Source organism: Psittacula echo (assembly GCF_963264785.1).
Source record: "Psittacula echo genome assembly, chromosome: 6".
Lineage (NCBI taxonomy): Eukaryota > Metazoa > Chordata > Aves > Psittaciformes > Psittacidae > Psittacula > Psittacula echo.
Window position 1 is genome coordinate 11,547,703 of NC_137743.1, and position 204,523 is coordinate 11,752,225.

General features: G+C 46.2%; 2 protein-coding genes and 2 long non-coding RNA genes across 13 annotated transcripts; 2 read left to right on the forward strand and 2 right to left on the reverse strand.

The window, feature by feature from the left end:
- Window positions 1–50,485: 50,485 nt before the first annotated feature.
- Window positions 50,486–115,149, reverse strand: LOC308222514. 8 transcript variants are annotated; one of them, XR_013957152.1, is made up of 7 exons: window positions 114,841–115,149; window positions 104,631–104,717; window positions 103,996–104,097; window positions 83,575–83,674; window positions 74,319–74,402; window positions 68,836–68,873; window positions 50,486–50,573 (listed from the first exon to the last, which is right to left on the reverse strand). It is a non-coding gene; the product is annotated as an uncharacterized lncRNA (long non-coding RNA). The 8 variants fall into 8 exon arrangements; XR_013957153.1 differs by lacking the exon at window positions 50,486–50,573 and adding an exon at window positions 55,412–55,474; XR_013957154.1 differs by lacking the exon at window positions 50,486–50,573 and having other exon boundaries at window positions 68,861–68,873; window positions 103,996–104,102.
- A 20-nt stretch (window positions 115,150–115,169) lies between these two features.
- Window positions 115,170–129,664, forward strand: SMNDC1 (survival motor neuron domain containing 1). Of its 2 annotated transcripts, none has more exons than XM_080620629.1 (6): window positions 115,170–115,344; window positions 115,963–116,082; window positions 119,846–119,988; window positions 121,983–122,144; window positions 123,189–123,342; window positions 124,119–129,664. In XM_080620629.1, exons 2-6 carry the CDS (start codon window positions 115,963–115,965, stop codon window positions 124,254–124,256), a joined length of 717 nt encoding a protein of 238 aa, XP_080476755.1. In that variant the 5' UTR covers window positions 115,170–115,344; the 3' UTR covers window positions 124,257–129,664. The 2 variants fall into 2 exon arrangements, with proteins under 2 accessions (XP_080476755.1, XP_080476756.1); XM_080620630.1 differs by lacking the exon at window positions 115,170–115,344 and adding an exon at window positions 115,363–115,733.
- A 132-nt stretch (window positions 129,665–129,796) lies between these two features.
- On the reverse strand, window positions 129,797–186,555 carry MXI1 (MAX interactor 1, dimerization protein). 2 transcript variants are annotated; one of them, XM_080620627.1, is made up of 6 exons: window positions 186,266–186,555; window positions 175,807–175,939; window positions 159,740–159,769; window positions 134,065–134,179; window positions 132,719–132,890; window positions 129,797–131,686 (listed from the first exon to the last, which is right to left on the reverse strand). In XM_080620627.1, exons 1-6 carry the CDS (start codon window positions 186,447–186,449, stop codon window positions 131,523–131,525), a joined length of 798 nt encoding a protein of 265 aa, XP_080476753.1. In that variant the 5' UTR covers window positions 186,450–186,555; the 3' UTR covers window positions 129,797–131,522. The 2 variants fall into 2 exon arrangements, with proteins under 2 accessions (XP_080476753.1, XP_080476754.1); XM_080620628.1 differs by lacking the exon at window positions 186,266–186,555 and adding an exon at window positions 176,598–177,011.
- Window positions 149,621–152,873, forward strand: LOC308222516. The gene is made up of 3 exons (XR_013957160.1): window positions 149,621–151,823; window positions 151,958–152,200; window positions 152,600–152,873. It is a non-coding gene; the product is annotated as an uncharacterized lncRNA (long non-coding RNA).
- Window positions 186,556–204,523: the final 17,968 nt, after the last annotated feature.

The following is a 204,523-nucleotide window of genomic DNA, read 5'->3' on the forward strand; positions in this document are numbered from 1 at the left end:
ATGGGTGCTTGGAGAGCGGGTCAGGGATGGGGGACACCTGCAATGGGAAAATTGCTTGCATGGCTGTCTGGGGGAAGGGTGTCTTGTGTCCCTTTCCTTGTGGTGGCTTTGAGGCTGCGAGACTGTGCCTCATGGACCGGCAGGATATACATGACAGACACCTACCTCTGTCTGTGCCTGTGTCCAAAAGTCATGACACTAAGACGCACAGGAATTAGGAAATTGGGCACTTGCCTTTGTCTTGTAGATAAGTCTTGCAAAGTGACCAAAAAGAGAACTGGAAATTCCTGGAAGAAGTTGGGCAAAAGGATGAGCTCCAGCTCACCACAGCCCCAGAGATTACAGTGGAGCAGTCTAAGAGCAAGGCGTCATTTATTCTGATGGTGCCCTGAAAGTATGTTCACCTCAACAGGAGGCAGGAAGTGCCATCGCTGCCTCAGATTGCCTGCAGCTGAAACAGAGAAGCATGAAAGAGGCTGAGTGCAGAGGAAAAGGTTCAGGCTGATTAAAAGAATAGCAACCACTGGTTTTGAAGCACCTTCTCCTCCTCTTCCTCTTTCAAACCCCCCTGCAGGCTCCTTCTAACTTGACCCCCCTTTTCCTCTCCTCTGAGTCACTCAGGGTACGAAGTGGAACAAAAATAGAAGCAGCTTGTGGGTAGGGGCAGATGTTCACGAAGCGCCTTAGCGTGGGTGCTTCACCTGGCCACTGGCGTCATGCAGAGCAGCTCCTTCCCTGCTCCTGCAGCCCCCCAGAGCTGCATGGCTGGGTTGGGTGTCCCCATGTGCCAGTGGGGTCCCTGCCAGAACGAGATCCCCACCATGAGAAGCCGTGGCCACAGCCGTGCTGGAAACCTTCACATGGGCAGGCTGATTCCTCCCCTATATTTTTCAGCAGGGGGGCAATCTGGCACTGGCAGGGGCACAGCGACTGATCCCACCACAGGAAACCCCCTGAACACAACCTGCCTTTCCTGCCTCCCAGCCTCAGGAGTGGCTTCTTCCTGAGAAGCAGCCTGGCTCCCCGGGGGCTCGCCCCCCCAGTAACAGCCCAGCTGGAGAACTGCTCCCAGTGCGGCACAGGGAGGGGAAGAGGGGCTGCGGGCAGGAGCTAGTGTGTTCCTCCCTCCTGGGAGGAAGCAGGGGGCCAGTGGAGTCACACAAGAGCATCATTTCCGCTCAGGAAACCCAAGTGAAATGTGGAGGGGTGGAAAAGAAAGATTCCCACCCCTACATACACACACTCCTGGCTGAAGTGAAGGGCGCAGATCACACCACCCCAGCAAATAACCTCTGTGGGGAACACCTGAAGTTGGGCCTGTCCTGGGCAGGGTGAACATGACCAGACCTGACCTGCAGCTGACCTTCCTGCTTTTACACACCTAATGCCGAGCATCCAAACAACTGCCTTTCAGTAGATTAGAGCTCTGGTTTTGTTTCTTAATGGAGTGAATCATGGCCACCTTTTTATTAGAAGAAAATAACGAGGCTAACAACAGCAGTACTAATGCTTCCTCACTGCAGGGTGCTGGACACGCAGAGTGTCCCTGACTTCTCTGCCCACCAGCGAAATGACTCGGTTGTACTTGGAAATAGATGAGCAATCGGGGCTGATGCTGTCACGGCTGTGGGATGGACAGGAATACTTTTTCCCTGTTGGAGCAGCTCCTTCTTTTGTCAGGTGCTCCCAGCCAGAAGGGAGAAAGGGGCTCGATTCCTGTTAGCGGAGGTGGTTGAGTAACTCAAACCACCCTCTGCTCTAGGTAGGAAACTCCCCTCCTCCCTGCAGCACTTTACATCATTCCCACTTCGGGTTTGCTGCATCTTTCTGCTCCTCCTCCCGCTTCCCCTTGATAATCTCCCAGGCTCTTTCGTCCTTTGTCTTGGGCTTTTATCGGGGCTTTCAGATCAACTGGTCCTTTCCTTTTCTTCCAGGCTGTATTTCCCCTAACCCAGCTCATTCTTCCCTGCTCCCCTCCCCACCTCCTCTGAGCTCTTTGTTTCTGCCTGTTCATAGTGCTATGAAGGGAAACCCTCACTGCAGCTGGGGAGGAGAGGCTCCAGTTCCTGGGGTTACAACTGAACCCTCACCCCAGGTAAACGCTCCCAGGGCACAGCATCCATGTGGGAACAGCCAGCAGGCATGGCTCTAGGGCAAAATGCTGCCTTTTGGAGAGAATACAACTCAAAAGCAGCTTTTAAAGGGGGCTTAGGTGACTAAATGAATGGGAAATGTGTTTCCTGGGGAGGAAAAGAGTCAGGATCAGCTGAGTTTCTAGGGCTCAGTTTGCCTGAGCTGAGACAAGGGATGCCCTGTGCTGGGGGCTACAAGTGTCTTTGTCTCCCAAAAGAGTTAACCCCAAGACCGAAGGTGAGAGAAAGCCAGTGAGCAATCTTACTGCTGGAAAGGGGACTGAGGGGAAGGCAGATCAGGGGTCACACAGGAGATCCATAAATGCTGTGGGATCCTAGTCTGGGGCCGGAGCTATATCATATATCCCTGCTGGGGCACAGTCCTGAGCCACCATCCTCCGGTTGGTTGTGAAATGCAAGGAATGCCTCAGAGGAACAAAGCACAGCCCAAGACAGCAGAGAAGATGGGCTGGCATTTCTTTAATGTTATTAAGTTTTCCATAACATCAGTTTCTAATTTTGGAGTGGCTGATGTCAAAACGCTTACAGCACAAGCAGTCAGATAAGTTCGTGCCGGTAAACGAAGAGCTGGAAGACAGGTAAATTTATACCCTGGGCTAAGGACAGCCAAGCAGTGGCAATAGGGGACTGTTAAGCTGAGACCTCATCTGTGTCATGTCTTGGTCACTCTTGGGGCAAAGTCTAAAGACCAGACCGGATCATGAACATCAGATTTCTCTCAGTCTCAGCAGAAAACCCCATTGCCAAAAGCTGATTTTAGGGGGTGTAAAGCACTCTTATACACAGACTCTGTGTCATGGCAACCACCCCCCTCACTTTATGGCCCCATAGATATGATATGAAGCTGGAATCTTTCTTCTTACCCCAGAAAGCTAATAAATAGATCAGTAACTGCTTGGGCATTTACAATAAAAGGAGAGTTCGTACAGTTTTCACTTTAAATCTACATTCTGTAACAAATCCATAATCATAAGCGACTATTCCCAAAGAATCAGGAAAAATGCATGCCACAGCCTATACAATTATGGAGAACCAAACAAATTCTTATTTATCGTGGCCCAGGTGCCTCTCAGACATGGTTTATATTCCCAGCTCTGCTGCCGTAAACCAGAATTAAGCTAAACGTCACCTTGGTTTGAATGGGAGCTGCCTGCACTCAGCACTTCTGAAAATCAGGCTGAAAGGGAATCTCAGCCTTACGTCTGATTCTTACCTGACTCATACCTATGTGACTCCACCGACTGCTGCAAGCTGCTGTCAACAGCTGCTGTCAGGAGTGAAAGAGGAATAAACTGAACCTCCTGCCTCCTTTTAGAAGCCACAGTTCTTTCTGTTCCACCAGCTGATGACTTAGTCCCACGTACAGATGGACAGTCAGTTTGTAACACAGGGATTACAGCTATCTGCACAATCAAGTTTCAATTTCTCCACTCGCCTGACATGGCTCAGAGCATCATGAACCATACTGATGGAGCACTTGCAGACCCAGTTATGAATATAAAGAACCCATCTTCCCATTTGCAACCACGTACCATCCCTGGGGTAGCCGCAGTAATTGCTTACATGGGAAAATAATTTGTGTAGTTGGCTGCCTTTAATGTGAGACAAAGCCCTTTTGTTCTTTTATCAACTTGCCAGTTCTCATTTGTTCTTTCCTCTTCCTGCCACTGTTTCCCCGCACGCATTTCTTGCCTTCTCGTCCTGTCTCTTCTCTTTTCCTGGATGTATTTCCCAGGAACCTGCTCCTGTTCTGCACTGGCAGATCTCCCTCCATTAGCACAGCCATCATTAGCCAGGGCAGGTTTTCACTCACATCTCCTGGCTATTCCTGCCCACCAGAGCCCATTCAGCCTCTCACGCTGTGAATCCTAGTCCTTGTGTGTGGTTATTGCTTCTTTAGACTGTTGGGAGCCATCAAATGACATAAAATATTCTTACACAAACCACCTAATTGACTATTAGCACAAGCATGTCTTGGGGGGGACACTGATTACTTTGGTCCAGATCTTTTCGAAGCAAATCTTATAATCACTGAACCTGATTCCCTCAGCCTTGGTCTTTCTGAGTGACTCATTTCTTAAGCACCAGGTTGTTGCCTGGAGGGTATAATCACATAGATATAATCCACTGCACAGTGCGTGTTACTATGCCCACTCCACTGAGAACAAGTACATCTCCTGGGTACAGAAATGACTTTTGAAGCTCAAAATGGAGTAGCTGATGCTTTTAGCTGAGAATGTTTTGGAGCCATTTCAGTGGGCTACACAGAAGCAAACAAAATAAACACAGTAAAACCCATTACACCTCTGTTTTCTATAGCACTGCCAGTAGCAGGAAAAAAACCCTCCACAGCCCCTGTTTGTTTTCAAGGCACAGGCAGTAAGAGCAGTGGGTCACGATGCAGACAAACTCTCTAGGATTACCCAACTCCAAGCACGGCACTGCGCATCCCATGCCCCAAACCCCTCTTTATCCCACCTTTGCAAACAGAAAACAAGCAGAAGGCAGATGTAGGCTTTGGGCATCACCCTAGATGGTATTTCTGGATGGTATTGGGTCTGCTGCAGTGCATCTAGAAGGCAGCTGAGGGGAAAGAGGAAGCAGCTGGAGCTGCTGGGCTGGGGGAGGCTGCGATGACAGCAAATGTGCCACCCAGAGCTGCAAAGAGGAAGAAGATAAACCAGACCTTCTCTTTCACCCACGGTAACATGAGGAGTAATGGGCTTGAAGTGAAGGCAGGCATATCTGCTGTAGATGGAGGAAGCTTCTTGAGTGATGGTGCTGCGGTTCTCCACTGCTGAGGCTCCAAGAACAGGTTGAACAATGGTCTATCTGAACAGACTTACTTACACAGAGCCAATCCTTCCTGGGGGCAGGGGTGGGCTGGGTGACCTTTCAAGGAGTCTGCCTACAAATCCTTGCGTTACAGGCTTGCGCAGATCACGTTCAGGCACACGAGTCTGTGACTTGGTAAATATCCTTGGTAAATGACAAAGTAACCTGAATTAGTAACTTGATTGATTTCATTGCTTCAAGGGTTCTCTCCATCCCCTGACCTCTGAATCATCCACAGAAGAAAAAAATCATTTGAATTAAATATTACACCCCACCCTCCCCCCCCCCCAAATAAACCTGGTGAAACAAACTTGTGAAAGAGAGGAAATAATTTACGTCTTTTATGTTCTTTTCTCCTCGGCTCCTACTTACTTAACCCCATTTAAACTTTGCATCAGCTTATGACATCCGGTGAAAGTACACTACAGCTTATTAAAATTTAAAGCTGTTACTCCAAGGGAAAACACTGAAAGCTCTTTTATGGATTACCCAAGTCGGCAGGATGTGGCTTCCACTCTGTATCCTTTTGATGGCACAGCCCACTCGAGCATCTTCATAACATAAACCACCCCATCACTCTCAGCCCGTTACAGCTTTCATTCTGAGCATCAAACTGATTCGTGCCAGGAGGGCCATGTTCCACTCTGTATTTCACCAGCAAAAGGGGTATCATATGCTAAGCCCATAAAATACAGTTATATTTAAGCAGAAGCAAATGTGGAAGTAAATGCTAACAAAAATGATGTTCATTTAAAAACAGGAGAGTTAAACCACCTGCATGATCCCTGCCATGCCTTTGCTCACCTTTGCCCTGTAGGAAGGGCATGATCTGAGACCAGCAGGACCTGGGTGATGATTTGTACTGGCATTATCAAAGCTGAACCAAGGCAATGCCTTGGCTCCTTTTAAGTCAACTTTGTATTGGAAACCGTTCCCAATACGATGCTGTTGCTTATAGTACGAGTCTTTGCCACACTTTCCTACGGGCGGAAAAGAGCCCGTGGGGTGACATCGCTGATTTCCTCTGCAGATATGGCAAATGCCTGTTGCACAGGAACTCCTACAACAGAAACCACCTTGCTGCTCTGTTTGCAGACTGCACCTCCAGCAAGCCCTTGTAGGTACGACAAAGTCATCTTTTATTTAGCTCCCATTCCTGGGAAAGGATGGTCTTCTTTGAACAAGAGGCTGTTCCTGTATGGGCCTACCTTCAAATGAGCTCCTTCAGCTGATGCTTTGGCTTACACAAGTGCAAACAGGCCTCAGGTCCCCACCTCCCTGGCCCCTCAACTTTAAGTGCATTTAATCTCACTTCACAATGACTTCCTCCCTGAGGGCTTGGGGGCCCAGAAGAGGCTGCTGTATCAGATTTAAAAGGGGGATTTCCAGGTTTATGAAGACTTTCTTATTTAATTTCAAATTAATGATTTCAAAGATAGGCTCTTCCTCTAGCCCTTCCCAAGTTCCTCCTGGGAAATGCCTCTTCTGACATGGGCTGCTCATGGTGAAGATCTCTAGGGCTACGTTATAGCCCACGGCTACCAGACAGTCTCAGCCTACAGTCCTGATAAAGCAAGTAACAGCCAGTCCTCCAGAGCAGAAGGAAAACACTAACCCTATGAACAGATGCTTGCTCCATCCCTCCCGCACCCAGTGGATTCTGCTTTGCTTTCCTGTGTTAAACTACCCACAGAAGGGTCCGAGCAGAGCCAGAGGTCATCACACTGGAGACGCTGGACCATCCTGCACCATCCTTTCCTCCAGCTCCAGGGTGTGGAGTGCAACCTCTGGCTGAAGACCAACATGAGGCCATCACGTTTTCCACCACTGCAGAGGTTTGCTCCATGAATGCGTGCCGGAGCTCCTACAGAACATGGCTTTTGGGCTGTAAGCTTTGGTAGTCTTTATTATTCATGAACTGTGAGCAGGGACTTCAGTCATACAGCATCACGCGGCTCTCTGCCTACATGCAGGAAAACCTAGAAATCCAGGGGAAGAAAGCGTGCATCAGTACAACCTCACCATCCCATCAGCACACAATGCCGAAGGCATTCAGGCTGGTCTAGAAGTATCCGTGTAGGCAGAAGTCAACTCACAGGGAAAAAGAGGTGGGAAGGGAACAGGGCTGAGCCGGGAAAAAAAATTGTCACTTGTCAGAACATCTGTCCAGCATTGCTTGCAGTGATAGTGGAAGCCCAGTTTAGGAGGGGGTGGTGAAGTGACCCTCCATGACTGATGCTCATCTCTCATTCCCACCACCAGGACCGTGGTACACACATACACGCTTCCTTTCCTGCACCCCTGGGACCTCTCAGCATCCCCCTGATAGGCAGCACTCTGGGAAGCGGTGCTGTAGTGGGAGTGTGGTTTGAGGAGCAGCTTCCCAGGAAAACTGGCTGCTGGGACATGCCACCAGCCAGACCTTAGCGGTGCTACTTTGGGAATCGGGACATCTGACGCATATTCCACTGGCTGAATCACTGACAGTTTTGGGTTGTTTACAATACATCTCTTATCTACCAGGAAGGGGAAAAAATACTTATTTGGACTGATTCAGAAAGGTCTTGGGCACCTGAACCCATGGAGCTTAGAGATATGCAAACCATATTGACTTCGGAAGCTGTTCCACCAAGGGAGATCAGTCCTAGAGAAACTGTGCAGCCATGGTTTTCCCATTGCACCACTTGAGCCTACAGACAACAGGCTGCTGAAGCTGCTGCTCCATTTTTTATCCTAACAGCTCCAGGAACTGACTACCCATGAAGAACAACTAAAGCTTTTCCACGAATAGAACACATTTGTGATATTGTTAGCCTGGCCTTGGCACTGTGATGAGCTATGAATCTTTCTTTTCTATACTTACAGCTATGGATCACAGCAGTACCCTCCATGCATCACATGTGGCTAGCTAGCCAAAAATACCGTCAGACCGTACAGGTGTCCCACCAATAAGCGCACACATGGTGTGGTGCCTCTGAACACAAACCTCCAGAGGAAGGGAAGGAAGGCAGCCAGGGATGTGGAAAGGACAGAGCTTGCCAGCGGTTCTCTCTGTCCACTCTCTTCTTATGGTGGGATGGCCAAGGGAAGGGAAAGCTGTAGCCACAGAAGTGCAGCAGCAGGATGAGACCGGCCTGGCTCAGCATGTATTTCCCATATGGTGGCCACCATCTTGTCACAAGGTTAGCGTGACAATCCTGCCTGTGCATTTTCTATGGATGTGTTTAAAGAGGAGAGAAACTGCACTCCCTCACTGCAGCAGGGAGACCACAGAAGAGCTAGGTGCACATTTTGGCAATACCCCAATGTCGTTCCTAGAGGCAGGGGAAGTATCTGCTCCCCTTTCCCACTGCCTGCCCAAGCCCTACCCTCTAGGTGGCCTGGAACGGCACAGAACTTGATTAGAGATACGAGTCCTCCCTGCCTAGGGCAGACCTACAATAAGTTTGGGACAAGAAAGACACTTCACTGCCAGCTTTCACCCTGATTGACGCAGGTTAGACTGTCACTTCCAGAGGGCTCAGCCTGACCAGCTCACACTTCAGACCTTCATTGCCCTTTCCATGCTGCAGCTTTAAGCCCAGAGGGATGAAATGGTGTGTGCTCTTTGTGCTGGCCATGCAGCCCAGCGTGGTGTAGGTGGCTCTATTTTAAGATAATTCCCCCAACCAGGTGAGAGGTTGATGTGTCTGCTTCTGCTGCTCTTGCTGCCGGGACAGAAACCTGCAAGAGGGAGGTGATGCTGACATGAGGGGGCTCCAGAAGGAGCAGCAGGTAGGTATCCTTCCCTCCAACAACATTCACCTTTGAATTACTTAGATCAGGTCCCAGGGGTTGGTGCTGGAAGGTGTTTTGAGGCTCAGCCTCCTCCACACAGGCTTATTCCTTAACAAGAGGGCATTGTCCCTGTCTGCAGGAAGCCTGGCCTCATGATACTGAGCAGGACAAAGGCTCAATTTACCCCGTCAAAGAGCTGGAAACCAGAAAGGAGCCAGAGGCGGCCAAAGCCTGCTCTCTGTATCTGAGACACTTTGGATTTTGATGCAATGGGGTGATCTGCTGTGGGCACAAGCAGTCAGGGCTCAGGGCTGCCTGCCTTCAGCAGGAAGTGCTCTGGGACATGTGTGGAAATGGGAGGTCTTGGGGCATTATTGCTCTGATCTTGCCTGTTTCCTATGGCATAAATCAACAAGAGAAATGCTTCAGATACTCCACAGCCAGACATGAACATACTGGTTTTGTGCTTCACTTGACATTTAAGTTACATCCTCCTGCATTGCACATCCACCCTAGTGCCCAAGAGATAAAATGAAGCTTAATGTTTGGAAAAGCAACCTGAGATCTTAGAATCATAGAATGGTTTGGGTTGGAAACAACCTTAAGATCATCCAGTTCCAGCCCCCTGCCACTAGACCAGGTTGCTCCAAGCCCCATCCAACCTGGCCTTGAACACTTCCAGCCCTTTGATGCTGGTAATGCCCTGTCTGTTTCAGAGGACAACATATAATGTGATGGCCTTTCCAAATGCTTTCTGCAGTCCAAAACAGTCCAGAAACTCCTGCCTCCTGCCATAGAATTATAGAATCGTAGAATAGTTAGGGTTGGAAAGGACCTTAACATCATCTAGTTCCAACCCCCCTGCCATGAGCAGGGAGGAAGTTCAAGTTAGCTAGAAGGAAGAAATTCTTCACTGTGCAGGTGGTGAGGCACTGGAATGGGTTGCCCAAGGAAATTGTGAATGTTCCATCCCTGTCAGTGTTCAAGGCCAGGTTGGACGGAGCCTTGGGTGACATGGTTTAGTGCCATGCAGCAAGACAACCAAGACAGGGATTACAAGGGGACATGCAAACACCCCTCTGAATGCAGGTGAGGACCTGCAGAGAGAGAGGAGGGACCCCATGACCAAAGCCATCACATACCTGTGACCAGACACAGGGCTGTCTCTCCCAGGGCATGTCATTCTGGTTAGTGACAGCAGCAAGGCTCTTTGATTGCCATCCTGGAGGGTGAAAAGGACCCCTTGTTCTACCACCTCTGAGTTAAAACTGCTGAAAAGGGTTGAAATAAAGCAGGTAAGGGAAAAGTCATGGCATTATCTGATTGAAGGTGGGAACATGGAGCCACAGATCACTTTGGACATCTCAGATAGGGAAGAGCTCAGGGCAGGCACTGATGGGGACCAAACAGGCATCTGACTGAAATGAGTCTTGAAACTGTTGTGAGAAATGCTTTCCTCCAGCCATAAGCGGGGCAGTTTTCTAGCTCACCAGATTATGACATGGGCAGGTTAATCCTGACATCCTCCAAGCTGCTGTATCTAGACACATACACATGGACATGCAAAAAACCTCCTACAACCAAACCAAACCAAAGATCCCACCCCAAACCCCCATCCCAAAGCACTTAATTGGAGCCAGGATTTAGCACCCACCATTTTTCACAGCGGGCCATCTCATCCATTTATGCAGATTCCATTCTTTGCCTGCACATTCGGTACTTAGGTAGAGGCATTTCTCCAGTCCAGTCATGACTGACAGGATCATTACAACACATATTTATTGCTGTGCATTGTAGCTGCCAGCCCAAACCAGATCACCCTGGGAGAAGCTACAGCATGTGTCTGTCACGTTGGCTACCGTGCAGATGTGGTCCATGGAGGCAGGAGGTGATGTGACACGCTGAGCCACATGGCCAGAAATAAACCCTGTCTTGTGGTGGACACTCATTAAACACTTTGCTGCAACGATTCCCTCCCTTCCAGGCAGTTCAGGCACTCGTGTCAGCTGGATATGTTAGAGCCAAACCAGAGGAGTGATTGACATGAGTTTTGACCCTAACATTTGGGATTATGAGACCTTACGAGTGTAATGCTGTCACGTCAAATACCATCCCATTAATTCTCCAGTGAGCACAGGTCAGGGGGAGACGAATCCCATCAGCAAGCAGCAATGATGTTGGCATTTCCTTGCTGTTAAATGCTTGTAACTTCAGCCTTATTACCACATGCAGAAATATCCAGATAGGGGAGTTCTCTCTTTCAGCTCCTTGAACTTTTTCCTTCTCTTTTTAGATCAGAATTCAAGAAAGGATGCAGAAATAGAGGCAGATGCAATGTCAGATTTTGGTCACAGCACGAGCAGGCTTCTGTCTACATGATTAATTGCAAGGTTGTTTTAGCTGAAATGTGCACTGCAAAGGATTTCTAATCAACAACTGTAATTAAACTCATAGTGAGGCATTTTCTTTTGCTCTCACACATAAGAACTGGACTGCATCCATACAAGCTGTCAGCCAACTTATTCTGCAGAGCTAAAAATGATGCTCTTACTGTGGGTTGCTGTGGGCCTGGTTTAGGAGGGGTTCCTCCTAACAATGCAGTCCCAGCTTGATTAGCTACATAGTGCCTATTCCTGAAAAGGAATTTTTCTATTTCTGTTTCTTCCTCCAGTGGGGGATTCCCTTTTAATTAACTGCAGAAGAGGAATTGCAACAGAATTAGAGGCAGAGAGGGAGGAGAGTGTGGAGGTCAATTCTTTCAAGTCAGAAGGGTTATTTCTCACCAGCTGCTGCAGAGTATCTTGTCCATCACTTCCATAGAGAAAATACGTTGTAGTCTATAGAAAATACTGCAGGATTACTCAAATTTGAACTTGGAATGCTTTCAGTCATCTGGCCTGCTTTCACTGCACGTGGTGGATGAGGCCAGCACAAAAAGACAGGGATGGGAAGCTAAAGTCAACCAAGTTCATGTGAGAAACAAGGCTCACATTTTTAGTAGCGAGGATGATTAAACACTGGAACAAACTACCAAAGGAAGTGGTGGAGTTTCCCTCTCTTGATGTCTCCAAATCAAAAAACGCTCTAGTCAAGTAGGAGATACAGGGTTTGACTCGGAAATCACTGGATCAGATCGTCATGCCTAAACAATGAAACTGCGTGCATGATGTGAAGACACAGGGATCACATGGCTGTCCCTTAGCCTGATCGAAACCTATGAGCAGCTCACTCTACTGTAGCTAAAAATAAGCCCTGTTTGAAACAAGCTGTGTTTGTACTAGTTTAGACTGGCCCCTTTATGGCTGTGAAATGAGCAAGCTGGAGAGAGCCTTTACTGGGTGACCGGGTGTGCTCTCCTGGGAAAGCAGCTATTCTGCAGTATTAAGCGTTCAAAAGCTGACAAGGACATCTTCCTGCATGCTTGCAGCACCAGCCCTAAACCAGATCAATATTTTTAAGACAAACTCATAACATGTCATCAAAACAACTGATATTTGCAATGGCAAGTGAAAAAAAAGAGTATGGGAACACACCGCTTTTGCACTGAGTCCTCACAGAGGTCAAAGTGCTCACAGAAGGGAAAGAGAGAAGGAAAAAGATGAGCAGAGCTCTCTGGTGGGATCATGTGTAGGGCTGGAGGCAGGGATCCCACAGCTCCTGGTCCCCAGGCCAGGGTCTGCACTGAGTGATGTAATGGGATGGTGCCACTGGCCCTCTTTTGGGGGGAAGCTGACAACCCCAGCCTTCATGTTGGGAATGGTAGTCCCTGAAGCTAGCACAGAGTCAGGATCCACCTCGCTATGGCCATTGTTACCTCAAAGGGTGAGGATCACACACAACTGACCCAATGGATTTGAAAAACACCTCCAGCCTCAGCATGTCTGAATGATGGAGGGTTTGTCCTTGGTGGGTCCCCATCAGTGCAGTTCCCCTTGGTACACCTGGGGCTTTGCAGCCCCATGGCTCACACCATGGCAAGTCCTAGCAGGATGTGAGAGCAGAGGCAGTAGCAATCACAGAAACACTTGAACTGGCTAAATCATAAGATTTCCTCGGCATGCAATACCTGCTGGGCCTTGTCAACAGTGGGGTCTCAAAGGGGTTAATGAAGGTGGGCTCCAGACAAAGGTGATCTCTAGGACATCCTACTGCAGAGGGTTCTCTGGACCCCACAGAGCCCACCCCCTCAGCTGCTCCTAACTATAGACCATCTGGCATCTGCTTGCCCAGGGTAACAGCAGCAAGACAATACTTGGATTTGGGCATCTTCTGATGCAATTTAATTGCTGGAAGCAAAGCAGAAGAGTGTTTTCCCTATAAGCTCAGGGAGTTTCCAGGGATCGTGTGCTTTTTATAGCTCCCCAGTGAGCACAGAATGAAACACTGCAAGTAGTGGAAAGAGACAGAGAGAGGGAGAGGCAGTGCCAGAGATAACGAGATAAGAAAAGCAGGGTGTCATCATCCGCCTGATCCCGCAATCATTATCTTGGGTGGCAGTTCCCATTGCTTTCATCAGGGTCTCAGGCAAGAGGAGGAACACCGGATCTGGCCCAGCATGTGTGATGATATCAGTGGCTTATTGTCACAGAGCCGGGAATTACTGCCAGCACGTTAACATCCTCTGCCACCCACACTTTTGTTCTATCACATCACATGCTCTGGAGAGTCGCTCGCTGCTGCTACGCAGTGCTCAAAACACAGACGCCAAAAAGCTCTGGTGAAGGGTCACCAGCTTTGGGTTTCCTCCTGCCATTCAAGCCACTTTGGGCTCCTACCAAACCAAGCTATAGGGCTTGTGCATGCCAACAGCCCACGGTTCCCAGCAGCTGGAGGCATGGGGAGGGGAGGTTAGTCAGCAGGCAGAACGGCTGGGCTCCCCAGCCCCGTGATTTGTTTGTCTGATTTCAAGTGTGATGCAACCTGACAGCACTGTGAGGGTGCAGGGGTTTCATTATACACCCACTTGGCACCTACATTTTGTGCCCCTGACCCGCTGAGGTGCAGCACACCTGCAGCACCGACAACCAGCAGCAGGTTTGGGAGCGTGCGACACCCAGAGCCGTATCTCTGTGCAGAGCTGTAGTCAGACTGCATTTAATAGAAAAGCTAGGTAAGAAACAGGAAAGAGCTTTCACCTTTTATCACTGTCCATGCCTGGACTTTATATCTCTCTAGACAGAAGAGAACTGGTTCTTGCTCCCCCCTGCCAAGGGTGTCACAGCGCTTGCTGGGAAGTGACCCACAGAGTCAGGCTCTGGTTGTGTGTGCATACAGGACATGCACATGCAGAGGATGAGCCTGTGCATCATCCATTTTGCTATTGCAGCTCAGGCCTAGAAACATTCCTTACACCTATTTATTATCAGGGACTGCCAGCCCCTCAGCTCCTGGGATTTCACCCCTGTTTCCAGTGAGAAGTGATGTGGTCGCATTGTCAGTGCAGACACAGTGCTCTCAGTGAGCATTGGAGGGAGCCGTGCATGCTGCTCCCCTCCCCAAGCTTTCAGCAATGACTCTGCAGCAAGCAAACAGCTCTCAACATCAAAGTGGGGAGAAAAGGACATATCCTGATTGAATTTGCTTGTGGCCAACAGCAAACTTCACCTCTCACTACCACACTTTATATGCTAATCAACCCTACAATTGCTCCCCCACTTCTCCCAGAGGTGGACTCCCTTCTGGATCTGATAAGAGCCTCACCCTCATGAGGGCAATCAATTAGCTGGAGAAATGCAGCACTGAAGAACCCAAAACCCAAATAAGCTTTACATTCCCTTTCAGTAGTTCCTGTATGCTTTGCATATGTGACTGTCCACTGCCGGTTCCCTGCTCTCTGATCCTCCATGGATGTACCTAGAAGCAGGGGTGAGAACTGACATTGGTTTAGGCCAGATCACCTGTGAGAACTTTCTGAGTCCTCTTCCATTCAAGCCTCAGCAGCGGGAGAGGGTGCTCCTTCTATATTGGGGCCTTAGGTAAAGCACAGCCTTGGCATATAGCATTATGCATCTCCCATGGGACCTCCCTTCTGCTGGCCTATGACCAGGCTGCCCAAGGGTGTCTGAGCTTGTAGAAATGTTCTGCAATGATTGTCTTTCCCTAACTTGTCAAGGCTGTGCTGCTGTCTGACCAGCACCCAGGCACTGCACAGTTTAATGCTCGTCTCATGTTGCCTTGACACCTCCCTGATCTGTAGGCTCTCTCCCTGTTTTTTCCCCCCTTCTCAGTAAAGCACAGTGGAAAAGGCAGAGTAATGCACCATAAAAGCCATGTCCCTTCAAGGAGCTCTCCTTCACAAAGCTGTGTGCAGAAATGAGATGTTTCGGGCCTCTTTGCATTGCAGTGATAGCTCTCCAGGGCAGCACTTGGACCAGTAAGTGTAGCCTGCCCATCTCCGGGGTGGTCTTGCCTTCTGTCTGCTCCGTTTCATAAAGAATGAAATCAGAGGAGAGAAACCACAGATGAGTCAACACTTACTATCCAAATAGGACCCAGGGGACATGAACTGGGGGCTTAAACCTGAAAGAGATATGATGGGGGCAAATGAGCATCTGCAGAGGGAGGGCTGCCTCAGCAGAGCAAGGGGCAGTCTGGCAGGGGACAAGTCTGTCACATGGAGACTGGCAGATTGAGACGAATGGTCTTTCAGAGCTGGAAGAATGTGGTCAGTCAACAGAAGCTGGAAATAAGTACAAAGCCACAGGTTGCCTTTCAGACTTGGCATCCACAGTGAACTCAAAGCAAAGTCAACAGGCTTCTGGTTATACCTGGTTTCCAGGCAGTTGGGTCTACAAACTCATAGAACACTCAGAGGCACTTGGGGAAAGCTGAATGCTAATTTAGGTCAGTGCTGTGCAAACTCTGCAGGGTTTGAGTAGCAAAAGGCTGCAGAAACAACCCCACCATTTGCTTTGCAGTGGAAGGAAGTGAACCCACAGATACAGCTCTTGTTCTGCTGAGCAAGGGGCTTAGAGGGGCACCCCAGGCTGCCTTCTGCATGCACATGTGATGGCAGGATGCCTGAGGGACATGGAGCAGCAGTTCTCCACCAAACTTTGCCCATCATCTGAAGATGCTCTGCTTCCCACAGAGCCATCCTGCACACCCAGCCATGCAGCACATGGCTTGCTCCTCACCCTCAGCAGGATCACAGCCGGCAGCGTGCTGTGCATTAACCCCGAGCAGGATTAGAGCCAATTCAGAGGAGGTTTCCCCTGGAGACTCGCAGGAGATTGAATTTGTTATCCGTTTCCTGTTGGGCGAGTCCTTGGTGCTCTTTCATGCTGAGAGGTCACGGCCACCCTCTCACCATAGCACCGCCGACAGCCCAAAACCCAAACACAAGTTGGTCTCATTTATAGCCAAAATACCCCAAGGGCCCTGTTCTTTGGGGCGCTGATGGAGGGAGCACGTGGGGGCAGACCCCCCGCAGACAGGGCACCGCAGGAGGGACTCGGTCTGCTTTCTCCCTGCAACCTGCTAATGTCCTGTTTCCTATTTCAAGGCATTTTTCATACCCCTGAGGCAAACAGATCTAAAAAGCGGGATGATGTTTCAGCCCCCATCTGTGCACACACGGGAAGCCCTAATTCATGCCAGCGCTGAGCTGAATGATGCCCTTCCTCCACATCCCAATCGCTCCATGCCTGCTGGTGGGCTTTGGCAGCTTCTCATGGTGGGATCTTCCCTCCTTTCTGTGCTCCTGTGCTACCCTCCTACATGGACCCAAAGGCAGGTTGACAAGCTGCAAACAACCACCCCAAGCCTCTGTGCTGCCCCATGGCTGTAATTGGCAACAGATGAAGCCAGACTATTTCCTGAGAGACGAGAGTTTTAACAATCCCTAAAGCCTCTTAGGCAGCAGCAATATCCTAAATGGGAGCTTTATTCTCTGCACTGCTCAACAGAGCCTGTATTGAGACATTAAATGCTGAAATACTCACTCAAGAGCCCCTCTCAGGACTGGAAACCTTCCCCACAGGCCTTAAGTGTCCTGGATCACCCCTGAGGAATTGCAGAAAACACTCACATCAATGAGCTGTAAATGATGCCTCAAACCAGAAAGCTCCTTGCTGGATCCAGAGGTACTGGACTCCCAAACCCTGCTGAGTGTCCCTGTTCATGGGGGCAGCTTTTGTGTCCTGACCCATCCCCTGGGTCCCCAGGGGAGCAGTGGCACATGGACATGCCCAGCACTGGTGTTGAAACCCAACAGTGTGACCCTCAGCCCACCAGGATATTTTGCTTCCTTTGAAGCCAGAAGCCTCTCAACACTTGCAAACCAGGAAGAGGGAGAGCAAAGTACTCCACTTGTCCTATCTCATGCATGAGGCACAGGACTTATTGCTAATGGAGCTGGAAGGAATGGAATCAGCCTGGTTGGAAGAGACCTTTAAGATCATCAAGTCCAACCCTTACCCCAGCACTGCCAAGACCACCACTAACCCATGTCACTGAGGGCCTCATCTACACGGTCTGTGAACACTTCCAGAGATGGTGATTCCACCACTGCCCTGGGCAGCCTGTTCCAATGCCTGAGCACCATCTTGGTGAAGAATTTGTTCCCAATATCCAGTCTAAACCTTCTCTGGCACAGCTTGAGGCCATTTCCTCTTGTCTTATCACTTGTTCCTTGGGAGACGAGACCAGCCACCTCCTGGCTTCATCCTCCTTTCAGGCAGTTGTAAAGAGCAATAAAGTCCCCCCAAGCCTTCTCTTCTCCAGACTGAACAACCCCAGTTCTCTCAGCCATTCCTCATCAGACTTATTCTCCAGCATGCACCCATGTTCACTGCAGGTACCTCCTTGAGTTTCATGCACCTCACACCCCTGTCCCCTGGCCTCGTCCTGGCCATGGCTGCAGAGCCCCTGCTGCCAAAGAGCAAGGGAGCCAGCAGCTGCCAAAGAGCAAGGGAGCCAGCAGCTGCCAAAGAGCAAGGGAGCCAGCAGCTGCCAAAGGTGAATGTGAGCTCACAGCATCCTTCCAGAAGCTCCTTTAATCTCAGTGACCTCGGCGGGTGGATGGCAGCCAACTGCCATCACTGCATCCTAAGCAAAGCCAAAGGCAGTGCTACCACTACAGGAGTTAAAAGTGGGGGGGGGGAAGGCAAACAAAGTCGCCTGGCCAGTCTAACTGCATTAGGTTGATCTTATTTCAGGCGTCTCCTAAGACACAGCATCCCTATTTATCATAATCAGCTTACTGCACAAGGACAGTGTTAACTAGGCTTTACCGGATTAAAACCTGCCAACTAATTCATAGCACCTACCCAACCAGTACAAGTGGGCTGAGCCTCTGTGCTTTGTTTAAAACATTTTAGCTGGCATTAAGTAAAGGAGAGCACCTGTGGAAGGTGGAAGGGTACAAAGGCCCTATTGATCCGTCAGCATTATGAGAAATCCCAGAATGAAAGGGCACAGGAAATAATGGTCCAAGTGTAGACAGGTTAACACTGAGTAGAGCAGTAAAAGCATTCAGCACTCGATGATCTTGAAGGTCCCTTCCAACCTGGCAATTCTGATTCAAAAAGACTGTGTCTTGACAGGTTCCCTCTCATTCAAACTGGTCAGGACTCTGTCTGAAATTACCAGCAATATGGCTCAGCATCAGCTGCAAAATTCACACTAAACTGGAATTTGCAGATAAAATACATTGTTAAACCAGCCTGGAAGAGCTAACATAGATGGGTACGTTGAGGGGCTGGGGATAAAGCAATGTAATATGTCTTTTAAAAGTCCCACAGAACAAATGCTAACCACAGTGGGGCCGCACCAGACAACAGTGGTGTGAGCAAAAATGGAATTTCACCAATCCTACAAAAAGGAATGTAAAAATAAAGTTATGCTTACAAAAACACCATAAGAGAAATCCCCGTGGTGGGGTATGGCTAGAAATCCTCATCATGGCCATGCAAACCCTCAGCATTCACACCAGCAACCTGGGGCAAGCCTAAGTCCCTCTGCCTGAGCCATGGGGCACCACACATACTGTAAACCCCCATCTAGGACTTGTCTGTCCCTGTAAAGCACAAGACATCTGATTTAAATAGTTGAGGTGCTCCCTGTGAAGGTGACTGCTCCACAAAGAATAGCTCCACATTACAGTAAACTTCTGCTGGTCATTTATCAAAGGAGTTCTCAGATGATTTGAGGTAAGTTTCTGACCAGGACCAGCCATTCCCAAGTGCCAGGAACTCTTGCTTAGAAAAAACCCCAATACACACAAATTCAGATGCCTTCCTGCCATGATACCCATGGGTATTACCTCATCTGTCCTCCTCAGGGAAGAGACTGCAGTCTTACCAGTGAGTTGCTCAGACCCATACTGAACTCCCCTGTCCAACCCTTTTACCATCACTCATACACAGTGCTTTACCCCCAGCTTTCTCATTGCTGCAGGGTTCTGGGACCATGTATTTAACCACAAAATCCCAGCAACCCAGCTGGACCCAACACAGAGTTTTTGATTAGCTTGTGAGGTCCTCCCCAAGCCCAGTTCCTGTGGTCCTACAGGTTACCTCAAGGCAGCTGCTTTGATTAAAGATGAATGCAAACCACGTCCCCTGAAGGCTTCAACATAAGAAGGAAACAAGAACCCCAGTGTATTCTCTTTGCATGGAAAGCCCACACTGGGGGACAAGAGGAAGTGGCTTGACTCAGGATTTTTGCATGTTTGATGTTGGCAGAACTGATATTTGTGCATTGACACATTAGATAATTAAACACAAATGGAGTCAGGTGTTGTCTTTAAAGCTTCTCCTTCCTCCATTCAAGCCTCCACCTCCTAAAACAGGGGATGACCTTTGATTTCCCAGCAACACCCACATCCTTATATAAAGATAGGAGCCCCTTCTCATCAGGGTGGATAGGGAGCTGTTGCACTTGCACTGGGTTGGCCATAGCTCCTACCACATCCCATAACATGATGCCTGCTGACTTCCCTCCGACAGCCCCTGCTCCCCACGCTACAGAAACCCCCAGATCTTTGAAGAGAGAAGTGGATGTAGAGGAACTGCAGCAAAATGACATAAAATGGCAAAAAAGGGGAAAAAACCCAAAGTCCCAGGAATGTATTAAGCCACTCCAAGGACCTGAAAGATGACCAAAGGCTTCATGTATCAACAACCCTCTTTAGCCAGCTGAATCCTTACAGTGGTCAGTGCTGCTTGTCTTGGTCCAGACACACCCCAGAAGGAACTGTAGGAAACAGTAAATGAGAGGACCATAACCAGGAATTAAGCCTGACACTGTCCTGTCTCCACTAACCCAAACTGGGAAGTTGCACATTCCAGGCTGAGTCCCTTGGCAAGCCTTGGCTGGTCGACTGCAGGTCTGAGCATTTATCACCCAGCTCTCACTCTGTTTGGTGGGACTGTGTTGTCCTGGCAGATACAGCACATTGACTGTCTCCTCCCTGTCTATGCTGCTGCTTCATCTGCACATGAGCATGTGTTGAGGTACAGCCTCCAACTGCTTCCACCCAGCAGCAGCCGAGGCTGCTGCCTTTGCTGTGGTTGGGAGGAAAGGGGAAGAGCAGGAGGTGGAAGGCACCAACCCCAAATATTTTTCCTCTCCCTCTCACTCATCCTGTTACTGGCATGTTTATTCCTCCAAGCACCGATCCCTCGTGACTCAAGCAACACAAACCAGACCCAGCTCCTCTGCAACACCCACATCAAGAAAGTCCATGTGTTAGGCCTTTCCAGCAACAAACCTCTCTCATGCCTGGAGTCCCCATATTCACCATTGACAGCTCTGCTGCCAGTGTGGCCAGCGGGATCTTATCAGCTGGGGCAAGGCAGCTGCAGGGCAGTCAATCCTGGGCTCTCCAGGAGGACACATCCTGCCATCCAGCCTGCTTGCAGCAGCAGATAAGGGCTGTGTTACACCCAGGTCAAGGCAGCTTGCAAAACCGTATCTGGGAGGCTTCCAGGACTTAGGACATCGTGATGGGGAGCTGCAGCTTGATCTGGATGGAGCAGAAAGGTCCAAACAGTGCATTTTTTTCCCTTCTCTCACTTGCTGATTATATTCTTCTCCCTACCCTGCATCTCAGTTTCCCCATTTGTACAAAGTGCCCAGTGATGCTCAGAGCACAAACCACACTGATTTGGCAAAGTGGTTCTTGTGGAAAACTCAAGCACAGCATAGGGGATGGCTTACTGCAGTTCAGAAACGGCACATGATACCCGATGTTTAATGTGCATGGAAAATGTTGTGTACTCTGTGCTGGGGCACTACAAAGTCACACCCTGCCAATGGTCCTTCTGTATGCACTGGTACTGCAGATGTGTGAGAAGGATTCACCACCCAGACATGCAAGAGGCTGAGGATTGTTATGGTTAATCGTTCTCTGTGATGTGGAGGCACTAAGGGACTCTAGCCTTTGGTCAGACTGGCAGGAAGCCAGATACTGGATAAACACAGACCCAAAAGACCGTTCCTGTCTCAAGGCATTTCTAACTTAAGATGCTCAATAAGAATCTTATATGCAGTAGTGGAGAATGCAGAGCAAAGTGGCAGTAGTCACACATGAATGTGGAAAATATTCTGGGCTATCACCAAGTCAACTTTGCGTACTCTGGTGAAGAATTTTTGGGTGATGAAGCCAGTGGTCTTCTGCAGGATGGATCCAGCATCCTTCTCAAGCTGAGGCTATGCGCTCCAGGACTCCCAGTGTATTCAGAACAAAAAGCACTAGTTTGCCCTTCAGTAAAGCCTGGCTAACATCTACCTCTCACAGAACGTGCTCAGCCAGGCAGTCTGCCCTCCCACTGCCCCAGCCAAGAGCAGAGCCATCCTTCCCACCCAAGAGGTTGCTGCTGGAGGAGATAGACACCTCAGGGGGCAGTTTTGCAGCTGCACTGATTTAACAGCTAGCTGCTGCTGCCCAGCCCCAGCACAGCAAACATACAGAGGTGGCCCCTGCACAGCAGAGCAGTGAACTGAGCTCCTCTTAGCCCCCACACCAAAGCAGATGGATAAAAGTGTGCCTTACACATGCCCAGCCATGCCCCACACCAGCAGCACATGAGCCACACTGGTAAAACAGGCAGCTACCTACCAGAAATATGTATGTACAGCAGTGAAGCTGTACAGATGGAAAGCTCCTATTTCAGCTGTGGAATATCTGGGGCTGTTCCAGCATTAGGCATACCAGAGAAAGTTGTTGTTAGGTTCTTCTTGGTGTACTCTCTTAAAAAAATCCCTTCATTAGATCCTAAATTGGACTATAGACAAGAAATAGGAAATCCAAACCATTTCTGCTTCTCAGTTGCAGAGGAACTTCGGAAAATCTTTGAGACTATAAAAACCACTCCAGTGTACTGTGCACCTTTCACACTCTGCTTACATGGCATCTCAGGTATTCAGGTACTGATTCCCTCTCCTGTTGCATGGACTTTCCCAGGATTCAGCAGGCAAGCTCAAAATCCAGCCAATCACTCAATCACTGCTGTGAGCTTTCTAAAATGTCTTACAAGGCAATGATTCATAAGAATAATTCTTTTACCTGATGAATAACATTTGCAGGGCAGGTGCACTGCCTGTCAGGACACCAGTGCTTTGATCCTGAAGCTGCTTGTGACTCGGTATAATTTTTATCTCCTCATCAGCAAGTCACTTTTTACCTCTCCATTGCTGTCACCTGTCCCTAATCCTTCTTTTTAGATAGGTTAAATCCTCTCACACTGTCTCATCCGTAGTGGGCTGGGCTGTGGTTCCTGGGAAATGCTCTGCTACTTTCCCTTTTCAAGTGAAAGGTGGAACTGGAAGCACGATTCAACTCCCTTTAAAATGTCATAAAGCCTCTTAATTCTCCTCCTTTGAGAGCTGGGTGCTATTTTCATCTCATAAAATGGGTACAGAAAGAGGATAAGTCAGTAAAGTTGTTACTAAAATCAGAGGTAATTGGTTTTGCAATGGCTCAGAAAGGCTGTGTAAGATCACACGTCCCCAGACCAAGGGACTGAACTTCTCCTGAGTGGAGATTTTAGCAGCACTCCAAACACCCTCTGTTCAGAAGAAATCCTCTTCATTAATACCTTACACAACACAAAAGCATTTTGCTTTTCTTTTGGTCCAACGGAGAACAAAAGTTAGTCCAGTTATACAAGCAGGATTCCAAGATAGCTGTTTCTTTTCCATGAGGAAACAAGTAAGTTGAAGAATTTGGTTTTCAATACAAAAGGATCCTTGGGCTATCTACCAGAACACAACATGAATACAGCCACCCTGCGAGAGACCGAAGATCCCTCTAACTCAGTATCCTGCCTCCAGTGGTTTCCCACAGCAGATGCCTAAGAGAAAAGTGTGAGGTTGAGCAGGCAGCAAAGCTTCCTCAGCATGCTCTCCCCTTCTGTGGCCAAAGGGTTTCCTGAGCCAGAGACACTCTGCCTATGCCTAACCACCCTTGAGAGAGTTCTGCTTTTTGTCCGGCACTTACATCCCTGCAGGCCCTGGGCTGCTGTGATGCGGGATGCAGGGAGGCAAGAGCATGAAGGAGAACCTTTGGCACGAGCGCAGGACCACTCCTCCCACCCTCGAGATGCTGCTCAGCCTCTGCTGTGATAGTGCCCAATAACCACAAATCATCTGAGATTTCCCTTCCAGAGGGCCTCCTTCTTCAGCCATTGCCTTTGGTAGGAACTGAAATAGGTCGATACAGAGAAAACTAATGAAAATCTCACCCTTCATTAACAGTTGCGGATGATATTGGCTCATCCTGAGTCATGACATAACTCTACCCGGTAACCCACATATTGTGCACAGGGTATGTTTTGCACTGCAACCAAAGAAATAATTGTTGAGATGTTTACTGCAACCAGACGTTATATAATAGCTGTGGCCAGTCTTACTGGCTACATTGGTCACATCACTTCACATCTCCATGCTGATAACAGACGAGTAACAGGAAACAAACAGGCAAAAACCCCATAGAAATCCAGTCAGTAAACCCCCCTCCAAACCAGTTTATATCAATGTTGCTCTTCCACCTTGAAACTTCCTCCTGCATATCTCACTAGGGAATCTGGAGCAGTTGCTGGGACTATCTATGACCAGATTCCAAACACGTTTAGACGCAGAGAGCCAGAGCAGGATGTCTAGTCATGGTTTCTAAAGTGTTTGAGTTTTCAGGTTAAGAAATTGATACAGAAATTTAAGCTTGTGTGGAATTCCCAGAGAAGCTACATCATTAGTGTTGGATTCCTCTTCTGCCCATGCCTGTTTGATATTTAGGAGCTTGGTCTTTCCCAGCTGTCTAAGTCCCTAAGCAAAGGTACCTCAGAGAATGACTTACTCCATCTTTACATGCCAGCTAAGAGGATAAGGGGAACTGACTTTTACAAGAGCTTCTCTTCTTTAACTATAAGAGGAATTACACAAGGAGGAATTACACCTCATGTTTGGGTGATGATTACTAGGTGAGAAGAATTTCATTACTACCTGCCCACATTTGTATTTCAGAGGTGACTTAAGTGCTGAGGACTTCAGGTCTGCTTCCAGGTAACAGAACTTGGGCTTTAAGTTACTTCTGTAAGTAGTCCTGTAAACATGTATTAACTATAACTGCAACAAGGGATGGGAAGCAGCAGAGCAATGTTCCCCCTCTTCAGTTCTCTGCGTGTGTTTCAGCAAACTGCATCAACACCCAATGCCTTGTATATGACCTTGTGCAGCTCTGAGCTTCCCCTCTCCAGCTTGGTCACTGTCAGGGTGGCAAGTCCATGTCAGGAAGGGTTTCTGCAGCAAGTCCTTCTGCAACCGCTGGTGATGCTATAAGAGCTTTGACAGAGCACACAGCATCTCTGAACACCTCAGGAGGTCTCCTGAGGTCTCAAAACCCACTCAAAGCAAGGATAATTCTGCATTTTGGGTTCTTCTCCAGGCAAGTTTTGAGTAGTGATGGCAACGGCACAGCCTCTCCAGGACCTGTCCCAGTGTCTGACCGCCTGTGTTGCATAAAGCACCAATGTCTGCCCAAGAGGGCTGCCCTGATGCGTTGAGGTCTGCCTCAGCTATTCTCAGCCACTGTGAGCTCACTGAATAAGATAACTTCTATCCCTCTGTATAAAAACCTAATTATGTTAAGGTCTAGGCACACAATGATTGAAAAGTGCTGGGCAGATTAAAAGCTTCATGTTCTATCTTTTGCCCATCAAAGTACCCCATGAAAACACTCTACCTGTTAATTATGGGTATGCGCACAGGCCCACTGGGCTTGTTTTCGCCATGTTATTACAATGCTGTACCTGGCAGGGTGAGCTGAGAGGTCAGGGCTGCAGATCAGTAAACAGGAACAAAACTGGGAAACCTTAAAGACAACTGTAAAGCAGAGTTTTTCCACTCAAAGTTTGATCTATTATTGCAATGAATGTTGCATCCTGCAACAGGAAGGTAGAAAAATAACAGGAAGGATTCCAAGGAGAAAAGGACAAACCTGCAGCCAGAGAGAGCTGGGCAAAGAAAGTCTTCCCAAGCTCATCAGCTTCAACTGAAAAATGGCTTTCAGCTCACCCTGCATAATGTGATTTGTATGCTGTTCAGAGCAATCATTAGACGAGGTAGTTATCTGGCTCTGTTATGTATTATGCTACAGGTGCAAGGTCTGGAATCCCACATAATTGCTGCATAGATCTAGATTTAGCCTATCATCATTTTTCACATGAGCTTCTGAAAGAACAGAAAGAGCTTTGCAGTTGTCGTGTGCTGGGCTGTGAAGCCAGATTCACTCTCTCAGTAATCCCCCAGGCAGGGGAAAAGGCTGTGGGATGCCAGACCCAGAGAAAGGGATGCACAGCTCACAGAGATGGCCAGTGCTGCATCTGGCTGCCAGACAGAGCCAGTGTTTTGAAGGAGAAAATAAGCCAAGGAACAGATAAGGACCACTTACTAGCTGCCCCTCTGGGCATACATGGGACACCTTTCCCTTGGGGAGCCCCAGATATTCTGTAGGCTCCTGTAACCAGACCCATGTGGAGATTGATGCACAGAGAGACTCAGTGGTGTGCCTGAGGTTGTCCAAAGGGCACCAGTGGCAGGGATGGTACCATGAACCCCTGTCCTGGGTTTAGCCACAAAAGCATCACTGTCATGCAGTTAGGTTGTCTTGGCAAGGGGAGACCAGTTTTATTTAGAAGCTTCTAGGAAAGCTGTGCCCTTGAGGCTTGTTTAAACAAGTACATCCCATTGCTTATTTTATAACAGCCTGTGCTGGTGCTGCTCGCTGCAGGCCGTGCAAGGACCACACGTACCCAATGCTCTCTGGCCACCCCCAGCTTTGCCAGCACTGCCTGTCAGAGCTCAGTACCACAGCCCTGCTGAATCCTGCCGGGCACTGCCCGGGGCAGTGTGTCACCATGTCCTACTAACCACAGCTCCCCTGCCCTGGCAGAGTGACCTGCACTGCTCTAATCGGTACCTAGCTCAGCCTAACGCAATCCCCACTGGAATGGCCCGTAATTAACACTGCACTAACCACGGGGTGGGGTGAGGCGCAGGCCGGAACCACTGGACAAACAAATAAAACCAGGACACTGAAACCAGGCTAGTGCCCTTCTAGCAATGTCACCCTGCAGCCGGCTTTCCCATTGGGATCCAGAGGCACCCTGAGATCCCGGCTGGGATCACTCACGAGAGCTGGGCACGCTGATGTGCCGGAGGGCTGCGATGGCGCAATGCTGAGAGCAGGTAAATGCTGTGATGCTGCATTTTCAGTTGGGTGTTTGCTGGCAGGGAGCAGCCAGGGGAGCTCTGAAGAGGGAGCAGAGGAGGAGGTCAATGCTGCAGAGCAGAGCTTTGTGCTCTGAGTCTAGGTGACTCCCAGACCCTCTGACAGCAATAGCACAGCACTGCTGCCCTCACTCTTCACCCAGCCTCTTTCAAAGGGATTCCCCTTTTTGCTCCATACAATTGGGAGAAATTAAGCACAAGATTATTTTTTTGTCACTCTTGTATAGCCCATCCACCTTTAAGACAATGTTTTTGTCTCTTTTTTAGGAAGGGGAGATGAAAACCTTTGGCTATAGGAAACCAGCGCTATCCTCCCTCCGGAAATCCTCTGGTTAGAAGCTGACACTTGAGATTCATTTACTTGCCTGATTACTTGCTGTAAGGTAACGAGGGCTTGGCCTTTACTGCAGGGAGGAGACTTCCCTAAGAAGCCAACCAACTCCCCTGCCATGAAATATAAATAACCTGTAGCATATGTAGGGCCTAAATTCAGCTGGGAAGCCTCTGCCCTGAGGCTTTCCAGGTGAAGAAGAAACAGAAAACCTCTGTCTCAATAGGTTTACAATTGAGGACAAAAAGACAATAGACAGATGTCCCAGATGTTCTCACCAGGCAGTAAGAATCAGTAGGCTAACTGCAGATCATTAGAGGCACCTTGGGAGAGAAGTCATGTACTGCTAGTTTAAGGATTTAACATCTGAGTAACGGAACTGCCAGCCAAGGAAGGTAGGAGCTGCCATCCTAGGTAAGAGAGATGAGGGATGGGGAGGATGCACTTCAAAAGTGAGTCTGTGCAGTCTATGTTCAACGCGCTAAAGAAAGTAGCATGGCAAGAAGTCATAAAGAAGTTTGGTGTGACCAAAGCAATGGGCTTTGACCCCAGTCTGGCCAGCAGCAGCATCTTCAACCAGCTTTGTGTATTTTATCCCTCTGATATGGGTTCCTGACATATGGTGTTCCCAGGGATCTGATGCAGTGTGGAGAGCCAACAGCCAACTTGCAAGGGACTGAAATTACCTTGTGGCCTCTTCAGTGGGCAATGGCTTTATCTTTCCCAGTGTCACTGAGAGTGGGAGCCAGGGGCAGAAGAGACCTGAGCAAACCTATTTCTTTCCTTAACAAAGTAAATCCATCACATGTCTGCAGCAAACTGTGCTGTCAGGCTGAAACCTTCCCCGGGAGCACAAACCCCATCCCAGCCAGACTGACTTCGGCCATGGTGGCAGGACTTTGAGCCTGCCCCTCTTCATCATTTCCTCATCTAGTCCTCTCCTTCCCCATCCTTGCTAGGAAGCCAGCTTGGCTCTTGCCATGCCCTATCTGCATTCCCAGTGCAGGAAGGGAGCTGACTCCAGGCAGGAGCTGCTGTGATGAGCTGAGTGCTTGTTTGCATCTTCACGCAGGTAAGGATTCTCTCAGAGCAGCATTAAACACAGCAGCAGGTGTATATCAAACAGCTTTCAGTTCTTATGCCTAGAGGCCTAAGGAGCCTCCTGTTTCCTCTGTAAATAATTAGGGGGAGTTTGATGAGGTCTCACCAGGCTCTTCATGGCAGCAGCAGCTTGAACTGCTCATGCATTTCCACCCCAGAGCACTTGGGCCATGGGGAGCAGAGAGCAGGAGGGCTCAGAGGCATCATTTAGCAGCACAGCATTTGCAAAGGCAAAGCCAGGTTTCCTGTTGCAGTGGCACATTCGGAAAGTGTTTGACTTGGGGGAAGAAGGAAAGGCTTACCCTGTCTACCCTCCATAGCCACCCAGCTGGGCTGTGAGGCTGGGCTGTGACTTGCTGTGAGATACCAGGTACCTGTGGATGGAGGGAGGCCAGGGAGGATGAGCCTGGCAGCAGAGGACCAGCTGCAGCAAGTGTGCCTGGATAGCCCACCATGGTTTGCTGGTTAGAGGAACCAGACCCATTGCACTTATTGGAGTGAAGTCCAGAAGAGGCCATGAAGATGCTCCGAGAGCTGGAGCACCTCTCCTATGGAGACAGGCTGAGAGAGTTGAGGTTGGTCAGCCTGGAGAAGAGAAGGCTCCAGGGAGACCTTAGGGTAGCTTGCAGTGCCTAAAGGGGCTACAAGAAATCTGGAAAGGGACTTTTTACAAGGGCATGTAGTGACAGGACAAGGGGAAATGGCCTTAAACTGACTGAGAGGAGATTTAGATTAGATATAAGGAAGAAATTCCTTACTGTGAGGGCACTGAGGCCCTGCCACAGGGTGCCCAGAGAAGCTGTGGCTGCCCCATCCCTGGCAGTGTTCAAGGCCAGGTTGGATGGGGCTTGGAGCAACCTGCTCTAGTGGAAGGTGTCCCTGCCCATGGAAGGTGCTCGGAACTGGATGAGCTTTAAGGTCCCTTCCAACCCAAACCATTCCGACTCTGTGCTTGCAAAGGCAGTGGGATGAACACTCCGCTCACCAGTTTGGGTTATGCTGCTACCACTAACACGAGCCCACACCCCTTCCCATGGCACCCTCTGTGCCTCACTCACCTCATTTCCCAGGCCCTTGCAGAAGTTGTGGGGAAGAGAACACTGGACCATCCAAAGCAATCTGCTCACAGCTCCCTGCTTGGCTCACATGTCCCAGTGCAGATCAGCCATCGCATTTACACAGGGTATTTGTCAGTACTGCTCCACCAGCTCATCTATGCTCAGCTCACACAGAAATCCTCTTCATGACCCTGTGCACCAATTATGGTGAAAACTCAAATCAGTGATGCACAGGAACAATTGAAACTGCCTTCCTGTTCATTCATTGCCCCCAAAGCCCTCTCCACCTCCTCTCTGTTTTCAGAAAGGGAACATTTTAAAGACTAATTCTCTTAGAAGGAGCTCTGAGCAGGAGAAGGGAACAGTTCATACTCATAAGAGCTTCTCTGGCTTGGCTGCTGTTCACTCGTCAATCAAATGGACATCCGTGGGCACTCGTAAACAGCTCTGAAATATCTGAGAATGCTGAATGTCAGTGAATTGATGCTGGTCAGCTTGATGGCCAAGTGTACTGGAAAAAGAGCATCAGCACATGTTTTGGCTTTTAGGTGTTCCCTTCATGTTTGTAGATGCTTTGACATTTAAAGCAGGTTTTCCACTGGCTACATGGAGCTTATTTCCCCCTTGTCAAATTAAATAAAAAAGAGAAAAAGCCCCTTTAACTTTAAAGAAAACAAGGTTTACCTTTTCCACCCTGCCAAGAAATCAGATATAAATGACTTGAGATGCAGCCTGGCTGCCACTTGAGGCTGCCAGCAGTCACTTGCAGAAGAATATTGCCTTGATTCATGGGTATCATGTCACTTGTCTTAAACATCCTCTGCTTTACTGACACTGCTGCGCTTCTGTGAGTGGCAGAGTAACGTGTGCGGGACTTTGTGTAGGTGCTGGTCTAAAAGCAGTTTAGCAGAGTGCAAGCTCTTCCCCTGCTGCTGCTCCTTGGGCAATACCAGAACCTGCTGTTGGCAGTGGAGCAGCTCGTTTCCTCTTCAAAAGCCCATATTTTAGGAGTCCCAAAATGCAGAGGATTGGTGAGAGAGGCTGGGGGTGTCAATTCAATCTCAAGAGTCTGTGACGAAGAGAGATGTCAGAGAAGTCCATGAGAAACCATCATGTTAGAAGGGATGTGGTACTGGTGCCAAATCTGTGTTTGTGCACACCAAACTGCCTCTCTGAATCCGAAACCATGATGGCACAGGAGAGTTTGGGTTTATACCATAGCACACACAGTTTCCCGAGTGATTGAGTCTTTCCTGGTTGCAATTTGTCTTCTTGCTAAAGGAAAGTTATTTCTAGGTCACCTATGGAATTAGTTATTGTCCTGTTGCTGCTCCAAAATAAAACCTTTGTGAAGTAAGCAACAGTCCTGAGCGGCAGCTCTGGGAGCCAGGAGCAGAAATCAAAGTGAAACAGCCATCAAGAACAGTTCTCAGTTCTTTAAAGCACTAATGTTGCTCCCTGGGGAAGAGTATTCATCTGTAATGAAAACCATATTGCTTACACTTTCATGGCTGCACAACTCAGTCTTCTGTGAGATTGACTCACCTCTGACGCCTTCATGATGGGGGAGAGTAGAAATACTTTCCTCCCCAGAATGACGGTTCACCCCGGGCATTCCTAAAGCAGCAGGTTATTTTTTGTGCTACTGGTCAGGATTTGTCTCTGAGATCGTGGCCACAGCAGAGAAATGAAGCCCTGAGCAAGTTAAAGAGCTCCACAGCATATCTGAACCAGCTCTTCTGTTTTATACCTCCTGCATCGAGACACCAAGGGGAGCACATGGAGACTTCATAGTCCTTAGCCCACAGGTACTACCACAAATCTCAAGGATTCTTCAGGGAACAGAAGGAAATCCCCCCTAACTCTGTTGTGACACTGTCACAATCTCCTGCCCGTACAAATACTCTTCCTTTAATGAAAAGGAAACCTTTTCTTGTTCAGCAAGAAAACCCTTTGGCAGCAGCTTCCAAAGAGCAGGTTCTAAACGCTGGTGGTGGAAGGCTGGAGCTTGATCCAGTGGCACTTCTACAGTACCAGACATGGACACCAGCAGCTGAGGAGTATCATCATATCTTGGACACAGATGCAGAGGCATCAAACCCCAGCACGTTGGTTTCTCTTACACCTCCTCCCTCTTCCTGTACACTTTATTCCATCACGTAAGGCCAGAAGAGTTGAAGGATGACCCTTCCTTCACCAGTCTCATTTTGAAAACCAATCTGTACCAGTAACGTGCACTGATGATGCAAGTGAAAAGTTGCCATTTTGAGCAACCTACATGTTTTGCTAGAAAACCCAGTAAGTTTCCAAACTCTGTCCTGGAGACTCTTGTGCAGCCACTGATGAACCTGGCAGGGCCTTTTTCTTACATTGTCTGAAGCCTCCAGCGCTATGTGAACATCTAAAAAGTGACCCGTTAGCAAAATACTGCTCCATTCACACATGAAGAGCCAGGCTAGGACCAGGTCATGCAGAAATAGTCCTACACTGTGGTCCAGCAGTATTTTCATAGAATCATAGAATCACAGAATGGTTTGGATTGGAAAGGACATTGAGATCACCCAGTTCCAACCCCCCTGCCATAGGCAGGGATGCCTCACACTTGACCATGTCACCTAAGGCTCTGCCCAACCTGACCTTGAACACCGCCAGGGATGGAGCATTCACAACTTCCTTGGGCAGCCCATTCCAGTGCCTCACCACTCTCATAGTAAAGAACTTCTTCCTTATATCTAACCTGAACTTCCTCTATTTAAGTTCGAACTCCAACCATCCCACTCCAACTGTATGAAGATTTCAGTGAGGGATGGGCTTCCTTGCCACCACCAAGCTAAATTCTGTGCTGAAAACTTCCACCCAAGCAGGGAACTGCAAATGAGCTATGGGAAGGTGGTGATTTTTGAAGCGGGGTGTTGTACCCGCGTCAGGGACAGGCTGTTCCTAAGGCAGCCAACCTGTCTGGTTGTCATAGCCAGGCATCCTGTCTCTGACAGCAGCCCATAACAGATGCTTAGGGAAGATATAAATGCCAGGAAAGCCTGTAGTGAGACTTCCCTAGAAATACCAGAGACTTCCTGGACCAAAAATACTATCTCCATATTCAATAGCTCTCAGCAGATTTTTCATTCACCACTGTGTGCAAGAAAAATCATGTGGAAAAGCATCTTCTATTGTTCTAAAAACTGCTACCTGACATTTTAATCTGATTCTCCCCAGTATAATAGCTGCTCCCTCATCACTGTCTCTGTGACAGGACCTGGAACCCCATCCTAGCTGGTTGGACCTTGTACTTGGCCCTTTGTACAGAAGCTGCTCTGAGCACTCTCCTTACCTTCGCCAGTTCTGCTATAAGCCAACAAGTGACCCACCAAAACCTTCAAACAGCCAAGAGCCATGTGGTGTATCTCAGCAGCAAGGGGATAGATGACTCCAGGAATGACTCAGGTCCAAGATGACAGAGGCTCCCCAGGGCTCCTTCGGTTATGTTATGAGACAGAATGGCCCTGTCAAGCCCCCTTACAAGAAAATCTGACTTAAATATAGAAGGTGGCAAGCAGATGGAGCAGGAGAAATGCTTCTTTGCCCTGTTGTGTTCTCAAATCTGGTAGAGTGTGGAAGAGACCCCCAAGGAAGCCAAGGTAGGACCATAGCTAGCAATGTCTTGCAACAAGTGCATAAAGCAGGAAGGAATACACTATAGATCAGTGCTTCTCAAACCAGCTTTTTGCCAAGGCTGTGCACAGTAAATTCTGTGTTAGCACATCCACTACTGAACACTGAGAATTATTGTCTGTGATAACTGCAAATGAGGTCTCTGATAGTGATGCTCGTGAAGGTCAAGCTCTGAAAAGACCTACCAATTTTCTACCATTATGATTGAGATAGTCAGATCAAGTCAGCGGTGTCTGAAATTACAGCTGCCCCAAGCATCCCCCACAAGAGAAGAGCCCTGTCTGATGAAACCACGGCAATAAGTGATTCAGATGCAGGTAACCATCCTTCATTTCTTCTGACTTTGGTCAGGCCTTGAAAACACTGAGTCAGGTTTCAAATCAGCATAACCTTTTGCCATCTTTTTTTAGTGAGTGAAGATACAATCACCCAGCAGAATGATGACACAGAAATCTGCAGCAGAGGATCAAATGTGCAATAATAAATCGATACTGCAGCCACCTCCTACCATTGATAGTGCTTAGTCATTTCTCCCTCCATCTCCTGTGTGCAGCCCTACCTCTGCTACCCCTTCCGCTGCTCCTTTCCCTGGAACATCCCTAATATGGTCTCAAATCATCAGGCTATGCTCTAAGGGAACTGCAGGAACAGGGCAAAGTGTGTCTTGCAGCTGAGCCTGCTCTGTATGTGCAGGTGTTATTTTAAACCATTGTGCAAAAGGATGCAGTTCCCATCAGCCAGGACATGTCTGAGCTTCTGTGAGACAAGACATTGCACTTCAACAGGCAGAAAACGCAGCATGCGCTACTGCCTTCGCTGTGACAATACCCATGCACAGTGAATGCTGTAGCATTAAGTTAGGTATTAAATAAGCACACAGATATAACACAAATCAAAGTAGCCCAGAGCAGATGTTATTTAGGTGGTAGACATTTTCTTAAATTAAATGTTTTCTTTCCCATATTGCTATGAGGAGGCAGAGTATGCCAAGTCAATCTCAGCTCACCAGAGACTGACTTAGCTGCTCTCTCTCACAGTCTGCATGGCTGCAGGACACATCACCAGCTGAATCATCTAGACTCAGAAGAACAGGGCTTCTGCTTGTACTAGTTTGAAGGATCTGACTTGCTCCCCATGCCTGTACTGTTGTGGCAGTAGACAAAGTTGGGGCACCCACAGGGTTGAGCTTTATGGATACGGAGGAAAAGAAGAAGAGAAGTGAAGGTGCAACAGGCACAGAAGATATAACTCAGAGAACGAGTCATGGATCCATTGGCTGTGCTCCTCTCCAGCCTCAGGGAATACCATATTGCGAATCCCCATCAAGTGGTGACATTCATTTCATGGCACTCTACTGCTTGGCCCTCTGCCTGAGCGTGATTCCCCTCTTGCCTCTGGAGCATAGCTTGCAGAGAAGACCAAGACCAAGTCTTGTCTACACAGACCTAGAAGCATCCTGAGCAGCCAAGGATGGACTCTGAAGGCGAGTGGCTCTGGCTGAGCTGCTGTTGCATGGGGCTGTAAAAGCAAGGAGTCTGCTCCTTGCAAGAAGAGAGAGAGGACATATGCTCTCTCTCTGGAGGCATCTGAAGGTTTGTTAGCAAGCCAGCCCTTGCCCTTTGGTTGCTCTGCCCCCTTAGCCTTCAAGCCTAGCCAGGCATCCCGAGTCTCCACCAGACACAAGCAAATTTAAATTAGACTGCAATTAAACTTGCTGTTTAAACAAAACCTGATGTTAATGGAATGGAATCTGTTTTCTCTTTATCCCTGCTTTAAACCAACCCACTGAAAGAAATCAAGGGAGCAAAGCACATCAAGAACAGAATATAGTTGGGCACATATCCTAGAGAACCAAGCTGCGCCTCAGCCAAGGAAATCAAACATGATTAAGCAACTGAGACAAACCCCCCAGTGCTATGCATGCCGCGTTGTCAGTGGAGGATGAGGAGCTGCAGATCTTATTCACAGGCTGGCTGATTCTAGCGTTCCTGTGGGTGCATTTCCTAACAGCCGGCAACCTGGGTTTCTGACTTCACAGCAGGCGGCACAGAGCATCACATGCTCTGCTAACTGTGCTCGGTGCTCATGGGCTGACCCACACCCGGAGCAGGACTGGTGCTTCCTCTGTCCTCTATCGCAGCAACGCACCTGTGAGCTCCCATTTCATTTCAACATCAAGCATTTGTGTTCATGGGAGATGCCAAACCCCCGTATGGCTCCTTACCTTTAGCACATGCCTTGTTCTTGCTCTGCACATATCAGATGAGACCATCTATAATTCTTCCTGCAAAGATCACTTGGTTGCACAGTCACTGCCTAAAGCCTGGGCAGGAAGGAGGATGTTATACCATTAAGGAAGAGAAATTCTTTTCCACAAGGAAAAGCATTGGGCTCAAGACGTTACAGCCCTTGTACTTCCTTCCCTGAGCTCACAAAAGTCACCAGCTTCCTGTCACAGCATTACTGGTCTCTCACCAGCTCCGCTCTCCTTCTTCTGAAATACTTTCATATTGTCTCTACCCAGCCATCTTATCTTGAATGGCATCCAAAAGTTCTTTCCCTTCCCTTTCCTCTTCCCCTTCCTCTTCCCCTTCTCCATCTTCTCTTCATGTCCAACGCTGCCTGCTCTCTAGCTTAGCATGGGGATTTTCGCAATGCCACATAATACATGGCATGCCTTTGCAGCATGTGAAATCCCAAAGGCACCTCTGGTGCCACAGCTGTGCAAGCAGGTGCCCGGGATAGGGCACCAAGAGGTACACAAGTCAATCACCCACACATGTGTATGTGTTGATTTGCATCTTTGTTTCATGTTTTACAGGGAAAAAGGCAAACAGGCTCCCCTTGCAAACAGTTCCTAAACAGAAGCTTAAATCACAACCTCAGCCTGTCTCCTTTATGCCAGCACAGGCACTAGGTCCTCAGCCTTGTCCTGCCAGTAACTGCCCACAAACCCCTGCTGAAACAGGTTGGAGAGATGTAGGAGCTAAATCCTCCTCCCGGGTTATAAACAAGTTTCACAGGACGGTTCAGAGCCTCAGCAGCTGGAACAGTGATACGCTGTCATGTGCAGCACATGAAGCGCTAACACGTGTCCATAATGGATTTGCTGGGATGCATTTCATGTTTCCTCCACCTGTTGTCCCTATTGCGGAGTCTTCCCTTCCCTGGGGTTTTGTCTTCATAACTCAAGATGTCTGTTTGTGGGGAAGCGGAGCTCAGTTGACCTTACTCTTTGCCTTGTCTCATCCTGAGAGGAGAGCTCAGCAATTTCCAGGAGCAGGATGCATGGTCTGGGGGGAAGGAAAACAGCCACAGCCTCTTCCAAGGCTGTTGAGCTAACCGGATGATTGATGGCTTGCTGTTTGCACCCTTAAAAGAAGTGCAGTTAAAGAAGGACACACAGTTTGTGTCTTCTTTGCCTTAAGAGATGGTTGTAAATGAATTTACATATTACCCAAAGTGGGATTACTTGGGTTGATACCTAATGACATTATCCAGATGAGCTCCCTCCTATTTAGGCCACAAATTTCCTGAGAAAGTTTGGTGTCTGAGGCCAGAAACGGGGTGAAAAAGACTCCACTGTCCCACAGGCATGAGGCTAAGCTCAACACATTCAGATACTGCATTGATGTATAAAGGACCAGGGACTGGTACCAGTAACAAGATTCACAGAGTATAAATTAAAATTACTTTTAATAGCAAAATAAGCCACAGTACAAATAGGGCCAAATCCCTTCAAAGTTCAGTTGCATCAAGGCCTGGATTGCAGTAAGGAGTAAAAACATTTTGGGGACAGTTCTTGGTGGCAACTAGCAGTGAAATGAAAACTGAACTTGCTCCCATATTGGAGTTGAAGGGCAGAGGACTACCAGATCACTCAGTCTGACCTCCTGTAAGGTGTAAACTTTAATGTCAGGCAGGGTTTCCTCCCAAGGCTTACAGCTTAAGATTGACTAAACACAACCTTCATAAGAATCAGAATCACAAAATGGTTTGGGTTGGAAAGGACCTTAAGATCATCCAGTTCCAACCCCCCTGCCATGGGCAGGGACACCCCACACTAAACCATGTCACCCAAGGCCTCATCCAATCTGGCCTTGAACACAGCCAAGGATGGAGCATTCACAACCTCCCTGGGCAACCCATTCCAGTGCCTCACCACCCTCACAGTAAAGAATTTCTTCCTTATATCCAATCTAAACTTCCCCTGTTTAAGTTTGAACCCGTTACCCCTTGTTCTATTGCTACAGTCCCTGATGAAGAGTCCATCCCCAGCATCCTTGCAGCCCCCTTCAGATACTGGAAGGCTGCTATGAGGTCTCCACGCAGCCTTCTCTTCTCCAGGCTGAACAGCCCCAACTTTCTCAGCCTGTCTCCATATGGGAGGTGCTCCAGTCCCCTGATCATCCTCGTGGCCCTCCTCTGGACTTGTTCCAACAGCTCCATGTCCTTTCTGTGTCTTCAGAAAGTCTTGGTTTAACCGGCTGGAGGAGACCCCACCACCGGTTCCTTCGTGCGAGGAGAGAGACCTGGCTCAGGCCGCCGCACTCGTCACCAGAGGAGGAGGAAGCCGCGCTCCGGGTACCAGCGCCTACGCTGTGTTTGCCAGGCAGCGGCAGGGGGGCTCCGTCAGCCGGGCGTGCGCAGGGGGCTCGGGGACCAGCACAGCACCCGCTCCGGGAGGGCACCGCTGCATCACAGCCTCGAGAGCAGCCGCCTCGGTGGTCGTGGTGATCTGTGCGACGTGGCTGATGTCACATGGACTGAGGGGGGCTTGAGGAACCCGCCTCCCTCTCCCCGCGGCTCAGCATCCCCTTGACAGCTCGGTCCCTTCCCCTTTGTTTCCCCCATCCCCAAATCACTTCCTCTGGAAGCAGTGGTGGCGCCGTGCTCTGGAGATGACCCAGGTTTGTGCACACAAAAATCCATCCAAACCCTAACCACAGCCTGGGTATATTTTTAGCAGGGCTATTTTCAACCCTAACAGCACAACAGAAGGTGAAATGACACGTTGTGGTGGAGCTGCTGTGACCAACAGCGGGAAATGCTCTTCCTCCCATCCCTGCTTCTCCCTGTCACTATCTCAGCTCCTGGGAGAAGTTCCCATTGCCTCTTTTGTGCTGGTTTTGGGGCTTGTAAGACCTGCTTCAGCTCATTAACCCAGGAGAAAATGAGCTGGTTTGACTTTTGGGTTATTTCTTTCACTCTGTGGACACAGGTTAAAGCACTCTTTATAACATGCTAAAAAACCTCTCCAGTGATTGGAGTCACAGCATAGGCCACTCATGGCTGCCCTGTGCAACGGTGGGACAGCACACAGCAGTGGGGAGGCAGGATGGGAGCAGGGCTTGGGGTGGGGAGACCCCCTCAAACCAGCTTCATACCCAAAGGAAACATTGGGAAACAGCAGCCTGGGTGCACCACCAGGTGTAATGACCCCAAACCAGCTTGTTTTCTGCAGGAAATAAAGTGTGTTTTGTTCTTAACATCACAAGAAAACCAGGCAGCCCTAGAAGAGCACAGACAACACAGCAAAGCAACCTGATTTCTAAAAAGCTACTTAAATTACTGCCTAAATATCTGCATTTGGTTGCCTCATGTCGTTGTCCCAGGAATGGGGCAACCACAGCTTCCCTGGGCAACCTGTGCCAGCACCTCAGAACACTCACAGGGAAGAACTGTTGTGTATGTCAGCTTAAAGCTATACTCATCGGTTTCCAGCGCAACAGTGAAATACAGAGCTTTTCAGAAAGGTCAAGGATGAAATTAATGACTGACAGTTAAATAAGTGACCAGGCCTGGTGTTCTTCACAGCTTGCTCCAGTAGTGAAAGGGAGCGCTGGGATTTTGTGCCCTGGCTGTTTTGCCCAGGGGAAGCACCAACTGCCCTCATGTCCCCACTGCAGCTCTGTTGCCCTCAGACACCCTGGGCTGCCACAGCAATTATGTCTCCCAATTGTCTGATCATCATTCCAGGTTACTAGCAGCTTACTGGCTACTAGCGGGATGGCCTGGGGTGCAACCACCTCATGGGTACCATGCTGGGATGCTCACCCATACACATTTAATCTGCTGTAGGTGCCTCCAGATATTTGGGTTCTGAGAAAAAGCACCCCAAACTAAAATTAGGTGACCAGGCAAAAGCCCTATGTTTCTACATATTCTTACTTTGGCTTCTTTTGGGCTGCAGCAGTCCATTTGCTCTCCTCTCCCAAACACAATTATACAGTTGAAACCTCTGTGCATAATCCTGGGTTTGGGTTGCTTTAGTTGCATCAATAATTGTTTAATAATTAAAAACTAAACCTGAAGAATGTTGAGCGCTTCCTTCCTCTTGCTCTTCCTCCCAGTGATACAACACATTGCTAAGATCATTAGTAATCACATAACATCTGATTTTCATGTTTGCTGTTGCTGTAATATTTTTGCCTTTAAAAAATTACAGAACTTGGCTTTTCAAGATAGACTGGGGGTGTGTGGGAGAGAAGGTTTCATCCTTGCCAGGGTCCCAAGGATATGCTGTGTACCTGGGCTGCTGAAAATCTCCCTCACCCTCAAGGCTCCTATTGCAGCTACCATCATTTCTGTTCTGTATAGGATCTATTTGGTCATTGGGTATGACCTCCTTAGTCAAGAATGTCTAAGACAGTGGTATGGCTTGCTTTCTTTGCCTCTTGGAGAACTTATTTAGTAATTCAAAGGGCTTTTCTGCATTTGAGATGTAGGTACCAAATTTCCCACATAACCTAGACCAGAAAATTTCACCAAGTGGCTAATAACAAAATAAGAAGAGCAGATAGAGAATGCAAATTGCTGTGACTTTGAGGAACTCCTGGTTGCTCTTTATTCTGAACACTAGGAGACAGATATCCAAGTGGCTGGACAAAGCAGTGGCAGCACTCTTACCTTATTACTGGAGTGGTGCTGAGCATGATTTGCTGTCCTGGAGGTGCCTTAATGCAAAACAAGAGTATGTTGAGCATCAGCATACATATATATATATATACACACCAGATATCAACAGCAAACATAACTGTCTATTCAGAACCCTGTTAGAATTCTGCACTGGGATCCCTCCTTGTCAGAGTCATGCTTTGATCATCTGATGACTCATTCCTCATACAACAATATCAATTGTCTTTAAGCTTTACCCTAGTCTTTGGTGACCCAATCGCTGCCCAGATGTCTTGAAGACAGACTGTATCACAGAGAAGCTGCACAAACACCAAAAAGCCCCCTCAAGAAATGATTGAAAGTCATCTAAAAGCCTGATAGAAGCATAGAGCATTCCTAGGAATCTCTTCAGGAGAGCAATCCTCTGGAGGATTACATTAAACCACTTACTCAGCTATACCAGACTTTGTGGTACAGCAGTGTGCTAATCCTTACCCAGCATCTCATGCTATGGGAAGTGATGTGATGTGAGTACTCAGGATGTAATAAAACCTGCAGTCAAACAACGCTGCCAATGCATTACAAAGTCCTGGTATGGATCAGTCTTACAGCTGCCTTTAATAGAGCTGTTAACTAAAGTGATTGACTCACGTTTGAACAAGCTGTGGTCAGATATCCACAGAAGACCAGCTCAGGAGCTCTTTCTGAAACAGATCCTTCTCTATCTGGGCATGGCCAGCATTCACAGCAGAGCTCCTCCGCTGCTGTTGCTTCTTGGCATGTGACAGTCCAGCTATGATGTCCCATGCAGGGCTTCCCAGGTGATGTAGAGATCTAGTCCCTTTTCATCATAGTGGGAATGAGTCATTCTGCTCCCCTACCTGAGCCTGAAAAACCTCACCCTTCATTTTATTATTCAAAACATTTGCAGTTCTGCAGAGGAGGGTTTGCTGATATTTCAGAAATGAGGAGACAACTGCTTCACGATCTTGTAACTAGGGAGCAAACGAGAGCTCTTTAGAAAAAGGGAAAGGAGTTGCACATTTCCCACCCAACTCCTCTGCTTTTTGCATTACAATTCAGTAGCTTAACCAAGGCTTCTACCACAGCTCTTGTGATATAAGGTGCTTTCCAGGAAATGCATCTTCTTGGGAGTCAGAGCAGTCTCTATGACCTTTAGGAGTTAATACCAAAAGTAAAAGCACAGGTTTATCATTCACAGGACTGAAAAATGTGGGCATAGGAAGCCTTGAAATTCAGAAACAGGCCATCAGTGAACAACAACCCACCTGAAATATCTGCTTTTTGCTGTTGTTTTTGGAGGGTTTACCTATCGGCATTTTACTGCTTGTGCTTTAACCCCCAAGCACAGTGAGTGGTGTTGCAGTGAGTACTAACAACTTCCCTGCACGCTGCTTTGGGAAAGAAAAATAGAAATGATTGTCCCATATGGGACAAATTAGCGCATACCTCTAAACATATTGCTTCCTGCTCCGAATACTGTAAGGCCAGGCACAACCACAAAACTCATGTAACCGTTCTGGCCAAGCTGTGGTTGAGGTATGCAGGAGATAGCAGACCAGAGAGCACGTCCACTTCTTCTAACAACAGTGCTTTACCTGAGCAGGAGTCACAGGGGTTTTTCTCAGGCAATGGCACCTCCTCCAGGGAAATCCCCCCCAGCTCTGTTTGTATCCTGTTCCTTGCAGTGTGCTGGGCTTTGCTTTACAGTCCCTCCATCAGTTAAAGGGTCAGTTGGACCCAGCTGCTCTCTTTCAGCTGGGCATAAAGCAGAGGAACAAACAAATAAATCCGCAGCTGATGTTTTGTGGTAGTTTACAGTCTCCTCAATCTCCTTTCCTTCCCCTGCTCTCAGCATTTTGTATGAACAAAAAATGAACAAAAAGCTGTCAGAGATAGGTACTGGAATTTGGTCACTCCATCCAGCATGAATGGCTCTGTTCTGTTTTTATAATGCTGCATTTCACCCACTCAGGGGCTTTGGTAGAACAGGACACCTAAAATACTTACACCTTAAGAAACAAAATAAACCCCCAGCTGTAGATAGTTCTTTATCACATTCGCTATCACTGTTGGGTGTGCTTTTTGCTGGGGAGCTATTTTTCTCTTAAGGGAAACAGAAGCAGCACAAGGCCTGTTAAATAAATCTTTTCTATCCAACTGCTAAATTGTCTGTGATTTGTCACGGTGACAAAGCCACAGTGAACTGGTTACAAACTCCATTATAAGGAGACAATTGTCAAGAGTCACCTTGAAAGCAATTAATCTTACCTAAGTCTTTACTTGTAAATGCACGAAATGATAATATGCTAAGCTTACTGGGTGCTTCATCTGCTGCTGAATACCGGTAATAGGATAGGACTTGTGTCACCTTATTGATCTGTGTTTACACAACACCACTGAGCAGACAAGCTTAAGGAAAGGACCACATTTCCTTTGATAAGAGGTATGCCAACTACTTCCCAATGGCCTGTCAAAAGGGAGGAAGGGAATGAACATGATCCCTTTGATTCAGAGGTGTGGGCTGTGCACAGGTCTCCTTTTCATTTAAGTCAGAAGATTTGCAGGCAGTATCCTCCTTTTTGATATACTGCCTCAAGCATACCTGGAGGTAGAGACCCCATCTGAGCGGAGAGGACTAGGGTGCCATCTTCTCCTTAGCCCTGGCCATACTTAGCCGTGTTCCTCCAGAAGGCAAGTGTATAGGGAATTAAGTACTTTCTTTCTCATAGCATTACTTCTCTAGCAGCTCAGTTTTCTAGACTGATTTGCTTTCCAATGCTAGTGCTGGCTTGAAGGAGGGAGTAAGACCACAGCAGCCCTGACTTACATCTGCATGAAGATGCTGTGATGTTGCATGTCCCATTGCTGTGTCTGTTAAGGCTACGCCTGCTTCAGGTGCCCAGATCATAGAATCATAGAATAGTTAGGGTTGGAAAGGACCTTGAGATTATCCAGTTCCAACCCCCCTGCTATGGGCAGGGACACCCCACACTAAACCATGTCACCCAAGGCCTCATCCAACCTGGCCTTGAACACCGCCAGGGATGAAGCATTCACAACCTCCCTGGGCAGCCCATTCCAGTGCCTCACCACCCTCTCAGTAAAGAATTTCTTCCTTATATCCAATCTAAACTTCACCTGGTTAAGTTTGAACCCGTTACCCCTTGTCCTGTCACTACAGTCCCTGATGAATAGTCCATCCCCAGCATCCTTGTAGGCCCCCTTCAGATACTGGAAGGCTGCTATGAGGTCTCCACGCAGCCTTCTCTTCTCCAGGCTGAACAGCCCCAACTTTCTCAGCCTGTCTTCACACGGGACGTGCTCCAGTCCCCTGATCATCCTCGTGGCCCTCCTCTGGACTTGTTCCAACAGTTCCACGTCCTTTTTATTTTGAGGACACCAGAACTGCACACAATACTCCAAGTGAGGTCTCAGGAGAGTAGAGTAGAGGGGCAGGATCACCTCCTTCGACCTGTTGGTCACACTCCTTTTGATGCAGCCCAGGATACAGTTGACTTTCTGGGCTGTGAGCGCACACTGAAGCCAGCTCATGTTCATTTTCTCATCGACCAACACCCCCAAGTCCTTCTCCTCAGGGCTGCTCTGAATCTCTTCTCTGCCCAACCTGTAGCTGTGCCTGGGGTTGCTCCAACCCAGGTGTAGGACCTTGCACTTGGCATAGTTAAGCTTCATAAGGCTGGCATCAGCCCACCTCACAAGCGTGTCGAGGTCCCTCTGGATGGCATCCCTTCCCTCCAGCGTATCAACCGAACCACACAGCTTGGTGTCATCGGCAAACTTGCTGAGGGCGCACTCAATCCCACTGTCCATGTCACTGACAAAGATGTTGAACAAGACCGGTCCCAACACCGATCCCTGAGGGACACCACTCGTTACCGGTCTCCAGCCGGACATCGAGCCGTTGACCACAACTCTTTGCGTGCGGCCATCCAGCCAGTTCTTTATCCACCGAGTGGTCCACCCATCAAATTGATGTCCCTCCAATTTAGAGACAAGGATGTCGTGTGGGACAGTGTCAAATGCTTTGCACAAGTCCAGGTAGATGACGTCAACTGCTCTGCCCCTGTCCATCATAGAAGGCCACCAAATTGATCAGGCAGGATTTCCCCTTAGTGAAGCCATGCTGGCTGTCACCAAGCACCTTGTTGCTTTTCATGTGCCTTAGCATGCCTTCTAGGAGAATCTGCTCCAAGATTTTGCCAGGCACAGAGGTGAGACTGACTGGTCTGTAATTCCCCGGGTCATCCATTTTCCCCTTCTTGAAAATGGGGGTTATATTTCCCTTTTTCCAGTTGTCGGGAACTTCACCTGACTGCCATGATCTTTCAAATATGATGGCCAGTGGCTTAGCAACTTCATTCGCCAGCTCCTTCAGGACCCGCGGATGGATTCCGTCAGGTCCCATGGACTTGTGTACATTTAGGTTTTTAAGATGGTCTTGAACCAGATCCTCTCCTACAGTGGGCCCAAGGTCTTCATTCTCACAGTCCCTGTGTTTGCCTTCCAAGACTTGGGTGATGTGGTCAGAGCATTTGCCAGTGAAGACTGACTCAAAGAAGTCATTAAGAACCTCAGCCTTCTCCAGATCCTGGGTAGCCAGTTCTCCTGATAGCTTCCAGAGGGGGCCTACATTGTCCCTAGTCTGTCTTTTATTCTCTATGTACCTATAGAATCCCTTCCTATTATCCTTAACATCCATAGCCAAGTTTAATTCTAACTGGGCCTCAGCTTTCCTCACCTGGTCCCTAGCTTCCCGGACAACATCCCTGTATTCTTTCCAGGCCGCCTGTCCTTGCTTCCACCTTCTATAAGCCTCTTTTTTCCTTTGAATTTTCCTGAGCAGCTCCTTATCCATCCATGGAGGTCTCCTGGTCCTCCTGCTGCACTTCCTTCTAGTTGGGATGCAACACTCCTGAGCTTGTAGCAGGTGATCCTTGAATAACAACCAACAGTCTTGGGCCCCCCTGCCCTATAGGGCTGTATCCCATGGAACCTTACTAAGCAGGTTCCTGAAGAGGCCAAAGTCTGCTCTCTTGAAGTCCAGGGTACGAGGTCCAGATGACCCAGAACAGAGACAAATTGCTCTTCAGGAGGAAGGATTGCACTGCCTTGCATGCATGGGTGAGCCAAACACTGTGAGCAGCCTGGAAATACAAATCAGAAAGCCACCAGGGCTCTGGCTAGCAAATGATCTGGAGAGAGCCAGTCATTCATTTCTAACTGAACAGTGGGGGGGACCAGCAGTTTAAGTCTCCATTCATCCACAAACATCCTCTTTCTCCCCTCTTTCTCTCAAGAAAGTAAATGCCACATCTTTTGTACTTCTTAAAATATCCCTTGTTAACATAATGAGGCCATTGACAGTAACCTCAGCTCAGCATCCTACCACGATTCTGACAATTCAGCAGCATCCTCACTGCTCCAAGGAATTGGAAAACACAAGCAGTGCAGAAAACACAAACATCGATGTGCAAAACAAACACATATAATGTATCAGAGCAGCAACAAAGAGCCTCCAGAGACTGCAGGGAAAGCACCTATCTGTTGTGGAGAGCAAACCCAAGGGGCATAAGGAGCTGGTGAGGCACAGTTCAGCTTTTCGGGATTCAGAAGGTAATTAAGGAAGGCAGAAGTCAGCAGAAGAGCATATTACACCATGACTTTGTTAAAGGCGTCAGCACTCACCCCGTACTGAGAAGTATTCTCTTTCCCTCCACCCCCGGCACATTTTATTACCAAAACCCAGGGTCATCTCACACAAATGGAGAAGTTAATTTTAAAACCTTCTCAAAAGGCAACTTGGAATCTTAGACTTTCTGTGCGGGAAGTGTATAGAGGAAATAAGAGAAAATCAAGTAAGAAGGAGGTTGATCAGACCGTGACATGAAATGAAACTACAGCTGCAGAACTTCATGGGTTTTTATGGCTGGGGGAGCCCACAGCAACATTTTGGTCTCCTGCCAACATAGGCAGCAGCACGAAACCCACCACCATATGGTTAGATCAGTACATATCTGCCACAGGTTCTACTGAAACCAGGCCTGATACCTGGCGCCAATACAGCTCTGACCTCAGTTCAAAACAAGCATTTGTTTTAAACATGAATCAATTCCTATGTAACCTTATTTAGGTGTTCCTGCTCTGGCAGGGGGATTGGACTAGATGATCTTTTGAGGTCCCTTCCAATCTCTAACATACTGTGATACTGTGATACTGTGAAAAGCCTGTCTACAGTTGGTTGTCTCAATATACTGATTGGAACGGGATATATCTTACACTGAAGAGCATGCTGGGCTAAGGGGTTGTTTTCAGGCTAGTATGGTTGCACAGTTCCACGTTTTAAGGTCCTTGGAGTTTTGGCAGGAGACTTTGTTCTCGCTCATTTGCTTTTCTGTTTTCAGTCATAGCTAAATACCCTGTGTGTGGCCGAAACTGGACGAAAAACAACATTGTTATGAGAAGGAGTGATCTCATGGCATTTCCGAGCAGGCAGGGTACCGGGCACTGCAGCAGTGTGTTGCCATTACTGCAGCAACCAGAATACTAGGAGAGTTTTCCAGAATGACACAATATGGAGAACAGCAGGCTTGCCTATGCTGCTTTACAAGGCCAGCACCACATGGCCCAATACATCATCCCAGATGAGGCCAGACCCTCTTTGCAAGCTGACTTTTCCAGAAGAGAGGAAAAGATCAAAGCTGTGGGAGTACTTTTAAATACAGAGAGAACTGCCTTGCTCTGTTCTGCTGCATGAGAGGGGCTTTGTTGGAGAATTAATCGCTTTTATGTCAAGAGAGTAACCCTGCACTGCCTCCACCCCATTCCCAGCCATGCTGACCTTCATTACACCTTGACTCTTTCGGCCCATCTGCCTATAAATTAGCACAGATGGGTTACGCCCTTTCCTTCTCCTGTAATGCACATGAACATCTCCGCAGTGCTGTTGGCACATAAAAGCTTTTGCCCTTTCTGTTTCCCTCCCTAGATAATGAGCCATCTATTAAGGAGGCAAATGCAGTTTTAGCTGGTGATATCTTATGTAATTATGTGGGTGAACAACAGAGATGGAGAGAACAGAACATAGTGGAAACCAAGAAAAGCCAAACAGGTGGAACTGCCAGAGCCCCATGAGCTGTAATGTCACCAGTGCTCTTCCCCTTTGTTATGCCCCTAGCGCTGCAGCCTGCAAGACAAGGTTTGTTCCCCACACTCCCAATCAGCCCTTTTTCCACACCCGTAATCTATCAGACTCTTTAAATAAGCCTCGAAGTCCAGCTTTTCCCATCAGTGTCAAGTCCTTACATCAACCAGCTCAGGACAGCTGGACATCAAGCTGTCAAGTCTTAGCCCTGGGCTCCCAGAGGAACAGGGTTTTGTCTGAGATTTGTGTGTCTCATCAATCCCCCACTCTTAACAGCCAAATAACATCTTTCCACTCACTTGATTTCTTTGGTATAATGTCCACCACGTGTTTGTGTGCTGTTCCTTCACCTGTGCCTGTATTCACCTGGACTTCCAGATGTTCTCTGGTCAAAACTGGTGCGGCAAGGCTGCCATCCTTACTCAGCCAGGGAACATTGCAGAGGCACTTTCTGAGCAGAAAAACAGCAATACTGGTACCAAACAGGGAATAAGTGTGTAAGAAACACAAGAAGCTAAAAACATTCTTCAGACTTTGGTGATGTATGGATAGAACAGTCACAGGGGGATTTGGGTCCCAAACATTGCTTTGCCTCAGTGCAGATCTGTGATTTGGTTTAGACGTGGGTGCAAATCCAGCCCATCAGCCTCCTGTTCTGAATGGTAAGTTCGGCCTTGGGGTGAAAAGAAAGGGTTTTGGGTTAAGTTCCTGCAAACTGTTACTGACCTTACCGCTTTGTTATTTTTACTCCAGTTACTCACCCTTCCCTACCCTAAAGCTGACATAAGCTTGGCACACAGACCTCTCCTGTGGGATCCACTTGTAGCTGCCAGTCCTGCACGCACACACACACACATTAAATCTTACCTAATAAATAATTACCCGGGGACTGGGACATTTCATTCGCCTGATAACAGCACACACCTCAGGGAATGAAATAACGTTTCGAGGCTGGACACAAATGGATGTCATGGTTTACCTTATGTGATGGTCATTGCAAAGCCCAGACACAACATGAGGAAACAGGTAGGAAAAAAGTGCCCTATGGGCTAGAGTCTGTATATTAACCTGAGAATAGGCAGGTTTTCTTGGAAGATTTTATAATTTAGGACAGCAGTGCATGGGTGAGATGAAGTACTGCTGCTTTGACATCACAGATTGGAAATGCATGCATAGATGTGAGAAATGATTTGCACAAGATTGCAGAGGAACTTGGCGGCAGAGCCACAGACTCTCCTTTGCACCTATTTCTCAATGCTCTACCTACAACATCTTTCCTCTTACTAGTGGTGTGTGAACCAGAGAAAGGTCAGTGGGGAGCTTTGCTTGCACAGGCATAGCAGGAGCACTAAAGGTCATTGAGGCTTTCAAACAGAAGCTGGAAATCCTGCATGGACACACCTTGGGGTTACATCTGAGCCTCCCACCCAAGGAAATAGGTGCTTTCTTGGCATACTCACTCCAGGTAGCTGTCACACTGCCTCCTCTTCTGCAGCAAAAGTAGATACAATCTGACCTGCCCATTACGTAGCCACAGACAGCCCTCACATCAAATGTGGCTGTGTCTCCTTGTTCTCCTCCTTTTCATTCCATGCTGGTGAAAAATACTCTGCTGATTACCCTGGAGTCTACTGACCCACACACCGGAGTGATGAAACCTCTCCTTCACCTCACCCAGCCAATGCACGTGCACCAGGATGTTCTGGGACCAGCTTGAGGGCTGGAGGGGCAGTTTGGTTTCCATTGTTCACTCCCACATCAGCCTCTCAGACAAAGATGCAAAGAAAATGGTGCCAAATGGAAGAGGTCAGAGATGCCAGTGCACACTTGTCTGACTGGATTTGCAGTGACACTGGGTTTCTAACCCACAGGCCAGCAAACACTCTGCTGCTGTTTCAGGGTTGTGTTTCCTTCGGCCAAACGAACCTAGATTTGTGCTAGATTTGCATTCAGTGACACACTGTAGTCTTTGCTTCTAATTTCTTGCATGGCTGCCTCCTTTGCCCACCACGTTAGAAGGGGATTTGAGCCCAAAATGTGAGAGCATCATGCAGGAGGCAGAATGATACTGGGGAAAATAGCACATGATGCTGTAAATAGAGACTACATGGGAAGAAGCATTCAGAAAAGGTGCTGAATTAATATGTTATGGACAACTTTACATTTGAATGCAATTTAAATAGGTTCACAGAACACAGAACTGAATATGTTTTCCGATCTCTAAAATGGATAGTCTATAAATAGACCTCTAAAGCTATTAAAAGATACTTTAAAAACCCATTAAAGCATTCAAAAGACATAAAACTATATTTATTCCTCAAACTCTCCACAAGATCACTACAGCCTGTTTTTTCCCCCTTTGAAAAACAATAGGAAACAAACTGTTTTATCTTACTGTACGGGCTGTTAATGCCTTTATGGGGCAATGTAATTGCTAAGCACATTGTGTTGAACAATTTTTACTCCGTTAGAAGAACATTTGTCATGCCTTTGGAGATGGCAGAAGAGAATTCCTCTGTGTGACCTTTGGAAAGTGGAATCAGTGACATTACTTGAGAACTTTAAAAACAGACTTAAGAAGGGTTTCCCATGCCTCCTGAAAAAGACACAACCCGCACTTCCACCGGAGCCGAGCTAGCTTATTCCAGCCCTTTTTAGACCATTAATGATTTGTGCCTAACTAGCACAGCATTCACTGATGAAAGCACTGCAGGGCTCCTGCGCACAGCCCTACTCTCGTCATCACAGCAGTACAGGACATAACACCGTGGGCCGCCTGTACTGGAGAGATGATCATGAGCTTGATTGTGTGCTACAAACAAAGGGAGAGCCATTATCAGACCCTGCCTCGCCAGGCTGCATGAAAAACCGCCTCTGCAAATTGCATAATGCCCCTGGATGTTCCCAGCAGTGCCATGGCAGGCCCACGGGGCTGGCGCTCGGACAGGGAGGAAGCTGGATCTCCTCCCTCCCACCCTCCCAGCATGGGAAAGCTCAGGAGAGCTGTTGTGTAGGCAAAAAAAAACCCCTCACTTATCTCCTGGGAAAGAGCTGTCCTGCTCTGGAGTGACGTCTGATGCACAGAGCTGTGGTCATGGATCAGAGGGAGCCTGGCATGGTGGCAAGATGCAGTGCAGAACTTCAGGAAGCATCTAGAAAGGGAAACAGGAGAGATGTCACACTTGTTCTTGTGTGTCTATCACATCCATGTCCCTCAGCCCATGCTCATCATGTTCATTGAGACAGTGCACTCCAGTTTTGATCGGTCCCTGTGCATTTCGATAAGAAACTACCTAAAGAGCAGGTAAACAGTGCAAATACAAAGCCTGTGTATAAAGAAGACCCCATCTCACAGAGCACGGAAGAGGTGTAGTTTAACAACACATCAAGGCTGATGTGGTACCTTGTTCCCTGCTGTTCGTGGGTTGGATGGATATCTGTGCCTGCACCAAGGAGGGATGGGAAGCAAAGCCCAGCTGGGACAGAGAGAGGGGGCTGCTTGACTGCCTCAGAGGTATTGTTAAAATGCAGTGTGAAGCTGATGTCTTCAAGGAGCACAAAATTCCCACTGGAACAGCAAGTGTTGACATTCCCAGACGATGCTGAGTGGGCAAGATTTCGCCATGAGCGAATGTGACCGTGATATGCAGTGTGTGTGACCTATGCAGCTTCATTTCACTTGCCTGAGAGTCCATATGCTTGGAATGCCTCCTCCTCCACGTCCTCCTCCTCCTCTGCTGTTACTGGTGGCACCAGGGATTTATGAGGCAGCAGGGAGCATTTCCTAATATCGGCTGGGTGTAACTTTCCAGTATGACTGATGGTGCTATTAACTGTGGCAAAGGGAAGAGCACAAGTGGGTAGGCAAGGAAGAGCACTTCAAACCCTGGAGATGAATGATAGCTGATATTAAATAGTTCTATGTATGCAAAACAAATGTTTGAAGCTGGCAAGGCAATGGGTACAGAGATGCTGGGTTTATTAAAGAAGGGGAAAGCTATTTAGACAAGTGGAGCCTATGTAGTAAAAAGTAAGATCTATGTAAACAAGACAGAAAGGAGCTGGGGCATAGTGGAGATAGAGTTGCAGGAGAGTTTTAAACTGAAAACTGGGAGCAAGAGAGGTGTGGAAGAACACAGTTTGGTTGAAGCTCTCAAATCACTGTGATAATAAAAAAGATAGGACAGAAGGCAACGGAGATAAGTGGAAAACAGAGACCAAACTTGATCAATGAAGCCCAAGTTAATTAGGGTGTGCACATACACACACACACACAAAACACACAAAAATAGGTAGTTAGCCCATGACCACCTTTAAAACCATTTCTGAACAAATGGCAGTGATCTGAAAGTAAAGGAAGATGAATTAGAATGCCCGGCTTTAAATAGGGATATTTGCAACACAAGTATCTGGTAAACTTTCTAGAAAGAACTAATGAGTAAATACTGTTATACCAGGTTTAAACAGTATAAATGTCAGAACAGTTGATGCGAAATAGGGAAAGATAAGTAAGTGACTCAAGTTCTCAGAAGATCTACACAGATTAAATGTACCAAATCACCTTTAAAAAGAGGAACGACGTAAAAGTGAGGAAATTCATTGAAATCAGCAGCTAAAAATAGTAAAGCACTTGTAGGTGATATTAGATTGTTTAAAAACCCCCTGCAACAGGCTCAGCATCAAATAGAAACCATTCAAAGGGAAAGAAAAAGTAAGTCAATGTGATTAAGCCATTTAACACTTCTGAGATGTACAACTAAATTCTTCGAAGAATAGGGAGTTCAGGAAGATGGAAGGGAACAGGCAGTCTGACAAAGTGGATGTGAAACTACAATAAAGTACAATAAAATTAAAAGCAACTTGCTGAAGGCATACATTTAAGTGATAAGACTTTTTTAAGCACAGCAAGAGCAGGAGGCTGCCAGGGAGTTTGTGGGGTCCATGGATGATCCATATGTAAAAGAAGCACTTGAGAGCGACAGGCCAAATCAAAACAAATGTGTTGGGTTGGTATTTCTGGTTGAACTCCCGTGCTGCATTACTCTTTAAGGAGGAGCAGTCTTATGGGGCAATTTCATGATACCTTCAGCAGGACCAGGCTGAGGCCACTGTGACTTTCTCTTCTCCTTGGTCAGGATCTCCTGCCCTGTTCCTTGCATCAGTGCTGGTCACTGCTTGATCCCATGGTGAGTCAGCTCAAGCGGTGAAGTCAAACCCAAGCCAGTCACCAAGGGCATGGGCAATACTGCACACTGCCTGGGATGCAGAGGCAGTCTCCAGAGCTAAGGACTGTGCTGGTGTTGTGAACCACCAACTTTCCCAGGGAGAAGTGTGATAAGGAACTTCCAAAACTGGGCATGCAGAGGGAAAAGCCACCAGCTGGAAGCTCAGCCCAGCACACAACAACAAAGAGACACGATGAAGGAGCTGTGAGAGGGACTGAGACCTAGGACATTAATGTAAGTATGTTCCCAGGTCTCCTCCTTGCCAGGAAATGGGCAGGTGTTGGAGGAACCCCAGGACTATGCTATAAAGGTATCTGGGTTCACTGCTGCACGCAGGAGCCAACAAATCTCACCCACTGAGCACAGAGCCAGCACAGCCCATCAGGGTTCCTCACCACACTGTGCATGGGTACCACTCAGCTGGCAAGGAAGGGGAATGTGCTGAGGATATGAATATGACATTTTTGAGCTGTATGGTTCACAGACAAAGCAGGTGGAGGTTAGTCAGCCCACTGAGGTGATTCATGGAGGCTGGTAAGGGCTGATATCCTTTACCTGATGCAGAACTGACACAAAGCAAAGCATTCACCCTCCATTGAACTCCTATATAAATTGGGATTATACCCACCTCATGAGGTTGCTTCAATTGATATGGTCAAAGCTCAGAGATTCTTAGGTGCACACACAGATTATTTAAGCAGCTTCTAAGCAGTTCTCTTTTAAATGTGGAACAGACATGGTTACATCAAGGTCCTTTCCGTTGGATATGTGACCAAGATGAAAGTGAGGGTCTGGAGCTGATCATCTTCAAAGTGGTAGCACCTGGGGGGGCTGCTCTGTGTGGATGCCAAGCACCACACAGGCACTGGAAATTCAAACCATTCCAGCTGATGATTTCTTACAACCAGCCGTCTCCATCTGAGCTAGATCAGGCTGTGAATCAACACAGGCACAGACTTCCTGCAATGGACGGAACCAGGCTACAGTAATTTAAAGTAGTGGCATAGTGAAGTTGTATCCTTTTCATTTCGGAGCACTTCTGCTTATCCAATAATTAAGCAATTTAAAACCTTTCCGTTTTCCCATAAACATCTGCCACAAGCAGTTACATTTAGCCATGTCTTGGCAGGTCTTAGTTCCATGAGCAGCTTTTTCACCATCATTTCTAGATTTTTAATGGTAGCTCTCCAAGACTTTATTTGGAACCACATTGTGCTATCTGAAGGAGAAAGAGAGACACTGTACTTTATCCAGAAAACAAATAGGATTCTCTGAAGCCAAGCACAGCCAGAAATACAAATAGATGACTGTCACAGTATCTGACACACTAACACTAATTAAAACAAAAGTAAGTGAACATAATGAGCCTTTGATGATTGCCTCTTTTCCTTAAATTTGGTAATTTGGAATTTCCTAGCCACATGGATCGTCTAAACCTAAAATTCAACAGGTCCTTTTCTTCTCCAAGGGTCCACATGCTCTGTCTGAGGGCACTAGAGACTTTTCAGGGAGCTGTGGTTGGGAACACTGTCTCCTATCTGTCTCAGCCAAGCTCCTGAGCCATGCTGGTATGGAGGGCAGGCGAGGTCGGTGTTCAGATTCTTCTGAGTGAAGCTGGAAATCTTAGCAAATGCTTTGAATGTGCTGGGTATTTTATTCCTAACATCCTTCCCTGAAACATCACATGGTCCAGTCATGCCATATGGTCTAACAAGCAAGCTTAAGGGTTAGGTTGTTGTTGTTTTTCCTATCAGACCTTAGATCACCATCCATTAGGCCTTAGGCACTTTGAAGCTCATGTATGTAATTAAATCCAGTTAAATGAAGGCTAAAATCCATCTTGTCTTTATACCATCTTGAGTGCTGACCTGAAATAAGCTGATGATATGTTTGCACTTTTCAGCACTCTGCAGTGGAGATCAAACACATCCCATTTCTCATGCTGGGATTATAATGACTACTGGCTAATTGAACCTCTCAGCTTCCATGATACCAATACATCCAACACGCATTTCCAAATATTTTAGCCATTTTCATGGCTGCCATTACCATGGTGTCCGATCAATCTCATAGTCTTGAATGCATATACACCTATTACATCTCTGTGACTGACAGGTGCTTCTTTTCCAAGAGTAGGGACGGACATCTTCAAAGGAATACGTCTCACACCATGACAAACACCTTCCAGCTCCTTGGAGTCCTTGGCAGCCAGCACAATCACTGCACCAACTGTTCTTTCCCATTTGCCCTCTAACAAAGACGTGGGGCAAATCCCATTGGTATCTATGAGCATCTTACCATGGGCTTCACAGACCTTCAGCAAACTTGACTCAAACCTGATTGCTCCTGCCAGCCTTCCTGTGTTCCTGGACTTTGCAGGGTAACTGCTAAGGACAGAAATAAATCCTTTGTTTACTCTGGTAACTGGAGAGCTGCTTTAACCTCTGGCTAAAAACAGGTGCATTTTCCTATCAGGTTCATGAGTCACTCATCCCAGGAAAAACGGGTGAACTTGGAAAGCGCTTACTCAACAACAGGAAAGGATGAGTTTTTAATTGAATGGTGGCAAATTTCGTCATCTGGTTTTCCTGGGTGGCTTTTCCATTTTAAAAATCATGTTAAGTCATTGGCTTAACACAGCTCAGGCCTGTTCCTCGTGAATTCCTTTTCTGTGTGGTATTTCAGCATCATACCCACTTTGGGATGGAAAACTCTACTGGTGTTAGACTCCTGCAGGAAATAGCAGGTGCAATGTGTGACTACATAAACAGTGCAGGCAATTAGTACCTCTGTAATAGATTTTTTGCTTGGCCCAGCATAATCAGACCTTTCAGCACAGGGACTTGTATTTATTTTTTCCTTTTCTGATGTGAAAACAAAGTGCTCCCTTTCTACAGAGCTGTTTTCAGAGAAAACAGAATTGCTTCTCACAAACCATCTGGCCAGGAACAGCCAAGGAATTCTTAAAAGATGACCTTCAAAGGTGACTTCTTTTTGATGGATTAAAAAACCCGAACCTGCAATATCTTTCCTCTCCAATTTTAACACCAGAAATTCAGGTCTCATTACCCTGTTTTTCCACAACTGAAGACCTATGACGACATCCTGAGAAGCTGCTCTGTTCTCCACTGCACAGTTAACTCATGTTCTCACTCAAATTAAAATCAGTGGCTCTTGTTGTACACAGAGGAAAAGCCTCTGACCAGTGCTCCCAGTCCAGACCAACTTACATGGGTGGCTACAGAGGGCAGAACCTGGGACTGGACCTTTCCTGGTTTGCGCTGTGACTGCAGACAGGAAAAACACGTAAAACCAACCTGAATTGTGGTGGTTCTCCAGTGCATCTCCTCTAGCTTCCTGTGGCAGCCAAGTGGCCGTGAAAGAATCCTATAGCCTCCGAGCATCAGAGAAGTCTGTCTCAGTGGTCACGTACACACAGATTATTAGCACAGAATCAGCAAGGTCACGGAAACATGGGCAGATCTCTGCTTGAGATGGGGCCAGGTTAACTGTGCAGAGAAAACGAAGCTGGTTGTTGTGTTAAATCTCTGATGGTTTTGCTAATGCCTCACTAAGTGAAGTGACTGAAATAAAGAGAAGCCACTTGCTCCTGCATGGCAGGGATGTTCAAGAGTCTTCTCTTCACGTCTGTGTCCTTTGAGGAAGATCAGTGCATGAACTGCGAAGAGAAGGCTGGACATTCTTGGCACTGCAAATGAAGCAGAGAATTCTATCTTTGGTGTAATGGACGAAAACATATATAAATTCCTCTTAACAGAGCTTTACAGAGGAACATGAGCAAAGCATCTTCCCCTTTACAAAAATGTTTGTTTTATATCATAAACCACAAATATTTCCAGTTCTTGCACATTCCTCCCTCTCGCCCTGCCCTGCTCCACTTCAGGTCACTTTGATTGATACCAGCACTACTTACAAAACCAACAGAAAGTCAATTACCCACTATATTGTTGCAGGGTTAATTTTTAACCTCTTCCAGCTGCAGTCAGCTGGCTCAATAACATGTGTTCCTCCAGCCAGGAATGAAGGGACAGCTTTCTATTCATGCCCTGCATGATTTGGAGGATACCACATGAAGGAAGAGTCACGCAGAGCCACAGCACATGCTCACTGCCCCATCCTGGATCTACACCAGGACAAGAGGACTGCAGTGGCCACACGTGCCTGAAGGGCTGTGGCGATGGATATAAGAGGGAAGATGAGACGAGTGTGACACACGTATCTGAGAAAAGTGATGTTACTTTGGGTCACTGTGAGCCTTGGTGGTCTACAGGGAAGGGTTTCTGTGTCCCAGCCAGTGCGTGTTCCCCATGACCAAAGGCAGTGTCAACAGGCTTATGGGGAACAGAGCACTGGCCAATATCAGTCATTGAGCTCTTTGGGAGCCACAGACCCCAGACTTGGTAGATCAGATGCCAGCACAAACTATACACTCACTCTTTGCTGTCAGAGACAGGATTTGCAAAGCATAACGAAACCCTGGTATGCCACCTACCCAAATCACTTGTCACTTGGCGCACACAGGAACCCCCAGCCTCACAGCTGCAGCAGCACAGAGCTGGTCATCCACCCAGCTGGGGAGAGGCATAGGCATGAACATCATGTGGGGCCCTACAATGTGTGGCGAGTCCAAACAGAAAGGATCCTGCTCCTCTCTGCCACCTCCTGCAGCCTCAGTGCCCAGGCATATATTCCAGCTGAACCAGCTTGCTAGCATTGCAAAACACACAGATCAGACAAATGTGAAACAAAACCCATCAAAAATTATAAAATAAAAGAGATGAAGATAGGCTGAGAAAGTTGGGGCTGTTCAGCCTGGAGAAGAGAAGGCTGCGGGGAGACCTCAGAGCAGCCTTCCAGTATCTGAAGGGGGCCTACAAGAATGCTGGGGATGGACTATTCATCAGGGACTGTAGTGACAGGACAAGGGGTAACGGGCTCAAACTTAAACAGGGGAAGTTTAGATTGGATATAAGGAAGAAATTCTTTACTGAGAGGGTGGTGAGGCACTGGAATGGGTTGCCCAGGGAGGTTGTGAATGCTCCATCCTTGGCAGTGTTTAAGGGCAGGATGGATGAGGCCTTGGGTGGCATGGTTTAGTGTGAGGTGCCCCTGCCCATGGCAGGGGGGTTGGAACTGGATGATCTTAAGGTCCTTTCCAACCCTAACTGTTCTATGATTCTATTCTATGATTCTATGGCAAGAGCAAGACCTTTAGGCTCTATTGAGAGAACAACCATATGAAGCTGCAGATATCCAAGCTGAAGCAAGACTGGCAGTGCCTGTCCTTTCCCTGGCTCCCTCTTTCAGCCTTCCCATGTCCACGGCCATGGGGCTGCGCCAGGACTAGTGCTGGCATAGAGAGATCAGTTTTACACCGGATCCAAGTGCCTGCGTGCCCATGTGGTTACGGCAGGACTTTAACAACAACAAGGAAGAAAGATTCACATCTTGCTGAGAAACATTTTATGAAGTGTGTGATGTTTTGTCAAGCCTCTTTCTGGAGCCACATCCATGGACTTGTCAATTGAGAAACAACCATCACAACCATCTTCTGCTTTTCAATTGAAGAAGTATGACCTGCTCTGTGAAACACCCCTAACTGAGGAAACCCCAACTGCAAATAGTTTCCCATACGTGTAGTTTGGAACAGAACTGGATCAGAAAAGCCTATGAAAAACAATAACTTAAGACAACCAGGATGGTGATGCCTGCAGAGGCAGCAGAGCCTCAGCCTCCAGCCCCACTTCCAGCAGCCAAGCTCATGCTTGACAGCAACCTCCCAGCTAGATAAGGCTGGAAGGGGAGATTTTAACAACCTGCCTAAAGAACAGCCCAGCACAGCCAGCCCAAACTGGGTGAGAAGAGCAACATTCAGAAGAGTGGGTGAAACAGAAGGGTAACGGGACCATGCTCTGCCATAAAAGTGGCCATATGTTCTATTTAGACATAATTATTCTGATCTCAGCTGCCCTTACTACCACTAGCAAGGAAGCTGGTTACATTATTATGTGTGTCCTGTATAAAAAAAGAACTACTACTACTGCTGAAAATATCTACCTCTGTGACAATTTAATCAAGGCTTCTCAGTTCTCCTCCACACTCCTGAGCCCTATGGGATTAGACCACCTTTAGTGCAGCCAGCATAACATGTCAATCACATCATTTCTAGTTGCCTGCTTTGGAGCCAGTGTACTCAAAAGCCAGCTCAGCCTACTCTGAGTCCATCCACCAGCTGCGAGAATCCATTTTTGCTTTGAACACCCTCCCTGCTAAGCCAACATCATCTCTCCTAATGGCAGAGAAAAGTGACTGGTCAAAACCATGGTGAAATAGGATCTTTCTGTCCTGCCAACATTACAGACTGAAAGCACCAGCGAAAGGGAAGGTTGATGGTTTGGTCTGTTTTCACAGCAGAGAGGAAAAGGATGTCAGTACAGAAAAGTGTGCCCTGCAGCTCTCATGGCACTAGTGCTGTAACATGCATGCATTTCTGGGCCACCTAATAATAGCAGAATATTGACAAACAGAGGGCTGGGACTAGGTTGGACAGTGAGAGAGGAAAGTAATGACCACAGAGGAAAAGCTGATGGGGGAAGAAGCAGGAACTGATTAATAGGAGAAAATTAGGAGCATGTTGTTAGCTCTACTAACAGTTAGCTCCACATGCAAATGAAGAACATAAGTGGGCAGCCTTCTGGCAAGGAGGTATGGGGTGTTTATCACCATGGAGGTGATAAGGTGATGTCTCAGCGGAGGGACTGCAGTTTGATGGGAAGCAATGGCTTTTGGTTTTGCATTGCTCAGTTTAAACCAAACCAGCCCCATGCACCCATCAAGCTGCCGGGCTGCAATGCAGACCAACCTGGCGCTCTGTGGTCCAGCCCCCAGCAGAGAGAGAGAAAACAGCTTTCTCTCTGCCACATCTCCCCCTATCCTACACCATGGCCAGGGCCAGGCTTTTACTCAAGTGCTAATTTAACAGGATGCTCCAACTTTGGCAGGATCTGGTCCTTTAGAGGTCCGTAGGGTAAGATCATGACACAATGCAGCACATTGCAGTGAGAGAAAAAATCCAGTGATGGGGAACCCTTCCTCCCCTCGCTGGCCCCAACCAGGAGAAGCAGCATGACCTCTGCATGCTCATAGAGCTTCTTCTCAGGAAGTAAATTGCTAGTAAATAAACCAACACATATGTCAAGGCTTGGTTTCTTTTTTCCAGCCTTTTCAAGGACTTGGCAGCCATGAAGAGGGGTGGGAGGGTCTAGTTTTGGTAAGGAATTAGTGACATAGAATCACAGAATGGTTTTGGTTGGAAAGGACCTTAAGATCGTCAAGTTCGAACCCCCCTGCCATGGGCAGGGACACCTCACACTAAACCATGCCACCCAAGGCTCTGTCCAACCTGGCCTTGAACACAGCCAGGGATGGAGCATTTACCACTTCTTTGGGCAATCCATTCCAGTGCCTCACCACCCTTACAGTAAAGAATTTCTTCCTTATATCCAATCTAAACTTCCCCTGTTTAAGTTTGAACCCGTTACCCCTTGTCCTATCACTACAGTCCCTAATGAAAGTCCCTCCCCAGCATTCTTATAGGCCCCCTTCAGATGCTGGAAGGCTGCTCTGAGGTGGTGACATCTCACAGTTCTTGTTTATGTGTCAGGCTTTGAGAAGCCAGTGCCCCGTTGGCAGGACACGAGGACTTAACCACTGCAGGGGAGAGTGGGCCAGAAGAAAATCCCTCATGGATTCCCAAAACAGCTACATGCTGATCTGGTCCCGACGTGACTAATGACAATCTGGGCTGATCTGACACTCTGTGGCTTTACTGGGAAGTTAAATACTTCTTATAATTCTTTTCCATTCCCCAGCACAAAGAGGCTCCCTCCCTTTGCTGGGTTCCAGGGAAGTACAGAGGAAGCTCAATCAAAATTTAAATGTCACAGGGATGCTCAGGGGAGGGAAGTGGGGAATTTCATTTGATGTATGCTAAAGTATCCTAACTGGACTGTATTCAGATCTGGCATCTCAAGCCCCACGATAGAGGGCCAAGAGCAAAGAACAAAAACACACATTGAAGTCAGTCTCTGTCAAAACACAGTGTAAGTGGGGCCACAGTGCACCTCACTCTTGTTCAGCTTTGCTAACTATCCTTCCTTGGTCAGTTGGTCAGTTGTCTGTAAAACATTATTTCCCTGGTCTTTGGTTGAAACCTGCTCTCCAGGCTTCATGGAAGCATTATCAGCCTTCAAAACCTCCTGCATTCCTCTTTCATGCTCCTGTTCCTGCATCACATCATCCTCCACCGGCCCAGAGGTGTCAGTTAGAGGCTGATCCCCGGGCGTTCATGCAATGCCATCAAAAAGCCACCATGTCACCTGCTCACACCACTTCCTCAGCACTCGTTCCTATGATTCCCATGGTTTTGTTGTTTTATGTTCCTATGATTTTGCTGAAAGGGAGAGGCAGGAAAACAAATGTGACCTGTGCTTCTGCAGGACATAGTCGCAGCAGCTCTTTCTCTCAAGTTAGTAAAAGGAACTGGCAGAAAGGAGCCTGTTATTCCAGTTCTGCAGGCCACCTGATGACGGGAGCAATTGATCCCAAATGCAAATAAAGATGTTACGAAATGAGTCAGTTGTCCTTAAAAGAAGCCTGCAAGCAGAAAGCTGCATTTTTCCTTTCCTTAGTAACAAGTTTGGAAACAGAAATAAAGCCGTCAGCTGAATCATCTGGAGGTGCTGAGTCTGCAGGTTCCTCAAAACAGTGCTGAAGGATGAGAAAAGGGATACGACCAAGTTGGCCCTTTCTTCCTCCGCTTTTCTAAGCATCCTCACTTGCATTGTGAGCAGAGGTACAGAAAACAAAACAGAGGGAATTCCAGAAGCTCGGAAATGCTACATTTTCCCTATCAAGTTCTGAATTTTCTAACATGAATTTTTTCAAGTGGGATGAAGAAAAAACATCTATTTTTTCCTTCAGAAACAAACAAACAAAGAAGCCACCCACAAAGCATAACATCACATGCAATCCGAGCTGCGATTTCAAAGAGAGCGCTTCATGTAAACCTAATGCCTACTTTTGTGGAAATGCTGCTGAGAAAAACACTAAGTCACAAATAACTCAGTTATAACGTTTTCAGGCCTGAAGTTCTCAGGATCCATACTGCTTTGGGAAATTTGCATTCTCCCCCTCCCTCCCTTCCTACTTCACTACAGCACATCTTTCACAGGGAAGTGTTTAAACGTAAGTAAAAATCTGCTTTCAGTGCTGACTATAATTTTCAAGTACCCAGGATTGAATAGGGAGGGGAGGAGAACTGATCTTGATGTTTTTCTGGCTTTGTCCTGAATCACAAAGGCCAGATGGGTAATTTCAAGCAGCATGATTTTTATGTCTGAATGGGAAACACACACAACGAATAAGAGCAAAAGCCAAGCCTCCTGCATAGCAGGTCCCTCCTATGGCAATCAGAATGAAACATGAAAAGCATCTCTGCCCCTGCAAACCCCTCAGAGATGGAAAGCTTCAGAGCACTTAAATGCCTTTTAAAAAGACACTTCATAGCTACATGTGCCAAATTTATAAACCTCACTATTCCTAACTATTCTATGATTCCATCACAGATGATAAAGGATGAACAGTGAAAGGCAAAGCTCCTTTTCATTCTGTTAACATAAACATGGCCAATACTTCCTGTGCAGAGACTTGTGTGTACTTTGCAAAAGAGACAGTGCAATTCTGACTTTGTCTTTACCTCTTGCCAAATGACTATAATAAAGACTAAATGTTCCTATGAGTATGTCTTGCTCCACTCTCCAGTATTTCTTCCCATCCCTTTGCTATGACTTACTTAAACAATTATTTCTACACTTATATAATCCCAATGCTAACTGACTCACCTGTACTGATTAAGCCATTATAAAGGGATTATCTCCACTTAATCCTTGTTGTCCCACAGATACAAATTAGAGCAGTGTTTGAGATGCATTCAATCTAACTCAGCCTTCGCATTTAACTTAGTTTCTTTGCTTGTTGAGGCGTCTGTGGCCTCCCTTTCCTTAACAGATATCTTCCTATTGCTTCCCTTTCCAAAAATCAAACATCATATCCGCACCTATATAATTTATCTCTTCTTGCACTGTGCCCCTCCATAGTCCCTTCTCCATCTGTGCCTGCTCTTTTAGCAGCTACCCAGACTCCACCATCCTTTCACTGTGCACATACATCTAAGCATCTCACTCACTGAACTTCAGCTAGGTTTGTATCTATCCCTTAAGTATACCCAGAAAAGCATCCCTGCTCCATGAGCTGCTGCTCCTCTGGACATCCACTCCAACCACACAGCACTGAGAGGAAACAATCAGTCCGCAATGGCAAACTTTTTGCTTGGAGCAATGTGTCTGTTCCCAGTTTTGTAGTTTGACACAATAAGCCCCCAACCTTGGTTTCAGTCTGGGTTACATGATAATAAAGAACAAATAAACCATAATACATTTCCACATGCTTACTGAGTATATCTGAAAGATAGAGGCTGTGCAACATCCCTTGTGATGGCTTGAAACCATTGGATCTTATACTCCAAGACTTCTCTAAGCCTGGAAGGGAAACCACCTCTCCTTGGCATCACCCTGCACTCCACCCACCAACTCTACTTTCCAAATATAATGGGTGGCGAGTGAAAATGAAAGGGTTAATTTCTCTCTGTCTCTGGTTAACCTTTCCAGGCTACTCAGTTTCCTTTCAGGCTCCAGCCCATCAGAGGCATGCGAGGTGAAGGATAGAATTACACACTGGGCATGTTTCCTGTACTTAGTGGGTGGATAGAGCACAACTTCCGCACTAATAATGTCAAGGTAATTAGGACATCCTGCAAAACCTGTAACAGGGAAGAAATAACCATTGTTTATTGTCATTTCCATTGCTGAGGTGGTGGGTTCTCCTCACAGCTCTTCTTGCCTTTCACTTCAAGCCCATCTTGACTTCAGCAGACACACAACTGGGTCAAACACAAGAACCCTGGGATTCACAATATGGAGTTGAATTAAAATATGCTTTATTTTCGAGCCTTACCACTTCTGCCAGCCCTGTCTGAGGGCCTGCAGCAGTCACTGAAACAGGCACCTGTGTCCCTCATGTGAGCCTCTGAGCCACTGTGCTGCAGAAGGACATCCCTGGCTCACCAGGGAGTCAGTTTCTGTACTGTCACCCAAACCCAACAAGATGGATCAAGAACATATCTCACACACCTCCTTCTTCCACTAAGCAGACTCTATTTTGTTGGTCTAGGTAAGGCAGGGCTATAGAAAGGTATCTACCCTCTTGAGAAGAGCCCAGTGTTCAACAGCTTCTTACTGGAGTCACTGGCTTCTGCCGGAAAGAAGTACTTCCTGCTCAGCTCTTGAAAGAAAAGGCACCACTGCTGACCTTCAAGTGCTACGAAATCCAGCAGCCCTCTCCAAGGCCACAGGGGCCAAAGAGTGGGGTAAGATTTAAGTAATTCTGCTCAGTGTTTCCTACTGGCTCCTTTAAAAGCTCTTTTCTTTGATGTAGACTTCAGTGGATGCCGTTTAGGGGAGTGGAACTCTTCCCGTGCCTTTTGGGAAGCCAGATTTTGAAAAGAAGTAACAAACTTTCCTTGGGGTCAGTGAATGTGACTGGAGAAGAAACAAAAGCAGCCAAGCTTTGGGTAACTGAAACTTCTGTTTAGATCTCTGTTTCACAACACTTTAAGCAGCAGACATCTGATGCTACAGGTTTGTTAGAAACTGCCTCTCCTCTCACTAAAAATAGGCCAAGAATGATATGGTTGCATGGGCATGATACTGGGAACCAGTTGTATATGCATGCAGCCCAGGTCCCGAGCCAAGGGCTTTGCATTTGCTAAGTGGGATGGATGGGAAATGAGACAACTGCGAGGCAATCGTGCAAGCCTTTGCTTCTTAGAAGAAAACCAAAGATTCTTTGCTTGTCTTTTCTGGCTGCAGTCATCACAGCATGTGCATGCACACAGACGCCAGCACAACCCATCCTGTATCACAGGAAGCATCTACGTGGTCAGATACAGACACTCATATGGTAGCTCAGCCTTGCTGGAGAGCTGGGGGCTGCTGGGTTCCTGAAGCCATTTAGATGCATTAGCAAGGTTCATCTCAGCATCACTTAAGCCTTGGCAAGGGATCATTGACCATGCAGACGTACCCTTGACCAGGGATGCTAGATACTAATTCAAGTGTACAGTGTCCAGTTGAACAGACCATGATGGAATACAGATAACAACCTGTTAAATTATTGTTCTTTCCTTTCATGAAGTTTCCTGGCTGCTGGGTGCTGATGTGTGTAAGCACTTCAAGGAAAGCACCATTGATTTGTCCTCAGGTGGAGGATTACAGGATGCCGCGTGTCTCTTGTTTGCTCTGCCAAACACATTTCCAAGAGCCATGGTTGTGCACACATTGCAAGCACAGCCTGCACCAATATCCTGGGGTGAATTGTGATTCTAATTAACGACAGAGCCCTTCTAAAGGTGTCTCTATTATAGAGCTTGTACATAAGGGCAGCCTGCTAGGAAATTTCCCTTCCCTCTCACGTGGCATAAGCTGTTGTCATCTGCAAAAGATACCGACAATAATGCTGAGCCTAAATCGCTAAGTGCACTGGTGCTGGGCTGGTGGGGAGAGCCACTTGTACTGAAGGGGTTTGTGTGTAATGACATTCTGCACTGGCTTTTCAGAACTGCCAGGTTTTCAAATTGCACTTGTGTTTGTCATCAAATTCAACCTGGAAAAGAGAGCTGTGCATTTCAGATGTGCTGGGGAGGCAGGGGAAAAGGCTCTCAGGTACTGAAATAAGTAAAGATGACTCTGAAATAGTCTGAAAAAATGAGAGTGTGAAAATAAGCAGCAATGTAAGTCAACACAAGATTGCTGGCAATCAGAAGATAATGGTTGTCTGTAACAATGCTTTTCACCTACAAAATAACACTGGTGTCTAGAGGCTGCTCTCCACTCAGAATTTACTAGCATAATTATATTGCTAAGAACACCCATATAGCTCTGTTTGGCCACACTTATTTCAAAATAAGAACATTCGTATGAGGTAGAAATACTGGTGTAACATAAAGTATAATTATTCTGGTAAACTTCCCTAAGGAAAAAAACCCAACTTGTCTGGTTCATAGTATGCACTGATTTCAGAAGCAATCTCTGACCCTCAGACAAAACAAAGAGCACACCCACTCAAAAATACAGGTCCCACAGCCTGTGTGCTTATCTGTTTGGTTCTCAGGCCAGAAACAAATAGCTGAGACTTACAGAAAAATCCACCTTTCCACAAAAGTCTGGAAGGAGGAGGTCGGTGGCAGAAGTGACTAAATAACAGCAATGCATTTGGTCTAGCTCACCGTTTCCTCTTCACTGCTGCAACGTGGGAACGAAGCTGTGGGATAACTGGGGGTGGGAGAGCTACAATGGTTGGTCTGGGCAGTGCCTTTCCCTCAGAGAATGCGAATTCCATACACAAAGCAGCCTGTGCCTCTCGGTCTTCTGGAGGAGCAGAGGCCTGCAGAGGTTAACAACTGACCCTAAGGGAGTGGGTTGAACTGGGGCAGAGCCAGGAGATGGATCCAGAAGGGTCACCTAGTGATAGACTTCAGCTTTACCCAAACTCTGGAGAATGCCCCTGCTTGCCGATCTTGCTATGCCACTGAAAAGGTGGGGATGTCATGGGACTGCTCAGCTGCACAGTTTTCCACCCAGTTTTCTTCTGCAAAGGAAGATCCCAGCCACTGGACTTGGGCACTGTAATCCTGAAGGTCATCTGTGAGCAGCCCATGACCATTCCCTGCCTCAGCGCTTCGCTCAACTCACCCTGCAGTGACACAAGTTTCATGGGTTTGAACCACTTCCTTTGCAATGCTGTCTCATAGATATCCCCATGAGGAATGCCATTTCCTTTGCTAAGCTTTTCATGCTGTTTCTAGTCATGCCCAATTAGCTATTCTCCTGTCTGACTTACTCAGCCTTTGAAGACACACAGCTCCTACGAAGCAGGTGCCAGAAAGCACTCTTAGGAGCCCAGCATTAGGACATGAACACTTAATTGCTGCAGGCTTTCAAGTCCCAAGCATGCTGCACCAAATCCTCTAGCAACTATTAATAACAACGACAGAAATGCTGACTTTTGCCCTAGAGACTGAAACTTGTCTGTAGAAGAGGGCTTTTGAAATAAAGCAGAGCTGCCATGACCTGGATACAGACCAGAATCAGTTCTGCTCATTGATTGCCTTCGGTTCCTTCCTTGATCAACTGAGAAGCAGCTGCCCAAGACTCAAAAGTTCTTCAAATGTTGATTTAATCTGTTCTCATACCACAGGAACTTCAAGATCTCGGATAGGTGAAGAAAGGAGCATTCAGAAGGGATGACTGGTGACAAGCAAAGAAACTGAGATGCCTTGCAAGCACTTATTTTTAGAGGCCCTCTCACATTTTGCGTGGTTTTATAGGATCCCAAGTGGAGTACGTTGCCTTACGTGATGCTGTCTGATGGAGGAGACCAGCTGGAGCACTCAGAAACTACACAGGACTTCTTCACTGAGTGTCTGGGACCAGCGTAGATGCCCCATGCTGGAGCTCAGCTGCCGGGTGGCATTGGAACTTTCATCAGACAATCAAAGGTCACACAAAACATGCCTGTATTTTAAAACAACCATTGAACACCCTCAGAACAGAGGTTAAAACTCTTCTCTACACAGTTACTACAGCTTTCTACAGCTCCACTTGGTGAGAACACCTTAACAGTGCTCTTCTCGTAAAAGCAACCACAGAAGAAATATTTCCCATCTCAGCTACCAGTCTGCGAACGCTGCAGAGCTTGGACTTCACTTACGAGACACCCTCTATGTCAGGAGTGAAGTAACTGCTAATTCCCCTAAATCATGCCTCCTGGTTCTTCAAAGAAAACAGCAGTCTTACCAAAGGCATATTGCTCATTGTCACTGGCTAAGAGAAGCAGAGCCTTCCCCACCAGGTGACCCTGTAAGGGACATCCTGTACCAACGTGCCAACAGACCCCTACCCCAGCTCAACAGACACCTGGAGTGATCATGAACCCCACAAGCACCTTATCCCAAGTCTAAATGCTTGGAGGATACAGCAAATGGAAGACATTCCTTCTCCATTTCTTCATGAAAGGCTCATGAAGTCGTGTTTGCGCTGAAGAACAGTGTCACCCTAAATCTATCCATTGACTTGATCCTAACCTAGCCCTTTTCCTGTCAGGACTCAAGTATGTTCCAGCGCCATCTAGCCAACTTGGCTTAGAAACACATAGCAGCACCTGAAGCACAAAACCCGGGGCAGTTGTTCCTAAAAGCACAAACCTCTCACCACCAACCCAACACCAAAGGCTGCACTCCCAGCTCTGGTCCCAGCAAACACCTTAGCTTGGTAAGATTGCTAAAGGAGGCTTGAACTATGTTGGCCAGTAAGTTCAGCACTACCTGGAAATTGAGTTTCTTATGTCTTTGCTACAAAAAGAAGAAAGATAACAAGGGAGCTATTGCAGCCTCAGCTAACTTGTGTTTTGGGCTTTGTAGTTCCCTTGAATGAGAAGCAAGAAGTGAAACTTGAGGTGAGGGTGCAATGTAAATCCCCCAAATAGATCTAATTAGATGAAAACTGGAGTCTCTGTTAAGCTCCGTAATGTGGCCTGACCTACCTCAAAGCTGGATCTCGGGGAGAGGGAAGACTTTGGAAGCAATTCCAAGCAGGAAACCCAGCCAGCACTTGGAGGTATGATGGCTGTCACATGCACGGAAGGAGAACCAGTGCTAACACAGACTAGCAGCTTTCATTAAAGAATTAGTTTTTGTGATCAGTTTAAGGCAATCTGAGTCTGCTTCCTCCCTGCCATGCACAGCCATCAGCTCTCTTGTGTGGGTACCAGTCATGACAGGGTTAGGTGCAGTGCCAGACTGTCCTGCTGACCCAGCTGTAAACCAAAATCCTGACAAAGAAAAGTCTTCAGACAGGTAGAAACTGATCCTTCTCCCCATCCCAAGTGCCAGCACCAAAAAGGGAGGTGGCAGAAAGATGGAGCCAGATGTTCAGGGGACGACAGGCCACCATGCAAACCGAAAGCATAAATCCCAGCACTCTAGAGAAATGCAATTCATCACAGCTAGCTAAAGCACATGCTCAGTGTTCCCACTCAGTACACCTACCTCAGTGGTGAACTTTCATGTGAAAGAGTAGAAGATGACATAAAGGAAACCAGAAACTGAACTACAGTAGCAATGTAACAGAGCCACCTGTAAGGTGACGTGTCTGAATGCTGACCTTTTTTACTGAGAGTTCATTCTGCATCCATGACACAGAATAATAAAAACAGGTATTTGCTTTATCAGTTGTAATCCAACCCACTGTATGCATACTGGGGATCCCCAGCACTGATATCATGCAAATAAAAAGCCCCACCAAACGAGGTAGAGTAGTTTACTTCTAAGATTAGTTGAGCCAACACTATTTGGGGATTAATTATATATATATATACACAAATTGATATAGAAACATATATGTACACACACAAAATAAACAAATCAGTGCACTGCACGATTCCTTCTGGCCTCATGTGGGTAAAGGCCATTAAAACTTAGTGGCAGAAGTTTCATGACAGCAGATCTTTCCTTTGTGGCAAACACAGTATGCCAATAGTGGATGTCAGCACAGGCAGCTCTGTAAAACTGGGCTGATGTGAAGTAACAAACATCCCAGTAATGAGTTGCTGAGATTACGGATATGTGAATGCCTGATTTTAGACAATGTGGGAGTGGGACCCTTATTCCACTCACCTGAGTGCATCAAATGATCTCATGAGCCTTCTGTACCCCTGAAAAGAAATATCAGCTTCAAGTTGATCCACCTTGGTTCACTGGTCACCAGAAACTGGCCACAAAATACTGTACGCAAAAGCTGCATGTCAAAATGAGGCATAACATTTGTTTCTCAGATGAGTAGTTCATCCTCTTTAGAAGAGAAACACAACAGCTACTTACTCCTGTCTTTTGAGACCATAAGGAAATACTGTAAGGAGTCAATCCAGAGGCTTGAGCCTGATGCCCTGTACCTATGGGGTTCCCTGTCCATCAGCATAAGAATCAGTTAAATACGGAGTGTCCTATAGCAAGTATCACAACCAAGCACAGACTGCAGACATTTGCCCCCAGGCTTCTAGCACAGATGCCAGTCAGTGCAAAGGGCAGAGGCAGTTCCTGGCAGTGTGGAAATGCAGCTCCCAACTGCCAAGTCATGGGAGAGTGACCTGAGATGGCCAGCTTGTCCCTAGGGCCACAATTTCCTCACTGCAGCATGTGGACAAGACTGCTTCTGCCAAACCTCTCTCCAGAGAGACAAGGTAACAGTTCAACTTTCACTCTCTGGCCGACTCACCCCATCCAGAAGAGTCACTGGACTGGCAGGAAGCAATGGCGTGGCATTACTCACTTGGGTATAACCCATCACACGTTTCAGAATTTGGCCTTTTGATTCGTAGATGTTTTCTGTCTTAATTTGAAAGGATTTTAGTGCAATTTGGAATCTGTGTGACAGGACCCAGCATTTCCAGTTTTTCAGCCCTAAATGCTGACAACAAGCCTTGCCTCCTCCCCAGTGTTACACAAACGTTGATACAGCTGCTTCAACAGGCACAAACAAGGTGACAGCTGAATTGCAGATCTTTCTGTGTCACTCCTGCATCATTTGTGCCTGCATTAACCATGGTAGGGTTGGACTCTTCATCCCAGGGTTTTCTAAGGGAAATCAAGGATGCATTTCTGAGGGATGTGCTTTAAAAACAACCAAACCAACCAACCAAACCAAACCAAACTCCCCCAGAAGTTACTGAGCTCAGTGCGAGGATAAGCAAGATGAAATCATCTCCAAAAGAGTGCTTCACGTCTGAAAAGTAGTGGATAATTTCTGTGTTATAAACCAGGATAATGGGGACACAAATTGGGGGGCTTGTGAGAGGGATCCAAGGTTGTGCCTTTAGAGGACAAGAAGTGCTGTACCCCTGATTTTGCCATGAATTAGGAGTCAATCTGGTCAGCAGCACCAAGAGAGCCAGGAAATCTCTCCTTGTCACCCATTTAGTTACCAGCCTCCTCCGATCATCACTTGAGTTACCAACATGGCAAATGAAGGAGTAATTTGGTGTCATACCAGGAATCAGGTAGAAGGTTATTTAGGGGACACCTATTTACAAATGGGCTACAACAGACTAAGTCTGTTAGGGCCTGTTGAAGTTACTAAGAAGATCACTGAGCTGAGAAGGGCTGATATTTGGGTAGATTCTATTTAGCAAAGCAAGATACAGAAGAGCTGGCCTGGCAGCAGCCTTTTCTACATAATAACATCACAGTGACAGGAAACGCATGCTGTTTTCCGGCATTGAATTTCTAATTCTGGCATCTTGCTTCCCTCAAACAATTTTTGTCTCATACGGAGCTGCACTAAAGCATTATTATCTTTTGAAAGCCTGGTTTGCAGCTTTTTGTGCTATAGTTGAACACGAGCAGGTTTTTTGGCTTTGTAAAGAGCAGCGTATTATTGCTCCGTCATCGGGAAAAATTGAGAGACTTCTTTTGAGGCAGAGAGGGAGGAAACGTAAGCATAGCTGGTTATGGGCTTGATGGAGATGCTCTGCTCTTGTCAGTAGCTGTACAGCTCTTATATAATATTTCTGGGCAATGGCCAGCTCAGCCTCACAGAACTGTTTTAATCAATGTTTTCTAGAAAGTAGGAGAGGACTTGAATATATCTGATATCTATGGGTAATGGAACAAAACTCAAAGATGATGCAGTTAGAGCAGCAGCCCACGTACATGGCTTCTGAACACAGCCCTTGAGAAAGGGATTATATGAGCAACTTTTCCCCGGCTATGTATGGGGAAAGTACAACTGAATGCTGTCTTGGATAAGAAGAATCCTAAAAAGTACCCAGGGCACACAGGGAGATAATACCTTGCATTAAGCAGTCCCACCTGTACCCAGCAGAGAGGCACAGTCTGCAGAGCAGGAAGGGAATATGCATCATACTCACAAGGAGCTTTACAACTCTCCTGGTTAAAAACCAAGCCAGAAGTAACTCACACACCTGATCAGTGTTGTTACACTAGTACCACATCCCTCTGCCACCTACAACAGGACACCAGGCTGAGCACCTTGCAGGGAGGCCTGTGATTTGACATGCCAGACAAAGTATTTGGGAATTACTGGAGAGCAGGAATCCTGAGCTCAGTGTATACCAGCCACCAGAGACAAAAGTACCCCAGGATTACCTAATTATATATACCTATATATACCTAGCATTATTTATGGCATACGTATTTACCTCAGGGTAAAAATGAATTACTTCTATTGTGAAACATCTTTCCTACTTCACAATTACCACTGCTTCAGTAAATGCTGAAAAGCCACTGGAGATGCCCCTCTTGATGCTCTGTTAAACCTGCTCTGCTGTGGCAACTGTCACTGTGTCTAAAGGTAGTAACTCCCTTTGCTTGTCCATTGAGGCAAACTCAGCACATGGTACTGTAATTTTGGGCTTGCTGAGCAGATGACTGTTTTGAATAGCTTGAAGTCTGGCTAAAATAGCTACAGCATCAGTATCAAATATACTATTCCTATGATTTCAGGATACACCTAAAGCAATCAGCTGCCTTCTTGGATGGTCCCTTTCAACTGCACCTTCAACCCAACCCAGTGTACTTGCCATCATTTCAGCTCCCATATCTGAAGCTGTGCTGACTTATGCATAGAGTGCACTGTCACTGGGGACTCCTCAGTCCCCAGAAGTACCAGCTGACACCAGGAAGGAGAAAGGAAGTGGTGAAAAGTCATTACTCCTGGTGGCACTAAACCTTTAGATTGCATCATGTGAACAAGAACAGGCTCATAAACCCTTTGTGCCTGCCTGGGGATTTGCGATTTCAGTTATTCATTTATGAGCTGTGACCAAATTTAGTTTCAACCTATGACATTCCTCTGTCATATTTGTTCCCATCTATATTCTTGGTTCATCCTAAATTAGCCTATGGCCCAATCGAGGCTGTAACAGACAAGGACTCAATTACAACTTGTGTTGCAATCAGGTCTGGGAACAAATGATTTCCGTTTTGTGGTGCTGATGGGAACTGTGCCCATGAAAACTTGATCCCAGAGAAAGGCAGATGGTCCCATCAACCCCTTTGATGGGAGGAAGGAGCAGTACTGGCAGAGCTGCTTTTGCACTGTTGCGGTGGACTACGCTGAGAGCAAATTTCTTTCTTCATCCTTTAACCCAAGCTCACATATACATTTTTGGTGGGTGGCACATCTGGCTCTCAAACTTATTGTTTCTCTGACTAACAGTTGGCAGAGGTTGGTGGGTGATTTTCATGACAAAAAGCCTTTTGTTTGGTGCTCCTTTCCAGCTAGCAGTTGAGAAGCAAAGACACACAGCAATATTCAATGAACAAAGCACAGCTCTCTCCAGGGATATTTTCCTTTTGAGCCTTTTCTGTAATAAAAATAGCTTTTGCACTGAGGTCTACACATTTCTGGAGAATTAATATATATATTAATATATATATATACACATGCGTATATATATGTGCGTGTGTGTGTATATATATATAATTGGTGTTACTCCTCCAGAATAAGCATAGCTATTTTACGTTGTAGCCTGTCTGCTGGGAAGTCTCTTCACTTTGAACAGCCTCCCCAGAATAATCTCAAAAATGAACTGAACAGATTGAACTCTCGCCTCAACCTCAGATTCCCCTAACCAGCCTAAGCAAATTCAGCTCAGGTCTGAATCTTATGAACATGAACCAAACACACTGCCCATACTGCTCTCAAATAGGGAATGACTGCCTGCATTATGTGAATGATCACTTCAGCCTTGCACAGAAATCTCTTTGCTCAAGGTCACAGGAATATTCTGGCAGAGGCAAGAATAAAAACCTTGATTTCTTGTCTCCCAATCTGCCCTTTGGGTAGCTGAAACCAAGCAAGTACCCTGAGGAAGGAGATATGCAAGCACCATGCCAAATTGGGAATAGGAGGGGAAGAGAATTTGACATTGTGACAGGACAAATATTCTCTTCCTCATGGGAACTGTATCTCTAAGGCCCCTTCCAGCAGATGCTGAGCTCAAAGAAAAGGCTGATCTTTGTTCTTGTACCTCGGAAGCGCTGGGAGCCCACAGACAAGCCGTAAAAGCAGAGCACCGACATTTCCCATCCCTTTGCTGACATCCCAGGAGAGTTCACATCTGACACCAATTACTCCACTCACTCCAGATGTTTTTCAAATACGTATCAGCAAATATTTAAGGTGTGTTTTTCCTTTTTAGCAACCGCTTTTCTCTGTGCCTTAAAGAAATGCCCATTAATAAATGGCTAAGAGAGTCAGAAGAATGTGTGATTTGCTCCCACACCTCACTTCCCAAGTCACTTCAAGACTTAAACTGTAAAACGATTCTTCAGCATATTAAAACAAATTAAAACAAAGCTTTATTCCAGGCTTCAGCTGCCCAGCAGTGTCCACTTGAGTCTCCCAACCCAACAACCCCAGCAGCTAGTACCTTTCTCCTCAGGTTCTCCCATCACCTCTGGCTGGTGGCATCACACTGACTTCCCATGCTGCCTTCCTTTCATCACCCCACTGTGATACAGGCTTGTGCTAAAGAGGAGGCTGCCTTCATGAGAAAGGCTGGATGAATGGAGATGGCTTCTCACCTTTCCAACCCCTGATTCTGCACTTCTGTGACAACCCACCCATGAACTGCAGTCCATAAATCCTACTTTGTAGTGGGGCCTTTATGTGGCAGCAGGCTGAATCCATCACCACGGCAGTCTGGAAAACTTATATATTCTTATCTGCCTCTGAGAAAAGCCCCGTGAAATGACCAAGTAGCGCTTGGCTGCTGAGAGGAGGAGCTGGCTGGTAAACCTTAATGATACTGTGCTTGCTCACCCTTTGACAGAGGACTGACAAGCACTGACAGCACACTGGTTTTCTAAGCCTGAATTTGTGAGAGGCTGAGGGTATGCAGTGGGAGGAAACAAGTGTCTGAACATGAGAAAGGCATGTGAACTGTTAGACACCATGCTGTCATGACTGTCCAGGGCTTGCCTGGATTACCACTGCTGCAGCAGTGCCTGGAAACATTGGTTGAGGGCTGAGCTGCCCCATGCTCCTCGACATGGTGCAGGCACAGAATGAAGACTGCCCTTGTGCAACGAGCTTAGCAAAGGGTACCCCAACCCACAGCACCATCAAAGCCACTCACCTGCAGTCATTGCCAGTACACTGTAAAATTCCACTGGTAAAAGACTGTTGGGATCTTTGGACCAGAGCCCCTCCTACGTGGCATCTGTAAGAAAAAATAGGTTATATTGCATTGGCATCAGAGGGCAAGACCTCACAATAAAGCCTGGGCCTGCTTAACTTAGCAGGCTTTAATACTGACAAGAGTTCAGGGTTCATCAGTCAAGCTAATTTGTTGAACATTACCCTGCTGTCACTTATCTGGGATAATCTTTCCTGCTGGAGGAGGGTAACATCAGGCTAACACACTTGTTCTCCCTTTGCATGAACTAGTTTCATCTTCCAGCCACTGCTCCTGCTCTATTATAGCATTAACAATGGCCACAAAGTCGGAAAAACATGTATCAGTGTCCTTTTTCTTTCTACTTCAAGACGTGCCAAGGAGACAAAGAAGTCTTATTTCATTACAAATACTGTACCCGTGCAGTTTCAGCAGCAGGACCAGAGGGCTGATACCGTGATAAGGTGAAACAGGGGGTTTAGGAGCAAATTCATTTTGAAAAGCCTCTGTGAAACTTGTTTCTTATAACCCTGGTTTTCTTTTATTTTACCAATAGACACTTGGGAGGCAAAGTTGTGTGGGAGACATGCCTGCCTCTTCCATCAGGAGCTGAGAAACTTTCACTCCTCCATTCACTTGTGAAATTCTCCAGTAAAAACAAGTGCCTGAAACCTTTCCAAAACACAGAACGTGCAATATTAGAAGGAATCCCAAAATAACCCTTCCCTTGACAAAGCCTTCAACAAAGGCAGAGTAAATTGTGAGACCAGAAGGCTTTATCAGGGAACCATCAATGGAATGGAGCAGGGAAGGGCTGAGGGAAGCGTGTTTGCTGAAGCATATGGTTACCAATTTGCTGGACATATGTTGTATTCCCTACAGGGCACAGGAGGACTTTTGGATTAAAGGGTGTAAATCATTGGTTATCACCATAGAATTAAGTTCTATTCTAAATGTACAGAGTCTAAATATAGACCTTTTTCTCCCCTGAGATCTCCTTCCCTTGTTGCAGCAGAAAAAAGTCACCAATCACACTGTGCATTGCTTTTAAGAAAGAAAATGAAAACAACTGTTCACACAGACTTTCTTCCCTTGATTATAATACTTTTAGAGGGCAGGGGGGGACAGAGGGGGTGGAGAGAAAGTGGAAGGATAGAAAAATGTCTTGGGACATTTTATCCCATAATTTCCAGAGGGAGCCATTGATCACAGATGTGCTTTTACACCACAGCAACACCTAATTACTTTTCAGGACCGTTGCAATACATGTTTAGGAACCTCTGAATAATAGAACCATATGGTAACATTGTCAGAAGGAGAAAATAGGAACCCAGTAGGGCTGGGGGGAGGGAGAAGGCATTAAAATGTGCTGGCTGTAAATAGAAAACAATTTGTCAAACAAAGAATGAGGAAAAAGCAGGAATGTGAATTGTTGAAGATAAAAGATTTTCTTCACGTTCTCTGGAGAAGATTCCAAGAGCCTTGTTCTTTGTTTCCCAGCCTTTTTGCTACAGTCATTCCTAGAACATCTGTCCTGTGAGACTGAGTATGGTGCTGTCACAAAATCTTTGGAGGACTGAGTTGGAATTCGAACAGTTGCTTTCCACAAGGGCAGGAGACCTGGACACAACACGCACAGGGAGTCCTGGATGTGCCATCGGTTGTGTGAGGTCTGATGCTTCTATGAAAGCTTACCCTGGTGTACTGAAAGGTGCTGAAGCAGTTACAGAAATACAGGAGGTTTTGCAAAGGAAGCTTTTCACCTGGGACAATGTCTGGACAGCTGTTGTCCAGGCAATCCAGGTGACTCCAGCTTCACAGTGATACCAATGCAGGCTTGAGGCACCCATGCTCTTCTGCTGAGGAAATTAAGCCAGGACCCACTGAAGGGTTCAGCTCTTACAGGCACACTGAAAGAACTCCTCTCAGGCCCAAGAACTTCATCCTCTACCTGGAGCATCTCAGAGAATGAGTATATAATGGATAACACATATGGGAGGAGGTAGTTCGATATGTCCATGATGGCATCAACTCTATTGTCATACACTATAGTTAGGATTCACCCAAAGCCCAAGACCTTCTGATGCTCCAGTATTGCAGATGGGCTGTGAGATATCCCAAAACCCCAAACAAATACCCAAAGTCTTTAAAATCCTCCTGGATAAAAAGCTCACTTAGGAAGAAGAGAGCTGCCTGAGCAAACCCATGCCAAATAACTGGTAGGACCATGCTGGACCATTACCACAGCTGAGCTCCCTTGCCCTGACTTTAATCTACATCCTTACTGCAGTGTGGGCAGGTCAGAGCTCAGCTTCACAAGCAGCCTGGGCTCTAATCTGCCTCAACAGGCGGACAAGAAAACACACACTAGAAGTGTGTGTGCACTGGCAAAAGGGCTCTTTGTGCAAGTGGTGACAGGATTGGAGCTAAGGTAAGTTCCCAGGGTAAATCTACAAGGCAGCACCAAACACAGGAGAGACATACACACACAGGAGGAGGCTTTCTTCACCACGCAGCTTGAGGTGAAATGACTCCACACAGTACTCACTGGTGTGGATGCTGCAGTGCCAGCTGAAATCAAGGCATCAGAGGTGGACTTCGGGCTGTGCACAGTGGTGGAAGGAGCCTCTCCTGAACAAAATGATGCCACTGCAGTGATCACAATGTTCCCAGCATGAGGTAGGGGCAGCTGTAATTGTGCAAAGTGCTCTTTATTCATTACCCTTCACTGATGCTGTGCTCTTGATTGTGCCTCTCAAAAAACTTCAGGGCCACTTCTTTCTTGTCCTCAGCAAGATGCAATTTCCTCTCCCCTCCTGGAGAGCACATTTAATCATTCTGCAAGGGACCAACAAGTTTAATTGGCCCAATAAGCTAATTTTAGATCTTCATTCCTGACTTCAGATTCCCTTCAAGTACACTTTAAGAACAAGACATATAAATGCGAACAATATTAGGGTCACATTTTTCCAAGGGGCCCAGAGGTCCTCACTGCAGCTATGTTCTTTCGCATATATATACATATATATATATATATAAACCTGAAGTTACAAATGATAATTGTTAATTATCTGCTTAATGTGCAGAGAGCATCAGGTAGCTGGATCTCCAGAGAGCATTCACTGCAACCACAGCTGATTGCAGGAACAGAACTGGAAACCACTTCTCACGCACAGGCCCATAACATCACTGAAGGGTTGGAAAGGGGAAGGACACAAAGACCTGTGCTTCTCCCCTCAAAACCCCCTGAACCTACACAACAGAAAGGGAAGCCAAGAGAACTACCTACCTAGCCTTTGACAGAACCAAATGTTACTACTCAGTCTAGTTACAGATGATGTTAAGGTATGTTGCCACCACTCCTGCTTTAATAAAGAAGTTCCAAAGAAATAAGAGCAAAGTCTTCATGATTATTTCTTTTATATTCTTTAGCTAGCTATAAAGCAGCTAGTCTGGGCTGATTACATGTAGTAATCTACACACACACCAAGAAACTCTCTACAGGCTGGTTGACTCTGCTAAGGCTCAGTTTACTGCTGCTAACTAAGGCAGCGTAATGTTTTGCACTGACCCACTGTTAACCTTGGCCCACATGAATCCCTCTGGCTAAGGAGGATAGTGACCACATGTTAGCCAGGCCTAGACTCAACTGTTCGTCCCCATCAAGGCCCAGACCTACCACTCGTCCGAGCACTTTCCAAATTGACATTATCTTTCTGCTTTTGCATGAATTTTGGGTCATTTTCTACCCAGCTTTACAAGTTTGCCCAAGCCAAACCTCAGCGCTGGTTTCTGCCGAGTTTTTTAATCCTCCTACATCAATTTGCTTTGTCTTCTGTTACCATTGGTTGTCACAAAACACGTTCTATCTTGCCATGATCAGGTTTTCAGTATTTTGTTAATCTTTTTTTGCTCAGGGAAGAAGAGGAATATTTTAAACTTTCAGCTCAGCACCAGAAGATGCCAATGCATTGCACAGGAAATATGTTGCCTACAGACATTCCTAGACGACAGAGTGGAAGTTGCATGTGACAGACCAAACTCTGTTTTCTTAGTGATTCATGAAGGATTTGCATCCACAACAGACACCCAACGTAACAATAATTACATGCCTAAATCCTTGACAAACCACACCACTGAGAAAGATTTCCCAGATGTATTTATCAGAAAAAGGTTCAAGGAATAGCTTCTGTGCTTCGATATCTGACCAAGAGACACCGCTTCCAGACTAAGAGCAGAGTTTCAGTTTTCATGGTTCATTTCACTTACTCTTGTATGAGAGGAATCACAGCAAATACCAAAGAGAGTATTTTCTGTAAGCATCTATGGGAACAAGAAAAAGACCCAGAGAGTTCTATAAGGAAAGGAACATATATGAATAAAGACTTGTAGCTCCAGACACAATAGGGCAATAAAAACCCAACTCTGTAGACCGTAAGCAGAGAAATTAATTGGGTACTTTGTCTTATTTAGGTTTCCCTATCTGCTTGCAGAGATAGCTTTGATCTCTGAGCAGCCAGTATGCACAACACTGCTTTAAACTGTGCAGCTATAATACAGCCATCTTAGCCAAATGCAAGGCTTTCTGGACAGTCAGTCAGGGGAAGGCTTCTTAATGATGATATGAATTTGAAAATACCAATTCCTTTCAATCCTGAAGGTGACAAGTGGATCCAATCAATTCAGCCTGTGATCTGCTATTGATTGTCCTTGGCCTGCTACCAGCATTTTCTGGGAAAGAATAACCCCCATGGAGCTGACGCTGAAGGTTTGTACATGTTCCCTTGGGATGTCAGTCCAATCATCCCTGAACCCACTCTTGTCCAGAACCTTTTGTGACCAAAGAGGATAATTTGAGGCTCAACTCTAAAAAGTGGCCATATAAAATGCTGTAGACAGGACGTAGTTTCAGTCTTTGCCATAATGCTAAGTGAGTAGTAGGTATGCAGTAAACAGATTCACATTTCCATCATGTCAGCTCCACTTGGCACCGTTTCAGTTTCCTTCTTGTCACACTGCTGACTAACCTAACAGAGACTAACATAGCATGAAGCAAGGTAACATGACTGAAGAGCTTGATAGATATTAAACCAAATAGATTGCAGTGAAATTCATACCAGTCTAACTGCTTTCTCTCCTTCCTCTTTTTTCTAGAGAAGAGTGCAGGTGGGGAGAGATGTGGTATTCCAAAGCAGAAGCAGCCTTAAAAGCAAATGACATGACTCATTCAGTCCAGTAACTTGAAAGAAGGCCTTTATTTGCAAAGTTTCCAGCAGTGCCAGTAAGCTGAGAGAGAAGGGAAGGGAGCACCTCGGTCCTAATCAGGGCCTTCCCTGTGCTGACGGTGTAGGCACAGCCACATTCAGTGGAGAATCCCCATAGATGACTCAATGAGGCAGACAACACTTACTAGTTGCAATCTTCACTTTGCTCCCTTTATGTTAAACCTGAAATTGCTTTCTCTCCAGAGCAAGCTCAGAGCTGGGGCCCTTCCTTTCATTTCCTCCCCTGACTCCTATTCTGAATATTGCTGCTAAAGTATGATAGCCTAAAAAGTTCTCTTTATTTGTAGGCATAAAGGCATCCACATTTTGGGACATCAGAAATAAAATTATGCTGCTATCCACAGCTTTCTACCCTTCTCCTGACTCAGGTTATCCAGTGCCATGACTCTCCATTTCTGTCTCTGCTCCTTGGCTTTATACCCTGTGATGCAACCAAAGAACACTGATTATGATCTATTTCTGGTTTACGTTTCTCCAGTTTACTTAGCAGGCCTCTTGCTGGAGAGCTGATAATTCCTTCAACCTTAGTGTCATACGGATACTGTCTTCCTGAAAGATCAGACAGACAGATAGACAGAAAGGACAGAAAGAAAGAAAAAGAATACAAACAACTTGCTTAGCATTAGCACCAAGATGTCCTTCAGAACTACAGAAATGTTCACAAACTCTTGCACCAAAACCTAGCTTTGATTAACCAAGACAAAGCTGTTCTATAGCATTATGAATGACAAAAAGGGTTAAAGTTACCATCGAGCTCACACTGATTCACAGTACTGCAGCACCCTGACACTGATATCTTAGTAAAGAAACTCCAGACTTGTGTGTAAAATTAATTTTTCTACAGAAATACTCTTACAAAATGTCCATTAAATTACAAATAATTAATAGAAGTGTGATACTGCTACTTTTTTGCTTTCATAGAAATGTGGTCTACAATGTCTGTTGAGACAGAGAAAATATCCTATTTTGCAACAAGCAAACCTCATTTTTCTCTCTTTATGAAGTGATTTTCTAACTCAGGCTAACTTAATAACTTTCTACTTCTTGGGTTTTACTTTGATTAAAGTCCTCACAAAGCCTTTAACTTCTTGACTTGTCCTGGACTTTACATGTCTTTTCCGAGGTTTCATTTCAACCTGCTTTCCACCACTGATACTTCAGACTCCTTCTACAGTGTAAAAATACATCTTTATTTGGCACTAGCCATTTAGAACATCTTCTGGTGTTCACATTGTTTATCCATGTCTTTCAGCATTGACTCATCCCTGTGATGTCCACTATTATTTGTCCTGTCATTTCCAATTCATACCTTACAGCATTATGATGCGTTTCGCCTTCCACACTGACAGACAGATACTGTTTGAAAGAGAAGTGATAGAAAATAAAGGGCTTTCCTACCAAGCTCATGTCAGCTGGGTTACTCCATGATGACACACTTTTCATCAGAACCCCCACCAAAACCAGGAGACCTCCGTTGTCCCAAAATATCAGCCTTGCTTTAGATGGATGTCCTCAATCACCATTGGTTAATTTGCTACATTCCTACTCAGTGCTGTTCCATGCACATTTTTGTACTTGTGTAACTTTACTGGTTAAAATTGATCCATTTCTCTATGAAATAACTATAAAACATAAGCTTTACAAAGGTGCTTCTATGTCAGGAATGACTCCTACTGACACAAGGACCTCTAACCCTGTTTAACTGCCTTTGTGCTAGTCACATTCCTTTTGGTGTGTTCTTTCAAAGAGCACAACAAATATCTAAACCAAGGTGTTTGACTGAACCTACTTGTGCCAGTCATTGTTCCTGGTAGTTTCATGGGGTTTGGGCAGAAATCACATCAATACCCATGCTTTTGTGGTTCTTCCCAGAAACCAGACTAATTTAATAAGTTCTGCCTTAAGGAATTGCAATGCACTAACACAAGGAGTTTCTTTACATGAGATAGATGGGTAGATAACAGGTGGTACTTAACAGACATGAAATGAATAGTGAGAGAGTAGGATGTGATAAAAAGTCATTATTTAGGGACACAGAAAAAAAGACAAATCAAATCACTGACAGCAGCAATCTGAGGACAGATAACCTGCCTGAGAAATAACAACAGGAAACCAACATTTTATGCTGTCACCTACTGTTGTTCTGCAATCACCTTATGGCCTTATCTCTGTCATCAGCAGGAACTGCCCAGCTGTGAGCACTTGCTAGCTCAGCACTCTGATTTACTGCACCAAGCACTTTATGATCATAACTCAGCAAGGAGGTATGTTGAGCCCACCAACACTTCTGATGGAGAGGTCTTTCACAGTTCTCCTGGATATCACATCTGTGAAAGATATCCTGGATATCATGCCCACAGATATAATATTGGGAGAATTGCTGATAAAAATCCAGTAAAAATCATGGTGACCTGCAAAGCAAGCCTGAAAGCATCATCCCCCACTTCTTACTGGTCTACAACACTGGGAAGGTAAATTATTGCACACTAACATGATGCTTGGTTCCGTGGTGGCAGCCTCCCAGAGCTAGGGACAACAGGGAAGAGGAAGACTGGCAACACCAGTCCACCTTCACACAGGCTGCAAGACCCCTGTGAGAGCAAGGGCAGTTTCTGATCCCCCATCTCACACAGCCCATGGTGGGTGAGCAGCACCACACAGCCCGCTCTCTCCTCAGCTTGAGCTGAACTGAGGTTTCAGACAGGTTCTGCTCCAGGTCTGGGGAGCTGCTTCCTATTCTGGAAGTCTGAGGGCACAGGAGCCAGCAGCCGTTGAACACTGGTCAGCAATACCAATTCATACACACAGACAACTGCACTGATCCACAATGGACCGTGTTTGGGAACGTAAAAGCTGCAGGGAATCAGCTTTGCTCAGCAGCAGGTGATGTAACATCTCTGGAAGGCAAGATGAGCAGAGAGCTCTGATGCATCCTCTCTCTGTCACAAGAACAAGAGCTGGGGATGGAGGATATTCATGCAGACGTGGGAAAAAGCAGAACAGAGGGAGGAAGGAACAAGCAGACGGGGAGGAGGAGGTGCTGAAAGTCGGCAGGGAACAGCTCTTTCTGGGAGAGAGTAGAAAAGGTTTTGCGTTGAGGAAAGCTGTCGCCAGTTATTTTTGTACAGATTTTAAAGTTCACCGAACCCAGCTCTGGAAGTTGCATGTTGTGTTTTTGGCTGGCGATATCAACGTAGCATATGGAGAAGCCTCAGTTTGAGCTTTACAATATTGTTTGGATTTGATATTGACGTCTGTTCATTACTGAACCTGCCTCAAATTGTATGTTCTTTTCTTTTGAGGGATGAAAAAAAACCATAGAACAAGCAAAAACTAAACCCAAGAAACACACAGGGAAATTCCTGTATTTTGAATTGGACCTGAAATCACTGACTTTAACATCCTGTCTTTAACAGCAACTACCAGACAGATTCCAGACGAGAGGAAGAGGCAAGAAGTACTATACTACTGCAGATATCACGGATGCTGTTTCTCCATCTGTTTGTCCCATTATAGTTGGACTGCTTCCCTAGTTTAGGGATTTGCTGAACTAGTGGGGTAAACGCGGGAACAGTCTAAAGATATTCCTTACACTTATTGGTATAATAAGAGATGAAGGACAAAAGCTCCCCCCTTGCATGCTCTGAGAAGATCCCCAGCAGAAAATAGCCTGGAACAAAAACTTGGAATGGGTGAAAGCATAGAGGCTGAAGGGAATGAAACATACAGGGAACAGAAGTACTGGAGGTCCCAGAGATATGGGAGCTGAAACCACTTTCTACTTTCAAAGCTCTTCCCCTGTAACGTTTTGAACTTCTGCTGAAATTGTGCCACATGTGCTCTGAAAAGCCCAGGGCTTTTCTCACTCTGGATCACAGCTGACAAAGGCAAGACCATCAATTAATTAGATGTTGTGCAGTCAACCTGCTTACCTGGTCACAGCACTTGGCCTTGAAGCCTGGAGACCTGATCCAAGGTGAGGAGAGCAACGTGGTGTTTCAGGTCAGCCCGGCTAATGCTTGAATGGAACTGCTGAGAAAGAGCAGGAAAAGTCAGGGGGTGAGTGCAAGTGTCCAGCCATGAGAACCACTGACAAGAGAGAAGGGCAGTTTCCTTTGCAGACCCAGAGTGCTGTAAGGATATCAGTTAATTACATGGATTCTTGTCCACTGGGAATGTGAGAATTCATAGAATCCCAGACTGGTTTGGGTTGGGAGGGACCTTAAAGCTCATCCAGTTCCAACCCCTTGCCATGGGCAGGACACCTCCCACTAGACCAGGTTGCTCCAAGCCCCATCCAACCTGGCCTTGAACACTGCCAGGGATGGGGCAGCCACAGCTTCTCTGGGCACCCTGTGCCAGGGCCTCAGCACCCTCGTAGGGAAGAATTTCTTCTGCTGTTCCAAGAAGCATCTTCTGAGCTGAGCAGAGGAGCTGTAGGAGTATAGGGGCATTCCAAGGAAGGACAACTTCATGAGTCAAAACTGGCATTTTAAAAACAAAGTATTAAGATTGCGAACTTTTTAGAACATGAATACTGATGATTACATTCTTGTGCTTAACACCTTGCGTCCTCATCCTGGATAGAGTTTCTCATTGCTACTGTAATATGAAATCCAGCATCCAACAATACCCAGCAAAACCCCTGGACTAGATCTGAGCTCGAGAGCTGTACAGGTTGCATTGTGTAAACCTCTTCAGCCAGCCCTAGCTGATACTTTTGGCTACAACCCACATTTTAATAAACTATACTTTCCTCTGCTAATTGCCATCAGCAGCATGGAATCAAGCAGTAGTAAAAAGCCCTCCTACGCATCTCTTCCTCCTCCTTGAAGCCCATGCTGCACCAAGCCGCGTATTTGCATTTTCAGAGACTGTTTGCCTGAAGTGTAATTGAAGACACACAGATCATCTGTTTACAGCCATAAATTACTGTAATTTCAGTGAGGCATTCGTGACAATTTCACTCCTAACGTGGCTATTTTTACATGCAGTAAAAGCACAAGAAAGATGATGGCAAGATGATCAAAAAGCTTGCAAAGACTTTAGATGAAGAAGAAACACTGTAGTATTTTTCTTTGCTAGATGTAAGATATAGATATATAGATACAAGAAGAGCTTTAGTGAAGAGAGAGTCTTTCTTCCCGCTCTTCCTGGAACTCAAGATGCGGAAGTTACAGCTGTGTGTTTGCAGCAGTGCACTGTCTGACACTACACCTCTGTAGCGCGTGTGGGTTGTGCTGTGCGAGGGTGAGCCCTGCTAGACCTGATCCTGTTCCAAACCCTCTCTTGAGCACCTCTCTAACAGAAACCCCTGTACTCCCGTCCCTTGGCATCTGTCCTTTAGCCATTCTACAGGCTACATCCGTCTTTCAGGTAGCTGCAGGAGCCATGCAATACAAGGTCAAATTGCTGCTTGATTCACCCCGTAAGAGTTTCTACTACTGTTCATGGCCTCCGGTCTGCACTTATTAGAACCTAGTGTCACAGGGTGTCCAGTGCTCTGCTGTGGAGCTAGAAAGACAAGAGCCTTTTTCACTGGTCTGTCACAACAGCTCATAGAAAGTGTTGTCAGTAAATATTTAGAAAGAAGCATGGACAGCAAAGGAAGTTATTCCACTATGGTTGGAATCAAAACACCTCACTCATTGCACTGGCAGAGAAACTTAGAGACCAGTGACCAATGTAGAACCAGGTCTTTGATCTCCCTGGAGGGAAAAGCTCCATTGGATTCAATATTTTCAGGCTTTTCCTGTAAAAGTGGGGAAAAATAAAAGGAAAAAGGCATAGACTCATTTCTAATTTGCACTGAAGGTCACAAAAACTGAAAATACACCTTAGGGGGAAAAATCAAACAAAGGAAAAAAACCAAAACCCAACAAAACAACACAAAAGCCCAAACCCCACTGCCTTTGATAATATCACTGATACCACTTAGACTTTGGCTTACGTGACTGATATTCCACCAGCCTGCCTACGTGCTGCTCACTTCTTAACACTCTGCTGGTGCTTCTGAATAATTTTTCCACCTCTGCTTATGCTGAAGCACTGGGGATTAAAGAGAGACAAAACCTGCTGCTGAGAACTCCACACTGCCACTGCACCCTCGTTCCTACTTGTAAGAGTGTTTGTGCAATGCTGAGCCAGCTCTGTCACCTCACAGTCTTTAAAGGAATTCATTAGCACAAGCAATGCTGAGGTAGGAAGCAGTCATATCATCCCCACTGCAGAGCGCGCTGAACTGCTGAGGGATCAGGTAATTTGCCCAAAGACACTGCCAAGCCAAGGCATGGTGCTGTGCCACCTTCTGACTGGCTCAGCTGAACTCTTCCTCTGTTTTCTCCCGCACTTTCAGACTATTCATCAGTTTCAAAGGAAATTAAACCAAACATCTGCACAAAGAACAGTTTTTCTATCAGAAATCATAGGTGAGCGCTTTAAACCTTAAAAATATTAGAAGTCGTTCGGGAACCCAAACTCTCCTTCAATTTCACTAAATGCTTGGTTAAAGTTCTTAAAAGCGGGCCATGGTCCAAGTCCTATTAACAGATTATTGCTGTTAGCAAAATTCTTTCTTTTCATCACATGAGGAAGATTCTAAAGCACTGCTGAAATTGTGTAGATTAATAGGATACAGCAACTATTACTCAACTACTCTGACCCAGTTGAAGTAGCCCAGCTATTTTTACAAAGGTGTTGATCAAGCAGAGACAGACAGCAAACACAGTTGACATTGAACATGTGCATAATTATCAATTAAGATACTAAATTAATATGAAGATATAAAATTAATATTAACTAGATTTTTAACATATAATTTGGGTTTCTGCATGGATACAGCTATAATAAACCACAAAAAGTTGCAGTATAAAAGAAACTGCAGTCTGACAGGACAGAAAAGCAGCATCTTCTTGGTAGAAAACAGTTCTGGAGGAAAGATACTGAATTCCAGCACTGGTATCAGAAGTATATGGCTTCATGTCTTTCCTCCTCAAGGAACAACAGGTAATATGCAGATGAGACACAAACAGAACATTTCTACCAAAAGCCTGGAATTGTCCCATCTGTAAGGCAGTCGAATTGACCCAATAGAAGCTGAGGTAATGAAGAGAGTAAAGCAGCCTTGCAAAACTGACTGCTTCGTTCTCAGATTGGCAGATTCCAGTTATATTTTTGAGCTTCTTTTCCCCCATCTCTGACACTCTGCTGAGAAATTAAATGCTGATCTTCAGGAGAGACGGCCAGGACAACCCCCCTGCGCTTTGCTGACCCCTCAGCACGTGGGAGGAAGGATGGTTCTGTGGTTAAGTCAACTGAGAGCCAGATTCTGTTCCCAGCTTCCTCTGTGACTGTGGGTGCCTAAAAGCTATAAATCATGGTTCTGATAAAAGAGAGGCTGCAGAGGAATTTCATTCATCAGCATGTGCGAGCATGCTTGGATACCAGAGCATTAGTATATGACAAAGTCCCTGTGTGCAAACTGTCTGCAGGTTTTGGAGGTATAACTACCACTGCATTGGAGTTCTAGCCATGAGATTTATGCCAGATCTCAGACACTCCTTGTACTCAGGTATGCTGTTGCAAAGATAGGGTCGATGGGCACAATGGGACATGTACTGTACTGTTGACTTATACTGTTCTGCCACAATTGGTCCCAAAATTTTCAAGTGAAAAGAGTGTCAAATGGAGGTACCAGCCTGTCAGACAAGGCATCACTGTCTATAGCCAACAATGTCCATTACAAGTATGGGAAGCAACAGGCTACGAATCATGTATTGCAACCTGTATTGCCTACAGGCATTTCAGTTTCCTATCTCTTACCTATTTATAGTGTCTACAAGAGTATGTGAGCTGGTGGCAAGCTCTGCTATCTGTCATGCTGAAGTTGAAAGGAAATCAGCTATTCTCCTACAACAAATAAATTGAGATAGATAAAGCCTTGAGATGAGCCAACACCCGACAGAGCCAGAAAAGTCTCCTTTCTCTGTCTCTATTTCCATAGCACACCTCTAAAGAGGTGGCTCTGCTCCAGACCACTGCAGAGTTCATTAGGAAGATGGTGCATGATGCATCAGATGTAGGTGTGTGTGGGAAGCGAAGTTCACAGTTTCACAAAGCAACTTCCAAATGCATTTCTAAGTGTGTGTAGTATCATCTGCCTCAGCTGTTTAAACCCTTGCATACAGGGTTCTGCTCACCAAAGCACCTGAAGCCACACAAGAAAAAGTGAGGTAAAGCTTCATGACTATTTCTGTAAAGAAAGCTAACTCGACTTCTGTGCAAGCAAAAGGAACCAAAACTGACATTTTTTTGAGCTGAATTCCCTGGTTTACTTACAAAGCAGTCCAAGGGCAAACACAAAGCCAATTTTCCTCCTACACAATATACGTCAACCTGAGGAACCTTCTAGGAAAGGCAGGAAAGAATGCATCCATTCATTCATCTTCTGTCCTAAGAATACCAGCTAAGAGAGATAGCTGGAGAGGGAGAAGGAAAATTAAAACTGTATGAGACAGACCCTTGATGAAGGCCATTGAATTGTTTTAGATGATCTTCTTAAGAACCAAACCAAACCAAAAACAAAATCAGGAGGTATTCAAAGACAAGCTTTCTCATAGGGAAAGGATACACACGCCTACCTATCCTGCCCTGAGATGCTGACTTCAGAAAGGGAGATGGAGAAAAGCACAAAGAAAACTTACAATGCTGCTAAGAGCCACATAAACCTTTCCAGGAGGAGTACTTCAACCTCCAGACGCATTAGGAGGGAAGTGACATTTATAGCCCTATTGAAAAGAGAAATAAAGAGAAGCAATGAAGAGACCACTTGTTTCCACTGCCTTCCTTCCTCTCCCGCCTCCCCCTAACTCATATACCCTCCAGGAAGAAAGACTGGACTCTCCTTTGACTTTTCAGAACAGCTGGTCTGTCTCTAACAAATGAGAAACCCAGAAAAGGAAGTTTAGGAGTGATTGAGCTGTTGAAGAGACACAGCTGACCTCAGGGCATCGCCTTCCCTCCACTGGAGAAACCCAGTCCTTCCTAAATGCCAAAGTTGAGGCATTTCCCCACAGTAGTTCAGGGAAAACTCCATTTTGTGGGATGTACATTGCTAATTCTTCTCATCATTGCTCAAATTCCGCTCTCTGATTCACTGGACACATGCAGGGACAACCCAGCCAGTGCTCTTTTGACCATTACACTGCTGACAACTGCTGTGAGTCTTACAAACAAAGTGCTGTGATTTTAGGTAGAAATTATAGAGTTGTTTCAAAACAAGCACTGTTTTCTTACTGCTTTACAAATGTGTCATTTGCTTAGTTATTTAAGCAATGGTAGGCTTCCCCTAAGCAGAGGGAAGCAAGAATTTCAGATCAGAACAAGAGCTGATGCATTTCAAACCAGATTCATAAAAATGCTTACAAGCCAAGTGCTGCAATGAGTGGGGAGAGCCCCACCATTCTGCACAGCCAAGAAAGACTTTCAGAGTTAATAGAGTAACACTGACAGCAGGCTATCTGCATCATTGTTCCACATTAGCAGTAGTGCAGAAAGAGAGTGGTGAAAAACGCCAGGGCAAGCAGAGGGACATTGTGGTCACTAAGGGTTGCAGATGGTAGTTAAAACCTGTCAGCAAAATGCTGTGTACATTCCCTAAGCGGCTCAGTTCAAATAGCAAACACAGAACACTACAGGAATTGCACATTCCTCAAGTCATTTCCAAAGCACTGGCTTCAGCTAAGGTCAGGGGACCAAAAACTACTACTGAATGAGCAGATGGGTCTTTGAACAATGCTCCATACTCAGTGTCAAAGATGGTGTAGGATCTGCAGCAAAACACTGTCAAGCAGACTGAATGACAAAGGGGGATACTTTCATTATTACAGACAGCAGCCACGTTTCTAAGAGCTCCTGAGGTTTTTGAAATTGTACCCAAAGCCCATAGACTGTCAGGGAAGTCACTCTTTGATGTCTCATCTTGAAGCTCCCAACCATAAATTTGCCTCCACTGTCCCTGCATCCAAGTGGACACCTTGGACATCATTGCATCAACTCACTGAACTCTATAGCCAGCTCCTATTAGAGATGAGCTTGAAGTTGCATATTTAGATCTTCATGCTGCTATAAACCGGCAGATATTCAGATGCAAGATCTGAGCCCTATCTCCTGGCCTAAGAGAGTTAAGCAGCGGCAGCCTTCAGTTCAAGTACATGCTGCCATAACACACCATGAAATTATCATCTAGCAATGACTTAATCTGTGACCTGAAAAGTATCCCCCTCCCCAGGAGGGAGAAGCAATATTGTCCAATCAAAGGCTGTCACTCACAAAGCAAGTGTAATTAGCCAGAGGCATGTTGCTACTGATAATAACTATAATGAATCCCAAGCAGAGACACCTTTGCTGGCAGGCTGCTGTTTGGGCTTGAAAAACAGTTTCACAATAAATAAAACAAAAACAGAAGCCATCACATCAGCAACTGATTTTTCACCTCCTACTCCAGCACTCCACAGAGATCCACTCTGCACTCTGTCAGAAGCAAGCAGTTACCCTCAATCAGAGCTATCTAGCAGGGAGGGTAGGACTTAGAGCATTCCTTGGGGTGGGTGGGTATTCTAATACTAATTCAAATAATGGAACTGGCTTGCTGAGTGGGAGAGAACTACTCATTTCCAAGACTATCTCCCAGCCCCCCTTCCACTCCATTCCTTGATTTTTTACATACTCCCACTGCTTTATGACTGGTACATTACACATAACCAGCTCCTGAGGTAACTGCTCCTGGGTAATAGGAGAGAATTGCTCACATTCCAGTGTTGGGCGAGTTGATTTTCTTTTTTTCCTCATATTGCATATAATGACATGTACATTACACTGCACTGCAGCAAATCCACGTTTCTTTGCCCTACCTCTCCTCAAATCACAGATTTTAGAAAGGTAACTGAGAATGCCAGGAACAAAGAAATTACAGAAAGAATTACACATCTTCCTGCGCAAAAAGATCTGGCCTCAGCTTGTGCTCAGCTTTGCACAGCTGGTCTCAGAAGGGACAGACCAGTTATCTCAGCCACAAGCAGGACAGGAAAAGACCTGATGTCTGAGTTCATTTCTGACATCTCTGGCCGTGCCTCTGGACTGATATCCAGGGCTGATGGCTCTTCTGGGCATGTACCAACTTCTCCTCATTCTGCTAAGACAGCATTTGTATTTCTGGTCCCTTTCACTTGTTGTCAGAGAATGAAATGAGTCAAGAGAAAGCCTGTGCTGGCAAGGCAGGACCATTCCAGGCACACTCCAGGCATACTGCCGGTACAGTCAGATTATTCCAAAAGACAGCCAAGACCTAGAGCCCCCCTTTCCAATTCCAATTGGATCCATTAAACCGTGTGTAAAGTGATGCTGTATATCTACAGTCTTGCAAGGATTCGACGGTGTTTATAAAAAGCTTTTTTGTTATAAAGTACCAAAGAGTAGCATTGCACAAAGTAATTTATTTGCTGATAAATTCTTTCTGTAATCCTGTAAATTAGCACAATCTGGGAAAAGAAACTCAAGGGAAATAGAATGATAGAATCATAGAATGGTTTGGGTGGGAAAGGATCATCAAGTTCCAACCCCCCTGCCATGAGCAGGGACACCTCAAACTAAACCATGCCACCCAAGGCTTTGTGCAACCTCGCCTTAAACACCACGAGGGATGGAGCATTCACAACCTCCCTGGGCAACCCATTCCAGTGCCTCACCACCCTCACAGTAAAGAATTTCTTCCTTATATCCAATCTAAACCTCCCCTGTTTAAGTTTGAACCCGTTACCCCTCGTCCTATCACTACAGTCCCTAATGAAGAGTCCATCCCCAGCATCCTTATATTTTAATGCTATTCCCTAATAAGGCATATTAGGCACAATAGGTCAATTATGCCATATTATCAGTTATGGCAGGTTATCCCAGTCAGCCTTATAGCCTAGACGGCATAGAGGTGCTTTCCTAGAAGAGAACTTCCTAGACTATTTTTGTTTAACCCAAAGGTTTCCCTTCCTTCCACTTTGAGCCCATATTCTCCAGAACAGAGTTACAAAAGTATTTACCCTGGATTGCTGGAGGACAGTATTAGCGGAATCTCTTTCTAGCTTTACCTGTACCAGATAGCTGTCAATTGTGGCTGTTGGCAGCATCCAGGGAGAGACATTTCCAGGGGCTGCTACTGGCAGTAAGCTGCAGCAGGAGAGCCTGCAATGGAACAGGGTTGGGTTTATTACTACAGAATCTCTCTCTTGCAAAGAAGCATGTCCCTTGCCAGCATAATGTTTCCTGATGTACCCCAACTGTGTAAGAGCAAATAAATTACAGCAGCACGACCGAATCTCAGCGTTCACTACAGGGAAACCTTGTCAGCAAATTTCCTCTATGGGATATATAACAAGGTCTTCAAATACATTATCATTGGAGGTAGACAGCTGGAAGTCAAACAGCAGCTACAAAGCCCTCTGAGATATGACAGTGGCAACTTACAAATGGGTACTGTTCAACAGCTGTTATCATTTCTAACACTTCATTTTCTCCCCCATATGAATCACACTGGTTTCCCTGATACAATGCACACATCAAGCTGGCCAAAGGAAGCAAATCTTAGCTCTATATAATTCCACAATGAAGGTAGTAAGTCACATCCTTGCTTATTTAAACAGTGCTGAAGAAAGGAAGGACTTACGTACTGCTGAAAGTTTATTTAGATTAAGATCGATGAGGCTTAAAGAAAACAGCAATCTTTGAACAATTTGGTGTTGAAACTTAATCCAGAATTTGTGTGATTTACCTTCTTCAAAGATTTGCTTTCAATGTAAAAGGAATTAAACTGAAGTTGGTACCATTTCTCAAAAATACAGAATTATTATTAAATACTACACATTAAATTATCATGGAATATGGTGCAGTTACATCCTCAGACTGTCAGAAAAACACAACCCTCCTCTATGAGACTTCTTTTTACCTAAACTATGCTGAGGTTTTTTTGTTATATAAACTTAGGTTTCCAATCCAGAGTCAGACCTACATTAGCATCACAACAGAGTCACTCAGCTGACTGACACAGACATATTGAGCTCTCCAGCCGAAGAACTTAATGCTTTCCCTATTAAAAACAGAAACAGTCTTGCTTTTCTCATTTAGATGTACTGCTCCCCTTAAGAATACCAATAGCTTCAAAATGGTGTAGTCTGAGTATTGTAACATAGAAACTGAATTCTCTTCTTGGACCTGCAATCTGAAAACAAATTCTGTGACCGCCTGGTTCATTTCAAATTTAAAACCTTTCTCAGCCCTTTGTGCAACTTCCCATGAGTAAAGTAGAAAGTAGAAACCTAAGAAGCCACCCATGAACTGTGGTCATGGGAAAAGCCACTGCTGAAGTACTATGATGCCTGACCGCTGCGCATCAGTTTTAGTGTGAGAGATGAAGAAATAATCCCCATTGCGCAAGTATTCCTGGAACTCCTGAAGCTTGAAAGTTAGTTAGCTATGAAAGGCTAATGAATATTGAAGGTACTAATGATACCAGTATTTTGTAACTCACTTCAAGAAGTTCTGACCACAGTAGTTACCATAATAATGTCTCATATTATCGTGCATTTCAAATGAAGAGGGTTTAAATGAGAAAACACAACCCAACTGCATATCTCACCACTGATTAAACAGCAGTTTGTCCCTTAAACCACTATTAATAAGCAACGCGTAGCTCTACGTCATCCCAGCAGATGGGAGCATTTTTCCATTAAAAAGTCACTTGCCCATAAATCAGAGCTTATCAAAACCAGCATTTGACGTGCACAAGCAGAGGAGCAAGACAGGGATGCAGAGAGCAAGCAGCAGCTGAACAAGTGCACAGAAGCGTGCTATATGCTGGACCAAATGTGCGTATCACGCAGAGATTCAACACAGCTAATGACATCTTTTCTTGCCAGGCATTAAGATCCCATTAACTGGTGAATCATTCCTCCATCTGCAAAAAGCAGGTCCTTCCTTCCCCCTACACTTGCCCAGGATAAGCAAAGGGGCAGCTTGAAAACAACTTTCAGCTCTTTTAACTTGTCCTTATGAGGAGTTTCATGGTGTCCCTTGGTGATATCTCCAGTTATCTCTCAGTGAGATTTTACTACAGTGTAATGTAACACACAGGGACCAACAGGTTTCTGAGCTGCACATAGACCAGCATTCAATCCAGCATCCAAAACTGACACCTTTAAAGGCAGCTGCATAGCCAAATAGATTGTTTCATGTTCATTGCCATTAAGCAAAGCAGCATTCAGTTTAGAGCCAGGATTGAAGAAAGATGAAATACTACAACAGAGCATTAAGCTGGGAGGCTAACAAATAAAGCTACCTGTTAAGCCCCCAGTCACCTTGCAATTCCCAGAGACCATAGGAATCTTCTAACAGGCCAGATACAAAGCAGAGCAGTTTTGTTTGCAGGTAAGTGCCTGCCAAGCAAGTTTTACTTGGTGGTTTGGTGTTCTGATGCCACACAAAAACCTAGACAAAGAGGGAACTCACATCACCTATCTCAAAGTGCCAGTTAATAACCACATGCCAGGAGCTGCTGCTTTTCCTTGTTCCAAGGAGGCCAATTACTCACTCATCAGTATGCCCAGACCCAGGACCGTTACCGTAGTGAGTTACTGGTTCCAAAGTTCCTGTCAATGTGGCTCCCTAACAATTTCCTTAGTAGCAGCTCACATCCCACATAGTTCCCACCAGGGCTGGCATGGCTGTTTGGACACCCACACTAGCAACCAGACTGGGTAAATGATCCAGATGCACAAAAAAAGAGGTATTTTTTGCTGTGCTAGCATCATGGGGAGCCTGGCGTGAAAGCTGGTTAACATGACTTCAGCAACACTGCTGTACAAAGCAAAACCACAGCCAAATGATCTGTTTTAGCACGGAAGTTGTTTGATTTGGGTTTATTTTTCAGAATAGGCAGCATCTCCTCCTTCACCATCTTTTCTTCTTTTTCTTTTTTAAACACTCATCCGGCTTCCAGATCGAAGTAAGAGTGCCACTGATGGTCTTGAAATCAGCCTAGGGAGTAAAAACAACCCACCAACAAACCAGCGCAGACAGTCTAACTAATTTCACAGGCATTTAGATAGACTTTTTCAGACAGCAGCCCACAACAGGCTGTTGTCCCTTATTTCTGGATGTCTAAAACCTTGGGCTACTCCCTCCCTACGCCTGGTCAAGAACCAGGGGGCACAGAGCCAGTCCAAATCCCCTCCCACCCTTGACTCACATTCAACCCTCGACTCACATTCAGGCTCCAATTTCTATCAAGATAAAGAAGATATGGGGGTCTGACTAGATGACCTTCAAAGTTCCCTTCCAGCCCAAACTATTCTATCATGCTAAGAGAAGGGCTTCATGGTGCTGAACCAGTTTTTAACAGTCATTTTCCTTAAATCCCGTACTTAAATAAACAGGAATTGAAACAGGAGAAGGGGGAGGCTTAGGTTGCAGTTACACCAGTTTCAAGGGCTTCACGCTGAACTGAACACGACACTCCTAAGATTACTGTTGGCTGTCTGGTGCACTTTAAGGATCATTTCTATCTCAAGAATGACTTTTGCAGACCTTGTGTTTTGGGACTTCGTTTTTCTGTATAGATACAACAATTAACTTAGCAAATTGTAGATATTGTTTCGCTAACATGCAAGCTTGCCCATTCCTCATCATGGCATGAAGCATCTATCTCTTCCTCACTTTATGTTATAAAGAATGCATCCATGGGGTTTTTGATTTGTCTTGGCTTTAAAGAAAGCATCATTAAGCACTGTGCCAAGAAACCTGATGAAGACACTACTTTAACTTGTAAGTTCTTCTAAAACAAACATTCAATTGACAGCTTTAAGTAGATGACAAATGAACTCCTTTAAAAGAACATTTTAAAATCAAAGAGATAAACCAATTCTACCCTGCAAGAAGAAAATACCAATCTGTTAAGACTAGTTTGATATACACTCACTCAACAAAGAAATGCAGATTGTCACAGCTGTCTTAAGCAGTGATTACAAATGAGTTACTCAGAAGTACTATCCATTCCTTGATAAGAGTTATCCAAGTTATTTTACTACCGTTGAGTACGATGGCAGGGCACTGACAGTCTCCTGATGGTTCCCCAACATCCCCAGCAGGTGGAAGTGGCAACTTTGCACCTTCTGGCAGAAAGCTCCTGAGAATGGGCAGTACTGGGCTACTGTGAGTTATGCCCAGAGAAAAACAACATACTAAAATGTTATTGAATTCTCCAGGAACCTGGACTTTCCTTTTCCCCTTCTTTCTATTTCCTTATTCTACGATTCCACAAATAATCCATGAATAACCAATCCTGTGATTTAAGTTCCCTTTCTTGATCACCACATCTGTATTTCATGTAGAGTCCTGATGCAGCAGCTGGTCAGGCAACTTGGATGCTGTTGTTTGTGCTCTCCAATGGGTGAGTACCTCAGCACGGCACTTTACGGCAGCTGCCACTGAAGAAGCCTCTCTGTCATTGGTGTGCTATGGACACCACCTCTCCATAGGACTCTCTTTCCCTTCCCTGCCGTGTCAATTACCTTCAGCTTGCATGCTTGCTCATCTAGCTTCCAGACACTGTCCTCACTGTGGCCATAACAGCAGATGGAGGAGTTTGGCGGGAGGTGGACATCTCATTATTCTCTCTGCAAGTTGGTGCTTCCTTCAAATCACTGTTTTTGTTAACTGCACAGCAGCTGGGCTGATGCCTCACTATGAGACTCATGGGATGTTAGAATTACAGAGGGGGAAAAGGATATGAGTAGCAAGAGGAAGTGTTAATATGATGTGTTTAAGGCAGGTCTTTCTGTCCTCTTGCATCAGTCAGGTGTCACTAACCCAACAAGATTTCCCACTTAAAAATAAAAGCTATTTTTTGCAGGGTGAAAACCCTGTAGAACCACCACAGGGAGCAAACAAACAACTTTCTGTGCAAGTGTATGTTGAGTCTTTCCCTGTGGGAGAAGACCTATTGTTCTCTTCGTGATTTATCCACCACTCCACATCCTCCCCATTCCTCAGCAGCTGCCAGTTCAGAGCTTTGCAATGTGATTGTCACTAATGCATCTCACGAGGCTTTACAATGCCACCTTCGTTTTCGACTCTGACCAACTCTCTCCCTCACTTATACTTCCCACAGGGCAAGAATTGGGAAGAAACAAAAGAGGAGTCAGTCACCTAACTTCACATTGCAAGGAGTGGCTCCAGGCCGAGCTGAATCAGAGCCATTTGAAATTGAGTCATTTTGTCTAGTTTGCTCGAATGTGATAAGCTAGATGGGATAGAAATTCTATATATTATTACATAGAATTATTTCAAAACATAGAGCTAAGATAAAAGCAGAGCCCAGGGAGGGCTAATCTGTGCCTGTCAGCCCACACTTTAATCACATGCCTATTACTTTGTTAGTCATCTCTTCATCAGTGCTCTCAACCCACTCCTGCTCCTCCTGCAGTAAACTTTAATTAACCAAAGAAACACTGCAGTTACTCACTGAGAACCAAGAAAAAGAAAGATGGAGAAGGTGAATGACTCTCATCACAGGTGAGGGTGAATCAGTTTGGAGGTAGAGGAAAAGGCAACTCTCTAAACCAAAGCAGCAGGAGTTCCTGGGAGTGAACAGTTCGAAACAATCCAAATGGAAGACTTTTGTACCGTTGCACTTTCATGTTTCTTTCCCCAGCATATGTTTTGGGATAGCAGCTGGTCTTTTACAATGAATTAAACTGTGAAAAAAGCAAACAGAGCAACACATGAGTCACCTGCGTGCAGAGTTCACTGAAATCACTGCACTTCATCTGCCAGGCATTACCCTTACTCTGATGGGACAACTGTTAACTAAAAGCCAGAACCAAGCAAGTCACATAATAACAATGTTTGTACTTCAGGCTCAGCCTTCAGTTCTAATTTTAGAGAGCTAGCACCACCCCTACATGACATGCTGATTACCACAACAGTAACAGCATCTGTCATGCTACCAGCAAGTAACATCTGAGGTGTTATGGTTTTGTTATGCTCTTAGGGCTAATAATTACCCACTGATGGAAAGGAAACCACTACAGTAGAGGACAATCCCACTGTACAACTAGTTGAGCAAGTTGTCATGGCTTGCCAGAGGGCATCAGTGGCAGAGCTAAGGTATTACCCTCCTGGATCGCCATCCTTGCACCAGTACTCTTCCCTACCACATCAAGCCAGGCATGGGATGTGGAAGATGATTAAAGGAAAACCAGGTCCTGGCTCTTCAGCTGGGCACATTTCTGTATCTGTTCTGGATGTGAAGAACCTATGAGATTACTTCAGCTATTAGGTAAGCATTGGAGAAACAAAACAGTCTGGCAGGTCCCAGACTCTACTGGGTTTTACAACAGCAGCCAGTACTGTGAGTCACACAGAAGAGCTGTGCTTCGGATGAAAGCTGCCTATTAGCCTTGCATGCTCATCATAGATTCTGCAGAGCATCCTGCACCCAGCATGCACCTGGCACATTTGCATAATTTGCAGTATTAGAATAGAAAGAGGATTATGAAAACAATGACTGAGGCAATATTCAGCTCCAAATGGATGTGCTGCTACTACCCAACCATAACCGGCTGCTCACAGAACGAGCTTTGGATAGATTGGTTACTTCCTTGGCCTCATTGTCCCTTCATTCTTCTCCTAAGCTCTGTATTACTCCATTATGCCCCTCCCAGCTTCTCATTCTTCTCACTTCTCACCACGATCTACATTTTGCCCATCACCCTGCCACTGTGTCACTCTCTTCCTTTCTCCTGCTCATGATGGGATTCCTCTGTGCCACCATCAGACCAATATCAACTACTCCAGGAACCTGCTTTAGACAGCAACTACTGGCAGACACCCGAGAGAGACAGAATCAGCCTCTTTTCCTCCACTTGTGGAGCCTCCACACTTCTCTTCTGCCCCTCACCTTGCTGTTGGTCAGCACTTGCTCTCATGCCTGATCATGTGAGGATACAAAAGATCCTAATAACTAGGTTTAAGAGGAACAAGAGCAAAACTTTACAAGCGCTTGCCATCTGGACAGTGCTTGGTATAGAGCTGTCACTCAGTGCCACATCCATATGCCAAGTCAGATCTATCATTAGATCTACACTTGAGCTATACTCACAGCTGAAGCAAGCCTAATCTCAAAGAATTAATCTCCATTTTTACACACTCTCTTTCATCTCAGGCAATGCTGTAGAACCAGTGTCCCTGATCTGGAACTTCAAGATGCTATTGTTTCATCCCAGACAGTGAAACAACACCAAAGGTAGTGAGGGATTGCTCCTCCCAAGTACACTGCAGGAGGCAGGAGATTCTTTCTCACCATTAAGGCTCCTGTTCCCCTTCGTCAATTGAAATTGTGCTGCAGCAAACTGTTATCTCCCTCCTATAATCCAAACCTCACAGCGGTAAGTGCTCTTAGCCACCTCTGTATTGCACAGTCTAGGAAAAGCGAATGCCTGCGGTGGTGGCCCAGGAAGGACACGCAGGCAGCCATGCACACACTTGCTGACCTGACCCAACATTCAGCTGTAATGCAGAACTATTTCCCATGTAAGTCATTGTTAGTATTTCATTACGAACACTGTAAAAAAGGCTGACGGATTTGGAGGGAGGTTATAGAAGCAGATCATAATCTGGAATGCAGTTCTGCAGTCCAGACAGCAGTTGGGGAAAGACAGTGCAGGCTGCCTGGATAAATGGAAAAGGCTGAGGGAAACCAGCATCGTGCAACAGCCTGTCTCCAGGCATAAGTAAGACTGAATTGCCATGAAATCAAGCTTCACAGCTGCTCCCATGCCCACTATAACAGGTGTAAAAATCACATCAGTAATAAAAAAGCACTAAATCACCAAAGTATGGCATGATTAGATTTGGCGGGAACAAAGGGAAAATTCAGCATGGTGTTTGCAGAAGACTGAAGTCCCTGACTACAAGTGGTGCCTTTGGAACTGAAGAATCCCAAGTTTTCCTGAGTGCTCACTTTGATTACTAACATGTAGATGTGCAAGCCATGTGATTCAATATAAGCTTGGAAATCAAGTGAGAATCTAATTCAAAACTGAAATTCACATTCCAATGCAAAACAAGCAGAGTGTAAAGAACTGCTGATTTGCCATCAGTTATGCCAAGTTCAGACACTCTTTTTGATGTAAGGTTTTTAACTCAGATATAGATTAGTCTTAAGTTTAATTTATACCAAGAGGTCTCATCTTGTCTAGACTGCACAGAGAGGTTTTGATAGTAGAATAATTACTCATATACTGTAAGAACAGACTCTATCTGTCAATGATAGAATGCCTTCTGCCATTGTGTCTTACAACTTTTAAGTCCAAGTCACTGAAAAACACTGTATCTAGTATACCTGTTAGTGCAGAAATGGAGGAATGGCTGTATTCCTTTATCTGTTCCCTTTCATATGCTCCTTTGCTTTGATAAGTGTTCTAAAATAATAACACAACCATCAGAGAGGTAGATCTGACAAATTTCGAAAGCCTCAGCTCCTCCCTGTGCCAGGAGCTCTTCTACCCACAAAGTTCTTCTGCTGGTTCCCCTTTGTACCTGTTGGAAGCCCCAGTCCAATCTTCTGTTTAGCTAGCATGAGACTTCTTAATAAATCCTAAATCTAAGATCTCTTAAATCAATATATGAGCCGTAGATGTCAGAAATCTGCATTTAGACATTTGTACCTGCCACCTGGTAGAGAAGCTACTCTAACACTATGTACAGTTCTAAAAAATAGAGTCTTAACTAAGCTTCACAGCTCAATTATTACAAATTAATATCACGCTTCACTATATCATCTTCCTCAATACAGGCCCCTTCCTTTCAGCTCAATGGGACCTTTGAGTCCCATATGATATCCAGCTCCTACCAGGAGCTGTAACCTACCCTGGCACCCATCTGGAACCGTGCTTAGGATATTAAAAACTTCAAAAATATATGTGTCTCAATAGCCTTCTCTTGATTACCTAATTGATTTTGAGAAATTAACAATAATAATGCTAAAACACTCAGCAGCCTAATTATCAACTGCTTTCATTTATATTCCCATTAAATTCACAGCTGCTTTGCAAAGTGACAGGCTGCTGGATGAAGCCTGCCTTGCATGCACTCACTCCAGCCCCTTCCATTTATTCTATAGAGAATGATGACACAAATAATTCAAACGCCTGCTTGGTATTTGGCAGATGCCATTCGCATATGACACACTATTCAAAAAGCAAACAGTGAGAATGACATGACGTTCTAAGGGGGAAAACAGCATTTTCTTCCTCTCATGCTAATAAACCAGTTAGTTTTCAAGTATCCATTAATCTCCTCTCTATCCAAAGGGATTTTACTTTAAGCCAAATCTACCAGCTTACCTTTCTTGTAACAAACCATAGCTGAAAAGTGGGCAGCTGCGAATACAGACCTGCTGTAGAGGGTCTGTATTCACGGTTCTCTCTGTAGGGAGAAGAACCGACAAGCAAGGTGTCCACCTGACTGGCATACTCTAGGTGAGACCCAGAAGTGTCAAAGCACTATCTTCCAAAACCCACCCAGCTGGGTTCCTTGGCAGGAACATCTCAGAAAGGAGAAAGAGCCTACAATTACATTTTGTTGGCTTTGAAACACGCTACATTGACTGAATATGTGTCAATTTTACGCAGTGAAATGTGTCAGTGTCTTTAAAATGGATCTGCAGTAGTATTTCTAATTTGCCAGGGCATTTTCACACCAAGCATGCGGGCACTTCACTGACAACACAAATCTACACCAAGAAGTCTGCATCAGCTAAGAGCTTGAGTAGTTTTGCTAGACAGAACTGGGCTGACTTCAGGCTGGACATTTTAAGGAAGCACAAGAGAGGTGTATAGGGAGTCATGGAATTAACACTAGCTTGGAAGAGACCTGTAAGGTCATAACTACCCCAGGACTGCCAAGACCAAGGCTAAACCATGTCAATGAGGGCCTTGTCTACACAGGTTTTGAACACTTCCAGGGGCAGTGATTCCATCACTGCCCTGGGCAGCCTGTTCCAATGCCTGATCACCCTTATGGTGAAGAAATTGTTCCTAATATCCAATCTAAACCTCCCCTGGCGCATCTTGAGGCCAATTCCTCTTGTCCTATTGCTTGTTACCTGGGAGAAGAGACCAAGTCCCACCTATCTCCATCCTCTTTTTAGTTAGTTGTAGTGAGTAATAAGGTCCCCCCTGAGCCTCCTCTTCTCCAGACAAAACAACCTCAGCTCCCTCAGTCATTCCTCTTCAGACTTGTGCTCCAAACCCTCCACCAGCTCCACTGCTCTTCTTTGGACCTGCTCCAGCACCTCAATATCTCTCTTGCAGTGGCAGCCAAGAAATCATACCCATACATTATCCATTATACCCATGCACTACATAGGAACAGCCTTGGTGTAACTCAATCTGCTAATGCTTTGGCCTCTGAACAATTGTTGCCCATACGATGGTCTGTGAAAACTGATGCAGTTTTTACACACACATCCCTGCTCACAAAGATACAGGCTGGGATTTGCCTGCCTCTTCTAGGTTTAGCAAATGCTCCCACTGTAAAATTTTACCTACTACGTATTCCAGCTGGAATCATCCAGATGACCTAAGGATAAATATTCTAAGTAACGAACAGACACCTTGAAGTGTTTTGTTTTCCAGGATCAACTAATCACATTCTGCCCAATAGCTTAATTCAGCATCTCCAACAGAAGTGAGAAGCGTAACTGAGATATCTTCAAGTAGTTATATTTTCACAGCAACCAATTTTATCACCATATAAAATAAAGCTATTTCTATCCAGTCACACTACCCATAACTAGAAAGCCAGGACAAATACAGAACATGTGAAATACTGTTTATAGAGCAGCCATCAAAAGCCAAACACAACCTTCAGACTCAGCTGATGTTTGCCTATTTCTGATTTAAAACAGTGAAAAAATGGGATATTTGAGCCATATTTGGTTTAGAAGTTCTCTTGAACAAACTCCCCAAAGCCAGTTACAAGACAGAGAAAAAAACAGGCTAAAACATTGGACATGCCCAATTTCTGAAGACATTGTATTTATATAAGAAAAATTTGTCATGAAAGAATAAATATGAAGGAAAGGTGCTGGACTCAAGCAGGATACAAAGTAATATACATACCCAGTCTGGCAGCAGCAGCTTACATGAGGTGGCAATTCTACATATTTAAGGTGCAAAAAAGCATCTTCATTTAGATGAGAGCTGCTGCACTGATCTGTAATGCAGACAGCAATACTCCCTTTACATTCATCTGGAGTAGAGGTTGCTGCACTTCATGCACAAACATCTTAGGACAGGTGCAGTTTATAAACCACAAAACAACTCTAAACTAGAAGATGCAGCCTTAAATACTAATTTGCAGTAAATGCCGCAACCTGAGCTGAAAAGAGGGAGAAAGAAGATCTGAACTTATTTAATGGGTTGACTCAGCCGAACAAAACCCAGCAAAACCACCTTGAAAATGTTATTTTTGTTAGATTTTTTACTAACTCTTTTTTTGTCTTTTAAATGTTCTTTTCAAAGGTCAATTAAAAATGATGACATCATAAAATATTGAAAAGTGTAATAAGCCTCACAGCCTTACAGAATTTGCAATAGGATTTGTGTGCCTTGGTTTGTGTTTTGGAATCAATTAGATGTCAAGTTTGGATTCAGCCTAGAATTCTGCAGGGGTTTTTATTATGAGGTAATCAAACAATAAATAATGTACTTATTCTAAATTCTCTTACCAAGTCCATCCAAAAAACCTGTGTCCTTCAATCTCTTCTATCTACCTTCAGTCAACATGCACAGCTTACCAATAATACAAACCTGATGGGTTACATCTGGTTCCATCACCACACAGTTCATAAACCACAAAGCAGACCAAAAGCACTTTTTTACAGAAAAATTTGGAGTCCATCAGGTTTCAGATATTTAAGATTTTGAACTTGGAGACAGAGCAAGAATCAGGAGGCACACACATGTGAATTGAAGGCAAAGGGTGTGTTTACTATAAGCAATGCTCCCTCTCTTGCATGGCTATAAATGTTTGGGTGGTTTATTTTTGAAGGGGTAAGGAACAGGCAACGAAATTAGATTCCATAATTCTGTTTGCTATAGAAAACAAGATGTTTTTATTTATTGGTTTATCACCGAGTGCTCTGAGGCCTTTCTTGATAAATGCTTTACTAGCTGAGTCACAGTGCGCACAGGATTAGTCATGGCTGTAGAAGCGTCCCAAGGTTTCATTTACAGCCGCAGATTTACCTGATGTATATTCGCTTCTTCTGTACGTTGAAGCTCTCTGAATTTGTGTGTTTCAGAAGCTCCTGGCTCCATCAATTCCTCCATGACACCACACAACTCCACCTGCACTGTTCAAACACAAGGGTCAGACTGCAATAGCATGCAAGGAGGCAGGCAGTATCTGCTGGCCGTGTTAGGGAAGAGGAATGGAGGGCTCACAGCTTGTACATCAACATATGTTATGTGGGCCACAACAGAGCAGAGCATGCGTCACGCTGGCTTGAGGCTATTTTAAGCAGCAACGGATAAACTAAATGACTTAGATAAGCGACCAAGCACCCTCCTTTCATTACATCCTTCAGCGGAGAAGTCTGAGCGTCCGGCAGTAGTTCTATGCACGTTAGCTTCCACTCCACGGTATTCCCACTCTGCCGATGTGGAGCAAAGACAAGAGGTAGGTAACTGTGCTCAGGGTTGGACTCCAAATGGCAGACTAAAACCCCTACCAATACATCAGCCTGATGGGTCTTAAGTCACTCTCTCAATGTAATCCCTAAAAATCCTCTTCCTGGAAGACACGAACTAGCCTTGCTTTTCCATGACAGGTGTCAATAACTGCCTACATCAGATCACCAAAGGAATACCAGGCATCTTACCTCAGTTACTATTCCTCTCAAGCTTGAGCAAAGTCTGAACAATGGGTATGTGCATGAGTTGGCCACATGTCCTCTATTTCGTGAGGCCTGCATGAAGCAAAAGGAAGATCAAACCTGACCATGTGAGCAACAGTACAAAACCAGAAATACAGGATTCCTAAATGGCTTAAACGCATAGCCACCCTTTGAAACCTTAGAGCACCCAGTTCTTCTGCACCTTACATCCAGCTTTTACACATACCTTAAACACAGCACTATTTAGGTATGGAAAGCCCTTCCATGTGTGCCTACATCCTTATACTACCCGTGAGAACAACACTGCTGTCTCAATGGGCAGTTCACTTCCTGCCCAAGGAACATCTCGGAGTCTTGTTCCCAAGCAAATGAACTACAGACACACTTGGTTACCTCAAATGGAAGTCTATCTTACTGAAAAAAACATTTAAAAAGAGAAAATTGTAAAGTAAAAATTACTTAATCTGCTCTTAAAGGGTTTGTTTTTACAGGAACAGCCGCTAAATAAATTTATAACCTCTGTTAAATGCATTCATACACAAAAGCAAATCATGGTGAAGCAGACAGTGAAGTCTAAACGGCATTTAGCTGCTCTATGCTGGCTAACACTGTATTTGTCTTTGAAGCTGTAAAGCTTCAAAGACAAATATAGAGGCCAATTTGCCTAATGAAAACAAACAGCTCCACAAGACTATTCTGTTTCTTGTGAGGTGAATATACATTTTATTCAGTTTAGCGTGTCTATGTGGTATGCACTATACATTGACTCAGGTTTGCATTTCTTCCTGCAGCAGAACCCAAACTGTTAACTCTCATCTGTAGGTTAAACCATGCCTAATTTCCTTCCTTCTATTATTCTATATTCTCCTCCCTCTCTTCCTGTTTCTATGCTAAGGATGACATCTACTTATTACATAATTTTCCTCCTCACTTTCAACAATTTCTCCAATCAACAAATTGCTCTAAGAGGTTTTTAATTGGTCTTATTACACACAGAGAGTCCTTTAATACCATGTAAATGTAAATATACTATCTGAAAGCTTGACTAGCTCCAAAAGAGAAGTGAATCGATATCTAGTGAACTAAAATACTGTGCTGAAATCACTTATATTATTAATACAGCTGATGATAGGACTAGTCCACAGAGACTTACCCAGTGATTTAGAGCTTCAAAACCAATAGTGTTTCCCTGCTCAGGTCTACACAGATGCCCCAAAGAAATCTAGAATGAGTATTTCCCAAGAAGTTTCACTAAAACAAAAATATCAACCAAAGGATTAACAGCTGATCTAATATTTCAAGCACTCTGCACCACAGTTAATGACAACAGCTCCCTCAAGTTTAGGCTTCAAATCGTATCACAGCCTTATTTGGCCTTATTTTACATTAGTCTGAAACCATGTTTATATATTATTGAACTCCGATTTTGTTACTGGTTTTATGTGTTAATCAGATTAAATTTTTAAGATGGTTTCATGGTTTGAAAAGCATCATCAACTGGTACAGAGTCTTTAGTGCAGCGGGAAATGGAATTAGGGAAGATCTGCTGACTTAATCGAAGATGCCACTAAAAGCTTTGTCAACTGCAAATATCCTGCCCTTCCAACTTCAGCAGTGATCCTGGAAGGAGAGCATGGAACTATATATGCCCACAGCAACTCTACTGTAGAGAGAAGTCTGTGACATAGCGTGGGCCTGCCTCTGTACATCAGAGCTAGGGGTGCATTTACTGCTTTAGACCCCCTACCATTATGTTTTCAATGTACAGCAACTTGATATGATAATTGTGCTATGTTGTGCCTGCTCTCTAGCCCCAAAGGAATCATCATTTCTGTAAGGGAAACATAATTCAACACCACAAAGCCCTCCCCTCTACCTTCTCTACTATTCCAATGTATATTCGAATCCCCAAAGTGAATGACAAAGGAGAAATGTACTTCGAAAACTCATCTAGAGATACACAAGTGGTATTTCCTATGCTCAGTGTTCTGATTTACCAGGCAGTTACCATCTTCATTCTATTACAATAAAAGGGAGGTGGAGAGCCCAATGAATGCTCTAAATGTAGCAATATTAACACCGTAAGTGTTAGTGAAATAAGCCTGCTTGGAAATATCTCCCAAAAAAGGCAGAAAAATACCCCCTATGCCTGAGTTTTGCAACCATGCTTTCTTCCTGTGGGTTAAGATACCAGTGTCATGACTCAGTCTGGGGATTGAATTGCTCCCTGGGCAATATGACCTCCTCATACCTCCTTTGTTCCTCATACGAGTAAAAACTGGTCATCCATGAACACTGAATGAAGAAACTTCCTTATTAGTCATATCTGGGTCTATAAAACTAAGCAGAAAACAACGTTTAAACAAGCCCACTGCCACTTCAGGTATGTGGTCGTCCAACATTTCAAAGCTAAATAGTTTCATCAGGTGTGGAAGGGAGGATAGAAAAAGGAAAAAAAGCTAGATACATGAGACATCTGCTTTGCGGCTCTAGATAAAAATCTATGGATCACCACCTCTTGCAGCAGTTTGGAGCCATATTTAGCTTTTCATGTTTATTTGCCTGACTGGCAAATCCCACAGAGATTTTAGGATGAATGCTCAAAACCAGGCAAACAAAACCCACCAACCCTTCAACTCCGAAGGCTCAGCATCAGCTGCACTTTAGCTGACTAGCTGTCCATCCTTTGTATGCTGTAAAACATTGTGCCTTCCCACATTCAATTACAAACTACATATCAAATCCTCCTGCTGAACACAGGGAGAGCAGGCGTTTGTCTACACATGCTCTTGCCTGCACCTCTCCTGGAAAAGTTCAGTACATTACTTACCTGGCATGAACTAAAAACTCAGAGGAAAGCAGGCTGCATCTCGACAATTAGTGTGAATATAGGTTTGGCTGCCTAATTCAAAAGACACTGCAATAATACCAAATCATACCTGATATAATGGTCTCTGACAATAAATGTCATCTTGCTCCCATTGCCATTGGCTCCTTCTTGTTTTAAGCTCTCTCCACTGGTAACAGTCCAGGGTCAAATGTCATTGAACAGCGTATTTTATCCTCTCACCAAATTATGTCAGTAGGCTCGACCAAGGTGAGAACAAATAGCCCTGGTAGTGTTCAAGGCCAGGTTGGACAGGGCTTGGAGCAACCTGATCTAGTGGAAGGTGTCCCTGTCCATGGCAGGGGGGCTGGAACTGGATGATCTTCTAGATCCCTTCTGACCCAAACCATTCTATGATTCTATAATAGTTTGAGGGGACCTAATCAGAATCCATTACCTGTCCCTGAGACAACAAACTACCAAGCTAAGTTCTAAATGCCCCTGCAGCTCTAAAGCTTTGGAAAGACTCTGGATCTATATCTACACTGAAGAACTGAAACCTTCTCACAAAGGAAGCATAGCATGGGGAATCAAAATCCTCATGGAAAATAAAACAGTGTATGAAACAGCACTAACGTATCAACGATACCTCTCCTCCTTTGTAGGTAAAGGATGTTGATAGCACTGCACTTAAGAATAGTAAGATGAAATTGCTAAAAAACTGGAAAGAAAAATCACCCCCCACAATGAACCAACCAAAAGCCTCCTATAGATTTGTAACTAATACATAATGAATAAAAATTATCTCAGAGCCCAAACATAGTCATGTAACCTCTGTGTGAACAAGAATCATATAGTAAGTCTTTCAAATCTCCTATCTCTTGGTAACCTGTCATCTTGGTTTCCTCATCACATTAAGATAGATCACAATGATCTATCAATGATTTTTATATGAAATCTAGCCTTCAATGAAATATCAACCAGCAGCTCCACATTTTTTTCCTTCGAGTGACATATAAAGACTGGTAAGAAGAGTTACAAGTGCCCATCTGATACACTCTCCTTTTACTAACACCCTCTGCAAAGCGCCATTTGCTGGCCAAGGATCCAAACTGACCATCTGGAGACAGCTGCAATGACATGGAGGACAATTACTGTACATTTCAGTTTCATTTTCAGAGGAGACATCTGTAGAAGGACTTTCAGTTTCTCAAAGCAGGGGATCAGCTGTAGGACGCGAGACAACACTGATCACCAGGAACAGGATGCTAAACCACATGAAAGCAGTCTTGCTGCTCAAGTAGTGACTAACACGGTGTAGAAGGGAACATTTAACAAGTTCGTTCATGCAACAGGATGGGTGGTTGCCATCTCTCACCGCTATGTGCATCCTCCACAAGTTCTCTCACTTCAGGAAAATGTGTCTGCAAGTCTGTCAGTGAAATGGAGGGTGGGAAAGTTTGGAACAGTGATGTGCATATTTTGCATTTTATGCAGATTGCACACAATGTTTATATGGGTAAAGGAAGCACAGCGATGCCTGTGAACTCTGCAGATACTATAACATGATGTTTTTAAAGGCTCATGTACAGTGTAGTCAGCAAAAAGAACTTTGTCATAGTTCTGCATTAAAAATGTTAACTATGGGTAACTTCTAGGTTCACAGGATGGAAGTAGAGCATGGCAGAGTCAGACTTCAACAGTCCTTGATACTTCTGTGATGCCAGACACTCAGTTTGGTTCTATGTCAGTAGAACTTGCTATTTGCCATGGACTCCTCAAATTCTACTTCAAAGAGAGAATTCTTCATTTTCTTACTGGCTTTCATTTGCTATTCCTAAGTACTATATCACAGCACTTTTAAAGTATTCATTTCTACAACATAAGGCTGTTTTGGTAACCCTTGTTCTATAGGAAGGCAAAGAAACAGAGATACTGAGGTCCAAAGGTGTCCAAGTGATGTCATTAACTTCAGGAGAGGCAGCAAATAATCACAATCCTCTTCATAAATATGTATCACTGTTTCAAATTGCTTCTTCCTATTTTTGACCACCCCCTAAAAACTACTTATATGGCCTAAGTAACACTAATCAGGAGTGGTAGCTGTCCTAAGCCAACATGCTATGACTCCTCCAAACCTAGGAATGTATGACAGGTCTTTAAGCAATGTAACCATGCCCTAGTGGCAGCAAAATTACCTCCAGCTGAATCAGAGCTTCTTTGGTCAGTTTTCAATGACAAGTCCCATGGGGCAATTCTTGTTTTCCATACAGTGGTCTACTTCACTCACACTGTCCATACTCCTACACTGAAGAGTAAATCCAGATCTTTATAGGGGTATTCAGTAGCCCTCTTGCAAAGCTCTCTTCCTCTTCTTTCAGCTCACTTTCCTATAACATTCAGCAAACAGAGTTACAGGACCTGCAAACTATGGCCTATTTTTAACTACACATCCTCGATTACTGTAAATCCTGCACTCTTAGACCAGGAGCGTGCAGCTCCCGTGTGGGTGGACCACCAAAGCCTGGCTACCAGCACTGAGCTGCAGCTGCAGGACACGGTGGAGCGGCCACCCAGCTCTTCTTTGTAGGTGACTGCTACATGGCTGCCAGTGCGTGGCACACAGCAGGCAGAAACCCATACTGGGGAAAACACACACAGTCACCACTGCTGCCAGCTGCACCTCAAATCCCCTTCCCTCTCCCTTCCTGTACTCACTACAAGCTTCCCTCCCTTGCTTCTGTCTGCCCTCACTACTGCAGGACTCATGTCTCCTCTCCCCCCTAGCATCCACACAATCCATCACAGCAGTCTGCCTTGTTCCTTACTTCCCAGGTCCCTCCCCACACATAAACACAAAATACCCCCACGCTGTTCCCATCTTAACCTCGAGTTCCTGCTTCCCAAACCTCCCACACTGCTGGCTCGCTGCTGCAAGCTTCTCTGCTAATCCTCCCAGGCTCCTCTGCCCACTGCCCCTGCTCCCTATTTTCCACACTCATCTTCTCAACATTCCTGCCATCCAAACCCATTCTGGATGTAAGGAGTCTCAGCAACAGACTTCCCAGCACCCTAAGAAGAAGAACCAGGTTCTCCAACTGCCACCTTCTGAAGTGCACAGGCCTCCAGCACTGATGTGCTCCCCATGGCAGATGGCAGAATGCCTCAGAGAAAGAAGCTGCACCTTGACTTGGCATATTGCACCCAACTGAAGGCTCACGTTAAGCTGAAAATACCATCTGACAAGCTGTATGTTGCGTAGTCCTGATTAAGACCCATCAAACGGACCTGCTGCTTGTGCCAGTAAAGTAAGTGATCACACTGGCAGGTTGTCATTTCCCACGTAAGCAGTGTTTTGTCAGCTCTCACAAGCCGTCAGTCGCAGAGGAATGGAAATCCAAGAGCCTCAGACCCTTCTGAAGCCAATGACGTCCTAATGGACGCAAGCTTTCAGTCGTTCTTCCTGATTCTGACATTTTCTCCTCATGCTGCCCTACTCTGGCTCTTTTTCCTCCCCCAGTTCTGATCACTTTTCCTCCTCAGTTTTAGTCACCATGCCTTTTCCACTGATGGGGCATAATTACTGCAATCATTCAGAGCACAGAACACATTTCAGCTCTCAGTGTCTTTGCTTAGCACCGCAATCCCTGTTGACTACCAGCACTGTTGAGAGTTCAGTGATGTTCAGAAATGCGCACATGCTCACCTATCTGACTGTACTTCCACACAAACTTCTGTGCAAGAAAGTATTTCCAAACCTTACAATTAGGCCAAATTTCAAGAGAGCAGAACAGCAAAAAGTGAAGCCTCAAACCAAGCACAATTTCCTTAAGAAGTTTTGAACCCATGCTTTAAAAAGGAAAATGCACTCGAACCTCTCAACAGAAGAGACGCATATTTCAATCATGTACCTGGTCAACCAGTGTTTCTTTCTACAGCTTGATTTTGTAAGTGTCAAACTGCTGAGGCTTTCAAAAGTTCAGCCAGAGCCAAACAGCCAGCACAGAGAAAAAAATCCAACCTATAGAAACAAATATTGCAGGAGCAGCAACAAAGAAATGCCTCCTAATTGCAACTAGCACATAATTGCATCTATGGGTAAAGCTGACAGCTCTGCCTGTGATGGCAAATGGTAAAAATAATATCCAAAATAACAGAAATTTTGCTTAGTCATAAGTCAACTGGAAGAATAAACCCACATCTTCAGGAAAACAACCCTCAAAATGGAACTATTAATATGATATTATCTTGATGGCTTGATCTAAATGAATATACCAGTGACTTTTAAGTGTTACACGCTGCCCTACTGGCACGGCAATGCCTGCCAGGCAGGCAGCCTACCAGAATAGCCTAAACAAATCCAGTGTTTCCATGCTGGTCTAGACCTGGATTGCAGTTTCTGTCATGAGAACAAACTGGTTTGTTTGCAGAAGCCAGTTTTTTGCCAGTGACTAGGTTCCTGTGCTAAGCACAATAATTCAGCCATACAAACACAGCCAAAAACCAGGAACATTAAACTATTTGGATATAATGATATCTTCAGGGCATTACTTGCGGTTGAGCACTCCAATCTCCCACCCTTAGTTGCTTCAGGATTTAGTATTAAGCAATGCAAAATACTGCTGATTCAAGCGTGCTTATTCACCATAACTCATCCATGTTTCAAAAGACTGTATAATCCCTGATATCTTCACGAATAACTCTAGATATATGTTGCCATTAGCTCTAGCTATAAAAATAACGCAGTGGACTGTAAAAGAGAGACATAAGCGTAAACCTATAACTAAGTTTCCTGCGTTGCCAGTTAAACACTGCTGGTGATACAGACGTCTTGTGCAGCATCACTACCACCTCCTGGACAAGCCAAGCACGACTGCAGGATGCACCAGCGTCTCTTCCAGCTGTTAGATAGTTTTCCTTAAGGACAGGCAGCCGCTTGATGAGCCCCAAGGCATGCCCAGCTATCCTGGTTACTAGAAGCCTCACCTTCCCAACAAGCTGTGCTACTTTACTACAGGGTATCATCGCGAACTGCTGCTCCGCAGCACCAGCATGGAGAGAGGGTCTCCACTTACACCAGTTTTCCCTAGTTGTTCCACAAGCGCAGTCAGGTTGATCAGACAGCTTCCTGCTAGGAATCACAGCAGAAAGCATCAATGCTACCAGCAACAGAGTTTGGTTTACGTAAAAGCTGATCAAGTTGCCTTTTCTGTCTGTTATAAAGTTGGGGAAATAAATTCTATGGCATTTGTGATCAAGTATTGTCTTAAATTTACATGTCTACATTTGGCAATAAATGACACTTAAAATTCTATGTATGATGTATGATGAAATGTGATATATAAATTCCAGTAACACGGTATTGATTACTTTGTAATAATACTTTGTTAGACTGCAGCATAACTTTATAGCCTGTAAATAACACAGCTCAGTTCTACACACACACTGTAATGCTGTACTACAATGTATAAACATATCGTAAAAAGTAAGGATTTATGAAGAGATTTAGTTCTGGTATCTACTCCGCTGTCCATGGGTAAGATAAAAACACTGGATGCAGCTGGAAACATTCAGATGTGGCACAAATGTACCTGAGCTTGCTTTGATCTCTTCACAAATACTGAAAGAACAAAATCTTATTTTAAATGGTGCTAATGTGCTACTATTAAAATATTCCTCCAAGCATCATTAAATGCACTGTAAATCACATTGTTTAAAAAATGTGATCTGTAAAATAGTAGGAAAATGTCTTGCTTATATTTTCCTCAATACAGTATAAAAGAGCTTCTTTACTAAAACCTAGAAAAAAACATCTATTTTGGGGTGAAGAAAAATTCAGTTTTTAGGATGTGATTAATGAGATTGCCCAATTTATAAGAGTTAAAGATCACTGGCTCCAAGATCTGGTCTCTCTATACGTAGCATCATGTGTTTGAATAATGGCATGTGTTGAAATAGCATTTAAAAACAGGCACTATCCCTAGCTGAAAATAACCCAAGAGAAAAAAAGCCCCACCTAAACCTCTTAAAGGCAATTGTACTTTCAGCTTTTAGTCAACTGCATGTTGCAATGCTTTTATGTTTTGAGGACTTCATACTATTTGCCTTTCAAATTAGTTACATGTTGTAATCAAATCACCTCCTGGTCCTGCTTTATGAGCTCCATAGTGGAGGTTTCAGCCTTTCACCAAGAGAAGGGCACTTTCTCCAGCCATCAAATAACATTGGGGCTCTCTTTAGAAGCCTGCATGCCCCATAAAACTCCAGACTCTAGAACCATATATATACTATTTCAGTATTAACTCTCACCTAAACCTTTGTAGAAGTAAAATACCTCCTTATGCTTGCTCCTGCTGATGCAACCACAGAAATACTCTCCTTTTTGCTGTTGTTGCCTTTGGAGATACCTGGGTACTGCACACCTCTTCAGTCCCTCTCTGGTCACTTCAATCATAGAGTTATAGAATGGTTTGGGCTGGAAAGGACCTCAAGATCATCTAGGTCCACCTCCCTGCTATGGGCAGGGATGCCTCACCATTGTTTTGAGGTGTGATGTTGAAATTGATCATACTGATGGTCATTTTAACTCCTAGTTCCACTCACAAAGTCACTAGGATTGCCCTGTATCAATACATTTGCAGGTCGTCCCAAATTCGCTGATCTGTCCACAAAGTCTTATCAGAAGATGTTTTCTGTACCTATTTCTAGATTGTTGATAAAAATGCTAAAAAGATGTATCTGTTGCTATATTCATTGTTACGCTTGCTGTCATTAGTCAGTGAACAGCATCCAATAATTTCTGCATTCTAATTTTCAAGTCACATACCAAGATACAGAAACATGTTCTATCCTTGGTCAGGATGTCCTCTGAGGACATATCCAAGTGTCACAGCACACAATACATCTATTTCCCCCTTTACCATGTAAACAAACCCAAATTATCCACATGAAATCATCTTCCTGTGCAGCACCCTGTGCTGTTCCATCACAAGGCACAGGATGCTTGTGGGAGACACTGATCCTCCTGGTAATATTAAGTAACATTTTGGATGCCTCCTTAATTTGCCTGGCTCACCGGCTCAAGGCCAAATAAAACTATTACATAAATATACCTTTTATATATATATATATTGTGTGTGTATATATATTTTTTCTTCCTGTGACAGGCCTGAAGAAGCCACTGAGCTGTCTTTCCTACTGCAGGACGAACTTTGTTCTGTTTGATAGTATGTCCTGCACAATTCCAATTATCACTTAAGCCGCCAGAAAGCATTGATTGATACTGCCAAAAACAGAGATGTGAGCGACCGTACCCACCGGGGCACGCAGCCTCGGGTACCCCGCAACAAGCAGCCACACACCACAAACCGGTATCATCCCCTGTGAGCAAGGCGCTGTGCCTTGCCTACAAGGGGTACATGTCGGTGCCGTTAGCGCCTGCCCGTGGGGTCAGCTCTGCCAGGGAGGGCATTGCCGCGGTCGCCTGCCTGAGGAGGAGAAGGACGAGGTGGTGCTGCCGGCCTCTCCTCACACGGGGCGCGCGAGCCGCCAGCCGACGCAGGCCGCACGCTGCTACCCGCTCCTCCTAGGCCCCAGGCCCTGCTTCCCCCTCCTCCTTTCCCCTCCGCCCCCATCACGTGAAGCGAAGGCGGTTGCGTTGCTCGGCCGACCGCCACGTGACCGGCATGGCTAGCTCTCGCGAGCGCTCGCGGAGCGCCGGGCCTTTGGCTGCTCGCCCCGCCCCTGCCCCCGGCTGAAGCGAAGCAGACGGCAGCGGCCGCGGCCCGACGGGACCCGCAGTGGCTGTCCCGCGATCTTTCCCTCTTCCCCCGGCCCGGCCAGGCTCGGCCTGGGCCCCGCATCCCTGCCGAGGTGAGTACTGGCGGCTGATCGCAGCCCGCGCGCCCTTCCCGCTGCCGCCCGCTGGCCGCGTCCTTCCCGCTCTGAGGAAGTCTGGGCCTAGGCCTCGGCTTAGGCCTGAGCCGGGGCCTGTCCGCTGGCGCGGGCTCCGCTCCGCTCCGCTCCTCTCTGCTCCGGCTCCGACCCACTCGGGCCAGGCTCGCCGCTGGCGGGCCCCGTGCCGCGCGTTTGCCTCTCGGGAGGCGCCAGTTGCTGGCAGCAGGAGGTCCGCCGGTGTAAACATGATGGCTCTGGCGGGTTGCAGCCGGAGGGGAAACTGGGCTGCGCGGCCGTATTGGAGATGTGATTCCGGAGCTGGTTCCCTGCGCTGAGCCAGGCGTGTGGCCTGTGCGCGCACACAGGCACGTGTGTAAGCCTTCTGCTCTAGGTCTTGCTTGGAAATAGTTGAGCAATCCGTATCGAGGGTCTGTCTTTAGGCAAACAGTGCGCTATTGAAACTTAACTATTATTGAAGTGTTGAAAACATGACTTTCCGTGTTGTTTGTCAGTTTCGCTTTCCTTGCACCACCAGTGGTGATTGAAAAGCAGCAAGCCTGTTGTTTTGATGCAGGGTGTGTATGTTTGTTTCAGATGTCGGAAGACCTTGCTAAGCAGTTAGCTAGCTACAAAGCTCAGCTTCAGCAAGTTGAGGCTGCCTTGTCTGGAAATGCAGAAAATGAAGATTTGCTAAAGCTGAAGAAGGACTTACAGGTGAGAGCTGGAGGACGTGGATAACTGAAACTTGAGGGACTTTAGCAGGTGTTTCATCTTTCCTAAACATTTGCATTGCAACAAAAACAAACACTTGGGTTTATTGCTTTCTTTTCACATAGTTTGATACAATTGTTGTGGTATTGACTTGAAAAAAACCAGTGTGGCCTATTTTAAACCTGTCTTGTAGATTAGTAAACAAGATGTACTAATTTATACAGCAAACTCTTCTGCTAAAAATATTACCCAGAGTGGTGGAAGATGTGCCAGTGCTGTCTCTTTCTTTTTAAAAAACATTTCTCAGTCATCATTTTTGTTGTTGTTGCTTTTACTATGCTAAAGCCTGATGGTTGGGCTTAACATTGTGCTTTTCTGCTTCTTTTTGAGTTGTCAAATCATTTGATCCAGGATGTGTTTATTTATTACATGCATTTGCAATGACAAAAGCTTCAGTGTGTAGTTCTGCATTCCTTCTACATCTAAGCCTTGATTGTGTTAACATTTCTAGATAAGAAGCCTTGATTGTGTTAAGCTTTCTAGATAAGAAAGGAAGAGAGTCATGTTCTTCATTTGCCACCTGCAGTTTCTGGAACATTTTAGGGCATAGTGCATTTTTAAGAGCTAAAAATAATTTCTGGTCCTTAGGGTATAGTTTGATGACAGGAAGACCATGGCCTAACTTTAAATGAAGTAAGTGGTCTTCAAGCTTCTCATGTACATAAAGACTCATCATATTAAAAAGCCCAGCAGCACTGTTAAAACTTGTCCTGAGAGTGCACAAGTCTGCTTCATTTCTGTTGTAGACTGCTTTAGCCATCAGGTCTAAAAATGTATGAATCTCCCCAGTAAGAGCTTCCATAACCACTATTTGGGATGGAAATAGCAGCAGCAAAAATGATGCGTCAGCCAAAATAGGAGTAGTGCCTCAAATCGGTGATCTTTAGAACTCCTTTTAAATTCCAAAGGCTTTGTGGCTACGAGGCACTTTATAGATCATCTGAATGTCCTTTGTTGTACACTGTTAAAAGCACGTGTATATGTTTATATTTCTAAAATGCACAGCAAAACCCATATGGGATGATATTTGCGATACCAACACGACCTCGGCTTTGATCTGCAGAGATCATTGATGTGAAAGGACAACTTGCAAACTTTTTTATAAAAGCTTTCTGCACAGAATGAACAGAAAGGGGAAGATCTTTACACTTTCGTCCCCAAAAGGTTTGCTATCCATATGTTCCACCTTGACAATGACAGAATGTTTTGCAGACTTAATATATGCCAACCAAATGATAGTAAAACTGGGTTTGATGCTTCAGTGTCCCAACTAAACCGCTTTTTGTCTGTTCAAAAAAGATTGTTACTGTGTAATTAAATATTCTTTAATGCCATAAGTAGTGATGCATTAGTGCATTTTGCATCCTTGGTTTATTCCTGAGTAAGAAGATTAAAGTAAACACTAGAAGACATTTTTATAAGTCTTAGCTTTTCATTTTTTGTTTCATTGAAGCAGTTACGGGCACCCAAGAGCCAAAATTACTTTTTGTATCAATTAGAATTGATGGAAGTTGTCCTCTTGTATAATTGGAGATGATACCTGTGGGTGTTATGTTCTGGAGTGCAGAGCTCTGCCTTTGCAAAGACCAGTTGGTCAGGAAAACTCTTGGCAAACTCTAACCAGTGTTCACACTGCAGGTCACACCTTCCCATCACGGGGACGTGGCAGCAAGCCATGTTCAACCATGTGGCTCTGTGAGCTGCTGGGGCATTCTGGCTCCTGCTTAGGAGTTTTCTCTGGAGGAGCTATTCTGTTAAAGACTTTAGAGCTCCAAATTCATGTTTCTATCTTGTGAGCTCAGCACTATGATGTGTGCATAGCAGATGAAGATTTTTACCACAGTTTGCTGCTTATAGCCTGGTGTGTAAGTGACTTCTAAAATAATCTTTGGGAGATGTTCCTGTAACTCTTCAAATTTGAGCTGTTCACTAAGCCATCTATGAATGTGGCAAGAATACGCCAAGAGTTTTCATGTTACTGGTACTCTGTAGCTGAAACACTTTCAGGTGGCTTATGCCTGATGAATTGCGTTTGATCTGAGACAAGATAGCTGTGTCAAACCAAGATGCTTCTTGGGTTTGCAGAGTACAGCTATCTGAATGTGAGGGATAGGTTGGGATTTTACATTTGGGAGGCCAGTTAGGCTAATGCTGTAGGCTCTGCAGAATGCTCTCAAATTAGGTAACTTGATTGGTAATCAAAATCTGGTTCAGCTGTAGCATTATTGAACATGGCAACCATAGCAGCAGAAGTCATTGTAAGCATGTTTCTGTGCTTAGTTGCTACTGATTGTGCTTACTGTTGGGCTTACTAACTAGCAGCTCCTCTAAAACAAAGAGCAACACTTTTGTTAGGAGGGTGTTGGAAATTCAGGCATTAACAGCTGCAATAGAAACAAACTGTTAGGCCGTTCATGCCAGTTGTATCGGATAAAAATGCATGTAAGCTAATAGAGACTTATTTGGGGGCTGCTTGTGATCCTTTAGGTACTTGAAACATGAGGAACAGCTGCTTCGTTGTGTTTTCCTGAGCTAGTCATTGAACGCCCATAGCTGAACTAGATGTGGAACTAGGGGGAAAGTTCGGGCTCCACTGAGCTTCAGTTGAACATTTCTTGTCTGTAACCCTCTGTCACTCTCCTAACTAACAGTAAATATTTAAATTAGCAATGGTTCATGCTGAGATGAACTCAAAAGAACTGAAGGATTTTTCTTTAAGGAATGCAGAGTTGCTTTGCCTTGTACAGAAAGTTTAAATGGCCATTTACCTGTCTCCTTTGACTTTTAACACCAGTGAAAACCAGTGGGCTGATTGCATAGAATAAGAATATAATGATGGGAAGCTGGGGAGGGGCTTTTGTGTGCTCTTGTTATTTGTCTTGCCAGATAAGCAAGGGTTGGCCAGACCTGGAATCTTAAGGTCAGGGAATCTAGAGGAAAACCAAACACTTACCTCAGAATGACTTGAGGAAATCAATTTCTTTAGTGTTTAGAATCCTTTCTGTAAATGAGAGGCCTTTGCAGAGCAGCAGTGTTGGAAAGGTGCTTTTCCACCTGGGCTCTGGGTGCTTCAGTTCAGCCAGTCTGTGTATTATTGAGTAACTGAAAAATGCTTCATCACTTAGAAATTCTGCAATTATACTTGTGGTTGCTGTGTGGTTTGGAGATTACTATATATAGTGTAGGCAGCCAGGCCCAAAGGGAAAAGGATGGAGGAAACGGGAAGCTGCAGAAAGAACAGAAGTGTTACAGCCTTCCACAGTTTGTCTCCAGAGTTCTGCCATGTGCTGTGTGATTTTTGTTTTGATCAATAACCAGACATCATGTGCAGCCATCATGTGTTCAGTCACACCATTGATTTTTTGGGGGATTTTTATTGAGCCTGTCTAGCTCTGTCTTTGTGCCTGTGGATACACAATTCACCTAGAAAGAAATGCTATAATAGGCTGCTGGTTGAAAATTTGGGGAGGGCAATGATAACTTCACTGCAACACAGTGAGGACCACACATCTTTTGATCTACATTGGCAATGAGGGAGTTTAGTTAAATGAGTGAAAAGCCAAACCAGACTTAGTCCACTTTACATCAGCTACAGATTGAATTCAGTAACTTCAAACTCCCCAAACCAGTAAGATTGGGTAGAAATGTGCATGGTAACAGAGCCTGAAAAATTACTCTCTGTGGGTTCTTTTGTCTTTTTTTCTAGGAAGTCATAGAATTAACCAAAGATCTCCTTTCAACACAACCTTCAGAAACTCTTGCAAGTTCTGACAGCTCTGCTTCTGCCCTGCCCAGCCACTCCTGGAAGGTTGGGGATAGGTGTATGGCGATATGGAGTGAGGATGGACAGTAAGTGTAGAAAACTTCTCTAACAGTTACATGAAATAGTGCAATGGTAAGAGATTTTCATTCAGTTTGAACTGCCTGTAGGGTGACTAAACAGCAAAGAGAAAGTAGGAAATACGTATGAGATCAGGTATTCTTGTACTGTCTTTATTAAAGGTCATTGTGTTAAATGAAAAGCAAAGAGATGGGGGGGTTATTCTCTAGAAATGCCCTATTTGTCTCTAAGGGTAGCTTTGGTAAATGGCCATTTGCTAATGTAATACATGGTGGACTCTCATGATGAGCTGACCTGTCAGGGCAAGCTTTCATAAAGGTTTTGGGATCTGTAATTCATAATTTGTGATTGCATTCATATATATATATGTGTAATTGATTGCTATCGGGAAAAATCCTTGCCGTAGCTCAGCTCATGCCTCTGATTGGAAATGAATTTTTAATTGAAAATGCTGGGGTTTGGCTATGAAATAGCAATTTCTAATGTAAATATAGAATTAATCAGTATTTTGGATCTGGTCTCCCATTGCATTAGTGTATGAAGCTCTGGGAAGCCAAGCAGTAGATTCTGACTTCAGAATCTTTAAAATAAGCATTCTAAAATTATCTTTCAGACTGCAAAATGTAAAAAATAAAGAACTGTTGCAGCTTGTTAAAAATCACTGTTTATGCAGGACTAATATTTCAGTCATTAGCTCTTACAGAGAAGTTTCTTCAATGAACGTTGGTCTAGTAACAATGTAGTAACCGCATAGAGATTGTGTTATAGCTGTTCGTGTCTTGAGTAGAAAACAAACCTAAAAGTGAACAGTTTTTTTGTCACAGATTGTTAATGAGTAAAATGTTTTCGTGTAATAACCAGAACTTTAAAATTGAATCTTACCAATTTAGGTCACCATTAGGTCATTCTTGCTCTGATCACTGTGTTAGAGGACTAGAGCCTGGGGAAGAATGTGCCAGAGTGTCCACTGAAGTGGATCTGACTGGACTTAACTGTATTGCTTTTCCCCCTGCCCTGCTTCTGCTGCAGCATTTTTTAAGTGACCAGTGTTTGCTGACAAGCCAGGGGTTAACACTTTGTACCTCATGCAGTTTGGGCTTCCATGTGTTTTCATCTAGCTCAACTCAAGATGATGTTGGCCCACTAAAATCACACAAGAAGTTAATTTAGACAATATTAACTGAATACTGTTTATTAAACATCCCCTTTTATTCCTCTGTTTGCTTTAGATGTGTCCTTTTACTTTTAATTTAGACTCAAATCTTTTTGGAAATGTCACTTGTCTCTTTTTTCCTCTTCCCCATTATGAGGTCAGTTTGACAAAAATGATTCATCCAGATAAATATGACATGGGCTGATTTCTGCTCAAGTCTCAAAATTTCTATTGTAAATCAATAAAAACACTTTTAATTTTGTAAATGTTGAAGAGGAAATGTTTTGAAGGCTTTAGTTTTTCTTAATTCTTTTTCATACGGAGAAAAATGGAACCAAAGTTTTGCTCTGGTGAGCTGACATCTTCCAAAACCCCTTGGTGTATTCCCTGACAGCTGTATTCTGTGGATGAGGTATTTTGTTGGGTCTTTGTCAGTGCCATGACCTGCCAGAGCTAGAACCAAATCAGAGTATCTGATTAGATTTGCCCCAGCATTAATCATGCATCTTTAACTGTGAGGCCATTGCATCTGGCTACTAAAGGTCAAATACAGCAGATTCCAGTCTTGGTACTTGTGCCCCTTTGACCTTAAGAAAGTAATCATAGAATATCACAGAATGGTTTGTGTTGGAAGGGACCTTAAAGCTCATCCAGTTCCAACCCCCTGCCATGGGCAGGAACACCTTCCACTAGAGCAGATAATTGCTTGGTTTGGGTATTGACCCTGAAAATGAAGGCTGATATTTGCAGATTCTTTACTTAATGCCATTAGCTGGCTGACAGTGTAGGTGTTGAAGGGCTGAGTATTAAAGCTTTACTCACATGCTTACAGCCATGATATCTTTACAGGTGTTACGAAGCTGAGATTGAAGAAATAGATGAGGAGAATGGAACAGCTGCAGTCACATTTGCTGGGTATGGCAATGCTGAAGTTACACCTCTGTTCAACCTCAAGCCTGTGGAAGAGGGAAGAAAAGCAAAAGAAGACAGTGGCAACAAACCCATGTCCAAGTGAGTAACACACAGGTGGAAGTCTGAACAGTACTTTGTTTGGTTCTGTACCCCCTAACTATAAAAAAAATGCTACATCTCTTTAAATATCTTCATACATTTACTTGAAAAGGATCTTAAATCAGTCTAACATATAAATGTTTGGTAGGTGATTGTGGCTGGTATCATGGGTGTTATGTATCCTGGCAAGAGAACATGATGGGCTTTGTTTTCTACTCACACTATGCTATCTCAAGATACCAAGTTAAGTGGTAGATTAAAAGAAAGTATCTGTAACTGACAGCAGAGAGCCTGCAAGTTCCAGCCCAGGTCTAGTGCAGGCTGTGCTCAGAGCTGGGATTTGCCTAACCACAAGAATACTTCCCAGTACGAAGGACTTCTGCCCCAGCCCTGCATTAGGATAGCTCTGTTGATCCCATCACTGGGGAGATGTGCTTTACTCTGTGTCCTGCTGCGTCTAACACAGAAAGATGTTTTTAAGAGCTGAAACCAGTTTTGTGGGAAAAAGGTAGTATAATTTCAGAGTCTGTTGTAGGCCTTCCCTAAGAGATCATTCTGAGGGGCATAGATCAACTCCTTGAACTTCCTTATCTTTACTGAATTAACATTGTTCTTTTCTTTCAGTCCTTGTCCAATACTTGGTAGCATGAGAGTCCTGCAGACCTCCAGAAACGTTTGGGCTTTTCAGTCAAATGGGCTATTGAAGTTTCCCAAACCCTCCATGCCTCTGAAATGTAGAAATATATGCTGATAGGTGCATTTTCAGTTTTAGAGATGAGCTGCATCCAATCCCATGGTCATTGCCTTTGGCATGGTCTTATTCAGGTGGTGGTGGTTGTTGTTGTTATGGCCAAATACATAAAATAAGCAAGGTAGTGCTTATGCATGGGAAGACTTGGGATTTTTTCCAGAAGTGGGGAGTATTTCCAAGCTGTTTTCAGTTATTTTCTTATGGAGAACTGTTGTGCATGTCTGTCTTAGAAGGGTTTTAGCTTCTTACAGGCAAAGGCACAAATATATAATGTCTTTTTTCCTTCTTTCCAGAAAAGAGATGATAGCCCAGCAACGAGAGTATAAAAAGAAGAAAGCTTTGAAAAAAGCTCAGAGAATTAAAGAACTTGAACAGGAACGAGAGGACCAGAAAGTCAAATGGCAACAGTTTAACAACAGAGCCTACTCTAAAAACAAAAAAGGCCAGGTTAGTTTGGTTTTGTCAGGGTGGGAATAACTATGGGGCGTAAATTTCTGTGCAGTACATGGGGAGAGGAGGGAGGTGGTTTTTAAAGAGGGTTCACCTTTGGGATTCTCAAGTGTGTGGTTTTGTATTAAAAGTCCTGGTTCTGTACTGGGTGATTGTGGTGTTCTGAGGAGGCTGAGCTTGCCCTTACCTTGGAAAGCTGCTCACTGGCAGCTGCCAGGTTGTGTTTGCTGGAGCTTAGGGGTCTTGAGGGCCTATCTGAACCTCCAAGCCTGGCTTCATACTGTGCTTATGAGCTGGCACACACAGCACTAAGTAATCACCCTGGAACAGCAAGCATAGTGCAAGAAAAAGAGGGACTGGATGAGCTTTAAGGTCCCTTCCAGCCCAAACTAATCTGCGATTCTATGAAAAAATATGGCAAGGACACTTTAAAGGCTTACTTAATTTTTATCATGGCTTGAGCAAGAACTGCCAGACATAATGGTAAAACTTCCATCTTCCTTATGAATAATTATTAGAGATTGTCTCACGAGAGGTGAATTTCAGTCACTGTTGGCCTGACCCAAGGTCCCCAGTGCCACAATCACATACAGGACTTGGGTGCCAGAAAGCTCCCAGCTCTGTTGCTTGCTGATAATGTATCACAATGAACTAGCTTCTAGAGTGTGTGCCTAGCTGTAAAGTTGTTGTTCAGAGGATTAGGATTGCGTGCTTGGGGTTTGTTTTTTAAGAGTCACTTGATAATTAGAAATGGTGTTTTCTTTCATTTGCAGGTGAAGAGGAGTATTTTTGCTTCCCCCGAGAGCGTAACTGGCAAGGTTGGAGTCGGAACATGTGGAATTGCAGACAAACCTATGACACAGTATCAAGATACCTCTAAATACAATGTCAGGCATTTAATGCCTCAGTAACGGGGGGGAAAGGTGGAACTTCATCTCTGCAGGGCTTTACACTTATCTTTTTATCATTATATTTTTCTAAAAGTAAATTATTTGTTGGCACATCACAAGTAGTCCGTTCTGTCACCATCACTTTGGCTTCAGCTGATATGAGCCTTAAATCTCCAGCTATTGATTTGACCCCCTCTACCATTAAACCTTCTGTAGCTGCATTAAAAATACATTCTGCAGGTAAATGCTTTCATGAACTGCTGTTATGTGTCACTCTGAAAGCAATAGTTATCTGCAGCTTTGATATACGGAACCTTTTATTCATACCAGTATTGAGATTGTTTTTTCCTTAAGAGAAGTGGTGGTAGGAAAATGGCACCCAGCAGCCTCCCTTGTTCTTGCCGTCACAGCAATAAGCTCAGTGCTACAGAGCTCCACAGCTCTGGGAGAGAGCGCTGAGCTGGGCTCCATCAGGGCTTGTAAATCCCATGGGATTGCTAAGGAAGTGCTAACTCACTGCCTTAGACTCCACTGAGGATCGGTTTGTACAGCTGTAAAACAGGGCAGGACAGGGCCAATAGGATCTTTATTACTGATGGTGATTCATGTGCTAGAAACAATAAATCTGACTTGAATTCCAGTTTGGATTCCCTGCACTAGGAGTTACGCAGAGGAAAGAGTTGGTTTGGGTTTTTTGTCTGGTTTTTTTTAAGTACTCATCAAACTTTATAGGAGGTTATTGAAAGGTTATTGAAATGCAACTGGAAAACCATAGGAAGGTGTTTAGACTCCAATTCCAAGAGAACTGTACTTTTAAAGAATACTCTCCCCTCCCCTCCCTGAGGATCAGGGCATTGGAGAACAGCCGTGGTTGTGCTACCTGCTTTGGATCTCCTGGGTTTGCTGCTTGCTGACCTGGGACACAGTCTGCGCCTCCTCCATCCCGTCCCTTTGAACGGCAGCACAGCAGATAACGGCTGCGTAGATCCCACTTAGCGAGTTGTGAGCTAGTAAAGGTTAGTCTGAAGCATCTGTCCTTAACTGACTGGCCTTAGTGCTCATTGTGACTTCAGCTGTAGTACAGTGCTGCTCAGCCCCTTCCATTTTATTCAGGAAACACATGTAAAAGCTCTTGCTTTCTTGTATTTTCTCTGTGATTTGCTTTCCTCTGTTACTTGTCTCTCACGGTAGTAGTGCCATCTCTGAACCTGTAATGTGTTTAAAGGAGTTAATGGATAGCCCTGTACACAATGTAGATATTATTTTTGTAAAATCTAGGGCTGAGTTAATGGACACGAGTACATCAGCTGTTTCCTCCCCCCTGTTAAAGAATTCAAAGGTGGTTCTTGTCCATTAACCCTGACCATTATTTCCCTGTATATTACGTTAATGTAGCTCATTTTGTAATTTGTTAACTAGATCAGGTCATGTCAGCAATTGTTGATGCACTGATTGGTGGAAATGTCCATCAGTTACCTGAGTCACAACTCAAGCTAAACTCTACAACTGGTAGTTTAGAATCCATACATAGAAAAAGGTTCTCCCTATAATGGGAGAAGGTGATTTTTATGAATACAAAGTGTGTTAATTTCAGTTTTGTATGTTTAACTTTTATTAAATAAAGTGTTTAAAATCTGCTGGATATATTTGGCAAAGTGGAATTGTATGTGGTGGTGGGGTGGCAAATAACCTGGGAAGTGTAAGTATGGAACCTGCTGGGGAGAGTGCAATACTCAAAGGTGAACCAAAAGTACTTTGCACCCACTGCAAGATGGAGTAGGTGGTGTCTGATTCCTCATCTTCACTGCTACTGGGGGTGGGGGGACAGAATATGCATAGAAAAGCTTTCAAGAGTAAAATAATCCAATTTGTTTAGAAGTGTGTACTGCAGCCTGCAGAGACAAGTCCCAGCAGCGATGTGACATGACAACGGTGATAGCACTGACAGCTATCTGTGGAGAGATGTTACCCGTCATCCTTCAGATGGCTTGATACAGCATTACTGCACCCCTTTCCTTACCTAAAAGGACCATCCTGAAGTTAGAACTGAACCACGCTGAAGTGGGTAGAACTAAAGCTTTCAGGAAGCCTTTTCTAAACTCCACCTGCTGTTTCTTTTAAAAAAAGAAGGAAAAAGCCTTTGGAGAAGGAGACTTACTTAATCCATAGCCAACATGCACTGCACATGCTCATCCTTTGGTGTAGTGATGACAATACAGAGTCTGTCACGGGCTGGACTGTTTCCCAGCCCTGAAGAGAAGTGAAGGCACAGCAAGTTGCTGCAGGTGTACCAGCCTCCCTGGTGCTCACACACAGTTCAGGTTAAACCCTGCCTTACCTGGAAGAGACCAGGACACAGAGATGCACCAGTATGGCTGGGGTGGGCCAAGCTACAGCAGACTGTTTTGAAGACAACTTTTATGAACCAGAAACCATAACTACTGCATACTTAGTACCACAACCCTAGTACCAATACCCATAGACTCCTTATTTCTGCTTCTGCCTGACAGGGATTAGTACACATTTCAGAGGGAAATTAGCAGAGAAGCCAGAGTCAGTGCAATTAAACAGCCTCCTGTGTTCATCCTCCCAAACATCAGTCAGATCTGCTGGCCAATTCCAAGGAAATTTGAAGGCACACTGGTACTTTCCAGATACTTTGTGTAGATGGTGAGCAGAGGAAGAAGGACACACTTGTCTTGCCTACAGGCCCCACACGACAGCTCAGAGACTATCACAGACATGGAGGAGTTTCAGTCGCTATCAGGTGACTTACCAGAGAATCCATGGGACAAATCTCCGGGAAAACCACCAGACTTTACGCTGTTATTCATAGACATCTTTTTCATTATCATCACCTCCCTAACCTCAGAATGAAGTCCCGGGTTTTACCATTCTCTTCCAGGAAGTGACCCCATGTTTCTTTCCAATGGCTAGTGCCAGAAAATATGCAACAAGAAAAGCTTATGATGCTGAGAGGGAAAAACCTCATCAATTACTACCTCTATTTAGTGCACATGATAGATACCCCTTCCACTGAAGCCAAATGTTTCATCTGTTTCAAGAGGGCAACACAGAAACAGATCACAAACAGGGAGCAGCAAGTACCAGAGAACAGGGAGCTCAGGAGCAGGAGCTCACAGGCTAGAATCAGATGGGCGCAAAGCAAAGGAGAACACAAGCACAGCCCTTGAGACAAAGCAGCTCTGTCCAGTTAACCCCTTTGCTATTGACCTACAGATTTCTTGAGGCAAATGGATTTGAGACCACCTTCAGCATGACATGTCTCTAATGGAATAGACATTATAGTGACCTTCAAGGGACAACAGGATAAGTGTGACAAATGCAGCCAGGGAGTCATTGCCACCGTGGCTGCTGACACGAGATGACATGCTGTAATATGCTTGTGTCAGGAGAAGGAAAGTAAGTAAGTGCTGGATGGGTTTTGTAATCGGTTTTCCATAGCAAAAGGACCCACCAAGAATCTAATTTACAGAGGGAAGGCTTGATGGAGTGAGCTTAGAAGGGAGCTGAGGCATGTGCATCTACTATGTGGGCAAGTTGCTCAAGGAAAGTACATCCAGTTCTGGCTCTTACAGGAAAAGTTACCATATTCTTCTAAAATGAAGCAGAAGATAGATGTAGCACTTCAGTTACTCTATAAACACAAAGCAGAAAAACAATGGCACCCATAAAGCAAGCCATAAAAAAACCTTCACACAATTTGGCAAAGATGAAAGGAAAATGTAATTCCACCCCAAACTGCCACATGGTGAGAGTAAGTGTTGCTCTGGCTGAAACTATAGCTAATGTGGTTGGTAGAGCCCCAGGCCACAGAGGAGAGGACCAGGAGTGAAGTGCTTCACTTTACTCTCTGCTTATGGAAGAGTAAAGTGATGCCTCAGAAGCAGCACAAATCCCACATCATTGTGCATTAAGAAATGCCAAGAGCTGGGAACCCAACGGCAACATGCTTTCAGTGCCATTGTCTTTTGGGATGAATGAAAATAACTCATTCTTTTTATTATAGATCTCTTTTAAGGACAGAATTTGGACCAAACAGGCAGTACAGCTTCCATGAGCACTTTTCTAGTGAAAAGCCTGTAAATTTGACTTGCTTTATTAGATCTCTTAGAGTTCAGTACTGTGAGAGACCATCTCAGCTTTCAAAGGGAAAGAGAGACTTGACCCTCATGGTCTGGATCTGCACCTCTGGATACTCAGCAGTGTTTTACAAGATTTCAGGGTGGCCAGTAGAAGCTTTGATGACACTTTGAAAAGTGACAAGACTTTAAAGCAAACCTGGCACACGGGACTACTCTGGCTTGTCCCAGCAGGGACAGCTCAGGAGATTCACATGCTTTCAAGCAGAGTTGCTATTAGGATCATCTAAGTGGTATCCTGCATAACCATATGAATTGGCTTGTATGTACAAAATTTAACTTCTCTGAGCTAATATTCATCTGGAATGCAACCAACCCCATGTCTTCACAGTTATTGTAAAGGCTCTTAACTCTGGTTTATGCCTGGTCCTCCTCCTGGCTGGACCACTGCTGCTAGCTGAGCGCTCAGGCAGGTGGTGGGTGATGGAAACTCATCTCCTGCTGTTTTCTCCATTGTATTTGCACTTGACATCACGATCCCTTTGAGTCCACAACACTAGGAAAGGTAGGAGATACCAAACTGGCCCTGGAGCATACAAACAAACATTTCAGACACATTTATTCCAACCATATCACTGTTTTATACCAACTAGGAGAGCAAAGCCATTCCCAACCCCTTGAACTTCAGCATCTCCCTGCTGTGGTATTTCTTTCCCAAGCAGCCATTTAAAACAAACAGAAATAACGGGAAGGAAGAGGTGATGGGACAGCTACAGAAAAGGATCATAAATAAATAAACCCACTGGTGTTCAGCTGCTCAGCACCAGGGCTGCTGGTGGTCAACACTTTCAAGGAGAATAATAATAATGAATAAATAATTATAATAATATAGAAGAATAAAAACAAGTAACATTGTTTGCTAGAGCTAAACTTCCGCACTTTTCAGAACCAAACCCTGTGTCACCCAGAGATTATACAGACCCCAAACATAAATCCTCTTCTTTGGAAACCCTCAGGCTCCATTTGTTAACCTTGAGCTCAGCTCTGCCTGCAAAAGACCTCTGCTCCCGCCAGGTCACCTTCCAGAAGGAAGAATGGATGCACTGAAGCGCTGCATTACATACACACAAGTGAAAACAGCTTTAAGAGCAGCAACCTGATCCAGAGTTAGCAAGCAAATTCATTTCAAAACCCCTAAACAAATAGAAATCATTCACTGCAGCCATGGGAAGCTCATTTCTCTGCTCAAGCAACTGTTGTGCCTCTTGCAGGGGATGACACATTTTGGAAGAGAGTAGGGAAAACATCAGGTTACTTAAGCACAGGCAACTTATCACAGTGCAGAAGTCTCCAGCAGACTCACTCAGGATCTTCCCATCGCAGGACTGAAGGGCACAAGAAGAACAAGGAGTTGGCTGTGGTGACACGAATGACCCAGATGGAAGAACACGACTCATATCAGATACAGAAATGTTTAATGGCATTAAAGTGCTACTTTAATGGGGACCATATGCTAACATTTAAACACAATTCCACTGCACTGCTAAATATGGTTGTCTTTAATTTTTTTTATTGTATTTTACCTCTTTTTGCCCAACCCTACCTAAAACAATAAAATAAAATCTAAAGGAGTGAAATTAACAACCCATTCAAATCAGCAATAAGTTATGAATTTCATAAAGCATATTTTTTTCCTCTTTTTTTTTTTTTCTTAGTAATGAGGGGTAGTTAAATTACTGAAGGATATACAAAGTTTCAAACAATGCCATAGGTGAGAACTCTATTAAACTTGGAAAACAAAAGAATCCTGGCCATTAAAAAGACAAAAATAAAACCAAAAGCAAAGCCTTCAAAGTGCAGGTTAGATTGCTCATCTCCAGGAGAATTAGAAAACAGTTGCTAGAACAGCTCTTAACAGCACCTGCATAGGTAAGATGGCAAGGCCCTTGGGAACAGGACGTGCAGTCAAAACGGTACATTAACATGAGAGACGTGCTGAGCTTAACTAGGTTAACTACTGGACTGGAACTTCAAAAGTCAGCAAAGGGAATGATCCTAAAAAGAAATCCAAAGAAACCCCCACCAAACCTGGCCTCTTCCAGCTAGCACAGCCTTCATCCATTGTGTGCATGGCAAAAAAAGCATCTTTGCATTTCATTGGGTCAAGTGCTTCATCAAAACAGAGATCTTCTCATGGCATAAATTCATATAAAAGACATCTAAGGTTTCGTATGGACAAGCTCTAAAAAGACGCATCAGACTTGGGGTGGTTTTCCCTCCCAACACATTTACAAATGTTTATCAAAAAATCTCTTCAAATAAAAAGGTCAGAGTGGCTCAGTATCTGGGCATGACTTTCTGGCGTGTCACCTCTCATGTGTGCTGGTTTCTTTCTGTCCTCAGCTGGTGTGTGCCTGAGCACGCACCTACCGGGAGATCTGCTGTCAGTGTCACAGCCAGAGGCATGACACAGCCCACGATGTGCTGGTAGGTTACAAGCGTGTACCCCTCGCTTTAGCCCCGCAGTGGAGGTACTTGCTTATTAAATGATGTCCAACAGAAAGCTGAGCTGAATGGTGTTCTCTCCTGAACATCTCTTTGCAGCCCCTCTCTTTCTACGCACAGAATGAGACCTTAATCATTATTGTCATTGTTACTCCTAGGCTACGTAAGACTTCTTGGATTTCCTAGTACATTACGACAGCATTGGATTGTGACAGACTGTAGGACACGGTCCTTTTAGGACCACAAAAGCTCTTCAGAAGGGCCTAAACTAGGTTGTTCAACCTGAATGCAATAGAAGAAATTCTGACATTTCTCAGATCTCATGACAGAAAGAGAGGGATGAGTCTCTAGTATCCTCTTTCAAACAAAGAAATTCAAAACAAAGTGTTTCGTCACTAAGGTCTAGATCCAGGTCCCACAGAAACAAACAGATTTCACTGACTTCATAGGGACTAGTGTTTGGTCTAACTTTTTGCCAGCAGGAATTGGGATCAGTAACATGACCAAATGAACACATGTGGGTTTCTGTGGAGGCTTCCTTTACCCAAAAAGCTTTATGTACAGGTCTCTCCAGAACTAGCTGTCAATATGTCATTTCTGAAAGAGGATACTGGCATCTAGGCCCCAGTGTGATCACCCCAGTGAAATCATTCGCCCTGCACTGTTGTCTCAGTTGGTTCTAGGAAGCAAACGAGAGTTTGACACTGGCGCTGGAGTAACCCTCGTCACTCCCAATACTCTGCAAGCTGCTGTGATCATCAATGTCACTGATGCTGGTTGTGCTGATATTGTCCACTTCTCCATGGGAGAACTCTGTGCTTTCAACGTCCACTTCAATCTCTTCTAAAAAAGAAAATAAGAGAAACACGCACGGGTTAGCACCACAGACCCAACTGCTCCCTTCAAGCCAGCGAGCTGCTGGGGCTCCCCCACCCAGGGATGAAGCAGCATTCCAGCAGGAAGACTTCCAGCCATTTCCCTGGAATGCTGTGGCTGTGGACATGGTTTATAAAAGACTAGATACCAGCTTGGAGTTCTTCCTAGGGACTTGGCCTCCAGCATGCTGGCCACACTATCAGCATAGGTTGGCCACACCACACACTGAACTTGTTCCACTATCTCTTTCTTTGGAGCTCTGGTATCCCAGTGTTGGAAACAAAAACAGCGGGCAACAGAAGAAATGGAGCATGAAGTTACACCAACACATATAACTTTCTTGATACTATGTTCCCAAAGCTGAGAACACTCATATAGGGCATTACAGTGCATCACCATGGGGACTTGGGTTACTCTCAGAGATGCTCAGTGGACTTCAGAACATAAGCATTATTTTTAAGAAAGCCTTAGAAAGCAGAGATCTAGTTAACCAGGTATCTTGGCTCCTAAACCAGTTTAGAAACGTTCCAAAGGGATTTTTTTAAACTACAGACTCACACCCAAACTATACAGCACTTTTGGGTCTATCAGTAAATATCAACCATCCATTGTGCCTACACCTCTCACCACAGCAGAGATATTTAAAGAAAGATAACTCAGTCAGCCATTCAGATCATCTATATCCAGTGTTAACTGAGGAGATGAACTCTATGGGAAGTATGGGGGAAGAAAAGAATGACTCCAGGAATTTTAAGAAGCAGTTTGCCTGGTTCTGTTCTCTTGGTTATACCACAGTACCTTGGTTATACCACGGCCCAAACACAGAATGAGAAGCTGGATGCTGCTTTGCAACATCCATTCCAGTCCCACTAGTATCTGCTTATGTTTTCCTCTTCGTGTTGCTGAGAGATTCAGCAGACCAAAAAGCACAATGGGTATTCCACTTTACCATCAGGTGATAAGCTACCATCTTGTGATAACAAGTTGAGTGACACTCACCTCGCTCCGAGTCCGAGTGATCCGAGGAAATGGTAGATCCAATGCTGTCCATTCGTATTCGCTCTATTTCCTGAGGACCCTGTAGCTGTTCCAGTCTTCTCTTTAGGAATCTTTGTTCTCGTTCCAGGTTCTCAAGCTGGTGTTGGCTTCTCCTCTCAGCCTCTTCAAGTTTCTGACATGAGCAAATATGACTCAATAATTCATTTCAGCCTTTTCCCCTTCTCTCCCACCTCCACTGCCCAGCCACTTGCTTTGCTTTAGACCTTCCCAGGGCCCAGGATTTAAGGTGCAACAGAGCCCTCAACCAAGCTGCCTTGCAGTTCCCAAGAACAATGCCATCACCTCACATCAATTCCACCTCCCAAGCCCTGATGAATTATACACATTAGTATAAAAAGTCTCTGAGGACAAAGCCTCTACGGGGGGAACGACTGGAAACACAGCAGTTTGAGGGTCATTCTATGTGGATTCAGCCACTTGCATTACCAAATCTGTCCACGAAGGGGCCTCAATTCCCTTAACTGAACATACTGGGGACTTGTTACCATAAGCTGCGACATAAAATCGTGCCCCAGGAGTTGTGTGTTCCTTACTGCGTGGTTTCGTCGGGTTTCTCAGAAACACTTTTCTATTCAGTAAGCGATTTACATAACCTACTACAGATTTCTTTGATCACAGCTGGGAAATCTACCAGGGCACTGTTCTTTGTTTCCTACAACAAGCACATTGCATAAGGAGGAGTCATTTCAGGCTATCGCCATCTCTTCAGCAGTGGTTTTTCTCCTTCACCACCCATCCTCCCTTCCGCTACCCTGACCTGAGACAAAGTATTTCAGCTTCTCCCAAATACTGACAATGCTGCATTTTTCTTTCAATGCTTTGCTTTCCCAAATGCGAATCTAGAAGAGCACTGGGCTAGCTGGCAGGTTCACACATGGAACCCCAGCAAGTCAGCCTCGTCTCACGCTCTTGTGACTTGTGCTAATGCTTCAGCAGTGGAAAGTCACTAGCACATCACATTTCTCATCAAAATGCATTCAACAGTAGGCATGTTTTTCTTTAAAGAGATTCAGCTGTCAATGAATGATGACAATAGAGAACAAGCCCCCTGCCCCTGCTCTCCAGATCAATCATTTCTGTAGTTAACACAGTTCATTATGGACTCTCTAACAATGCAGCTTGTAGCAATGATAAATGATGAACCAAGGGGACAAGGCTTCCTTGTCTTTGTTTCTTTTAAAGGTGTCAGTCTTCTTCAACAGTCACCTCTAGGCAGCAAGAGCGAGCCATTGAATTCCACTTCCCAAGAGCCCAGGCTGAAAGCAGGTGGGAAAAGCAGCTCTTACCTTGATATGTGCTTTGGCTTTGTTGAGCAGCCCAAGCGTCGTGTGCCGGGTGCAGTCTGGTCCTAGCGGTATCAGAACTTTCAAGCGTTCTAGACACAGGCGGAGGTGAGCTCGGCTGCAAGGGGAGGAGAGGAACATCAGAGCTCTGCTTTCAGAAAGAGAACATCATTTCTTCTCTATCCCCCTTCTACAAGGCACTTTCCATGTTTCCCTCTTCCCACACATCACAAGATTCCCACAGGTACCAGGACACACTGCCACTAAACTATTTACAGTCCAAACATCAGCTGCTCACCAACACTTGCATTATTACTAACCTCTGACAGACACTGTTTATTTTCTTGCTGTCTGAACTGATAACGTGACTCATCAGGATGAGCTTTTTGCAGCATCAAATGGTTCGAGTACCTCATGGATTTCCTCTCTCTCAGCTCTCTGCTGTCTGCTCTGCCAAGAAGAACTTCTGTGAAAGCAGTTGTGCTGCCCCTTGCGCACGTGTGCATTGCTGGTTGGGACATTTGCTATGAACTGATCTAAGCACTGTCTTTCTGCACAACATTAAGAAGGTCGAATAAGAAAAAATGGTCAGCCCCAAACACCCGAACAATCCCTGCTGTCAGTAAAGGAACTAGGAGGATGGTAGCTCCTGAGAACTGCACTCTTATTCCATCCTGGGCCCAGATCTGAAACACATATGTCCCATCCCTGGCAGTGTTCAAGGCCAGATTGGATGGGGCTTGGAGCAACCTGGTCTAGGGGAAGATGTCCCTGCCAATGGCAGGGAGCTGGAATTGGGTGATCTTTAAGGTCCCTTCCAACCCAAACCATTCTGTGATATTCCATGATGTATGTCCTGGGGAAAATGGTTCAGGCAGTAGCGGCAAAGCACATGGTCTGTTTCTGCTGTCTCCTCCTCTGTATTCACGTATGCAGGAATGAACAGCAGATTTATGGAAAACTATCCAGTCTGGGTTGCCTTTCCCCCCTCCTTATCTCTTTCCCAGACATTAATGATTTATGTCCAAACTTGTCATCCCAATCAATAACACAATGACATCAGCTCCACCATTCACAGGCAAGAAACACTGGTGCAAAAGAGCCCTGAAAGCCTATCCCAGGCCCTGCTCAGGCACAAAGAAACCGAATCATAGCCCCATCCATCTCAATGCAGGGGAAGAAGCAAAAGGAAAACAGAAAAGAAACCAAGAACAGGGACAGTTCATTTCCATTTGTGTTTCAAATTCACTATAGCTCCCAGTTTGAAAGGGGTGGGGGAGAGGAGTCTGTAATCAGGCAATTATGCCAGTGACAAGCAAGGATGATTAAGGGTGGAAGGGTCAGGGGTTTTGCTGATGAACTGTCAGCACAGGGGAGTGTTCACTAGTGGTGCTGTAGCTGTGAGCTCCTCACCGCTTCAATTACACATCTCCTTAGGAAGGGTCCATCATTCTGTCTCGAGAACAGCCACAGGGCTGCATATAACCAACAAGGGCCTTGAAGAACATGTGTTTTCCATGAAATATTAACAACTGAAGGGGTAGGGAAAGAGAAATCGTACTCCAAAAATCAAACTGAAAAAACCAGGAATCACCTCAATCTCATCTTTTACTTTTCAGCTTGCCCTAGGGCAAACCCCACTGACATCAAACCCATATGGCTGGCATGGGGAGGTTTTGTTCTACCTGGAAGCCCACTTTAAACATAGAGCTTGATCAACAGGAGTTATGTGCACCCATTACAGCTGTTTGCCCAACGTCCCCTGATGACCTGTAGTGTCAGCAATGAAAAAGCACTGCTGGTTCATACTGGCACTGTACTTCATGTCATCTCACAGAGATCGGACACTGACTTCTTGCAGCTAGAGAACGGAAGAGGAGGACGATCCTGTGGTCAAAGACATTGCGGGGTTTTAACCCATTTTCAGCTATACAACAGAAGCAAGTCACCGAGTCAGAGTTGTCAGAGCACAGCCGTCGAGCTGCACCAGAGAGCAACACGTATCTCTTCACAGCACGAGTCCAAGTGCTGGCCATAGACTTCACCTACAGGATCAGCCCAGGTTAAATATGCATCTAAAGATGTGTGCGAAGATCTAGAGACTGAGGAGCAGGGCTGGTTCCACCTAACAGGGGACTTGCTACACAGCATCTGCTACAGGTAGTGACCACAGACTCCTCCTGCCCTGCTGAGCAAGGGCAGCTCCCAGCCCATGGTGAAAATTGAATTATTTGTGCAATATGAAACAAGAAGTTTGGGGAATCAACATTTAACCAATGTCAAACATACCACAATCCACTTCTAAATGCACAGAGCAATGGACAACACATCTACAGACTGAAGTTTGGGCTGAGTCTCAGCACTGGAGGTTTTACCAGGAAACAGGGAAGGCGCTGCACCAGGAACTGCAATTCCTGGAACCCGTGATCAGCTTTGAGCAGGAGTGAGCACCGAGTACTGGCTGGATTGCTGGAAATGTGGTTAAAAGTATGGCACTGATCAAAAGCTAGGCTATGTACAGACCCAATGAGATGCACACTGTTAAGCACCTGAAAGCTGTATGCAAAGATCCAGCCTGTAATAAAACCGTGGGCACCAAAACACTTCCCACTGTGCCCCAGAACCACAGTAGATTGCAGGTTACTGCACTCTGCAGGCCTTGACAAGGACAGGGAGAGGACAAAGCAGTCAAGAGGGTCTGTCCTCATGAGGACACAGAGAGTTACTTCCCCAGCATGTGGGGCTCCAAAGGGGACATTCCCCCATTTCTGGATCCCCACATTGGATCTCAAAGCCCAGAAGACTGGCCCAGGCTCACACAGATGGTTTTTAAGCTCTGCTGGCTGGTCACCAAATGCCTGCAGCAAGGGTGATGGCAGAGGCCATCAGCAGGGGACACCCATCTGTGACACAGGGTGTGAGCTGATAAGCAGATAGCACAGCTCCGGCAACAAGTACACTGCACGTCCAGGTTGTGCTGACTGAGCAGAGGCTGGTTTGGAACAGGTTCGACCAAAGCAACCACTTCTGTGCTGCTTTTGGATTTTCCCCTTATTTTGCGCTCAGAGCTGCGCCACTGCAAACCTCAAGTGTGTTTGTATCTCCAGCCACAGCTCACAGAGGGAAACACACAGGGCTTTACATCAGCACACAGCAGCAGGCCAGCCTCAGCGCACAGGCTGGTGAAGAGCGGGGACAGCCAGGCCCTTCAGCAGTCACCTCCTGCTCAGGAGCTACTGGACCTAGGAACTGGTATACCGAAGAGCAAAGCTCAAACCATTCTGGCACGCCAGCATGCTGCTTTCCTTTTCCTGAGGAAAAAATTCATTACTGTGAAGGTGCTAAGGTGCTGAGGCGCTGGCACAGGGTGCCCAGAGAAGCTGTGGCTGCTCCATCCCTGGCAGTGCTCAAGGCCAGGTTGGACAAGGCTTGGAGCAATCTGCTCTAGTGGAAGGTGTCCCTGTCCCTGGCAGGGGGCTGGAGCCAGATGATCTTTAAGGTCCCTTCCAACACAAACCATTCTGTGACTTTATGATTCAGAGAGATCAAATCCAACAGCTCCCCCAGCTCTCTTCCCTCTGCAGTGTTCAACACTTTGCCTTTGCATCTTTAAAACCTATCCCGGTCACAGTTCCTGACCTCCCTCAACTTCTACAGCCTAAGTGGACCACAATGGGTTTTTAAAGCACAGAGCGCACAGGCAGGTCTGACACACTGATGGGTGGCTTCAGTAAAATCCAAAACACAACTCCAGAGCTCAAAAGCACCACAAGAAATTTAGCTAGAACTCCATTTCAGAGAGAAAGCGATCACCAACCTATTAATCTTTCTTATCAAGTCCTGGAGCTGCACCTGGACAGCTGTAATCCCACAGGTCAAGCCATGATCCAAATGTCTTTCCCCCTTGTTTACCTGGACTCTGTTGCAACGTGGCTCTGACAACGCTGCAGGCTCTTGTATGTAATGAAAATACCAGCATTGTGCAGGCTCCAGACAGAGCCAGACAGCTTTCCATGCAAACCACTGGATTATGCCAATATTTGATGCATTTGCCAATATCTGGAAAAACAAGTCTGAACGCCCATATTGTTATATAACAGAGAAACAACTCAGGCTTGGCGCAAGAGGCTGTTCCCTCTCGCTGTTTTGATCCCAGGGAACACAGAGGATGACAGAAGGTGAATTCCAGTTTCAGCTGCGGCAGAAGCCTTTGCACACTTGCTGCAGGGGAGGTGGGAAAAGCTGGAGCCCTTTCTCCTGCATAAGCATCCTTAGGAAAAAACAGGCTTTCACAACATCATCCTGAGCACACGGTAGGTGCTGGATATGCTGAAGAAGGAATCCATGGAGCATTTGAAAGGAGGGGCTCTCCTCTTTAACAGGAGATCAGCCTGGTGCCCACTCCTGCTCAGCCTGATGAGGGGGAAATCTCCTGTTTGAGACTACCATGTGGGGCATCAGGGTGGCCAGAAATAGAGCAAAGCACCGGAGGGGCTTCAGAAAACCAGAGTGTAACACACACCTCTAATTCTGTCCTGTTCCACCAGGCAACTCTGGCTAGGACAGAGCCCCTCTGCCCCTTCTGCTTTCCCCCCTTGCAGGGCCAGGGAGAGCCTAGAAGCAAGTTCCCCAGTGGTGTGGAGGGCAAACAGAACAAGGATACCCTCTCTTCTCTTCCAGGAGCTGCTGTGGGTGAAGAAGGTACATCAGCTCCTAAACTGGCAGCCCCATAGCCCTGCCAGCTGATCCACAACAAGCTATAAGGTGGCTGCATGTGGAAGAAAGTAGTGCTGGCCCCCTGCAATGGCTGCCCCACTGCTGCCCACTGGGCACATGCTGCTCTCCCCCCTTTCCCTTTGTGCCTGTGTGAGAGCTTCTGACTGAATTTAGATTATCTACTTCTATCCCACAGCTCCCCTCCAAGCCTGAGCCTCCTCTCAGAGAGGAGCCTGGCCCCTGCTCTGTGCAGTCCTTCCTTGCACTTGGCTCTGCCTGGCTGCAGAGGGCTGTAATTTCACAGCCTGCTCTCCTCTCCCAATGACATCATCTACTCTGATTATATAAAGCACGGGGAGGAAGCCTTTATTTATGCATGCTTTTTGCTCATAGCTTCAGCTGTCTCTCTGTACAACATGCACTCAAATCCCACTGCAGGAACTGGGCTCCTTTTTGCCTGGATCAAAACTGCAGTGCAGAAAATGATGTGGGTGCAAAAAAAAACAACAACCAAACCCATTTCCTTCCCCCACTCCTCTGAGGACATTTTTGAGGGGTTTGGGGTAGGAATCAACCTAGCCCAACACTCTGCACCACAAGCTGGGCAAGAAGCCACTAACCTCCCTTCAAGCCTTGTGTCTGCTGGTTACAAAGCACAAGGGCTAGAAACCCACCTACCTTTAATGTCTCAGGAGCCCCTTGCAAGAGCCATCCCAGGGCCGGAAGGCCACCAGCAGTTTCCCTCCCTAGACCCTGGTAGTGTCAGCCAAACCTTGTTCACCCTGCGCTTGAGCAGGTCCTCCTGCTCGGATCCATACTCCTGTGGGCAAGACCACCATGGCGCCATCCCTGAACATCAACATCCCTGTAGAGACTGCAGCTTCTTTGCTAGGACAGGTTTGGGGTTTGTGAGATGTTTTTCCAGCTTCCACCATGGGCACAAGCAATGGGAACTGAGAGCAGAAACTTTCTGTGCTGAAGAGTCAGTCACACACGTGCACAGTCAGCTCTGAAGCAGCAGGTTTATCAGATTCAGCACTATTCCCTACTCAGACACTGCTGATAGGCTTTGCTGAATCAAGGCCTGAACATCTGCAAAACAGACACATGCACGGACACACACACAGAGACACACACTCTCTCTTCCCATCTTTAAAAGATGAAGCCTCCCTCCCAGCAGCAAATGACCAAGTCGCCTCCAGCCGCTCTTCAAAATGCTGAATTCTGATTTTTGTACGTTGAAAGAAGGGAGCATCTGAGGGAAAAGAAAAGCATTTCCCAGATATATTTTTGTACTACACCTGCAGGTCTACAGGGCCTCATTCAATGGTGGATTTAAGCATCTGCTTAACATTAGGAATATGCTCATGTCCCACTGAGGCTAAATCAGACACTTGATCTCCAAGAGATGTTAAAAGCCAGAACCAAACCAAATGCAGTGCCAAAAGAACCAGCAGAAGGTAGATCCTAGCATGGAAAAGGACATTATCACCCTTCCCCTCTGCCCTCCTCCTCTTCCCTCTACGCCTTTTCAAAGTCGAGTCTAATTTAACCCTGAAACTAGAAACCACCAACTTAGTTTGGATTTCAGAGCTAACAGATTACTTAAGAAATTCAGGAGGGAATCACCGCTTAAAGAAAGGAGTTTCTGGAGAAATACAAGTGACCCCACATCAATAATTCACTGGATGAGAATGATTTTGCGATAAAAGTAATGAGAAACACATGCAAAAACCACAGGGCAGGGAAAATGGGGGGAAATAATGGATTCCTTCTAAAATCAATTCACAGGTCAGAGGAGAGCTTATCTCTAACAGCCATCACCTGACTTGATCTCCTTGTTCTCATCTCTCATCTGACTTGCTCTCCTATGTAACCCCCAGCCCAGCCCTCTCTGCAATCTGCCCCCTGCTTCACTGAACACTTGTCTTCAGTGAAGCAAGAGGATGTGCCAAGCACCTGGATGGGGAGGCACTGGGCGACAAGCAGTGCTGCTCTGCTGCAGAGCATTATACAGGTGGCACCCAGCCAGCCTGCATCAGACACATCACTCACCCCGGTTCCATAGGACACCACAGACAAGACACATGCTTGAAGACGAAACCTGGTTCAGAAATATGCTTAAAATAAACTTAAAATATGCTTAAAATATAACTTTTTTATAACTTTAAAATATAACTTAAAAGTTAATATTCTCCACCTGAGCTGTGAAATCATTCGGAACAAGCCTTGCTTTCTGTTTGTAAATCAGGTCTCTTCTCAGGTTTATTTGTTTTCCTGCATTTGCTCCTGGCTGAAGGAGATACTTGCTCATTGCCTCTGTTTCCAGTCAATTTCTACTGATGGCTTCCTGGCATGTAAGAGTATTTGTATTCCAAATGCTAATAAAATGTACCATGAAAAAGTAATTGGAAAAAAAATAAGCCTTTAGATCTTTGCATTCGTTTAAGCTTTTCTATCATTTAAAATAAACAAAGAAATAAAAATTTAGGCCTGACAATAAACTGAGTTGACAATGTGATATAAATACAAATTTAAAGGAACAAAAAAGTTCTATGGGCACCATTTTCAGCCTGATCTTAATCATGCCAGATCTGTCTGCAGAAGTTAAAGATGAGCACACACCAATTGCATTCTCCAATCAAGGGCAGATGAAAAGCAAGCCACAAATGAAGAGGCTCATGATTAAACAACGGTAAGACAAATAATAGCAATAAGAACTCAAAAGCAAGGCAATGCAGCCTTTCAAAGGCACACAAATCAAGGCACCTCTACCAGGTGACAAGCTACATGACAGGGAGATAACGGGTGGCACAGTACTCCAGAAAGCGGCATCCTGATTCAGGCCCATAAGTGGAAATGAAATACAGACAGCAATGAATTGATGAGCTCTGCAACAGCAGTATTTTGTCCAAAGGACACCTCAGTCACAAACCCAAAAAAAGGTACACTGGCAAAGGAAGTCCTTTGCCAAACAACTGGAATACTTGGAAAAGATGGAGAGTTTTACAGCACACAAACCCTTCTCATGTCTGTAACAAGCCTTACAGTAAGCGAAAAGCAAGGATTTTAACTTAAAACATACTGGCCATACTCTCCATTGTAAACTCTGCGAGAAGTCCCATAACCCCTGTCCTGACTGTCCCCAAGCCCCACCTGGCCTTCCCCTGCAGAGCTGGCATGTGCACCCCATAGGCACACACAAATACCCTCAGCTCTTCTAGACGGGAAGACTCTTTGCAGATTTCAGCTTTGGAAGAGCTTCAAGCTCTTGGCAAATAGAGGCTGCAAGACCAACAAACCTCATGCCAAATGGTCTGTTGCCATCACTGGTCTGTTCCAGCATGGGTCTTTCTAGCCTACTATTGCAGTCTGGAGGGAGACACACTCTTTCCACCTCTCTCCACATCAAGGTCTCTCCCTTGCCTGATATCCTTCTAGATATAGAATCAAATACCATTGAGAGCTCTCCTAATTTCAACTTGATTTTGAAGGCAAATTAATTACTTCAAGGCTTTCCAAAATCAAAAATGGGGAAGAGAGGGACAGAGGGAGGGGGAAATCAGGCAGTCTGCAATCCCTTGGTGACACAGGGGAGATGTGGATGAAAGCTTTGGCTTTCCTGCAGAACAGGAGTCTCCTGGGCTGCAATATGGAAGGAGAATAGACAATTTTAGCTTTGGCTCCCAAGGGCTGGTCAGTCTGTCCACACTGTGCGGACATCAAGTGTAAATCATGTTGTTCAGTGGGTGCAGGGGTTGGCCTACAAACACCTTGAGTTACATGGACATGTAAGAGAGCTTCCACTTCCAAGATTCAAGGCCACAGCACTGCAAGCACTTCTGGAAGACAAGGACTCCTACTCTCATGTCAGAGGGCACTTGAGGGAGTAAGACTACTCTCATCTCACACTGAGTCTCTACTGGCTTCCTTTTCACTCTCTCTTCTGACCAGCACTGCAAAGGCTGGGCTGTTTGCTCTGCTATCACTAGCCATCATCCTTCAGCCTGCCTTGTTTTTGTCCTCTTCTCTGACAGACTGGACTAGAAATTCTTTGGACCAAGAATACAGTTGCCAAATGCACTGACATCTAAACAAGATCTCATGACTGCACTCAGAAATCTCAAATCAAGCCGATCCTAAACAATCAGACTAAAGCAACATTATGATTCTGAAGCTGAAGCGATATATCTGGGGCTATTTTTATTCACACAAGAACTTCTGGGCCTTTGGGTCTTACTTGTTGCGTATCTTGAAGCTTTTCTCTTTGAACTAGAGGGCTAGAATACAGAAGCCTCATTTAAATGAATAAAATAAGAATAATAAAAGAGACCATCTGTAATCCCATGACTTCCAAAACTAGAATGCTTAAAGGAATGGCAAAAAAAATTAGAATACAGATGCTCACAGTAATAAAAATAATACCATTTTGGAAGGTGCCTCCTCCAGAACGAACTCACAGCTGTTTGGTAACATGACTGCTCATCCTTTCCTAACCCCTTTGATCTTCAGAGGCACCAGGGAGACAAACTGCTTCAACTCAGTAGAGAAAGACCAAATATAACAGCCTGTGCTTCACAATGAAAAGGTGATGAGAGCAGCATAGGTGGCCAGCTGCCCAGCAGAGGAATGGAGGCAATCAATGCCTGGCATTCTCTCTTGCCCCTTCATTTTCATCCAGGTCTAGCACTGACCTCTCAGTTCATCAGTTCTCTATGCCTTTCTTTGAGAGAAATCTGGACAGTTAAGAGATGTCAAACAGCAACAGATGCTCTGGAGCAGAGTCTATTATTATTTATCAGTTAATCCCCCCCTAAAATTATGTACTGATGATCTTCAATTATTGATCCTGGCCATTAGCCATGAAATATTCTAATCCCTGGTAAATATAATTAACTGAACTCTACTGTAGCACAATACACAATGTCACCAGCTAAACCCCTTTTAGGATGAGCTGTGCTTACAACAGCATGCTAAGCCCTACAGCCAGCACAGGCCATAAATGCACTACATCACATTCTCCTGACTTAAACACAGCCTAGTTTGCTGTTGGTATGGTCACGTTCAGGTACCTCTTGCACAAGATCATTTTGCATAACATTTCCATCATGCTCACTGCCAACCACACAGGTATCACAGTTTTGTTACCCTGGCAGTATCATATGGCTACAATCCTGCATTTGACCCTCAGGAAACATGCAAAGCACGCTGTAAACAGCAACGTGCAACCCAGGTTGGTTAATTATAAAGCCCCAACTAGCCCAGTCTAATAAAAACTCCATCTTTGTTAAAAGGTGGTTAAAAATAGCCCTGCTCTGTAAATAGCCAACAGTGTCCTGTGCTGCCCTCCTCACTAATCCCATTATAATTATCCTTCTAGGGATACACAGTGTGCTCACAGCCACAACGTCTGGTGATGCTGCTCCAACCAGCGCAGCATCCTCCTCCATACCACCACCATGCCTGCAAAGCAGCTGTGCCATTCATCAGGACTCTGCAGAGTGGTTCCTCTGCCAAAGAGGAGCAGGAATCTGCTTTGCTGTGACCTATGGATTTTCAGCTTTACCGCTAGAATTGGGTCAGCAGCAAAGATAGCCAAGATTTTCCAAACTCACCAGCTATTCTTGGTCATTCTGTTCAGAGGTTTTCTGGCTGAGCACTGTGCCTTTGGAAAGGAATGAGGAGGTATTGCAGGCTCCTGCAAGGCTTCTGCAGTCAGACACTGAGAAGCAAGGATACTCTCATGCCATAATCCTTAAATACCTCCAAAACTGCCAGGCAATGGGAAGAGCTCTCCAGTTGGGATCTATACCACCAAGCCCTCAGAGCCTCTCAAGGAGGAATCAAAGATGGTGCACAACCTTTCCCTCTGCACTGAGACTGAAAGAACCTGAGTAATCAGGCAGCTTCCCTCTAGGCAAATGGAAAGTGATCCTGGACTGGTATCCTGGCTACAGCAGAATGGTCCATAGGGTGTCACAGCAGTAAAGGCACAGACAGTAACTCAGATCAGAGCCTCTGTTGCTTCCTAATACTACTGAAAAAGACTCTGGATTTTAGTGCCTACTAAATAGTCAGGTTTTAAACTACTAATGCCACACACCAGTTGAAAGAAGCAAGCACTTGCTTTGTAAGACAGACATTTGTCCATCAGTGAAAGAGTAAAGAATGCTACCAACTTGTTACTTGAGAAAACATATTTCCTGTTGTCAAAATAATGAGTGGGGAACATGTTGATATCAGGAATATACTCTGATCTAAAGAAAGCTGGGAAGGGACTTTTTACAAGGGCTTTAGTGACAGGACAAGGGGGAATGGCTTTAAACTGACAGAGAGGAGACTGAAATTAAAGGAAGATTTTCTTTACTATGAGCATGTTGAGGTATTGGCACAGGTTACCCAGAAAAGCTGTGGCTACCCCATCCCTGGCAGTATTTGAGGCCAGGTTGGAACTGGATTATCTTAAGGTCCTTTCCAATCCAACTCATGCTGTGATTCTATGATCTTAAGGTCCCTTCCCACCTAAACCAGTCTGGGATTCTATGATCTAGTACTAGAAGTTATTTTTGTCATTAGTATATGTATTTTTAATTATACAGATAAGCTATTGCTACTAAAAGATATTTGTACTGTTCATTAAGATAGGACAGAGTTTTTCCACCCCACACATTGCTTTTCATAGAATCACAGCATCATTAGGTTTGGAAGGGACCTCTGGAGATTATCTAGTCCAATCCCCTGCCAAAGCAAGGCCACCTAGAGCAGGTTCCACAGGAACATTCAGGCATTATATTCCAGTTTCCTCAACTCATGGAAGAAAAGCGTAATTCCTAACGAAAGAACATGACAATTTGAAATAGCTGTTTACACAGAATCTTTTCTTCCAGAAGGAAAGCATGTGCTCTTCATCTAATACCTCTCTGCACTGTCCGAAATATTTAAGGAGTCATCAAATATCCACTGTACCTTTCAGGTACAGAGGGCATGCATCTGGAACAGAGGAAGCAATGCGTGTAATTTCACCTTGTAAAACTGTTTTAAATTGAACATCAAACTTCCCAGAAAAAAGGAATTGCCTGCCAGGGTCACTAGAGGGTGTGTGGTTGGGAAAAAGCCCTAAGAAGGTGAATTTAAAAGCTCTATTAATTTTATTTTTCTAGAGCATTATTTTATATTATATTTTTCTGAAGCACTATTTTTCCTATTGGGTATGGATTCTTACACACAAAGAACACCAATATTGTATTTCAAAAGCCTAAGAGATAGCTAATGTTAAGTGACCAACAGTTTTAACTCAAGGTAAGTACATATGTTACTCAGCAGAAGAACCTGAGCAGGTCCCAGCACTATGCCAGCAGATGAGTCGTGTCCTGATCTCATACATACAGATGTACCAGGAAAGAAAAACTGTTTGAAAGAGGTACTAGGAAAGACAGTTTTCTGAAAGGAGGTACCAGAGAGCGTGAAAACACACCTTGCTTATGCTTAGCTGGTTTGATGTGCTAATACAAGCTCATTGTCAATACAGTTCTTCCAAGGAGAAGTAAGGCTTATCACCTAGAAAATTAAACAACAACAACAAACCAAGCTTCTTGTCTTGCCCTTTTCCTTTAACTGCCCTTGATGCCTTCCTTGTACTTTCTTCTCTCCTTCAGGTATATGTGAAGGCCAAAAGATGCAAGACTGCTCAAACCTCAAACAAGCTAAAAAGCATGAAACTGGCCACTTGGAAACCATTTCCTAGGACAGGAAGCAAAGACAAAATATATCCATAAGACATGAAAATTACTCAGCTTTTTTCAGGTCAGCTATGAAACTCCGAGTGCTTCCAACAGGGCTCAAGAAGTCATCATACTGAGCACAGGACATTCTACCTAGTGAACTCTTGATCAGCTGGAGAAGATCACTGCAACCCCTGTCTGGGTCAGCAATGCCACAAAGGAATACAGTTTTAATTCCCCCAAACCAAGAACAGCTGTAGTTGAGTAAACTAACATTTGTGGGAGGATTAGCTGCCTTACGCTTGCTCTGTATTCTCCCAGTGGGAACAGGGTAAGGATCCCACCTGGGAACAAACCAGACACTGAAAGGTTCACAGTTTGCTTTGGAAAGAAAAATAATTAGAAGAGAGGAGCTGGAACACCAGGTCCTCTGCTTTGGTGCAAAGCGGTTTCCATTTGCTCATCTATTAGGATAATGTTAAGAAAATAAGCATATGAGCTTGCAGAAATACCTGCAGTTGCACTGCATTATGATCACAGTCACAACCCCTTCTTCCCTGTTATTTTGGCATGTTTATCTCACCCACAGGGCTTCATGCATTTAGGCAAGATAAGTTACTGCTTCATCATCTGATATTTTCTATAGAGTGTCCCATCCTGGGATCATTCCCTATTGGTTTCAAAAATCATCGGTGTTAAAAAATAATGATAATTAAAAAAACCCAAAAAAAACCCCAAACAAAACCCAAACAAGGAAAACAGAATATATATATATACACACATATATATTTCACCATAAACTGTTCACCTGGGAAGAGGCTGAATTGAGTTTCCTCACCATGAGAGCCAAATGGCAAGCCAGAAGCTTGCAGAGTTTGTATGTATGTTCAGGAAGGGTGAAGCAGCAACCAAATGGAGCTGACATTTCAACTCCCGCCACAAGCAGGAAAGGGTTATGCAGCAGGCGAGACCTTTCAGCGAGAGTCAGGAGACCAGTCTGCAGGCAGCTTGTGTGACCTAGATCCCTTGAGGAACTGATGCACTGCTCAGCCACAAAATGGAGCTAATACTAATTCCTCCAGAGTACCACACAACTAAATCCACTCTTGGCTTTCAGGTGCTCCTGACACTGGTATCTGAAGTGCCTAGGGAGCAGGTCACTTTGGGAAGCTACTTCATTCAGCTTTCTCTGCTAGTTAATAATGCCCAGAGTACAAGATCATAGAATCAATAGAATGGTTTGGGTTGGAAATTACCTTAAGATCATCCAGTTGCAATCCCCTGCCATGGGCACCACTTCTTTGGGCAACCTGTGCCAGTGCCTCACCACCATCACAGTAAAGAACTTCTTCCTTGTATCTAACCTGAACTTTCCCTGTTTAAGTTAAACTCATTACCCCTTGTCCTATCACTATAGTCCCTGATGAAGAGTCCCTCTCCAGCATCCTTGTAGGCCCCCTTCAGGTACTGGAAGCTTCTCTTCTCCAGGCTGAACAGTCCCAGCTTTCTTAGTCTGTCTTCATATGGCAGGTGCTCCAGCTCCTTTATCATGGCCATATTTCTCAACATGGTTCAATAACCCCTCACTGCTCTCTCCATATATGCAGCAAAACCTGTCTGAGGTCTGCTTTCACCACTATCCCGAAAAATTCCCAAGATGGAACTTCAGTGAAGTTTGAAGAAGTTTAGTCAGAATCAGGATGACAAGATGAAGATTATATTGTTGACTTTGCAATCAAGCAGTCATAAAACTTATTTCTTAAAAGCCTTTAGTTTTTGATGTCCCACTGTTAATCCCGTATGTCCTTAAGAATATAATTTAGGCTCCATAAAAAAAACAAACACCAGAGTAACTCAGATACCACATGATTTAAAAAAGCAAACAAAAACATCTACATAGGATGCTTTCTCTTCTGTGTTTTAAATGCACAGGTTACCCTGGCTCATACACTGGTTTTATGCAGGGTGGGGGGGAAAAAACACTTAACTCCAGGTGCTGGATTTTAGAATCACACACCACCAGGAATGCAGTGGAGATTACAAGAGCTGGCAAGATTAACCATATTTTGCACTTTAAATAACAGAATGGTTTTAACAAATGCTCCTTAAAAAAAAAAAAAAAAAAGCCTTTAACAAACTCATGCAATTTGCTTTCCCTGGGTGGCTGAGGGCAAGTGCAAGGCAACACTGTCTGCACAGACCTGAGAACCAGCTTGGAGGCCTTATGCAAGTCCCCTACTTCTATACAACAGCTTTCCACTCTCACTATTGCTAACCATTTACAACATGCCCAACGCACAGTACAACCCCTCTTCCCACTCTGCTTGCTCCCCACCGCATGTATTTTTCTCAGAGATCACCAAGAAAAAACCCCCCACAACTCAAACTGCAAGAGACACTCATGACTCAAGAGGCCTTGTTCGAGTATATGACACCAGAAGATTTCTCTTCTCCCCCTTTGCAATCCCTTCACTGAAATGCACCCCCATACGTGCTTTTTCCAGTGAACACCAAGCCTGTAAGCTGCTTTGCCAAGCCAAGAAAAGTTTAAGAGAGGTCACGCCACAGAGAACAGGCTCTGCGTATTTCCTAGGAGGGTCATACTACATAGAATATCCACCAGAGACAAAGTGTTCCCATCTGGTTTCCCACTTCTCTTGGCATCAACGCTGCTTTTCTGGGTAGGTAAAGTGGCAAACACATGTAGGACGAAAAGGAAAAATAATTATGTTTTCCTCTATTTGCTTATCCCAGCCAGAATTCCTCAACATACTTCTAGGGTCTAACAGAGTGATTCTTGCTACAAAAGCCAATTACTATGTCGAGCATTTGGGACTGTCCCCTTCATACACTCAACTTTGGATGGCTTTTTTTTTCCCTTAGAACAACACTGAAATAATTTTCCTTGTAGTTTAACATTAGAACAAACTTTCTAGTGGTACCAACAGTTAATAATCAGGGCAATAGGTTGCACTGCCTCCCTAGACAATCCTGCTGCGAAAGGCTTTTAAGGCCATGCTAGATTGGCATCAGGTCAGGAAAGGTTTAGACAGAGCTTATCCTGCCTTGAGGCAAGGGGACAGACCCAAAGGGCTGAGAGAGACCTGCAGCACTCATCTCAGGATGTGTTTTGTGAAGCTGTCAAAGTGTGCAGAGTACAGTTTCTTGCCCTCCCTAGGGCACAGGGCGCAAGCCAGCTGCAGGGGCAGCATGCCCAGTCTCTGGAAAGCAAAGGGGAATTTTGCCTCTCTGAGCTCTGACCCTGGTGACAGAGCAAAAGATCTGCTCCAGAGTGGCAGCTGTAGCTGCTGCATGGAGCTGTAAAAGGGCAGCAATGCCACTTGTGTGGGAGCCGGGAGGCAAAGCAAAAGGGAGGATTCTGAGGCATCTGCAAGGCAGAGTTTCCACTAGCAGAATGAAACAGTCCCATGTGGTGTGGGTTGCAGAGGAAAGGACAGGAGAAAGTAAACAAGATGGGTTGCAGGGAAGACGAACCCCCACCCAAAGCTGCTGAAACCAGTTACACCCCAGTCATCCCAGCAGGCTCCTCTGCATGCAGTTATGCAGCTGCAAACATGGAAGAGAGCAGGCAGCTCTGAGGAGTGCCAGGATCCAGTCTATGAGAAACACTAGAAACAAACACAGATCAAAGGGAAACACCACGCTGTATACACAGCTGGGGCTGTCTTCCTCTGTTAAAAGAGATGGGCATGTAGGTTTTAACTGCAAGCTCTTTGTGTGCGCTTGCACGTAACTCTGTGCATCTGTGCAAATGTGAGTGTTCACCCCACATTCAGCCTCTTGACATTACCAAAGTGTGGCTAATGAGCGGTATTTTCTGAGCTATATGGAAGATATCCCATGCAGCTGGGCAAAGTCTGACTGGGCAGCTCAGCTCACCCAAAGGAACAAGGCCAAATAATTGGGAATGAAAGACATGGGAGATATAAAGCAACCTCTTTTTAGCCTCTGATTTCTACCACAAACCTGCTACCCTGCTCCCCCTTTCAGAATAACTCATCTGAAGAATTTCACTGAGTTTCCAGAAGGAGCAGGGCACTTTCCATTCAAGTTCTGGGCTTTAGACATGTGGAATTAGGGGGAATTACCCCAAGTTCAACAGGTTGTGTCTTTCACTACGTTTGGAAAGTCCCTCCTGGGAAGAAAATGTGGAGAACTTCCTGGGATAGTCAGAGCAATCCCTCCTGCACGATCCAGCCCTGAGTGGGAAGAGCAGAGGCATACACTGTGATAGCAGATGTAAATGCTGGCAGTTGCCTGTTTCAGGTCCTAAGACAGTCTTGGCTGACCAAGCTCTTCTTCAAGGCTAGGGACAGCCACAGTGAGCTCCTTAGGGCTGATCTCATCTCTGAACCTTCCTGTTCTGCTCCTTTTCTTTCCTGGGCTGTTCACAGGGAGATCCACCCATATACAAATAAGCAGCAGAATTGAGTCCAGCAGCAACTTCCTTTTCCTTTCCACATATTCCCTCTGAAGGGTGTGTGGCTATGCCAGCCTTCACCTTCTCCATGCCCTTCCTCTACAAATACACTCACTTTTGCACATGAAGAACAGTGGCTACTGAATGTCCTCCCTTCGTTGTTGAATTATTCACTATCCTGGACAGCAAGGTTTAGTACAGGGACCCTTGGCACTACTCTCCACATGACATAACTACAGCACTGTAGAGACAACTAGGGAGGAGCAACAACTGGCCAACTGAAGGAGCAAGTATTCATCTGAGAATCATTAAGAGCTGTGGTTCTAAATGATTCAGATGCTTTCAGATATTCCACCCTAGCTCAGGAACCAGCCAACTGGGAGACAGCAGCCTGCATTTGACTTTATAAGCATGACTAAGTTCTGTGCAGCTGTTTACTACCTACCCTGATAAAAACCACACCCATATCAGACAAACTGTTATCAGCCTGGACCATGCATGAACCCGCTGATACCATTCGCAGACTCCGCTGCCATGAAAGGAATGCTGCACTTCAAGCTCATGTCCTGTTTCCACTGGAGGTTTCGGTGCCTAAGCCTTTCTGTATCAGTTTCTGTTACGCCTCCTTCTTTCCCTCAGCCCTTCCTGGGCAGAAACCCTTGTACAAGATGTAACACTGTAACTGCTACGCCCCCTTTCCTGCCTCACCTTCTGTGAGCTGAACATACTCTTTGCGAAATCTCCCATTCATGGCAATACCCTCATTTTGAGTCTTGAGGTACTTGAACTCCTGGGCAAAAAAAGCAGGAGCAAAAAGCAGCCTTCCTTTGCAAAAGCTTCTCATTTTTCCTAAGTCGTGTTGCTTTATGAATGCACTCTCAAAGGTAAGTAATTAAGAGGCACAGGGACAGAAAATCTCATTACACAGATAATGGGAAGTGATGCTCTGGCAGCAATGTACACATAAAGGATACCTTCAAAAGACAGTCCTTCATTTTTTTTTTTCATGGAACATCAGGCAGAAGAGCTGACTCATCCACTGCTCTGGAATCCAGGGAGTCCTCTGCATTCTTCCAGACTGGGCCCAATCCAAAACCTTTATATGAGATTCAGCCTGCATCTGACAGACTCAAGTGTCACCTCTGTAAAGGGGATACTCCAGTTTTCAAAGGCACTGGAAGGATTTACCAAAGAGCAAACACAAAGAGCACCAGGCAGAAGTAATCTGCACCTCTACACACATTCAAACTCCCAATGAGAGGCAAGTAAATGACACCATCAACTGCTATATTCTGCCACGGCTCTGACTTAGCACTGTCCACGTTACACAGTGGTTTCATGAGAGGAGAATTCCTGACCCTTGGTTGCACATTGCCCATTTAATTGTTCTATGGTTGTCACATGCACTTTTGGGAGGAAACCTGCCTAGTCTCTTCGCCCACAGCTATGCAAACTGCTTGGGGTGACCCAGCACCATTTGCAGCCAGGCAACAGCCACAGCAACTGCAAGATGAAGCCCAGACAAGGCTGTGGACATCTGGTACACACTTGTGCTACTCACCACAGCACCTTAAAAAACAGGCTAGACCATACTGCACCAAGCCCCCAGCCACCCACAGCAGCAAAGGTACATTCACTTTGTGCCCTCCTCTCTTTTCAGATGGGAGAAGGTGTGAGGGCAGCAAGACAGCATTATGCAGCAACTCCTGGCCCTGGGCAACACTGACAGGTACAACACTGAGGAGGATGCAAAGAGTGAGCACGAAGATTTAAAGGAAGCAAAGGTGGGATACAGGAGACACTTGTGTGGAGGAGAGAAAAAGCAAGCAACTGGCTGGACATACGGATCAATGAAGCAAAGGAGCAGAGCAGGTCGATGCAAGCTTGTTCCCACATGCCTATTACTCCAGGCACTGGATCCATGTGTTTCTGCCCCTCACCTGTTAAATGGGGGTGTCTCACTGCTCCCATCCCTGCTTGGCATACCGTAAGGTTATAGGTTCTTGGAGCTGTGATACTTTGGTAAAAAAGGACTACATACAGAAAGAACGAGAAAGTTTTTTGCCTACAGTTCCTATCCCTCGTTGAGTTTCCTTTGGTTATCACAAGCCTGCATGGTCTATGTTTCTATAGTACCCTCAACATGTGTATCAGATAAGAGATAGAGATCGGCACACACAACTCCAACTTCTGCCCCAAGAGTACAAAGTCCTGAAACTTGTAGTTAACAGGTAATCTGTCTCAAAAATTATATTCCTATTACCTCAGCTTCTCCAAGGCAGAAACTCCCCAAGTGGCTTTTAGCTAGCAACATTTCAGGCCCATGAGCAATGTTAGACACTTTAACAAGAAAAGTTGTTGCATCAGAATTTCAGGCTCTCAGCACTTCAAACAGCACCCCAGGAAAAGACAAAATAAAAAGCCTGTGGAGTCTCCAGAGATGCATTTGGGAAGGATACAGAGCCCTGATATGACTGAAAACTGAGCCAGGAAAGCTAAATGCTCGACTTCCTACCTAGGGCCAGATTCTTTCCCAGTCCAATCTCAGTGCCCGCAGAGGGGAGTTGCCCAGTCTTTATTGTTTTTCTCAGGACAGCCATAAACATACAGAGGGTTCAGCCTGAAAGAAAACTGCACCAATACACCCAAATAGAAATTTGAGGATGCAAGTTTGGGAAGAGATTCAAGACCCAAAGCTGGCAATGCTGCACTCCAAATCAGATACCACGTAAGTACACAGGGCTGCTTTCATTCCACATCCACAGCAGATACCAGACCCCCTCCTGGCTCCCTGAAAGCAGTAAATAACCAATAATGCACCATTTGATACCTCTTCTATTCACCACTCTGGAAATGCTAAGCACAGGACGCTGAATACAAGAACTCAGCCAGTAAGTGGGGAAACCTGACTGCAGAGCATGCTTCTTTCCAAGATCCAGGTTTCCTCTGAAGTCTCCCTTCTGGGAGGCCAGATGACAAAAGGATTCTCAGCATCAGACTGCTATGGCAAGGCCAAGCAGATTGCACTGACAGTTCTTTCTATACTAAAGAAAGAAAATGCATCAGAAAGTGTCTCTAAAACACGTCTTAGTTGAGAAGGGCTTGGTGATAACTATCTGCTTCTGAAAACTGGCTTATAACAGTGATATTGTTGTGCAAGTTCAATTCAACATTGTTGAAATAAAAATCTTGCTTTGTGACAGTATATCCAAAATAGTAGTATTGTTCTTTTTCTTCTTCTTTCTCCAGCTGCTATTGGATTCATAAGGGAGGTGCAGAGGAGGTCTGGAAGCAGAAAGGCAAGCAAGCATGCATCCATTCTTCACTGCACCACTCTGAATTAAAAAAAGATAATCATATTGAAACTAGACATTGCAGTATGAGCAGTACTAAAGGGCTTCAACAAAATAAGGATCATTTTGTTTCCTTCAAATTTTGGCATGGAGATTAACTGTCCCATTGCAGCAGCTTTACTTAGAGTTCAAAGTCTTCTGCTGCCCAGCCACTGTGAAACAAAGCCTCTGCAGACTTTCCATTGTAAGTGAGTCAAAATGCTGCTTCTGCACAAGGAGGCACTTCACACGAACAAGAGTGGTGGTCAGCCAGGGATCCTGATCCCAGTTTTACAGCATCCAACTGGTGAGTTGCCAGAGTAATGCAAAGAAATAATCACAATATAGCAAAAGGCAGGCTGATATTCAACAGTGAAGACTGAGCCCAAATGTATCCAGAAAGCTCTCTCTGACAGCCTTACTTCACAAACTACACACTTCTCTCCAGGTTAAGGAAAACCAGTGGAATAAGTTATCCACATCTCTTGAAGTAGAACACGCTTCAGCTCTGCTGAAAACTATTAGTCCCAGCTGAAAACAGAGGCATCTGTCATGCAAGCAACAGAGTTGAAGACAGCTAGCTACCTCCAGCTCTTGGTCCATACGGGCCATGAAGACAGGAGGATTTAGCTACAGATCCCACAAGAATCACTTGGATCAGTGCATGCTCTGACCTTTGGATGAGTCAAAGAAAGATGCATGCTCAGCTGTCTTGGACACGGTTTGACTGCTGCAGGGAACATCACAGGTTCCAACTTTTATTAATGAGGAAAACAATATGTACTGTCAATGTTTGCTACATGAAGCTAACATGAAAACAAAGCCCACTCCAGAGAACAAATGAAATTTACTGGATTAGTTCCTTGTTTCAGCTCTCCTGATAAATAGCACTGAACTCAACACCACATTGATTAGTTAGTTCAAGACAAACACTGATCAGATTGCCTTGGCAAGTATATACAGCACTACAAAAGCACAATTATCCATGTCTATTCAGAGTAGCAAGGATTCACTATACTTTCATTTCCCTTCCCTCTATCTTTCCCAGCCTAGACAGCATGTCTGCACTACTTAAGTGCCCAATGTTAAACGCTTTCCCCTCCTTCTCTTGCACTTTGCTAACAGACACAGTCAAGTCCCTATTCTACAAAACCAGAACCAAACTGTGCTGCAGAGCCTCAGAAGACCTCACATTTTAGTGCAAGCTGACCCAGGTCATGGTTTTCTCGTAAACGTAGGGTTTCAGTAGGGTTTTTCCTTTATCTCATCTGCAACCTCAAATACACTACCTCAGCTCTGCGTGAGAAACCATCTGAGAGAAACAGTGCAGTAAACAGCCTCTCACATTAAAGAGAAAATGGGAGGGAGATCACAAAAGATAGACAGGGGACCCTGGTAAGAGTCAGAAAGGCTGAAAAACACAGTACTCACTGTGATGTGTTTTGCCTTCACTCTGTTTCTGATCACCTCAAAAGACACCAGAGAGGAAGGATCTTGTACCACTTCACTCTGTGCTTTTACATTAAACACAACTCTTTGGCAACTTGGTCTAGAAGTTTTGTCTCATCTGGACTTTGTCTTTTGTCATTTTGAATGAGGTGTTTTTGCAGAGCCACAAGTTCTGTGGTATCTTCAGAAACTTCTAATTCCAGTGATTCTCCCAAGGTCTCTTTCCCTTCTCAGATCTCTCAATTGTTTGAAATAAATTATTGTTACCATAAGAAAGCACTGTTCTAATAACTCATTCTTTCCCCAATTACTCAGCTTTTTTTTTCTCCTTTTTGCTGTATTACAATGCAATCATCACCAAAACCAAATAGATAAATTGAGGATATACAGAAAAACATTCATTTCACTATTTCTTTTTAATCTGATCAATAGCTCTCTAAACATCCTTCTTGTTCTATCAGGAGATGCAATTTCTCTGACAGATAACACCACTACATTGGTCTACCAGAACTGCCACTTCACAGAGCAGCAGGGAAGTCATCTCAGTGCTGTGCACCGCCTCTTAACACCACACTGACCACATCCTTCCAGAACTGGCATGTGCCTGAAATGTTCACAGACAACAGTTCATTCTGCTATCTGTGTAACACACACCATTTAACTTAAGCCTGAATTTTATTACCCTTTTTGAAGAATGTGTGACACTAGTAAAGTTTATCTTTCTTTATCATGTTTTCTTTTATAAAATGATGGGGTGTTGCTTACAAAGCAGTTTTTTGTTGGGCCTGTTAAAGGACTACAAAGTATTGTTTCAGTTATGGCCTTGCAGCAGATGAGAAGCAGAATGCTGTTTTCTTGTTTAAATGCATGCTCTGACTCATCCTGGGTAGAGATAAACCGAAACGCATACCCATTAAATAAAAAAAGCAAACAATTTTCCAGCATGAGGATTAATGACAGATAATAATTATAAATTAACTTTAATCTTTTATAAATCAAAGCCCCTTCTATAAATGTCATTGCAATCTTTTCAGATTAACAAAAAAATCCAACAAATCAAAGCAGAAAGTGAAGTCACTTAAATATTAGAGCTAATATTTGGTACCAAGTCAAATAGCTCCTTAGCAGAACCACTGGAGTGTTCATGAAATGTTTCAAGACCAAGAAGAGGAGTGGAGCTTAAAACATGGCTTTAGGTTTTTTAATACATTTTTAGTTACTTACCAACATCAAAGGGGCACAAGATTGTTAATCATGCTACACTGAAACGTCAGCAGCTCTGCAACATTAAGGCTGAGTTAAATCACATATTCAGGAAGGAGGAGGAGAGCTGTTGGTTTTCTGCTATTCTCTTGCTAGTGCTTGAAAGAAACTCTGTGTAACTGTTGAATGGGTTAAAACCAAATTGAACTGAATATAAGCAGGCTGCTGTTCACAGACAAGAAGGGAAAAACCAGAGTCAGAGACCTAATAGTGGACAATTTTGAAAATTACAGTGTGTGTCAATAATGGAGATAATAGTGAGATTCAAAAGGAATAATCTCAAATAATAGGGGAAATGAGCACCTGCCAGCCACAAAGCCATTACTATCAAGGCCTTTATCTTTGCAACAGTTAAGTCTGGAGACACTGACAAACTTAACGATACAGCAAATAAAACATGCTGAAAATTTAACCGGGAAGCAATCCCCTTGGCTCAGAAACACTGCTTGGAGTTTGACAATAAATGCTTCCAATATGAAGCTCCCTGTCCAAATGATTGGTAATAACCACTGCAACCACAGCACAGCCACTGCAGGGCCTAGCTGGCTTTGCAGAGGTGTGTAGCTGATCAGGCCACAGCACCTGCACTAAGAGACAGACAATCTCAAACCAGAAGCAGTGTGCTCCTGAACAAAGATCCCAGATACAGCAGTTTGCCTGGACAGACCACCCAATGCGATGTGTGCCCTTCCCAGAAGGATGAAAACCAAGTGCTTGTAAAACCACGTCTGACACACAGACCTGGAATACAGTGCCTCAGAATGGGAAGCCCTGGAGAAAACACCTTGCTAAGGAGGCTGATGATTAGGAGACTTCAACCTGGAGCAGGCGGGGATGACTAGGGAGCATAACTGAGATGGAAGGAGAGGAAGACAGAGAGATTACATCAACTGTAATACAAAAACTAATTCGTAGCAAGCAAACAGCTTGTCAACATTCAGAAAACAGTGGCAGAAGGGGAAGCACAGGTAGTAGTATCCCTCTCACTAGTAACATATATAACAAAATGCTGGACAGCAGTCAATCCTAATGATATCCCCACCCCAGGTAGTGTTACTGCCCTCAGTTAAAGACAGAGAATCAAGGCAGCTCAGCTCACACAGCTAGCTGCTATCAGACACATCCTAAACCCATCAATACCTTCCAGTCCCTAGCTGGACAATACATATGCAATTCAAGCTGCCAACATCTCACCCACAAAGTTTGAAGCTTCACTGCCTGTGCCACAAGCCTCAGGGCAAAAAAGATGGTCACATATCCAAGCAAACCTGGGCAGTGTGAGAGGACCAGGTTGGTACAGGGAAAGATGGAGACAGCTCTGCTCTACAGCTGCATTGAGGGCAAGCAGCATTTGCAGTAACAATTAGACATGCAAATAAGCACATTGAGAATTAGTGATGGTTTACTGTTGTCATGGAGAAAAAAGCACCCTCCGTGCTGGGTCAGCCCCAAGCACTGCATTTTCTTTCCCTCATTGGTAAATAAAACTGTAAAGAGCACTGGAAAACCCAGGAGCCAACACTTCTCAACACTGTTCAACTTAGGACTGGAAAGGTTGAGACTTGGGGAGCAACATAACCTGAACATGGAAAGACAGGACCATGACAACCCTGTAGACCCTCAAAGCTACCAGGAAGTAGAAACACAACCTGGAAGAAACAATCCACACCATGCAAAGGCCAAGCTGCTTCTCAGAACTGCTGCTGCCTGGGAGGAGGCACATGAGGGAAACTGAGGGCAACATGATGCATGAAGCACTCAGCTCTGACTCCCTGAAAGATAAATGCGAAGATCTTGTCTGAATGGAAATACCCACTTGGCTTGAAGCCTTTGTGTATCTTTGGCCATCCCTTGCTGGGGACAGTCCTCGCATCCCTTGTTAAATGATGGCTGCTAAGAGGGAAGAGGGGGCAACCGACCTACTTAGACTCAGCTTTCCCACCCTTGGGGTTTCTTCATAGCAGCAGCTGGCCAGAGAACTGCCTTTGTTCCAGCAGGCACAAAAAACACAGACACCCCTGCTCAGCCCCCTAAAATCCCACAGAAGAGCCAAGATAAGTTTATAATGGAAACCCTGCCACAACCTTAACTATAGCATCCTGAATAGAAGGCAATAATCTGATCTGTGTGTGAACTAGCTCCCCTTGTCTCAATGGTATTTATCTTACTTTAACTCCTGTTACAAAAGGGTTGAATCACAGCGCAGAGCCAGCCAAGAAACAAAACTGCAAGGCTTGCTAAAACTTCAGATTCAAGGATAAACAGGCACAATCCTAAAACAGGTTGGAAAAGAGAGTCTCCACAGGACCTCCAAGCCTCTGGACAATGGTATTTTCCTTCTGCACACAGTGACTGTCACAGCCAGCAGAGGGGTGGCAGGGAGAGGGTATAGAGCACTGAGCTCTGCCCTTCGGTTCATGGTAACACGTGTCACCCAGGGCCCAAGAAACCTGATTCCGTAGCAACCTCATGCATGGAAAGTGCCCCAATCAGATTTCACTGTATCAGAAGAACAGAGTATTTACTCTGCATGCAGATTAGTCACAAAACTGGGTCACTTCTTGCCTTTTCAGAGAGAAATAAAAACAACCAAAACCAAGGCTTCTTTTTCAGATCTTTTTGTGTCTTCCCCCCGGACTTTTTAAAAGGACACGATGCAGTGTGGCCATTCACAGCTGCCTAAGCTGATCAAGCAGCACCTGCATGTGTAAGGTTAAAGCACATCACACTCAGAATCCAGCTCAGCAGCTACTCACCGGTTCTTTTCTAGTTCATTGTGCGTAGACCTGAAAGACAAACAAAAATTTGGATTAGCCACCTCTGACCTCTCAGCATCAAAGTTCAACTGCTGCGAGCTGTATACATCCCCTGTGGCACATCCAGCCTAAAGCCAAGCAACTACATATGTTCAGATCTACAGCTATAACCTCAGCCTCCCTGCCACCAAGGTCCTTCCCCTCCGGTATTTATCTGCTATGTGCAAAGCTGGCACTTCTACTGGTGCTACAGAAAGTGCTCCCTAGAGACTTAAATGCACCCAAAATCCTAAAGAGGCAATGATTAGAACAGGGGACCAGAGTCAGCCATCTCCAGACGGATTCTGGCTCTCCCACCAACTCACTACAGGGCTGTAGTTGTATTTCTTTATGCTTTTGTTTCTCCATTCACCTGTAAAACTCTTGGTATCAGCTGTTAACACAGGAGCTCACAGAGCACATCAAATACATGGGAGCCTTCCTGCAGGATTTGCTCTGAGGACAACCCCTAGAGCCCTTCAGCAGTCACACACTAGATCTAGCAAACTTAAAAGAACCAGATTGGGGCAGTATTTGACCAGGACAGCAGCACTGCTGTGTTTTCAAACATCAGTGGTACTGAGTAGCATTTTTAGGATGCCTGGAAACCCCTGAGGGGTTGAAACTGCATTGCCACAGCACCAGCTCACAGGGGAGTGAGTGGCCCATCAAGTGGCCCTGTGACCACTTGTCAAAGGAGGGGGTTTGTCTTTATACCTGCCTGCCACACCAAGCAAGCTGCCAGCACTCCCTTAGAGCTCACAGCTGGAAAATGAGACCAACTAAAACCAAAGGGAAAAGGGTGAGTTCATTCTGCTCATTCATTGCCTCTGTGATAGCAGCATGAGTGGCCAAAAGCTTAAATCCTTTCAGGATTCCTAATCTAAGGATGTTGTTAGTAACCCAGGTAAAGTTGTTGAGGATTATTTTAAAAAGATAGCCATTTATCCAACATTTCTTTTTAACAGAAGGTCACCTTAAAATAAAAGGAGCCCAAGAGCTTACTAAAAAGGATCTATTTTCTGTAATTTGGCATCACATTTCTTCCGGAGCTCTGAGAAGATTATCCTCTATCCCCCATCTGGAGAATCCCACAGAGAATTCTACAATTAGGGAACTGAATGGAGGATATGCTCCAAGGGAAACCCTGTCATAATTAAATGCTTCTCCAAAAAAAGGGAGGAGGAGCACTTAACAGGTGTCAGAACCTCATTGAAGACAAGGAATAAGCCAAGGATGTCTATGAAAAACAAGGTAAATGAGTTTTAGCTATGGCTGAGAGCTGCAGGTGGCCAGAGGTAAAACAAAACGGTGCCGAATGTCTAGGCACAGCAGGATATGGGATACTGTAAAGGCAGGGCACATACGGACAAACCCCTAAAGCTGAGGGAACTTGTTCCCTCCCAAAAGGAGTGGATGCCTTCCTTAATTCTGTTTCCCAGCAATCAGAAACATGAACATAATATTTAGTCCAGAAAGTCTCCCAAATCAAACCCATATCCCCCATGGAGTCTAAACCAGCAAAATCCATTTGTCCAGGACACAAATTAAACCACCAAGGCTGAGCTGAGGCCTGTTCAAACCACTGCCTGTATGTTTTCTGGAACACGCTCATTGGTTTATTTACTGTATGTTCCTGCAGGAGACTTTGCCCTCTTCTTGGCTATGCCATTAGCTGCTATGAAGCCAGAGCTATGTAATGCCTTGAATTCCTATATTATATCGAGCCAATTATCAAGACCAGCACTGAAAGAACAAAGTTTGGCCCACTGCTGTGAACAAAATTAAACCAGCAGGTTCTCCTTACTCCTCTCACACAGGAGACTCTTTATTACCTATCTGCCTTCTGATGAACAATACAACTGAGAGGGGTCACAGGCTTTTAACCAAGTCAGGAAATTTATGCTGTGACTTTTAACCATATCTGTGGCAAGGAAAAAACCAAACTCCAACTGCCCCACCACCACTTTCCCACTGAAGCTGAATGCAAAGGGAAGAATCTCGGCAACGCTAGATGAATCCTACAGGGATGTTACTTCTTATACTTATACTCCTTATGCTTTGCTTGGTCCTACTGGGCAATTTGGAAAAGTTTTAATTTTTCCTTTCATCTAAATTTAGGGAAAAAACCCAAACCACTACCACCAATCACTGGCTCTTCTGTGCCAGTTTCCCTTTGCTTGGACAACGGACACAGGGAAAAAAACCCTCTCTCTTCTGTTCATAATTCATTTCATTTTCTATAGCTCCTGATCTAGAGATTAATTTTCTCCCCTCGTCTTTAGGCTGCACATGTTACTAAGATTTATTTGGAGTTAAACAAGGACAGTGCTGCCAGTGAAGTGGAAAAAGTACAGGAACTTCTATTGATACTACATTCAGGAATAAAAGTATCTTTTAAATAGGCACAGAAACACATGTAACTGGACCTCTTTAACCCAGCTGGGCTTATCATCAGCTGAGAACCTCCAGAGTACCACCAGACTGAAACCAAAGCTCTACCCTTATTTGCCACAGCCAGCTTTTTGATGGGTACAAGATGAACAGCACAGCTATAAACTGTTGCAGCACTTTGGGAGCATTTCAGGGTTACCTGTAACACTGCCTGTACAACAGCAAGGAATGGATGCATTCAGTGTGACAGTGCTTTGCTACTGTGGATAGTCAGCCACAGCCTGGGTCACCCAGTGATATAAGGACACTGCAGTTGAGAACAGACTACAAGCCAGAGGAACTCAGATACCCAGACAGGGCAGGCAGGACCTTGCCCCCACCTGCAAAGCTAAAACCATAGCCACACAGATATGGACATGTGCAGAGAGGAAAAGAAGCCCCAGCACATGTACTGGTCTTCAGCTGCAATAAAAGGAGCTCAAGCACAAACCGTCTGCAGGGTTCTCATTTAAAAGTCAGGTTTCTACAGCAGGCAGTTCTTTAACAATAATTTTTAAACACCCAAAGTGATTAACTACTCCTAAAAACTGAAAGAATGTTATATGAGGAGAAAGATCCTGCTGAGTGCATTTTGAGAACAGCTTGGGAAAAGATCAAGAGTTTTAGAAGCTGAATGTAAAGCAGCCAAGCAAACAACAACAAAACCAGGACAGCAGCCCTGATTTTAAACCTGAAAGGGAAGAAACTGAAGTTTATCCCTCTTTATCCCAGATACCTTCAACTGCATATAAAATAGGAACAAACAGGGAAGCACCAACTGCCAGTCACTCTAATTTAAGGTCAGACGCAGCAAGCCTTTTGCAGCAGTTGCTGTGATTCTGCCTGCAACCTTGCTATCAAGCACTGTAACAAGGAGCTCCTGAAACATCAAGCTACAATGAATTCCCCAGTGAGTCAAACATAGTAAGTGATTTGTCCCTTTATCCCATTTTCTATAAATAAAATCTCCTACCATAGCTGATCCAGTCAAACTTTCCCAGAGCACAGGTAAGCCAACAAAACAAACTGCAGCAGGGAGGAACAGGAGCACTGAATTCATTTGTCATTGGTTTTTTCACTGTAATTAAAATCACAGAGCTGCCACATGACATTAAACACTGCTGACCTTTCTGGTTTACACATTTAATATTGATAAACAACCTCACGAATGCATTTGCAGTATATCTGCATTTTGGTTTGACTTCTCAGTGAGCTTACTGCTTCCTATTGTGAAAGCACAGCAATCCAGGCTCCTTGTACTACGTGATACACAGATGGCATCCAGACCCAACAACCATGTCATCTCCTTGTACCTGGTCACCCTCCTGTCTCTATCTGGCACCAGCTCCCAGCTCCAGAGGAGCCCAGAACTCCAAGAGCTCCATCACAACAGAGGTACCAGCAGCTCAGGAGATGCTGATGCCCCTAAGTACTGCCCCCACGTAAAGGGGTCAGTGAGAATAAAAATGACCACTTCCAATGACCTCTTCCAATACCTGTCCTCAATGCCAACACAGTGTCAATGCTTCTCCTCCAAATTCACTCATCCCATTCTGCTTTAACAAGAGGTTAATCAGGAAAGAAATATTCCATCAGCTTGTGCAAACTAAGGCACAGTTACCTAAATCATGTACTTAAACAGCAAGAACACCCATCCACAGAGCAGGCCAACTGCTTTCTGTCTTTCTTCACTCACGTTCAGCCATCTCTGCTGCTTATGCATCATCACACCACATACGATCTCATTCTTTTCCTACAACCCTTTCCCACCTTCTGGCTCCGCTGATACTCATTCACTTGGCTACCAAATTCCCCTGCAGGAAATGCCTTCTTTCACTCCCCAAGCCAAGATCAACCCACCCTTCTGGAACCAGTAAACTACATTACTGCTCTCTCTTTCATGCAACTTCTTCCTCAGAAATTACTCCTACTGGAAGCAGCTGAGTGGCAAAACAGAATAAATGAAAAGGAAGGGTGACCAACAGCTATTTTCAATTTTAAATCCACCTGTGTCCACAAAACAAGACTTACTGGCTGAAGAGCCTCAGTGTCTTGCCAGGGTTTCAAGTAGCAGTAGTTCAACACCATGAGTAGTCCACAAAACCAACTGCACAAGCCACAGACTGGGAAGCCTGTGAAGAAGCTCCACTAGTAACAGCACAGGAGGCTTTCAGCCCAATGGTAAGACAAATGATAGCTGTGCAAGAGTCAAATCTTCCTCCACAGACAGAGATGCTGAAGGCCTGAGTTTCTAAACCACCTCACCTTTGGCAGTACCAGAAGCCTGGCTCTCAGAAGGCTGCACAGGAACCTTGGTTGGGAACACAGAAGCTTATGGTACTTGGTCAACAGTGCCAAGAGCTCCTACAGTAAGGAGTGGGATTCAGTTGAACAGGAGATGGCATAGCTTGAGCAGAAGTCCTGCTGCTGCTGTCCTTATGCCCTTTGCAAGCACCAGTCTCAAGTCTAACAAGTGCTTGACCTCAGCCTTGCATACGAGTAAGTCTAACAGAATGCTTCCTTCCAAGCAATACTAAAGACAAAAGTTATCTTAGTCATCACCACCCCATGATGCCCCCACACTGTTTGGCCTCAAGGTCCAGAATAAATGCCTCTCCATAAGGAGCAGAAGTGAGGAGACAGAACAGACTGTTTCACCTTCTCACTGACGTCAATGGCGATGCACCAGATTAACCTGGCCCCAAACTCTGGCTAGTTTTTTTCTGTCACTCTGAGATGGACATGGTATCAGATTCCTCCCAGGACTCCGATCAAAGCTGTTTTCCCAGGATCAAGCCCGACTCTTTCCAAAGTTCACATTCTCTGTCTCCAGCAGAGAAGGGGACATAGCATTACTGGCACCTGTTCATGTTTGTTCATCTTTGGAAAAGGAGAAATGGCCCCACAGTCTGTTTACAGCTCAATGAGGGGGAAAGAGCTCCTTCGTGTGGTTCACAAGTGCAGGAAACCACCTACCCCTGGGTTTGGACAGTGTCCTGAAAGCCTCCTGCAACACTCAGGCAAAAACAACCTAGCATTGCACACGTCCCTTAAAGAAGTAAATGTCTCCAAAGCTACCTACAGTATTTATAAAGCCCCTCTCAGTTTGGTATCTGCTCCTCATAATCATTATTTCTGGTGACAATACTTCAGAAATTAACTCTTCCCTAACTTTTAATGCAGAGAAACACCACCAACACAAATTCCAAGTGATTTTCCCAAGGTCACAGAAGAACTCTGTAGCAGAGCACAGTACTTATCTTGGGTTCCTTGAACCCCAGGACACAGCTTCCATCAGTGGGTTGCTGTTCTCAGGCATCCCAGAGATGTCTAATAAGGACATTTGTGTCATCGTGATGTGTCAACACATCATCATGAGTTGTTGGGTCAAAGACAAACTACATAATTACTGTAAGCTGAAATAGGGAAAAAAACCCAACAACCCTCATGCTTTGTGCACTGTCTGCCAAGTGATCCAACCTTACTCTCAGGTACCACTGCATGAGGTGCCAGAGAAGAATCTAAACTGGGAGCCAAGAGCAAAGTACTATTAGTTTACTGACAAAACCAATGTGACAGACACATCAGGCATAACCCTCAGGTGGGGAAGGAACTGCAGCTGCAGTCCCAAACAAAGCACACTGTTCTGTTGGTGCATGTTCTGTTTTTTCAGCACAATGGAGGAAAGCGCAGGAAGACAGCTCCTCCTTCCTAAACACTGTGTCTCCCACTTCCAGAGCTGGGCTCCCTCAAACCAGACCAACAGCCCATTAAGCAGCACAAGGTAGCTCTCTGCAGGGGAAGTGTTTTCCAAGCCAGGCCACACAACAGCAAGAATGCTGTTTTGCATTCACTGCTGCAATCCGGGGCCAGCACAGAGGTTCCCAGCTGGCTCCCCTCCCACTGTACCGGCTGGGAGCAAGCGTGCCTTCTCCTGTCCTACCCGAGACCCTGTGTGCAGAGGCTGTCCCAGTCCCAAGTGCTAAGGGAAAACTGCTCCATGTCATACACTCCCTCACGCAGGGCCCTGCACAGCCAAGAGGAACTGGGTTTGCTGAACAAGCAGCTATTCAATATTTTGTTTTCTCCTCATTGTTCAACGTGTGGCCTCAAGCCAAGCCCTGCTCTGAATACAGAACCGGTGGTTTCCTTCCAGGCTTCTCAAGAGGCTCACCCAGAGCAGCAGCCAGGCAGCTCACAAGCACGTTTGTTGTCAAGCATCCTCGCTTTCCAAATTGGAAGCTAATGAACAGGGAGATCAGAGTCGCAGCTTCTCGTCCCTTTGAGTGCCTCCAAACCCCCAAGGGCCTGGTTTTCTGGGCCACTTTACATGTTCAAAGCACAACTCCCACTGGTGAACCCTTGTGGCTGCGCATCATCAGCACTTCCAAAGCTCAGATCCCAGGCTCAGTTCTTGGAGGAAAAAAGTCACAATACGAGGAATATACTATGTGTGGGTTTCCTATAACTAGTCAGAGTAAAAGGTACTTGCTGAATGCACACAGGGCTGCTGACAAGGGCCAAGAGTTCTCCAGTGTGCCGCTCCATTCACTGCTCTATTCTTGTGCCTTCTAACTTCTGTGACAAGTGAGCAAAGGCCCTACAGAAACCATCTCCTTCCCTTCCTGCCCACAGTAACCACACCAGAAGGGGCTCATGCACACAGATCAGACACAAAGTCTGACGTATGCTCATTCTGAGAGGTATCTTTGCCATTTCAACAGAGAAACTCCACCCCACCTCCATTGGAGGTGCAGCAGTCAACATCTTCTATAATGACTTAGAACTTGGCCAAATTCAGGTAGATTCTTACAGGTCAGGAAAAGGTATATTCTTTGCCTTCATCAAAGCAAGCTTCCTGTCTATGATCCATGATGTGAGTTGAACTTCTTGTAGACAGATTCCTGACTTTGGGGTTTTTTTAATACATTGACAAAACCATGTTTTTCATGACCTGGTGAGGAGCAACATCAGGTGGCTTCACCTCCAAGCTCCCCCATGAACAGAGAAGAGCATGGCACAGAATGAGAACAGCAAAATACAGACACTTCCTCACATTAGTGTCAGGTATGCGTTGTCCTCCAGGTCTCTCCCAAGTGCTACCCTACACAAGCCTCCTTACATGAACATCATAAACAGGTAATTTGAAACAACACGAATGAATTAAATAAAATGAGGCACAGACTTCCATCTATCCCCTGCTAACACCTTAATATCTCTGTTAACAAAGTTTTCTCTGTTGAATATTCAAGTGTACTACAGAGCAGGGTGGGACCTGATGCTGCAGGAAGCTTTATGCAGTCCCTGCCCGCTGAATTCCAGCAGGCTCCACGAGTCTCACGGCACGGTCAGCGACTCAGTCTCTTCCAAGGCCACACCAAAACCACTATCAAAGTTGCTGGTGCCTGCATGGCAGAGAGATCACGGTAACTCACAGGAGAGAATAAAGACACAGGCGTCAGTTTTCAAATCTACCTAGAAAACATAGGATCCTCATATTCTTTCAAACAGCCACAAGCTCCAAAACACTGATTCTGCTTCCTGAAAACAGGATTAGAAAAGTGTGTGCATTACCCCAATGTACAGATGGTGGAAACCATGTAATGTACAGATGGTAGGACCCATGTAGGTCATCTGACGTGCACGGATCTTGCAGCCTTTCGGCAGCAGACTTGGGAAGTGATCCAAGGGCTCAGCATGCCAGCCCTCTGCCCTACACCATGCTTCTTCCCACACATTACATTACCCTTTCGAGGAAGATGGTCATATCCAGAAATAGCCCTACCAATGTCATCTGCGGAGCAGCAGCCTGTTTGGAGAACACGTACTTCTCTGCAACATGCATCTTCTGACCTAAAGAAACTGCCTTCAGATGCACTGGGGAAAAGGAGGCTTTCTCAGTAAACACCACCTGACTGAAATGCACTTTGTTTGAAAAGAAACTGATGGCATTTGTATGGCTGTGGGCCAGGCCAGACTTTCTTCACTTCTATTTAGACTTGCTAGTTATCTCTCATGTTACAATGATACTGCTGCAATACTGCACCTGGAGATGAAGGGAGGGCAAACATACTTGAAAACAGGAAAACAGCAACAGTACTGTTAGCTACACATTGTGTTAGGGAAACTGAGGCAAAAAAGCTCACTCAGACTGTAAGAAAACAAAAAAAAGAACCCAGATATCCTGACGTCTGTGGTTGTATTCTGTCAACAGGGACATACTCATCAAGCATCTGGGAAGGCTAAGAAAAGCGGAAGAACTCCAATTTCTTCTGTTCTTACAGCTCTGGCTCACAAGCACCAGCAACTAACATGAAGGCAGTGAGGTGGCTACCTCTCACTGTCCCCAGATGGCCAAGCTACTTATGAAGCAGTTCATGAGCTGCTGCAGTTTGTAGCCTAACTGTTAAAAGCAAACTGGAACTGGTGCCATATTACCTTACCATGTCTATATAGCGCTTTACAGCTGCCCAAGCATCTGGGCAATGACCACTGGAGTAATAGTCTCAACAACAATCCCAATGTCATCTGTCCCTTCACATAACTTTTCCCTTCTTGATGGTTCAACAGATGGAAAGAGATAAATGGGAAGAGTTCAGAAAATAATCGACCATTTTATCCAGAGGAACTTTAATCAAAACTGAGGCAAGAACTGCTCTCCGTTCACATGTCTGCTTGTCACAGGAGCAAGCAGGAAAGTATAAACAAGTAATTGAGATAATGTTGGAAATCATCTAGGCTACTTCAAACTAGATTCATACAGCAACAGAACTGAAGTGAAATCACTTTTATATCAGAGAATGGAAGTACAGTAGGGAGCACAGAAATGAGAGATGGGAATATATCCAGCAGGATGGAAAAAGCAGGCCTGTTCCCTCTGAGATGATCAACAAGGCAGTGTCTCACAGAGAAGAGATGCAGGCAAAGGCTGGCCAAGTACACTGCCTCTGATCAAGAGAGCCCAAAATAAGTCAACAAAAACAAATCCTATCTTTGTTGGTTCAAAAGGGGTAGGCAGTAGGAGCTAACACTCCCAAGAGGAGAACAAACAGAAGACAGTCTTTGAATTTGGACAGAAGTTTGTCAGGAGGGATCAGGAGTTGATCAACAGCAGGAACTCCAATGAGCAAGACAATTAACTCAGCAGCATGACACCGACTGGTCTGATTGGGTCAGAAAGAGAAATGGATTTAAAAGCTCAACCAGGAGCAAGAAAGGAAAGAGTCAGTCTTACCTACAAACAGGGGAGCAGAAGGAAACAACATATAGCTGACAACCAATACACTGTCAAGCAGCAGGTCAGCTCAGGTTAAACAAAAGCATGAAGGATAAACCCCTGCAGATGTTGTGGATGAGGCATTACACAGAGAAGATACAAACACGGTCAGAGTGGAAGATGAAACCAACAGAACACCTGACAAACAAGGAATACTACTTAAACCAGAGAATTGACTGTACACTCACTATAATAGGGAGAGAAAATAAGGGAATTCAAGGAACAGATGACTGGGTTTAGCCCAGATATCCTCCCCACCGTCCCAGGGCATCAAATCTCTCTGGGAGCTGGGGCTAACAACTGAAGAACTAAAACCTGAAGTTTCCTGTCACTGCACCAGCACTGCGGTCTGCTATCAGTGGTGCAAACCAGCCCACATCAGCTGCAGCACAGCTCGACCTGGGTAGAGTGCTGCAACATGTAAAGCAAGAGCCCTGACTTACAGTCTCACCGCTGCAAAACATCATGCTCCCGGAGAGGAGACCCCCAAATCTGGGAGGACAAAGGGATCAAGACCCTTCAGCCACACAAAGTAACAATTCACAGCACAGTGATGCTGCAGTGGTGAGTTATAGCTAAGTCACATCAACATCAACAGCTAGGCTTGCTTCTAGTTTATACAAAGGCACAATTCAGACAGTCTAAAGAGACCACAAATTACATTTTACACCTGCTGAAGGTATCAAAGTATAAATTCATCCCAGAATCACAGTTTCTGCATGGAATCCCTGCCACGCAGATCTCCCTATGGATGCCTACGGTACTAATACACAAAAGAAAGCAGGAACTGCAGCTCTGCAGGATTATCTTTCTTGGAGGGCTATAAAATAAAGAGGGTAACAAAGGGGAACACAGTGGGATCCCCCATGGAAACTGCTACATCAGCCCCAGCACTTTTGGAGGCCTCATTCCTCTCCAGGGTGCCGCGTTTATGCTTCTCATGCCATTTTCTGGGTTCACCCTCACTTTTTGTATTTTGTCTGCTAAGCTGCCAGTCGTACTGCAAAGCCAAGCATCACTGAGAAGATGCTGCATACAAAACCTCACCTCCATGGGGTACTTTTTTCTTCCCAAATTGTTGGCAGGATCTCAGCTTCTGATGTAGATCAGCAGAGACAAGGAAAGGCACAACTTATTGCCAGCAGGTACAAAAACTCCAGCATCACTATGACTTGCTTGTCTACATTTGCAAAATGCACTGGGGCAAATTATATCAAATGGGTAGATGGGATGTGCAGAGGCTGAACAGTGTTGAGTTGCAGCCCTAGCTGCCGATCTGCTCTGATCAACTGTATTCCAGTACAAACCTGCAGGACAGCGGGATGCAATCCTTAAACAGCTCAGCCATGTCCAGTTTTCCTTTCTTGAAAAATTAACTAGCATATTCATATATTGCTCTCTCCTGGAAGATAAGATCCCATCTCCAACTCTTTCTAGCCAAAATTTCAACAGCAGCATGAAGATTCCACATAGTAATCCCATTGTTCGCACATTTATCAAAATGTGGCATAAGTCAAAACACGGCACAGCAAATCTCATCCCTTCTTTGGTTTACACACGTGAATTTGTACTCCATGAAGCAAAGCCAAGTCCTGAGCCATCAATAAAGCTCCCTGGCACTACAAGACTTGAGACAAAAAGCAGTCTCTATCCCCAGCATATTACACAAGGGTCAGATTCTAACCCAGCTACACACAGCGAGTCAAAACTCAGCTCTCAGTAGCTGTGGAGTAAGATTTGATCCAGTGTGAGTGCAAGTGGTTGAAAAACGAAAGCACTCACCAGCAAATAAACCAAGTATCACCCAGAAACAAATAACAACTGATATAGGGAAGGAAGCAGCAAAGCTGCCAACAAAAAGCCTCAGAGACCAGATCTCTGGGATGGGAAGAGAGGGGCAAGGGACTTTGTGCAGAACAGCAGACGAACAGGGGCTGACAGAGCGATTCACTCCTTCAGGAATCTCTGACACAGGAGACACTCAGCCCCCTGTGCCTCCTCTCCCTCAGTGAAATCAGCACTGTCCTAACTCCAGAGGATGTAGGAAGGACTGAAAACTGGCAGGTACTCAGCCATCACAGCAATGTGGGGGCAGGGAACCTCCTCTGACAGAAAAGACATAATATATTTAAAACCGTGCTTAAGCAAGTGTTCAGCTACCCCCTTACTCCTCCTCTGCACAGTGAGGTACAGCTGTACAGCACTGCTGCTCTGGGAAATCAGGGTTTCTCATGCACCAGCCAGACAAGGTTGACTTGCAGCTAGTGACACGCTACATCCTCTCAGCTTCTGCACCCCTGTTAGTGAGCCTGTGGCACATGAAGCCATCACATGAGGCACCTAATGCAAACCTACCTGCCTCTCAATCCTTGCTCAGGGACACTGTGAGCAAATTAAGCTTAAAGCCCACTCCTACCCTCAAAAAACAGCTTCAAAGGTTACAAGAGTGGAGGGCTACAGAGAAGATTGAGCACAAAACCAAGTGATGGGATTTAGAAGCATGTAAAAAAAGTTTCAGATGTAGCAGAAGAGAGTGCAACGACAGAGAAAATGAGCTGCATCACTAGAATAGCCAGAAGAGCAGAGAAACCCAGACACCCAAATGTGAAAGATACCGTGTCCAAAATGCCTTACCATGCCCATTACAGCTGCTGCTTCCAACCTGCTACTGGGCTGTAGATATATGAAAGGCCTTTGGGAAATAGCCTCAGACACAAGGGAGGATAATGGGAAGAGAGGAAAGTGAAAGGAAAAAGAAACTGGACAGAGATCAAACCCTCCCCCATGGAACTGAGCAATAGATTCTTTGAGTGCCCTTAACAACACAGGCCCCCTGGGAGAGCTGAGGGCTCCTAGTGCTGCTGGGGGGGGGTGGTGCTTGGCATTTCCCCAGGATCAGGCCGAAAACTAACAGGCTTTTCTGCATGCCTGAGAGGCTAAATAAAAACAAAACACAAATGACAATCTAATATTGCAACATAATTTCAGATTCTGTTATAAATCTTAACTTCATTAAACGGACTGTATTAAGAGGGGGGGAAATCATTTTGCATCCCTGCTGTTCATTCTATTTCCTGCTGACACAACAATTTAAATTGATTAAAAAGTCTTCTCAATTATTTTCCAAAATGTATAAATATCAAACCAGTCTAATCCTAACTAACTATAATGAACCTTTCAAATCACTGGGTCTATTTAGAACTGCACATGCAGGGGTCCCTAAGAGCAGCTTCCAGTGACATTGATGTTATGTGCCCACAGAACTGTACTCCCAGCATGGGCTACTTCACTTCTCCAGGAAGTTTACAGAGCTCAGCTCCTGCCCCACAAACGTCTTCAGAAGGACTGAACATTAAATCAGTGATCCTGTATGTTACAATAAATCTCTGTTCATTTTTCATCACAGTCCAAAAAAACAGAAGACATTTTTGTCAAGAGCAAACAAAAAAAGAAAGAGGTAAAATTAAATACTAATTGAATAAAATTTGGCTAACTGAGCTGCTTGGGGTTTTGCTTTTAGCTGTGTGTTATATGGGATTTAAAACAAAAAGTTTCCTGTGTTTCTTCTGAACTCCAGGTCAGAAAGACTGCAATTCTCCACATATTTTTGCAGGTGGGTCACTTTCAGTACCTAAATACCCCTGACTAAAACAAGACTGCATAGTTCTAAATATATTCAGGTTTTAACCCTCAGATTGCAACATGAGGTCTTTAAAATACCCATGTAAAACACTGCACATCCCTACAGATAATGTCCTGAGGATTGCAGAGGGGAAGCCCTCTGCATCATATCTGCTGCCAGCTGCACGACTGAGATAAAACATCCTCCTTAAAAATGCATCATGAAAATGAGAAATACTGAAGCAATGTTTTCCCTCTTATCTGCACACCCCTGTTCAGGGTAGAAAATAGAACTATTTTGCTGGGACTGGGAGCCCATCTCAGTTCTGTAAGAGTAAGATTTGCTCTGCCACTGCCATTCAGAGCTGGGCTGCCTGCTCCTCAGAACTTCTCTGGATGTTCATGACACGGCAGAACAGAGCCCATGTCTGGGCTGCAAATTCTGAAGGGAAATACTTCGATTTAAACTATGAATTACACAGCATCCAGGCTCCGTAAATACACTGATTATTTGGTTCAATAAAGACCAACAGCAATGCATACACGTTGACTTCTAAAATAGTATAAATGAAGAAGAAAAAGAAAACAACTGTGCTTTGTAAGGTTGCTTAAGAGACATTTTTACAGGAGGCTTAAAGGCCTCTGACAAGATCTGCACAAGATCTAAATGCATAATTTCTCTATTATGCTCAAAATTAAACATTTTGAGACAAAAGCAATCTAAGAAAATCTCTTGTCCACACATGAAATGTAAGTTTTACCCCTCATCAAGGCTTGATGTTTAATTCAAAGTCCATTCAAACTCCACTAGACAGAACTTACTGAATTGTCCCTTTGATTTTAACAGGAAGGGATGATATAGAGCCTTCCTTAAACAAGGCTGATCCTATACTCAGCATCACACAAAACACACTGCAGTGAATTTGGAGGCACCCTGAACTTCACAGTTGTCACTTCCCAGCACTGCAGCCATCTGGAAGGCCTGCCATCTCCTACAGCAAGCCCAAGCTGCTACGACTTGTGCTAAAAGAAACTTCCATTTCCAACTGTGCCTGTAAGATCTGAACACCCCAGAAGACCCACTCTGGTCTCTGCCTGGAGGAGACCTGGTGTTGGTCACTCCCTGAGGCAGAAACAAGCATGGAGGCACCACACTGGGTAACAATCTCACTCCAAATAATCTATTTGGCCTCAGTATTCCTTGAATAATGAAGGTTTTAAGTAACACTAGAAAGTATCTTTTCTGCTTCTCGTGCCTTTCCCCCCACATCAATATATTCAATGCTGTCAGCCCAGCGGGCTGGTCTCAGCACAGAAAGGTGCCCCACAAGGGCACCCCAGGGACAGAGAGTGCTCTGCACCTCTCTCCAGCCTACAGGTTACTGGATTCTGTGCTAAGGAGCTCCTGAGGGGGATGTGCTTTCAGCCCCCCTCTGGAGAAGGGCAGGTTGCCATGACAAAGGCCTTTGAGAGAAAGAGGTGTGGGATGGAAATATAGTACGTGAGAAACCTAGAGGGGAAAAATGCATATCTTAATTCAGCATTTGCCAGAATTCCCCAAGACAAAGTCACTGGGATTCAGGACTTTGGTTCATGGGAAAAAGTAAAGGACTACAACTGTTCTGAAATCAGGAGAGGCTGGATGAAGGATGGAAGTAAATATAAACACACAGCACACAAAAAGCTCAGGATATGCTGATCCTGATGAAGAAAACCTCCCCACAGCAAGATGTCCTAACATCACTTCAAAGAACCTTTATTATCAAATGCTGCCGAAGCAGAATCACTGCAGGCAAAGGCACCTTTCCCTTAGGCCTTTATAGGCACTTTCCCAATGGCCTTAAGAAAGCTTTAATCACCTGAGCCACCTGCCACTATTTTATGGATTGCACAAGCCCTGCTGCAGCAAAAGCAAGCTTGCAATTACATTTTCAAAATTATACTTTCTGTTTCTGAAGTTTCTCTATCTGAGAAGGTCTCAACAAGGTCTGAACAATCCTACAGAATGGAGTGAAAGAAAACAAAAAGAACAGGAAAAAGAGGGGAGAGGCAGATTCTATCACAGCACCAAGTGATAGGCTTAACCCTGTTGTCTCTTCAAGATTTAAGAAACCAAGAAATACTGTATAATAAGAGAGCTGTCAAAACATGGAGTTCTACAATTATCCAGCAATCAGAAAGCTGGGAAACCCCACTGCCCTGAAAGGCAGACTGAAAGACAGCTTCGTTTTCCTGAACTGAATTTTTAACATGTTGTACATAGCAGCCAGTCATCTCCCTCTCTCCCATTTGTTGTAGGAGATCCATTTCAAAATATCATTTCCTTGCTTCAAATCATGCCTGTCATTACAATCCCAGAGCACCCAGGCTGCACACATGCTATCCCTTAAAAGCAGTGACTTCTGGGTTGGAAAGACATCAGCTGTATATAATGGGTGTAGCTACTGCCTACCTCCTCCCTCAACCCTACGAACAGATCTCCCTATTCCCTTTCCCTCTGCAGCATCTGAGCCTTGGCACAGAGACAGCTGCCAGTGCCATGGACCTAGAATGGACACTGTATTTGTGTCTCCTAGCTCTGAATCCCCCCTCAGATTCTTCTCCTTTTCCCCACAGGGTAAGTTTCTCTCCTCTGCCTCCAGCTTTCTTCTCCAGCTTCATCATCCCTGCATCCCACGTGTTCCTGTCCACATCATACCTGTTGGCAAGACTTGTATTGCTGCCAGTGCCGCTGTGTTTTCTTGCCCGGCTCAGCCTCCGCGTGGGCTTTGGGTCTTGTAGTCCAGGACTTGGAACAGAGGGGAAAGCTGAGGCATAGCCATGTTCGCACTCTGCATGAGAATCAACAGGCAGGGCATAAAAAAAAAGGTTATTAACCAAAAGAAAGAGGAAAAAAACAGCAGTCAGCAGCAGGCAGGCCTCACCACTGCCCCGTCAGCCAGGCTGGGGAGGCCCTTAACCACAACAGCTCAGGGAAATGACTGATGATGTATTCAGAGGGAAGCACACTGGGAGGTGCAGAAAAGAGGAAGAGGAATACACAGGCTCTGCCAACCCTGGAGGAAGGACAATGCCACTTAAACACCTGAAAACATCAAAACAGGACAGTCCAGAGAGCACCTCATCTCTGCTCCTGCCTGAGCTATCTGAACTAGACAAACCAGGCGCATTTCATTATGCCATCGAGGTCTCCGCAAAGCCAGAGCCACCCACCACCATCCTGGTGAGAAACTATGACACCAAACACCACTTTTCCTTCCATCCACCTAAATCTCCCCCTCTCTGCAAACGCCTTCCACCTCAGCCATCACCTCCGGGAGGACGCGTTAGCCCTGTCCCTCATCAAACCCCTCACTGATGGGGTTTACCTCCTCCAGCACACACGTGCTCTGAACCTCTTCTCACCCCTCCACAGAGGATTTCTGACCCCAGCCCCGCTTCCCCCATTACCCCGGCTGTTATCCCAGCACCCCTCCTTCCCCCCATTACCTCGCTCCCTCCGCTCCAGATACTCGGCCGCCTCCAGCAGCCGCTGGATGTTGATCATCTGGACCTGCTCCATGGCACTCCGCAGCCCCGGGCCCCCCTCCGCCCCCTCGCTGGAAACGGGGGCGGCAGCGGGGGGTTGCACCGCGGGATAGCCGTCTCTCCCCAGCCCCCGGGCCTCCTCACACCGACAACCCTCTCCGTACCGGCCGGGGGGTGGGGAGGCGGTTCTCCTGGGATGGGCGCACGGAGGTGACAAGGGAACGCGTGAGGAAAGGCCGGAGGAAGAACCGGGATCCTCCTCCTGGCGGAGGCAACTGCTATTCCTGACCCAGACCCGTCCTACTGCCCGGCCCCGCCCCGGGTTCACCTCACGTCGGGCCCTGCCAGGACCCAACCACCCGAAGCGGCCCCTCAGCCCCCCGGCTGGACCAACCCCTCGCCCCGCCCCGCACCACTTTGTTTACCTCTGCCCGGCGCTCACGGGAGCGCGCCCGCGGGGCTGCCTGGGAAGTGTAGTTCCCGCCTGCAGCCAGGCGCTGTGGGACGGCATTGGGGCCCCCACACAGGGACACCGCACACCCACCCGGACACACGCGTGGGGGCCCAGAACCGCCCCCCCCCCCCCCGGAGCAATGGCCGTGTGCCATGATGCCTGCAGTGATGGTTCCATGCCCAGCCAGATCCTGAGGTGATGGCTGTGCCCCAGTCCAGGCCCTGATGTAGTGGTGGACTGACCCTGAGGTGGTGGCTCCATGCGTACCCAGACCCTGAGGTGATGGCTCCATGTTCATTCAGACCCTAAGGTGATGGCTCCATGTGCACCCAGGCCCTGAGGTGATGGCTTCGTGCTCACCGGGCCCTGAGGTGGCGGTGATTTGCCCCATCCTTCCTCACTTCCTGCCACCTCACAGCACTGGTGCATCAGTGGCACAAACCCAGCGGCACTCATAATCCATGCACCCAGCTGTAAATGGAGGGTGATGAGTGTGCCACAGCTTCCCCCGGGGCCACCACCTGCAGGCTGAGCTCCATGCTCCACCAACACGCTAGTGTCCTCGGAGGCAGGAGGGACCTGCAGCCACTTCATCCCTCCCCTTGCAGACACCAGGGCTGTGCAAGTGCCAGGACTGTGGCAAGAATAAAGCAAGGAGACTACAAAAGAAAACCGGCAGCTACAGGGTGGAGGCTTTCCACATCTCACCTGTGGAGATGGAACTGAAGGTGCTCTGAGAACTCATACCGTTTCCTAATGTGAACACAGCCCTTTGAGATGACAGCCAGATGTTACAGACAGCAAGCTTCACTGTATTTGAAGCAGCACGTAAACAAGTAACAACAGTGACCACTCAACATTTTAACAAATACTGTCACACCTATACCTCGCAGTCTGATCACTCTTCCCAGCACCTTAATCAAGTATTTACATCCTGATTTTCATACAGACACAAGACCTCGAGACCACTAATTGAACTCTGAATTTTACCAGCTTCAGCGTTTGCTGGAATAGAGCTTAAAAACCTGTTAACATTCAATTGTATGATACCGGTCTCTGAAATATTTGATCTACTCTCAAAAAGGGCCCAATCAGAGAGCATTCAAAATCAGAATCAGAAGGTTCAGAGTAATAATCTGAATCTCAAACTGATACTGACTTAGAAACACTCCAGGGATTGTTTTGTAGTTCTAATTGGGATTATTTTCATGGGTCTGAACCTTTAGGCTATGACAGGTTACATTTATAAGCATTCCTCCACCAGAATGGGTAAAAAGTACCCTGGAAAAGTACCTTAAAACCCCCAGAAAACCTGAGATTGTCAATTAATGGTTCCTTTCTGGTAGCAAGAGCTTAAAGCAAAGCACAAAGTATTGGGAGATTCGTGATGAAGTTGCAAGAGTTGGCAGCATTCAACTTAAGAAGGCCTAAAAAAATGGATTCAGGGTAGCTAACTTTTCTTTAAACACATTTTGCTGATTCACCATTTCTGAGGTTTTCTCAGAAAACTGCAGGCTTGCAGCTGATGGAGGTAAAAATAATACCACCATTCAGTTCTTACACAGCCCTTTTCATCTCCCAATCTCAAAGGGTTGATTTGTTTTGCTTCTCTTAAGATGGGATCACTGAAGAGTACAGGAAGCTGGGACACCTTCGGGGTCATGCCTCCCTCATCCTGCTCTAAGGAAAAGCAAGCTCCAGCCCTCACTCAGGCAGGACAGCCTCCATTCACGTACCTACCCTAAGCCAACTTGTAAAGCTTGGCTTTTGTCTGGAGAACTCAGGGAAGGAAGTGTTCTTTCTCTCTCCACCTCTTTTTCCTATGTTGGGAACTGCCGATAGAGCAGGTAGTTACAATCATATGGAAAGTTTCAGACTTGATCAGTCTCAGGGACTTATTTGTATCATTTTGGATTATTCACAAAGGGAAAAGGACACAGGTGTGCATACCCTTCTGCAAGTGCATTTCTGGGCTTTAATTATGCTTCCTCTAACATGCTTCCAAAACCAGGGAGCCATTTGCCTCTCAGGATTAGCAATACTAAACATTAACCCCCAACCCTCCCTCACAAAAAACCCATGACAAAGCCCTAACATGACTGCAAGACAAATTCCTGTCAGCATTCACTGACACTAGCTTTTCTGATGGCATATTCGGAAAATCCACTCTATAGAGATTACCCAGGGAAAGCCACGGCTGGAAAATGGAGAGGAAGTTTAGCAAAGTGTTAGCCTCCTGACGCCAAAGTTTAAGATTCAAAACGAAAGAGTAAGAAAGAGGGGGACACAGTGCACACGGTGAATGAAATCAGCACTGGAATGAAGTAACAGCAGGGTCAGTTCTGCGTGAAACGATGTAGCATCAGCTCTTCCATTTACACGTCAGCTCAGCTTCCAAGTCTTTGTTTCTGAAGTAAACAATGTACAATTAGAAGAAAAAATCTCTGTGAAACAAAGACAAATTTGAGTATGAGCTGTGGGACATCTTCCCCAAGAAGGAGCCCTAAAGAGGCAGACAAGCAGGGCCAAGCAGATCTGCTAAACCTTTCAGTTGCCATCCCAAGTGCTCGTGTGGGCAGGTCAGCCTGCAAAATGCCAGAGTTGTATGTGACAGAAACAAAAGTCGGTGGAAAGTGAATGGCAAGAAGAGCCCAATGCTATTCAACTGCTGACCAAAAGCCTCAAAAGTCACATTTTAAATGTGGCTGAGCAATCCACGGGCAACACTGGGGAGGGGCTAAGGGAAGAATATTTTAGGGGAGAATGAGATCATTTAATTTAATGGCTCCAAATGATCTGTAAGCACAGTTTTCTGATTATAAGTGCTTGCTGCTTGGCATCCCTTCTGGCAGCTGTGATTCACTTTCATTGTGTGTTCTGCTGCTTCGCCCTTTAGAAAGGGGCTTTTTACATTTTATTAAATGGCACTTCGGCAGCCCTCCATTTCCAGCCTTAATAATGGATTTGTTAATCTCCCTGATAGCCTTTCCCTCCTCCTTAGCAACAATTTAAATATCCAAGAAGAAATCTGCAGTGCAGAAATCAATTAATATTTACATCTGAAACGCTGCTGTACTATTTTAATCAAGTAGAACAGATGTGGTCTGTTTTTTACCAACATCACCATCGCTTGCATTAAACTCGCACCTTCCATCAAGGAAATCTTCTAAGAGCTTTCTAGAAAGTAATGTTTTAAGCTTCTCAAACCTGCAGTGACTCTACCTCTTTTCTTTCCACTCTGCAGGAAGGGAAACTGAGGTGTAAGCAGCATAATTGCTCATATGAAGAAACACCCTAAGCTAGAGGTGGAACAGGAACATACCTCACAAAACGAGATGCCCAACCCTCTGCTTTGGACACAAGGTTTAGAAATTACACAATGCTTTGCAACGTGGAAGTTATTTTCATTAAGGGCAATCTCTTTGGCTAAACTGCATGGTTTTCCGTCCCTTCTTTGGCCTTTTCTAAAATCCTCCCATCTCCAAATCTATCCACTCTCTGGGAGAAACATAAACATGGCAAAGGTGGGCAAAGGAATTTGTAAGAGCTTCCTTTGCCCACCTTTACACAATCCCTGCAAAGACTTGATATTGCTTCTGAAGCCTTGACACCTAATACTCCTGCAAGCAAGGCGTGAATAATGATCCTCAGGAGGAACAATTCTCTGTTGCTCCCAAAGCAGTGAAAAGATTCACTGATTCCCCAAACCAGCAGACCCATAAACCCCCTGTTTTCCTAGCCAGGGAACATCATCTCTGGCATACCTGAATATCCCACCTTTCAGCACACGCTGTAACAACCAGGTCTCTTGTACTTTTAATAGCTCAGCGTCGGAGGACTTGTAGCAGCAGGCTGGACAACATCCCAGGTCCCACCTACTCAACACCCTTCCAATGCCTGCAATACCTTCCATAAGGGACCTACACAGCCTATAGGACGTGGCCTCATTTCTCATCCAGGAGCCTCATTCTTTCACAAGGCATCAGATAATCCCTTTCAGCACTCCCACTGGTGCCTGGAACCAATCCACTAGTGAGGACAGGCATTTCAGAGCCAAACCACCTGGATATCCAAGAGTTTAAAGAGGAATAAAGCGCATGCTGCATACCTCACTCTGATTCAAAGACCGAGCTCTGTCAATGAATAAGGTAAAAGCCACAGGTCTACTGGCCCTTTGGGCTGCCAGCTCCTTTCCTCTGGGAGACGTGTTGCTCTGTTTCCAGACCTGTGTTGTGCCCCAGTTTATCCTGAGTCAGTGGCTTACTCTGTGACTTTAGTTAAGTCACTTGACTGATCCAAAATTGAGTAAGAGGACCTCCTGGAAATAAAAAATACGACATATAGAGGACAGAGTCCTTCAGCTAAATAAGAAGGTGGGATACTTCATCCAACAGCAGAAGTGCTTCTCTGCCAGCTCTCAGGATGCTCTGCTGACAAGGAATACGATCAGTTCTCAGCAGCGCTCCTGGCACAGCCCCATGGTTTTACCTCTGCCCTATCATTTCTCCTGCTGTGGCTTCCTTCTGAATTTTATGCTGAGGTCCAAACAGCGTGAGTCAAAATAACCCAACCTGGATGTGGCTAACACATGAATCATTGCGGCCAGGTCACAAACCAGGAGGAATGAAAGGGGTTTATTGTGAGCTGGGTGGAAAATATATAAATAAAGGAGCCCTGGACTGCTCCATACATCATATCACTGTAAGACCCAAGACCATCTATACTGACCTTGAACCATGTGTTCAGCTCTCATTGATTCAATGGGAGCTCTGCACACAGGCTGAAGGCAGTCTCGGCTCCTTCTCCCCTCTGCTAATTATAGGTTTCTGATACTTCTTTACTTTAGCTTGTCAAAAAAAGACCCCAAGCAGCACACAAACAACATAAAGAGCCTCATGATGAAGATACTGTTGACTCACCCCCAAGGCTCAGTTTTTCTCTCCTTCAGAGAGCATTATTCAGGAGCAAAGGCCAAATCTCAGGTCACATTTGTTATTCCTGGCCAGAAGGTCAATAAACATAGCCAGCACTAAATGAAGATGTAGCTATCTTCTGTGAGAGGCCAAAGTTCACTGTCCCATGTGTGCACACCTCTACTAGACTTGTGAATAAGGACACCACTGTTACAGTGGCTTACTTGCCTTCATGCTTTTAGAAGAGGATATGGCAACATCGGTCTGTATCTGCAGTGAGATCAGTATATATTACATACCATGTCTATTATAGATAAGTCATCACATCCCAAGAATTCATCACATGTTTACGCAACTCCTACTGTCAAAAGCATGAGTCCACACACACAAAAGAGATGCTTGGCATACACTAAACCTCAGCTGAGTTTATTCCTGGTCTCTCTAAAAACATCTTCCAAACTCCAGCATTTCAGCTGCTACAAATTCCCAGCCATGCTTATTCATGAGGTGGCATTTGCAGAGGTTACACATACACCAGTGGAGCTGCCCCCAGCACAACCTCCATTGCTGAAAACAGCCACTGTAATTTTTTTTTTCATGTGACATTTCTATTCCTTAGATACCAAGCTTAAATTTCTAGAAACAGGTCATTTGGAAACCTGTACATGTCAGTTAGCAAGGTGTGTTGGGATTGGGTTTTGTTGTCTCACCGTGAGAACTGCAGCAAGCAGGCAGGCAGCACCGTTCTTCATTTCCAGAGGCTCAAGTGGAAAAATAACTGAGCAATATTTCAGTAGCTAAAATACTCCAGTTTACCCAAGCAGTCTGATAACAGGACTGTAATACAAACTCTGCAATACAAATAATTCCTACTCCAATATTTTTTAAAGGTAAGTGAATACTACATGGGTGGTTTCACTGTTGGTGCTGAAAGGGCACTTCTGAAGCATATTCTCTCCCTGCCATAGCCCTGACGGTACATCCTACTCTGCTCTGTGGCTCTCAGCCCTGTGGTTCTATTGCCACACCATCTAGCACAACCCATGAGCCCTCTGCTATTATTCACAACCATGATGATGGGATGTGGGACCTATAAATGTAAAAAAATCATCTCATTTCTTCCTAGGCACCAAGCAGGTAGGAAACTTAGCTGACAGTCCTGCCCTAGCACCCATCTCACCCCACTGACCTGCAGGAAAAGGTGGGAAACTGGTGGGTATTGGAGGCTGAGAAGGGCCTTGTCGCAGCTCCTCAAACACCATAAGGTATGACATGCACACTTGGGAATATCTAAGAGCTGGGATCCACAAGAGACAGGGCTGTGCCTGCCTTTCTACCAAATAGGATCCACTCCTGCCTGGGACAGTGTTTTAAAAAGGTAGATAACCTGGCACAGTCACCAAAGGCTTGGAAGAACAGATGCCGATACTGAGTGTGGTTTATTAGAAACTGTGTAAAACAACTAGGAAAACCTCTGGAGCTCACCCAGCCGTAACAGCCCTTCCTTAAATTGCTGCCTTTGGCTCCTGAAGCCCTTCAGCTCCCACACAGCTGTGATGCCGATCCCATCCAACATCCCAGCGCTTCACCCAGCCCCAACCCATCCCCCATCCTGGGCATGAGGACACAAACATCTCCCTGTTACCTCTGTTTTTGACTGTGTTTCCTTGGGGCAGGGCACTGTCATTCTCCTATGTGTAAGCACCTCGCCCAACCGGGCTGTGATTCAGCCACCTACCTTCCTGCTGGGAGTAACACCAAAATAGCTCCTTACAGCCCTGCGTAACACCGCGGTCAAGTGACCTGGGCATCCTGCAGGAAGCAGGAGAGTGACCGCGTTTGGCCACAGTCTCTCCATCACCAAACTTTTCTGAGCTGGTCTCCTGGGTTATTGCTAGTTGCCAGGTTGGAGACTGTAACAAGGAATGACCAGGCATTACCAACATCCCTGCCAGGCTGCCAGCATGGGGTATGCTGAGCACTCACTCCTGTGCTGGCAGATGGAAGGACACAGCATCCTCTCGGCGCAATAACCTGAGCTCCGCATGCAAATCTCTTCCCAGTGAGGCCATATATAGAGGTTAGGATATAACCCTTCCGCTCCTGCAGCTATTCCCTAGTTTAGACAGGGCCTGTAACGCTCAGAGCTTGTTTTCCAATCCCAGCAGCATTTTTCTTTGTTTGGGAGCAACATGTAAAAGCTGTCTGGTTTATGATGGTCACGTTCTGAACAGCACGTTCAATAGCTGAGCCTTTGGTTAAGCGGGACTTTTCAATCTAAAATGTCCTGATTGCAAATTAAAATATTGAAGGGTTTTGCAGAATTGCCTAATAAAAGTGAGGCTTTTCAATACGACAACCGTGATGATTGTTAGTGAAAGCTTCAGTGAAAACAAGTGCTCTGGAATGGAGCTGTTTGGATGCAAACACCTCTTTTCAAAATACAGCAATTAAAAAACCCTGCATCCTGCTGCCCTGCTCATTTTCCAGTTCCAAACAAGGAGCTGCATAAAATGCTGCATTTATAAATAGAGTGTATAAAACATCAGATATTATCCACCTCAGCAGCAAGAAAAATTCTATCTCCCCCTTCCAGAGAAACCCCACCATGATCGTGACAGCTCCCCTTCAAAACAAGAGCGCTCTTAAAGAAAACAAATCCAAAGCGGTGTTCTGTTTGATTTCCAAAGCGTTGGTGCTGCTGCCTGCACACACAAACACGGGTTTTGCTGTAACTGCTGTCACTTCCCTGCTCGCAGCCGCGGTGCAGCTCAGCTTCTCAGCCGCACGGCTTTGCAGATTCATTATGAAACAGCGATTAGCACGCGGGAACCCTCCTCACCCCAATATCAATTCAACTTCCCAAAGCAGAAAAGCAGCCTGGATTTGTTCAGGGCGAGTGGAGAACAAGGGCTTTCAGCCCATCGCCACCACGGCTTTAGCGGCAGAGCCGCTTCTCCGCAGGGGGATCCCTTTCCCTGGAAGGCTGCATGCATGCAGAACAAGGGCACCCTAAATCTTCCCCTGCGTGGGACCTATAGGTGCCATAGGGGACGAGCAGCAAGGGGAGGGTGGTGTGCGATGGAGACGTATGGTGAGGGACTCGCTAATCTCTTTGTAAAGTTAAACGGAAAGGAAAACGCAGCACATGCTCCAGGAAAAGGAGGGGGGAAGGGGGGAAAAAAAAAAAAACTGGGAATGAAGGAGGGCAAATGAATGAGGAAAATAAATACAAAAATAATTTTAAAATAACCAGAAAATAAATCATAATAGGGACTAAAGAAGAACCGAACCCCGAGGAGAACAGGGACGAAGTGCACGGGGGAGAGCAGCCGGACTCCGGCTACGATCCCATGTGACACCCGGGGGGAACAGCGACCCGGGGGGCCACGGGCTCGATCCCCCCCCACCGCGCACCCCCTGCTCCGCGCCCCACTCGGCAACGCGTGACGTCACAAGGGGGACCCCGCCGCCGTGCATTGGTGGAGCGGGCCGAGGGGCTCCGCCCCCCCAGAAGGTTTCCACCAATGAGCGCGGCGGGTTGGCTCCATGTGCGAACCATGTGGACGCGGGGGCGGAGCCGGCGCGGCGGGGCCGCGGGTGTCCGCTCCGCGCGCGGGGTTCCGCGGAGCGCGCACGGCCGCGGGGCTCGGTGGGCCCTTTGTTCGCACCGCGCTCCTGCCCCGCGGTGCTGTAGGCAGCCCGCGCCCCGCTCCGCACACCGCTCCGCAGGGCCAACGCGCAGGGGCGCAGGCTACGCGCATCCCACCGCACCCGCGGAGCAGGAGGCTGGCGGTGCGGCTGGGCCACCGCCCCGCACCGGGCGCTCGCCCTGCCCTGCCCTCCCCGCCGGCTACCTGGCGAGCGCTGCCTCTTGCCTACGTGACTCTGCCCATGCCCCGGCGGGGGGAGCGGGGACGTGCCACCGCCTCCTCCCCTGCCGCTCCGGCTCCGCCACCGGCTCTCCGCGGTCCCCTTTCCGCGTCCCTCTTCCGAGCCCGCTCCCCCCGGCAAGCGGAGATTTCCCCTCCCGTCCCGCTCCGCTCTCCATCCCAAACTTTCCCCCTGGGCCCGATCTCCACGGCCGCAGGGGGGGGTCCCACGCGTGCCTCCGCCGCAGGGGGTGCAGGCCAGCCCCTGCGCCCTTTGTCACCGTGTCCCCTGCACCCAGCCAAAACTTTGCGCTATTATTCTTTCCTCCCCCCCCCCCATCTCCGCGGGTCACGCACACGCGCGGCCGCGGCCACAAAGCCCACACTTACTTTTATTCTCCTTCTCGATCCGCTCCAGGTAGCTGGCGGCCTCCAGCAGCACCTGCACGTTGTAGAGGAAGGTGTCCATGCCCGCCGCGGGGCTCGTGTTGCAGATGTCCCCGAGGGGGCACCGGGCCCCGGCGGCCTCCCCTGCGCCCCGCGGCTCCCTGCGCGGCCGGCCGCGCTTCCCCATGCCCCGCCGCGCCGCCGCTTCCCTGCGCGGCGCTGCGTGCGCGCCTGTTCCCCCCGTCCGTCTGCCGGCGAGCCCCGCGGCCGCCGCGGTCCTAGCGCTGCCGCCGCCGCCCGCCCCGCCGCTGTGTCGCCCCACGGGCCGGCGCCGCCGTCCCGCCCCCCCCGCGCCCCGGCGGGGCGGCCCGGTCCGGCCGCGCCTGCGGAGTGCGAGCGCCGGCGGCTGCGCGGCTCCCGGGGTGCGGGGAGGGGAAGAGGGGGGGAGCAGGCGGCGGGGCTGGGGCGGGCTTGCCCCGGGATGTGTTGTAGCCCCGCGCCGGCAAACGGCCCCCGGGATACCGAGTCGGTGGTGGCACGGTGCTGGGGTGCCGGTGTGGCGTGGGGGCCCCGCTGCACCCGCCTCCAGGACGCAGAGGCACAGCCTACTGCCCCTACTTACCTAACCGTGTCACCTCCCGCCACTGCCCGAGGGTCCTCCCCTCTGCAGGGACCCGAGGCGACGGCAGCCTGGAGGTGCCCTGGGGATGATGGGTGCTGGGCACAGCCCTTTATGTCCACGGACCCCCGCGGCACGAAACATCAGTGGTTTAACATCAAATGACTCCTTTTTTGAGCAGCGTCCCCCGTACAGCCCTCTCTGGGTTCAGACTCCAGAAGTGGTTAATCAATGAATTTGGCCCAAAGCAAATCAGTGCTGAGGAGCAGGCAGGGGGTACACCAGCCGCCACCAGCCCGTGTCTGTCCCTGCGGACCCAGGGTCAGGGCTCGGCACAACGTGGCTGGGGTGTATCCTTATTTTCCCCTTGTTCTGCAGCCAAGCAGGTAGAGAAAGAGAGTCTGCACCCCGGGGAGAGAGCACGGGGCCTGACCCAGGCTGAGGAAGAGAAGAGCCTTCACACTTCCATAAGCCTGCTATCTCAGGTCTGGGAGCTTGGAGGGGTAGCAGGAGGGGACCCCACTGGCACAGAGCTCCCTCTGACACCCTTCTGGCTCTGCTTCCACTCGTGACAGCAACGCCCAAGCCGTGCTGCCATGCTGTCAGTGTGAAATCCCGCTCCTGACCTGCCGGTCGGGTGGGTCTGGATCCAGCGAGGAGCCCTGTGGGAGCAGCCAGGGTGAAGCATCGCCCCAGAGATGTGCTGGGGTGTGGGGACATGTTAATGCCCGGTGCTGTGGGGCTCCCTGGCCTCACAGGGGTCAGCACTGTCTGGAGGTATGGGAAGAAGAGAGGTCGTGGTGTGTTTAAAAGATGCCATATTAGTAAGTGTTAATTGGTACCTGGAGCCCGCAGTGTCACGGGACCTGAATCACCCGAGAGGGGATGATACCCCAAACGGCAGTGCATGCAATGAAGTCCTTCTGGCTCCCAGTTGCTGGGGGCTGGCAGGCTATTTTTGGGAAGCAGGGCTGCAGGATTTCGTGGATCATGTGCCCTGGGAAGGGCACGTGCCAGAGCCAGGCTTTCCAGACGGCTCAGCACAGCCTCTCCCGTGGCAGTGTGGCACCTCCACGCTGGCAGCACCACACAGCTCCTGCCCTATCTGAGATACCACGACTCGATCACTGCGTCTGGCAGGGTGCCCCTGCTGCCATCCGCAGTGTACTGGTGGATGGCACGGGATAGATCAGCAGTGCTCAGGGATGGGAAGTCCCTGGAAAATTAGGAAAGGAGGGACACAAACCATCAGCTGGATTTAGACATGGCCTGGGGAAGAGCAGGGAAAGCAGAGATGGAGCCTGGAAGCAGGGAGCAGAGTGGGATGACATGCTGCTGCCCAGCTGAAGTGTGTTGGGTCCCTGCAGGCGTCTGGCCGTGCAGAACAGCAGGATTTCAGCTGCTGACCAGAGCAGGGGGTGGAGGTGGGAGCCAGGCTGAGCCATAAAGGACTCACAATGTACTTGGCTTTTATTAACTCCACTGACTAACTGAGACAAGACGCAATTCCCACTTTACAAGTGCGCACTGGCGAACACTCATTAAAACATCAGGCAGAAAGTCTCTGGCTTTCTAATTGCACGAGGACTGCGCTGGGGATGTCGCTGCTCTAACCAGCCCTGGTTGCATCTGCTGGAAACCTGGACACGAGCAGCTGCCCAGCTTGCTGGAGTGCTGAGGGCATTATTCCGCCTGCTCACCAGCAGAGAGAAGAAAGCTTTCCATGACCTTAGCTTAAAAGTCTTTACTGAAAACACACCCAAGGCAGCAGAGGCAGCCAGCACCACACTGCTCAAAAATCAGATCATTTCAAAGTCCCTCCCAGAAGAAGGCAAGGATGTGTATGGTCACACTGCAGATCCTGTGCCTAACAGCAGCATCTTCTGTTACCTAACTGCATTTCTTGGTCCTCCTCTTGCACCTGCACAACACTTCTCCTGGGATTTTCTGGATGCTTTGTATGGATCGTTGCTGATTCAGCCGTCAGGAGCCAGCACTGCTTTTCCCAGTGTGACATCCCCAGGTTTGAAGCCAGATTAATCATAATTTGGATTCCCTTCCCTTCTAGCTACGTTCCAGGATAATTCGTCTTTAAAGGCACTTCTACAGAGGAAAGCAAGTGTCCCCCAGGCAGGGTTCAAGCAGCTCTGCTGTTCTGGCCAGGCTGCAGGATGTCCCAAGACACCCCCAAGGACCTTGGTGGGTCTGGCTCAGCTCTGGGTCCCAGCTACCAGCCCCACAACCCCTGGCTGAGTGGGACCGTGCCCTGGGCCCTTTGATGCTCTGTTTCTTGTAACATTTTCCGTCTGGGTGTCCATCTTTGGCCACCAGCAGCAGGGTGCTGAATTGGCCTGGCTGTGCTCATGCTCTGCTGCTACAGCCCTGGATCACAGCTCCCATCTGGATCCTGGGAGTCCATGCATGGCTGGGGCTTTGGTGGAACACTGGAGACTGTGCCTGGACATCTCCCGTGGTGTTTGTAGTCAGAGACAGGGCAGGGCAAGGCACAGCTCAGGCTATTGCCCGCTGGTGATGCCGGGAGGTGCAAGAACACTTACCTGTCCTGTCTGCTCCTGGGACAGCAGAGCTGTGGCATCTGCTGGGGAATGGGGGAGGGAGATACCAGCATTTCCAAGGGAACGGCCCAAGGGCAGGATTTCCAGGGGAACTGGCTCAGGAGAAATGAAGTTTCTAGGGTATATGGGCTGGGGGTATATTGCAATAAAGAGTGGGCAAGGGAAAGCGCATGGAGAGATCTGAGAGGCAGCCCAGAAGGAGCAATAAGGGAGGAGGTTTTGCAGCATCACCAGCTCCACACATCCAGCAGCTGTGGTCCAGCACCCTCATCCACAGCAGCCTCCTAAATACAGCCAGTTAAGTGCATGCTGTCTTTATTTCCCTTCTCTTCTCCTTTGTTCAACCTTTGAGCTCACCCTGAAGTCTTATCATCAATTTCTTCTCTGCAAGGCAGTGGTGGAGTTGCTTCTTAGTGGAGGGACCAAACGGAGCCCGATGGGCTCCCCCCCACTCTCCATCTTTGCAATTGTAAGTTCTATCTCTCAGAGGCTGTGAGCTGGCACAAGCTCCTCTTGGCTCTTACTCGTTCTTTGCCGTTTTTACTTGGCCTTTCACAGTAGTTGCTATGCAGTACTGATATAAAAATAATAGAGGATTCTTTCTTGCCCACCCTGAAGGGAAAGCATACATATGGTCTGAAACTGCATTGTGCCAGCAGGGAAAAGCACATCTTTCGGTGGGTGGATTCACTGCAGAATATTCCCACTGGGTCTGGGTGGCTCTGGAGGGGGTGGATGGGATCTGCTGAGGTGGGTGGGAAGATGGACGTGGCAAAAGGCTGGAGAGCATGGCCCTGATGAAATGGGTTAAGCAGAGGATATAGTTCTCCAGCTGCTGAAAGGGAAACTATGCACCACTCCTAGGGATGCATGGATTGATCCTCGAGTCCAGGCTGGCAGATAAAGAGAAGGTCGTTTGACGCTGCTCCAGGCAGAGGGAACTTGTCATACTCACAGTGTGCAGTGTTGCATGCTCTGGCTTTGGGGTTTTATGTTAAGTGCCATATCTGTGACATCCAACACGTTGCTGAGGTTTGTGCTCTCTGGGCCAGGGCTGAGGGGCTGTTAGGAGCAGGATGCACTGCAGGAAAAGCAAAGAGGGACCCACACCTCCCAGAGGATGGTAGTTTGAGCCGCCTCTTACTTCCAAATACCTTGTGTCCCTCCTCCCAGCTTTTTACTGATTTCATAGCGAATAACCTCCCGATCCCGCTATGTTTTGATGCATTAACTCAGGACAGGCTTCCCAAGGTGCTGACAGCTATCAAACCACTCATCCTTGGGACCAAGCACGAATCTGAGGTGCTCAGGTGCCTCATTTTTCCCTTTCACCCCCCCAGGTCTCATGTCTTGGTAAGCCAGCTGTAGAAAAGAAAGCTTAGAGAAAGAGAAAGGCAGCAGTTGTAAAGGAGAAATGTCCTGGGAGGTTTAGAGACATTCTCCCACAAGATGATGGAGCGCATGGAAACGATGCCCAGCAGTTCGGAAGGATGTGGGCTCAGTTTTGCCCTCCCCAGGGCCATCCCTTCAGCAATACCTTATTTCTGCTTTGCGGCAGCTTTCAGAGCCTGGGCTCATCACACAGTCTGTACAAAGAAGAGATCCCAGCTACACACAGTCAAATCAGTGCCCATGGATTTCGTGGCTGAGCTGGGCTTTGCAGTAGCTGCGGCTGGCGTTAAGGTGGGAAATCCATCAGGGCACAGCCGATACTTGGCTCCAGCAATGGTAACAACAGAATCACAGTGCAGAATTACCCACTGCCCTCGCAGGGGCTCCCGGGTTATTCTGAATGAACGGCTGGGTACAGGTTTAGTTTAAAAAGTCAATTACATTTCAGAACAAAAGTCATGCCTGGCCCTGCTGTTACTGCTCACCTGCAGCCAGGAGAAGGGGTCAGTGCCCAGGGGCAGGCTGCAGGAACCTGATGGTGGGCACAGGCTGTGGGGTAGTTTTGGACACAAGGACAATGCTCTCGGCCCTACTGCCATGCTGCAGTGAGGGCAGCCCCTAGCCACAGTGCCAACAACGATGGAGACCGGCTGGGGAAGGGAGCACGTGGCTTGGAGGTGACAGCGCTTCCCAGGAGGAGCATCAGTTTAGGAGGAAGCTTGGGAGCAGCTGGTGCCACCAGCCACTGGCTCTGCCGGGTCAGTGTGGAAGCAACACATCAAGAGACAGCTCATGAGTCTTCTCACAGTGTAATTACAGTTGCCCAATGATTTCCTTCACTTCTCACCAGCATCTCCCTCCAACACCTCCTTGGCCTGCGGCTTGCTGTGCCCCTGTGAGACACTGGCAGGCAGGTTTTGACCACAGGAGCTGATCCAGGAGGGTTTCCCGGCGCATCCCAAGAACAGAAAAACCCAGCAGGGTTTGGATGCAGTTTTGATCATCTTTACTTGCTTGACATCCTAATATTCAAGTACAAATTGACCATCCCTGCTGCTACTCAGAGCACTGGGTGTCCTAAGGGGAGGGCAAAACCAGAGGGTATCTGCTGGGTCATTTAGTCCAACTGTTCTGAGCAGCCACGTCATAAAATCCCCTTCACAAATTTCCCAGCCTCCCACCAGTTAATACCCATTTGTTTGTGTGCCAATGTTATCTGCAGTTTAAAAGCTATTCTCTCTCCCCAGTATTTCCCTATGGCTTCCTCCTCATCCTCCTCCACCCCCTCTCACTGTAACTAAAGAGCAGGACCATGCATCCTCCTAGGCTGCTCCCGCTCACCGTCCTCCACTTTCTCCCTGGCCATGGCTGATTGTTGCACCAGCACCAGGGGCAAGTCACGGCATCTCAGCTCCTGGTTTGCTGCCCCAGCCATGCACATGGATGGATTCCAGTTTCTGAGCAATCCACTGACAACCATCTCACAGCGAACCTCACTGCTGCTGGTCCAGACTCTCCTCTTGTGCAGGTCCTGATTCCATTGAGTGTTGGGTGACATCCCCACCTCCTCTGCTCCCCTTCACCAGTGTGTCACCACTTTGCAGCTCATTTACTAGTCCTCCGGTTCCACTAACGTGTTGCATGGTGCTGTCAGACGTGTCTGAAGAAGAGATTTGATCTATTTCATTGCTTGGCCTAGAAAATCTCTGGTTGTAAAGGAAAAATCCGGTGTGACCTGTTCATTGCACTTTAACCTTTTCCCTTCCTCTCAGGGCCTTTGACTGTTGTTTCCTCCAGGATGCCAGGTCTCATAGGATCACCCAAAAAGCAAACTGCTTGCAGAGTAGGACCAAAGAAAAGGCCCCAAAGCAAGGCTCAGAGCAGGTGGGTCTCTGGCAGGGCCGGTCAGGCAGCACAGCACACACCTTGCTTAAATCAGCAGCTGATTGTGGGTGACGTCTTCAGCAGGAGCTGGTTTGCTCCGTGTTACTGCCCTGCCTTGGGTATTTCCCTTCCCGGGCACTCCTATGGCCACCCTTCCTTCGTGCAGGGCTCACAAAACGCAGAACAAGCCTCTGGGTGTTGGCTCTCAGAAAGCTGGCGACAGAGAGGAGTACAAACGGTCTGCTCCCTGTTTCAGGCTGCTGAACCCGGTGGCAGATGACTCAATTCGCACCACCCAGTTTAAACCTTAGGCTGCCATGAGACTCTGGTGCTGATTGATTTTCCTATTGCCTGCTCCACCACAAGCATCACTTTGATAGAATCATAGAATAGTTTGGGTTGGAAAGGACCTTAAGATCACCCAGTTCCAACCCCCCTGCCATGGGCAGGGACATCTCACACTAAACTGATGATGCTGAAAGGTGCTGTTTGCAGGGGTACCTGTCTAAACCTACCCAGAAATTCTGTCAACACCTTCAGGAAGCTGATCCTAGAGATCCTGGTTCAGACCTACCCCTGCTTATTCACATAACACTGAGAAAACACTCCAGCAAGACAGCCCCATCCCTCAGAGTGCTGCCAGCCTCCAGGGAATGGACAAAAATGATTTATTGGGGTGCTCAGGATTAGCAATGGGATTTGTTGTGTTCAAAACCCTGGGGGTGATTCGGTATTGGAGGCTGAGGGATGGAGACATGAACGTGCTGTGGGTTGTGGTGGGTGAAGCGGGATGGTGGCAGCAAACCCTGCCTGGGGATGGTGTGGGAAGCTGGTGGTGGGATGGCTTTGGCACAAGCTCAGTGCCAGGAGCATGGGCACATGGGTGATGAAGAAGAAACAGGGTTGATTTGATGGGCAGCTGAGCGGAAGCACTGGATCATATGGGGAAATACAGGACATGGCCACCCAGTGCTGCTGCCAGCAGAAGCAGCCTGCAGGGCTGCAGTGCGGGAAAGCTGCTGGAGAAACGCAGAGATAGGGGCTGCAGGGGGAAAGCAAAAAGTCACAGAACCACAGCCTGGTTTGGGTTGGAAGGGACCTTAAAGCTCATCCAGCTCCAACCCCTGCCACGGGCAGGGACACCTTCCACCAGAGCAGGTTGCTCCAAGCCCCATCCAACCTGGCCTTGAACACTGCCAGCGATGGAACAGTCCCATGGCAGCTGGTGAGGTGACCCAACACCACACATGATGGGCACCGCCAGCCCTTTGTGCTGAAACCAAACCAGTGAAAACCCACTGGATGCAGGCGTGCTCCCTGCCCAACCCTGCCCCGCGCGGGTTTCACCCAGCACGGTCAGAGCAAAGCCATAAATGAGAAGGTGCCTGTTTTGCACCGTCTGCCCCAGCTGCAGTGCAGATTGCAGCTGTTTGTCCCAGGCACGTTGGCCGCAGCACTCGTCGGGTCGGTATTTAATTGCCTCTCCCTAACGACTCACAAGGCAGGGTGTAATTTGCCAGCGCTGGTCAAACAATACAGATAAACCTGAGTTACACACAAAGGCAGCAGAGCGGGGAAACTCCACTGCCTGATTCTGCTCCCCTTTGGAGCTGGTGGCTCCAGACATGGGCGGGATGTGAAACAGTGGATGTCTTGGCCTTCGGGAGAAGGAAGGAAAATGTCCAATAACAGGAGACACCCACTTGTGCTGTGCTGAGCCGGGGTGAAGCCATCGGTGTCCCCAGCGTCACCAGGGCTGGGCTGCCATGTGCCAGCTCAGGGGCTGGCCATGTGCTGTTAGAGCTCAGCACATCCCTTTGCTTGGGCTTCCTTTTCTTCTTCCTGAATTTCAGATGTAAAGATAATGGAAGATTTCTCTCTCTGCTCTTTTTTGACCTTAGTGCGAGCACATACATGGGAGATGGCGACGACCTCACTCTTGCTTGGGAATCACCCAGCTGGACATTAAGACCTTTAACTCACTGCCCTAACACCAGTGTGGGCCCTCAGGACCTTGACTTCAGCAGAAGCACGTAAAGAAGGGAAAGCTCCATCCCACAGCCGCATCTTCTCACCCTGCAATGCTCAGAGCATCTCTGCCTCCCTGGCTCCCCTTGCACCCCAGGCTCAGGCCAGGGGAAGGAGATTTCACCCAAATACTATAAATAAACGAGGAGAGTTAACAATTAGCTTGCCCTTGCAACGTGAGCGCTGAGAAAGCAAAACACACCCTTCCTTGTACTGCCCAGGGCACAGACCTGTGTTTATGACCGTGTCTAATACAGACATGTAGCACACAAGATACAAACAGGTAATCCTCAATATTGAGAGGGAAGGGCAGTTACACAGACTATGGGTGGATTTCAGTGTTGCTTAAATATGTACACAAACTATGCTGTTAGAGTCGCTTTCAAAGTGCTGCACATTTCCAACATGCTTTAAATTGCTCAGAAATTAATTATGGCCATTAAAACTAATTGGGGAATCACCTGGGTTTGGATACCCCAAGTACGTTTTAGGATGGTGGGTGTGTGACCCTGCCTGTGCTGCAGTGACACCCGTGGGTCACCCGCTTGGTGCATGGCTCTGCAGGAGCCTGATGGTTCTGCCTCACCCTGTTCAGGATGGCGCCAGGCTCCTGCATCCTATCCCTGGATCACTCAGCATCCTCGTCCCGTCGCTAACACACCACACGCACACAGTGAACCCGACTGCTCCGTCACCAGGTTGCACATTAACACCCACACCTACAACATGGAGTAATTTATGGGAAACTCACATAACTCTCAGATAACCGTGCCCCAGCACCCGGCATCCTGGCACCCGATACCAGACGTGTGCCGGGCGCAGCGGCCGCCACCGGCGCCTGCTCGGACACAAGCTGGGAGGAAGCAAACAAACACCAACAAGGCAAAAGAGAGGCCGTTTGTTTGAAGGTGCCTGGAACAGGAGGAAACCAAGGGTGCGTCAGATGGGAAAGCACAAAGCCAGCAGGGAAATGGGGTTTATTTATAAACCTCTAGAGGACGGCCATGAACAATGGGCTGGGCGGTTTAATCCCATCCTGACATGGAAAAGGAACCTGGCACAGCGGGGCAGGGGAGCCCTGGCTGGGTGAAGAGCTGCACGGTGCATGCTTGCTCCCTGGGGTGGGAGGGAGCACCCATGAGCAGGCAGGTTTGGGGGTAGATCCCTGTTCCCATGCAGCGGCAGCCCTGAGCATGTTTCAGAGCAGGAGGTGCAGCAGCAGCTGCATCCTGCTCACTGGGAGCTGTTTGTAACTGACTGCACGTCCTCACCTCTAAGGGTGTTTCTCTTGCATACAGGGAGCGTACAGGTGAGCCATGGTGGGTGCAAGTCACAGCCCCGCGGTGTTTCCCAAGCTTGGGAAATTGGAGGCAGCGGCCAAAAATGGTCCGTACACACACGTACCTGTGCTCCTGGAGAAGCCTGCCTGGCTGTTTGATCATATGCTGGCCATAGGCTGACATGGGAGAATGCTTCCCGCATGCCAGACCTTCTTCGTTCTCCTTACGGGAAAATGCGCCTGTTAATCTGAGTTTCCCAGATATTAAGCTATTTGTGGGCTACAGGAACTTGGGCACTAGGGCAAGCAGAGCAGCCTTTGCAGTCCATCTGGCGGTGGAGAAGCTTGTTCCTGACCCCTGGATCTAAAGAATTTGCCCTTTTAAAACCTGGCTCATTCTGGCTGCCTCCTCCTGCCTGTGCCCTGAAGCAGCTCAGGAAGGAGCAGTGTGCCCAGCACTACGGCTTCAGAGTCCCCATCAGCCAAGAGGGGACGGTGATGGGAGTTGGGCACAGCAGCTCCTATGCTAGCACTGCTCCAGGGATCCCGTTGCAGCCTGGGGCGTCCATGGCCTCACCACGCTGATCGGTCAGCACAATGCCCAGATGGCAATTGCATGGCCATCCCTGTCAGCTCTGTGGCAGAGCTCAGGCTTCTGTTCCAAGTTACTGAATTAGGGTAAGAACCACTTTTCCTTTCGCAAAACCTGCCAGAGCCGGGACCATCCCACAGGGATAATTCACAGCTTCTCCTTCAAGCACCCACACAGGTATGGACAGGCTCCTAGTGAGGAGCATCCATCCCTGCCCAGCCAAGCAGGAGGAGGGCTCACAGCCACCTCCCACAGCACCCCCTCATTTCGTCAGGAACAAACCTCAAAGCCCTGAAGATGCTCAGGGTCACAAGTGATGGTTTAAACAGAATGGCACATCATGAACTTGCTGCTAATGCATTGACCCATGGGGACTGCGTGAGCCTGTGTCCTCTGCAGGCCTGGTGCATCTTTGCATTGCCTGTGTACCATGTATAGGCATTGCTTAAACACCTTCCACTTGGTGTCTAGGGCTCTGTCAGGACAGCTACTGCTTTACCCGCAGTGCAGACAGCATTTATACAGATGCCGAGGGACCATGGCACCGAGTTTCCATTCTCAGAGTAAACATTTATTCAGTGCCCAGTAAATCATGGCATTGACAGCCCTGATTAGATGTAAGTGAGAGCAGGGGCTGGGTTTGGAGGCAGCAGCGCTCCCCTGCTTCGAGGGGCAGCTCCCGGGCTGCACCAGCACTAAAGGCCGAGTACTGATCTTGCAGAGGCTTAGTGCAAAGTGTGTCACTTGCCAAAACCTGCCCCAAAAAGGCAGCACGAAATGAGCCTCAGCGAGCTGTGCCATGCACATGTGGGGTTCAGGGGGGCTGAAGGTGCCCTCTGGGGGCCCAGTCCCTCCAGGGCAGCCGTTGACCTGCTCGTGCACGTGTGCGTTGCTTTCAAGCCTAAAATGCCCAATGTGAGAAAATCGTAGAACCACAGAACGGTTTGGGTTGGAAGAGACTTTTAAGCTCATCCAGTTCCAACCCCCTGCCATGGACAGGGACACCTTCCGCTAGAGCAGGCTGCTCCTAGCCCTGTCCAGCTGGGCGATCATCATGAACCTTTCCCCGTGCCCCCCCAGTTTGCACAGAGCTCATTTAGACGAGGGATCAGGACTCTGTTATTCCTTGAAGTGTTCATAAAAGGCTCTGCAGCCCCCAGAGAGGGACTGGCACCACAGGCACCTCAACAGGCCAACAAGCACAAGGGTGCTGGCAGGATGGCCCAGTAGCACTTGACAAAGGGCCTCTATCTTCACCCTGAGAGAACATCTGGGCCTTCTCTAGTGCCATAAAGCAACCGAGACACTGGAATCAAACCCAATAGAGCAAGTCAGCCCAAAAACAAATACCAGAGAGGGACTCTTCATCAGGGACTGTAGTAATAAGGTAAGGGGTGATGGGTTCAAACTTAAACAGGGGAAGTTTAGATTGGATCTAAGGAAGAAGTTCTTTACTGAGAGGGTGGTGAGGCACTGGAATGGGTTGCCCAGGGAGGTTGTGAATGCTCCATCCCTGGCTGTGTTCAAGGCCAGGTTGGATGAGGCCTTGGGTGGCATGGTTTAGTGTGGGGTGTCCCTGCCCATGGCAGGGGAGTTGGAACTTGATGATCTTAAGGTCCTTTCCAACCCAAACCATTCTATGATTCTATGATAACATCTGCTTATAACAAAATCACTCCAATACCCAAACACTCTCCCATTACACAGACAATTGCAGAGCAAAATGTGCCAATGTGCCTCTTCCAAGTCATTTGTGAAGTTGGCCCCATGAAACCCAGGAAGGACCAGCTGCTCCAGCTGAATGATCCCAGGTAGGTGATGTGCCAGCCAGGAAATCAGTGCTTAAATGGATGAACTTATTATATGTAAACACTGTTAAATAAATCTAAATAAACTCTGATTATTTATACAGCATATTCCTAGTGCTGGTTGAATATTGACTCCTGCCAACTTTAAAGTAAAATTGAAGCCGGACAGGGTCAATTATTTAATGTCTCTGTAGATGTAATTAGCATGTATAATATGTATATACCAATATACATAATATGTGTAATTATAGGTATTGGTGCTTGGGTTGTCTAGGCAGATGGAAAGAGTAAGAGCTAAAAACACTCTGCTACTGCCCACTAGAGAGGGAAGGATGCTTAAAGTCACTGGAATAAGAAATGGGTGGATGATATTTGGGGAAGGGAGTTACTGACCTGTGTTCTCTTTCTGCTGAGTGGATTTGACCAACAACTTCTCCATCTTGTTCATCCACGTAAAGAAGAACTGAGGTTGGAAGTGTGCGACATCCAAGGGCAAAGCCCCGTGTATAACCCACAGCTGCTGCAGTGTATTCACAACAGCTCCTGTAGGTCGCTTTTGGCACCCAGCAGAGCTGTAACTCGGGATACGATGAGGTTCTGGTCCTCTGGAGCATCTTCTGCTGCCCCAGTGCAGCATGTGCTTGGGTACACCCCATCTGCCCCCCACAACACCCAGCTAATAGGGGCTGGGCTGTGTTTGTCCTCCCTGCAAGCTCCCTGCACCGGCAGGCACAGCTCGGGGCTGGGTTCTTACAGGTTTGATGGCGTTTGCAAGTTTGCAGCACCTCTGTTCCTCAGCTGTGGGACAGAGGGGAAAGGAAGGGGGTGATGTCCCGCCAGCTGCTTCACTGCACCGTGGCCACTGGGACTCGAAGTGTCCCCGAGCCCTAGGGCCAGCTTGTGCTGGGGCGGGTCCCTGCACTGCCATTAGCACTCAGAGACCCTGAAGAGCTGTGTTCATTAAGGTCAATCAGCTGCTCTCAACAGCTTGGATACGGGTCAGCCACTCACAGAGACCGCCCCTTTCCCATCCCCGCAGGGGCATGGAAGAGAAGGAAAGGACTCAGGTGCCAGGATGTTCACCGGGACACTGATCCCTGCAAGGTGATCAAGCCGGTTGCCCTGCTGCTAGGTTTGAGGGTTCCTTTCCCTCTGCAGCTCAGGGGTCATTTAGCTCCTGATGCATCAGGCTGAGGACTGAATACTTGCTCTTCTGCAGCTCTCCACAGCACCCAGACATGCTCAGCCCATTGAGTAAAATCAGGCCATTGAGCCAAGTGCCTCGGTTCAGGTGATGTTTGCACTTTCTGTACCTTTGGGAGCAGAGAGATGAGCGCTGTGCCTGGCGAGGAGGGCAGAGAGCAGCAGACATGACGAAGGTCACAACCAGCACGGGGCTGGGAGCAGGAGGTTCCTGCTCAGAGCTGTGCCCAGAACAGCACCACTGCCCAGAGCGTTTCAGTTATCCCCTGCAGAGCTGGGCTGCTCAGCATCCCGATAGCCCAAGGGACAAGCTTTGGGTTTGCAGGTAACATTTGCACATGAAAACACTGCAAAAGTTACATCCATTGACATGCAGTCGTACCAAGGTACTGCTGCAAATGCAAAAGGAAAGGCACCTGGAAACCATGGCACTGAAGTGGGTGAGACAGAAAGGTGCAGCATCCTTTGGCACTGGTGGATTCTGCTTGTCCTGGAGAGACAGGGAGCCCTGGGAAGGGCCATCAGCGGCCCCTCACTCCTCTGGGCAGTGGAGGTGAGGGGCTGGGCTGCTCTGGCACAGCTGGGATGAAACATCTCATATGAGTCACTGCTCACATCCATCTGGCATCCCACCTGGCACTGACAGGAAACACTGCTTCCACAGGTGGGGAGACAGGGACACAAAGCCAGGAGGGGGCATCCCCTTCCCTGTGTGCTGGTGTCAGCAGTCACAGCAAACATTTCCAGGGGAGGTGCTCCTCCCGACAGTCTGCTTTCCCTGCTCCCAAAGCCCTCCAAAACAAGGAGCATGGCCCACCTCTGGGTGATGCATCTTCACAGGCTGTAACAGTGGCCCCATGCACTTACCCTGGTGCGTGGTCAAACTCTGTATGAAATACAGCCAGGGGCTCTGCCAGGATAATGCTGCATGATTCCCTGTTCAGCCCACAGCACCAGGTCTGTGGCACGGCACAGCTTGGTTTGAAGGTGAAAGCTGAGGACCTGCATGATAGGGATGCACTAATGTCACCCCTAAGCATAAGATCCTCGAGGGGGAAAGGTGAGCATCTGTTTCATGAGACCTCAGGCATTTGGTTTTCTCTCCCCAGTGCAAACGTCAAGCACGGATAGGAAGGAGAAACTGGGAAGGAGAGACTGAAAAGGAAGTTCTGTGAAACACATGCTCCGGCCGCTTCCAGCCACTGGTTTTCCTTTATGTGCTTCATTTACAGGCAGATCCCCAGTAAGAAGCACTGACAACAGCTTACACTTTATAGAAGTCAATGTCTTTTCCTCTCTTGGAGACAATTTAGAGCATCTGTCCCTTTGACCACTATATATGAGAGATAGAATAGTATATATCTCTATAATATATTAAAAATAACATTTATCTATCTCCATTCTCCCCCTTTTCTCTGATTTTCCATGCACAGCAGTTACAGCACAAGCAGCTGACTCCCTTCTCAAGTCTAATAGAGAAAACCAGCTATAATAGATGAGAATGAAGCTCCAACTTGCCCAATATCCCACTTCCCACAAAGGTGGAGGGAGGACACTTGGAGAAATACATGAAACCAGAGTGAGCGCACAGTGATGCTTCCTGAGACCCTGCCCTCAGCCTCCAACAATGCACAGTTCAGAGACGGGGACTGAGATGGCTTTGTCAGAATTTGCCTGCTGAAGTGCAAGAAGACACAAGTGGGTTGGCAGTGGCAAAGCATGCCATTCCCTTACCATTCCCTTGTAAAGAGCTATGGGAAGTCAGCACAACCTCCAGAACTGGTGTGGTTCCTCCACAGCGCCACGTTTCCTGATGGTTTAAAATGACTTCTTTCACTGTAGATCTTCCCAGAGATGTGGCTTCCATGGCTTCTGGTTCTCCACTCCAACGTGCCTGGGACAAACAGCTGCAATCTGCACTGCAGCTGGGGCAGACGGTGCAAAACAGGCACCTTCTCATTTATGGCTTTGCTCTGACCGTGCTGGGTGAAACCCGCGCGGGGCAGGGTTGGGCAGGGAGCACGCCTGCATCCAGTGGGTTTTCACTGGTTTGGTTTCAGCACAAAGGGCTGGCGGTGCCCATCATGTGTGGTGTTGGGTCACCTCACCAACAGCCTTGGGACTGTCCAATCCCTGGCAGTGTTCAAGGCCAGGTTGGATGGGGCTTGGAGCAAGCTGCTCTGGTGGAAGGTGTCCCTGCCCGTGGCAGGGGGTTGGAACTGGGTGAGCTTTAAGGCCCCTTCTAATCCAAACCAGTCTGTGGTTCTGTGGTTCAGATACTGCTCGCCTGAGGAGGAGCTCCAGCCCCAGACACCTGAAGCTCTGTGGTTTCTGAGCCCTGTTCCACTGCACACCTTCCACTGGGTCTCCCATCACTTCTGCCCCAATCATCCATAAATGCTGACAGCCTTCAGCCAGTGGGTGAGATTGCTAGGGAGGGAATACTGAACATGAGGGTATTCTGCTCTGTGGAGAGAGTTCACAAGTGCAAAAACCGCTTCAAAACATCCTTCGCTAGCTGAGAAAGCATGAGAGGACCGAGGGGTGCAGAGGTCTCGCCTGCTCCATTGCTGGGTTTTGAAATGAACCAGTACTGAAAGTGAGCCCAGCAGCCAGATGTCCGCTTTCATCTCGCTGCGCTGGAACTGGAATAAAGCCCACAAAATCTCCACCGAAATACTTTCTTTGAGAAATCTTTGTTAATGGCTTTCCGGCTGCAGGGAGCGAAGGCAGCAAACGTGAGAGTCTGATGCCATCTAAAGGCCGCCTGAGGTTTCACCGTTCAAAGGCTGCGTTTGGGACCCTAAACCACAATTTCCCTGTGAACTCTTCTTTGCTCTCCAGCTCTCATCCTCAGGCTTTGCTTTGTTTGCTCGCAAGTTGATCAGACTTGACTGAAACTGTCCACGCTGTGTTCTGCTCCATGTGTGAACTGCTTGGGTGCGCTTGCAGGTCCTGCTGGCACATGTAACACATAAAGCTTCCGAAGAACAGGCCTGCAGGAAAGTACAAGTTTCTCCACATTAAATTCTTGCAATCTTCTCTCTTAGAAACCTGAATTGCTGCTGGCTTTGCAACTGGGATTGTGGCAAAGAGCCGAGAAGCCTTAATATTAGGGATGGGCTTTCTACTATTCTACTATTCTGTGCAAGTCTGGCCAATCTGCAAGTCTCTAAATGTAGTTTATACAGGCTCTGCAACAGCTAAAATCTCCATCAAACACCCTCCTGGCCATCCTCACCAAGCTGCTTGCGCCATTTAAGCCACTTAGGTGGCAGTGCCCACAGAGCGGCTGCATGTACAGCACCAGGCAACTTCTCATTAGTGCTTTTCTATGAGCCCTCCACCTCATTTAACATCCTGGATACCCGAAGAACAAACACAGACCCACACATCAACCCTGTGGGAGCGGGGATGCGTTTCCCCACCAGTGTGCAGGAAAGGGGAGGAACATCATCAGTGCTCATGCCAGAAGTTCCCACCAGATCCACATGCCCAGTGTGGGACTTGGTGGCTCCTTCTCCCTGCCCTTGGTTAGCTAGCAGGACGTTGTATTTGAGAAGTTTCCACAGGGTGGAACAGTGAAAACTCAATGGTTTTGCAAACGGGACATCCAGAGAACAGAAAATCCTCCACTCCTACAAGAAGTTATCCTACATGCTCAGCACTTTACAATAACTCAACTGGCGAGGCAGGAAAACACTGGTCCAAATGGCCTATTACAGCCTTCACCGTGACATTATCATGCCTTCTTGTGATAGAGGCATGATACTTTAGATCAGGCTAAAGTATCTCAAGTACACCTCCTTGGGCAATTTTTGCAAATCAAGCCCAATCTGGTTTACCATGTAACACTCATCTTCAGAACAGGTTTTCACAGTCTGTAAGAGAAGTCAGCAGGTGATCACCCAGGTCACAATGCAGATTTTAGCATGGCCATACATAGACAAAAATGGGCTAGAAAGATACACAACTTTATAAACCCTTTGTCTTTCTTTATAAAGTTCTTACATTGTAGCTTGCATGTAATTCCCCATAGCATACCCTGCTGCTTCTCTGTACTGCTCTTTCTTGGCTTAAGCATCCTAATGGTACTAATTATTTCCTATCATGTCAATGATCTGTTCTGAAGCGTGTCTTTCCAAGCGCTCCTACTTCCCAAGATTTAAGACTTAATATATGTTATGCCTGTTATGAGCATCTACTTCATTTCCATGCGTTGGCTCGCAGAGTCTCAGATCCTTCATGTAACACTGTGAGAGTCAGCTCTAAGTGAAAATGAAGGGTCTGTTGTGCTTCGTGGACTCTTGGGAAAAGAGTTCAAAGAAGAAAACGACAGATGCACTTGGTGTAACACAGCATTAGCTCCTCTGTTTTGAGCATCTACTTTCAAGTTAGTGCAGCATGAAGCAGAGTGTGGATGCTCCTGGAGACAAACAATAGCAAGATATTGTTTGAATCTTGGTTAAGGTTTATTTAAGATGCTGAATTAAAATGAATGTCTTACGTGGGGACTGAGCTCATGAAACTGTCACAGGCTCGGGGGGCTGGAGTTTTACTTTCTTGTCAAGGGGAACAAAAAGGCTGATTTGTGGAAGGACAATGAAAATAGATATGTGCTGAATTCCTTACAGACATTTCGCAGAGTTGATACAGCTATACAAACACAACACTGCAGCGTCTACAGCCTCCAAGACTCCGAGGTATACCATATGCTGGCAGGGCACAACACAGATGTCTTCAAGCAACTTTGCATTAGAAATCTTCCTTACAGGAAAAACCTTTTTTTTCGATAATAAAGTGAAAAAATGGTGATTTCCACAAGCAATTTCCCTGCTCTGTACCAACAGCACTTAAGCCACCTCCATGCTGTGTCTTGG

What these genes read in the sequence shown, in the direction of transcription:
- SMNDC1 (XM_080620629.1), top strand. Translation starts at nt 115,963, where the DNA reads ATGTCGGAAGACCTTGCTAAGCAGTTAGCTAGCTACAAAGCTCAGCTT. An exon ending in GGCAACAAACCCATGTCCAA is followed by an intron (nt 122,145 to 123,188) that starts GTGAGTAACACA and finishes CCTTCTTTCCAG; the next exon opens with AAAAGAGATGATAGCCCAGC. An exon ending in CTAAAAACAAAAAAGGCCAG is followed by an intron (nt 123,343 to 124,118) that starts GTTAGTTTGGTT and finishes TTTCATTTGCAG; the next exon opens with GTGAAGAGGAGTATTTTTGC.
- MXI1 (XM_080620627.1), bottom strand. Translation starts at nt 186,449, where the DNA reads ATGGGGAAGCGCGGCCGGCCGCGCAGGGAGCCGCGGGGCGCAGGGGAG. An exon ending in GATCGAGAAGGAGAATAAAA is followed by an intron (nt 175,940 to 186,265) that starts GTAAGTGTGGGC and finishes ATTCTCATGCAG; the next exon opens with AGTGCGAACATGGCTATGCC. An exon ending in AAGCCAAAGCACATATCAAG is followed by an intron (nt 132,891 to 134,064) that starts GTAAGAGCTGCT and finishes TGCTCATGTCAG; the next exon opens with AAACTTGAAGAGGCTGAGAG.